The sequence below is a fragment of the Rhinolophus sinicus genome, linkage group LG16 (assembly GCF_036562045.2).
Source record: "Rhinolophus sinicus isolate RSC01 linkage group LG16, ASM3656204v1, whole genome shotgun sequence".
Classification (NCBI taxonomy): Eukaryota; Metazoa; Chordata; class Mammalia; order Chiroptera; family Rhinolophidae; genus Rhinolophus; species Rhinolophus sinicus.
Window position 1 is genome coordinate 25,539,944 of NC_133765.1, and position 272,341 is coordinate 25,812,284.

The 272,341-nt window shown below is 48.5% G+C and overlaps 5 protein-coding genes and 1 pseudogene across 10 annotated transcripts; 4 read left to right on the forward strand and 2 right to left on the reverse strand.

The window, feature by feature from the left end:
- Positions 1-9,785: 9,785 nt before the first annotated feature.
- Positions 9,786-58,514, forward strand: MYO1H (myosin IH). The gene is made up of 31 exons (XM_074321620.1): positions 9,786-9,944; positions 12,318-12,433; positions 13,711-13,909; positions 14,765-14,845; positions 16,793-16,972; positions 19,407-19,505; positions 20,330-20,443; positions 20,729-20,800; positions 21,454-21,573; positions 22,677-22,744; positions 23,089-23,194; positions 24,366-24,446; positions 26,833-26,924; positions 28,414-28,508; positions 33,364-33,410; positions 36,263-36,343; positions 36,828-36,933; positions 37,658-37,775; positions 42,757-42,870; positions 48,253-48,329; positions 49,670-49,738; positions 51,093-51,177; positions 51,867-52,026; positions 52,600-52,683; positions 53,447-53,540; positions 53,740-53,795; positions 54,800-54,935; positions 55,334-55,404; positions 55,548-55,645; positions 56,707-56,806; positions 57,923-58,514. Exons 1-31 carry the CDS (start codon positions 9,819-9,821, stop codon positions 57,944-57,946), a joined length of 3,069 nt encoding a protein of 1,022 aa, XP_074177721.1. The 5' UTR covers positions 9,786-9,818; the 3' UTR covers positions 57,947-58,514.
- Positions 44,497-46,401, forward strand: LOC109461312 (chromatin modification-related protein MEAF6; annotated as a pseudogene).
- A 1,375-nt stretch (positions 58,515-59,889) lies between the features above and the next one.
- KCTD10 (potassium channel tetramerization domain containing 10) lies at positions 59,890-84,433 on the reverse strand. 2 transcript variants are annotated; one of them, XM_019757448.2, is made up of 7 exons: positions 84,308-84,433; positions 78,316-78,529; positions 70,160-70,329; positions 67,445-67,531; positions 67,079-67,131; positions 65,612-65,807; positions 59,890-61,675 (listed from the first exon to the last, which is right to left on the reverse strand). In XM_019757448.2, the coding sequence occupies exons 1-7, from the start codon at positions 84,308-84,310 to the stop codon at positions 61,451-61,453; spliced, it is 948 nt and encodes a 315-aa protein (XP_019613007.1). In that variant the 5' UTR covers positions 84,311-84,433; the 3' UTR covers positions 59,890-61,450. The 2 variants fall into 2 exon arrangements, with proteins under 2 accessions (XP_019613007.1, XP_019613006.1); XM_019757447.2 differs by having other exon boundaries at positions 67,445-67,534.
- A 52-nt stretch (positions 84,434-84,485) lies between these two features.
- UBE3B (ubiquitin protein ligase E3B) lies at positions 84,486-139,233 on the forward strand. 3 transcript variants are annotated; one of them, XM_019757440.2, is made up of 28 exons: positions 84,486-84,844; positions 88,292-88,394; positions 89,687-89,868; positions 90,015-90,135; positions 91,521-91,580; positions 91,981-92,085; positions 94,404-94,500; positions 95,728-95,813; positions 96,729-96,811; positions 103,779-103,884; positions 104,175-104,295; positions 105,271-105,448; positions 106,990-107,153; positions 108,517-108,684; positions 112,017-112,188; positions 114,002-114,120; positions 114,749-114,863; positions 115,595-115,694; positions 120,229-120,348; positions 124,628-124,804; positions 124,932-125,042; positions 127,435-127,572; positions 127,892-127,957; positions 129,902-129,960; positions 132,342-132,524; positions 132,961-133,072; positions 135,957-136,049; positions 137,040-139,233. In XM_019757440.2, the coding sequence occupies exons 3-28, from the start codon at positions 89,708-89,710 to the stop codon at positions 137,229-137,231; spliced, it is 3,207 nt and encodes a 1,068-aa protein (XP_019612999.2). In that variant the 5' UTR covers positions 84,486-84,844; positions 88,292-88,394; positions 89,687-89,707; the 3' UTR covers positions 137,232-139,233. The 3 variants fall into 3 exon arrangements, with proteins under 3 accessions (XP_019612999.2, XP_019613000.2, XP_019613002.2); XM_019757441.2 differs by having other exon boundaries at positions 84,486-84,829; XM_019757443.2 differs by having other exon boundaries at positions 84,486-84,763.
- Positions 139,234-150,752: 11,519 nt separating this feature from the next.
- MMAB (metabolism of cobalamin associated B) lies at positions 150,753-167,301 on the reverse strand. 3 transcript variants are annotated; one of them, XM_074321371.1, is made up of 11 exons: positions 167,095-167,251; positions 166,036-166,184; positions 165,859-165,920; positions 163,397-163,490; positions 160,572-160,629; positions 158,299-158,371; positions 157,942-158,039; positions 157,551-157,615; positions 155,750-155,809; positions 153,770-153,886; positions 150,753-151,408 (listed from the first exon to the last, which is right to left on the reverse strand). In XM_074321371.1, the coding sequence occupies exons 2-10, from the start codon at positions 166,152-166,154 to the stop codon at positions 153,793-153,795; spliced, it is 723 nt and encodes a 240-aa protein (XP_074177472.1). In that variant the 5' UTR covers positions 166,155-166,184; positions 167,095-167,251; the 3' UTR covers positions 150,753-151,408; positions 153,770-153,792. The 3 variants fall into 3 exon arrangements, with proteins under 3 accessions (XP_074177472.1, XP_019613086.2, XP_019613085.2); XM_019757526.2 differs by lacking the exon at positions 150,753-151,408 and adding an exon at positions 151,415-153,133; XM_019757527.2 differs by lacking the exon at positions 166,036-166,184 and having other exon boundaries at positions 167,095-167,301.
- Positions 167,302-167,509: 208 nt separating this feature from the next.
- On the forward strand, positions 167,510-186,739 carry MVK (mevalonate kinase). Its single transcript, XM_019757495.2, is given in 12 exon segments — positions 167,510-167,582; positions 168,508-168,599; positions 169,448-169,595; positions 172,423-172,567; positions 174,637-174,792; positions 177,207-177,310; positions 177,927-177,972; positions 180,910-181,000; positions 181,397-181,513; positions 184,684-184,837; positions 185,823-185,920; positions 185,922-186,739. Coding segments are annotated over 11 exon segments (1,476 nt in total). The 5' UTR covers positions 167,510-167,582; positions 168,508-168,521; the 3' UTR covers positions 186,261-186,739.
- The last annotated feature ends 85,602 nt before the right edge of the window (positions 186,740-272,341 follow it).

Sequence of the window (272,341 nt, forward strand, 5' to 3'; positions counted from 1 at the left end):
CACATTTCTCATCTGTGAATTAGAGATGTCGAAAGAAGTAGGTCTTGCTTGTAAGGCTCTGCCTGAAATTCCTGTTGGTTTTGAAGCTTTTATACATTACACAACCACAGGATTCTGTGTTAGAGGAGAAATAGAAACAAAGATCAACCCTTTTGAAAAAGTACAACAGAAAGCTGATATATTCTCCTTTCTCACACAGGAACAACCCCTATCTACCACGTTGTTCTCTTTTAGTTTATCCTATTTACCTGCTATCTACACAAGTTGAATTTTCCAAATGAAATAAGACTTCTCAGTAACTTGGCTTTCCCAGCTATAATTTATAAAGAATAAGTGAAAAATGAAAGTGTGGAGTTCCTCGCAGGGATTGCTGTCCCATATTCTTTTCCATGAGAGGAAACATGACAATTATGACGTGATGTTTTTAAAAGACTTTTTATTGTAGGATACAACCCATATACTGAAAAGCACATAAAATAAATGTGCAATTTAATGAATTATTATTATAAGCCACACACCCACATAACCACCATTTGGGTGAAGACAGAACATGCTAGCAACCCAGAAACCCCTCATGTGCCTCTTTCATTCAATTCCCTTCATACCCATTAAAGATAGTGGATTTTCTATTGGAAAGTAGATTTTTGGATTTTCATGACTTGTTTTTGAATCATTTGCTGTGCATTTGATTTCACAAAGTGGAAGTATCAAGATAATTTTAACTGGCAGAAAGATGAGCATAGTTGCATCTTAATATATCTCACAAAACATAACTAGCAAACCTAATGTATCACTGTTTAGATACTATTACTTAGAACAAGATGAAAGCAGGCCCTGTTATTAATCCTGCATCCATGCAAAGAAAAAAAAAAAGGAGTCAAAAAATAGAAAATATGAGATCTGCACACAGCAAAAGTCAGAACTGAAATATGAGCCATAGGATTCATTAATAATCATCTTTTGGACTGGGACCGATTGCTTTCTGATGAAGTTTGCAAAGAGAAAGCAGACATCCCTTGGCATTTTATTGCTCAGTCCCCAAAGTCTTCGTAATCTGTCAGCAAAAGTGAGAGCTTTTACTTAAAAACTACGTATGGCCAAATAATCCTTGGGGAGCATCAGGGTAAAGAGTGTGAGCTTATTTTGTTGAGGTAGGGTAGGGCTCCATTGGCTGTGAGACTCACTGAGGAGACATATCCCTGTATTCAATGTACGGCTTTACAATGTGAGCTCTGGTTTGAGTCAAAGATAATCTCGTTTCTCCTGAATTTATAATTTTATTATTTAAAATTCTATCCATTAGGTCATGTTTTGTGTCATGGGTTACAAGTCATAGAAACAACCCTAACTTATTCCAAAAAGGAATGAACGACTTGTTTCTTTTCCTCTGACCTTAGGTGCAGGGAGTGTTCCCCGGCTCACATCACACAGTCATTTTGGTCTTTTAAAGCCTCTCTCCCAATTCGTTTTGCTCTTTTCACACCCCACTTTTACCTCCCCAATTAGGGACTTTTCTCACCACGGTGCATTTGGTGTGGGTCCTTAAACATGGCTGTATCCATGTGCATCACGGAGCTTTGTTTTGCGTCTGAGTTCATTGCATGTTAGTTAAAGGGCACATTTCTTTTTCCTTCATAATGCATTTAATATCCTTCCATGATGCTGTGAGCGTATTCCCCTGGGTGCATCTCCCATGCTTACTCACTCCCTAGAGAGAGGCACTGAAGTCTCCTCCAAACTGAGCTGTCGGCAACAGCCATTTTCCTTCTTTACACCCCTGCAACCAAGATCTGAGTCCTCAAGAGAGAAATCTGGAAGTCCGAGCTGTGTCTTCTGTCGTCCTCTTGGCTAGAGGAGGTGGGAGTATCTTGTTGGACTGCCTGTCCCGCTTGCGACCTTCCACTGGGGGAGAGACACGCCGCCAGGGAAAGCCAGAGGAGGCACGAGAGATACTGGGAGAGCAAAGGGAGACACCTAACATGACAATGGGAAAAACCCCCACAATACTCTTGATCAGACTTGGTATCTGACCTGTCCGTGGGGAAAGCAGACAGACACTGAAAATGGGAAGGGGGGAGGAAAGTCCAGGGTCTATACCTGCCACTCCATGTAACTGTGTCCGTTCCATGTCCCAGGCTAGTCTGGCTCCGTGGTACGTGTGCAGACATACTTTGGAACTGACAACGCGCACAGACATTTGTATTCCGCTGTTCTCCCTTAAAAGGGAGAAAACATTGCTTGTGTCACCTTCCTAAACAAACATTACATTAATATCTGGATGTATCCTATCTTATAGGTGGAATACATTTGACTACTGTTGGCAATGTAATGTAAATCCCCACTTTAGATAACACTGCAGAAACACAGATACATGTTTTCATTGTTTGAAATGTTTCCTTAGTAGAAATTCTAAGGGAATAGCATTACTGGGCCTAATGGTGTGATTGTTTTAATGATTTTTTTTTTTTTAACGTATGACTGACAACATTGGCTTTCTAAGGGACAATCAAAATATATAATGCCACTTGCCGTGTTTGGGTTTCAATCTCACCTCAGTCTTGCCAGTATTGTGTATTAATCTCTCTCTTACTCGTCCTCTTATGGTAATAACATAGCGCTGCTGTTATTTTCATTTGTATGCATTTGGTTGTTACAGATGTTGACCATCAAAAGGCAATCTTTGACCAGAATGCTAGGAAGTGGCGAGAGCAATGACACGGCTCAACACGGGGCCTGCTTCCTTATTCCAATTTTGTTGCAGAACTGAAAATACTTTCCAGGCAGTTGGGGGTATGTAGGTGAAACGGAAGTAGGATCAAGCTTCTATGTAGAAGAACGGCTTTGAGATTTTCTCCCCAGTCCTTTGCTTCCATCTCATACTTTTCCCTTTGGGTACCTGGAGCCTCCCTGGAAGTGATGGGCTTGGACGAGCTGGGCTGTGGGAGTCCGGCTGTTGGAATCCAGCCATTGCTGTGAACGCTGCCTCCCTCGCTTATCACCTGTAGGGCTTGCAAGTTTTCCCTTTTGAAAAACTGAGGTAACTCTGACCTCACAGGGGCTTTGTGCAGATTAAATGAGATAATGAGGTGATCAACATATAAGTAAGGCCGTGGGGCTGGTGCCAGCACTTGGATGAAATGCTTCAGTGAGCTCTCGCCACCAGACCACACAGGTTACTACCTGCTTTTCCTTTCAATTCTCTCTCTCTCTTTTTTTTTTTTTTTGCCAAAACTTCCTAAATCTGTGTCCCGCCACAACCTTAGCCCAAAGCAAAGGGGTCCAGTGGTGAATTTTTAGCCAAGGCTACAGTTTAACCAAGATGGGGAAAGGCTTGGAGAAGTTGGGGGTCTCTTTCCATACCCCTCAGTGCTAACCACATAAGGATCCTTGAAACAGCTCTAGAACTGGCTTGAGACCTTTGCAGCTGGGGGGCTTTATTTTGTGGTTTATGTAAGATGAACAACCTATTCAAGATTCCAGAATGATTTCCTTGCCACAAAACTGGAAGCTCAGGATGGACGACCAATGTGTGGTTCTCATTCAGATGCAGATAAACCTACTTAGAAATTCAAAGGGATACAGTACAACGTTGAGCATTGAAGCTGACATTAAAAGAAAAACCACTTGCATTTGCTACATAAGAGGCTAAATTGAGTAGGTAAAGACGGGCAGTTTGGGGTGACAGATGTGGGTTGAATCCCAGCTCTGCCCCTTACTGGCTATTGAAACTTCATCATTTCTCATTGTTATTACTACATCTTTCATTATTTTATTACCTACTATTTCTGGGGGAGGGGCAACTTTTTATTTGGTGCTGTGTCTATCGTCGTCTCAGATCCTTGCAACAAATTGGTAAAATATGACATGACCTCACTTTATAAAGGGAGAACTAGAGGATTATAGTCTTCAGTTTCAAGGAACAAAAACCCAGACAAGTAAGTTTATTTTGTTTTAGAGTCACAAGAAACTCAAAGGGCTCCAAGAAGAGGCACATAATCCTGGAGTCGTCCACACCACAAAGGAAAAATGCATCAGCACTTTCTCTGCAGGAAAAAGTCCACAAGAAAGTCAAGAGACAAATGGCAAACTGGGAAAAATAGTCTCAGCGCATGGCAAAGGGATAATTGATTAACTTTACAAGAGGTTGTTCAAATAAAAGGCCAAAATAAGGTGTCTGTTAGAATCCAAGAAAGGATATCCGTGGGCAGATCATAGGAAAAAACAAAACAAAAACAAAAGCCCAATAAATATACATATATAAAAAAAATCAAAAAGACGCTCCCTCCTGCTTGCAGTTCACAAAATGCTCCCATCTCCAGCTCTGTGACTGGTGAGAATTAAGGGTAAAGGGGTCAAATATACAGTGATGGGAGGAGAACTGTGTGGAGAATGCACAATGCAATATATAGATGATGTAGTACAGAACGGTACACTTGAAACCTGTATGATTTTACTAACCAATGTTGCCCCCGTAGATTTAACAAAACATTGTTAAAAAGATCTGTAACTTGGGGAGAAGCTGCCTTTTCATACCGTTTGTTGGAAGGAAAGTTGAAGCCATCTTTTAGAGGCATGTTTGCTAAGTTGGCTCTTTAAGTTTTCTTTTGATAAAGCAATTTCTGCATGGCAAATGCTCCCTACTGGTTCTCTGGCAAAAGAAGCTGAGTTTCAAGTAGGAGTATAGGAGGCCTATTACAAATGGTCTGTGACACGAACAATAACCTATGTATCCATCTGCAGGAATGTCACTCCTCAAGGAGTGTCAAAAGGACCCAAGAGCCCATTTAATAGGTTCCCACTCACCAAAAATTGGAATTTGAGCCTCAATAAGAAAAATTGCCATGGAATGAAACAAAACACATCAAATACATTCCAACAATGATATTAAAAATATCACCTTTGGAGGATCCTATGGAACCAACTCATTATTCTGCAAATGGGCAAATCAAGCATTTATCCTGCCTTTCTTTACAAACTGTACCTCAGGGCAACCAAATCGTTGATAAGCAAAGTTTCTCTTTATAGGAAGGTCCCAGAATATACATCTCGAAAAGACAGCCAGCCTTGATGTGTGTCCTGCTGGAAGTGCAGTACACTGCCTAGGAATTGTTTGTTTTTGCCAAAACAAGTCAATCCTGTATCTGATCAGGTCTCTAGATCAAACTGCCATTTTTTCAAGAAATTCAGTGGAAGAACATGTTCACCCCATAGGAATGCAATCAACAAATTCCAGAATGGCGGAAATTCTACAGGAAAAAATGTCCAATTTCTTCAATAAATTACAAGAACAAAGAAAGGGGTAGGGAACCTGTAGAACAAAAGAGATTTGGGAGACACATCAGCTAAACGTGATGCTGGACCTTGTTTAGGTCCTGATTTGAGCAAGCCAATTGTATAAAAATGTCACATAAGATGATTGATTGGGTATGATAATTACTATTAAGGAAATGGGAAGCTCTTTATGATAATGGTGTTGTGTAAATATATTGAAAAGAGTCTTGTCTTTTAGAAGATATTGAAATATTAATAGATAAAATGATATGTTTGTGACTTACCTTGAAAGAATCCAGTGTTGGGAGAAGAGCTGAAATAAGAGACTGTAAGTTGGTATTTATTGAAGCTGAGTTAGGGGTACATTCAATTTGTTGTGATTTTGATACTTTTGTGTATGAACATTTTTCATAATAAAGGACTTCACTGTGTATATTTACAGGAAAAAAAGTGATTTAAAGAAATGCATGAAGTAAAAAAATAGTACTGGTGGTGCACAGATATGATTATAAATGTATTCAAATCCTGAAGCTTGGGGAACATGATTCTGGAGATACATAAAGGTTTGCAAACTCTTCTTTGTCCTGGGGGTCTCCAAATTCGCTCCCATATGTCCACGGGCAACCAGTGAGACTTTCACCTTTCCTTGAATCAAAAAGGCTCTGCTTTCCTTAATTTTATATAGTTAGGTTTTTTATGATTTCATGGTTGCATTCCTGAATCTAGGATATTTTGTCAACTCTCTTTGAGCTGCAAGTTGCATAAGGTGCTGGGCTGACCGCAGGGCTCATCCTTGTAAGTACATCACCCTCCCATCTCTAGAAATGAGATTAAAAAAAAAAAAGCTCTTTTCATCTCTACACCCTCTACCTGCCGAGCTCTGACTACAGTAATATTTGTGGGTGTAGCCTCCAAATGCTATTTCAGATTCCAGCCCACTCCCAGTTTCAGAGAGACTCGTTGACTACTAACCAACAGATATTTTTGCTTTACTATGGTCTTGTTTCCAATGATCATATTATTAATACTAATGAGGGCCGAAGCAAGTCCCCACTGAGCTGATATTGTGTCTGGCACTGTTCAAGTGTTTTCCATGATTCTGTTCAAACCAGCAACCCTGTGAAGTAGGTACAATTGAGTCCATTTTACAGACATGAAGCACAGACTGGCCTTGGAGAGATTAAGAGAATTTCCCAAGGTTGTACTGCCAGGAAGAGAGAGAGAGAGAGAGAGTATTTGAACCGGGACAAGCTCAGTTCAAAGTCCTTTGTGTTTAATCACCATGCTGTACTGCCTGTCTTAGAAAAATAAAACAAAACTTTAAAATGAGAATTTGGAATCACCAAAATATTGTTTGATCTAAATGCATTGTTTTTATCCTTCCCGAGCAGGTGATTGTTTATTCTAACCCCAGTTGGCTAGTGTAGGGAGACACCTCGTGGCCATTCTGTTTTTTTAAAACTTCTTATGGGAAATTTAAAAACATACAAAGTAAACAGAATAGTCTAATAAATCCCTCCCATACCCAGCTTTACCAATTAAACACATTCTGTTTTCATTTATACTTCCATCCACTCTCCATCCCTCCCCACTTAATTATTTTAAGGGTAACTTTTAAAATAAAAATTCTGTGTCTCAGAATGCACAAAATCTTAACACTGTATCTTGACAAACAGATACACCCATGTAACTCCCAGCCCTATCCCATTAGAGAACGTTTCCATCACTCCAAAAATGTCCTTTGCCAGACAATCCCCCTCTAACCAGGCAACAATTGTTCTGATTTTCACTGTTGATTCGTTTTGCTTGTCCTAGAATTTCACATAAATGGAATCATACGGCATGCACTCTTTTGTGTCTGAGTTCTTTCACTCTGCATAATGTCCATGAGAGCCATCGTGTTGTTGGGCACACCCGTCATTTCTCTTTTTTCGTACCCATTCTATTGTATAGATGGTCCCCATCCATTCTCCAGTTGATGGAAACTTGGACTGTTTCCAGTTTGGGGCCATTATGAATAAAGGTGATGTAAACCTTCATGTTCCAGTCTTTTTGTGGGCATATGTTTACATTTCTCTTATGTAAATACTTAGGAATGGAATTGCTGACTCAAAGGTTAACTTCATTAGACACTGCCAGACCTTCTCCCAAAGTGACCCTCTCAGTTTATATTCCTACCAGCAACGTGTGAGAGTTCCGTCTGCTCCACATCCTTGCAAACATTTGATGTCGTCAGTTGTTTTTATTCGAACTATTTGGGTGGTGTCTCATTGTGGTTTTCATGTGCGTTTCCCTGATGACTAACGACGTTGACACGTTTCTGTGTGCTGCTTGACCGTTTGTCTGTAATATCATCCTTTGTGAAGTGTCCATTCAAGTCTTTTGCCCCGTTTGTATCGGGTTTGACTTTTTATTATGGAGCTGTGGGGTCTTTTATTCTGGATACAAATCCTTTGCAAGTATATACGTTGTGACTATTTTCTGCCAGCCTGTGGCTTGTCTATTCGTTTTTCTTAACAGTGTCTTCGATAAGAAGTTATATATTGGCTGAAGTCTAATTTCCTTTTTTGTTTTCTTTTATAATTGTTTCTTCCTGTGTCCTGTCTAAGAAAACTTTGCCTTCCTCTGTATTCCCATTTTCTCCTAGTAGCTTGATACATTTTGCATTTACGTGTAGGTCTAAGATCCAGCTCAAGTTCATATATATATGATTTTATATATATATAAGTATATATAAATTTTATATATATAAATCATTATATACAGAGGGTGCCAAAAATGTATACACATTTTAAGAAAGGAAGAAACTGTGTTAAAATTGTAATACAATGAATGGTGCTAGCATTCATTTGATTAACACCATTCAATGCAGAAAAGAAAAATCTTCTCAACCAATAGTGCAGGAACAACTAGAGAGCCACAATAAAAAATTTCATTTCAACCCCTATCTAATTCGTATATACATATATATGTGGGTGTGTAATACATTCACATACATAATAAACATATATTAACATTATTATAACATATAATATATTATTAAAATATATTTGAATATATATGTAAAATCAAATATATACAAGATAGGGGTTGAAATGAAATGAAAACTTTCCCTATGGATATCTAAGTATTCCTGTACTCTTGGTTGAAAAGATATTCCTTTTCTGTACTGAATTGTTTTCGTGCCTTTGTCAAAAATCAATTGACACACAGTGTTGATTACTTACAGTGAGGGAGTGCGAGTCCTCTAGCTTTGCTTTCCTTTTTTCAAGGTTGTTTCCACTATTCTAGGACCTTTGTACATCCCTGTGTGCCGGTTGTCAATTTATCGTCTTTCAGATCAAAGCTCGCTCTTTATTACCTGCACTTTGGTAATTAATTGTTTTCCTTAAGCCTTTCTCCTTGAAGAGAGCTTGATGTTAATCTTTGTCAGCAGAGGGCGCTGGAGGGACATTGCACTATGCGCTGGAGGGAGGTTTCTCTTCCTGGCTCCCTTTGCTATGTCTTATTTTTTCTTGCTTTTCAGCTGCACAGTCAGCTGCGCAGTGGTATGCGGGTGGGATGTGCGCTAACTGTGTGCCCAGAGCACAGTCTCTCGGTGACGTCTTAGCCCCGTCTGGAGTCTGATGACCACATCGCAGGCCTCCCAGTACAGACATGACACACTGCAGGCCTCCAGCTACAGCTGCACTCCCACTGCCTCTGCACACCCTCCAGCCTCAGCTTGCCTGAGCCCTGGGGAGCCATTTCCCGGGACTCTCCTGACTCAAACGGTGTAGCACCACGTCTGAATCCCTTTGCTCCCCTGTGCCCAGGACTAATGTTCTGATGCCTGAGACTGTGGACCAGCTCTGGCCCTGGTAACCCAGTGAGATTCTCTACCATCCATTTGGCTGCAACCACACCTTCTTCAGGGAGGTCTGAAGTCCAGCCTTGAGGAGGGGACCCTCCAACTTGGTTCTTCCTTGAATACTCTTCTATAACAAGAATTTCTCTTTCTGACCAAACTATTCATCGTTTGTCTAGGAATTACATAGTGAGTTTAGGCAACTAACATTCACTGAATGTTCCTACATTTGATGGTCAGGAAAGCAGGCTGTGGGGCCAGGCTTTCTAGGTTTATATCCTGGTTCTGCCTTTTGGCATGTCTTAGGCATATTTTATAACCTCTCTGTCCTCAGTTTCCTCATCTGTAAAATGGGCATGATAATAGTATTTACTTCAAAGGGTCAGAATGAGGATTAAAGGAGATAATACATATCAAGCATTTAGAGTAGTGCCTAACCCAGGAAATACTCAGTTCCTGTTAGCTGCTGCTGTGACTAGTTATTGCTTTTATCATCATCCTCTGTATCCCTCACCGGATGTAAACTCTTAATGAAGACAGCATCATTTAATCTCGGCATTCTACTGTCTCCAGGGCTTAGCACCTTGCTATTTATTTCCATATTAGATGTGCAATAGACATTACTGAATAAATGAGCTGCTGAGGCATGTTCTGTTTCCTGCAGAAAGAAGAGGTGAGGAGAAAGCACATCCGTCTGCACATGGAAAGTACGCTGACCGCCCGGGACAAGGTCGGGGTGCAGGATTTTGTGCTGTTGGATGCATACACCAGCGAATCTGCTTTTTTGGACAATCTTCGCAAGCGTTTCAGCCAGAACCTCATCTATGTAATGTAACCCATTTTTCATCTGTATTTCTACAGTGGTGGTTCCCTCTCTGCCTTCACAGCTTTGATGATTCTGAACAATATCACCCAATAAAGGGAGGTGTGGAGGTAGCACTATGAGATGCACTTTGATCCTTTGAGTTAAGGTCTTTATGGTTGCCAGTGACAGAGACCCAGCTTAAACTGGCCTACTAAGCCCCAAAGGGGAATCCATCAACCTATGTAACTTTAGGGTCTATGATAGATCTAGAGTCTCAAGGGATGTCTTGAGGACTCTTCATCCATCTTGAGGGCTCTTTCCCACCTCTCTGCTTGCTTTTGCATCAGTTTCCTTCTGGGGCAGCCTCTCTACAAGGTGGCAAGATGGCTGCCAGTGGAACCAGGCTGACATGTTATCCGCTTAGAGTTGCTAAGGAGAAGAGAGCAAGTCTTCCCAGAGATGCACACTGGTTGGCTCTGATTGGCCCATCTTGGGTCATGTGCCTATCTCTGAACCAATCCTCATAGCTAGGAATGAAGAATATCCTGATTGGACAGACTATATCCAAGCCCACCCCTGGAGAGGAGGGGTAAGGCTCGTACCCCGTGTGACCATATGATATTGACTGAGAGCTGGAGAAGAGGGTTCGTCTAAGGAATCTATTGGAAGAAAGGGAAGTAGATGCCGAGCAGGCAAAATAAGAGATGTCCACCACATTCCCTGAATCTTCAAGAGTCAAGACCTCCTCAAGTTGGTCTTGTTGCTTCGAGTGGTGGCCAGTTGTTATTAAGATCTCAATTTATCACCCCATCCTGATTTGATTGGTCAATTTTTAGGTAAATTCTTCTAGGGTATACTCGGCAGTGTGTGTGTGTGTGTGTGTGTGTGTGTGTGTGTGTGTGTGGAGAGGAGGGTAGGGGCAGATGGGGGGGGTGTTGTTAAGTTTATTTAATTTTATTGAGATTGTAGTAGCTTTTGTTAACAGTAAATTAGATAATCAGAAGCAGTTTAAAAATATTTTAAAATTAAAAAATTTTGTCTTGTAGTTATTTTGTTTGTAATGGTACCTATGACTTAATCTATATGTTGAAACCAAGGGTCCCGGAAGACGTAAGCAAGGAGCTTCTTAGAGCACGTATTTTTTTATATATAAATTTATTTTACATATAGAATTTATATATAGATTGATTTTATGCATCAACAAAGGAGAAATAGCACTATATGGAGAAGTGTAAGTGGGATGCTAGGATCACCATGAGTAAACTAAATGTTTTCAATTTGAACAGATAAATTTCAGAAACTACATTCTACCCTGGAAGTTTTCTACTAATTGAAGCGATGCGGAATTTTAGTGAAAATACTCTTCCCTGTTTTGGTTCTCTGCTTGACTTGGTCCTAGAGATTGGAGACAATAGTTGGAATGATTTTAGCATAATTTAATGTAGGCTCAAATACCTCCAGTAGTCAAGACTTTGAAATGAAAAGTGACAACACACAACTCAGAATCTGAAAGCACCAGATGTGTGTTCAAAGGAGGCCAAATATTTCTGTTTTTCTATATTAGCTTAGAGCTTTGTTTATTCTCAATTGTATGCCAAGAAGTTTTATATTAGTAGTTACATTACAAATATAAGTACTTCAAGAACATGAATATTAATAGAATCCACTGTGAAATCAAGGAAATTAATTAGCAGTAGTAGGAGTGTTTGCCCAATGTTAGATGGCTAATACTCTACTTGCCCTGCTTTTACCTAATGGCCAGAGAGAGCTTTGTGAAACATAAATCAGTGTGGTGTTCCCCCCTTAAAGCCATCTATTTTGCACAACAATTCAGGGTTCGGTATTTCATTTCAATAGGGAATGGTGTCTCCACCATCCATTACATTTGGAATAAAACCCCAATTCCTTATACCCTGTGTGATCTGAACTCACTCCCTCTCTGGCATCCTCTTTTACCTTTTTCCATTCTCTCTTCCCTCACTGGCCTCCAGTGCAGCCAGCCTGCCACACTTGTTCCCTCGGCCTGAAATGCCCTTTCTGCTCACTTTTTTCATGACTGGCTCTTTATCTTTCAAGTCTCAGCTCAGATGTCACCTCCTTAAAGAAACCTTTCCTACGCCTACTAGCTAAGGTGACCTTCTTTAGTCATTTGCTCTCTTCTTACCTTATTTATACCTTTCTTAACACTATTTGAAGCAGGCTCAATCCCTTGGTGGTTTGTCCTCCCCTGCCCCCATGTAAGTGCTGTGGTAGTAGAGGGCTCACCTGTCTTATGTATTGTGTTATGTTCCCAGCACTGAATGAACGCATGGGGCTCATAGCATGTTAACGGTCTTTGGCTGTAGCTATTTGCACCTCGGAATTCCTTACTAGTGCTTTGGTCCGTTCCTCTAGACATATATTGGCACCCTCCTTGTGTCTGTGAATCCATACCAGGAGCTTGGAATCTACAGCCTGAGCCAGATGGAGCTTTATGAAAAGGTCAATTTCTTTGAACTGCCACCACATCTGTAAGTAGCACTCATCAGGGCATCAATGGATGTATTTTTCGATTTCCTTTCTCTCTCTCTTTTTTCCCTCCCTCTCTCCCTCCTTTCAATCCACCCTTCCACCATTCATTCATCCATCCATCCATCCACCCATCCATCCACTCATCATGCTTCCACTCATCATCCATCCATCCATCCATCCATCCATCCATCCATCCAAATCCTTGATACATCCTCATTAAATTTTGTATCTCATTTAAACTGCTGCCTTCTTGTGAAATAAATCTGTCAACACAGTAGAAAACATCAGTAGGTCATTGTCGAAATCTCAGCTTAAATATGGAGAGGTGTAATCATTTGTAGCTGCTGAGAAACCTGGGTATGGTTAAAGAGGTGTCTTCTCTAGGAAGTGGGTTACTACTACCGTTCCATCTACTGGTGCCTGAGTATCATGGCAGTGAAGGAGAATGCCCATTAGTAGAAACTTACTAGGGCTGCAGAACCCAAAGTCAAGCAATGTCCTGGGTAATCTCCATGTGATCTGGGGCTTTGCTGAACTTCCCAGTTCTCCTTGTTGGATTTCTGGGCTTATATTTAGATTCTCCCTCCATTTTTCTTGGCAACTCGATTCACCTCCCAAGGCATTTAGAAACCTTTCTGCATTGCTACCACCAGCAATTTCTGAAATAACCAGCTTTCAAACTCGGCCACGTGCAAAGATTATATTCTTGGGAGACCTTCATGCTTTGGTTTTTGATCTCTGAGATAAAGCCCTTATGACCTCTTTAGGACAAGAGCTATCACAGAGGTTTAAAATGTTTGCGGTTTCCTGTCTCTATACTCTTAATATTCTAGGTTTTGAGGGAAAGAGAAAATGTGAGATCTTATTATAGCTATTGAATTACTTAATATTCAGACAAGATGTTATTACCACCTGTAATGAATAGGGCATCTCTTGGGGACGTACTTTAATATCTGGCTTATTCTTATCAGAAATGTCGATAGATTTTTTTAAAAAAATGTTAAATTAAAAATTATTTTCATTACTGCTCAAATTCTTCGTTTTATCTCTTGTACTCTTTGAGCTTTGGTTTCTAGTACACTTTGTGTGTGGTCAGCCAGTGGGTTGTGGTAGGGGTTTGATCTCTCTCTGAGCTCAATGCACTTATACCACAGTCCAGATGTGGCTTCCTGGGGACAGGGTACTTTGCTTTTCTGCTCTGGTGAGCGTCAGAGCCAAGGAAGTAGCGTTATAGCCACTTCCCACTCTTTCCGTTTCTGTCCCCCTTCTTCTCCAGCTATGCCATAGCTGACAACGCTTACCGCATGATGTGCTCTGAGCTAAATAACCACCTCATCCTCATTTCTGGAGAGAGTGGGGCAGGGAAAACGGAAGCCTCCAAGAAGATTCTCCAGTATTTTGCAATGATCTGCCCAATGACCGACTCACTACAAATGGCCCGTGACAGACTGCTGCTCTCCAACCCAGTGCTGGAGGTAAGCGATCTTTGAGGACCTATAAAGGGGAGTTCCAGGAAGGTCACTAAGTAAGAAGACTCCTCAGTCAAAATGGGTAGGTCACTGTCTGGGAGTTAAGAAGAGGGATCTCCCATCCAGCAGGTATCGAAGCTAATCCCAGGGCAGCCATGCACCAGTACGCTTCAGCAAATCACTTCATATCCCGGAGTCTGTTTTTCCATCTGTGGAATGGGTCTACTTATAGTACCTACCTCTTAAAAAGTGTTGAGGATTAAACGAGATGAATGCATGCAAAGCACGCAGCAGAATTAGTAAGCACTAAAATAACGCTTGATTACTTATTAGTATTTAGCATTAAAATTATTAATTTATTTTAATGATTATTTCTACTCTTGCAACTCACTGACTCGCTGAAGGAGTCTGAACAAGTTATTTTTCTCCGTGTCTTCATTGCCCTTTGTGTAAAAACTGTTTATGGTTGAAGGAATTTTCCTGAGGGGCCTTTGAGCTGAACAATTTACCTCTTTGATATAAGAAGGGGTCTGGTGATGGGGGCCAACAACTGTGCCTTCTAGAACAGCAAGGGCCTAGGATCCTAAATACCTCTCCTTGGGCCATTTTAAATCTATTCCTAGATTGAAATCCAGGGAGAAGATATTCTTGCGGTCCAACCCCAGTATTTGGCATCAAATCCTCCATAGTTAGTGAGTCCTTCTTAGAAGATAAAGTATGGCTTTCATCACTGGCTTCCCCTCCCTCCACCATTTTCACCATACGCATGGCATTTTGGGTTGGGAATTTGATGAGCATAGTGAGCTTCAATGACAGTGAACGACAATTTGGTTCAGTCTCTCCCCTCCTTTGTATCCCAAGGCTTTTGGAAATGCCAAAACGTGCCGGAATGACAACTCCAGCCGATTTGGAAAATACATGGACATACAGTTTGACTTTCAGGTACGTTGAAGTTCCCGTTACTGGTTCACGGGGACCCCTTAACTTGCCAGCGACAGAAACCCAACCCAAGGCACCTTAAGGGAGGAAGGGCATTTGTTGACTCAAATAACTGAAAAATCCAGGATTAGTACTACTTTTAGGAAATGCGAATAAAGACCACAAGGAGACACCATGCTATACCTTCTAGATGGGCAGAAATTAAGAAGTCTGATAATACCAGGTGCTGATAAATGTGGATCATTAGGAACTGTTACACATTGGTGGGGGGCGGGTACGTTGGTACAACCCATTTGGAAAACAATATGTTATCTTGTGAACTTGAAATCTAAGGTGGAGACGTTCCACTCCTGGAGATTTTCCTACAGATGTGCTAGCATGTCTAGAATATCACTGTTCATGATGGTAAAAGGACTGGAGACAGCCAACACATCTGGAAAGGACTGAATGTCCATCTGTAGGAGACTTGCTGGTTAAATGGTGGGGTGTTCCCACAATGAGGGGTTGTAGGGCAGTGAGAGCAAATGAATGACAGCTACACGTAACACGGACAGGTCTTGGGAACGTGTACGGTGTCAGTGTGAGGCTCTTGCTTATAAAGCTTGAAAACATTCACAAGCAAACGACATATTATTTAGGCCTACATAATTATATGGCACGGGTCAGCAAACTTTTTGGCCAGATAGTAAATATTTTAGGATTCGTGGGCCCTACAGACTCTGTCCCAACGATTCAACTCTGCTGTAGCATGAAAGTAGCCAGAGACAATAATGAATGAGTGTGGTTGTGTTGTGCCCAGAATTTAAATGGGGCCAATGCAAGTGGGAAGGGTAGACAAAGTGCTCAAGGGCATGTAATTCCGAGTGACAAAAGTGACACTTAGACTGGAGAGTATCCAGCTGAACATTGAGTGTAGTGATGAGGACAGACTGGCTCAGGGTTTCCCAGAGACTGGTTGCATGGACGTCTGGAGGTGTGTGCATAGATTTTTTTTGGGGGGTGGGGGAGACAGAAATCGCTATATATATATAGTTAAACTTTTATTTTTTTAAGGAAATCTTTATTATATTCACAGGCATTTGATTTCAATTCTTTTTATTATTATTTTTATTAGTTTCAGGTGTACAAGACAATATAATAGTTAGACATTTATCATTTATATCCCTCACACAGTGATAACTCCCCTCCCTAAACTTTTTATTGCAATTTAACACACAACTTAGAAAGGATACAAACCATTTATACAACTCAGTGAATTTTTACATATGTCTCTGTGTAATCACCACTCGGGTCAATATATAAGAATGTCTAGCGCCTAGAAGATTCTCCCATCCTTCTCTGACAAGATCCCCCTTCCCAAAGATTATCACTATTCTGACCTCTACAATCACAGATTAATTTTGCTGGTTCTTGAACTTCATATGAATGGAATTTTACAATATGTTACATTTTTGTGACTGGCTTCAAGATAATTATGAGATCCATTCATGTCATTACATGTATTAGCAGTTCATTTTTTGATTGACTTTGTCAACATTTATCTTCCTGTTGGTGGACATTTGTGCTTCCAATTTGGGGCTATTGCAAGTAGCGTTCTCAACATCCTTGTACACATGTCTTTTACTAGATACACGCATTCACTTATGTGGGGCATATACCCAGAAGTGGCATTGCTGGGTTCTCACCAGCAATGTGACGATAATTAATGACAGTTCCAGACACATCGCACCCTTGTCAACATTTGGTACGTCAGTCCTTTGACCCTGATGTAGGCAAAAATCTTTTCACACAGAGCCCAGGAAACGCTAATCACAGAAGAGTGATAGATCAGACTTCGTTCAAATTTAGCATTTTTGTTCCTCAGGAGACACCAGTAAGAGAGTGGCTTGGTGATTGTTGTCATTGCTGCGTTTTTGTTTTTAATTTTTATTTTTTTGTCTTGTTTCAAAGGGCATTCCCGTAGGCGGGCATATCATCAGTTACCTAATAGAAAAGTCTCGCGTAGTCTATCACAACCAGGGTGAGCGGAATTTCCACATCTTCTACCAGCTGCTAGAGGGCGGTGAAGAGGAGCTCCTCGCTTACCTGGGACTGGAGCGAGACCCCCGTCTGTATAAATACCTCTCACAGGTTGGAAGAGCCAGCACCTGGCTCTGGTGGCCTTTTGGAGGCGGGGATCAGTGGTGTTTGAGGGGAACTCTGTGGGATGTCCAGGAACTTTCTCATTACCAAGCTGGAGGTATCTTACCAACTGGTTTCCTGACACTTATCAAAACCCCTCCTTTCATGCCTGGCAGGTATATCAACGTGGTAAAGTCACCAATATCTAGAGGAGGGGTTCTCAGCCCTGGCTGAAATTAGAATCACCTGAGGAGCTTTTAAAATTTATAAATACCTGGGCTCTACCCTCCAGAGATTCAGATTTAATTGGTCTAGAATGGAACCTGAACATCTGTGTTGTTATAAACACTTCCCTGTGATTGTGAAGGTAATTAAATGAATCCCCGGATGATTCTAATGCACAGCAAGGTGAGAACTGCTGGTCCAGGTGTGATAGAAACTCACTGCCCATCGGTGTCTATAACTTATGCTACTTTATGGAAGGAAAACTGACTGAGTTTATATAATTTGACTATATAATATATATAATTTGACTAACCAATGTCACCCCAATACATTTAATAATAATAATTTTTTTAAAAACCTAGTTTGGAAAAGGCTTTTTGCACCTTCCTGCCTTCCATTCTGAGAACTGTTAGCTGCAAAATGAACATATTCCCTCACAAAAATCATTTAGGCTACTCCTATAAATACTCTCGAGATTTAGTATTGTGAAATTGACTTTCAGAATTTAACTTACCAGCACTAATTTTTCTGCAGCCAGCACTGGGGTTATAGAATGCCCAGACTGTACAGCATCTCTCAGTATTTGATGTCACTAGCACCTTTTTGACCCAAGATTTCTCTCCTCTCACTGGGTCTGACTTTGAACAGAGGTCACTGAAAGAGTGCAAGAGGAAACATAATGGAAAAGAGAACACGGTCTTATAAAGTGAATCTTGTAAAACAAGGATCAACATTTCGTAGTAAGCCGTGAAAAAAAAGAACCAAACAGACATGCCTGAAATTTATCTTGAAAAATGAAGCTAAATAATGAAGATAAATCTCATAATCTCATTTAATATTTAACAAACGTTGTACTGAGTCTTAGAACAAACGATAAATCAAATTTGATTTTTTTTTCCTTTTTGAGGACCTAATTTTTCCAGCAAAGCTGGACAGTAGCGTCACATTTGTCAATTCACAGCTGATCAGGAAGGATCAATATGTATAAACATCCAAGGGCTTCATCTGTTTTCCCAAGGGCTTCTCCCACCCTTTGATTAAATCATTTTCTTTTGGAATGTATCAGATCTTCAGCCTTGTAAATTTTTTCTGCCCAGGTGAATTTGGCCAGATCCTCGTGCCACGATGGCTCTGTTCAAGAATTTGGATTCTTTTGATTGATTTCAAAGTTACGGAGGTAACTTTGGCAAACTATGTGGCTTGACTTTGCAGTGTATTTGCACTGCTTCTAAATCTCTAGATGTATTTGAAGGACTGACTTGCACAAGCCCTGACCTTGGGAAGCAGGAGCAGATGCTGCTGGTTGTGCGGGAAAATGGATAGTTGGGAGGCTGTAGATTTAACCCATACCACTTCACAGGTGAACATTTTCATGGTATGACAACTTTCGTTTATCTATGCAACAAGGAAATCTCTTAAGATAATAAATCTTTAGATAACCAGGAAACTAAGAATCCCCTGTATGCCAAAAGTAAAATAATAATAATTTTCATCTAGAATGTTTTCTCTTTAAATTGTGACATTGGTCCATCTGTTACTTTTTTTCTTTTTTAAGGAGGACGCAACTCACAGTGGCTCTTACAGGGATTGAACCGGCAACCTTGGTGTTATCAACACCACGCTCTAACCAACTGAGCTAACCAGCCACTTCCCATCTGTTACTTTTTAAAGGACAACTTCAAGAGTTAGTGGGAAAAGTCTTAGCGCAACCCTAGCCGTTATTTCTCGGTGTTTCTCTAAATGCCAAACTTTTATTTACTTGAATGAGAGTCTCCTTCCATCTAGTTCTGCAGGGAAGGTCTTGCTAGTGGTTACGAAAGTGTGTCGAGACTTTTCTGAATGTAATCACTATCATTTCCCTGCATGTTTCAGCAGGTATATATAGAGATGAGTTGTCTTCCGTTTATTTAGCAAAAATGGTAAGAAAAACTTTTTTAAACACAGACAAAAAATGATGTACCACTAATACGTAACTCTGAAAGTTTTCCTAGAACAGAGATTTTTAAATAAAATTCCAAATAAATTTGAATAAAGCAGCAGTTGGCAAATCATCATATGCTCGACGATTAGAGTAAAACTTGTGTTTTCACAAATCTGAGCGTTGTAGAACTAGCTCTTGCATGCTTGTAGAGAAAACCATTTTGATTGAGCAATAGGTATTCACATGCTAACTGTCCTTATGAAAATGTCATTAAGTGACCCAATTCTGTGTCAACAGGGTCATTGTGCCAAGGAGTCTTCTATTAATGACAAGAATGACTGGGAAACCATTTCCAATGCCTTTTCTGCCATCGACTTTACTGAACATGACCTTGAGGTACGGGTCCTGAGGGCAGAACTGCCCATAAGGTCTGGGATCGAGACGACGATCCTGCTTTCTTGGTGGTTGCATAGTAGGGTTACCAGCTTCAGCAAATAAAAACACAGGACACATGCTTGCATTTTAATTTCAGATAAGCAATGACTAATTTTTCAGTATAAGCATGTCCCAACATTGCACAGGACTAACTTACACTAAAAAAACCAGTCGTCGATAACTTGAAAGTGTTAACTGGGCCCTCTGCATTTTTTCTGGCATCTCCAACTTTTCCCAGTGTGTGTGGAAGGAGGAGGTGGTGTTTCTTCTTCCCAATCAAGTCCACTCTCAAGTATTCAGATCTCATGGATAATGAATTCTCATAGAATTGTTATTTATTCGCACTTCTGTTGTTGAACAGCCTGGCAGGAATTGTAGTGTTTATAAACATTGTTTTTACATCTTTTTGTCTTTTGATTTTGATTGTTAAACTATTGATCTTTCAAGGACCAGAATATAATTCAAATATATGTATCTGGGACCATGGCATTTGAACATTAAATGGCTTATTGGGTGGGGGGATATAAAAATAGAAGTGTCCTGTCCTGGAGATCCAGTAAGGCATCTCCCCACTTTCTGCGGAGGCATCTCCCCCTTTCCTTTAATACCTGAAGTGGACAAGAGGCCCATTTCTAGGAAAGGAAGACAGTTCGGTTCTGTAAGCTTAGGGTTGGAAGTGGGAAGAAGAGGGTGGTGTTTTCCTTCAGGGGTCTCCTCTGATGACATTGATCGATTAGGCAGCTGCTGTCTTCTCTCCCTGTCCTCACCACTTCCCACGTTCCTAGAATCTCTTTGGAATTATTGCCAGTGTCCTACACCTGGGGAACATTTGTTTTGGAGTGAACCACCAGGGCTGTGCCACCATACCAGTCACCCACGAGATCAAATGGATCGCCAAGGTGATGTTCACCTTCAGAGGTGGAAAGGCGGGAGAGGGGAGCGAGGCAGCTGGGTGCCCACGTCCCAGATGGCTGACACCGTGGCTGGTACTGGTTAGGAGGCGTAACGAGTGTAGGGCCGGGTGAGGGAATGGGTAAAAGCCAGTTGGTTGAAAGAGCTAATGTGGTCTGTTTTGCATAAAAGCACAGGGCAGAGAACCCTGGGCTTGAAAACTGTACGAACTCTTTATAAGCTAGTGAGTACCATCAGATCGCTGAATGGCATTTTGGTTTCCATTTATTCAGCTCCTGGGGGTCCCACCATCGGTCCTTCTGGAAGCTCTCACCCATAGAAAGATTGAAACCCAAACTGAAGAGGTAAATGGATCTAGTGGAAATGTGCCTGCCCTCCACTGCTTCTGTCAGCAGGATGGCGGCCCCCAGGGGTGTGGGAAAATTCCTGAACCCTGCCCACGAGGCCCTGCATAGTCCAGCTCCTACCAGCATCTCCTGCTTTCACTTCCCCATCCCACGCCATCACCAGCTTTCCATGCCTCACACTAGCCATGCCTTCCCTCCATAGGGTCTTTGTTTCCCTCTGCTGAGACTCTTCCCTATGTTCCATCTAGTTGACTCCTCCTCAGTTCCCAGGGGCACTTCCTCAAGGAACCTTCCCTGCTCCCCCCAACCCTACCCTACAGCACCATAGGTACCTCCTTACAGCCCTTGTCACTCTCAGCTTGACAACATGATTCTTCTTTCTGTGACTTATTGAATGTCCTGCCACATCCTCCCCCAAGTGTGAGCCCAGCCCACAAAAGACTGGAACTGTTTGTTTGGTCCTGGCTGTATCTCATTAGCCCACCACAGTGCCTGGTACTCAAGAATAGCTACTCCGTGCGCGTGTACAGGTGCGGGTAGCATCTTCCCCCCGTATCCTTCACTGGTCATCATTAAAGGCTCATTTGAAAACTTGGGTTTTTTGTGTTTTTTTTAAACCTCTGTAATGATGCACGTGTCATTCTTCTCAGGTGCTCTGCCCATTGACGCTAGAACTCTCTGTCTTCGCTAGAGATGCAATGGCAAAGGCTGTTTATGGACGAACATTCACTTGGCTGGTCAACAAAATTAATTCCTCCATAGTGAATAAGGTTAGTCCACATGTTGGATGACTCACTTTCACTAACATGGTCGTATTGTAGAATCAGCATCCATACTCTAAACAATTTGTGAGAATTGACGGTAAGCTCCTGCTGGGCAGGGACCATTCTTTGCACATGGATGTTCCCAGCACCCAGCACACAGTAGGCTCACAAAAATGCATGCTGGAGATTTTTTGCAGTGTGTCCCAAAGTAGGGGACGCACAGCATTCGAAGTATGCCAGATGGCTTTAAGTGTACACAGAAATGTTTTTATTTTAACAGTAGTATATGTTTCCTGTGTATCAGAAAAAATAGAACTCCTTTGAACTCACCCTATGGTCACATTTCCTTGGGAAGTGGAATTATTTAAATAAAAAAGGGAATGTGTTCAAAGGTAGAAATTAAGGAAATGATATGAAGGGGCGAGGTACGTGGAGGTAGGATGCACAGGACAATGAAAAACTCCAGCTTTGGGAGGCATTAACGCAGTGCAGACATCCCTCAGAGACATTGCAGGTTTGGTCCCAGACAACCGCAATAAAGCGAGTCTATACTGTTTTGGCTGGTGGAGGACCTTGCCTTCCATGTGTAAAAATGCAACACCTGTGAGGCATAATAAAGCAAAGCACAATAAAACAAGGTGTGTCTGTACACCATTCAGGATATTCAATTGTGTCCCCTTTTTTAAAAAGGTATATTCTCTGTGAATAGCCATCCTTGCCTGACCGACTTGGTCTTCTATTTAAAGTTCATACCACCTGTCTTCCCTCCTGGATAAACATCTCCTTGACCGTCCATGGGTCTTTCTTCTTCTTCTTCTTCTTTGGATTGAATATGGGCTTGGGAAGCTGAGGAAGGTTGAAATAAGGGAGTGAATCAGAAAGGGATAGTCTCACTGCTCAGGTGATGGATGTGGAAGCTGGCGTGGATGGGATATGTGAAAGCTGCAGGCAGGAGCATTGGACTGGGGACGTTGTTTCTTCTGTGAGCCATTGTTGGAAAGAGAAGGCTTGAGCTTTCTAGCCACGTCCCAGATTTGGGGCAGCTACTGGGTTTTGAGTGTCACACAGTAAAAGAGCTAACAGTGAGCAGCGTGTGTTATTTTGACTAGGAGTTCACCAAGAAAACTGTGATTGGATTGCTGGATATCTATGGCTTTGAAGTTTTTGACAAGAATGGGTGAGTTTGTCCGTTTGTCATTATCTGTTAGTCCTTTGTTCTTCTTTAAGGTCTCAGTCTGGTTTAAGGCATCTCTGATGTTATTGGAATTGATTTTCCTGTCCCCAGAAATTCTCCAGATTTGCATAGCCCCTAATTCATAGATTGTCTTAGAAGTGGAATAACCATAAAAAAATGCAAATGTCTTTTAGCTTGACTCATGTGATCTATTTTGTAAATTGTTTGATTAATGAGGACTTCGCTTTTTCCATATTAAAAATAATCTTTGAAAACAGTAAATACAATTTTTTAAAAAATTGGTCTACTCACATAGCTTTAGTTACTTAAATCTTTTGCATCTCTAGTTTTGAACAGTTCTGTATAAATTACTGCAATGAAAAACTCCAGCAACTGTTAATTGAGAACACCCTAAAAGCGGAACAGGCAGAATATGAAATGGAAGGTATAGAGGTAAACATTTTAATGTTTTCTCCTCATTTGATTTCTTAATATAGCGAAAGACATTCACTTGAGAAACGTTGATAGTTTTTCCTGATTAGTACTAAGAATTATTTTTCCCTCCTTCTCTGCTTATTTCCTGGGAAATTATTTTAATATTCAGAAAGTATTATTTTGTTAATGTCAGAGATAAATAGATTTTGAAAAAAAATGTTGGAAAATCAATTAAAAGGAAATCTGTTTTATGCTCATTATGAGGAGTGATAAAACGATATGATGAATGTGTAAATAAAAAAATTTATTACAGTAAAAGACACATTTTCATTAATGCCCCTCAAAATACTCCCCCTCGCTTCAGACACACTTATCCCATCATTCTTGCCACTTTCTGAAGCAGTTCTGGAAGTCCTCTTTCGTGAGTGGCTTTAGTTGTGTTGTCGTGGCTGCCTCCCTTTCCTGAATCATTTTGACTTTGCGGCAGAGCCAGAAGTCACACGGTGCCAGATCCAGTGAATAAGGTGGATGAGAACATACTGTAATGTTTTTATTTGACAGAAAGTGACGTGTACCTGAAGTGATGTGTGAAACATTGTCATGATGGAGGATGATTTCCTGCACACTTTAAAACACACCTTCTCTCAACCGTAGCTCACACCTGACTGACTGCACCAAACAAGTTGGAACTTGTCACACACTGTTACTAAGGTTCGATGTGCCACTTCCCGTATTGAAGATCCCTGCCTTTCCGTTGGATGGCCCTCAGCAGCAGCATTCACTGTATTTGTTGATCGCAGCGGAAAGGCTCCGTGTCACACATTGCTTCTGGTAGGGCAATTTCTGTCAAATAAAAACATTACAGTGTGTCCTCATCCACCTTATTCACTGGATCTGGCACCGTGCGACTTCTGGCTCTTCCCCAAAGTCAAAATGATTCAGGACATCGAGGTAACCATGACAGCGCAACTAAAGACATTCAAGAAAGAGGACTTCCAGAACTGCTTCAGAAAGTGGCAAGAATGATGGGATAAGTGTGTTTGAAGCAACGAGGAGTACTTTGAGGGGGATTAATGGTGATGTGTCTTTTACTATAATAGTTTTTTTTTTAAATAATTTAAACATTCACCGTGTTTTTTGATCTCACTTCGTAAATCCTTGGAGAATTCTTTCCTCTTTGTCATTTCAGTGGGAGCCAATTCACTATTTCAACAACAAGATCATCTGTGATTTGGTAGAAGAGAGACACAAAGGAATCATTTCCATCCTGGTAAGAAAGTTAGTATTGACTTAGAGCCCCCTCACACCATGTTTATAATACATGGAAGAACTTTTCCTCCAGCTTATAAGGCTCAAGAGTGGAATCCACCAGCTGATTGAAACATACAAGTTGAGGTGTTTTGCTGAATTCTTGCTCAGAGCTTTGGCTGAGCTTTTCCCCTCTCATCTCAATCCACGGACCTAAATTATAGTCCGTTTGGAGACAGCAAGGAAAGACCTTTGAAATGAGAGCATACATATCTGCCTTCCATAGACATGGAAGGATGAGCCAGAAAATGGGGGACCTGGTTTAGGCAGGTGTTTGGGGACAGCTGGGGAGGGGCTGCTTTCATGCTTACCACCGAGCAGGAAGCCAAAAAACGTAAAGGAAGGCCTTCCCAAGAACATCCACTGAGTCTGAGTTGAGGCTCCTTGGAGTGGGTCTGTGGCCTTGTTTTGAACTGTCGTGACTTCTGAGAACATTAATGTCCTTGAATCCACAGTTGTTCCAGTTCAAATATCAATTTTTAAAGTAAACCCTCAGGGCCAAATGAGAAATGGTTTCCTTGCCTTGCTTTTCGTTTGGGATCATCTGCCTCCGAAATGAAAATAACTTGCCTCCTAAATGAAAATAACTGGTTCCTTTTTTTCTCCTGCCCTGCCCCAACTACCCCACCTAACTGCTGTGTGAACCCAGCATGCTAAAGCACAGCCAGACATTAATGGGTGGTGACTGTAGCTTCCAGGAACATGGAGAGCACCTGGTTTCAAAGCCCAGCCTCATTGCTTGCTAGCTGTGCAACCTTAGACAGGGATCTTAACCTCTCTGAGCTCCAATTTCTTTATCTTTAAATGGGTAGAGCAATAATAGGACTAACCTCAGAGAGGAGCTATAAGGTCAAATTAAGTGAGGTAAGACACGCCAGAGGGCTTATAGTGATGCCTAGTCCATGGTAAATATTCAGACTCTATTCATTCAACAAATACTCATCGAATGCCAGGATTGCACCCTATGCTTTGGGACAAAGCAATGGACAAAACAGATCAAAACCGCTGCACTCAGAGATTTGAAACTCTAGCATGAAGAGACTGACAACAGAGGTTAATGGGCAAAATATGTTGATTGTGCAATGGAGGAAAAAGAGAAGATTAGATGTGCTGGGGAGGGGGCTCGATTTTAGGTAACATGGTCTAGGAAGGACTCACTGAGAAAGTGACGTTTGAGCAACGACCTGAAGGAGGTGAAGTCACAGGCCTTGCGGACGTTGGGGAATTGCGTTCCAGGAAGCAAGGGTTGACAGTAAGCTCGCACATATACATTCAATGTTCATGTGAATTGCTAGGCTAGTATTTTAAAATATTTTGGTAATAAATACTTGTCTCCATTTGGTTTTCCATAGATGAGACCAGAAATCATAGAAATGCTACTTTATAGGAGTTGTCTCACCAATCTTAATCCAGGTTTTTTGTTTTTGTTGTTGTTTTTTGAATATATATATGTGTGTGTGTGTGTATATACATATATGTGCATATATATATATACATACATATATTTAATTATAGTTGACATTCAATATTATTCAACTTCAGCTTAGGTATAGAGCGTAGTGGTCAGGCATCTACACAGTCCATGAAGTTGTTGTTTTTGTTTTAATAAAAGCTACAGTGTTGATTGACTCATCCTTAATTAAGATGGTCAATTAAACGTTGTCACTGTCAAAGACCCAAAATAGGAAATAGAAAGGCACAGCTTGAGGACTATGGAAGGTTAGACTCAAGTGGTTTTATAAGTTGCTTTCCATGAAAGCTTTGCTCCTAGTAAAAGGGCATTTGTTCTTGGCCAGCAACAAGTAGTTAAGAAAAAATGAGGTCTAGTTGTACATTAGCTGGTCATGGAAGCTGTGGAGGGTCCTTGGGAAGACTTTGGAAATGTGCGTCAGATGGATGGGAGTGTTGACTTTTCATAGAGTATCCAATCTCTCTGGTTCCACGGTCCCCTTATCAAATCTGAAAAGCTGAGCACATGTGATGGATTAGTCACCGTACCCTGAAATGTTCACCTGAACTTGTGCGAGATGACGGTATTTTAGTCCAATACATTCTGCCACAGGTGGTGAAAGCATTTAATCTTGGAATTGATGGAGTGTGGTGCTAGGGATTGAGGCTTCCCTTTCTCTCTCTCTCTCTCTCTCTCTCTCTCTCTCTCTCTCTCTCTCTCTCTCTCTCTCTCTCTCTCAGTATCAGGTGTACAAAACAATGTAATAGTTAGACATTTACACCCCTCACAAAGTGATACCCCCCTCCCCCAGTCTACTACCCCTCTGACATCATATATAGCTGTTACAATTCCATTGACTCTATTCCATATACAGTGCATATCTCTTTTTCTTTTGAAGGATGAAGAATGCATTCGTCCTGGTCCTGCTACAGACTTGAGTTTCCTCGAGAAATTGGAAGAGAAAGTGGGCAAGCATGCACACTTCCGAACGTATGTATCTCATTTGACAAGTTGTTGCATGGAGGAAGATTGCTGTATATCCATCCATTTTCTTGGGGCAGAGCTCCCCAAGAGTACATTAGGAGGCACCAAATCATATACAGCAAATCCTTGAATAATGTCATTTTGTTATATGATTGATAAGATGCTATAGGAGCTTAACTCTTATTTACATCAATTAGCCTGTGGCAAAACTGATTTCATTATATGATGTTTTGCTGTAGTTCCAAGAACCTATTGGCGATGTAAAATGAGCACTTACTACTGTATATGCATACCTTTTGTTAGTAAAAAATCAAACTCAAATGAATTCCAAGTCAAATTTTTAAAAGATTTTGTTAGCTGCTTTATTCACGATCATTTCATATTGCCCATGTCCACATGCATGAGATGGTCTTTTTAAAAAAAATTCAAGTATAAAATACATAGAGTAACATGTAAAGAAGATCTGAAGCATACAACCCAATGGGTTTTTATGTTGGTGTGTACCCACATAAGCACCACACAGATCCAAACATACAGCATGTACAGCATTCCAGAAAATCAACTAGAAATTTCACTTAGTCTTTGAGACAAGGAGAGAATTTAAGAGCGTATGCTCTGGAGTCAGAAAGACCTGGTTTTGAATCCCAGCTCAGCCACTCATTAGACACAGGACCTTAGACAAGCAGCACTTCTGCATCTGAGTTTCCTCTTCTACAAGATGGGGGGAGGGGTATTAATATACCTACCATATATCATTGTAAATGACTACATAAATCACCTACTGAAATTTTTGGCCATAGAAAGGATTCAATAAATGTAGTGTCTTTATCAAACCTGTTGTAAAATATTGAAAGGATAAGTAAATGGAATTGGATAAGTAAATGAATCAAGAATGAAAAAATAAATTGTGGTGTATTCACAAATGGCATAAAGTATGGCCATTAGAATATAACAGTAGAACTCCATGTAGGGATGCGGGTAAATCACACACACGTAAACAAGAGAAATCATTGAGCTGCATATACACTTAGATATGTATGCTGTCACTATATATGTATATACATTTCAAGGAAAAGTTATTGAAAATTATGAATTACCAGAATCTGAAAAATATTTAATAAGTATTTTAGTCTCAACATCATAAGAATATAAAGTCTTAAAATTATTTCTTAGTTATCACCTAGAAAAATGGAAATTACTTCATTGTACAGATAAATGTGATTCTGTGATTCACGTAAGTTTTTTAATTCCTCGGAGCTTAGGAGAAGGAAGGGTGTAACTTGAGGGAGACCTTGACCTATAGCCAGATGAAATAGGCAGCAAGGCTTCCTGGGAGCTGCTGTATGTGGTTAGATTTCAGTGCTGGCCTTCAGTAGATTATCATGGTCTTAAACACCTTGTCAAAAATCTCTCTTTTTTGGTTTTACATATCAGTGCATTTTGTTACTGTAAAGTAGAAAGGGTCAGCTCATGTCTATTTTTTGTCTTTCTGTAGCCGGAGGCTGGCGGGTCCCAAGGGCCGAAAGAGGATTGGCTTGATGGAGTTCCAACTCTTCCACTATGCGGGAGTGGTCACATACTGCACCAAAGGTGAGTGCCCTGGGGGCACAGGTCTCACCATGCAGGTGCCTCTGTGTCCACTGCAAAAATGCTGCACGTCTATCTCAGATGTTCCCTAGTCCCACATACAAGCATGCCATCTGAAAGGTCTTTTTAAATGTATTTACTGTGTGTGTGTGTGTGTGTGTGTGTGTGTGTGTGTGTGTGTATCCCTTTGAGATAATTCACATATATTTCACCCATTTAAAGTGTACTATTCAACAGTTTTTAGTATATTCACTATATGGTAGTGCAATCACCACCGCAGTCAATTTTAGACCATTTCATCACCCCAAATAGAAACCCTATACACGTTAGCAGTCACTCCCCATTTTCTCCCAATCTCATCCCCTACAGCCCTAGGCAACAAACCAATCTACTTTGTCTCTATAGGTTTGCCTATTCTGGATATTCTTTATAAATGGAAACATACAGTATGTGACCTTTTGTGTCTGACTTCTTTCACTTCGCCTGTTTTCAAGATTCATCCATGGTGTCATTGCTTTTTGTTGCCAAATAATATTCCACTGTGTGGCTAGACCACATTGTGTTCATCCACTCATCAGTTGATGGGCACTTAGGTTGTTGACACTTTTTGCTGTTATGAATAGTGCTGCTATGAACGTGCCTGTGTATATTTTTATGTGGAACATACAAGGTTTGACAATTAAGTTCACGAAATTGTTGTGACATTGTTGCTAACCTTTTTGAAATCAGAGGGATTATTCATTATGAATTTGTACCAACTGGACCAACAGTTAACCAAGTTTACTATTTGGAAGTGCTGAAGCGGTTGCGTGAAAAAGTTAAACAACCTGAACTTTTCACCAACAGTTCATGGCTCTTGCATCACGACAATGTACCAGCTCACACAGCACTGTCTGTGAGGGAGTTTGTAGTCAGTAAACAAATAATTGTATTGGAACACCCTCCCTACTCACCTGATCTGGCCCCCAATGACTTCTTTCTTTACTCGAACATAAAGGAAATATTGAAAGGAAGACATTTTGATAACATTCAGGACATCAAGGGTAATACGACGATAGCTCTGATGGCCATTCCAGAGAAAGAGTTCCAAAATTGCTTTGAAGGGTAGATAGGCGCTGGCATTGGTGCGTAGCTTCCCAAGGGGAGTACTTGGAAGGTGACCATAGTGATATTCTGCAATGAGGTATGCAGCACTTTTTCTAGGATGAGTTCACCAACTTAATTGTCAGACCGTGGATGTTTCCATTTCTCTTGTGAAATTGCTGGTTGTCTGGTAACTCTATGCTGAACCTCTGAGAATCTGACAGATTATTTCCAAAGCAGTTGTACCATTTTACATTCCCACCAGCACTGTATGAGATTTCCAGCTTCTCTACATCCTTGTTGTTGTCTATTGATTCCAGCCATCCTAGTGGGTCTGAAGTGGTATTTTGATCTGCATTTCCCTACTAACTAATAATGCTGAACATCTTTTCATGTGTTTATTGGCCTTTTCATATCTTCCTTGGAGAATCATCCATTCAGATCCTTTGCCCATTAAAAAATTTTTTTTTTATTGAGTTGTAAGAGGTCTTTATAAATTCTGGATATAAGTCCCTTATCAGCTCTATGATTTGCAAATATTTTCACCAATCTGTGGTTTGTCTTTTCTCTTTCTTGATGGTTTCCTTTGAAGCATCGAATTTCTTAATTTTTTTTTCAGGACTTTTATTGGGGACAGTGTGTACTTCCAGGCCTTTTTTCCAAGTCAAGTTGTTGTCCTTTCAATTTTAGTTGTGGAGGGTGCTGTTCAGCTTCAAGTTGTTGTCCCTTCAGTCTTTGTTGTGGAGGGCGCAGCTCAGCTCCAGGTCCAGTTGCCATTGCTAGTTGCAGGGGGCATAGCCCACCATCACTTGCAGGAGTCCAACCGGCAACCTTGTAGTTGAGAGTACGCACTCCAACCAACTGAGCCATTCAGGAGCTCAGCGGCAGATCAGCTCAAGGTGCCGTGTACAATTTTAGTTGCAAGGGGCGCTGCCCACCATCCCTTGCGGGAGTCGAGGAATCGAACTGGCAACCTTGTGGTTGAGAGCCCACTGGCCCATGTGGGAATCGAACTGGCAGCCTTCGGAGTTCGGAGCATGGAGCTCTAACCACCTGAGCCACCGGGCCGGCCCCAGAATTTCTTAATTTTTATGAAGTTTACTTTACCTTTTTCTACTTAATATAAAGTTTTCAAGGTTCATGCATGTTATTACTCCTTTTTTATTACCAAGTAGTATTCCATTGCATGGATACACCACATTTTATCTATCCATTCATTAATTGATAGGCATTTGGGTAGTTTATACATTTTGGCTACTATGAAGAATGCTGCTATGAGCATTTTCTTTCAAAATATTTTAAAAACATTTTCTTTGTCACTTCTGATTTAGGTTCTTATTTAGAAATCAGTTTATGTCTCTAAGAATCTTTAAAAAGAAATATAACATGTACTAGGTTTTTTTCCCTTAAAAAAGAGGGGTATAAAACAGAAAAATTTTAAACAGGACAAATCTTTCTAGTCATATAATCTATTGATTTTTATTTAAAGATAAAAGTAATACACGTGTAAGGTTAAAAATTGCGGACAGCAGAGAATAGCATAAAAAGAAAATTAAAAGCCCCTTGTACACTTAGTCTCCTCTGAAGTAACCACAAGAATCAACAATTTCTTGTTATTTTGTGTTTTCTATTTTGCTTTTTTAAATGAATGAATATTGGAGATCATTTGGATTCCAAATAACATTAATTGAGCACTTATCTGGACCAGGCACTGTCCCAAGTGCTTTAGCTCTGTCTGCTGTTCACTACAACCTCACAAAACCTGCGGAGGTGGGGAGCATTGTTATCCCCCTTTTAATCTATGAGGCAACTGAGCTCAGAGAAGTTAAGTAACTTGCCCAAGTTCACACAGCTAGTAAGGAGCAGAGCTGGGGTGCCGACTCAGGTCTTTTGCTTCCAGATCTGCATCCGCTCTCCAGGGAATGAGACAGATTCTACCACATTTCTTTTGAAAAGCTACAGGCACTCCCCATAGTCATCTATTTGACAGCCACTCGTTTCCAACTTTGTCTTCTTATTCATGCTACAACATGAATGAACCGTAAAAACATTATGCTAAGGGAAATAAGCCAGGCACATCAAGGATAAATACTGTACCATTTCACTTATATGAAGTGCCTAGAGTAGTCATATTTATAGAGACAGAAAGTAGTGATTTTTAGGGGCTGGTGGGGGATGGAGAGTTAGTGTTTAAGGGGTACAGAGTTTCAGCCTGGGAAGGTAAGTGTTCTGAAGATGGGTAGTGGTGATGGTTACACAATAATGTGAATTCACTTAATGCCACCGAACTACATACTTAAAAATAGTTAAAATGGTAAGTTTTATATTATGTACATTATACCCCAATAAAAATGTTTTGGGAGGTGGCCAGTTAGCTCAGTTGGTTGGAGCGTGGTGCTGATGGCTCCAAGGTTGCCAGTTTGATCCCCACGTGGGCCACTGTGAGCTGCGCCCTCCTTTAAAAAGAAAAAAAGTTTTGATAACTCAAAATTGTCATCTAGAAAGGTTGTATCCAGACATCATTGATGCATGTCTTTTTTTAGCTGGTTTTGACTTTATCATGCCATTTAGTTGTTAATTTAATTAGCTGATTAGGTTTTAAGTGAGAACTTTAAACCAAGTTTTAACATTGGGATTGACATGTGTTCCTTTGTATGAGAATGCCACCGGGTACCACAAATCCCGGTATTTGAATTTGATTTTCTTAATAGTGGGCCTGATTTTTCTCCTCTGTCTGCATGGTCTCACCTGGTGGCCCTGGAGTTCAGTGCCCTATCCATTGTTTTGATGTCATTCATTGTATGTGTAGTTCTTTGCTACTGGACTAGGCCCGTGTACAATACTCAGTGTAAAGGCTGTATATTCACATAGTAGCTTATTAGGATTTAGAATATACTGTGTGCTTTATAAGCTTGGTTCTGAGGACCTGGTTCTCAATCAGCGGTGGGGTTACCCCCCAGGGATACTGGCAATGTCTAGAAACATTCAAGGTCAGATAATTAAGTTCGTGAACTCATCCTAGAAAAAGTGCTACATACCTCATTTCTGAATATCACTTCTTGGATATAGGTACTTGGTCACCTTCCAAGTACTCCCCTTGGGAAGCTCTGCACTGATGCCAGTGCCCAGTCCACCCTTCAAAGCAATTGTGGAACTCTTTTTCTGGAATGGCCATCAGAGCTGTCATCGTATTACCCTTGATGTCCAGAATGTCGTCAAAATGTCTTCCTTTCAATATTTCCTTTATCTTTGGGTAAAGAAAGGAGTCATCGGGGGCCAGATCAGGTGAGTAGGGAGGGTGTTCCAATACAGTTATTTGTTTACTGGCTAAAAACTCCCTCACGGACAGTGCTGTGAGCTGGTGCATTGTCGTGATGCAAGAGCCATGAATTGTTGGCGAAAAGTTCAGGTCGTCTAACTTTTTCACGCAGCCTTTTCAGCACTTCCAAATAGTAAATTTTGGTTAACTGTTGGTCCAGTTGGTACAAATTCATAATGAATAATCCCTCTGGTATTAAAAAAGGTTAGCAACATCATTGCAACAAGTTAGTGAACTTAATTGTCAGAGCACGTATATGATTGTCAACTGGAGAAGGTGCCACTGGTCCCACAACAAAGAATTATCAAGTCCCAAATGTCGTAGTGCCAAGGCTGAGCATTCTCATCTAATGCTAAGAGATGATTTTTAGGATTTCCCTTTGCTATCCATTGGGATGGAATTGCATTTTTAAGGCAAAGCCATTGATACACAATTTTTTTGCTTGATGTTTTGTAGGATTCTTGGAAAAAAACAATGATATCCTCTACAGACATCTGAAAGAGGTAAGTCTGAAACTTAGCCATATGTGTTTTTGATGGGTATATCACCCATGACACTGATTTTAGGGTAGATTGGCCTTCTGGATTTTTCTCTTCCGTGAGTTATGTTAGAATTCCAGCATGTCATGGCCAGAACAGCCATTTAAGATTATCTGTAGGAACCTTTCACTCAATAAACCCATTCAAGTATACGTGGTGCCCCTCCCGTGTGCCAGACACTGGGCCAGCTCTGGAGTTTCAGCAGTGAACATGGGGCTTTCCATTGTGTGGTGTGCAGGGTGGGAGGGAGAATAGTGGCCAAGAATAAATATAAACGTACACAAATAAGTTATCCCTCACCTCAGTGAAAAGTGCTATGAAGAAAATAAGGCACTGTGGTTGAGGGAGACAGTTTACATTTAGTGCAGAGGATCAGAGAAAACACCCCTGTGGAGATGCCTTTGAGCTGAAACCTGAGTGAGAATGATTCTGGCTTTGGAAATATCAGGGTTATTCCAGGTAGAGAGACCATCATGTGCAAAGGCCCTGAGGCCCAGAGGAGCTCAGTGTGTGTGTTCAGTGAGGGGTAGTGTTAGGAGAGGGGGCTGAGAGCTCAGAAGGCTGAGGTCCCCAGGAAGGAGTAGAGCTTTTGTTCTGGTGCCATGGGGATGTACTGAGGTGACATGAACTGAGGATGAGGAAGCTGAGACCCACAGAGGTTGGGACTTGCTCAAGGTCACATATCCCCTGGCAACCAACATTCTGCTTTCTGTTTCTATGCGTTTGACTACTCTAGGTACCTCATATAAGTGGAATCATACAAAAATGTTTGTATTTTTGTGACTGACTTCTCTCAGCATAATGTCCTCAAGGTTCATCCGTGCTATTGGAGGTGTCAGAATTTCCTTTCTTTTTAAGGCTGAAGAATATTCCATTGTATGGATACAAGAGAAAATGTTTTTAGTGTTGAATTAAATTGTTTTTTAAGTTGAACATTTTGTTTTTGTTTTCAGAAGTCTTCAAACATAACCTTATTCTATTTGTAAAAATAGTGATTTTTATTTAAAATTGAAAACAATTACTGTTTTGTTTGATTCGTATTTAATTAACTTATAAATTTAAAAAGATTAAGTTTCCTCAGACAATTGATTACCTTTACACATGTAAGTTTCCTAAACTATTTTCCAACTCCTCTTACAAATTAATATATTTGATTTTCTGAAACATTTCGAATGCCTAATGGGACAAAACTATAAACCTATGAAGTAAAATCTTTCTACATCTCAACTAACTCTTACAAATCTAATAAAACTAACATATACATGTAGTAACTTGGGTTCGCTTACACATTCAAACACTATTAATGGACATATTCAATTATTTTACAACTTTCAAATGAAAATCACAAATCGAATACCAATGTATCATTTCAAAATAAAATCATAAGGCTAATTTGTTAGAGTCTCTTAAACACTTCAAACTCCTTAAATAACAGATACAAACTGATCATCACAGTAATTATGAAACTTCTAAAACTTAACACATGAGTTTGATTGGCTTCACCATCTGCACACCTTTTTTACACCATTTCCATGGAGGCAGAGTCACCTTATCCAGTGCAGGATGGCATTTCAGGCAGACTGGAGTTATTTGGAACTGCAATACAGATTGTCAGTAAGATATACAGAGGGCGCCAAAAAAGTGTGTGCACATTTTAAGAAAGGAAAAAACTGTATTAAAATTACGCTGATGAAAACCACTTTGAGCACCTCTTGTCATTGCAGAAGTCAAACATGGCTTGTATTCATCTTTTGTTATCGGTACATATTGAGTATGACAGTTTTTTCCTTTCTTAAAATTTGTATACATTTTGTTGGCACCTTCTGTATAAAACTGGGAATTTTCCAGGATGATTCTATCTGAGTAACGGGTTAACACACTGAGCCACTTTTTATAGTTGGATTGGTTCTGCCTACACCAGAGGAGTGTACCATGGCATCCCCAGAATGTCTCAGATGTCACCCTTTTCCTATTTTTATCATAGCCTCTTTCATTATTTTTTTTGTTTGTTTTTGAAGACTTTCATTAAAACATCGCTAACATACAATATTATATTAGTTTCAGGTGTGCACCACAGTTACTCAACATTTATATACGTAAAGAAGTGATCCCCATGATAAGTCCAGCAACCATCTGACACCGTACCACGCTATCACAATATTATTGACTATATTCTCTATGCTGCACATAACATCCCCTGACTTGTCTTATTTATCACACCCATTCTATCAGGTGTGAGGTGGTATCTCATGGTGGTTTTGATTTGCATTTTCCTTATAGCTAATGACGTTGGGCATCTTTTTGTATATCGATCAGCCAACTGTATGTCTTTGGAGGTCATTCTTTCTTTTTTTTCTTTAATGTTTTATTTTTATTTTTCCCCTTCTTCCGCGCGGCTGCTCCTGGCAGCACATGGCAGGTCAGCTCCAGGGAGAGCCGCATGTGGGAATCTCACTGGCGACCTCGGCGTTAGGAGCACGGCACTCCAACCACCTGAGCCACCAGGCCAGCCCCTGGAGGTCATTCTTAAGGAACCCGCTTATGCTGTAGCATCTGGGCTGGACTGGAAGCATTCTGGCTTCATCATGTCAGAGGAAAAACAGCTAGATGGCCTCATCAACTAGATGTAGCCGTGGATATCATATACGAACACTTCCTTCCATCCACACCTGTGTGTGGTTTTCCCCCTCTTCTTCTTCAAGGACTCCCGAAGCAGATGACTCTGGTCTGTTGTGCACACTGACGTGAGCTGCCCCAAAGACCCCTTAGTGATTTCCGAAGTAGCGAAAGTGGTTGTCATTTCCCTTTATTTACAGGTACTGTGCATGTCCAAAAACAGCATCCTGAAGGAATGCTTCCTGGTGGCTGAGTTACAAAACCGGAGAAGGTCACCAACAGTGAGTGGGGAAAATGCCCGTGCAAAATTGAAAGGCAGCAAAAATCACCCAGAGAGGGCGATTACCTCTGGCTATTTACACTTTTTAAGTCCTTCCTCCCCTTTATCTGGAAGTATCACTTTCTAACCTGGTCTACTAAATATATACTTTCCAAGGTTAGCAAGCAGTGTGGTCATTTACAGACATTCACTGAGCACCTACTGTGGATTTAGCAAGAATAAAACAGTCAAAAGTCCCTGAGCTCATGGGCCGTATGATCTAGTGGGAGATGGGATAGGAAAATGCCATCGAATAAAGAAAGAACTTACAATATGAGTGTCATAAAGGAAGTCTGGTAACGGGAACAGGGGAAGGTGGTGGGGGGTGGGCTCGGAGGTGATGCTGGCTTCTACAAGGTATTCACTGCATACTTGTGCCCCAACCAGTCTTCTTGGTAGTAACTGGGAGTAGCGATGTCTGTTTAGCTCATTCTCTCTCCCTGCAGGTGGGGACTCAGTTTAAAAACAGCCTGAGCAGCCTTCTGGAAATTCTCATCTCCAAGGAACCTTCGTATATCCGTTGCATCAAGCCCAATGAGTGGAAAGAACCCAGTGAGTTGTGAATCGTTCTGAACAGATAGCTCAGGGAAATGAGGCTGGAAGGAAAACCAAGATGGTGGTGGGTTAAAATCCTGAAAACTACCACAGGCTTGCTCCTTATCCTCTGGGCGTGAATTGTTTTCACTTTTAATAATAGAAGGTCAATAAGTAGGGGCAGGGGGTGTTCCTTGGGTGGTCCTGAGTGAACATTGCTCAGACTTTGTCCCATTTCAGGAGCAACGCAGTTGAGCCAGGCAGGTATCAGAGGTGAGGGGAAGTGAGGTGGCTTCTTTTCAGCCAGTGAGCAATCTTCCAAGATGGTCTATGACGTGGGTCTTTTCTAAACTCGTGCCATGGTCTCTAATAAAGTCAGATAGTCAAAGACTTCCAGAGGCCAGGCAGGAAGAGCAAATGAGTGAAGCAGACCAGGCAGTGGAGGGCGCTGCGGCAAACTGGAGAGAGCACACCCTGTCTAAAGCACTACTCCCTTCCAGCTGTTGTTGTTCTGTGAGACTCTAAGCCCAGAATGACCAGATGTCATGGTTTTTCAAGAGAAACCAAAATCCAGATGTTCCTGTAAGAGGCTCCCATTACATGAAACACAATTAGGGCCTAAGGAAACATATTTGTGGCCAAACGCAGCTCACAGGTGGTCAGCTGGCCGTCTCTGGTCGGTCTGGGTTGAAAGAGAGCCAAAGGGTCCTTAACGGTCACTCTCCCTTCTGTGTTTCCAAAGGCAGGTTTGATGACTTCCTCGTAAGGCATCAGATCAAGTACCTGGGGCTGATGGAACACCTGCGGGTGAGACGGGCTGGCTTTGCATACCGGCGGAAATACGAGCATTTCTTACACAGGTAAAGTTTATTTTGTTGATGAAACCAGTAAAGTCAAACACCTATAGTCGTTCTTATCTGCAGAGACTACGTTTCAAGACCGCCAGGGGATGCCTGAAACCGTGGATAGTACCCAACCCTACATATGCTATGTTTTTTCCTATGCACACATACCTATGATAAAGGTTAGTGTATCAGTTAGGCACCGTCGTAGACGGACAACAATCACTAATAATAAAATAGAACCATTTCAACAGCATACTGTAATGAAAGTTATGTGAATGTGGTCTCTCTCTCAAAATATCTTACTGTATTGTCCTCACCCTTCTTGTGATGATGTGAGAGGATAAAAATTCCTTAAACTGAGAACTTGCACTTTTTCGCTGAAAGGAATCCCTGTACAACTGCCCCTTGGCATCTCTGAATTGCCAGCCTCACCACTCGTGCTTTGGGGCCATGATGGAGTGAAGCGGGGTGACTTGAACACAAGCAGCGTGATATCCCAACAGCCCATCTGGTCACTGAGATGGCTCCTGAGTGGCTGACGGGTGGGTGGGCAGCGTACACAGCGTGGAGGAGACACAGAACAAAGGGAGGAGTCACGTCCAGGGTGGGACAGAGCGGATGGCTCGCGTTTCCATCGCGCTACTCAGAACAGCGTGTAACACGTGTGAATTATTTATTTCTGAAATTTTCCATGTAATGCTTTCAGACCACAGTTGGCTGTGGGTAACAGAAACTGCAGACAGTGGAGCTATAGATAAGGGGGGCGGGGATGACTGTTCTCGGTGTGAGTCTTTGGATGAGGCGATGAATAAAAGGGCGTCCCTCGGGGAACTCAGTTTTTTTCACCTGCTGTAGCTGTGACAGTGATGAAACACTAACATTTTGGAGGCCAGGAAGCCGACTCAGTTCACCACCTGCCACTTCGTTTCACTAAGCCCCTATCTTCTTGGAACTGAGTGCAGAGACCCCAGGGCAGATACGGGTGGTGCTTCCCTTGGGTCTGTACTTGTCTAGGGCAAACCCTTCCTAAGGGGACCACAGGTCCTGGTTTGGTGCTGTCAGTCTGGCGGCACTCCTGTTGGCCTCGCAGGCTGTCAAGAGAAGCGGGTGTGGTGGTGGGAACACAGGCATTGAAGCCACACAGACTTGGGTGGGAATCCCCATTCTATCTCTTCCACCGGTGACCTATTTCCTTGGGTGTCACATGGGGATTAAATTGCCTGCTCTCAAGGAGTTTATAAGAATTGACTGATATGCTCCACCACTACCACTACCATCGCCCACATTTGTTTGCTAATATTTCATTGGTGGTAAGCTGCGTGTGAATTTCTTGCCAAAATAGCAATACGCTCTCACACTCTCCAGAGAAGCATAGTGAAGTGGTCATTTTTGTAGGTCACCATGATTGAATATCAGCAATTTTATACTTCAACTGAAATTAGGCTTTTTTTAAAGTATGATTTTATAATCATAAAAAACACACGCGTGAACTTACATTTTTAAATCTAACAACTTGCGTTTTGCTCCTTACACCCCAAGATCCTGAGCTCTGAAACTTTAGCATTTTCATGTGTTCTTATTTTTAGCCCCTAATTTTGTGACTTCAGGTTTTTTTCCTACCAAGGATCATGTTTGTTCTCCTCCCATAAGCCTCGTGTCTTGATCATTGATATCCACTTACATGTGTTTATTAAGTAATAGTCGCTTTCCTCACTGTTATTTCAATGATTTATCTTCCTGCCGATCTGAACTGCTGATCAGCGTCATCAGCACGAACCTTTTGAGTTGATACAATTTCGGCTGAACACACCTGGGATGTTATTGACGTGTGTCAAACTTATCTTGAGAAATGGCATAACTCTTTGGGTTTTAGAAACAGTGAGAAGTGTTACAGACAATCCTGCCCCAAATGCTATCTTTGAAGGCTCCCAAGGGGGGCCCAGGACCCCAGCTTGGGGACCTCTGCACAGCTTTGCTCTGTACCGTACGTACATTTGGAGAGGCGTTTTCATCCCCAATCCTCAGCTCCATGGAACCATAAAACATCCATGGAGGCATGCGTAGAAGGCAGGTATGAAGGCAACACAGGATCTTCAAGCAGCCTAATGTTGGGGGCTCGTTGTCACATCCCTTTCCTCTTTGTCCCCTCTCCTTTTTTCTTTCATCCGTCACCATTTCTGGACCAGACTCCCAATGCATAGCCATGGTCTCTTGTCTTTTTAAATAGCTTTATTGAGATGTCATTCACATACCACGCGATTCACCCACGTCAGTGTCAGTGATTTGGGGTGTTCAGATATGTGCAAGCACAGTCCGTTTTAGAACATTTTCGTCACCTCACTAACCCTGTACCCGGTAGCTGTAAGCCCCCCATCTCCTTACCACCCCCAGCCCTAAGCAACCACTGATCTACTTTGTCTTCATAGATTTCCCTGTGCTGGACATTTCATACAAATGGAGTCATTTGTGTAGCATTTAGGCTTTTGTATCTGGCGGCTTTCACTTAACATAATGTTCGCAAGATTCATCCATGTTGTAGCTTGGATCATATTTCATTCCTTTTCATGGCAGAATGATACTCCATTGTGTGCATAGACCAGATTTTACTTATCCACTCATCTGTTGGTAGGCATTTGGGTTGTTTCCACTCTTTGGTGATTATGAATAATGCTGTTAGGACAATTCATGTACGAGTTTTTGTGTGGGCATCTGTTTTCATTTCTTTGGGCATATACCTTGGAATAAATTACTGGGTCAGATGATAATGTATAATTGGGAAACCACCACACAATTTGCCAGGTGTTTTTGTTGGGGGGGTTGTACCCCTTTTTGCTCATCAGCTACCTGTCATTCATTCGCCCTTATCTCATCCATCTTTCTGAAGTTGACTTCTGGTGAAGGTGGCAGGAAGTAGCCGTCACTGCCCACCCCACCCCCACCACCACACACACACTTGACCTTCCCATCTTCCTGTATGAGTTTTTGAACTTCATACATCTTTTCCCTACTCTGCTGCTATCTGAGGCTGGTTTCTTCTTTCCATAAATACCAGTGAGCACCTGCTGTGTACCAGCTCTGTCCTAGGCGCTGGAGAACAGGACAGATTCCATCCCTGCCACATGGAGTTTACTTTCTGATGGGAGAGACCAGTGATAACATGAAGATATAGCCGGTCGTGGGGGTGGGGGTACATTCTTAGAAGGAAAATGAATGTGGGTAAGGGGGGAGAGTGGCGGGCTCCCTCTTTAGGTAAAGTGGTCCAGGAGGGCCTCTCCAAGTGAGGGAGGGAGCCCTAAGGATATTGGGAAGAGCAGTCCAGGAAAGAGCCTAGCAGTGGGAACTGGGCAGGCTCGAGGACCAGCTAAAGGGCAGGTGTGGCTGCAGGTCAGCGGCCCTGGGAATAGAAGCAGGAGACATTCAAGGGATTAGGTTGGAGATGCCCTATCTGTGCACCTCGCCAGGCACCACCTCTCGTGGTCAGGAAGCAACTGCATCTCAGGGCTGAAAAGGACAGAAGTTAGTAGTCCCCCCACACTGCAGGCATTAAAGTCACCTCCCCATCATCTCTGCATCTGTCTGGCCCATGTCTGGGCAGACCGGATGGCATGTGCTAGTGATGGGTGAGGGCCGGAAGGGCGGGAGCAGGGGTGGGCATGCTCCCTGGGGTGGGCATGCATCCGTGCCATTGTGTCTGTGGCTAGACAGGGGGAGGTCGTCAGGGAAGAGCGGGTGACACTTAATGCCTATCTTCGTTCAGACTGCTATAACCAAATGCCATGATGCTGGTGGTTTATAAACAACAGAAGTTGATTTCTCACAGTCTGGAGGCTGGAAATCGGAGGTCAGAATGCTAGCACAGTCAGGTTCTGGTTAGTACCCTCGTCCAGGTTGCAGACTGCCATCTTCTCACGTGTCCTCACACGTTGGAAAGAGGGTCAGGGAGGTCTCTGTGGTCCCTTTATAAGGACATTGATCCCATTCATCAGGACGCTTCCCTTAGGACCTAATCACCACCCAAGGGCTCCGCCTCCTAACAACCATCACCTTGGGGGGTTAGGATTTTTCAACATGTGAATTTGGGGGAGAAGGTTCACAAACATTCAATTCATTGCAAATGCCTTTAATGGACTTGCTCATAAAATATAGTCCCAGGAAAATAACCATGTTTTTAACAGTTTAAAATTTGATTTGAAAATAATACCATATAATGACAGTAGGAAGATGCTTCATAGGTGTGCCATGGCTATTGTATGGAAGTCTTGGACCGTGCCAGATACTTTCTGTGGATTCTTCGTTTCAATCTTCTTGCATAAGTGAGGAGATGAAGTGACTTGTCCAGCCCCTGAGCTGGGCTCAAACCCAGACCATGTGGTTCCAGGTTATCTCCTCCAGTTGTATGCTTTCTGCCTTGGTCCGCAGACACTTTTGAATTCTGCATTCACGTATTATTTATAGACCTCACGGTTGTCTTTCTAGTGACTGCCTATTAAAAGAGAGTTGCAGCCTATGCTGAAATCAAGTTCTTAAGTCAACACCGGGCCCCAAATTACCCTTGAAAAACCCCTGGTCCCCTTCCAGGCATGGCACGTTTTCTTCCCATGCTGGTTCACATCTGTTGTCCATGCGTTTGTCCGTTGATGGACCTTTGTGTGTTTCTACCTTTTGTCTATTATGATCAAGGAGTCTGTGAACATTCACGGATAAGGTTTTTACATGGACATACGTTTTCATTGTCTCGTGGGTCTTTACCTAGGAAGGGAATTGTTTTCTGGTGAGGTCATTGTTCTGTGAAAACAGGCCTGTCCCGCTGATACAGTTTCTCTCTTCTTTCTTGCCACGTATATCGTGTTGAATTCAAAGAAGTTAAGTTCAAGGAAGTAGTGAGTCTAGGATGCTGAGCGGCTGGTGTGCCAGTAGCAGAAAGACGCCTACTCCTGGTGGGGGGCCAGTGTCAGAGCTGATGGCTTTCCAGGTGTGCCTCTCCTCTCTCCCTTAGGTACAAATCCTTGTGCCCAGACACCTGGCCGCACTGGCAGGGGCCTCCAGCAGAGGGCGTAGAGCGGCTGATCAAGTACATTGGCTATAAACCCGAGGACTACAAATTAGGGAGGTAAGTGGCTGGGAAGTTGCCGTGGAAATGTTTTGGGCATTGATCCATATCCATCTAGAGCCTGGAGATGCGTTTTTCAGGAGTTGACGTAAATTTCCAAGCAGATACTTTCATCCACTCCATTTAAATGCATCTCTTTAAAGAAACAGCTCTCCTGTGTGTCTCTTTCACTCTCAATTCTTCACGCACACGCACAACTCTCCATTGCACAACACTTCTGACACCAGCTGGATGTCCTACAGTTTACCCCCATTCTGACCCTGTCCACCTGGAGGTAGCGTCAGATACTGCAGGTGAAGGGGCCCACAGCAGACACCGGTGCCACGGCCAGGTTGTTACCTGTGCTTCTGACTGATTGGCTATAAACCGGAGCTTCCCACAACCCCCTCCTTGGGTCCAATTAATTTGCTAGAGCAGCTCACAGAACTCAGGAAAACATTTTACTTAGATTACTGATTTATTCCAAAGGGTTATAACTCAGGAACAGCCAGATGAAAGGGATGCAAAGGGCAAGGCATGCGGGAAGGGGCGGGGCTTCCACACCCTCTCCAGGTGCACCCAGAAACTCCAAACCATGTCCTTTTGGGGTTTTTACAGAGGCTTCATTACAGAGGCATGATTGATAAAGTCATTGACCACTGGTGATTAGTTTAACCTCCAGCCCCTCTCCCCTCCCGGGAAGTGAGGCTGAATGTTCCTACCTTCTAATCATGTGGTTAGTTCCCCTGGCAACCAGCCCCCATCCTTAGGTTACCTAGAGGCTTTCCAAATATCATCTCGTTAGCATAAACTCAAGTGTGGTGTGATCAAGAGGGTTTTGTTATAAATAATAAGACACCCATTTCACCATTATCACTTTGAAGCTATTTCAGGAACAAAAACCAAATATAACCAAAGCCCCTATTGCTCTAATGACTTAGTAAATGACAAGGGTTTTGTGGGCTGTGACACTGAAACACAACAAAGGCCAAATATCTATTTCTCATTGTAAATCACAATATGACAAGCTCTAAATGGTTAGAAGGGCGATTTTGCTGCCTGTTGGAGAAGATTAAGTTATGAACAAGGCCTGTGTTCTATGCCTGATGGGTGGGGGAGGGCCAGAATGAGCCTCTTGGCTTGAAAAATGAGGGGACTAGGGTGGCTCTCCTAACCTCTGTGCCTAGAGTCTTCCATGGTTCAAACGTACCAGGATGTCTTAGAGGAGATATTGGGACTTCCGTGACGTGAAAGCTCAGACTGGAAAGTGCTGGTGTAGAACTCGGAGTAGCATTACTATACAGTCGTAGTTGCAAGTGAACTTTCACACACATTGAAAGCGTGGAGGCAAAACTTAATCAGGGGGAAGCAGGAAGATTTTAGTCTATTAGTCATTTTGATCAGGGTTCATTTGGTTATAAGGCCTGGTGCCCAAACGTGAAGAGGATTCGTTACCAGGACGCAGATTCCAGCTTCAGGGACCTCTCTGCCTTTGCATCTGTCAGTGGACTTGCGCTGCCAACTCCTAAGTCCCACTTGGACCTGGCCGTCTGTGGCCACTCTGCCCCATCTCCATCTCTATGCTTCTATTCTGGGCCCTTCTCCTGAGGGGAATCCGGCTTAGAACTTCCTGAGGGAGGCTAGGCCATGGAGGTTAGAGGGGGGGATCTTTCCCATTCCACAACCTCTGATGAGGAAGTGGGATCAGGTGGCATAACATTGCTATAAACCCCCTTTACCCCCCCACCCACACCCACCCCCGTCAGGGGCTGTCCTGGGAAGTTTCCTTCAAAGGGTGGGTGGGTGGGGCAGGCAATGGAGAGCAATAGTTATAATTTAGCTCTGCTAATTGATGGGCTCTTCTTTTAAAATTAGACTCATAGTCTTTCTCATTACTTTTTAAAAATTCTTTATTTTACAGTTACAGTCGACATTCAATATTATTTTACATTCGTTTTAGGTGTACAGCCTAGTGGTCAGATATTTATATAATTTGTGCAGTGATCACCCTGCAACATTAGTGACTATATTCTCTGTGCTGTACTTTACATCCCGTGATTTTTTTGTAACTACCAATTTTTATTTCTTAATCCCTTCACCTTTTTCACCTGGTTCCCCAACCTCCCTCCCCTCTGGCAACCATCAGTTTGCTCTCTGTATCTGAGTCTGTTTCTGTTTCTGTGGTTTTTTTTGTTGGTTTATTTTGTTCTTTAGATTCCACATATAAGTGAGATCATGTGGTATTTGTTTTTCTCAGTCTGATTTATTTCATTTCTGTGTCATCACTTCTTAAAGCCCAGGGAAATAACTTCAGGTTAGGATGGTGTATTTGTTTTCTAGGGCTGTATAACAAATTGCCACAAACTAGCTGGCTTAAACCAACAGAAATATAGTCTCTTACAGTTCTAGAGGCAAGAAGTCCAAAATCAAGGTGTTGGAAGGACCATGCTTCCTCTGAAGGCTCCGTGGGAGGATCCTTCCTTGCTTTTTCAGCTCCCAGTGGCTCCTGGCATTCCCCAGCTTGTGGCCCCATCACTCCAATCTCTGCCTCCATCTTCACACTGTCTTCTCCCCTATGTCTCTGTGCGTTCTTTTCTGTCTCTTATCAGGACACGCTTGGATTCAGGGTCCACCCTAATAAGCTTATCTCCATCCTTACCTTGATTACATCTGCAAAGACCTTATTTCCAAATAAAATCACTTTCTCAAGTTCTGAGTGGTGGACATGAATTTTCGGGGAACACTATTTAACCCATTACAAGATAGTAACTGAACCAACTAATAGTGAAAACACTCTTGGCTGCCCGTCTCAGCCCAACGTGGTGATACCAGCACAAGGTGGTAACACTGCAGACCCCAGGTCCCCGCCGGAGCTGGCGGAGCTCGTGAAGTGGCTGCAGGAGCTGGTGGAAACACTGGCAAACTTGGAGAGACAGAGCGATGTTTTTGAAGGAAAGCTGCTTGGAAGACATGCAGATGTCTGGCAATACTATTCGTGGCTGGGATAGGTGTGTGAACAACCACAAAAACTCCAATAGCAAAAACCACCAAAGGAACCAGAAGTTTAAGGGAAGCTGAGCGACTTGTCAGTAAATCCTCAGTTACTTCAACAGCTGCAGTAAATGCATTGGCAGGAGTTCAGGACCAGCTCATTGAAAAGAGGGAACCAGGAAGTGGGACGGAAAGTGACACTTCCCCAGATTTCCACAGTCAGGAAAAGGAGCCCAGCCAGGAGGACCCTGAGGGTTTGGATGGTTCTGTGCAGGGAGTGAAACCTCAGAAGGCTGCTGCTTTGACTTCCTCAGGGAGTCATCACAGCGGTCATAAAAAAATGAAAGAATGAAAAAGCAGCACAGGACTGATCTGAAGTTAAACCAACAACCCCCCCCCCGCCCCCGCCCCCATAAGCTATTAGAAGACTCATCAGTGCTGAAGCTTCCAGGCTGTAGAGCCTTGCCTCCCTCCTCTGACTTCACAAAGATAAACCTCCCTCACCTGAGTCTGTCACCACCCACCTCTGTGTTCCCAGACCCAGTGCCTGCGACTGAGTAGCTCTGAAATGTGACAAGTCATTTCAGTAAGGCCACATCGGATCATTGACTTCGTGTCATTTTTAGTAGGAACACCAAGAATGGGGTTATAATCCCAGCAAGTTGCTAACTGAATCTCTCTCTTCTTAGAGGGAATGTCTTCCCCCGCCCCGCAAACTGGCTGGCATCTGTTTCATCTGTGATATCCATTGAGAAATGGTCTCTGCTTTTGTTTCACGCTGTGTGGGGGCAGAGCCCCAGAAAGTAGTTTCCAGGCTCTCGGCCTCACGTGGAAAGGTGCTGGCTCAGGTAGTAAATGGCCATCAACTGTGATTGGATGGCCATCAGCTGTGGCTAGTTGGTCGTCAGCTGTAACCAGTGAGCCATTGGCCACTAATATAACTGCCGTGGCTACGCGAGCAGCAAATGGGGGGCTGGCAAGAAGATGGTGGCTGAGCTAGCAAGCGTGGATTGTAGTTAGGATGGTGGGTTGTGGACAGTGTGGATCCAGCCTCCAGTGAGAGTATAGTGCCGCCAGCAAGAATATCCTAGTATGACTCCCCCGTTTATGGCTCCGTGGGTGTTTCTTTTTGGCCTCACCGTATCCTATGTTCTTATGTGGGGAGCGGGAGCAGAGAGCCCGCAGGCCGCCCTGCATGACACGCTGAAAGTAGAACACAGGTCATATTTCAGAGGGAGGCTGTAAATATGCCAGCATTTTTGTATTTTGTTTGTGTTTCATCATTTTTCCGCTGTTGTTTTTACCATCTTGTTTTCTTTTGGGCCTTTTTGTAATGCCCTTGGTACCGCTGGTACCTTCCTGCAGACATATCTGATCATATTTCGTGGAGTTGCCAATATTGTTAACTGAAATAATTGGGTTTACCATAAATAAAATGGGGAATTTGGCTCTGTTTTTTTTTTGCAGGGGAAAGTTACAGAGTATTTAATACTTACCTATCTTAAATCTTTCTGAGTTGCAAGCAGTTTCTTGTTCAAGGAATAAGAAAAGCTGAAAAACATGTTTAAATCAGTCCTTTTAAAATCAATTTTTATTCTTTTGTATGAATAAAATTTCACAGGCTTTAACTTTTCATTGCTTTCCTTTTAAACCTGAGTGGTTTTTTTTTTTTTTTTCATTTTATTTATTTGTATCATGTCTAATGAAAATTTCTTTTTTCATCTTTTCTCTCTCTGCTATTTGCCTAATTAAATATTGCTCTTGAAATCATTAAAGCATACAGAAAGGCTCCAACTTGTACCCAAAGCTGATAATATATGGAGTTCTTGAGTAGAGGGAAAGATAGGATCAAAGAGAGCCATCAGTATCCAACAGATCCCCCTTCCTACGGGGGTGACGGGCCGAGGAACTCTGATAATTGTTACCTGCCGCTGAAGCAATGGTCACCTAGTTAGCTGCATATTGGAATCACCTGGGAAGCTTAAAAAAATATGGCTGCTTGGGTCCCACCCCCAGACACTCTTGACTAGAGTACAATCTACTTAAGGGGATATCCTTTCAATGAGTTCCTGGGCTTCTGATAGGAAGCCAAGTGGAGATCCCCTGCATTAGAAGACTGGATGGTGTGATTTAAATCCTATGTTGTAAATCAGTCTACAGGATGAGATTCGGAGCTTTACCTTTCGTTTGACTGTAATCACAGTCTTTAATTTCTGCCCAGATCTTTGTTAGAAAAAATATGTTCCATTTGTGATAACGTGGGTAGAGTTGAATATGGGCGGAGTCTATTATCAAAACAATTTTACCTTGTCAGATGTGCAAAAGCTTTCACTCTTGTTCTCAGATAAACTTTCTTTAGGAAAAATAATAATAAAACATTGTGTTTTTTTTTGTTTTTTTTTAAACTTCTAGAACCAAAATATTCATTCGTTTCCCCAGAGCTCTATTTGCTACTGAAGAGGCCTTTGAATTTAGGAAACATCAATTAGGTATGATTTTTTTTTCCCCTGCCCTGATTTCAATAGAATGTGAAATGAACACGCTTAGCTTGGGATACATCTTAAACATGGTATTTGATATAACGTTCCTGGCTTTGGAAACCAGGAACAAGATATGAGAAAGTGGTAAGATACACGTGATTATATGCCTTTAATGGGTGTTTGGAGATCCTCGTGGATGCGCACAGAGGCTTCACCACTGCAGGGCTGCCCCAGTTTTAGTCTGGATCCAACTCTGTTGTGCTACACGAGGACCTAAACCCATGGGAGTCCATTGCCCTTACATGAAGGTTTTAGAAACTTGGTTTGTATGAGTATCCGTTGTCCGAGGGTGTAGCTTCAAAGCCTACAGCCAGGGTGTTTGTTGCGAATGGTAATTAGATGGGGGATGAAGGAGAGTGGAGAATGGAAACAATAAAAAACTTCTGGGCCTGAGGCGGGTCTCCCTTGAAAGTGAAACTGGTCTGTTGAGGACTCAGCTTGAGTAATCTGAGTGTTTGCTGTGTGCCAGTGCGCACCCACTCCTTGGAATTCATGTTCTCATTGTATCGTCAGAACAAACCTATGACGTGATATTACCTCCACTTTATATTCAGGGAAACGGGCCCAGAGATGTGGGTACCTTGCTGGAGGCCACACAGCTAGTCAGCAGCAAAGCTGGGCTTTGAACGTGGGTCTCTTTGGCTTCAAGGCCTGGACTCCTAACCATTGTGCTGCATGGTTTTATTTTTTGACCCCAGTGGGTAGTCATCAGCCGGATCTGGTTAATGGACTGCAGCTGGCTGTGGGGGCCTGAGTCAGCATTTCTAACCAGCTCCCCGGGGTGTGACACTGCTGGTCTGTGGGACCCTCCTGGAGGAGCTTGGCCTGGGGTGGGACCTCAGGCACTGGGAGGAGGAGGTGGAGCGTGTGTGGTCCCCCAGCCCTGCAGCTGCGTTGCCTGGCAGCCAGCAAGTTTCCTTAGTGCGCAAGCCTGCATGCCCGTTACTAAAATGTGCTGATGTCTGCCTAGCAAGGTAGGGTGTGAGGATGAAATATAACGCCTCACAGGAAACCAGGGCCCCACAGCCCCTTTAGATGGTAACTCGGTTCCTTACTCTGGGGGAAGGAAGGCAAAGGGAAGGAAGAACGGAAGCTCGTCATTGGACAGCTTCTGACCGCCAGGCTTACGATAACCTGCCCACTCTCATTTCTGCCCTGCTGCATGGGTTTCCTCTGTCTGCTCTGCACCGCACACCCCAACGCCCACTTCTCACGTCCCCTCTGAAGGTCACAACCACCAAGATGCAAGAACGAGAGCCATTTCACCAAAACTTTTGTTTTATTTTAAGTTGCGAAAATTCAAGCCACGTACAGAGGCTGCCTAGAAAGGAGAGTCTATGTGAAAAAGAGACAAGCAGGTAAGCAGTCAGCAGACATTTCCAGTTTGCGATGGGCCAGAACCCCACTGTTTTCCAATCAACTACCCACCTCCTGGAAGCACAGGCTCCCTTTGCTCGTCCTCTCTCCCTGCCTGTCCTTGAAACCTTGGTATGGGGTGGCCTTGGGGTCCAGTTCTGGGGCCTCTGCTCATTTTTACTCTGTTGACCAGAGATGATAATATATAACCTATATTTGTTCCATGTTTTATTTGATTCATAACATGTGCATGATTAAAGAATAATTTTTTTAAAAAGTTACCAACATCAGGAGTACCCTTGGATCCTTTCTGTCCCCAATCACTTCTCAGTCAGCCCCCCCCCCCAAACACACACACCACTCTTCTGATTTTTGCATTTATAATTCCCTTGGGTTTTTTTTTTTTAAATATAGTTTTACCATCTATGAATGCATCACTCAACACTAGTTCTAGGCTGGCATGTTTTGAACTTAATAAATTATACTGCTTGTAGTTTTTGCAACATTTTTACACTCTAAGTTGTTTTTGAAAGTCAACCAGTAAATGTGTGTAGATTTAGTTATTCATTTTCATAGCTACATAGTATTCCACTGTATTAGAGGTCAGCATTCTTTTTCTTAAAGGACCAGACAGTAAATATTTTAGGCCTGTAGGTCATATGATTTCTGTTGAAGTTACTCAACTCTGCTGTCGTAGAATGACAGTAGCTTTAGGCAAATACATAAATTAATGATCACAGTGACGTTGCAGTTAAATTTTATTTACAAAAACAGGTGGCTGGCCCGAGGTCTGTAGTTTACTGACCCCTGTGCTATATGAGTTTTTCCCAAGCTAGCCATTCTGTTGATGGGCATTTGGGTTGTTGCCAGTTGGTTGTTTTTGTACCAGTTATGAGGAATAAAAGCATTTAAAAAATCTGAGTAACTGAGAAAAATCAGAAAAGCATTCCGAAAGTGGGAGACAAGCCAGAAATCTAAATTTTGTGTCCCAATTTGTTTATATACCCCAATTTTTAAATGTAGACAATTAAACATGGTGAAATAAACCAAGGAGTGGTAAGACAACTGGATATGCTATCACATGCACCACTCGTCCCCAGAAACGACCTTGGGAAACTCTGGTCCCCTCACATAATTTTGGGGCTTCCCTTGAAGCTTCCCAGAGCATCCTGGGGTTCGTCTGTCTCCCTACTTCAGCCTCTGTCTGAGCACCCCCAGGACGTTCCATCTCTGGGCTAGCAAAGTGCTTTGATGGGCTTGTAGATGTTTGTGGTATGGATGACCAATTCTGAAAAAGCCTTTTGTATTTAAATATGATTGTACTCACCTTCTAATGCCAGCAGTGAACTCTTTCAGCCATCAAACTGGAAGCCCACTGGCGTGGAGTCCTGGCTCGGAAGGAGATGAAAAGGAGAAAGTGGGCTGTGCAGATCATAAGGAAGTAAGTTCTGGGGTACAGGAGGGAAGAGAGGCCCTGCTCAATGCTGGCGCTCTGAAGAGGGTGGCCCTAGACTTGGTTTTTTGGATTTGTGTGGAAAGCTAATCTTCCTTTTGGGATGCCAACCCTTAAGAATCCAGTCCCATCTCTTCCCTCTGAGCTCCCTAACTTGGGGGTGATTATAGCTCAGTACATTTCTAGTATCTCTTAAGAGTCTAGTTCAAAAGTCACAAAGTCAAGTGCCCTCTGATGCCAGGCGGGTAAAGTGAGTCTCATGAACTGGGATAAGACAGTAAGGTGTGGTGGGGACAATAAGGTGTGGCAGCAAACTGGAAATCTTTCCATCTCAGCCGACCACTGCCGTGGAGAAATGCCACGCCAGCATTGCCAAATCTTTCGATTTTTTTTCAAGGAACGCTGGACATCTGGCTTCCATGTAATACCTCCCAATTTTTGTTGTTGTTGGCAACTAATTCAAGCTACTAAAAACAAAACAGAAAATAGTGTGGGTGAAACAGAACATATCTTTGGGGGCAGATCTGGCCTGCGGGCTACATTACTGGCTCTGGCCTATGGGACCATCTAAAGAATCTCCACCAGTTGGCTTCCTCTGAATCAAACAAATGGGGAGAGAATGCAAGTCTCGGTGAAGAAATGGGACAGAAAAACCAACAAAATCCTTTCCTGTTTAGGTTCATAAAGGGATTCATCAATCGATACAAGCCTCTTTGTCCTGACAATGAGGAGTTTGTCGTGTTTGTGCGGAAGAAATACATCTTGAATCTTCGGTACTACATCCCAACGAATGTCCTGGATAAGAACTGGCTGATGCCTCCTGGGATCTTGGAAAATGTAAGGGCTCCACTGGGACTCGTGTTGCAAATGACTTGGGCACTGGTGGAGCTTAACTTTTCTGTTTCTTTGTGCTGTCTCCCCTGGCTTGAAAGGCCGGCCTTAGCAAAGCACTTCTTTGCAAGGGTATTGCACAAGAAGTCGTAATATTCTTACTGGAAGTATAAAGCCATGGGAGGTCTGTTTACAGAGTACTTTTAAATGGTGTCAGTCCTTGATGGAGCCTTCCAGATGGGTTAGGTGACTGTCACCTACCATAGGGTTTCTCTAAAGATGACCTGAGGACCCTCTGTGTCTGGAGTAAGATTCCCGGGTTCCAATCTGGACCTAGTGAGTTGGCATCTCTAAGAATTTCATTTTAGTCAACTCCTCAGGTGACTCAAATACATTCACGTTTAAGAACCCTAGCTTAGCAGTAGCGAAGTTAGTGCAGGATTGGAAGATTAACTGCTTTGACTATAAAAGATTAACGTTGTACTTTAAGTTGAACTGAACTCAGCTGTGCTTTCAAAGCCACAGCCCAAGACAGGGTGTGACTGAGGCAGGTGCAAAAGAAGTGTGTTCTCCACATAGGCATCCTATCTGCTCTGGAAACTGTGCAGAAGAAATCTGGTTCGAAAGTACTGCCGCGGGATCACAGCCGAGAAGAAGGCACTGGTAGGGACGCGGTGTATATATGCATGTGTGTGAGACGGTGGACTGGTGGAGAGGCAGGGGCTGGCCCTACAGCTGGGTGATCAGAGGTAGCAGTCCCCACCCACCAATTCACCTGTAAGCCAAGGGTCACACTAGGCCCAGGCCTCATACACGTTGAAAATTAAACGCATGTAGACCACGTAGCAGAGCCCTCGTTAAATGGCAGCTGTTATCAGCATCACTGTTACCATGGGAAAGTAACCCAGATGGCCCCTGCCCTGCAAACGCAGGACCCTTCTCTGCTGGAGGTCTGGTTTTGTTGACGCTTATCTTCAGGTCAGCAGACCTTTCCCATAAAGGGCCAGAGAGAATACTTTAGGCTTTGTGGGCCAGACAAACTGCGTTGCAATGACCCCACTCTGCCATAGTAGCCCCCAAGCAGCCCGAGACAACACATATCTGGATGGCAGGATTGTGCCCCAATAAAATTGACTTATAAAACCAGGCAGGAGGCTGGATTGGGCTCGCAGGCTGCTGTAGTGTGCCCATCTCTGACCTAGAAGAAAGGAACTGCCCTCTGAAATTCTGAAAGTTTCAACCTCTGGCAGTATAATTTTTAGGGCATTTTGGCTAGAGCCAGGAATGTGTTCTGATTTCTATGCAGAAGTATATGACAAGGCTCCCACAGCTTATCCAGGAAAGTGATACCGTGGACCTTAACTCTTCTCTGTCCCAAAGAGCTCCGTGGCCACCATTTTTTTACTTTTCAATTCTGTGTGACCAGATGCAGCAAAAGGTAGTTACCAGTGCCATCTTCGGGGGAAAGAAAGAAGGCTACGGAAAAACTTTAAACCAACCGTTTGCCAACAGTCGGCTAGGTAAGTACACCTTGCCATGTATGTACTCTTTCCGTTTTAAAAAAAGTCAAAGGAAGAGGCTCGGCTCCATAGCATTTGCTGACGCCTGTTCCCCAATTGAGATCTTGGTCACAGAGGGACATAAAACCAGCAGATGCCAGTGGCTTTTGCACAGGGTGGTATTTAGTGACAATTCACTGTGTTCTGGTTCCTTCCCTAGATGAAGGAGATATTAATCCCAAAGTGCTTCAACTCATTAGCAATGAGAAAATCCAGGTAAGGAAGCGTGGGCCTGGCCTCAAACAGGACTCCTGTGTGGGGTCTGAGACCAGGGTCTGTTTCCTACATGGAGAGTGCCCGGAAGCACTGTGTGAACGGAGGGGTATGTGGGTGGCCAGACTCTCACCTGTCATGCTCTGGACAGCAACTAAGGCTGTGGGGACCAGGTGACGATTAGACATACCTGTTGCTGTTCTTATGGAACTTATCCGTCGCTTCAGGAGCTGTGTTTGGTTTTCTATGAAATTGAGTTAAATACAGAGGGTGCCCCAAAAAATGTAGACACATTTTAAGAAAGGAAAAAACTGTATTAACATTGTAATACTCAATATACACCGAAAACAAAAGATGAATACAAGTCATGTTTGACTCCTGCAATGACAAGAGGTGCTCAAAGTGGTTCCCATCAGCGTCCAGACACTTCTGATGACAGCCAACTACTGCTTGAGCAACGCTGACCAAAGTGTCCACTTGTACACATTTTTTTGGCACCCCCGGTGTAGCCATGAACTTGATCTTTAAACATCCCTCTTAGTGAGCAGTCTGGCAAGGTGCCTGGGCGCCCACGTGGGCTTAGCTGCTGTGCGAGCCCCACCAGGTTACGTAAGCTCTTGATGGCTCTCATGGCTGCTCTGTCCCTTTGATCCCCTGGGGAAGACACACCTGTGAGGCTGGAGTGGATTATCCTCTGGCTGTGAGGGCTTTCACTCCCACACAACGTTGGAGAGGTCATCTCTGTTGACCTCAGAGCAAACCTGTGAGCAGGTGGCCATAACCTTGACTTCCTCACAAGAGCAATGCCTTAGGGAGAGCTAGGAAACAACATCTACCGAGCAGAGAGCCAGAGGAGAAAACACATTTATGCAAGATCTGGTTGAGCCTATGTGTGTGTGAGCGCTTGGAGTAACGTGGCCAGAGTCTGAGTAACAAGGAACTTAGCCCGCTGCCCCCTTCCCGCCATGAAGTACCCTCCCCTCGTAGTGACGGCAATCTCTTTGCAGTACGGTATCCCGGTCATTAAATATGACAGGAAAGGCTTCAAGGCGCGACAGCGGCAACTCATTCTTACTCAGAAAGCGGCTTACGTAGTGGAACTTGCCAAAATCAAGCAGAAAATAGAGTACTCAACACTCAAAGGTACGAAGCCAGCAATCTTAACTCATTGGATTGCCTGGCTCCTGGGCACACGAGTCATGAAGGTGCCTTCAACTCGAAGGCCTCCGTGTAGGGGGGCTGTCCAGGCCCAGCCTGGGTCTCTTATTCTGGCACAAATATCAGGGGTACCCTTTTCCCTCAAGTAACCAGGCTGGACGGCAGTCACCTTCCACAGTGACCTGTTTTTTCATTCAGCGCTTCTCTCTCTACAGCCCAATAGCACGCTGTTTGAGCAGGTCCTTCATCCTACCAGGCCCAGCTAGGAGGAGAAAGTGTGTGTGTGTGTGGGGAGGGGTGGTTAGCGAGACCCGAGGCATACCTTTTCTGTATTAACGCCAAGTTGTCTAGTTCCTGGTTCCTAATTTTGGATCTGTCCTAAGGTGTCTCCACTAGCAATCTGAGTGACGGAATCTTAGTCCTTCATGTTTCGCCAGAAGTCAACAAGCAAAAGGTAACTGACGACCACCAGTCTCTGCTAAGGAGACTGCCACACACACTGCCGGAATGTTGACTACTGTGAAACCTCAGTAGGGGAGAGTATTTTTCTTTAAACCGCTACTCCTGACATGGCGTGTCCTCTCCTCTCCACCTCAGGGGGATGCCGTCTTACAGTGTGAACACATATTTGAAGCGGTTACTAAACTGGCCATGCTGGTTAAAAAGGAGAACATTGTAAATGTTGTTCAAGGAAGGTAGGTTGGTCCCATCTTTGGCTCCGGAAGTAATGCAATGTTAAAATGTTTATTTGCGGATCAAGGAAGAATTGAATTGTAGCCTGCCTCTCCCCATAAAATGAGCATTGCCTACAAGAGCGGGGGGAAAGAAGCCTCTAGTGGGGTACCCGTGCCCTCTCTGATACGAAGAACATTCTCCCTTGCCTTCTATGGGTTGGGCTCCGGGCAAATGAAGTCAGTGATTACTTACTGACGTAAGCCAACAGTGAGTGGTCTTACCATCCAATGTTGAAAGGAGGTGCTTATGTTCCTGAGGGAAGCTGCCACAAACTGAAGGCTGGGACTCTGGGCTGGAGCAGGTGACAGCCACACCTTTGCTGCTGAAACCTGTTTTTTTGGACACTTGGTTGAACACAGTGGGCCTCAGTTTTGCAGGCTGCTTCTAGACTGACTAAGGGACACGTGCTGAAAAGTCTCTAGGACGTCAGGGAAAAATACCTGGCATGTAGAGTACTTAATTCTCTCAACAACTCTGCAGTAGGTGCCACCTTCTGCATTTCCCAGGCACAAGGTGGTGACCCAGCATGCCACATGTCACCTAGCTGGTCAGGGATGATGGGCGGTTTCCCAAGGCCAGGCTTGGTTCTCATTCTCAGACTGCATCAGGCACAGCACCCTTAGCCCTGATGAGCTCATTCATGTGTGGAATGGGGAAAGAGACTTGGGTCCCTGGGACAGTGGTGTGTTTTACTGGACCTCTGAGGGACGACCTCGCCCACTATGAGAGCTGCAGCATGAAGATGTAGAAATGGTTCTTCAGACCTCAAATTGGCCCCTTGAAGAACTGAATGTGCTAGATTGATTTGTAGATAACTACAGAAACAGGTGGTAAGGTTCCCAGTTGTGGAAGTGGGTTTCTTCTTTTGATTATTCAAGTATGCAGTAAAGCTTCCTGTAATAAAACAGGAATTCGATCTTGAAACTAGTAAAACTGCATAAGTAAATTTCTTTTGCAGACCAAAGGCTGAAGGGGGAAAAATACTACAGTATGTCAATAATCCACTGTTTTGTCTGTTAAGATTACAGTTTTATATTAGTCCTGGAAAAGAAGGCACAATAGTTTTCAACACTGGACCCGAAGAACAAATCTATAAAGATAAAAATGGACAGTTAACAGTGGTGAGTGCTGTTTGGGGAGGAGGGAGGTAAACGGTTTTAGATGAGAACAAAGATTAAAAGGCCACCAATTTCAGTCCTTCTATAGACTGAGTGCAATCCTAAGCTAGTTCACCTCTTTATTTCTGATTCTGCATCTGAAAAACAGGAAGGAATGGATGCTAGAGGTATATATTCCAAACTGAATGAAAAGGGAAAGAAGTTTACCTACCATGTTTAGTTGTCAGTGAACCAGAAGTGGGCATTAAATTCTTCTCAGTTTTAAATGACAAAGCCCAACGTTTCACTGGCTGGGGAAGGCCTTAGGTTTTATCACAGTGGTTCTCAAACTCCACATTGCAATTTCCTGGTGAGCTTCAAAAAATTCCAGTGTTTGTATCTCACCCCCAGACACTGCGATGTAATTGGCTGTGATGTAGCTGGGGGCTGGGCTTTGGAACCACTGCTGTCTCAGCGAGAAAGTCAAATGTGCTGATCCCACCAGCCCTCACAGGCAAGCAGTACACTGAGCTTGTTTTGATCCAATTTTGCCAGATAATATGTTAATTTTAACATATGAAAAGCTGAGGGGGCTGAATCTTTAAGATGTATTTTGTATATAAACCACGTATTAGTCATTATTTGATACAAACTAATTAGAAAATGGTCTATCAACAGGGAGTATCTCATGCATTTCAGTTCACAAACATTTAACGAGGATAGTGTTTTGTGAATGTAAAGAGTACACAAAAGTGTCTTTTATAACGTAACTGGCCCTACACACAATTAACGCCTCTGGGATAAGTTAGACTATTTAAGCATGATTTTCAATGTAAAATAGAAGGTGATTTTTCGGTTTATATGCTCTTCAAACGTCCACCCCTAAGATCGAGTACCTCTGGGAGTCACACAGCCAATCTTCCTGCCTGAATGGCTCAGGCGGACGATGCTGAAGCCCTCAGTGAGCCCATTTCTAAACGTGGCTCCTCTTGTGGGAGCCGGGGCAAGAGAGATGGTGTGGGTGGTGGGGCTGGCTTCTCACAGCTCATTCACACCTACCTGAGGATGCTGACAGTTGGGGTGATAACTGCTTCCTTCTGAGGTGAGCAGCCTCCACACCTAAGCGTGGACTCTCCCCAGGTGTCGGTCCGCATGAAGTCCTGAGAGAGGATGACGTCTGACTGAGACAGTACCCAGGAAGCAGGAATTTGAGCCGGTTTGCTACACCTTCCAGGAAAGGTTACGGCAGCTCTAAGGAAAGAATCATCACCTTTGAAGAAACGGAGTGGCACCTTCTGCCAGAGCCCTACTCCAGCGTCCCAGGCGCCCTGTGGCACTAAGGGTCTTCTTCAGGGAGCCAACCTCAAGTCACCCGAGGAGGTGGTGGTTTTAAATGTTCCCAACAGGACCTACACTTGGGCACGTAAACCTGTCATTCTAAGGTAGGCAACAGATTCTCTCTACCTTCGTCAGACTGCTTCCAAGGCACAATGAAGTACTCTATCTGGTCGGAGTAAGTAAACGACATTTCACAAAGCTGTGGAATTTGAACTGTGGTTTAAATGAATGGAACTTAGAACTGGACCCACTTCTTTAGCAACAGATGGGCTCCTTTGGTTCCAGATGGTGAGCTGTGGCCCCTCCGACCCTACCGCCCCAGTGTTAAAGCGCTGGCAACATCGCTGATTCATTCAGCTTTTTCAGAAGCCCCGCATATTTCTGCTCAAAATTTCCTTCCAATGTTTAAATTCAATCACTACAGATAAAACGACTCCTCTTTTCTACCCTAAGCAACTTTGACTCTTTTGCCGCGACGGTCGGATACATCCGTAATTTTTATACATAAAAGTGTCATTTCTATACAAAGCAGCTCAAATTGTTATGAACTGTGTAAAATAGTCAAAATACCAACTTTTTGTTTTTTTGTGGATTTGACACATTTTGAAAAGAAAACCAAAAACAAACTTGAAATCAATCAATGCAGCAAAAGAGTTAAGGGGACAGAGTAGAAGATGCAATTCTGTGCCTCGTTCTCTTCGCTGAAAACTGTGCTTCAGTGGCTTTATTGCGCTGGGTGTTTCTGAAAAGACCCAGAAAACAGATTTAAGTAGAAGCGTTATATGTAACTTTTATTTTTACCTAGGTCCACAAACGCTTGTACAACATACTTCTAAAGCTTATTAGCATTTTTTTCATAGCACAAAGGTTAGTGACACACAGATGTGTAAAGACATATTCTAAGAGTCAGGGCTGACTGCTGTTCACACTTGAGCCCTGAATAGCTGCTGTAAGATACAAACACCCCCAAACAGAAAGTGGGTTACTCGTACAGCAACCAACCTGCTAAGCCATTGCAGGAGGGCAGCAGAAGAGGCTATGCCAGGAATTGTCTCAGGCACAGGCCCCCAGCCACCACAAGCAGATGGCCTATTTGAAAAAACAACTTGATGACAAAGGACCTAAAGCTGTTCCACTGTTTTCAATTGTAAGCGACTGCAATGTAATAAAACTTGACTCTTTACCAAATCTTAGACTCGTGTTTTACTTGGATGGTTCTTAGGTATAAATATTGACTTTTGTTTGCCTTTAGTGCCAACAGAAGAAAAATCAGTTCCTTGTAGAATAGATTCGGTAACAGAGCTGGACGATGTGCAGCTCACAGTGGCATTAACAACGGAATGTTTTGTGGATCTGTTCCTATCCCAGGGAAGCAAAGACTCAAAGCTATGAGTGCAAAGTTGGAGGAAAAGTGAAAGTAGAGAGACTGCCAGAAACATTAGCTCATAAGGTGTAGAAGCCCAAACAAATCAGATTGTTCCACACACGTACTCTTCACGTAAACATTTAAAAAACAATTATATGATGGCTTTTCCATTCCTACAGAAAACATCAGAACTGACATTCACTTTAACTTTCTAAAAAAGCTCAACCCAAACAGCTGGGTTGGTGTTTAAAACTCAAACAGTATAAAATATTTACAAAACATTATTTTTAAGCCCCCCCCCCTTTCCTTAGCACTTAAAATTCAAATGGCTTAATATGAAAGTTTCCCACACAGCAGTTTTAAAAAGCATCTACCCAATACTTGATGTTTAGGTCCAGTCATGATTGTTTTAAAGGTTTATTGTACACTTTGCTGCTGGATACAAAATAAAGGCATACAACTGTCGCAACTCGGGCAGTACGTACAAAGTCGAAGCGGTAAAAACCATTTCAAAATATAAACTCGTTTTTTTGGAATACATTGTGTCAGAGGCTGCCCATATTAATACCTTTGGTATAAAACAGTAACGTTTCCCTTGAAAAGCAGACAAAACCCATCCATTACCTTACACACATTCGCATCACCTTGTAATCTAGTCTCAACCACCCACATTAGTCACGACTCACTTCCGTCCCTTGACAGGCGGAGACTGGGAGGTAGGTAACCGAGAACGTCCGTCCCACGCGAGCACCGAGCTCCAGCGCCCCACAAGCACACATCCCCGTCTACAGTCGCACACGTCCCTTAAACAAACACGAACACCGACGCTTACTGGACCCAAAAGGATCTGCATATCCTCTCACTGATGGCTATTCCACACGGTGTCAGAATCACAGACAAAGACCCCAAGGGGCTCTCCAGGTGATGGCTGCGTTTACAGCAGGCAAACTGCCCTGAGACTGCTGGTGAGTGGCGGTCCCGCCTGGACGCCAGGCCAGGAGAACAGAGTCTAGGGCCACACTAAATTTCTAAGCATCTACTACTGGCTGTAAGCCCAGCGAAACAAGGAAGGAGACTGAGGGAGAGGGAATAGATCCCCGGGTTTGAGCTACCCCCATAACCAGGCCAGCCAGCCTTCCTGGAATGGAGTGGGTCAACAAGGGGGGGGGGGGCAAAGGGATGGGCAGGAGTCAGGGAATGGGGCTGGGAACAGAGCCGAGCACTTACTGCCAAGGACAGCTCTGCTCTTAGCCAGATGTGCGGGGGCCCAACAAGCACGGGACCACAGACCAGCCAAGGTGGCAACAGGCTTGCCCCCTAAACAGGGCGATGTGAGGAACAACAATTTAGAAACAGGAAGCACAGCAGGCCCCATCACCACTGCTCCGAGCTGCAATGATTTACCAGTAAGCCGTGGGCACGAAATCCTGTGGCAAAATGGGCTTCCAGCAAAGCCGGCCTGGAGACTGCCTGGCCTAACACACAGGGAGCAGAGCCAGGGCGCTGGGCTGGAAGGTTTAGAACTAGGGAGCTTGGAGACACCTCTGGTGGCCACCAGCTGCAGGGTCCCTCTCAGAGTTGTCAAACTGAACCCAAAGGGAATGCCACCGAAGACACTCAAATAGGTAGTCAACATCCACAAAAATAAATACTGCAAACAAAAGTTCTCACGTACATGTCATACCCATTCATACTTTTCCTTCGAGAACCCAGCAAGCCTGGCTCCAAGGCTCCTCAGATTCTCCCAGAAAGTAGGCCCTTGGGCAGCTTGTCAACAACAGGGCCCATTCACCTGGGTAAAAAAATCAATTCACCTTGTCGAGAAATATCAAAATAATCATCTGGCATGTTACAAAAGTATCTGCCGGCTCCAGAAGTGGAAGGTGCCTGGAAGCCTGTGTAGGTCCAGTGTGGGGCGGGGGAGGGGAGAGGGCGGGAGGAGGGCAGGGCCTGCCCTTGCCGGCTCACTGGTGGAGGTGGGTGCGGTCGTCGGGCCGCTTGATGTGGATCCGACGCACTCGCTCAATCCGCTCCCTTTCGCGCTCCTCGTCCTCATCCAAGTGGTGGGAGCGGCCGGCCGCCCCCCCTGTGGCCTCCAGGAGGGCATTGTCAGGTCCCCGGCCATCCTGGGCCTCGTACAGCAAAATATTCAGGGTCTCCTCATAAATCCGGGCTTCAGGGAACTCCACCTGTGTCCCCACAAAATACAGGGCAGGCAAGTTAGCGTCACACCCCCGCCCCCACCACCTGTGCCGCCCAACCACCCAGTACTTCCGATGGGCTAAACCAGGCCCCAGGGATTCCATTTAAGACCCTTGTCATTGTTTTTAAAGTAGTTATTTTCAGTAGGCAACACTTAGAGCGCTAAATTCATGAGACAAAAGGGAGACAGTGAAATAGGTCTCCCCCTCTTCTCTGCCCCCTAGTTTCCCTGCCTGAAGACAATGCCTCTCATCATTTTACACCCCCCCCCAAGGGATCCAGTACATATAAATATACGTATGTTACATAATATTCACACATGTTAAAACACATAAAAGGTGGCCCCCTACACAGACTCTTCTACCATTGCTTTTCCCTAACTTGGAGATCATTCCACACCAGGGAATTACAAAGAATTGGACAATGCAATTAACTAGTTCAAGCCTGAGCTCCCTCATGAAATGGACACCTATCTCCCCTTCTTTGTAAAGTGCTGTTTGGCTTATTCCCCTTCGGGGTTAAGGCGCCTTGAACAAGAGGTGAGCTGCGTAAGTGGGACCCAGGCTGGGTGGCAGGCACTTGACTCAGAGTAGAGACTCTGCTTTTGAGGGCAGGATTCTGAGCTGAGGTGCTGGTTTCTGGAGGAATGGAGCACAATCCACCCCATCTTTCCCACTGAGGCTATAAAACCAGGAGAGAGCGTACACAGCAGCTAACTAAGGACAGGGACATAAATACTGGCAGAGAAATTGGGGGAAAGACCAGAGTTTGAAGTAATAACAACCATCTGTGAGTTTACTGTTTTTCTCTGCCAGTATCCCCCCAGCCTGAGTGCAAAGCAGCCCATCACCCGGAAACGGGCACCAACCAGGACAGAGGGAACTCGGGGAGAAGGTCTCTGGTGGCCAGAGGAGCCACCAGTCTCCAACACCTAGAGAAGGGGGGGGTTCCCTGGTTTTCTTTCTTTTTTCTTTTCTCCATTTTCTTGCACCTCAGCCCCCAAGAATTCTTGTGGTGGCAATGAGAGCCTGTGGGAGCCAAAATTCTGAGGGAGGGAACCTTCCCTTCTGATTAGAAGAGCTGTGGTCTCAGCAGGACAGGGAGAATCCCGACTGCTGTTTTTCTCTATCTTCTTGCTACTTGGCTCCTGACACAGGCAAAGTCACTGGCAGCGTGTGGCAGAGCGGGTAACGAAAGCCCCAGATTCCTGGCCAATGACTGAAAAAGGGGGAGTCCCAAGGAAGCAGAAAGTTTCAAGGAGTCTGTGAAGGAGGGGAGCTTGAGAAAGTGGCTTCTTAAGGTTGTGTGTGAACTCCAGGCTCACCCCCCTCTGCCGACCTGACCCTCAATAGCGTGTGTAGACTTGAAGAAATGAGCAATGGGACAGACCGCTGCCCAGGACACAGACTGGCGCCCAGGTGGCACAGATCTGCAGGCTTTGAAAACTCAACTGTCATTGGAACTACAACCCCCAGGAGGCTGGTGGGCACTGTGGCATGAACCCAGCTGAGTTGACTGCCTGCTAAACAAAAACATCAATGTTCTCCCTGGGATTTAAACAAGACCTACAGCCCTAAGACTTTCCAAACTGCCCTGGATACAACTCAAAAGTTCTCAGCATATACATGAAAAACCAGAGAAATCTGAACTCCTGAGGAAAAAGATAATCAACAGAGGCCAAAGCCAAAACGACACCAGATGTCAGAATTCTCTGACAAGGACCTGGAAGCAGCTACTATAAAAATGTTACAACAAGTAAGGGCGAATGCTCTAAAACCAAAGCAAACATAGAAAAGTCTCAGGAGGGTGATAGAAAGAACCAAATGAAATTTTAGAACTGAAAAAATACAATAACCAAAAGAGAAAAAAGACCAACCCACTGGAAGGGCCTCATAACAGAATGGAGATGACAGAGGAGTGGCAGGGAACTTTAAGACAGATCAACAGAAATGAGACCGAACAGCAGAACCAAAAAGACAATAAAGGGCAGGATTCTGTGCTTAATTATCACCTAGTGAGTCAGAATTAAGAACCAAATGGACAATGTCCGTATTAAACATCTGCTTACACTTTATGTCAGCAAGCTACACCATTTCCAACTTAACTACAAGAGAGTTAAATGGTGATTACAATAATTACTGCAGCACTTGGAATGTTGTACCCAGGAAGGTAAGATACAATTATGCAAGAAGCCCAATGGAACATAGGTACTGGAGACAACAGAACATGCATGTTTGCTCCAAAGCATAGCTCCGGAGGTTTGGGCTAGAAGGAGGAACCTGTTCCTGCGGGGACAGCCGACCCCAAAACCACCTCCCTGGAAAGCCAAAGCCACATGCTTCCCTTGGAGAAAGGAAGAAGCCCTCAGGGACAGGATGGCAGAACAAAGGAGCCATGGAGAGGGGCCCTGGCCTCCCATCCTGGCCCTGCCACTAACCAGCCTCAGACACAAGCACAGGCTCGCTCAGCCTGCCCACTCATCTATCATATAAACGGTTGGGATCAGCTCCCATGGTCTCTAGATCTTTCTGCTCCCTGTGAAGCTCTGAAAATGGCAAGTCAAGATTTTAAAGCTTAATATGATTATCCTTTTAATAGCCAAGGGCAGAGGCAATCCATATATATATATATAATATATAAACAAACTACAACAAAATGGGGAGTCTAGTTAGGGGAGTCACAGCCCTAAGGAAAAAAAAAGTTCATGGGAGCAAAGAGGCATGTGTCTTGCTAATGGGGTAAGAGGAGCAAGCGGATTCTGAGCCCCATCCGTCTTTGAAACAAAAAAAAAAAAGAGCCTCTTCCCTCACTGGCTCCCTTCTAACAGTAGACATCTTTTAGGATACATTTTGAATACGAATGATTAAAATGTTTAAGTTAAAAAACAACAACTCTGGTTTCTACTTTGAGGTCTGCTTTTCTCTCATTTGCCTTTGCTTGACGCCAGCTCTAGAATCCCCCAGAATGGCACGCTCCTGGAGCTGGTGATGGTGATAACCTGAGTGGGTGACCGACACACTTGAACGAAGGTGACTAGAGCCATGAAAATCTACCGTGGCAGAGCTACTGCATGTCCCCGGTCACCAAGGCTCCCTTAGATAGACTGAGAAGGAAATGACAGAGTATATTGTAGTATCTTTACAAAAGAAAGAAAAGGAAAGGAAAGAGGACCGAGTTGCATAGCTCAAGGAGGGCAGGGCAGCAGAAGACATAACGGGAGTGAAGGTCAGTGAACAGCGACCAGAGCTCTTATGGTACCTGGCGGTGTGATCTAGCTTTGCAGAACGGCACAGAGACAGAAGCCAAGGGAGAGCTCAGGGCTCTTGGTGTGGAGGATGATATAAAAATGGACCCACAGGGAGTCCTGTACGAGGTCGGGAGCCAGGGAATGCTGAGTGGGCCCCAGGAGGGTGGATGGCCACTCTAGGTCAGTGGGTAAGAGGAGGACAGACAGGTGGTAGGAGCAGTCGGTCATGACTAGAAAGCCAAGGTCAAAATCTTGAAGGTGGCACCGTTCCTCTGATGATCAAATGGGATGGGGCCATGCTGGTGGGAAGCAATGTGGTGCTGGAGGGCAACACACTGCACAGGCAACATCAGATCACTGAAGGTACAGGCGCAAGTGCCGGCAGGGGGTACACACAGGTACCAGGACATGTCTGCATCAGCACAGATGGCGAAGGAACTTAGATGCGTGCTGAGCGTCAGAAAGGAAATGCCATTCCGAGTCTCCAAAACCTACGTGTAGATCTCACCAGGGCCCGAAAGATCATGCTTATTGTGAACAATGAACAGTCACAAGCCAAGGAAAACACTTCGAAAGTTTTTCTCTCTTTCAGTTTCTTCTGCTCAAGTGCAAAGGGAAGTTGTACGAGGGCAAACGTCAGAGCAGCCACTCAGCACTGTCCCCTCGCAGCCCTTACCTTGGTCTGCTTCTTCTCAGTGGCATAGACGATGGAGGTACAACAGACTTCGGCAATCTTGCGGCCCTGACCGTAAAAGGACCAGCAGCAGATTTCGTCCCCAATGACATCCTTTATGAATAGGACCCTTCCGTTAAAGCGCAGAGAGAGCTTATCAAAGAGTTCAATGTTTTTCAACATATTGTCGTCAGAATTGCTGCAAAAGAACATTTGAGATAAGGTGACCACAGCTGACAATGACTGCCACCATCGGTTGTGTTTCCACATGCTGGGCGCATTATCTCCACTATCCCATTCCAACTTCACAATAATCCCATGGCAACCAGTCCCCACTGCTCAGAAAGGGAAAGTGAGGCTTAGAGAAATCAGGTAATTGCCCGAGGCCCCAAACTAATAAACAGCAGAGCCAGGCCTCAAAAAAGACAGCTCTAGACACTCAGCCCGTGTTCTACAACAGCCAGCGGTGAAATGCTGAACACATGGAGCCTGCGGGCAGAGGGCACAGGTGGGGGACCATGGAGCCCCACTGAGTCACAGGAGCGGCAGAGCGGGACTGCCCAAGGGAGACGTTTTATCCTGGGGCAGTTTATGGGTCATGCTTGAGTAACCTCATCAAACCCCCCGACATCCCTCAAGTTCCTGATTTAGAGTCACATGTTCCCAAGGGCCACCGGGCATTCTATAAGCCCACTTAGACTGCTGGTGGGGATGCAAAATGGTGCAGCCACTTTGGAAAACTGTTTGGTAGTTCCTCAAATGACTAAACCTAAGTTAACATATGAGCCAGCAATTCCACTCCTAGACATATACCCAAAAGAAATAAAAACATGTCCACACAGAATCGTGTACACGAATGTTCACAGCAGCATTATTGATAATGCCCAAAAAGTGGAAATGACCCGAACTGCCCATCAGCTGGCAAATGGGTAAATAATACGTAGTCTATCCGCACAATGGATTATTTACTCAAACAAAGAAATGAAGTGCTCATCATACAACATGGATGCGCCTTGAAAACATGACGCTAAGTGAAAGGTGCTAAGTCACAAAAGGCCACGTATTGTATGATTCCAGAGATATGAATGTCCAGAGGAGGCAAACCCACAGAGACAGAAAGCAAAATAGTGATTGCCCAGGCCCGGGAGGGAGGGGGAATTGGGAGGAAAATGAAGGGTGACAGCTATGGGCCTCGGGTTCCTTTTGGGGGTGATGAAAACTAGGTTACGTGGTGATGGTTGCACAGCTCTGTAAATATACTCATTATACACTTTGAAGGGCGGATTTTACGGTATGTGCGGACTATATCTCCTGTCTATCACCTGTCTATCTTTGTCTCTACCTAGCTGGGCATCCTCGAGGTACAGGAGTGCCACCCTTATCAGGAGGCAACAAGAGGAGCTGGGCCTGCCTGGTGTGAACAGAGGCTTTCCTGGCACGTGCAGAAGTCTTGTCTGGCTGATGCCTTACCTGGTATATGAGTACTTGTTGTTACTTCTGTTGTAGAGCAACTTCACGGCTGGCTGTGGGTTGTTTTGAAAAAGAAGAGAGTTACTTGGTGTGCAGGTGCAATGAACCCCTGGTTTCCCATGGGGCTGGGCCCTGCCACCAGGCCAGAGAGGCAGACAGCATAGCTGGCTGGCTGGAGTGGGGCTCGAGAGGGACATGGCATGACCCGATAGTGGGGGACACAAGATGAGCTGCAGGTTCCCACTCGTAACCCCTTCTCAGGTCTTGCCCAGGCAATTGCACACACTGTCATTTAAAAACTTATTCCCAAGGGCCTCCATCATGTCTAGGAGCAAAAGAAATGCCACAAGGCTGCCTCCAACGTACCTTATTTGAAGTTGCTATGAGTTTCTGTTCTTCTTTGGATGAGGTGATCACAGGAACTTTGCAGAAAGGCTCGTAAGTATCTTTGTTCTGCTGGAACAAAACATGCTTTCAGCCTAGGAGGCCTGCCCTGCACCGGATTATTTAAGCTGGCCTGGCGAGGGGAGATGGGGCGGGAAGAGAGGCGGATTCTCACCACCCGTGAATGGGGGGCGACCAGAAGTTGAGTTCTCCAGGAAGTCTGCTCTTTGGCCAGGGCTATTATATGCCAGGGGCTCAATAAATACTAACAACGATGACACATTTCCACCGCCTAGGAAGCCACTCAAAAATAAACCCTAAACCCAGTAGATGAAACATGATTGCGTCAAAGCTTCTAAAACCCCACGACAATGACTACAGAAGAATATAAGGAATAAAAAAAGTATAAGCTCAGAAAGAGAAAGAGAATGAGAGAAGTGAGGTTAGCAGACAAAAGATAGCAAGACTTCGAGGCTGAAGGGCCAGTCACAGACGAGTAATAACCAAGGAGGAGAGGAAAGCTGGAACCTAAGTCAGCAGATAGGAGAAAGTCCTGGAGATTTTCAAAGAATGCCTCTGAAGGCTGGTGCACACAGACCAAGGTCAGAGGACTGCTTGCCCCAGCGAGTTGGCAGAAACACCAGGGAGACCCCTGATGGATCCCCTTCCCCAGCCCAGCAGAAGAAAGATCCATTTTCTTGGAGTGGTTTGTACAAGGCAGGACTGAGTTGCTATTCTGAAAACAGGGTGATCCCATGAATGGTCTACACACTAGAAGGTAAACTGGCCCCTTCCCCCACTCAGATCTCAGAAGGCAGTCAGTCAGGCATATACCCTCCAGGCAAGAGAGTGGAGGATACCTCCCCGGGAACTGACCTGTCCAAAAAAGGTTTACAGATTCTGACATTGGGGGTTCCCACCAAAATGTCACCTTTATCACCCACCGCTGAAGCCTACCGGAGAACAAGGACCACCCCCACACATACAGCTTTCCAGAGCCTTACTCCTCAATTTCAATAGGCCAAAGGTCATCAGATAATACATAGAAAGTCTCTCAAACATGAGACCAAAACAAAGAGAGAAAAAGTAAGGGAAGCAGTCAGACGATGAAGGCAGCAGAAAAAAAAACTTCAAATACTAGTATCATCAGACAGATGAGAGCAGATACTGCATCCTATGAAAGACGACCAGTGTGCTATATAAAAAAAAGGAAAGGCTCTTGGAGACTAGAAATATGATAGCAGAAGTAAAATATTCAATAGAAGGGTTAAAAAGGTAAAACTGGAAAAAAAAAAACCTCTGAGAAAGTAGAACAAGAAGACAATTGGGATAAAAACTGGGAGGACATCAGCTTTGGAAGTGTGACCTCAGAGACTAATAGAAACCACAGAAAGGGGACCCAGAAGGCAAGTCTCCAAGACAAAGAGGAAACAAGTTCACTGATGTGTCTGAACGTACCCACAGGACACTGATCTTTCTCAGAATTTAGGGCTGAATTAGGGATATGAACTTAGAAAACCAAGCAAACAAAACAAGGAAGCAATCACCAACTCTGGCAAACTGAGAAGTCACACAGGAAAGAAAATAAGTCACTGCATACTGGGGCTCAAATGTTACCAATATAGACATCTCAGTGTAAACTCAGAATATCCATCTAACCCAAACTGTGGTAACCGATATTGGGAGACCAGGAGAAGGAATGTATAAATATGTAAGTTTGCTAGTGGCTGGGGAGGGGGGTGTGCTAGTACGTAAGCGAAATTGAAATTTTCTATAGTAATGCCAGTAGATAATGTTGAAAACTGAAATGTCAATGAATAGCAGTACACCAAATATGAAAGTAAACAGAACTGCTGAAATTAAGAGGCTGCCTGGGGGTGGGGGGTAGAGGGGAAAGGACAGATAGAGGTGCTTTTGACACCAACCTTGCAATACTATGTGACTTCTTAAATGATGTACATGCATTACGTTAATATAAAAATGAAATATAAATACTATACTAAAGGCTACATTTGGTTAGATTTACAGTGAGTTCACAGACTCCCAGGGCAGAGGTGGTGTGTGGAAACAGGTTCCTTGAGGAGCTAGGCATTATGGGTACTGTTCCCGTGGAGGGCCTGAGAGACCTGTGGCTTGGGGGAGGCCAAAATAAGAGCCTCACCTGTACAGGTCCAATTCCTGTGACAACCTAAAGGGACCCTTCTGATTCTCTGCCATGCCAGAACTTTGTCTGAAACAAATGGCCATTGGTTATGTCTAGAAACATTGTGGTTTTATAGGGATTTTGCTATCACTAGACTTGACCCTGATATTCCTGCCTCAGGGCCAGCTGAGGAGTGAGGGGTGTCTGTGTCTGCAGAGACCATGCTAGGCTCCCAGTGATAACTCATGGGGTGAGAGTAAGGCCCCAGATGGGTCCAGAATCCAGATCAGTATAAAGGGGTTCAATGTACACGAGATGACCCAACACCGTGGAGGCTGAGATGAGCCCGAGGGCAGCTGGGTAGCCTAAGCATTACAGAAAAGCCTCTTAGGGGTCCCTCGGACCAAAGGGGACAAGCTCCACAGCGAACTCATTAACACTCCCAAGAGCTCGGTGAGGTAGGAACTGCACCCACTTTTGCAGAGGGGGAAAATGAGGGAGGCAGGGAGGTCTGGGGCCTCGCTGCGCTTATGGGAAGAAAGGGTGATGCCTACTTGTAGGGCTGCCTGGCACTCTTCCACCAGGCCCTGGACCAGGTAGTACTTGGCTTCTGCCAGCAGCTCCTCGATCTCCCGGCGGCTCTCGGGCAAGGGGACGGCCCCATCACGAAGGTAGTTGAGGATCGTACCAAAGTGCTTCCCACAGCGGTCAATTAGGATCCAGCCTGTAGAGGAAGGGAGGGGGAGTTACGTGGGCACTGCCCTCTTGGAAGGCGCTGGGAGGACCTGGGGAGTCTCCAGGCTCCCTCCACCTCCCGGGGAGAGCAGGAACCACAGAGAGAGCCACCAGCAGCCCTGTCACAACATCCCAGCCCTGCTGGCTGGAGACCACCACACGCCAGACTCATCTAGTCTCAGACTCTTTTGGACGCCAAGGCCCCTGAGACCTAACAGCATGTTTCTAAAGAACCCTCCAAAATCCCTTAGACGAGAACATCCCAAGGGGCCTTAGAGCACCGCACCTGGATTAATTGTGTCTAAATGACCCTGACATGGGAAAAGGCCTCTGGAGTGAAAATACCTACTCCCTCTTTCTACAAGGCTTTTTTCAGACTCTCAAAACAGAGCCATTTCTAAGGAAGCAGAGGGCGCATCCCCGCAGACTGGGACCTGTCTCAGGGGGGTGACCCCAGACACTCACCAGCACCAGAGGAAGTTCCTGCTGTCAGTCTCCACATGCACTTACTGGCTAGTGGCAGCTATTAGAGATAAAATGGTGAAGGAGGCAGACCCTGCCCCCAAGCAGTTCAGGGTAACATGGGGAAATGAAACTTGCGTTTATTAAAAGTACCCATATGGAAAAATGACCAACTGGGGACCAGAACCAGGCACCGAGAAAAATTCTTGGGGGTAGGGCCAGGAAGACAAGCCCTTCCACTTCTCAGGGTCCTTTCCAGGGTCGGCACTTGCCTGCTATCCCACCACTAGAGATGTGATGGGTTTTCAAAATTCCTCTACTGAAACGCAAATGTCCCTGGCAGTGGTATTTGGGGGAGGAAACAGGACTGGAGCCTGGGGAGAGAAGATGGTACCGAAAAGGGAAGTAGGAATGGGACGAAGACCAAGTATGTCTGGATGGAAAACGGGGAGCGCTAAGAAAGAAGCCAGAGAGACATGAAGCCCCGACCGTCCTCGCCAGCAGGGCCTCCTCCAAGGGGCTTGCCCAGGTCTCCCGTCCAACATGCCAGGTGGGAAACAGCAGCACGGGCACGTGAGGAGGATTAAACAGGAACCAGTCATCTTCTGCCCCGGCTGTCTCGCTGCCTTTGCTCCCAGCTCAGGGAGAAGGGGCCCACATTTCCACTGCTAACACCCCCGAGCCCTGCCCCATGTCCCCCTCAGCACCCCAGGCCTTGGATCAACAGCGGAAGCCAACAAAAACCAAGAGCGGGGAACATACCTTTTTCGGATCCAGAGTCACCAGTCCACTCACTTCCCCCAACCCCCTCGGCCCCCAAACCCAGTCCTGCCAAGAGTTCTCTCTTGGTTTTAGGGGACTAGTTGGGATTCTTTTCAACGTTCACCAGGAGAGGGGATAACTAGGCTATTTCCATGCTCCCCTCCGGCAGCCTGGAGGCAAATCTTGGTTTCAGGAAAGGAAGAGGTAAATCATATACCCTGACAGTGACTGCTGGACATTGTCCCATTGCTTCTTTCTACATTTGAGACAACAAAGAATGGACTCAGGATCTGTAATGCAGCCCAGATGCCTAGGGGAGGCTTTGAGCAGGCAGGATAAACAAGTACAAGTGGGCTGGGCTGAGGGCTGACCAGAGAACTGTGCCCTACCCGCTGTGGGCTGGGGGTGAGGGGTCTTCCTTCTCCGGCCAAGAGTGGCCAGGCAGGGATGTGGGCCCGGGGCTGTATGAGCCTCTGACATTGCAAGCGAAGCCAAAAATGCAGATTTCTTTGTGAAATCTCCTGATTTTTAAAGAATGGTAAACTAATTTTTTAAAAAACCGGTTATTATCCCACCATAGGGCAACCAAAACACATCTGCAGGCTGCACTGGGCCCACATGTCACCAGCTTGCAACCTCTGTGCTACCCTGGAACTAGTGCTTTTCTTCCAATGAGCTGACAAGGTGTGGAAAGAAAGACAGTGTTATGTTTCCACCAGTTCTTTTGGAGGGAGGCTCACTCCCCCTGCATTTTCTGAACACAAGGCTCAGAGAAGCTCAGTGACATTCCGTAAGTTGGGGAGGCGGGACTATACCACAAAGACGAAACTTAGGAAAACTCTTGTCACTGGTATTGAGAAGACCAGAAGAACTTCAGTCTTTAACAGAAATGGCAACCAATTCAACCTAGCTGCTCGGGGAAGAAACCGTCCACGTTCTTCTACCTTTGACGCATGGACAATTCAGCTGCTTGGAAAGAGCGAAAGCCCCTGAAATCAATTACCCAAGTGACAGCCCAGAGTTTCCATAAACGAATAGGCGGACTGGACCGTGACACTGGGCTCCAGCTCAAGAATGCCTGCCGTCAGGAAATGCTTGTGGCGAAGGAATCATACTTTGGACAAATAAGGGCAAAGGAGCCAGGCGCACTCTCCATGAGGCTTCAATTAGCATTTTGACTTTGAAATATTTTCATTGCTTTCAAAGCAGGAATCTCTCCCTTTGAAACAGCTCAAATGCCTCGCGCACGTAGAAAAGCAAATGGAAGTCAAGCAGCCGCTTGCTCGCTGGTGGGGCGTCTTTCCTGCAGCCACAGAGCACACGGGCTCTTTAGGAAGGCTGTACAAGTCAGGACGGCCTGGGGTCCGCAGTGCATTCAACAAGGCTGGAGAGAACAGGCGGGGCACAGACAGGGGGCTCGGGGATGACTGGAGACGCCGCATGGCACAGGGTGAAGAACGTGGGCCTGTGTTCGAAACCTAGCTCTGCATTCTTGCTGGAGGATGTTAGTGTTTCACTTAACCTCTCTGTACAGCCATTTCCTCTTCTAAAAAAGGTGCCCCACAGCGCTGGCATACAGGTCTGATGAGAGAATGTACGGGAAGCACATACCGTGCCGCCCCGAAAATAAGACCTAGCCGGACCATCAGCTCTAATGCATCTTTTGGAGCAAAACTTAATATAAGTCTTATTTTACTTATATAAGACCAGGTCTTATTATTAACTTTTGCTCCAAAAGACGCATTAGAGCTGATGGTCCGGCCAGGTCTTATTTTCGGAGAAACATGGTAGCAGAACACTGGGTCTACTGGCAGCTCTCAAATTAGGTCCCTGACCATGAGCGCTTTGCACATTTCATCACCATTCTCTGAGAACAAAGCAGCAGCATGTTCCAGCCCCCAGGTGGGAGCTTGTGAGACGCTCAGGGTACCTCAGAGGCTTCCCTTTGGGGTTGGGGGGACTAGGCCGCCAGGTTCACCTTCTCCCCGCCCCGCCAGCATAACATGTACTTACTTCCCCTCTCCTTTCCCTCCCCCCACTTCCAGGGAGCTCTCACTGCCCTCTCTTCTCCATACTGAAGTATTTATATTTCTGCGGTTCTCAAACTTGCCTGATCATAAATCACCCGCGGTGCTTGAAGCTGCTTCACTCCGAATCAGAGTCTCTGGGGCAGGGTGTCTAAGCCTCGGCACTACTGACGTTTTGGACTGGATAATTCACTATGGACTGGATAATTCTTTACTACGGCGGCCTGTCCTGGGCGTTGTAGGTTATTTAGAAGCATCCCTGGCCCCTACCCACTAGATACCAGTAGCTAGCACTCCCACCCCCAAATCGTAACAACCAGAAATGTCTCTGGATAATGCCAAATGTCCCCTGGTTGCATACCATGGAGGTAGATCACAGACCAAAATGGAAAACAAACAATGTAAAAACTGAGGTATCAAGACACCAGTGAAAAACCTAGGACGGGTCAGACTTCTGCTGCTTATGTTTACAACACAAAACCATAAAGAAATGGGATCCAGAATACACCTTTCTACAAAGCAAAAGAGGAAATGGGAAAAGACGTAAGAAAGATGCAATCAGGCAGCTAAATGATAAAAACACAAATGACCAATGAACACAAACCGATGCTCAACGCACTAGAAACCAGTAAATGTTAAATAAAAAACAGAGCACCACACCACAACCACCAAACTGGCAATAATTAAAAAGGTTTGACAGTGTCTAGTGCCAGCAAAAATTCAGACCTCTGAGGAGAGTGTAAACGGACAGAAATGCTAGTATCTAGTCAATCCTCTCCTGGGAATAAACCCAGCTCCCAATGCTGCAGCCCCTGAGGCATCTGGCTGGGGTCCAGAACGCCTTCATTTACCAAAGGAAAAATATGATTTTCTGGGTGTACCATGAAGTGACAAAGGCTGGGAAGTGCTGCGCTCGAGGAGCTCACACATGCCAGGGAGCATATTCAAGGACGATGACATCCCTAACAGTAGACAGTGGGAGCCATCTACAGAACTAGCGACAGAATATGGATCCCAACACTGCAGTATATTCCTAGAATGGAACACTCCAGAGCAGGGAACTGTTTGAGCTACAGCTATTTATCCATGGCTTGATCTCACCAGCATAAAGCTAAGTAAAGCAAAACCAAAAAGGCTACAGACTATATAACGCCATTAATACGATGTTTAAAAATACACCAACAATACATTGTTTAGCGATATCAACAGTTGTAGTAACTCACGGAAAGATCCAAACCAGTGGTTCTCAACCATCACTGCACATCAGAATCCCCCGGAGAGCTTGTACAGGGCCAGATGCCCCAGTGCACTGGCTGGGGGCGGCGGGTGGGGGACTCGGTGCCACCAAGGTTGAAATCCACCTAGTGACCCCAAAGTCAGTCCAGGGTTTACCTCTGGAAGGGAGAGCAGCAAACAGAGAAGGTAGAGAGAGGACCCATCAGTCCAGGGTGATGTTTTATTCCTTGTCTGAGGGGGGTGCAGGGGAGTTTGTTACAGTACCCACAATTTTAAAGCTCTGAATGTATTTCAGACTTTTACAAAAGGCAGGAGGCTCAGCGATCTCAGAGAAACCCCTGGCTACTGCAATTTTCCCACATATTACCCTGACTTCCCCACTGGTTTTCTAGGAAACGTGCTGATAAGAAGATAAACGGCTCCCTCCTTTCATCTGGTTTACACACTCTCTCATTCAAAAGCCTTAGCAAGAGACCAGACTTCACTGGGGGTGGGGTGTGGGGGGTGGGGTACCACAGCAAGCAACAGGGTGATGCAGACAACACCAGCGAGGGCTCCACAGAACTCTTAACTCAGAAAGGTGCCCCTAACGCCACGGCCAATGTTGACAACGGCAATGTGACAAGGGCTCGCGTGAAAATCCCAGCAGCGTAGAAATTGGACGTTTCTGGGAAGGAGCCTGGCCAAGGCCTGCTCACTGCCACCGTGTCTCGGCTTCTCAGGACAGCCCCATGCCCCCCACCCCCACCTCCATGGGCCACTGTGGAAGCACAGCACACTCCTCCTTCAAGGCCAAGGCCACCGTTTTTCCCCTCCCCGCTGTTAAGACCTGCCTCTCCGTGGCTCCCCCCAGCGCTCAGCCCTCCACCTCCACACCTCACCCCAGGCAGGAACACAGGCCACAGGGAACAGTCCCCATTCCGAGTCTCCCAAAGTGTCAGATACTCTACCGAGTGCTTTCTAACTGCCTCATTTAATCCCCAGACAACCCTGGAGAGCATTAGCATTCCCAACTTTGAAGGGAGGAAACAGGCTCAGAGAAAAAAAAGCCGCTCACCCACTGTCAACCAGTGACCAGCAAATAAGTGGCAATTAGCACAAGGCTCAATATATAGAAATCGCTCCACAAATGTTAGTTGTGATGGTTACCATGTGACAGAGCAGGACTCAAACCCTGGCCCATCTCACTCCGACGCCCAAGTCCTCCTCTGTGTAGGAATTCCACGCACACGGTACAAAACTCAAATGGGCAAAACAGTATGGAGCATAGGAGTCGGCCAGCCACCCCGGACCCCTGGCCCCCTCCCCAGAAACAACCAGCTTCTCAGGCGTCCTTTAGGGACTTCTAGCAACAGAACACACACACTGTTCTTTAGCCAGCAGGCTCTGCTGCTACATTTACTCTCCTGGTTGAGCCACACCTGGTGTTTCCACCTGTTTGTGGCAAACTTCTCCACAGTTGACAGCCTTCTGGCCTGAGGCCCAGGGTGAAGCTGTGAGATGCAGGAAACTGTCCCAATTTGAAGGCCACGGGTCAGGCCATGCAGAGCGCTCACCAATACGTGGCTCTGCCCGGCGCGGCACTGGCTGGAAGACCAGACAGCCAGACTGGCAGCCCGGGCCCTCACAGGGGCATCAGCACGAAGCCAGTGGTGGACCCTAAGGCTGCCACACTCAGGCGGCCTGGCCTGGGGGCTGGGCCCGCATCACACCACGGACAGCAGATGGTAAGAGCCAGCAAGTCCCGGGTGCAATAGCTTTTGAAAAAGCATCTCACATGGGATGTGGATTTCTCACTTATCAAACTGTAACCACGGGATAGCACTCACCCCTCAAAGAGTTCAGGTGAGGCAGAAATGAAATAACACCCATAAAATGCCATATGGTGAGCCTTTCATAAGGACGTTGGAGCTCCCGGGAAATGAAAACAGTGAGGTTTGGAGCGTCAGCGACAGCACTGCTTCCCCGGAGATGCTGGGTTTTCCAGGAAACCCCGGGGAAGGACATCCGCCAGCAGAGGTCAGAGTCCTCAGCAGGCCCCCTGGTGCCACTCTCAGGTTTCCCCCACTTGGGTGATGGGGGAGCTTGAGGAGCATTAGGCCACCAAGGCGAGCGCTTCCAAGGAGACGAGGCTTCCTCTTTGCTTTGAAGCGACTCAGCGCTTTTCCTGAGCCCCACCAGAGGCTGGGAGGGCAGAAGAAAAGCCACAGCAATCCTGGGTTCTCAGATAAAGTCTGTTTCCTTCTGCAGCTGGGGTGCTATTGTCTCGTTTCCACAAATACTCCAGGCAAGGCTGGGTGTGGCACAGCAAAGGGGATCCTCCCACTCATAAAAGGCTTGGGTTTTTTTTCTGAGTAAGGCACAGACGGCAGTTCTGGAAGGCCGCGATCACGGGAAGCCCAGAGAAGCGGAACTGCAGCCCTACAACCCAGCCACCTCCAGGACACAGAGTGAGGCACCCCAACTGGTGATAGCCCAAGCTTCGGCCCTCTTAGGACCACCAGGCTTAGGGCCTCCAAACCCACTGCTGTGTCAAAAAGTGCCCATTTTCTCAGGAACCACTGTCCCTGGAACGGCAGGGACATCAGCAGAGGCCCGCCTCAGAAACAGGTTCATAGGATCAAGCCAGGCAGTGGTCTGACCTGGTCTTAAGCAATCTCAGGCCAAGGAATGAAGGATGAGGCTGTTTTTAAACCTCATGTGACCTGCCTGGCAAACCTAGCCAGGTAAAGACGTTCCCCCTTGCCAGGTGCTCTGACTGTTCCAGGTGGGTAGGAAGTAGTTATGGAAAGTAAGATAACTTTAAACAATTCTTTGCTTTTTACTAACATGACTTTCCATAAAGAAGAAAAACGCACTAAATATACATACATTGATTACCTACTATGTGACAACAAACCCCCCACGAGGTGGGTATCACTATGCCCATTTCACCAGATGGGGAAAATGCGTTGTCAACGTCTTAAACAACTCGATTAGGATCACCAGCTACTAAAGGGGGAGCTGTGACTCAAATCCAGGGCTGTGCATCTTTGTCAGGACCCCGGTCCAGAGAAAGCTCTTATGACTCACACTTGAGTTTCACTATGAAGTCATAGAATTACCACTACAAGAACAGGAAGGGAACCAGCTAGGGTAGCTGGTCTAGCCTCCATCTTACAGAGCTGAGCTTTGAAGTGGGGAAGTGACTTTCTGAAAGTCACACAGCAAATCTACAACTAAGTCAGGACTGTGAGTCCCTGTCCAGCCTGATTCCCACTTGTCTTCAGGTCTCAGCTTAAATGTCACTTCCTCCAGGAAACCCTCCTTGACTACTAGATCCAGCCTCCCTGTTACTCACTCTCAGGGGTCCCTACACACAATGATGGCACTGAGCACAACCAGAAATCTGTAGCTGTGTGGTCACTGCACATTCCGTGTTGGTCTCCTGCATCAGAACGAAGCCGTCGACCACAAGCACGTGCCCTGTGCCTGGAGGGTGACCTTACCTTCACTGTCGGTTAGCACCTCCATGCGCCCGCTGAACATGGCTTTCAGCATGGTGTCCTGCTTGGTCAGTGTCTGCATGGTGGTGTAGTAGAGGGCGCCGCCCACATTCAGCTTCACGTACTTGGAGCTGGGGCTTGTGCCTTTGAAGGACGTGGTGCGGGTAGCAGCCGCTGGCACCGCTGAGCTCACCACACTTTCTCCTGACATCTCTTCCTGCCAGTGGAAAAGACACAAGGTCATTGGGGTCACAGCACCAGGTCTGGTTTACTTCTTTCAGCCACTGGGCTGAATCTAGCTTTCAGATGTGTTTTGCTTAGTTCAAGCATATACTGCATTTAAAAAACAACAACTTTGCTCCCAACATTGACAACTCAGGCGAGTTCACAGAAGAATCTGGATTTCTGGCTTCTCTTAAAATCAGAGGCCAACTTGGCCAGCAGGGCAACGACTGGTGAGAGCCGGGGTATCTGGCGAGGGGCATGTATGTATTCACCAATCTACCCCAAACTCCACCCAGATAGCCTCATATACTGACCTCCCCTGCTGACCCTGTGGGTACGAGTTTGCCACTAACTTCTGTGTTACAAGGGCTTCCATTATGTCCACTACCTGTACAAACGAACGCCCTCGTTCTATCCTAAAGCAGCCTGAGGCACAGCCCAGGTCATGTACCACAGGACAGCTAAAAGTGCCACCTTTCGGCTGAATTACAGATGAAATAAGCTTTTATGAAGTAGGATCCCAACTACCTCTCCTAATACTTCCCATAGAAAACAGGGGTGTTTCTGAGAACTAAACAACAAACATAAAAACTCTTAGAAACAAGTTAGAGCAAAATTAGAGACTTTCTGTATTAGCACTACCCCGAAAGGGCAAGATCTGATGACAGTCTTGTAATAGCAGCTAACTTTCATATACATATCAAAGGAATGGATGCAGTGTCCTGATTTAAACAGGTGCAGGAAAGGAGACTGGTACCTGGCATATGTGCACTCGAAGAAAACATTTCTTTGTTTTTTTAAGGAGGGCGCAGCTCACAGTGGCCCATGCGGGAATCGAACCGGCAGCCTTGGTGTTATGAGCACCATGCTCTAACCGCCGCCCCCAAGAAAACATTTCTTGAATGAATAGGTAGATTTCTACAGCTGGAGAAGATGCCCAAGACGGGGCTGAATCTTTAATGAATGTGAGACAGCAGCTCAAATGCTCTGAGAGGCCCCACAGTTCTCCCTTAAGGCATCAAGGCAATAAACCCCACTTTGTCTGACTGGTGGTTCTGGCTGGTGGGCACTGACAGCACGAAGTCTTTTCTAGATCTCCACAATGACTACGTCTTACATCCATAGTTGTTAAAACACACGTTAGTTTTTTCAATGGGATAAGGGGCTAATGGGTGGCAACCCTCCTTCAATCCTTAAGAGCAGAGGCAATGGACAACCCTCTTGATCTCAGTGGCCCCAAAAGACTGTGGCCTGGAAATCACCCACTGGGAGTCACATTAGAGCCTTGTAGAGTAACAGAGAAAGAATGGCCTCCTGGAAAGACCAGGGTTCCCTCAAGTAACTGTCTCTGCTTCATCCAGTAAAAAAAAAAAGAAAAAGAAAGAAAGAAATGGCACAAGAAGGTAAGTTTTCAAAAGCTCAGGCTTGGCTCACCTGGAGTCTCTGTGGCCTGATGCCAACCGTAAAAGAGGCCCAGAGGAAGTGGTGACCCCTCCTTCTCACTTTCCTCTGAAATCAGTCCCCAGAGACCAGACACTAACAATTATCACCAACCATTTCCCTCAGAAAAACTCTAATTCATGGGATGACAGAAGTAGTTTATGGGAATAAAGAGCTTCTAAAAACTTTGAAGCGGGGCTCGAGGAGTTAATTAAGGAAATGTGTTCCAAAATGGAAATACCCTCTGAAGCATTCTTTTCAGATCTAAATTTATACCAAAATAAATGTTTTGGGAAAATGCTCTCACGTTTTGTAAGGTGCTTACAATAAAACAGGCCAAAAAAGTCATCAAGTATACTTCACGTACTTTTTTTGCTCTCCAATATCTTTGAAAAGATAATTTGCGTACAATAGAGTGTGTTTTCTGTGTACTGTCTGGTGAGTTTTGGTCAATAGATGCATCTGTGTAGTCCCCCCACTCCAATCAAGAGAGAGACTATTTCTGTGGCTCCAAAAAGTTCCTCCACGCTCCTTTCCCAGTCCCCCCACGCCCCTTTCCCAGTCCCCCCTCCAAAAAGACACTGCTGCTTTCATTTCTACCACCATCTACAACCACTGAAAATCCAAACAATGCTGGAAGACAACCATCATGATTTCTATTTTGTGCATTCAGATACCACGGCTCATAGTTTAGGCACTTCCCAAAGTGAGTTTGTGACAGACGTGGCTGGGTGACAGAGCAAGTTGAAGGACGTGGCCAAGTCCTGCCTGGCCTTGAGCCCCTGATTTTATCAGTGGTCATGCTTAGCATATACAGAACTATGACATATAAATTGAGAAAGGAGGACCCACTGCTTTCTTTAAGAACAAAAAGAAAAAAAGAAAAAAAAACTCTGAAAAAAGATGGAAGGCAATGCGTGGTTATGGGCTTGGGTTTGGACGTCAGACCTGAATTGAAGCCCCCAGACTTGCCATTTATCAGCTGTGGGAGCCTGGGTGATTCATCTGTCTGAGTCCAGTCCAGCCTATTGAATGGGGAATATGGTGGTGTCTCCCCCCAACCCCAGGGATGCCACAGAGCACTGAGCACAGCCCCTGGCTCAGAGCAAACACTCAAACATGAAATACTCAAATAACTAGCTGAGAATGCGCTCAAAGTCTCAAATTATCTTCTCTTTGGAGACTGGTTCCAGCTCTCCTGACTTCTGACTGCATTACTGAGAGATCAAGGCAGAAACCATCCTGATCTAGCTAGAGACTCCAGAATAGACAAAGAAAGCTCTGATCCTCTCCGGATCCCACTCCTCCAAAGGTCAGTCATATTAATACGAAGAGGCCCTTGAAAAAAAGGTTCTGGCTGTGTTCGTGTCCTGGAGCCCGAGTTACAGTGAGCTGAGGACACAAAGCAGAAGACAATAAGCCTCTCACAGCAAACCTCTCTACAGAGGATGCCCAGCCATCGCTACAGGGATCCTGCTTTTTATAGCTTGTTTCAAAGGTTTGATTTAATTTTTAATGAGGTTGGGGAGGTGAGGTAGGAGAGAGCGAAATTGATGACAAGAAACAGTGAGGTAATTAATACTGGAGGTATTGGTTACCGATTCCATTCAATCAGAAGAGAAGTTTATTCCAGTTAGATGGATAAGCAAGGCATCTCTCTTTTCCATCTCCCGAGTATACTGTTGCTCATTCTAAACAGTGGCCCTCCACTTGCTTGCACATCAAATTCCCTGGAGAGCTTAAAATAATACTGATGCCTGGGGTTCTCCTACCCACTGACATTTTCATGTAACTGGTCTGGGGGTGTGGCATGGGCAACAGAATTTTAAAAATTCCTCCAAGTAATTGCAACGTGCAGCCAGAATTGCAACCTACTGTTCTAAAGAGTTCTGTATGCTTTAATTAGGCCACAACCGTGTTTCCCCGAAAAATAAGACCTAGCCAGACAATCAGCTCTAATACGTCTTTTGGAGCAAAAATTAATATAAGACCCAGTCCTATATTATATTACATTATATTATATTATAGCCGGTATCACATTATATTATGTTATATTAGATTGTATTATACCCGGTCTTATGTCATAGTAAAATAAGACCGGGTCTTATATTAATTTTTGCTCCAAAAGACGCATTAAAGCTGATTGTCCGGCAAGGTCTTATTTTCGGGGAAACATGGAATTAACTTCATGGTCTTGGAGACGCTCCCTTACCTCTTGCTCTATTGGTGCAGTAGATTCCGGACCATACATGAAAAACAAACCACAGTACCACAAACAAAAGCAAGCCTCCACTTCACAGCTTCCAAGCCACAGACAGGAAGCAACTATATATATATATGCTTAAAAAATAAAAGTCAGCCGATGGGGAAAAACTGTTGACTTGAAAGGAGACCCAGGCAAGTACAATAGAAAGAAACGTACCAAATCCCTCACCCCTAGATGTTTTCTATACAACTCTGTGGAACTGTGTCCCTTGTGTGTGTAGTGGGGGAAATATATGTGTGGAATGTTTGATTGAGTTTAGCAAACCTGGACTACAGTTCAGTTCCACTACTTCCTGTGTGATGTTCAGACTAGTGATTTAACCCAGTCTCAGTTTCCTAACTTGTAAAATGAAGGTAAAGTCATGATCTTCATAATAACCCCCAGAGAATGAATGTCAAAGTACTTGGCACCTGCTCCTTAGTGTAGGTTGCCTTCTGCTCCTCAAGCTTTCCTTAAGACCAAGATTCTCCAGCCTTGACTGTACTAAAAAGTACACCTGGGCATGTCTAAAAAGTACTAATGCCTGGGCTTCACCCCAGAACAAGTAATCAAATTTGGGGAGGGGGAGAGAGGGGCATAGCAGCTCCGAAACTATTGTTTGAAAAGTTCTAATGTGTGGCCAGAGCTGAAAGCCACAAAGCTGTTTCTTTAACCAATTAGATCTAAGAGTCACTGTCTTGAGGCTAATTATAAAAAAGTCTGTCATTCCATTTCAATCAAACTAAATTCAATTATCCACATAAGTGTAGCATGATTTTGCATCCAAAACCTATATCCAAGTGTTCTACCAAATTATATTCTCTTCCTGTGTTTAGCACATGATTGACCTATTTCTCTCAATAGTCTAGTGAGGAAAATGTTGTCACCAATCCCACTTTTTAGGGGAGAAAATTAAGAATCAGAACTATTAGGGTACTCTGACTCCCAAGCTCATGCCCTTTTCATCACATAGACAAAATCAAGAAATCATTGCTCTAAATCCCCTGCAGGGCTTGTTAAAACAGATTGCTGGGCCCCACCCCAGACTGATTCAGTAGTCTGTGTAGGGGTTGAGAATTTGGCCATTTCTTACAAGGTCTGGGGACCATAACCTGAGAACCACTGGTGGTCCTTATTTTACACAAAATGGAGCAGACCAAAGTCAGACACTGGCTGACTCATTTTTCTTCAGCAGTGTCCTTGGGACTGATCTTCCTTAAAGATTGCACTTTCCAGGGAAGAGACAAGGGCAACCTAGTGAAAAAAGAGGGTCTGGGCTGAACTTTGCTCATTCCCACCCCAGGACAAAGTTCAAGAAACAGACCCATGAAGGATCCCAAGCACAATTAACTTCCCACAGCTAGGAGACTGCATGTGAGCCATCCCCAGCTCCTTAGGTGTGGCCACCTCCAGCCTCAACGGAAGTGACCATATAGGTAGGTACCAAGGCGCCAGTTAAGACGCTGGACTCCGTGGCGCAAGTACCCTGAACTCAGGCCTCTGGCATCCCTTCGGGGAGTTCCAAGCACACAAAGCACACCCGCCTGCCCACTCCCTCTCTTTTTCCTCCACTCGCCTGTGTGTTCAGATGCACCTGGGAGGCCCCCTTGGCCACGTCCCCGAAATCCAGCGACTTCTGCAGCAACTTCCCAAACTTTCCGTCCCAAGGAATCCCACCTCGCTCTCTCATAACCTACCCATTCTCCTTCGCAACTCCCCCAAATCTCATTTTCCACCCCAAATGTCCGTCTTCAGTGACATCTCTTTGTTCTCTTTGCAATTACCAATTCCGATTTCCAACAAGCACTCAAGACTCAGAGACACCCCCCTCCCTCCCACACACATATCTACTCCCCAAACCCAAATGCTTTTGCCCCTGTGCCCAACAGCCAGAGACCCCGCAATTCTCCACCCAAAGCCCTACCCCCACCCCCGGCCTCGCCCCCATCCAATCCCCCAACCGCCTATCGTCTATCGCGACAGCCCCTATCGCACCCCCTCCGATCGGTCCCTTCCCCCTCTACTCTCCCTCTGCCCCGCTCTCCGCCGCCCAGAGCCCCCATCGGTGGGCACCGCCCTCCTTACCATGAAAAGTCGGAGAACGCTGGAGCCTCCAAACCCGGACTGACGGAGGCAGGAAACACCCAGCTCGCGTGAGCCAGTGAGGGGGGAACGGGGGGGTCGGGGCAGGAACTTCCTCTGTCCCTACCCTACTTCCGCCCCGCAGAGGGCGCCTTCCTAAAAGATCCGTTGTACTGCTAGACGTCGGCGCATTCCTTCCAACCTGCCTGGCCGGAGTGGGTTGCATCTCCTCTCTGCTGGGGCAGGCGTTTATCCCGCTCCTGAATGCTCCGCTTTTTCAGCTTCCAGAGAGGACGACAAGCTACAGGGATATTGTCGTTCCCGGGTGGAGAAGCTCTGGGGAACTATCGGTGCCCGGAACTGGATAGTTGCTTCCCGGCGGAGCTCTGAGAACAAACACCCCGGGGCAAGATGGCGGTCGGGTGTCTATCGCTGCCCCGGGTCTGGCAGAGCTCAGAGGTATTGGGCTGAGACGACAATAGCTGCGGCTCCGACCCCGAGCGCGGGGGCCTCGAGCGGATAAAGGTCTACGGCCTGCGGGTAGCGAGTGGGAACAGGGTCGTGGGTTCACCGAGTGGTGGGGCCGGGGACTTTAAGGGAGGTGGCCTTGGGGCTGGGTCGCTGCTTCACCTGGTCGGAGGGGCTGCTTCAGTAGCGTCTGGCTTTCGCGTTTCGGGGAGGGGTGAGGGGGGAAGGATGCCTCTGCGTAGCCTTTTCCATCTCTTTTCATCTCCGGGGCCTTTATAAACAGACTAACGCTGGGTGGAAAAGATTTGTTATTGTTGATGCCGAGGAAAGAGGCGGGGTCTTAGGAATCACCGAAACCGGAATTGGAATCCAGTGTTCTGGCTGTGTGACCTTGGATGAGCTCCCTCACCTCTCAGAGCCTCAGTTTCCTCCCCTGTAAAGTGGAGTAATTAGCTCGTTTCACAGAGTGTGTTGTATAATGCCAAGTTTTAGTACCGTGCCTGACACCCAGCTCAGTAAAGGCCTCTGGTGTTAATCATACAAATAAAGAAAAGCTTTTTTTATAATTTGACTCTAACTTAGCCCCACGGCAGCCTTGCATTCGCAGCTTGTCTTTGCTGTTTGTGAGTGAGGGAGTCTCTGGGTCTTGTGTGTTTCACTTACAAATAAATAATAGCTTTGGAATTAGAACTGAGTTCAAATTTGGGAGCCTAGCGACCTCTGACAAGTCATGTCCCTTCTCTACATCTCATTTTCTCCCTCGGAAGGTGGGGTTGATAATAGCATGCTCCTCGAGGGTGGTGGTCATGAAACCTAGCTGCCAGCTGTTCCCACATATAGGGAGAGCCCTTTGGGGCTCAGTTGGTATTTATGGTACTTCACGTTTGAACGATACTTTTTGGATTCTCTTGCTCTTTCATAGTTCTCCGTGGAGTTGGCCTTCTCCAGAAAAGACTGATTTTGAGCAGGTCTCATGTGAATGTAGAAGCAGAGGGCAGTCTGAGCCCTGTCTCTTCGTATAAAACCCTCGCCTCTGACGCTTGCTAACAGTCTAACCTGGGTTGTGGGAGATACTAAATAATCTCACAGGTTTGCTGTTCTTATTAGAGGAGATCATTTAGAAAGGACCTGGCCCATAGTGGGTACTCAAACAACATGTTTTCCTTTGGCTTTTCATATGATCTTGGTTGTCACGGATTCCTTGTCTCCTGATCTTCCCACGTATGTCACTGTTGTTTCCCTAATGATTGTAAGCTTCTTAAGGACAGTACAGTAAAGCTCACTTATGTGCTTTCTGCTTTCAGATCCTCCTTATTAGGATTTTCCCATTTAATGCAAATTAGTGCCATGAGGACTAAATTGAGATATAGAAGAGCAAATGTTTCATGTGATCCTTTTAGCATTCCTAGGAGGTAGGTACATTATAGATAAGGACACTGAGGTCTAGAGAGGATAAGTAACTTGGCCAAATGAGGTAGAATCAGAACTGAAAAGAACCAAGGACTACATTGTTTGATCCAAGGCTTTGTCTGTTACAGACAGCATTTTTTTTTTTTTATTCTCCATGGCATTTAGCAGAGTAAGCACTTAGTAAATACTTCAATGTGTTTTGTTTTATTGATGGATTGTAGTAAACAATACAGGTAGAGACGGTGAATAAGAAAGAGTTAGAAAAACTGGAAAGTATAGACTATCATATAGTGTAAACAGAAGCCAACGTATAGCATCGCTGAGGGGATGGTAATCTCAAGGAAGGATCTTATCCTGAGAGGCCACCTGGGAGAAGTGAAGGTTTTGAGATACAGCAGGTTCTTGAATCACACTTTGTTCAAAATCATTTCATTATAACATTGATGAGATGCCATAGGAACTTAACTCAATTAGCCTGTGGTAAAACTGGTTTCCTTATGTGTTGTTCTGCCCCAGTTCCAATAACCTATAGACGGTGTTAACTGAGGACTCACTATAGTCTAATTCTTACAGGTACTTAGTCACCGTTTACGTGCAGCCTCTTATTTTTCCACTGAGAATAGGCTCCCTCTTCTCCATCCCCATAAAGGAGGGACCGTCTGCATGTTACAGAAAGAGCACAGCATTGTCACGTGGCTTGGGGCCCCGCTCTTTTGCAGTTCTCAGGAGCTTGAAGCTATTATCCAATCTGAACAGAGCCAGGGGTTCATAGCCCAAGTGACAGGACTGGTGCATCTTAGTGTATTTAGGGAGAGGGAAAAACAGCTAATGGGTAAGGAATATAAGGGTCCGCACATTTTTTCCTCCCAAAAGAACCTTAGTGGCTGTACGGATAGGAGCCTCTGCCAAAGACTTTAAAAACAAAATCCTGTGTCTAGAAAAATAACACCTCAGACCTATTGACCGGGTGCTCTGTCAGCCACCTCAGTAGGTACTTGGTGCACATTATCTCAGTTAGTCCTCATAACCATCCTCTGAGCCAATTAACGAGAAGACAGAAACAGTACGTGGCAGAGCTAGGGACTGGCTCCAGAGCACAAGTGCCTCTAAGTACTATGTTGCCTCTCCGGGTGCTTTCTGTGAAAAACTTAGGAGATAGAGACCACCAGTTAGAAGGGCGGCTGGTTGCTCATTGATTAGAGTGCGGTGCTAATAACACCAGGGTAGCTGGTTCCATCCCCGCATGGACCACTGTGAGACCACCAGTTAGAGAAACAAATTTTCCCACAATTCCACTCTCTCAAAACAACTACTCTTACTTAATGTGTTGGTGTTTTTTGTTGTTTTTTTTGCAGTTTTGTATCTATGTGTGCATATGCATTTTCATTTTTGTTATGTAGTTGGGATCATATTGGTTCATAGCCAGCCCTTTTTTCCTTTCTTAGGTGTAAACATTTTTCCGTATTGTTAAAAATGTCAAACATTATTTTCAGTGGCTTTTTAACTTTTCACCTTGTCTGTTATTCTTGCTTACCATCACAAAGCATGTAAAACTTTCATTTAATAATATCTTTGGGATGACAGTTGACCCTTGAACAGCGCAGGGGTTAGGGTCACCACCCCCATTGTGCAGTTGAAAATCCACGTATAACTTTTGATTCCCCAAAAACTTAACTACTAATAGCCTCCTGTTGACTGGAGGCCTTATTGATAACGTAAACAATTAACACACATTTTGTATATTACATATACTATAGTGCGATCTTACAATAAAGTAAGCTAGAGAAAAGAAAATGTTAAGAAAATCATAAAGAAGAGAAGATACATTTACAGTATTCATTGAAAAAACTCTGTGTATAAGTGGACCCACAGAGATCAAACCCGTGTTGTTCAAGGGTCCCCTGTATTTTCAACCTATTCCCTTTAAACCGTGTGGGCTGGGGAGATCAAGTCTAACATTTAGACCAGACAGTAGGACAGAGACACAGTGCTGTCTTTTTAAAGCCAGAGACACTATTTATTGCTTTTACTCAGGAAGATATATGATGTCCTACCTATAAAACTTAACCCTAAATCTGGATTTTTTTTTTTTCCTTCTGCTTTTGCCAGAAAAGACAAGCTCCTCTGAAGCGAGAAGCTGCCCTTGGCCATGAGTCCTGTGCAAGATCATTAATGATTACCTGGCATTTCTGCGACATAGGCAAGTCCTCAGGTGAGCTCTCTGGACTTCTGCTGGGGCAGAAAGAGGGAATGATTCAGAAGACTGTTACGTTTTCCCCTTCAGTCGTCTTTCCCTCCCTCCTGTTGTCAGATGGACTTTGATAATTTGTTTCGAGAATTATTGATGAGAGACCCACTTAATGGAAAAAGCCTTGTGTTTAGTAGATGTGAAGCAGTGTTGAAAAGGGGCCACAGCGATCCCTCAATGTGTCAAAATGGGAAGAGCCCCGCATGAGCCTTTCCTCCTTGGTGATGTTTCCACATGGGTGCTGCTTTGAGTGAAGTAACCGAGTGAAGAGATTGTTTTCCAGAAGTCTGGGTGGATGAATAATTCATTTCAGTGCTTTTGTCAGCTAGGCTGCCTATGTATGTTGGCTAGAAGGACAAAGTTATCAAGCATCTGAAGAAATCATCTCAGAATGGAAGGTTCCATGGACCGGTACTGTGAGCTCTAGGCCGCTAGCCAAAGCCATCCCTTTGGGAAAAGACACGTACTGGTGATAAAATGTGATGGATAATTTAGAGCCTCCGTCCAAAAAGTGCCAGGCAATGGATGGGATCAGTTCTGCCCTAAAATCTTCATCGGTCCTTGGCGGGGTGGAAACAGTAAGGACCACGGAATAAGTTACACGTAAAACCAAATGTATTTATTTAATAGATCGTCTTACATTCAGGAATCATGGACCTTTGGCTTTTTTAGTGTTAAAATGACCCTTTAAAAAATGAAAAGCTTTTTTTGTGTTGGCAAAGCTAGGTGCTAGTAAATATTTGTTGAGTGAACGAATGAGTAAAATAACAGTGACAGTAGATGTTCGTGTTTGGTTTTTCCCTGAACTCTTTAGTTGGCAAAATAAAAGTGGCCTGCTTGGGGTAGGCTTCCTAAAGATTGTGGACTGCTCCAGAAAATTCAAATATCTAGAAACCTTTGACTCAGGATGCCTGGCTTGCATTAGAGCTTTATGGATGGGATCGAGTCATGCTTTGTTCATTCATTAAACAATTACAGAACCCGTACCCTATGCCAGGCGGTGTGTTCTTTCTCTTAAGAAAATGTAATTATTTAATACAGGAAACAGCATCACTGATCTGGGTGAGTCGCATGGAAAGAGCTGATAGGAAGTTGGGACTTGTGCCAGGAGAGCTATTAGCACTTTGGAAGGTGCTGGAAGGCCCTGAGTAGCTCTCTGCTGCCGCCCACGTCCCCGCCTTTGCTCTTGAGCCCCTTTGTGTGTGTGTGTTTTTCATATAATGATCTATACTAGCTACCCGCCATTTTCCTTGCAGGGTTTATGCAAGTTTGCAAACATGTTCACCGTCTCTCAGACCTCGAGAGCGTGGTTCATCGACAGGGCCCGTCAGGCTCGAGAAGAAAGGCTGGTGCAGAAGGAACGGGAGCGGGCAGCCATTGGGATTCAGGCCCGTGTCCGGAGTTTCCTCTGTCGGAGTCGACTGCAGAGAGAAATCAGGTGGGTGCCAGGAACTCCTCAGCACATTTTCTCTTGCTTCCAATTCGTAGCAAGAAAAGATAGTGTTTTCTTTTGCAGTTCTTAAAAAGCCTTCCAGCTGCTGGGAGCTCCTAATTTAATGTCTTTTTTTACCCTTCCCTCTCCAGGAGAGAGATCGATGAGTTTTTTAAAGCAGACGACTCTGGGTCCAGTAAAAGAAGTGCACTTTGTATCTTTAAGATTGCCAGGAAACTGCTGTTCTTGTTCAGAATTAAGGAGGATAATGAGGTAAAATAATAACGACAAACATACATTGTACTTACTGTCCGCCAGGTCTTTTTATACGGATTTTATAAATAGTAAGTCATTTAGTGCTTACAGCAACTCTGAGATAGGTTCTGTTTCGCCCACACCCTGCCCTTTTGTCTTCTCGGGGCCTGTTTTGTAGGGATTATGCCCAGTGCTTCTGGGCATGCGCACGATTCTTTTCACATCAGCTATGATGTCGGACTCAGATGTATACAGGAGCCAGGCAGTTTAAGTAAAGGAGTGAAAGAAGCCATGTATGAGACAAAACATAATACCAGTCATAACTGACAGCCGTGGCGAGGACATCAGGGAGTGATGGGGTCTGTGATGTGCCCATCCAAAGCCGGTGACCTCCACTCACCTTTGGCCAGTGGTGGTGTTTTTTAAAGAGATGCTAGAGAGCTTTATGCTCAGTTTTCTAATTTGTAAAACTTGGTTATCTAATTTGACCTTTCTTTTAAATCCTGCAAACCAAACAAAACATGCTGATTGCACTTTGGGGATGAGAATGATTAGCCCAGAAAATACAATTCTGGGAAGCAGCTAGTTGTCTGTAATAGTACTGACAGTAGCATTGAGGAGTGCCAGGTGATCAGGGGTTAAGTGTTTATCATTGCCAAGCTTTACCCTGTGCCAGGCCCTCTGCAGGGCACTGAGGACCCAGAAGGAAACAAGATGGCTAGGGTCTCCACGCAGGAGAGCTCGGAGCCTAGCAGCAGAGGGAGGAGTACACTGGCAGTGAGCACACGGTCACAGAGATGAGGGTGGGCAGGCTTGGTGAGGTAACCCCGGCTTACAGAGGAGGAAACCGCAGCTCCAGAGATGGGGCAGGCGCCCAGGGCCACACCCCTTTTAAAGGTGGATATTGCCTTGATAGGGTGGATTTTAAAGGGTCAACATTGCCAGAGTGTAACCTGGTTTCCGGCTTCTACTTTTCTTCCTTTTGTATTTCAAGATAAAAGGGAAGATTCGATGGCCTGTGAGGCAAAAGTCAGCATCCATGATGCTTCCAAAGTGGGAAATAGGAGAGCGTGATTTAGGAGACAACGGCTCGTCCCCAGGAATCCAAGCCCAGTTTGCCAGATCGATTTTGTTTTTCAAAAGGAACCCCAATCTGGACTTTTATATGAAATATACCAGTTTCTAAAAACATCTGTATGGCTCATCCAGCCTGTGGGCCACCAGTTTGAGAGCCTTTTTTTAGCTTGTCTGATCCTCCATTTCCACATCTGTAAGAGGAATTTAAAATGATTAAACATTTGAATCTTCTGGCATAATGCCTACATATAGTGGCCACCAAACATTTTGCTTCTTTCCTGTTTTCTCTTGTGGGAATTTATAACCCCCGTTCTACCTCTTTGCAGAGATTTGAGAAGTTGTGTCGCTGTATCCTTAGCAGCATGGATGCTGAGAATGAACCCAAGGTATGTGAGATGGGAGCTGAAGTCTCCCACATGCGCCAAACCCACCTATTAGGCTCTGAAAGTTCCTGTTGAATGCTACGCCTTTGTTAATTCCCACACACATGCAAACAAGTAATACATCGAAACCATGAACAAGTACAACGGATTGCCTAGTTTCTTCTTTACCCAAGAAGCTATGTTCCACCCTTGCCTGTTACTCAGGGGGGTAAATTTCCTTCGTAGTCTATTTCATCTTTGGGTTTGATGTTAAAATAAGCCCTGTCGGCTACTTGTTCATCCGTTCATCCTCACTGCCTTGCCTGGTACTGGGCTTAGCTCATTGGCCCCATTCCAGTAGCTAGAACATACGTAACTTGATCCCCGTAACTGCCCGTTATATTTCTCTCTCTCCTGCTTGTAGGTGTGGTATGTGTCCCTGGCTCTTTCCAAGGACCTCACCCTCTTATGGATTAAACAGATCAAGGACATTCTGTGGTATTGCTGTGAGTTTCTCGAGCAGCTCAAGGTAAGAAAACAAACAAATATACCCTTTCCACTTGGGGACTGTAGTATATGTTTTCAGAGGCCTCATGATCCCCTCATGGGTTATACCTTCGGAGATCTATCAGTCAGAGTTTAATAAAGAGTTATTAGGGCCCCTATGCTGTGAGAGAGAGAGTAACATACTTTGATTTACAATTTTGAACATTGACCTGTGATTGCTATAATCTCAATGACAGGGAAGCTGGTGTCTTCCCTCCCATACTTCTGATGTTAGGGATACCTTATAGTTTATGTCATTAGACCATCAGGCCTCCTTTTATAAGTACAGAAACCCAACATGAGTGTAGCTAGTAATACACGCAAGGTAAGCAAGAAAGAGACTATTTTGTCATAGAACGTATTCTGGAACATGGCAGCTGGGGGTGACTAGAGCCAGGGGCTTTTAGATTGTCCCCCTCATTCTTTTCTCTCATCTCTAGCTAGTGCCTTTTCAAGTCACCTCACCCTCTTCTGCTGTAGTTATGGCAGCCAGCGGTTCTGGCCTCACATCCTTACTCTGTTTTGACCAGAGTAAAGAGAGGGCTCCCCAACCAGTTCAGAAATCTGAAGGGACTCACAAAGGCCCAGTGGGATCTTGGTCTCAACCCTTAACTGGTCACAGTGGGGAGAGGGATGGATGGTGTATTGCCACTGGCCCAACCTGGCTCTGTGCCCACCCTTGTGTTATGAGAAGGTGGGCAGAGGCGTAAGGAGATGCAAACAGCAGCCACTACCACCTTACACATAGGGAGAGAGAAATTTCAGGGGCAGAGGCTTGGTAAGGACTCAGGTACTCTCTTTCCCTAAAAATAAGACCTAGCCGGACGATCAGCTCTAATGCATCTTTTAGAGCAAAAATTAATGAGACCTAGTCTTATTTTACTATAATGTAAGACTCGGTCTTGTTTAATATAAGACCGGGTCTCATATTAATTTTTGCTCCAAAAGATGCATTAGAGCTAATTGTCCGGCTAGGTCTTACTTTCGGGGAAACACGGTAGCAGCTGAGCAGTGGAGTGAGTACCAGCAGAGCTGCCTGTGATCCATTCCCAGCCGTGTCTGGAAGCGCTGGTGAATAGCTGTCTTGGCCATGACCCAGCAGCAAGCCATGCCCAGCTTGTCCGGTGGGGCATGTGCCACAGAACGGTGCTCTTCACACCCTGTTCCTTGGAGCGCTGGGCTTCCACCAAAATGCCTCAGGGCAAATGGGCAGGTTCTTCCCCTACCTTCTCTCCAGCAGACAGAGCCTCTTTTATCTGCTCTCTGTATCTGCATTCCACAGCAGGTTTCTCTTTGAGAAGAGACTCTTCTACTTTGAAAAAAACTTGTATTTTAATTTTATGTGAAGAAATACACATTAAGAGAAAAGAACACTGGATCTGGAGCCTGGAAGATAGGAATTTAGTCCCGATTCTGCGGCTGATTTCCCATGCGGCCTTGGACAAGTCACTTCCCCTCTCTTATTCTCTGTGAGCTTAGGGGTGTGAACTAGGTGGCCTCCAGGGTCCCTTCCAGGTGTACATGCTAGAAGGTCTCTGAGCCTAGAGAGGGGTCAGGTCTTTTCCTCAACCTGCTCTTGTGCAACGACCAATAACCGTGATAACAATAGTCAGTGTTACATAGACTTATCTGTATGCAGGCGCTGTTCTCAGTGCTTTATATACACGAGTCCGTTTATTCCTCACCACAACCCTGTGAAGAAAACGGTGTTTCTATCCCTAATGAACAGATGAGGAAACTTAGGTATAGAGGTTAAGAAATTTACCCAAGATCACACAGCTACCGTGTTTCCCTGAAAATAAGCCCTAACCGGGAAATCAGCCCTAGCATGATTTTTCAGGATGACATCCCCTGCACATAAGCCCTAATGTGTCTTTTGGAGCAAAAACTATTATAAGACCCGGTCTTATTTTTGGGGAAACATGGTAGTAAGTGGTTAAAGCCAGAAATCTGAGCCCAGAGTCCCTGGTACGCTCCACTGGGGCTCCAGTATATGTCCATGCATATATTCATAAACGCAGATAAAACCAGCAAGCCAGTGCTGGCCGTCTTGTTTTCCAGGAATTCTCAGGTCTGCAGGCGCAGTATTTCAGAAGTGATGGTCAGTTACTGGTGTGCCGAAGTCCCTGTCATTTAACTCCTGCAGTGGTCATTCCCCAAGAGAAAAAGAACAGGGGCTTACTTATAACCCTGACTCGTGTGTTTGAGCCTGAGTGCACGCAGCAAAGTTCTGAAGTGGTTGCTTCAGTGTCTGCGACTGCAGGGTGTGTGTCTTACTCTTAATGTCTTCTTTGTTTCCAGCCTGAAATCTTACAAGACTCCAAACTCGTCACACTGTACCTCACAATGCTTGTCACCTTCACAGACACTTCAACATGGAAAATTCTCCGGGGAAAAGGTCTGTGGGACTTGCTTCCGAGTCTTCCCTAAGTAGCAGAGCTTGGGGACCTTTTTCCCTTTTTAGGAAGCGTGTTTGCTGCCTCGAGCCCCCGGGAAGGCCCTGAGACCACACAAATGAGGTGCCCTTGGCACTTCCCATCAGATGGCACTGTGCTGTCCAGAACATATTCAGTATTCTGTGTTATATTATACTCTCTCTCGTCTTGGAATTTATGTTTCAAGACACAGTTCCTCTGAGCTCATTTTTGTAACTCCCATAGCTCTTCAGCCTCCGAGTCATACTATTTGCTTATTAAGCCTCGTCATTTCATTTGGCAAATCATTAGGCAGAAAAGAATTCTATTTTGGCCATAAAATTTGTATTGTGATGCTACCTCCTTCCCGGAGTGTTGTACTTGGCCTTATGCTTGTCATACATTCACTTCATCCATTCAACAAACAGCCTACTGTGTGCCAGATATGTGCAGGCATTGGAGAAACAGAAAAGGTCACTGCCCTCCAGGGTCTTTACGTGCTGAACTACTGTGACGTGCCTGCCCTTCCTCACAGAACTCAGTCTGGTGGGGGAGACACATTAAAGAGAAGTCGCCAGTATCTGGTGCTCGGAAGGAAGAGAATAAGAGAAATGAGAGTGTTCAGTGGGGGTGTGAATGGCCTTGCTCTGTCTGGGGCTCAGGCCTTCCTGAAGAAGTGATGTCTGAGCTCAGTTGGAGGGAGGGTAAGAGTTCACAGACTGACAACGAGGACAAAACTTTGAAGGCAGAGGAAACTGCATGTGCAAAGATTCCAGGACAGGAAGGAGGTTTGAAGACCTTATCCTGGACTCTGGGGAGGATTTAAACCATGAGAAGTTCTGAGCCCTGCTAGGGAGCTTGTGTCCCTGTGGGAAGAGGAGGCAGTGGCAGAGAAAATAGAAAGTGCCAGGCCCTCGGAGGGGGTTGGCAAAGGTGCTCAGGAGCTCGGAGGCCAGGTACGTTACTTCTGGCCAGGGGAACGATCGGGCCCGTCACCTGAGAGGTGACACTTGAGCCGGGCCTTCCAGGAGAGATAGAATTCAGGATATGCAGCACCTTCCCGCACTCTGCTACCAGACCTGAGGAGACCAGGAAGGCAAGCCAGAGAGGATCTCGTTTCCTGGGGCCTTGGGTCTGGGGCATGATTTTCTGTTCCACCTCAGCCGGTCTGGCCAGAGATCCTGTTTTTCTCAGACTTTTTCTTTATTTAGGTGAGAGTCTTCGACCAGCCATGAACCACATTTGTGCAAATATAATGGGACATCTCAACCAGCATGGGTTCTATTCGGTGCTACAGGTCTGTGACCCCAACCCCTAACACGTGACCTCCTTTCTCCACATCTGAACTTGGATTTGCATGTTCGGTGTTGGGATATTTTGTGCCCTCCTCACAGAAACAATATTCGCAGGAAGAGTTGGATGCTTAGTGTTCTCTCCTCCCTTCCTCTGCCTCGGGTCACTTGCATTTTGTGTAACGGGAGGACAGTGGCACTGGGGTCCCTTTAATGTGCTGTAGTTTTGGCTACAGGTGTAATCCAGTCTCTTGAACTTTTAAACTCGGGAAGGAGGCCTCAGGGTTTGTTCCCTCAGGTTCCTTCTTAGTTGGTATCTGGAATTCTCTGTCTAGCTCTGTGTCCTCAGACTGCCTTCCGTCCACAGTGCACCTTTTGTGCCAGTTCACACAGCCACGGAATGGTCAGAAGCAGTTTCAAAGTACTTTGGAATTCTTAAATTTGAGAAGTTAACATTGATTTAGCCCTCTTTTCTGCCTGGCACTGAGATGGGTTCTTTCCTGATTGGGCTTTGTTTTCTCCACACAACAACCCTGGGAGGTGGTGTGACAGCCAAAGTTGCTGTTGTCAACAGGTCGTCACAGTGAGGAAGCTTCTGCCCGAAGCCATAACTTGGAACTCTTTCTAAAATAACAAGCTGTCTTGAAATTTTAAGTCTGGTATTTTTATCAGCTGCTCATTTTTTTAAATTGTTTATTATTTTAAAACATTAAATGTACCATGTAAAGTAGAGAGAGGGTGGTAAAATGAATCTCTGTACCCATTACTTTCTCTCCTGTCGTTTTATAAAAACATTCCAATGCAGTTTTTTATCTGAAGCACTCGTTTTGCTGTCACGCTGCTTTTTTTTTTTTTCTTTTAACATACCAATGACTACAAAGTTGGCATCGTTCCCTGACCAGTTAAAATGTTCTTTTCAGGTTCTGTTAACCCGTGGCCTGGCGAGACCCCGGCCCTGTCTGTCCAAAGGCACTTTAACTGCAGCCTTTTCTCTCGCGTTGCGGTAAGTCGGAGACCATAGTTGAGGGGTCGGCATGCTTCTGAGGGCTTCCTCCTCTTGCTTGTCTTTCCTCTTGTTACTCATGTTAGGTATGGGCTTGCCCACTTGGTCAGAATTTACATGAAGTGTTGTTCTTGGGGAAAGGGACTCATCTGTGACTGTTCTTTGTCTCATCTTTTGTCTGTACCCCTGGATATTTTTGCATCATGATGTGAGGGAAGCTATTCAAAATGATTTGCTTTCAGTCAGCCAGGGCCCAAGAGCACATCCTTTCTCCTTTTGAGCTTTTAGTTGATAAAATAAAGGAAACCCAAGAGCTGGCGGAGGGCCAGCAAAGGGCAGGGTAACAGGACAGACTAGTGTTATGAACATGGGTGTAACATGTTAGAATGTGAAGGACCAGAAAAGATGTGTATCTGCCATCAGTAAGAGATGTACATAAGGTCAGTATTTCCTAATAGAAATGACACCCGCAATTCTGAAAATCACCAAGTATAAAAAGCTATGCTTGTTAATGGGTCCAGAACATTCTTCAGTTGTTGAGAGGAACACTCGGAGAGATGTTAATAGGATAACTTGATAATCTTCATCCCCAAGAGAATAATAATGGGAAAGAAGGAGAGTCACTGTCAGCTTGGTAAAGCTCCCTGCTCTGCCGTCTCCCGCTCATCCACAGTGCACCTCACTGCTGAAAGCTCGGGCAAGTCCCGCAGTAGCAAGACCCTTGGGGTCTGTGTGACCTGATGTGGGCTCAGACACATCGGAACATGGAATACCTTCGTCCATGTTTAGATGGTGGAGCACATCTCTTCATAGCCCATGGAATCGTTTTCTGTGGAATACCAGTTTGGAAAATGATGGTCTAGAGCATGGATTGGCAGATTTTTTCTGTGAAGGGCCAGCTGGCTAATATTTTCAGTTCCGTGGGCCCGGCAGCTTTCTGTCACAACTACCCTGCCATCGGAGCACAAAGCAGCTGTAGACAATACACAAATGAGTCTGGTTGTGTTGCAATAAAATTTTATTTGTAAAAATTGGCAGTGGCCAGAATTTGGCCTGTGGGCCAGTTTGCCAGCCCCTGGTCTAAACTGTGCTTTTGATTAACCACTGGCCACATGGGACTGTTTAAACAGAAATGTATTAAAATTAAGTAAAATTAAGAATTCAGTTCCTTGGTTGTGTTAGCTGCATTTCAAGTGCTCAGGGGCCACACGTGATTAATGGCAACAGTGTTGGATTGAAAATATGGAGTGTTTCCATCATCACAGAAGGTTCCGTTGGATAAGGCTGGTCTAAGGCAGCATTGTTCAATAGAAATATAATGAGACCTACACGAAAAAGTTGGAAGAAGGGTCGACCCCGTGTGGCTCAGGCAGTTGGAGCGCGGTGCTCCTAACGCTGAGGTTGCCGGTTCGATTCCCACATGGGCCAGTGAGCTGCTTCCTCTACAGCTCAGTTTGTGAACAACGGCTCTCCCTGGAGCTGGGCTGCCGTGAGCAGCGAGAGCAGCCGGTGAGAGCTGCCGTGAGCTGCCGTGAGCTGCTGTGAGCGGCCGACCAACGACCGGTGATGTACTGTCACAGCCGGGGGGAGCACAAGGCTCATAATACCAGCATGGGCCAGGGAGCTGTGTCCTACACAACTAGACTGAGAAACAACGGCTTGAACCGGAGTGTGTGTGTGGGGGGGGGGGTGCGAGGTGGAAGAAGGGGGAAAAAATTGAAAGAAAGGGAAAATTAAGTTTAGCATTTTATTTAAACCAATATGTTGAAAATATTTATCATGTTTACATGTAATCAATTAAATGATCTATTTTAATTAAAAATTTTTTAATTTATTTCACTTTTGATACTGAGTCTTCAAGAACTGGTATATATTTTTACACTTATAGCGTATCTGAATTTGGACTAGCCACATTTTAAGGGCTCAGGAGCCATATGTGGCCAGTGGCTACTGTATTGGACAGCGAACCTCTGAAGGATAGACCCTCATCACAGAGGAACAGGAACCAACCAGTAACGCAGTAATTAGTTATAGGAGAACACATTAGTAAACAATCATACCTTCATTTCACACTTTGAGAGAAGTTACATAGAGGTGTATTTAATGAGTCTTAACATCTGGGTACAAATGGGTTTTCCTCGTAGCAGGATTACTGAATCTCCCTTTCCTGAGTCACCGAGGGCAGCTTGTCCCAGCAGCATTGCCCACTCTCCTCTGTCAGAGCCAAGGAAGGGTCCACATGCAGAGCCTCAGCTCTGCAGCACAAGAGCAGCTCTGCCTCCTCGTTGCCTGAGAACGCAAGTCTTGTTTTTCCGTTCCAGCACCCCTTCCCTGCCGTGATGTGGTTGTGATTCGGTGTGATTCACCAAGAGGGTCACATCTGATCATTTCTACCACATTTCTTCTCCTTTAAGAATATAACAGCATCCATTGTTTTAGGTTTTTCCTCTATATATGTTAGAATCCATTGACTCACTTAAGACCAGGTTGTTCTAAAGTCTTTTTCTTAAACAGTGCCCCTTTCCCTTCCTCTGAATATTTGTATGTAATTGAACGTGACCAGGACCTTTTTAAACAAGACATTCAGTGGCTTTGTCACACAGGAGTATACTATTAAAAGTGTATAAAATCACAAGTGATACATTTAGACATGGTCACCAAATCCTACAAATGGCTAACATTCATGCGCCACACATTGTTTTAAGACTTTTACACGCGTTAACTGACCCCTCACCATATTCTCTTATCTCTCTCCATTTTATAGAAGAGGAAGCTAAAGCCCAGAGAAGTTAAGCCACTTGTCCTTGGTCACACAGCAGAGATTGGCAGGACCAGGAATTAAACCCAGGCCATCTGACTCCAGAGCCCACAGTTGTTACTCCTCATTCTTTATACTTGCTTCACATATTGGACACCTTTTTGTATTCTAAGAATATTCTATATTTTTTGAATTAATGGCACATGGGAACTTTCCCATACTTGCCCTGTTCCGTTTATTATCTGGGCCCCTTGTTTGCCCAGGTACATGTACCTGCGAGCCCCAGTTTCTGTTTTTCCCTTTGTGCCTGTCAGCTTCCTAGTTGCAGGATGAGCTCTCTGGAAGCTGGGACTATACATTAAACCTTTCTTTTACATTCGTCCCCCTTCTGTGTTTGAGAGTGGATTTGTGCCCTATTAAATGTACAACTAGCAGTACATTTACATGGTGGAGCACATGTAGCCACTACACATCGGCTAAAGAAAGATTTTGATGACCTCATGCTGGGGAAATAGATACTAAGAAATTGAGGGAACAGTATTTGGTGTGTATGTGTGGTCTGTTAAGACTGGCCCTGCAAGGCAACCCTGCATCCTGTGGCATCGTCCAGTGCCCCATTCCAGTTGGTCAAGCTGTGTTGTTTGCGGGTATGGCCGAGGGTGGAATCCTTGGGTTCCTGTGAGAGCCCCCAGAGAAACCCCTATGATGCTGGAGTTGTCCCCTTGGAAATGGGAAGTGATGAGTTACAGTTTCAGTGGCTTCTGTTGTGGTGTCTCTTCCTTTGTCTAGAGAATTACATACTCCTGATTTAAACCTCTTCCCAACCTGCAGAAAATAATTCTTTTTCAGAGAATTCTTTTGTCCAGCTCAGCTCAGTGAGTTTAGCTTGATTGGCCAGCCTCTTCTCTAGCCAAGTTGTTGATGACGGCACTGATATTTTGAGCATGTCAACCTTATTAAAATTTTCTTGCCCCAGGAACGGTACTCTTGAAAATAAAAGTTTATAATATAAATTCTGATTGTCTAAATACTAGTCACATTGCTATTAGAGCACATTAGCTAGAAGAGATCATTTTCCTCCTATAAGTTATTCCACCTTTTTTCCCCCTGTGTTCCTGTGTTTTCTCCTGTGTTTTCTTCTAAGAGTTTTACAGTTTTAGTTATGAAACGAGCGTTTAGGTCTGTGATCAATTTTGAGTTAATTTTTCACTATTGTGTGAAGTAGGGGTCATTATCTTATTTAATTAATGTTTATCTCTTTTTTGGATTACGGAAGCAATACATGCTTATTGTAGAAAACCTGGAAAAAACAGAAAAGTATAAGGCACAAAAGTGTTTCTCATGATTCTACAATCCAGAGATAACATTGTTAACATTTTTTCAATTGTCGTGGTCGTTTTAAAATTTATACACATTTATGTGTTTATATATACATATTTAAACACTAATATAATACAGTTGCCCCTTGAACAACATGGATTTGAACTACGTGGGTCCACTCATACATGGATTTTTTTCCTTTTGTTTTCTTGAGCTATTCTTTACAGTATTCTTTTGGGAGTTGTGGCTAATTCCATTTTCATTCAAACTGGTGTCAGATTTTCTGTGTGTATGGTTTTTTTGGTGTGTCATTTCCAGTTTTTAGGACTGCTTTTAAATAAAATCAAAACCTTCACTCTACCATAGTTGATCAGAATTTTTGTACTATTATTGATATTTGCAATTTCAGGAAGAGAAATATTTTAGCAGAGAGATAAAAAGGCAGAAATGTCATTCAAGTAGTTGATGAGAAGTTGCAACTTAAATGATACACTCAATGTGCATGTTAAACTCCTCCTGAAAACTCAACTAAGGACACTAGGGAATAAATAGATTTTCAAAATCTCACAAAGTCATAGAAAACATAAAAGAGCATTAGCAATAGAGAGAAGACAACGTCTTGGAAACTAAAGCATATGAATGTTAATTGATCTAGCAGCCCAGTGAAGGCTGGAAGCAAATAGCGTGCAAGCAGGGGTAGTAGCAAGCCAGTTCTTCCTCCCAGGCCCTGAAAGTATGGGGAATCTGAAACACTGAGTAAAGCTGGAAACTGGCCGAGTCATTGAAATTTGCATCAACAACAGTTAGGCTTCCTAGACTCCCTGGTGTCCCTCCCAGCCCATGCAACCTCCTTGGCATAAGGCAAATGTTTACCTTCTAAAAACATTGAGCCATGGTGGGTATGGGCTATAGTATCCCAGGCACCACTGACAGGAAGGGTGAGAACCCACACTCAACAGAGGGATTCACTGACATTAAATGTTGAATAATAATGAAATTCTTTAGTCATCTTCTCCCCTTCAGCCAAAGCAGGACCCTGGACGCTTCTTCTCTAGAAAACACAGATCAGCCTAGAGAAAACACCTCCAGATTCTGAACTTTTGAGGTTCCCTACCCTTATGATGAGGTCTTGACAAACCCCATACACATTCTGAAGCTTCAAGAAATAGTAATACTTCAACATTGTGAGGAAAATATATTTTTTGACCTAGGAATTTGCTCAAACACTTAAGTATGAAGAATGAAGACATTTTCAGAATTTCAAGTTTTCAAAACTTTCTTCTTCTTGGCCTTCTTTCTCATAAAGCCAGTGTTGGAGGGGGGCAGAATATGCCACCCTAAAATATACCTCTTTGGCATAAGGATTATTTTGAGCTGAAGGCACTTGAAAAACAGCAAATGCAGAGAGACGCTTTCTCTGAACTCCCCTCATCGGCCTAAAGACAACTTCCAAAAGGAACTCTACTATCATGAATCCCCTCCCCCAAGAGTTTCATCAATCAAGAAAGATTGACTCATCACAGGAGAGATGACTAGAAATCCACACCACACCCAGACAAACTTTGTCCCAGTTTTTTTCAATAAATGCAGTTGGCTCTCCATAGCCGCAGATTTTGTATCTGTGGAGTTAACCAACTGCAGATCCAAAACAACATGTTTTTAATCTGCGTTTGGAAATGCACATATGTATTGTTCTACGTACACATTGTTCTACACCATTTTATATAAGGGGCTTTAGCATCCGTGGATTTTGGTGTCTGCAGGGGGTCCTGGAACCGATCCCCACGGATTCCGGGGGATAACTATAGTTAAGTTTCGGGGAGTCAAAAGTGATGCACAGATTTCCTCTGGAAATAGCAGTGAAATGACTGTAGTATATTCATACTGCTGCTGCTATTGACTTCTTAGAAACTTCGCCAGGGTAGATTTATTTTGAATACTGACAGTTCCAGCAAAATTTAATACAACATGATTATTCAAAGTACATATAGACTAAAAAGAAACGTTTTAAAACAGGACGTGTTTTGTCTTTGTTTTTTATATGTCTTCATTATGTTGAAAAGGTGCCGTTCAAAACCTGATTAATTTGAGATACAAGGTCCTTTTGTTATCCTTTTGATAGTTTATAGAAAACCGAACCAGAGTTTTCTTGTGTTTGCTTGAATGGCTATAAATCATATCTGATTTCTTTGGTATCTGCTGCCTGCATACTTTGTTATTGTATTCAACTTTCCTGACAATTATTGCCCAATTACCTTTTCTTACGATAAAGTTCTTTGGATTTTAAAAGTGACTTCCTATATAGCTGGAGATTGTTTTGTTTTGGAATGAAAAATAAAAACAATAAAAAAATTGTTAAAATTATTTTTTTAATTAAAAAAAGTTATATGCAGGTTTTTAACTGCAGGAATGGGGGTTCAGTGCCCCAACCTCCACATTGTTCATTGTCAACTGTATATATACTCGTATTTAAAATAAATTGCTTAATTGAAGTATAGGTTGTTGGTGAGTTATAGTAAACACTCCACCCCATTTGAGAAATAGAACAACAGTACCGGCATTCCAAATGTCCCCTCCCCCCCAACCCCCCAGTCACTACCCGCCCGGTCCTCTCCCATGGATATAGTTTCTTACTCTGCCTTTTTTTTTCTTTAAGTTTATTATAGCTTGAGCATTTTCTCACATCAGTAAAACTGGAAAACATGTTTTTCATAGCTCTTGTCATCGAATCAACCATCCCCCTAGTGGATAGCTCCACTTTCTGTCTTTATTTTTCTAGACGTCCTGGGAAGCATAATTTCTAGGGATTTGGGGGGGTTGGTAGGGTTGTTCTTTTGCTCCAGCTTCACATGCAAACTTGTCTGAATAAACTGATCTTTCTGTGTCTAGCCCTGTGGTTACTGCCCAGTTTTCAGACAATCTGATTCGGCCGTTCCTCATCCACATCATGTCCGTGCCTGCTCTTGTGACCCACCTCAGCACGGTGACCCCTGAGGTAAGTCGCGTTCCCCCCCAATTCCATTTTTGCCTTTCTTCTTAGAAATTGGAATGTAAAATCTTTTCTGTTAATCTCTACCTTTTCTGATTTTTCTTCGAAATCAGTAGCCACTGTAGACACACTTTTGTTAGTAGCTCAGAGAAATAGGTTCTCATCTTTGTTCATTTTCTTCTCGGACATCAGTAGCATGTGTGGCTACCAGGGGGTGACCTGCCGGTGATCAAATTTGGGCTAATGGGAAATTCTTCCGGTCGGCTTCCGCTTTAACAGTCTGCAATTGTTTGCAGCGCCTCACTGTTTTAGAATCTCACGACATGCTTCGTAAATTCATCACATTTTTAAGAGATAAAGATCGATGCCGTGACGTATGTGAATGTTTAGAAGGATGCCACACGCTTTGTCTAATGGGTGAGTATCTGTGGCTGGAATTTGATTGTGTTCTGGGCATCAGGAAAAGCCCCCGTGTTTTTGCTTTTCACCCTTCTGGAGATCACGAGGTGTTTTTAGTAACAATTAGAAATGCTTATCATAAAAGACATGTCATCAGATAGACAGTTAAAACAGACGTGTAAAATGGAAAATCACATGGAAAATATATCAACCTGGCAGACTAGTTGAGTGTCTGTAAAGGAATGTTAAATTTCAGCCCTTAGCTTCTTGGCAGCTAAGGGAAAGTGAAAATGTGATGAGTTGCCTGGATAATTCTCGTCTCAAGAGAGGAGGGCGGGCGCAGTTGGGTAGGGCTTAGATCAGGGCAGAGCCTGTATCATCTGTTTCTGTTTTACTGCATTTTCACTGTAGACGAAAGAGTTTGTGGGTAGCAGCATTTAAAAACAGCAGAGGCACATAATTCTCATTGCCTAATTATTTTGTTTTACATAGAAAAGGGGTCTTGGGCTAAATTTTTAGGGAGTTTATGGTAAGAGTCCTTACACAAGGCACATTAAATAACTTTGGTGAACACTGAATAACAGTAATTTCCCAGGACCTTCAGATGTTCTTCAAAAGGTCCTTTCTTACATTGACCCTTGACTTCAAAATCTTAGCATAATATTAAAGTATAACACTAGCTAAACATCACGTACCTCTGTGTGCCAGACATTTTACATGTTGCTTCGTATGGTCCACATCAAGAGTGGGGAACAGTATTCCAGTCTTACAGATGAGGGGACAGATGGGAGAGGTGAGTGAGGTTCACACAGCTGGTCTGTGGCAGCCAGGATTGGAAGCCAGGTTGGCCTTAGCCGTGTACCGCACTGCAGCCCCCGCGCTGACAGGTGCCCCTCTACGTGGACCCTCTTCCTGCAGATGGCAGAGAGCAGGGAGGGAGGTGATAAAGCGCGTCTGTGTGGGCTCAGCACACTCAGCCTTCTCTGTTTGTAGGCAACCTCCTGCAGCTGGGCTCCCTCAGCCCCCGAGTGTTAGAGGACGAGACGGATGGGTTTGTGGGTCTGCTCACCCAGATGCTGTGCTACTGTCAGAAGTATGTGTCGCAGAAGAAATCCAACCTGACCCACTGGCACCCTGTGCTTGGCTGGTTCTCCCAATCCGTGGACTATGGGTGAGTCCTGGGGCAAATCACTGTGCTTCCTGCCTCCTCCTGCCTCTCTCGCACCTCCTCTCGCTTCTTCCTTTTTCTTTCTCCCAGCTTAGGTCGTTTTCTTTCTTATTGCAAAAGAAACACGTATTCAATGTATAAAATATCGATGAGACCAAAAGGGAATAAAAACCATCCCATAGTACTGTTACCCAAAGACAACCTGTGTGCACGTCCATTCAGTCTTTGTCCTGCCTTTCCCTTTTCTTGCAAAAGTGAGATCATATCATTTTGTATTTTGTTGTTTTCCTTTAGTAAAGTTATAACCCTTATCTATCAATATGATCTTTTCTTCTTCAATATTACTTTTTTTGGCTGCCTGGACTGCCACATGTTGGAGGTAATAAAATACGATTCTAGGGACTAGAAGTCACCCCAGATCCTTTTCAAGAGGTGGGATATAAACTTAAAATTTTTAAATTAAGAACTCAAAAATTTTGAAAAAACAAATACTAGCCTAAAAGATAGATAGTAAGTAAAATGGCACGACAAATTTAAAGACATGTACCTGGGCTGAGATGATGCGGCCCGCTGGAGCTCAGGCAGCTGTGACGCCCAGCTCTTTTCCTGGTCAGATATCTGCCTGAGGCCTCGGTCCTTGGCAGGTACCCTTGAGGCAGAAAAGTGAGGGACAGGGAAGGAAATCCCAAATTTTCTCCCTTTACCTTGTACCTGAGTGACATCCAGTTAAAAAGACAGGCTGCCAGCTGAGGCCCTGCCCCGGCCTGAGGAGGACGGAGCGGGTATGTTAGGGGGTGGGGGAAGTCCGGAGGGATGTCGTGGGAAGAGGATGGGGCCGAATAGCTTGGTGAATTGCCTGGTTTCATCTTCCTCTTCTCGGAGGGACCTTGCTTCACCTTGCGTTCCTCGTCTGAAACATGGAGAGAATTCTCACAGTCCCTCTGACCGGGGTTGTCTCAAAGGACTGAATGCGATGATGGATGGCAGAGCCCGCCGCAGCCCTGGCCCATGTCCAGCGGGTGGTGGCTCTTAGTCCTGTGATTGATGCTAGAAGACAGTGGGAGCCATTACAGGGTCTCAAGCAGCGAGGTGATGAAGGCGGATTTCAGGGTGTGATTCTGATACTGGGGCTGTGGCGTGGAGTATGGTGAATCAGGAGGCTGGTGAATCAACGAGATTCGTGGGCCAGGCCTGCAGGCTGGCAGTGAAGCGGAGGGCAACACAGCGGGCATGAGATGGCTTCTGTCAACTGAGTGGTAGACAGGATGGAATTAGGATGATGAGCTGATAGAGGGTGTCTGGGAGATGACTGACATGCCATCTCGCGGGGACCCAGGAAGAGCAGTAATGCTATTGGTAGCATAGGACGTCTGCGTAGAGTGACAGTGCCTGACACATCCAGGCCTCAGCAGCAATTTGTGGATCCCTGTTATTATTATTATTATTATTTACCATGTTGAGTGAAAGGCCCCTGAGGGAGCCGGATGGGCTGTCCCTCGCCGTCCGTCAGGTGGAACTGACATACCTGGTCTGCTCTCTCCTAGCCTTAACGAGTCAATGCCCTTGATCACCAAACAGCTGCAGTTCCTGTGGGGGGTGCCTCTGATCCGGATCTTCTTCAGTGACATCCTGAGCAAGAAGCTGCTGGAGAACCAGGAGCCGGCCCATGTGCAGCCGGCATCCCCACAGAACGTGCTTCCCGTGAAGAGTGAGTGGCTGGAGCAGGCCTGGCCTGTGGCTCTGCTGCTGAGCTGGAGGGCAGCTCCTCTGTGTTCCTGGGTGCCTGCCCCCTCTGTTCGTCTGATGCTCTAACTTCTCCCACAAACATTTTGAGACCGCTTGGATCAAGTTTACATTTAACAAAACAGTGACAGAAAATCCTTAGGAATAGAAAACAAGGACCTGGGAAAAAAGTAGATGAACAAAATCAAGGTCGTGTATAGAGAATGTCCGTGATGGCCGCTGTAGTCGTTTCTGAACTTCCCTTTGGCTCTGAATTTCTAGTAGCCAAAATTAAAAGGGATTTGGGACTCTTTCTTACTTCTCTTTTTATAAATTTTATTGGGGAATATTGGGGAACAGTGTGTTTCTCCAGGGCCCATCAGCTCCAAGTCGTTGTCCTTCAATCTAGTTGTGGAGGGCGCAGCTCAGCTCCAAGTCTAGGTGCTATTTTCAACCTTTAGTTGCAGGAGGGCACAGCCCACCATCCCATGTGGGAATCGAACCCGCAACCTTGTTGTTGGCGCTCTAACCAACTGAGCCATCCGGCTGCCCTTCTTTCTTACTTTTCATAAACAGGAAGAAGACCTGTTTCTTAGAGGAAGTAGAGCTTTTCTGACTTTGTAATCGTAAAAGAAACCTCCCATGTGGGGCTCCTGATAACGGGGACACTGGCTCACTGACCAGGCTAACACCATAGCAGTGTCCCCATTGGAAAGGTTTCTTGTCGCCCGTTCTGATAAAAGTTGAAGTGCTGCTAACACATAATTCAGTGGGGTTACCTGCCCATGGCTGACTTCCAGGTGCAGGGCGGCTTTCCCTCTGCTCCCCAGTGTGCTGCAAAGCTGTCTGGTGGCTGTCAGTGAGCATGGGCTCAGCAAATGTAACTTCAGCAGGATATAAATGGAAAGGTTTGAAACCAAATGAGTGTACAACCCCAAGGCACGTATCAGTACTTGAGGTGGACGCCCCTACATCCTTCTAAAGGCACAGGCAGTTGGGAGTCGACCAAGTCCTCACCTTTGCCTCTCTTCCCCTAATACGGTCCTCGGAATTTTTACCTCTGGGTTCTGAAGTTAAGTGTACAAAGGATCCCGGGTAAGAATAGGGTATGCCTGGCTTGTTCTGAGAAATTTTCAGATACTATGAAGCCATCTTTGGGTTTCACCTGCAAACCTATTGTTCGGGTGGTTCTAATTTACCCCAAAGGGATGGCTGGCCCCAAGCAGCAGCCCCACTGTCTGGCTCTGGCTCTGAGTTAGGAGCTTTACTGACATGCTCTTCCCTTCTCAGACTGGAACTGGGCAGGTGACTGACCTCCTGCTCACCGTTCCTCCCCCTCTCCATTTCAGATCTCATAAAGCGTGCGTTTCAGAAGTCTGCGTCGGTGCGGAACATCCTCAAGCCTGTCGGGGGTAAACGCGTGGACTCGGTGGAGGTCCAGAAGGTTTGCAACATCTGTGTCCTGTACCAGACCTCGCTGACCACTCTCACCCAGATCCGCCTGCAGATACTCACAGGTTCGAGTCCCGAGGCCTCTTCTTCCATCTCTCACGTTGCAGACAGTTTTTCTTAGAACAAGTTGGTTTTTTTCTGGCTCCCTTGACTCGGAAAATAGGTTTTGAAGGAGGGTAATTTGGAGCCATTCTTTGAGGTCACTACACTTCAGTTAAACAGCTCACGCTAACCTCAATCCTAGCACTTCCACTTTGTTCCTGTGACCTGGCTCTTACTGTCGTTATGAAGTACGGTTTGCTCTTAAAAAGTCACTGGGGTTGTTTTTTACTGTGTAGAAAACTGAAAAAGACAAGGAAGCAGAAAAAAGAAAACGTCAACCACTCCTAGTCCCACAACCCAGACAGGACTACCTGCGCCTGAGTGTGTTACGTGTATCTATTTAGATTGACATACATAATTTTATCCTTCCCTTTCCATGGTCACTTTATAAGCATTTTGTCATGTCAGAAATTCTTCAGAAACCTCATTTTTGTCGGCTGCATATGTCATTGCATGGGTACGCCCAACATTTTCCTTTTTAGCTGAGCAAGGAAGAAAGTACCCTCTGAGCAGAGACTTGGGCTTCGGGGCCTGTGTAGTTGCAGTGCAGGAGTTGTTGGTATGAATTGGAATTATACTAACAAGAAGTCTGCAGGTCATGCAACTGTGCTACATAGAGGAGTAAGACCTCTGCTGCATTTTATATTTTTTTTAATCATAAATTGCCGCTGCCTTTCTGTTTCACACTTATTTCTTCATCTTCTCATATTCACAGAGCACCTATGTGTGTCAGGCACTGAGGATGCAGAGGTGAATAAGACAGCCGAGGCCTGTGTTCCCAAGGGCATCGTATTCTAGTAGTGGAGAGACCAATAATAAGCAAGGGGAAAATACATTTAACGTAACAATGGGCACTGTGACAGTGAACGTAATGAGAGGCAAGGTTGGCTTGGACAACAGGGTTTCTGAACCTCAGCACTGTTGACATTTTGGGCCAGATGGTTCTTTGTTGTGGAAGCTGCCCTGTCCACTGTAGGATGTTGGTAGCCCCTGGCCCCCTACTTATAGATGCCAGTAGCACCTTCCTCTCTCCCCCAGTTGTGGCAGCCATACATGTCTCCAAACATTGCCAAATGCCCCTGGGGGACAAAATCATTCCCGGTTGAGAACAGTTGAACTGGTGTAATGATGGAAGCAGGAGGATTTAAGATACGTTTCAGAGGTAGGGTCTTACAGGCCTCACCAATGGATTGGATTTAGAGGAGTGAGGCCTAAACGTTTCAAAGATATGCCAGATTTTTGGCCCAAGCTGCTGTGTGGATGGTGGTGCTATTTGCTGAGCTGGGGATGAGCAGCTGGGGGTGAGGCTTGTGGGGCATCGAGAGTTCTGTTTCGGCTGTAATGAGTGTAACGTGCCTGCTGGACCTGCAGCAGAGATGCCAAGCAGGCATGTGACTAGACTCTGGGAGCTTGAGCAAGGGGGATGGTGTGCAGAACCTTCGCCTCGAGCAGGTTCCCTGAGGAGAGTGCTAAGAGAGCTGAGAAGGCGCCCATACCAAGCATTAGCGCCCCGGCACCCAACATGAAGGTTTGGGAAGCACGTTGAATGAGATGATTTTGCCTGTGTCCAGCTTTTTAAGCTGACCACAAATTTAAGCATCCCCCATTGTCCCAATGAAAAAACCCAAAAAGAAGTTAGTTGGCCAGCTTGAAAGTGTATGTACTTTTAAGAAGGAAGATAAACTACTCCTGAACTATATGTATCCTACCCAATCATTTTAGCTATGAACACCTGAGAGTACAGAAAATACACTCATTTTTAAAATACTGCTGTTTTTTCCTACTTTCAAAATTTACAAAGCGTCCTGTTTATGCTGCTCATGTGTACATGAGGGCCCTGGAGCCCCGGGCCACCCCTCTGACAGCTCTCCGGAGCGTGGCATCTTCGTTGCTCTCTCAGCTGCTCTGGCTTCAGCCCTTACTGAACTGGCGTACGATGCCCTGAATGAGTGTTTCTGTCCACACAGTGAGTGCCCTTTCATAGAGTGAGGGCAGTCGCTTTTCTTTCGTCCCCGTGGGAGCATATTTGCGACCTCCACAATGTAACTACCTTTGTTTCTCTTTTAACCCATATTTAAATTGTGAAATTGCTGTATTTTATAACCACATCCTCCCACCCGTGAAAATGTGAGGTCAGAAACCTTTAGGGATGCTAACTAAATGATGTTAAACATTTCTTTGCCCCCTTTACAGTTCTTTTCAGGTCAGCCTCTCAGCATCCTTAAGTAGCGTTGATTGAGTCTGTCATCCTGCCTCCATCCCAGGCTGATACATCTTCCCCCAACAGTTCTTTGTTCAAAATGAAGTAATTCTATCAAATGAGAGGAATTATAGGGACTCAAATATAAGGTGACTCCCCCTTTTCTGAGGAATAATTTGAGGAACACACTGTATCGTATGTTCAGTGACACATGGAACTTCAGAGCCAGGCTTTCTAAGCCAAGAGCTGCATTAATAGACTTAAAATGAAATAGTGATGTAACCTGTGTGTCTGAGCCTTGTAGCCACCAGGAAGCCTACTCAGAATGTCCTCTGCTTTGCGCAGGGTTAAATTTTTGTGCTGGAGAGTATCTCTGCTACAGTCATTCATTGCTTTCCCATTTTTAGCGTAAATAGAATCATAGAAGTAGATGAGAGAAAAAGCTTTGCTAAATGTGGGTGAGCCTGCAAGATAGTTTCACTTACAGGATGACAAACTACGGCCCCGTGGACTGTATCCAGCCCAACACTTGCTTTTGCAAATAAAGTTTTGTGGTAACAAAGCCACATCCATTCATTTACATATTATCTATGGCTGCTTTTGTGCTACAATGGTAGCATTGACTACTTGTGACAGATTGGACCACAAAGCCTAAAAATACCAATTCTGTAGCCCTTTCCAGAAATAATTTGCTGATCTCTGATTTAAAACATAAATGCTGCGTCAGACAGACCTGAGTTCTATTCTTGGCTCTGACACTTATTGGCTGTGTGATTTTGAGCCACTTAACGTCTCTGGTCCTCAGTTTCCTTTTCCTAAGATGGAGATAACATTGGGTTTCGCAAGGTGGAAAGGAGAAAATGCATGCGAAGTATTTAGAATAGCGTCTGGCACGTAGTAAGCACCCATTAAATGTTAGCTGTTGTTCTCATTGTTGTCCTCATGCTGATAATGATTGTCTTAGTAATTATACCTCCTTTCACACACATCTAATGTTCCCTAGTAGGTGTAAGTGTTTTGTTTTCCCAATGGATAGGGGAATCGGGACGAGATGGAGCCCCCACCTGAAGCTTGGGTTTCTCTGTCCTTTTCCAGGTCTCACTTACCTTGATGACCTGCTGCCCAAACTGTGGGCGTTTATCTGTGAGCTGGGGCCCCACGGAGGGTTAAAGCTCTTCTTGGAATGCCTCAACAATGACACTGAAGAGTCTAAGCAGCTCTTGGCCATGCTGATGCTGTTCTGTGACTGCTCCCGGCACCTCATCACGTAGGTCCTGCTGTGGCCGGAAGGCCTTCGCTGGAGGTGGAGACCAGACTACAGTGTCAGTCAGGACGCAATTGCCGATGGGATTACTGCTCACGTTTGGTCCTGTGGGGCAGGGTCGTTAGAAGAATTAGACGAGAAAACATTTACAAAGTGGGCGGCATCTAGTAGGGGTTCAGCAATTGTTAGTTCCCATCCTTTTCGGGGAGCTGAATCCTTTTAGGGTCAGTACCACTGAATGTGGGCTTTGGGCTCTCCTGGAGCTGGGTTCAAATCACCTCAGCCATTTTATGCACGGTGCTAGGTCATGTACTAGAAAATTCCAGAGCCAGGGTGCCAGGGTACAAAACCTGGCTTAGCCACTTACTGAGACACTGGGCCAGAGGCAGGAGGCCTCTCAGCCTGTTTCCTCATCTGTCTATCGATGGGAATAACAACAGCACCTACCTCTTCGCTACATGGCAAGGATTGGCTGAGGTAATGCGCATAAAGTGCCCGGCATAGCCCCTGGCACATAGGAGCTCGGTGTGTGCTGGCTCTTTTATCATGGTTACGGACGAGTTGCTTAACCTCTCAGCCTCAGTGTTCTCATTAGGAGCATAGAGATAACATTACCAGTCTGATAGGAAGTAAATGAGAAACGGAATGTCAAGTGCATAGAACAGTGCCAATTAACAAATGTTAGTCCCATGCAGTCAGTCTATTTGTTCTTCTACCGTGTTTCCCCGCAAAATAAGACCGGGTCTTATGTTAAGTTTTGCTCCATTAGGGCTTATTTTCAGGGGATGTCTTATTTTTTTCGTGTACAACAATCTGCATTTATTCAAATACAGTCATGTCATCTTCTGGAACATTGTTATAATGTACTAATTGCGTCCGTCTGGCTGATGATCATAACTGGGGCTTATTTTCAGGGTAGGTCTTATTTTCGGGTAAACACGGTAGCTTATGTGTCTACTTGTGTATTTGGTATTCTTTTAATTCTACATTTTTCCAAAAAGGTCAGTGAAGAATTATTAGAGTGGACCTCAGGCAGTTATGTTTAGGCCAGACGACATTGTTAGGAGGAGATCAGGGACATATAGGTGGCAGATTGGGTAAGAATCACAGAGGGAAGAGCTCCGTGAGCAGTTGGAAGAAAGCAGGGGTGTGACCCTGAATTGCTGGGTCAAGGGTAACCCAAGAGTGAGTAATATTCTAAAGTGAATGGAGCAGTTTTAGGAGATCTTCAGGTACAGACGTATCTTACATGGTTCATTTATTCATATATTCTTCCAGACATTATTCATTCACTCATAAATACTTCCCGAGCACCTACTAAGTGCCACTAGTATCTGCTGTAGATGCAGACTAAGCTGCCACAGCTTTCAGCAGACACAGAGTGCCAGTCAGGATCCCTTGATACTCAGGCATGATTCCAGGCATGAACTAAAGTGTCACAGATCCTATGAATGAGAAAAATGGAGAGTAGCGCTTATTGGTTTTTTTCCTTAATTGTAGTTTTTGACTTTTTACTATGGACAATTTCAAATCGATAGAAAGTAGAGAGAATACAGTATAATGAGCTCTCATATGCCCATCCCCAGCTTCAGCAGTTATCAACTCATAGCCAGCTTGCTTCATCTAAACCCCCTACCTGCACTCATCTCTTTGAAGCAAATCCTAGACATGATAGCGTTTTATCTGTAACTTTTGCAGTAAGCATCTCAAAGATACCGCTTATCCTTAACATTATTTTGTCTAGTAAGAGGTACAGATCTCGCTTTCTTTCCCTTTTCTCATCAGGAAATTGTGTATAATTTTCTGTCTGGTTTAGGATCCTTGATGACATTGAAGTTTATGAAGAACAGATTTCATTCAAACTGGAAGAGCTGGTCACCATCTCCTCTTTCCTGAATTCCTTCGTGTTTAAAATGATCTGGGACGGAATTGTAGGTAAGGTAAAGATGGCAGCCATCGTTCAACTGGTGCTGCAGGCAGGGGGGCCAGGGTCTATCCCATCAGCTCATTCTTAGCCTTATTGTCTGGCAGCAGTCACTGAACACGCACATTTCTTCACATAATTAGAAGTCTTATTTCTTCAGTCTCTATCTGTGACCTCCTAAGTTAGGGGTGTGGTTAAAGAAGTCTTGTCCTCCCATGTGTTTTTCAAGTTGTACATGTATGTGTCAAAGGTTACTCATGATGATTACTTTCACCCTGAATCTCCTTTTGATTCTTTGAGCTGATTTCCATGAAGATAAAGCCTGGGCCAGGACACACTTCAGATTAGAGGCCACCCCCTGAAGTGTTTCCAGTTGTGGATTCAGTACCAAGTTCCTTAGAGTATAAAGGTCCTTGGATGAGGTACTAGGGGGAGGCAGCGTGAGGGGCTGTGTCTGAGGGATTCTCAGTTCCTACAGACACTTAGAACATGTCTTTTGGTCCTGTTGGTTCCATGTAAACTTCAGAGTGAGGGACATCAAGACCTTGTTGGGACTTGATGATGTCAGGAAGAGACAAGAGCTCTTCTCCAGTTCTAGTCAGCTCCATGCGTGTGACTCTCCCGGTGTTTGCCCCACAGAGAACGCCAAGGGCGAGACCCTGGAGCTGTTCCATTCCGTCCACGGGTGGCTGATGGTGCTGTATGAGCGGGACTGCCGGCGGCGCTTTGCCCCTGAGGACCACTGGCTGCGGAAGTGAGCACAGGGCTGGGAAGGCACTTGGGGAGCAGAGGCGCCCGAGCGCTCAGTGGACAGGAGTTCGGCCCTCTCCTTCCTCCTGCCCTTTCATCCCCCTGAGGAAGCTGCTGTTCCACAAAGCCCTTGTCAGGACAGCTCATCTCCTGTCAAGTCGCTCCTGCTAAGATAGGCGTACCCGGAAGATGCTTAGAGCTCAGGGCAACAAAGCCAGGTCACAGTTAGCAAATGTTTCTGGTCCAGGCCAGGAAGAAAAGTTTGCCCCTGTGCTGAACAGATGATGACAGATAAATGGCAGTTTTCTACCAGCAGAATTAGGATGACAACTACAGCTGGGTCTTTTTGAGAGGTGGGGTCGGGGGGATCGTCCGGCAACAAGTGAACAAGGTCATGTCCAAATTCTGTCATCAATGACATGTCAACTCTAACGTAACTCTTGAAGTGATGGCACTAGAGTAGGGACTGGCAGGCTTTCTCTGGAACGGGCCAGACGGTAAACATTTTAGGCTTTGCAGACTGGACGATCTCTGTTGCAACTACTTGATTCTGCCGTTGTAGCGTGAAAGCAAACAGAGACACTTTGTAATGACGCAGTGTGGTTGTGGCCCATTGAAACTTGACAGAAACGGTCAGCAGGCACGATCTGACCCTCAGGCTATCGTTGGCCAGCCCTGCACTAGACAGTACTGTTCTTGTTTTCATGATCCCAACCCCTGTCTTTTCTCTTTAAGGGATCTCAAGCCTAGTGTGCTGTTCCAGGAGCTGGACAAGGACAGAAAACGCGCACAGCTGGTCCTGCAGTACATCCCGCACGTCATTCCTCACAAAAACGTGAGTTGCACTCAGAGCTGGGCCCCTTGTGGGGGTGTCTCTGTTCCCCCACATGGTTCCTGACTTTCCATCTCCGTCCTAGCAATTGGAAATGAAGACATGAGATCATTCATTCAGCCGATGCAAACAGTGATTGGCTCTGAACCTGCGTTGGGTAGTAAGCGAAGCATTGGGGTACAGAGATTGAAGACAATATGAACGGGCAGTTCTGGCAGCGGGGTGTGCGTATGCTACAGGGGTGGCTGCTGTAGGAGCCCAGGGAAGGGGGGCAGGAGTGTAGGCAAAAGTGGGCAGTGTTTAAGGGCCTCGGGGGAGAGCTCGCAGTGGGTACCATGGGAGAGCCGGACGTATAGTCTGGCTGGAGAAACTAGAAGGCAGACGTCGAGAAGCTGAGGACGTTTTAGGAGTTGAAACAGCAAGGACCTTGTCAACCCAGGGTAGGACCTTGCATGTTGTCCAAAGCCATTGGAGAGCTTTCAGCTTTGGAGGCACCTGGTCAGAGCTCTACTCGAGAAAGTTCTTCTGGCTGTAGTGTGGGGCAGTGGCTAGAGGCAGAGGTGTCACGGCCATCCGGCCTGGTCTCGGGTGGGGTCACGGAAGTAGAAAGATGATAAGGTCAAGAGACTTTTAAGGAGGTGGCACTTAACAGGTCTTAGAGAAAGATGACACTCGGAGGAATTCAGATGATGCTCACGTTTCTGGCTTGGGTGCCCAGGTGCCTGGGAGTGCCATTCCCTGACATAGGAGCACGGCCAGAGCAGGTCTGGGAAGTGCTGGCGAGGTCAGCTTTGAGGAGCTAGCATGGGAGGTGCCAGCAACTCCTCGGGGCCATTGGACATGTGGCTGTGGGGCTCAGGAGAGAGGCCTGACCTGGAGACAGGACCCAAACCTCCTAACTGTGTTTATGGCCATGGATGAGGTGCTCAGGGAACCAGACGGAGTCAGAAGATCAGGGGACCGAGGCCAGAACCCTGCAGGAGAGAAGGAGTCATCAAAGGGAGCAAACCAGCAGAGCGTGCTGTCACAGATCCAAGGGACATGAGAGACGGCTCACGTCCCTGTGTGTAGCGCGGTACCGGGGCCATTCTGCGCTCCTTGGGAAGACGCTCTTACAGGTCTACATGTGCCCTTTCCTTTCCTTTTGTCTTTTGACAAAATAGACATTTCTAGAAAAGCGTAAGTCACATGTTTGTAAATTAAATCTCACTTTTCAGAGGTCTTACTCCCCCTCACTGCTCTCTGATCTTGTTTCGACCTTGACGTTAATACTTACAATTGCCATTCTATACCCTCCAGCAGTGATTCGCAAATGGATATGGTTGTTTAAATTCTTATTATACTTGATAGTAGAGCCGCTCAGAAATGAGGGGCCTCATGGCGATGACTTCATCACATGTGCCCTCCTTGAGGGAGCCCCTTCAGCTGTCTCCCTTTGCAAAATAGGCCATTCCGTTGCTTTACGCTTCCCAATGATGGAACATTCTGGCTCAGCATAAGCTGATTTATTATACTTCTCTGTAACTTCTGCCCTTTGGCCACTGAAGGTGGAATCTCTAATCTGAAATTTACAGGCATCTCTCGTTTGCCTTCTGAGTCTGTTTCTAAGGGTAGCAGCCTTCCCTTCTCCAACTATCCTCATTAAGGTGGTGGTTTCCAGCCCTTCATCTCCTGGACCTCATCCAATTTGGTGGAGTCTGACTTAAACCACAGCGCCATGTCCTGCACCTGTGTGTCCATGAGTTCAGCCTGAACCGGAGCATTCCCGTATCGTATAGTCTGGAATCTCTGCTCTGTATATCCATAGCTCACAAACGGTGTGCTGGGGTACCCTGGGATATTTTGAGTTTTTGAGGGGAACACAGTGAAATCTGTTGGACACTATTATGAAAGTACTACTAGCTAGGGTTCCCAGTTTCAGCTTTTTTTTTTTTTTTTTTTTTTGGATGATGTCATATTTTCTAAGCTGGGTTTTAAAAAATGAAATTTAAAAATCTTTTTTTCAATGTATTTTTTTTTTACAATACAATTACTATGTTCTTAGCACATAAATACTTATTACGTTGTTAGGCCCTAACTACCAAGTAAATGGAACTGTTAAGTATTGCTTTTGACCCAGGAGTGCCATGAAAATACTGCTGAGCCATTAGGGGTGCTGTGAACAGGAAAGAGGGAACCTCTGGAGAGTAGTTTGCATGATTTGTGAGTCCAGAGTGTATCCTAACCCTCACCATTTTTTCCTTTTGCTTAAGATTGCCATCAAGGCTTTCTGTCCTTGGCTCATAAAATCTCTCTGGTCCCTCCCTTGGGAAAATAGGGCCCTTCCTCATCTCCTGGCCCGTCCTGCTCCCTGTGACGGCACCAGGAGGTCGGGGAGGGTGTCTGAGGTCTGATGCGTTAGAGCCACGAGGGCACACTTGTCGCCTGTCTCTGGCTGTGCTTCGCGGGGGTGTGCCACCTTCTGCCATGATTCATTCGTGCTAGAGGGTAAAGGGGCTCCCCAGTCCTGCTTCCTTCCCTGTTACCCCTCTGCCCTCGGTCCCTAAAGGCTGAATCTCTCCCTTGTTCTTGATCTCACTCAAGTGGGTGCCTTTCTCGTTTTCCTTAACACTTTGCAAAGCCCCAACTCTGCCTAGTTCACGCACACAACCCTGCTTCCTCTGCACTCTTCTTACGTTTTGCTTGTACACATTCATCTCCCAATTGGGACTTACAGCTTCTCTCTCTCGTTTTGGCCTAGAAGGCTTAGTGCCATGTGGGCTGGGCAGCAGCTGTGTGGTGTGGTGTGGTGTTCTGTGCGTGAGCTGTGGGTTTGAGTCTGCCCACCCGCTGTGTGACCTTGGGTGAGTCCTTTTCTTTATCTGCAAAATGGGGATAATGACCCTTAACCAGATGTCCTCTGCTGTTGCTGAGGTCTTACCGCCCCTTGAGAGCTGGTTAAGTTTGCCTCAAACCACCTTCCACGCACCCTGGAAATCCAGAGCCCCATCCAATCTTTCCTTGGCTACCGTGTTTCCCCAAAAATAAGACCTACTCCAAAAATAAGCCCCAGTTAAGATCGGCAGCCAGACGGATGCATTTAGTATGTTATGACGATGTTCCAGAAGAAGATGACATGACTGTATTTGAATAACTGTAGATTGTTGTACATGAAAAAATAAGACATCCCCTGAAAAGACGCCCTAATGCATCTTTTGGAGCAAAAATTAATACAAGACCCAGTCTTATTTTCGGGGAAACATGGGCACATTCTCATGGGCACCTCTGCAGCTCTGCTTTTGTGTGTGCTCTCTCTGCCCCAAACTTAGTGAACCCGGACGTGAAGCTCATCTTCTGCTTCACATTCCATAAAAGGACACCCCTTGTTCAGGTGGTCATGCTAACGATGTGGGGTCCCCGGAAACAGTCATGCTACGTGACCCCACACAAGGTAAATACCTATTCTGACCGCCTCCAGTTCCCCCACCATAGAAGGGAGAGGCGGGAGTGCCCTCCTCCCATGTCGCCCGACACCTCGCTCTTCCTCCGTCTGTGCTCTCCTGTCCCCGCGGCCCTGGAGCCCCAAGCGCTTTGCAGAGCACTTCAGCCCTATTTCTAGACTCATGAACCAGCCGCATCGAGCTGCTGTGCTGAAAGTAGCTCTTATACCAAATACATCTCTCCTTAGGAAGCTGTTGGCAGTTGCTTTCTCTGTTATAAGCATGTTTCCTTCATAAGTTACTATAGAGGATCAAATGAAATGCACTAGTTTCCCTTTGTACATAGTTAATTCTTATTATTATTGTTCTGATTACTGTTCTTATTTGTGTTTAACAAAGCTCTTGACTTTTGAGGGGATTCCCATTTTAAAACGAAAAACAGCTGTGGTTGGATTTATATATTCATTCAGCTGACGTTATTTGAGTGCTATTATTGCAGCAGTGATGCTGAAACCCAGCTTGGGGTCAAGGGTCAGTGTTTGCCTAAAGGAGCTTATCAGAATCTTGAGAAAGGAGAGAGGTTCTTTTGAAACAGTAATTGAGAACTATTACCAGTGGGACCACAGTGTACTTGAGGGCACAGAGGAGGCAGATGAAAGGTCAGGAACCTTTATTCTATAGGATCATTTAAAAAATTTCTGACAGTGAAAAAAATTGCCCTAGAAATATTTCTGTTTTTTAAATTTATAATATTGATTTCCTTTAAAACAGGCACGGCTGTGAAAAGCCGCCTCTGTAAACTTGTCTTGCAACCAGGTTTTTATAGTGAATTATTGACTGATTGCTCCTAGGCTGTTCTTTGCTGGCCTCTAGCTGCAGCCAGACGACTCGTTCTGGAACCTTTATTCTTTGGCATGTATTCGGTTATATTTTTAATTCCCAAGAGTGTTTGGGGGACTGTTTACTGTCCCCCAAGTCACTTCTAACCTGCAGCACGTATCAAAGTGTCCCATTCTGGTTGCAGCTCATGTGACGTAAATTTCGTTCCTTTCATACAGTGTGTTTGAGGGAATCATCCGTTGTTGACCCTGTTTTGGTCTCACCTTTGCTCATTTCAGAGAGTTCTTCTGTTCCGAAACATGGTTACCAAGGAGAAGGAGAAACTGGGGCTCGTGGAAACCAGCTCCGCCTCCCCCCACGTCACGCACATTACTATCCGCCGCTCCCGGATGCTGGAGGTGAGAGACCCCAAAGAAGTGTTCTCTGGGAAATGTGGGTTTTTTAGTGGATGACCTGTTGCCTCTGAACTCTTCTTGTCACTCCTTGATCTAATGGCACTGAAATCAAGGCTGTGGGAGCAGGACAGCTGCCACTTGTCTGGTTTCCTGCTCTGAGAGCTGCGTGATTAAATGTGTCCTCAGTGCCTCAGACCTGCGGTGCAGTATTCCTTTTCTCCACAAGGGCCCCTGGGCTAGAGCATCAAACACTTCGTGCCTCTTTGAAATGAGGACAGGAAGTGCCACGTGCAGACATCTCATGTCTGTGCAAACTCCATTTGTCCAGGCAGGCACTTTGCCCAGATGCCCAGCTGTGAATGTGGAGGCTGGAATGTAGGTGTCACTGAGCCCTACTGGGAAAGGCATTTGTCCCGGCTGGAAGTTCTTTGTAGTCAGCAGCTTAGGAGATAAAAAGGAAGCTGCCCACCTTAGCCAAACAAAGCCAGTGTCCCGGGTTACCACCACCGTGTGGCGACTTCATGTGAGTTAGAAATAAGTGCCTCTCCTCAGAACACTTTGCCTCCATGTCGGAATATATTGATTTTGTGGGAATAAGACCCTGACTACTGTCTGCTGGACACTGTCATCGTAAATGTCTGTACCTGCGATTGTGCGTGCCGCCCCCCTCCCCTCCAGGGCTGTGCCGTGCACAGCCCGCCTGCGTGTGCGGGTCCTGCCAGCGGTGGGATTGGTGACTGAGCCCCAAGGACCCTTTCCCAGGAGAGCCGTGGCCTGGTTGATTTGCCCGCGCTTGCTCGTCAGACCTGTTATCACACCCCAGCCACAGTTCCTCCCTAGTAGGTCGTGCCACGTAAGGCAGTGGTGGCATCCCAGGACAGGCCATGGCCACAGAGCCAGCCACCAGCAGACGGCAGTGGCTGCAGCGTTTCCTCCCTGCGTGCTGACATGTCTCCCTGGCGGCATTCACACTCCTTCCTGGAGCCCTTGTTTAGTTTCCCTGACCGCTGGTGACGGATGCTGAGGTCTGCTGGGAAAGGCAGCATGCGGTAGACGATGATATTTTTGACATTGGTAAAAGCAGGGAGAAGCCTCGTAAGTGCCCACAGGGACCCTGCAGGGCATGGGAGTGAGGAAAGCTGGCTGAGAGGGTTGCAGCGCGGGGGCACCTTGTGTACACACTGAACAAATAGAAATATCCCTCACTTGCACTGCTCTCCTCTGCTTTGCAAACACAGCCCTCGGTCTAGGTGATCTCCTTAAGAGAAACAGCCCCACAAGTGGATTGATAAATGACAATTGACATCCAGCTTTCGTGTCGGGGAGCAGTAGAGAGTGGGCAGGTGGAGAACACGTGCTCCCCCAAAACATTCAGCGGAGGTTTGTGCTCCAGGAGTCTCGTTTTTTAAGAGAAGGCCAAAATTCAGGGTTTTGTGGGAATTCCCCAGATCTTTTGATGTTGGGAACTAATGATATTTTGTAAAGTACCTGGAAGGTCAGATAACTCCTGTCTTCCCACCGAATTCAACCTATGGGCCACCAGTTGGCGACCTTCACTTTGACTCGAAGCGGAAAAAGCCCCGTCGTGTTGTCCATACTCCCTTCTCCAGCACTTTCCTGGCTGCACCTCTCGTCTCTTAAATTCCTCCGTCCCACCACCCATCTTCCCCCTCCATGTGACCAGCACCCACAGGAAGTGGGGTGGCAGGGACTCTGCTGTCTCCTGAAAGGGATAGAGTCCCCGACCGACTCCTTCCTCAAGTGTCGTTGCTTATGGGAAAGTCACGTGGCATCCTGGCTGCCCGAGCCAGCTGTTTTTTAAACACGTCGCTCAGGGACATCAAAGGAGGGATGTCTGTCTTAAGTTTTAGGCAAAGTCTGTTTTCCTCTTTACGTCCCACTAGAAATATCTCATTGTGAAATTGATCACTGGTGTCCCTATTGAATTCGGGGGAGAGGGTCATTTATTCCATTACCATAGTGTTGTTATGATCTGGTGGTTTGATTAAAACCTGAGTCCAGTGGCCTTTGCTTGATTTGGACACAAGGGGGCATCAAAAAGTTGATATTAGACTTAGATATCCAAGGCTTTTTTTTCTGTTTCCTTTTTAATAGCGTGTATTGAAGGCAGTGCTTCTGTATCAGGTGACCGGGTGTTCATCCTGCAGGAGGACTTGCCCTCACAGGGTGTGACCTGGGGCTGGAACTCAGGCATTTCAGGACTGGAAGGAACCTTACACGCACCCTTGCCCAACTCTTGCCCCTCACCCTGTCCGTGACAGACCTGAGGCCAAAGAAAGTCAGCTCCTCAGTCAGGTCACTCGGATATCCGGTCTTGAAGTCATTGGAAAACAAAGCCAGCTCTCCTGTCCCTGGGTCAGCGTTCTGCGTCTGCTCGTTGCAATGCAGTAGAGAAGAGGCGTGCCCTCCTCCCGCTCACCCTCGTAAGGGGCACAGAGCTAATCCTCTGGTAACGACACCAGTGTCCAGAGTGCCGTGGGGGGTGGGGGGAAAGCACGACAGGAAATACACCAGAGGAGGCAGGCGGCAATTTCTCTCTACAACTTTTCAAGGAAGAGGCTGATGTGGGGCTGATGAAGCCAAATTGAGGTTTGAGTCCAGCACACTTTCCTGGGCGCCTGCTGTGTGCTAAGTGCTTTCACATACACCTTCTCACTGAATGTGCGAAACCCAAACACCTTGCTGATGGGTTACGGTTAAGGAGGCCTCATGTTAAAGCAGCATGGAGGAAATCCTGCAGGCAAGCGGGAACCCGTTTGTATTCTCCACCGGCCCCAGGGTCAGTGCCAAGATAATTATCTTAAATTTAGGCAGAATGGTTTAAATGCTACAGCAGCTGCATGGTGACTTCCTGTTTCTCCCTTGTTTTCAACGAAAGGATTCTCAAACTTCATGTGCATAAAAGCACTTTTCAGGATTGTGCTCTCACAATTGTGTTCCTGTTCCTTCAGCTGACTAACGGGACTGCACAGGTCGTTTTTTCCGTGCTCTCTAACTCTAGAGCCTAACCCTGAATAAGATTGGGAACCACCATAGACAGTCCTTTGGATCACAAGGGAAATGTGATTGACAGCAGAGCAGCAAGCATTCCCCAAAACAGACTGGCCTCATTTGCTCTGTGACAAGGGGCCAGAGCAGCAAATGGGTGGATGCCACGGAGATGGTGTCTGTCAGCAAAACGTCTGAGAGCACCGCAGTTGTGACTGAGTGGGGGAAATGGGAGGTGGCTTCAGCAGGATGTTATGTGACAGTATCTAAAGACGTAGGTTTCACCCTGCCGAATGGGCCTCATGGCAGCCCAAAGGCCTCCTGCCTGGGTCCTGTCCTATTCAGCACTGTTTTACAGTCACTGAAATAAAAACCTTAGCAGCTTGCTTAGCAGTGTCCACATGCCAGAAATATGTTAGATGACAGACAGAATCGGGAGCCAGGAAGACCTCACCAGGTTAGAATCAAGAGGCAAACTACGGAGGACGATTAGCAGGGAACTCAGAAGTTGTGTCCGAGAGCTCTGGGTAGGGGAGACGTGCTGACCAGCTGCGTGTCTTAAGGGAGCTGAATGTGAGCCAGAAGCACGCTGAGGCTTCTCCTGTCTGCTCCTGCCCTCGTCCAGGCCCAGCATCACTCCTGCGCCCCGTCTCCCTGCTTTCTGCTCCATCCCCTGCCATCCGTCTGCTCTGCTGCCAGCAGAAAGCCAGCCATGTTGCTCCTTGCCTAAACTCTTCTGTGGCTCCCCATTGCCTGCAGGATATAATTTAAACTCCTCAGCATGACTCACAAGGCCTTTCAGGTTCTGGGGGAAGATACCACGAATTGAGGGTGGAGGGTATTTTTATTTTTCATTTTCTAGCTCTCTAAGATTGATTGATTGATTGATTGATTTTTACCGTAAGCTAAAAGATACACTTAGCATTAAAATAGAGGTGCGATCTTGTCTCAGTTTCTTCTGTCCTTTGTCTGATGGCCAAGAGCTTGTCTGACCCATCTTGTCTAATTGCCTGTCTCGCTGCCCTGCATCCTCTTGAGGGAAGCCCCCCCCTTGCCACACAGCGGGAAAGTCACATCCCCCGAAAGGAATTTCCCTTTTAACAGGCTATCGTTTGAAGCGGGTGAGAACGACTCTTCTCATGCACCCATGCATCCTGACTTGCACGTTTCTTACACTGGGAAGGCTGCTCACGGGAGAAGGGGCCTTGAGGGGAGCCCTGAGTTACGCAGAAGGCCTTGGGTTCCTAATGGGCTGTAACTCTGCCCTTGGCAGGACGGCTACGAGCAGCTGCGGCAGCTTTCCCAGCATGCCATGAAAGGCGTGATCCGCGTGAAGTTCGTCAATGACCTCGGGGTGGACGAGGCAGGAATTGATCAGGACGGTGTTTTCAAGGAGTTCTTGGAAGAGATCATCAAGAGGGTGTTTGACCCAGCACTCAACCTCTTCAAGGTATTTAAGGGGGCGCGAGCCGGCTTGACAGTAGCCAGATTCGGGGTGACAAATGAAACGTGACGCACTGGGCTTGCTCATTACAGGGCTTTTAACCTCCGCCTCTCTCCGTCTTTCTGCCTTGCAGACAACCAGTGGGGATGAGAGGCTCTACCCTTCGCCCACCTCTTACATTCATGAGAATTACCTGCAGCTCTTCGAGTTTGTGGGCAAGATGCTGGGGAAAGCTGTATATGAGGTAGGCGAGTTCCAGAGCCTTGAACTGGCATGGAAAATAAGATGGGAGAAATACCGCTGGGCTTCGTATGCATGTGTGTGATCAGGCCCAGCCATGTAAACTACCTGTCACTAGGATAAAGTCACGGAAAGACGGACAGGAAGCAAGATTACCATACAAAACACGTGGTGCTACCCATGTGCTGTCTCATTTAATCCTCTCAGTCGTCCTGGGGTGCTGCTGCTGTCCTGTGGACGTCAGGATACGAGAACTGAGGCTTCCAGAAGTCGCGATGGGACCCGGAGTCCCATTGCTAGTTCAGTGGTAGAATCCAAATTTGACCCAGGCCAGCCTTCTGCTTTCCTGAGGGGTGAGGGGTGATGTGCCAGAGCCAGATCTCCAAGTAGAGTCCAGGTAGTATGAGGGTGGCATTCTGAGGGGTTTGGTAGTAGTTGCAGTTGTTTTAAAATCCTTTGTTTGAGTGCCTGGAAGTGAGCCAGAGGTGCCTGGGAGATAGATGGCTGCAGACTAGAACATGAAGGTAGGACATAGCCCAGAGCAACTGACCCAGACTGGTCTTCCCTGGCTAGCTATGTGACTGTGCGTGGAAGTCGCTTTCCTTCTTTAGGTCCCCTCTTTAGGTTCTCATCAGTAAAGTGGGGATAATACGTTATTTGGTTACTGCAGATGGTAATGAGGTAATATAGGGGGAACACCTCCAATGGTGCCTGGACCTGCTCATGGGGGAAGTGGAGTCCATCCTCACTGTCGTTAAGAAGAAAGGTGTCTGAATTTCTCCTTCTCAGTCTCTGTGGGGTCAGGGCCAGGTGGACTTCTGCAGGCTCCGGTGAGGCCCACGTAGCTCCAGTCCCTCTCCACTGGGCTGAGCTGGCAGAACGCCCTCCTGGTGGCACTTGCCCCTCCCCCCCGTACCCTGAAAGTCCTGCTCCTCGGGAAGGAAGGAAAGCTGCAGCAGGAGCTCCCTCGGGCCCAGGTAGCCAGGCAGAGAATGAAGCCCCTGAGCCCCTCTCATCTCACAGGCCATCACAGACCTGAGAGGAGCCAGGAGGCCTTCCAAAGGGGAAGAGCCAGAGCTGGGGCAAGTTGAGGGAAGGAGGCCATGTGGGGCCGACATCCTCTGACTCCACGTGATCCATCATTCTCTCTGGGGGCCGCCTCTGTCCACGGCCTCAGTCCCTGGCCGCAGTCGTCAGGGGCCCTGTCTGAGTCCCTGCCCAGACACCCTTCGGTCCTCCTGCTCGGGACCGGCTGCGTAGCCTGGGCTCATTTTCTGTGCTTATTTTCACATCTGCAAAATGGAGACTTCTCAATTGATTCCCATTTAAAAAAAATCTCATGAGGACCTACCTAGGCATGTGCTGTGTTTTTCCTTTAAGCACGTAGCTGTGATGAGACCCAGAGGTGTCTGGGTCCGCTGGAAAGCATGACCTCCTGGCTTTTGTGAATGCCCTCCCGTTTCCTGGGCCCCATCTGTCTCCTCCGTCCCCAACAATAATAGTATGGATGGAAGAAGTTAGGACGTAGTGGGCCCCGTATGAGGAGCAGCACTCGTGCACTCGTGTAACCCCCTGCCCCCTGATCCTCTGTGACAGGCCCTTGCTGAGTGTGATTCAGCACCCCCTCTAAATTTCTCCAGTCCACACACCGCTGTCCGTCCTTCAGCCGCTGCCCTAGGCCAGTCTGCCGGCAGTTCTCCCTGGTGTTAGGCGGTGGCTTCCTGCCTGTGCGGTACCTCTGCCTCCTGCCTTCCTCCTCTGGTTCATTCCCCACATACAGTACCGATGTGACACTGCCCTGCTCAGAGCCTTCCCAGCGCTCCCTGCTGCCCTCACGGTAGAATCCAGACTCCTGGAGGCTTCTGCGGCCCTTCCTGACCTGGCCCTGCCTGCCTCTCTGGCCTCGCTGCTCGCCTCCCTTCCCTCTCACACTGATGTGTTGTCCCTGGAGCTTGCCTGTGGGTCTCGCACTGAAGGCCTTTGCTCCTTAGGTCTAGTTTAGATGTTTTGTCCTCCAGGAAGTTTCCCCCATCCTGCCTCTTGGTGAGAGCCTGTCCGCCGTGCTACTCCACACCGTGCTCCTTTATATACAACTGACAGGCTGTGCTGTTCCCCATTTACAGATGGGAAAGCTGAGGCCCCGTGGATTTGATCCCTGAGCGGTGCAGCTCCAAAGCCTATGCCCTTAACCGCTGTGCTGTAATGTCCCCAGGAGACACTCTATTGTTAAGTGCGGGGGAGGTGGTGTTCTCCAGGTTGAAACTTTAGGAAGTGCCTGGAAATGGCCTTGGCACCCTTGGGGGTGGGGCGGGCAGCCTGAGCGGCCCCTGATGGCGGTCACTGACCCGGGATCCTGGCTGGACGGGTGGCAAGCTTCTGTCTGTCCCCTCGCCCAGGGAATTGTGGTGGACGTGCCCTTCGCATCCTTCTTCCTGAGCCAGCTGCTCGGGCACCACCACAGCGTCTTCTACAGCTCTGTGGATGAACTGCCGTCGCTGGACTCCGAGTTCTATAAAAACCTCACTTCCATTAAGGTCAGTGGGGAAAGGCGGGAGGGCTGTGCTGAGCGCTGGTGTGAGGTCAGAGAGGAGGGAAGCCCAGCGGGGTGTGTGGTGGAACAAGAGGTCCTGCTGTGGAAAGAGGCTCTCGCGTGGCTTGCTCGGGGCACTGCCGCTCAGGCCTGATGCTCCCTCCTCCTTCCTCGAGGTGATGAGGGGCCTTTTTCTGTGCGTCAAGCTGCACGGCAGCTACAGCCATTACTCCCCAAGCAGGCCTCGTGGGACAGGAGTGTGAAAGTCTTCAAGGAGATGGCCCTCCTGGGTCCCCACACTTTCCCCTTCTCTGTTGTACTAGCGTTATGATGGGGATATCGCTGACCTGGGCCTGACGCTGTCATACGATGAGGACGTCATGGGTCAGGTAAGTCAGCCTCTGTGGCCGAGCTCTCCTTCCTCTCCCTCCGTGGGCTTCCTGAGGCCTGCCCTGCTCTTGCTGCTTCACCCAGGACGTCCACAAACCTGGAGGACCTGGCTGGCTGGCCGGCTGGCCTCTCTTCCTCCGTCCCCCTCGCCCATCTTCATTCTCCCACCTTGCCAGGCAGGAGTGAGGGCAGGGCGTTCCCTCTTCCATTCCCGGTTGACATGGCCTTTGCTTTCTCTCCCCTCACTTTGCCAAGGTGGCATTCTGGGTCATTCCTGCTGGAATGTTGCTTTTCGTTACTATGGTGAGGATTAGCTGTCAGTCCCACATGGAGGATTGTAACTTAGAGAGAAGGAAGAAGCCACTGAGACGAAGTGCCTCTAACAGAATCTTGTCCTGGTTCCCACTCGTTATAAAGAGCAGAGCAGAAAGAAAAGACTCTTGGAATCGTGGCCACAGGGGTGTTTGCTCCCCACGTTTTTCCTTTCGGCTTTTCTCAGAACTGCCCTCAGTCCCTTCCAGTTTCATCCCTACCTACACAAGCCTCTCTCTGCACGTCGTCTGAGGGCTGCTATGCAGAAACCATGCCATGAGCTTAGTATTGCAGATGGGCTTCTTGGAGCCCTGCCTGTGTCGCCGCAGAGAGGTCACACGGTCTCCCCAGGCCACACTTTTCTTTATCTCAAAAAAATCCCATTGACCAAACATGAGTCCTTGCTGGGCCCATGTCACCGGCCGCTCTGTAAACGTCTGCATGTCCTGCCCTCTCTTTGAAGACCTAGTCTGGCATGTAAGGGCTTCGAGAAGCCTGTAAGAAAGCAACCTGGCTTATGTTCACCTCAACTTTTCCCAACTCATTTGATCACAGACCTCCGCTTTCAGAGAAGGAGAATGCCACCTCACAGAACGATTTTCTACGTAACGGCTCACAGACAAGTGTTTCCCTGGAGCCCTTTATGGGAAACATCAGGCCGGGTGATTCCCAAGGGCCCTTCAAGCTTTCAGGTCTCTGGCACGCCCCAAGATGCAGACAGCAGTGGGACTAGAGGTCACTGTTTTTCAAACTTTCTACAGCTCTAGAGTTACGTTAACAGAATTTCTATTAAAATTACGCATTCTTTGAATTTTAGGTGACCCACAGAAGTTCTTTTTTTTTTCATTATTATATTTTTTCAGTTCTAGTTGACATTCAGTATTACTTTATATAAGTTTCAGGTGTACAGTGAAGTTCTTGAAGTTGAGGAAAGCAGTTGATTCTATAGTTTTCAAATAAATCTTTAATCAGATTTTGAATCTTCCTCCTGACATTCTTAATTTTCTCTCCCGACTATAAAAATAATGCACACTCCTAACCAAATATTTAGCCATACAAAGAGCATGAAAATGAAAACCACCTCTAGCGCTGGTGACGAGAGTGCCACTGTTAACGGGGGCCTGTGTCCTTCAAGATTTTTCTCCCTGGGCACGCGTGTAATTTTTTTTTTCTTTTTTGTAGAAATGATACCGTACCATGCATGCTTTTCCCCCTGCTTTTCAATAATGTAAATTTTCTTTTTTCATTGAAGTTATTGGGGTGACAATTGTTAGTAAAATTACATAGGTTTGAGGTGTCCATGATACAAATTTGCATCATATATTTTTTAAAGAGCTGCATAGTATTCCAGGGGATGCTTGTAAACATCCTATTGTGTCCTTAAATGTTAACACGTTCCCCTCCACCACATCCTGAAGCCTTAATACAAATGTCTGAACAAGGATCAGATGAGAAGAAACCTTTTATATCGATCATGCAGCATCTGCTTTTTGTGAAAAGCATTGTTTCCAAACATGTCTCATCTGAATTGTCATTATCATGGACGTTGGCATCGGGCCCTTTCATCTCCAGGAAGCTTTATTCCCCCACTAGCATCCTCTCGAGTAATTGCTCCCCATCTTCTCCCCCAGCTTGTTTGCCATGAACTGATTCCTGGAGGGAAGACCATTCCTGTTACAAATGAAAATAAGTGAGTATAGCAATTCGATTTTTAAGGTCACCACTTGAAAAGACTTCATTCTGGCTCTCCGGGCTTACTTTGAGAATTTATTAAGATAGATTGAAGTAGAAAGAGGCCATAAATATCATAATGGAATTTACTGGTTACAGTTCATAGGCTAAAATCGTATTAAATTCGATTTGCAAAATAAGAATTGACAATTTATTTTTTGCAGTAGCACTTCTAAGGTCAGAGGCACCCAAGCCGTGGCGTTCCTAGGAATTTAATGACGGCTCCAGATTCAGACAGATGGATTCTGAGCCATCCAGGCATGCAGTCCTGAAGCCAGAGGGCACAGAGGCGGAAAGACACGTTGGAGGGGCAGATCATTTGGGAATGATAGCATGTGGCAGTTGGATAAAACACTGTTCTTGAGAACACACAGTAATGAATTCAAATGCAGCAGACAGTTCCTCAGACGGGAGATTTTGAGGCCCAGCATCTATTGTCACAGATAACAGGCTTTTAGGAATCTATCATAAATGTCAAACTTGGCTCCCTAGAAGCAAAACCCCTGAATGCACTGTCTCCACCCAGTGCTGTTCTCACCTAACAGGAAAACCTAGCATAAAGAGTAGATATTGACCCTTTTGTCAGTCAGTCCTCTCCTGCCGCCAGGCTCAGCTGTGCATCTGAACTGTTAATCTGAATGTCACTCTTCAGTGACAAGGGAGAGGTCAGTCCCACCTGGTGAGTCTCTCGGATCAGTTGCGTGTTCCAGCCCAGTGTTCCGGAGCACCGAGCACGGGTGGTTCAGTCGGTGAGCATGCTTGGGAGCTTTTATCCAGACGGAAGACCAGACCTGCTGCTCAGTGTGATTGAAATACACCCGTTTGACTCTTGGCCACGGGGTGTTAGTTTGACAACTGAGAAAGAACAGAACACAGGGTGGGAGTAACTGCCCGGGGGCATCAGAGAACCTGGGTGGATCCTGTTCCTGCCTCACCTCCCGCCGTGTCTCCACCCCTTCAGAGGACTTCACATGAGATAACACATGTAAAATACATTCCAGCATGTCTGGCTCAAAGCTGGGCCTTAATACATAAGAGCAGTGATCGTCACCATCATCGGATATGTCACATGTCACATCCTGCTTGCCACCCTCCGGTGGGGGGGCGTTTTTCCCAGGCTGATGGCATAGGGTTGATGGTAGGAGCTGTGTGTACAACCTCCAGGGGCTGTGGCTCAGTGCAGCGTGTGTCAGGACTGTGATTCCTGCCCTGCCTGGAAACCACCTATGTGGAAAGTATTTCACAAACTCATACATGCTCTTAGCGTAAAACTTCAGTAGAAGGGCAGGGGTATTCGGTTCTACAAACTGCCTTCCAAGGCCTAGCAGTGCCAGTTTCCCCCTCCTTAGGAGTAATATTTGATCTCCCACTCCCTCTCTCTCAGCAAAATGGAACAGTATTAGTAACTTGTTTCAAAGAGTATAGGAAAGGAGTAACAATAATAGATAAAGGCATATTTAAGTGTATTCATGTGCAAGTTCACTGCTGGATAATTTTTAAAAATAGGGATCTGTTCAAGGTCAGTGACTCAGATCTGAGCGTTGTGGGGCTAAACAGGTGTATTTGGACTGTACTAATTGGGAATTTTAACTGTTGTGTCTGGGCTGAGCTCAAGTTTTTTCACCTCTGAATAAATGGTTTGCTAAGAAACCAGCGATGCTAGCAAGCCTCTCGGAACGTATTTCACTTGTTCAGATCCCACAGTTATAGATGCGATCACTGTATTCATAGAAACAGACCTGGAAGGTCTACCCGGAACTGTTGGTAGTGCGCTGACTGCCCAGTTGAACCTAAACATAAGCCGACTGCGTTTGGTTAAAACTGTCTGCAGGCTTGCCTTTTCGTGGCCTAGACTCTCAGTCCAGGTGAGCAAGGTTTTGATCGAAGTTTCAACATGAAACAGTTACTCTATGCCTTAAAGCTTATTGGAGGACTGAATTATATCTTAATTGGTATATTCCAGACGGAAGAAATTAAATTCAAGTCCAAAAAGTACCCTTTGTACCAAGAAGGGCCCTCTCCTTACCTGGAGAATGTCACTTTGCTTCTTGACACAGTGGGTGTCATCCTGATGTGTATTACCCACTGGTTGATGTTTATCTTTTTGTGTTTGGGAGGAGTGAATGAGGTACTGCCCTTGTTTAACGCACCCACAGTGGCACACAGTGTACCATCAGGAGAGCTGTCATCGGCGTCATCTCCGTTGTTCTGGTGAAGTGTTCTGGTACTATTTCTGTTTTTGTTAAAATGGTTCAGAAATGACTGGACTCATCTCTCAGTCCATTGGGAACAGCCTGCCCTGCCCTGTTAATTTCCATCGTTTTCTTTTGTTGGCAACAGAATTAGCTACATCCATCTGATGGCACATTTTCGAATGCACACTCAGATAAAAAACCAGACAGCTGCCCTCATTAGCGGGTTCCGTTCCATTATCAAGCCCGACTGGATCCGGATGTTCTCAACCCCTGAGCTACAGCGTCTCATTTCTGGTGACAATGCTGAGATTGATCTGGAAGATTTAAAGTAAGGAGCAAGTGACGGGGAGAGGGTGAAATTCTTAGGCCTCCAAGAAAGCGCGCTGCTGCCTTGTTGGGTCCCTTTTGGAGAGTTGTTTCAGGAGCCCACCCTAATCACTGGGGGAGTGGCTTTGGAATAAAAGCTCAGCCCCTTGTCTGCCTAGAGACTGAGAAGTGGAAGCACATCTTGAGGACTGCAGGGCTCTCTGAAGGCGCAGGAAATAGTATTGCAGGGTCTCCTTTTGGCTTCTGCCTGGGGCTGCAGGGCCAGCTCTTGACCTCTCTGCCCATTTCGCTTCGAGGACATGTGCTTGGGAAGGCATGCGCTTGTGGCTTAAAGAGTAGTCAGTCGTCAGTGCCACTTGTCTAACCTCCTTGCCTGTCAGTGTCTGTAGGCGCCCAGCAGAATGTGTGGCTGAGCCTGTTGTCTGCATTGTTTTCAGGAAGCACACAGTGTACTACGGTGGTTTTCATGGAAGTCACAGGGTAATTACCTGGCTCTGGGACATTCTGGCCTCCGACTTCACGCCCGACGAGAGAGCAATGTTTCTGAAGGTATTTCCTATGTTACCTATGCCTGCCTTCTCGTGTACGTAGATGTTCTCATAAACCTAGATGTAACAGCTGACACTGGAAACCAATACAGTTATCAAGAGGACCTCCTGTCGTCAGCATATCCTGTCCCATAGGCAGGGCTAGCTGGTAGGTCAAGCAGTGACCCAAGGGGCTCGAGATGAGACAGGGCTGCGTCTGATAAGCCCGTGAGCCTGCTGCGTACCCTCTGCAAGGACAGGCCCGTGCGGGTGGGCAGGCGTGCTTATTGCGCTCGGCACGCCGTCTGCCCTTCGCCGGTGCTGGCCTTGCTGACATCTTGTTTTTTAACTTTCCTTTCGTTACCTAAGTGAGGGTGTTTATTAAGAAAATATAGATAGGCAAACTTGAAAACACTCTCTGCTCCTACAGTGTGGGATGTACACACCCTCCATTCCTACTCACCACGGACAGCCTCTGTGTACTCTTTCTCAGCAGTGTGAATGTGCAGTAACACACACACAAAATGTCCCAATAAAATGCACACCATCAAGTAGGCGGATATTCATGTATGTTTTTGCAAACAGAGTGGCTGACAGTAACCAGGTCCGCTACTACTGGTGTCTTTAAAATTGTAATGTTCAAAATGTTCCCCCAATGCCGCTGTGTTGTTTTTTTCTTACTGACATCGGCAGAGTGTTTTACAGGAGCCTGGATGACACACACGTCTGTGTGTTAAATAGCATGTGTATGTTTTTATAAAAATGGAATATTGCTTTGTCACCTGCTCTTCTATTTGATACTTCATCATGAACGTTTTGCCTTATTCTGGGGGTAAATTTAAGTGCCTAGAAATACTTTCCTTTGGACACTGGGGTTTCTAGAATGGTCTCATGTGACCTCAGTTGTTGAGGCAGCAGGGACATTATCGCCACCAGTTGAAATGGCAGCGGGCTTGGTTTTCTTTTTCCTTGGTTTGCCGTTCTGAGGAGGGTCCGTTCCCCTGGAGGAAGCCCTCGCTGCAGCCCACAGATGCAGACACGCACTGGCCGTCTCTGCAGGTCTCGGGGGACTCGGGGTGGGCAGGTGGACATAATTCACGTTGTTGGTTCTTCAGAAAGGCAGTTCAGGTTTTCTAGCAGTGTCTTTGTAAGCAGAACAGTCTCTGGTGACCTGTAAAACCAACTGCTCACCCCTGCCTCTCCTAGGAAGAGAGGAAAGCCAGTGTCTCCTAAGCATGCAGGCCTGGCCCCATGCAGTGTGTGTGTGTGTGTGTGTGTGTGTACACGTGTATGTGTACACGCGCGTGCCTTTGGAGAGCCTGTCACCAAACCTGCAGTTCCTGCCATGGGCCTGCCCTTTCCTGTAGCTGTGGCTGCAGACAGGCCCCAAAGCCGGGTGGAAGCCACAGACCTGTTGTACAGGAGTGGGTGTGACTGTGCTTTCTGTACGTGTAAGGATAGCAGAGCATCTGGGGGCTTCCCGTGCCCTCCGTTCCTCCTGCCCCAGGACGGTGCGAGCCCCTTCCCTCCTCGTACCAGCCCCAGCTTGCAGTGGGCAGTGGTCTGAGCAGGCTGATGGGGACGTGCACAGATGCTTCGGGGTCTGTCTCCTTACCCTTCAAACGGGTCACGTCACGCAGCACTGTGCAGTGATGAGATGAGCTTGGGTTCGCGGAGCACTCGGCACAGTGTGGAAACTCAGCAGTTTCTAAATCGGAAGTGCTGTGACAGTTTTTATGGTGGGAAAGAAAATACATTAGGGTAGTAATATATTTCATCAATACTTTCTGTGAAAACTGTTTTTGAAGCATGACTTTGGATATAAAATGTCTTTGGATGGTCTCAGGACTCTCACAACCATTTTATAACATTGTTTAAACGGCAGTGTGTATTTTAAAGACCCAAACATGCAACTTGCCACAGAATTTTGAAGCAAGCTTGGTGTTGTAAGTAGTGGGTACCTATATCCCCTAGAGAAGGGAGAGCAGTTTGGGCCAATGTTGAACTAAAGGAAGTGAACGGTTTCTTAGGACGTCCCTATGCGAGTTATTGTTTGGATTTCCATGTTAGTTCGGTGTCTCTGCCCAGGCACGAGCTAGCAGCACATTTGGGGAGTGACAGGGGCTGCCATCTGGAAGATGCAAGGAATTCCGAGAGTAGCAGGAGAGTGTGGCTGGCTGCCCTTAAGCCCTCTGTGGCGTGCCCAGTGCCTGCTCTGCCCCTCCGCCTCTGTCTCCGAGGCCTGATTTCTGTCCATGTGCTGAGAGCAGGTTAGCCTGTCACAGAAGGGCCCCCAGGGGCCGGGCTCAGCCTGCTCTGCAAACCAGCAGGCCGGGGGCTCAGGTGAGTGCACCTGCGCATGCTGCCCGCATGGCTGAGAAGCCGAGCAGGAAGCCAGGTGCAAAGCGGGCGCGGGCACTTGTCATGTGATCCTCACCGTGGCTTCCTGCAGCCCGGCTCCAGGACCCTCAGCCCTTGGCACAGCCCTCTCTTCTGTGCCACACGGAGCTTCTCCCAGACCTCTCCGGTGCCCTCGTTGCACAGTCTCTCTAAGGAAGGCTATCAGTCCGTAGTGATTCCGCTGTCTGCAGGCCAGTCCTGCGGGAGTTCCGGCCCCTGGTGGGGAGTGTGGTTGTCCCTGAACTCTTCAGCTACGCAGTGTCCGCCAGTCATGTCCGCTGGTGTGGATTTCATGTGTTTGAGCCCCAGAGAGCAGCACCCTTAGGAGAGATGGGCGATGTGTCCCAGTTCTTGGGCCGAATGCGCCCTCTCACCTGTGCTGCTGACTGAACAGCAGTTAATGACACAGTGACTGGAGAAGGCAGAAGAGCACAGCTGAGTGTAGGGGCGCGTTTCTGAGGGGCCGCAAGCCCCACGCTGTCCCCTGACCCCGCCTTGTGTTGCAGTTTGTGACCAGCTGCTCCAGGCCCCCGCTCCTGGGATTCGCCTACCTCAAGCCGCCTTTCTCCATCCGCTGTGTCGAAGTGTCGGATGATCAGGTACCACTGGTGGGGGAGTCGGCTGCCCCCTGTTGCCTGCTGAGCCCACCGCAGGGCAGGCAGCTGGGCAGGGGCCTCAGTCCCGGGCTGGAGAGCAGGCTGGCCTTGCAGAGGGCGCCCGTGGACGGACCGGGGCTGCTCTGGGCCTCAGCTTTCCCAGTCCCTTCCTCTTTACCCCCTCAGACAACAGCAGCTGGGGGCACTTTTTAGTAGCTGCTGGACTGGCCACGGCTCCAAGTCTGAGAGGTCGTGTGGGAGAGCGGTGGGGACGGGCCTAGGCCTGGACGGGCACAGGCTGCCATGGCAGCTCCTCCACTGCTGGCTGCACATCTGGGAAGGCCGCTTCATTTCCTCCTCTGCAAAGGCAGAATGAATGTGTAGGGGCTGTTCCTGAGCTCCGTGGTGGTGGAGGGGCTGCTCAATTAGGGCTGCTGTTAAAAGCGTCTCCCCCGCCCCCTGAAAATACCCCAGTGGCCTCTGAGTGTCTGTGCCTTTCAGGATGCTTCAGTCTGGGCTCCGAACCCCCCTTGTCTGACACTAGCCCCCTTGTTTAAGGAAGGCTGCCCCAAGTTACAGTCTGCCACGAGCCACAGCAGTGGCTGGAAGTCAGAGGAAATCAATGTTAGGCTGCGCCCAGAAATGCTTTGGTACCCAAAGTATTTTTACAGTATCCTGGCTCTGAAAAGTAGTTAGCCAGCCGTAATTGGCAGCTGACAGAAGGCCCCATTTCCGAGCGCTTACAGGATTCCCGTGCAGGGCTCAAGGAGTGGGGGTCGCTTCTGTGTACTCAGCTCTCGAGGCCACTTGTCCTCCATTTGAGGGCCAGCCTCAGCGGTGCCCGCACTCCCAGGCCCAGCCATGCCAGGGCCACGTGCCACACTCGCCCAGCGCCCAGGGACTGCCAGGTCCTCTCCCAGGCCACCTGTTCTGGTCCCTGCCGTCTCCCGAGCCGGGCACCTCCCAACCCAAGGCCGTGGTCTGTGCTCGCAGGACACGGGGGACACCCTGGGCAGCGTTCTCCGAGGCTTCTTCACCATCCGCAAGCGGGAGCCAGGCGGCCGTCTGCCCACCTCCTCCACCTGCTTCAACCTGCTCAAGTTGCCCAACTACAGCAAGAAAAGCGTCCTCCGGGAGAAGCTGCGCTACGCCATCAGCATGAACACGGGCTTCGAGCTGTCCTAGCTCCCGACCCCGATGGGACTGCCTGCCCTCAGGGACTGGCCTGCCAGGGCCCTGGGCTCCAGGAGGGCAGCGTTCCAGGTGACAGACAGGTGACATGCAGCCCCAATCACTCTATAGCCATGAGACTCCCCTGTGGCCTCAAAAACTTTGGACGTACAAGACGACGCTACCCAACATTCTCCAGGTGACACGAAGGGGAAGGGGACGTTGGGAATAAACCTCCAGGTTCCTCCAGCATTGGTCCTGTTTTCCTGCTTCCCAGTGGCCTGAAGCCCAGGCCTGTGATTGCAGAGGGGCTTCTCTTTTTGATAGTCTGGTCTTTTTGCGAGTCTTCTCTTTGCTTAACTTTCTGAGTGAACTGTGCCAGGCACTCAAGGCTCCAGAGTGGTTTTCGTGACACGGGCCTGAGTGCATGAAGCCTACTATGCGTGCAACGCTCTCCTTCCGTTTCTGAAAACTCGACTCAGGTAAGGCCTTGCCAAGCCTCTATGCACCCAACAAAGTCTCTGCCTCTAGTCCACCCAGCCAGGCCCACCTGGTCCCCCAGGAAGCAGAGGCGCCTGCCGGGAGGCCACGGAGCACAGGAAGTTTGGGGTGCTGCTCCCCCCTGGAAGCCATGTGTTCCACACGGCAGCAGAACCCCTTCCCCTCTCTCACCTCCGATGCTCGGAGTCCTCAGCAGGATGAGCTGCCAAGGAGCCTCCACTGGGCTGTTCCCGTCTTGTGCGTTCACCTTGGCATCCTGGGCTTCTGAAGAAAAAAACCTGTTAACCCTGAGAGCAGCTCCATTTCTAGAAGGCGCTGGCTGTCTCCATAGCCTGCTGATTCCCTAGAAGCAGCTGCCTTTCTCCTGCTTGTTTGGCTCGCTTGCTGCCTAGTAAGAAACCAACACTAGCCGAAGGTCCCTGTCTCATCTGGGCAGTGGCTTCACCCCGTAGGTTGTAAAATCCCAAGAAGCTTGGGTCTTGCACCTCTCCTTCCTCAGCACAGGGAACCCGGGAGCCCTTCGCACTGACTGACTCAGCTGTGGAGGCTGAGGACACTTATGCACCCTCTGGGTTGGTTTTCTTTGTGGTTGGGTTTTTTTGTTGTTTGTTTTCTCTTCCAACCCATTGTGCTCTTCTGTCTTCATCCTTGACTTTTATCATGAGAACTTTACCTCTGGATCCAGGGAATTGAGGCAAAGGCCGTGGTAGTGGTCTGTGTTGACAACCATCCACCCTCGCCCACCCCATCCTGCCCCACGTGCGTCCCCACCACCGAGACTGAAGCCAGAACCGAAGCCAGGAGTGTCGGGTCCCTCCTCGGCTTGAGGAGTGGCTTAGCGCTTCCAGCTCTCTTCCAAGCACCATAACACCTTCCAGCGGCAAAGCAGACAAGACCTGTCATCTACCTTCCTTTGGAGGGTTTCTGCTGGATGCCAGTGTCCTGTGTGGGTCCAAGCCTGGCTGTGTTAGCGCCCCTGGCTTCTGGAGAACAGACTGTTTTACTTTTATGGAAAGACGGCCAGGAATTTAAAGAGAGACAGGAATTTGATATGACTTAAGGTTTGTTGGTAACCTCTGATTCTATGGATTTGCCACCTTCTTCAAACGTTCAGTCCTTTTGAAGATCTCTTCTGAGCGTGTGTGTACGCTGAGCAGGCTTGTGCACCTGTGCTAGGGCCTGCGGAGTTGTCAACCTGCCCAAAGAAGTTTGTTCCCATCCTGGTTTTTATTGCCTATGTGTGTGGGGCTGGGGGAGGAGCGGCTTCTAAGCACTGACATCAACTTTGTTTTTTTGATGAGGAGGGGTCGTTTGTAATTTCATTTAAATTCTTCTCTTCAACAGCTGGAAATATTGCACTATCTTAAAACACTAAATCTGTACTTTTATAGCTGGTGTTCAGTGACACCTCAATGGCTCTTGATGGCTCTACAAAGTTGCATTTTTTGTTTTCATAGGTAACTTATGGATTAAAACATGATCAAAGGCTTTATTAAATTTGTACTACAGCACCTGATGGCTGCGTTCTGCTTTTCATCCTGCGAAGGAGCCTTTCCCGACCACGTGCCTGGGTCACTCAAGACGGGGCGGCTGGGGCTCTAGCACGTAGGTTCCGACAGAGCAAAGCAGCTAGAGGACAATATGACAGGCGCCCAGTGCCTCACAGAGCTAACAGCAGTTGACAGTGTGCCATAGTGCTGCTGGTTTGGTCTTAAGAAGTCACACATTTGAGCTAAAACGAAGTCACCCTCTGCAGCATCCATGCTCCCGTCCGTCTCACCCGCTTCCCAGAGGCAGCCTTCCCCTGGATCACGTGTATTACACACTAGGGTACAAAGTGAGAGGTGCTCGTTGAAAAGAATCCAGACAATTCAGAAGTATTTGAAACAAAATCCTACTGCTACGTCTGGGCGTACTCGGTTCTTCTCCCTCTGCGATGCAGGACATAGCCCTGTCATTCTGTTAAACAAGCCCAGCTTTACACTCAGCAAAAAAGGCATCTCACACCCGTTCATTTTTCCAACGCTACCTTGGGTGGCTTTTCCCTTCGCCTGAAAGTTCTCGCTGCCTCCCCTGGCCTGGGGGCGCCTGAAGATCGGAGCAGGACACTGGCCGGTGAAAATCCAGGGTTTCAGGAAAGAAAGACTGAAAGCCTGATGGGCCCTTTTACACTTGGAACCAGGCTGGGCACCCAAGAGGAATTTGCAGGGCAGCCTTTCTCACAGTGAGCATTTATATGAAAAAAAAGAAAAATCTGCAAAGTTCCCCAAATACATTGGTGGCCTCCAATGTGAGACACACCCACCTAAAAATCTAAAGCCTTGTTCTGTGACGTTGTGGCTTTTATTTTTTTTTTAGTTGTTTGGGTTTTTTTTTAATTTTCACTGGGGAATATTGGATATTGGGGAACAGTGTTTCTCCAGGGCCCGTCAGCTCCAAGTCATTGTCCTTTAATCTAGTTGTGGAGGGTGCATCTCAGCTCCAAGTCCAGTTGCCATTTTCAGTCTTTGGTTGCAGGGGGCACAGCCCACCATCCCATGTGGGAATTGAACCGGCAACCTTGTTGAGAGCTCACGCTCTAACCAACTGAGCCATCCAGCTGCCCCTACATTGTGGCTTTTAATTACAAGTCATTGCAAAGAAAGTTTGTTTTTAAAACTGGGAAAAATAACAGTAAAATGACAATTTTAATACACTGACAGAACTTGCAAGTGCCAAAGAATGTTTAGATGGAACACAGCTTGAGAAACGCTGGTCTCCACTGTTTCTGACTGCAGTGAAGCCACTGGCCTCTTTGTCCTGTTAGTTTAGCAGATACCAGGCTGTGATGGGTGTGGACAGATGGGTTGGTTACCTGGTAGATTCAGGGCTCTCCTGGGCCTCAGACTTATTTCCTGGAACTTAAATTGGTAAGAGCGGCTGAAGAACTGGGAAAAGTGGTTCATTCAGTGCACTTTTCCAGGAAGCAAAGCAAGGGCCATCGACCGAATCCAACGTGCAAACCCAGCCCCTCACTCCTGGCTCTGAGGCACTGGGGTAGGGGGTCGGCCTCTGCATGTGTTCCCTGTCGCCGTGCCTACCTCAGGGGCACTGAGAAATAAACGAAGTAATGGGTCAAATGCACCCAGCGCAGCTCCTGGCACCAAATCACTCAGATGTTAGTCCCCTTTCTACATTTCCTCACCTTTCACTTGAAGAAAATGGGGCTCCCCATGACCTGTTGTGAGCTCTGTGGAGCTTATGCCCCTCCCCACCCCCCACCCCCACCACTCACCAGCTGTGAGGCCAGAGTCCAGGCCCCTTGCTTCTTAGGGCTCCTGGCTGTAGTTTCTTCCATGAACTGCAGCGATAGCAGCACCTGCCCTGCAGCATTACAACAGTCGTCATTTATCCCAGGGACCTAACTGACGCCTTCTCTGGAGTTACCTTCGTTTTTCAGACTCCTCACTACGTAGGAGGCATCACTGGCATTAGCAGGACGCCCCCAGGAGCTTCTGCTGGGCTTCATCTCAACCTCCAGGTTTTGGCAACTCCTCTGCCAGACCCGGAGCCCCCACCACACACTTGGCCCAGCATCCGCCTTACCCGGGACCACAGCCGCATTCCCTCCGTGGTTTTCTCAGCCCTTGGCAATGAGGGGTGTCTGAGCGATGGGGAGACTCTGAGGCTGGGATGGAGTGAGGTAAGGTCTGTGTCAGTTTACAGCCCCTTCCGCATTAGAGCCAGACGGCAAGAATCCATCAGTGACGACAAGAAGCCCCGCTGAAGAGGGGCCGCATCCCTCACCCCAAAGCAGCCTGCAGAGGACGCTGAAACCGTCACCCCAAATCAGAGCTCCTCAGACGTTTCCATGCATATCAGTGCCAGGTCACCACCACCGGGGAGATCCGGGTTCAGCAGGTCCGTGTGGACCCGGGACCCCGCATTCCTGACAGGCTCACACTAAGGAGGTCGGGTTACAGCCTGTCGTCAGCCAGGCCCAGCATTCAGTAAGTGGGATAAGACCCTGAACTTGGCATGAAAAACTGGCTGAGTAACCCTAAGCAGGTTTCCAGCTCTCTGAACCTTCTTTCCTCATCCGTAAAATCATTCCAGTAATAATAGTAATGCCTGTCCTGATTACCTCCAAACAGCTCAGAGCCGAGGTGGAGACGAGCTGTGAGGTCAGAACACGGGTGCTAAGCCTGGCCCGCCACTCACTGGTTGGGGAGCATTGGCCACCTCTCCGAGCCTCACTCTCAACCTGAGAAGTGGGCATAATGAGTCCCACCTGAAAAAGCATCTTCATGGTAATGGGACAGTAATACATGGGGATCAAAGAAAACAGGTCCCATCTGCTTGGGGAGAAGGGGCCAAAAAGGATGGGTTTTATTTTCGCCTGGAAAAAGGATTTCTACTTTGCAGACAGGAAGGTAGGCATTCGGGGCAGAGGAAACCGCCAGACCAAAGGTGTCAGTTGGTGAACGGAATTAGAACACCTGTCACCAAGAACAAGAGTGGGGTGTCATACCTCAAATGGTACAGGCAGTGGCCGCCATCCCTGGGGTCTTCACCCCAGCTGCACACTGCACTCAGCCTTCTGCACAGAGGTCGCATTTAATCCACTTGGGGACCCTGGACGCTGGGAGTGTAGCTGGTCCATCCTGCAAATGAGGACATAGGTTCAGAGAGGTGGATTCACTTGCAAGAGACAACACAGCTCGAAAGCATGAGAGCTGGGATTCAGCCCTAGGTCTGTGACTCCGACAGTCCCCCTTCAACCTCCATTAGCTTTGCTGCCTCAGGGAAGGGTCTGTGCTGGATGTCCTGTGCGGTGGGGAGGGGAAGTCACTGGGTACAAACAGATCGAGGGGGAGGCAGGGGAGCCTGAAGTTGGGAGCAAAGGGGGGGCTACACAGCAACACTTGGTCCTCTTGACAGTTTTGCCTGCTCCAGTGTCTGTACTATGTATCAGGCTCAGTGATGCTTTCCCCACAGGTCCTGGCCCCACTGACTCTCCCTGACCTGCGCGTGTCCCAGCCAGGGACATTGTCCAGGGAAGGGAGCACAGCATCACCCTGAATGGGGCAGTAAGGGGCCGCCTAGAATCTGCCATGCAGCCTGGATGGCCTTGTCACCATCCCAGATGGTGCCAGATGGGCCTGGCAGCTGGCAGGTGTCCCAGCCAGGAGTCAGCCCAAGAAGCCAGACTGCCAAGGAGTTCAGGCTCGTGTTCATTCATCCAACAAATAGACACGTAGGGCCTACCTACGCTCCAGGCTGGGGGTACAGGCAGGAAGAATATGGGCACCACTCTGCCTTACAGAGCTCACTAGGGCGGGGGGAGGAGGCAGAACTAATCAAAGGAGGAGACGAAGGAGCACTTACCCCCAGTGCCGGATGCCACACTGTGAGGAGGCCCACTTTGTACCTGGGAAAGCAGGTTCTCAGATGCTGAGTGCGCCCCTTGTGCGAGGTCCCAGAGTCAGGAAGTGGTACAGCCATGATTCGCACCCTGGTCCGCCACACTCCAGAGCCCTTACCCAGTCTGAGTAGCAGGAGAGGGGTGGCAGAGCCTTCCAGGCAAAGGGGCCAAGCTTGAGCAAACCCCCAGGAGCTGTTCTGTCCCCTCTCCAGAGCCTGTTGTGTGTATTCATGCCTGTTCCATCTACCTCGTGGGGACTGCTGGAAACGGACAAAATTGCACCCACTTCACAAATAAGGGCCGGCAGCATTTTTAAGGACTTGCTGAGGACCCCAGAGCTCTTGTCTCCCGAAGTCCTGGCACAATCAGGAGTGGTAACAATCTATCCAACAGCACCGATCCACGGCCACAGAGGTAAAAGGCAGAGTTGGATTTGGGGGTGTACCTGAGCAAAAGGCGACCTTCTCTGCTGTACTATCATCTCCCCACCCCCGCCCTGTCGAACTCCCCATGTGGAGGAAGACCGCAGGAGCTTCAGGACCCCCACCACTTCCTTAGCTCATCACTCCTGTCCCAACACGCTGCAGCCCCTCCCTCTTGTCACCGGCTGAGGCAGAGACACAGGTGTCTGCTCCAGGAACGGCTCCTTCACGCATCTGGGAACATGATCCGTTTGGAACTGCGGGGAAGGCCTTGTCCCTCATCCTCCAAGACACCTTGATAATGACAGTGAACCTACCACTGCTTCCACAGGGAATCCCAGAGTTCCTTGGTCCTCCCTCGGTATGCTGTCACAGTGGCCCCAGATGAACAAGCTGGGTGGCTTGTCCCAGCAGGGGGTCAGCACTGAAACTGGAAGGTTGGAAACCGCTCACCTCCCACCACCATCAACCAGGGTTTTTGAGCTGCAAGCAACAGCAACCTGCTCTGGCTCGTGTGGACAGGAAAGGAATTTCCTGGCAGATACTGAGGCCTGGAGGACCAGGCCTGAGGCACGACGAGAGCCAGGGCGGTTTAGGGGGCCTGACTCTCTTCAGGACTCTGTGGGGGCGAATGACTCTGCTCCACCAGGAGCCGATTCTCATTCACATCCTGCAGGGTCTTCCAAGAGATCCAGGGAAAATTCAGGGAGAGACAGAGTCATTCTTTCATTTAGTCATTCCGTAACTATTGATGGGCACATGCTATGTGCCAAGCACCGTTCTCGGCACTAGGGTACAGGCCGCTTTGGGAGAGACAGGCACTAAACAGGAAACCAAGGAGATCATTTCTGATGGGTTGAAAATAAGACAAAGAGCCTCACGTAGGTCGTATCCCATGGGAAAAATCAATCCCCAAAAGGAAATGAAGATATGGCTATCGAGGGGAGGTCCCCACACACAGCAAATATCCACAAGAGTGTTCCTGAGATTTTTAAGGCTTCCAGTGGCCCCTAGGACAGTGGTAAGGATTCAGGTTCTGGAATTAGACTAGAATTCAAATCTAGACTTGGCCACCTCCTCACCGTAACCTGGGCAATCTCCTAGTATCTCCAAGCTGGCAAAATGGAAGTGATAATTCTCCCCATGTAGGGTTGCTGTAAGGTCAGATGAGGTCATACGTGCAGTGCCTGGCATATAGTGAGCACTCAAGTTACTTCCCATACCAAGTACCTGATGACATCCGGGGTGTGTGTGTGTGTGTATGTGAGGGTGCCAAGGGGGTCTCCCAAGCCAGGTCTTTGAGATTGGGGCTATGACAGTGTATTCCGTTCCAGTTTTAGCTTCATTCATCCCTCCCTCCTTCTAGACAAGATTTATTAAGATACCTAATCAGAGCCACCCTGCTTCCTTGAACCTCCCCCCAAAGCAACCAACACAAGCCCAAATCCTAAGTCCTTTCTAACACCCTCTCCTTGGAACACCCCGAGGTCCCCAGTGCTGTGTGTGCTCTCTCATTGCAACAAGACAGTCATCCAACTTGGTTCCGCTACGCGTGCAGCCTTCAGCAGGAGGGCATTGTAAAGCATAAACCCCCAAATGTCCCCTAAATAAAGCGTTTGCCTCAACTAAATGCAGTGCCTTAGGGAGGGGAGCCGGACCTGGTGCACAGCACAGCAGGAAACAGCACTGGAGGGACCTGAGAGATAAAAGCAGACAAAGGGAAGGGGCTTCTGGACCTACAGCCCCTGTCCTTGGAGACCTGCCTGCTGGAGGGAGGAGCGGCAGACGAGGGTGGCAGAGATTGGCGGTGGGCTGGGGTCAGGAGGTTTCTCACTTGCTTTAATCTTAATTTTGCTTGCTTTAATGTGAAATGTAATTAGGGATTCTGAATTACGGCGGCGAGCATGTCAGGGCTGACTAATCAATTAGTCAGATTTATAAGTCTTTGGTTCTCAATCTATGACCCTGATGTGTCACTTGAAAACTCTGACATATCTGTCCTGCCAGTTGGCTCTCTTGGGGAGCTGTGAGGCTGGGGGAACTACTTTTAGGGCTGCCTTGGAGGGCCAGTCTGACTACTCTCAGGCAGCCTAGAGACCATACCTGCCTCTGAAATCCCCACCTTTATGAGATCTGTGAGGGCTTTAGCCTAGTGTATAAATGTCAAATACACTCCATCTGTTCCACTGTGTCCATCCTGGGAAGCCATGGCAAGACATTACTAATGGATTACCACACTCCTCCCTGCTGAATTTGAATCCCGCCTCAGGTCCCTTCTTAATGCCCTCCAGGCAGCCACCACCAATCAACTGGAATGTGCGTGTCCACCCCGGGGATAAGCCCTTCCCTTCTGTTTTAGCAGAACAGAGTTGGGAAAGGAAGCTGGATGTTGGTTGACCCAGAAGGCCCTCGGGGAGTGTTGGTTTTGCCATGTCCTGACTGTGACACGTTGGACTCATGACTCTACCTGATGGGGCACCACTTTGTTCTGGTAAAGTTAGGGTGGTAATCCGGTATGAAAATCCATACAAGATAATAAATACGAAAGTTCTTCATCTACTCTCAAACCCCGTACAAGTTACAGAGGCAGTAGCCCACAGAAAAGGGAAGAATGCTAAGGTCCTCGACATCCTGTGAGAAGCTGGCACGATCCCCCCCCCGGGGGGCATCTCGGGGGGGCCGTGGTCATTTCTCTTCTTTCCTCCGTTGCCCTAGAATGGAAGCCAAGCATCCACATTCAGGCTGTACAAGGGCTGACTCCGACAGCCAGTTGTCTCTGGTGGAACAAACACAGGGCCTATTCTCCAGGCTTCTAGATGTTGGAGGGACCCCATGGCTTTGGCTACAGGAGGACACCCTCCTTTTGGCTCCAAACGTCCCAAGGGAGAGAGAGATGATTTATTACAGGCAGGGAAAGCAGTAGTCCGTTTCTTTTCTTTTTCACTCATGTTTATTAAGCCTTTGTCAAATCCAACCCAAACTCATTGTAAACAAATAAAAAAAAAAAAAGGAAAATCCAAGCAAAAATGAAGTTAAAACCACCCATAATCCCATGACTTAGAGATAAGTATTATTAACATATAGAATGGCTCCATGCATTTTTGTTTCTGTGGCCTACATACACATACACACATATATTTCTTTCACAGGATTTGGATCATTCCATACATACCATTTTATAACTCGGTGTTTTTTGTTTGTTTGTTTTGTGTTTTTACGTAATAGATTGTGAACACTTTTCCATAGTAATAAATACATAGACATCATCATTTTCAGTAGCTTTATGATATTTCTTATAGTCCCTTATTGTCCAATATTTTACTTATTTAATGATTAGCTCCGTATTATTGAACATTTGTTTCCAAATGTTCATTGTAATGAGCAGCACAGCACTAAACAAACAAACACACAAAAAACCCCTTATGGCTCCACCAATGTATCTATTTACTTGAGAGAAACCCTCAGCAGTGGAATTGCTGGGCCTAAGGACGCACATTTCTAGCACTTTCGTCTGCATTGCCAAGTCGCCCCCCCTGAAAGGTCAGACCATCTCCAATCCCCCCAACAGTGGAGAGTCAACGTTCCTCTCTCCCCGCTGACATCTGCAGGTGGAAAGCCACAGGCTCGGAACTCTCTCCAGCTGCTGGCTCCTGTGGCAGGACCCCCGAGGGCCGTCAGAGCCAAGATCTTCCTCTCTCACTCCCTAACCCAGGTCCCCTGAGAGAGTCCACTGCCAGGTGGGGGTAGGGTCCTGATGCCACCTGACATGGCCACTTGCAGACCCTAACCTCCTCCGTTCCCACGTAGGCACCTGGATGTCTTTTGTCAAAGCCTACCACCCACACCTGTGATGGGACAGCGAGCTTTTGAATTATCGTCAACCTTATTTCCCTCTACAGCTCCTACAGAGTTAACAGATGTACACACGTCTGAGGCAGTCATGCGGCAAGAGACTTTGGGGCCAATCCTTCCCGTTTTGACAGTGTGTAATCGAGGTGAAGCCATAAATTTTATAAACAAGAATAAACGACCCTTAGCAACATATGTCTGCTCGACCCTTCCAAGGTGATCGTAAATAAAGGCACCTGCTCACTAGGGAGGGGACGTGGGCAGACGGATTCGTGCCTTGGGAGCATCTGATGGGGGGAGAGGGGCAGAGAGGTCCCCCAGGCACCCCCAGGTCCTGAGTCAGCTGGACGCCTTTCTGAGATTTATTCAATCAGTTCTCCAGGCTGCCTCCACCCTGAGCCGGTGCCTGCTTCTCACTCAGGTAGCTTGTGGCCGGGTCAGGTGGGTCCTCCCGGGTTTATGGCACCCTCTTCTCCTCCCCTGCACCACTTCGTCAATCACATCCTTACCGCCGATGTCCCAAGATGCCCCACCCCCCGCCGTGGGAGTCTGAAGACCGTTCTTGTCCTGGCTCTGCTACAGCCCACGGGGAGACATCGAATAGCATGTGTCACCACGGAGAAGTAAGAACGTGCTGGAGGTAGGCAGATCCACGTTCAAATCCGAATTTGGCCTCTTCCTCACTGTGCGACAGAGGCCAAGGTGCCGTCTCCCGGTGCCTCTGTGTCGGCGCCTGTATCTGAAATGCAGATACTACTATCTACCTGATGGGGCTGCTGTGGGAGTAATTGCTAAGCACACAAGGAATTGTTCTTGTATTGCTGTGGTGACAGTTTCAAAAGTTCTGCATGTAAGAAGTCAATAAATGTCAGCTGTGTATAATGGTATCATTATAACCATCCTCATCACCCCAGCGGACACTGCATGATTCTGAGCAAAGACTTCACTGCCTCTGAATCTGTTTCCTCACCTGTGAAATGGGGAGAATAACTGTACACACCTCGTAGGGCTCTGAGAACTAAGACGACGCATAAAAGACCTGGCTTTGTGGTACAGTTGAGCATGTAGCTACGTGATAATAAATGCTACTTACGGGGTTTGGAGGCAAACAGCTCCAATTGAAAGCCTAGCTTCACCTCCTAGAGCTGTGTGACTTTGAGAAAGTCATTTCTCCTCTCTGGGCCTCAGTTCGCTCATCTGTAAAATGGGGCAATGATCTGAGATCCCTTTCAGCTCTCACTGCTCTGTGACCCAGTCACCTCTCCCTTTCACTTTGGTATGGTGTTCCTGGAGCCATGTCCCCCAGGCTGACTGGTACCAAACCCTAGTGAAGTCACCTGTCTCCTTTGCCCTCGGCAAGTCGAAACGAACCAGAAGTGCTGCTCAGTGGGCCTCTTTGCTTCACCTGGGCCCGAGCTACTTGAAAGTGCTTTGAAAAGAATAAAACGTGATTCAACGACCAAGCTACTTCTTTTTGAGCTGCCACCATGTGCCAGACTTATTCCCTGAACACTGGAAGTTGGTATCATCCCCCGTTATAAAAGGTGAAGACTGAGGCTAAGACTGGTTAAACGACTTAAGGTGACTCAGCTAAGAGGTGGCAGGGCCAGGGCTGGCCCGGTGGCTCAGGCGGTTGGAGCTCCATGCTCCTAACTCCGAAGGCTGCCGGGCCGATTCCCACATGGGCCAGTGGGCTCTCAACCACAAGGTTGTCAGTTCAACTCCTCGAGTCCCGCAAGGGATGGTGGGCTGTGCCCCCTGCAACTAGTAACGGCAACTGGAACTGGAGTTGAGCTGCGCCCTCCACAACTAAGACTGAAAGGACAACAACTTGACTTGGAAAAAAGTCCTGGAAGTACACACTGTTCCCCAATAAAGTCCTGTTCCCCTGCCCCAATAAAATCTTAAAAAAAAAAAAAAAAGAAGTGGCAGGGCCAGAAGTTGAATTCAAATCATCATCATTATCATCTTATCATCGTCTATAATAATGGCAGCTCATCTACGCCAGAGGAGTGCTAAATCCTTTTATAATAAATATTGCCTCCTTAAACTTGCCCAGTGGCCCTTTTCGGTAGACACTATCCCCCCTTATTTGTGGTTTTGCTTTCCATGGTTTCAGTTACCTGTCTGCGGTCAACCACAGTCCAAAACTATTAAATGGAAAATTCCAGGTATGGTTAACACATTTTAAATTGTGCACCATTCTGAGTAGCCTGATGAAATCTTGTGCCATCTTGCTCTGTCCTAACTGGGGCGTGAATCAGCCCTTTGTCCAGCATCTCCATGCTGCGTATACTCCCTGCCCGTGAGTCACTCAGTAGCCGTCTCCGTCATCAGAGAGAGACCATATTCATATACCTTTTATTACAGTATATTGTCATAATTGTTTTTATTACATACTGTTAATTTCTTACTGTGCCTAATTTATACACTAACCTTTATTATAGGTACGGATGTATAGGAAAAAACATAGTATATACACAGAGGGTGCCAAAAAAAGTCAAAAAAACTTATACACATTTTAAAATGTCTATATATTTTTTTGGCACCCCCAGTATATATGTCTCAGTACTACCCACGGTTTCAGACATCCCCTGGCGGTCTTAGAATGTATACCCCATGGATAAGAAGGGACTACTGTTTTATCATTCGCATTTTACAGATGAAGAAGCAAATCTGAGAAAGATGGAATGACTTGCCCAGAATCATGAAGCTAGGAAGGGACAGAGCTGGTCTTGAACTTGAGTCTGCCGGAGGCCACCACCCAAGGCGTGCATTTGACTGTTATTCGGTGCCCTGCAGGCTTGCAAGCATCAAAGGTCATTCAACAGCCTCCCCGGCCAACCCCAAATGCTCCTTTCTCACACGTCAAGGCTGGAGCCATACACACCCCACAGAGGCGGCTGGAGCAGGCAGCCTTGTCAGTCCGATTCGCTCCTGAAGAGGAGGCTGCCCTGGCCATTCTAGAACACGGGTCCTTGCCTAGGGCTCCCACAGACTTCCTCAAATAGTGTGCAAACCGTGGACACGTCTGTGCGCATGTATCTAGGGGGAGTGTAGCCTTCCTTCACAGAAGTTTCTGATTCTGAGGAGTGGGAGAATACAAGAGACATCCCCAAAGTTCCCGGGTGTGCCCAACCTGCTTGTTCCCTGCCGCTGCTCGAGCTCATGTGTGTCTTCCACAAGACAAGAGAAGCAACAGGTCAACGCAAATGAAAACTGCACCCCCAGTTGGGCTGCAAAGGCGAATCTAGTCCCCTCGATAAGGAAGACTGGACCAGCCTGGGTCCAGTATTGCCAGTGGGATTCCCGGGCCTGGTCTAAAGGGGGGGACAAACTGCAAATCCTTCCAGGCACTGATTTATGTAGCGTTCACGCAGAATTTATTATACAAAGAATTTTATTCAATTAAACTTGAAATGCGTCTGGATTCTTAAAGGTTCAGTAGTGATAACTGGGACACAGCGATCATAAAACTGGATGGGCTGTCGGAGGAAGGTGCCGGGGAGGAGGTGAGGGTGACATTGCCGCTGATGGGAGATTCGGAACTGGGAACGTTTGTCATTGGGATGTGTTACAAGTTCGGGCTGTGAAAATTACTCGGTGAAAAATGCACATTAACAATAGCCATGAAATATCAGTTAAGGGAAACTAGGTTGAGAAATGAGACAGCAGAATCTATTAGGCCTGACATTGTTCTCGGCGGTCCAGGTCGTGATTAAAACGACTGTCAAGTGGCGACTGGGAGGGAGGCGAAGAGCACTGGGCCAGGAGTCACAAGGCCACTGCCTGGGCCCCCATCTAGGCGCTGACTCCCTGAGACAAGTTGGTTTCTCTGAGCCCGTTTCCTCACCTGCAAAGCGACAGCATACAAGCGTCTCCTTCAAGGTTGCTGTGGGGTTTACAGGAGATGAAGCCGGGTGCTGGCGTGACCACGGTGGGGTCCTCTGCGATGGGATATCTAGCCATCCGCTCATCTCTGGCAACGGTACGTAATGTGTTCCCGAGAGCTGGACCTGGAGTAGGGGGAAGCAGGTAAAGCACTGTCTTGGGTGCAAAATGTCTGGGCGCGCCCAAATCCCCGGTAATCAACATAAGCAATCCTTTCACACAGTATTTTTAAAAATCAAAATTATGTACACAAAAAATCTTATGATCAATAAGGTATCACAACTTTAAATAAAGCAGCCTGATGTTTCTTTTCCAACCCTGCATTACTGTGCAGGGGGACAATCATGGACGACGGTTGACAGTGGTGTGCAAATAGATTGGGCTTTACGGTCCCGTGGTTTGACTGGAGTTTTCGTTAACTCCTCTGACTGGCTTCAGGACGTGGAGGATATCTTGTTACGTGTGCATGGGGTGCACGTGTTGCCTTTTGCCTTAGGCTCCAATACGGCTTCGTAAGGCGCTGCAGAAGAGCAAACGTTTCCAACTAAACCATCCTCCAGGTCCCCCACGCAGAATTCCTGTTTTACCCAGGTTGGTGACACAGGACACACCTCCAGAGATGCCAAGCCTGCCCTGCCCTAGGGCTGTCTCTCTGGGAACATTGCTGGTGAAGGGCAGATGCAGAGGGAGACCTGGGAACCCGAGAAACATCTGGCCTGCAACAGCCGCTCTCAGCAAGGGCTGGTGGGGACGGGATTTGGCGACAGGCAAATAGCCTTGTTTCAAAAAGCGTCACTTTAGGATGCTATATTTACACAAAGAGCTTCTCTTGTTCTTTGTGGGGGTATGTTTCATCGTAGCCAGGAGCGCAGGACTGTTGTTTTACTACCCACGTCCTGCTCCTTCTGGAAAGACTTGGAGGAGGGCAGAACCGAGTGCACTGAGCCTTTCGCTGCAAGCTTGTGGAACACGCCTCCCAGCTCAGCCCGAGCGCCGGCTCTCAGATGGGGCACTTAACCACTGTCAATTGCCCTGAAGCGCTCGTGCTTTCACTGTTTTCATTCTGTGCATAAATACCGAGCACCTGTTATGGTACCAGGCCCGGTGCCAACCACAGAGACTACAGGGAGGCACCCCACATGGTCACGTCGGGAGAGTTTTCACTTTCACTCACGGTCCCTTACACCTCAGCCGCTCTGCCCAAGGCTGACGGGGGCCCGCCACACCTGCTGGGAACAAAAGGCCCCAGAAGGTCTGAAAGGTAAATGTTCTTCCAGCAAAATTAGCAGGCGAGGTGGTGAGCGCCAAAGCAAAAATATGCACGTGACTGACGGTTTTAACATTGGCTGATGGGCGGGCAAGGACAACGGAGTGACCTGTGTCCTGGACGGGCCTTGCTGGTGTCTCATGTGAAGCAGGCACTCAGTAAGTAAATGATTGCTGAATGGAGTGCACAGGCAGTTCAGTCTTGAGAGTTAGCAAGAGCCTGCCCTTCTGAAGTCATTTCCTGCAATTAGCAGCGTGGCTTCTTCAGGTTCTCAGGGCTGCCTCCTCGCCCTTCATAAATATCCCCCTGCCCAAGGACACAGCTGGCACTGGCAGTGTGGTTTCATAGCAGGAGGGAGCAGTGGTGACACGTGAAATAAAATACAGCAATGGCATGGATCTCAGAGGCATAAACCAGCCAAGTGCAACATCAGGGAAATAAGTCTCGTCTGTGTCGGCCTCGCTGGGAACAGGAGATCTTACTGCTTGAGCTGAATACGCTCCACCTCAGCCCCGGGACACCATCTGCTTGGGCAGGACATACCCTCCTTTAGGTGGTGTTTCTCTCACCAGGGCCTCCAGTCCTGGATGGGGGAGGGATCCTGTGAGAGAGGCTTCTCCAGGCTGCACCCCCGCCACGCACCTGTCTGCCCAAGTGTGTTTCCGAGGCCTGGCCTGTCAATCTGCAGCTGTCCCTCCCCCACATTTAGGCGGTGATGGGTGGCTCAGAGGTGACTAAACTTCCAAATCCTGTCTGCCTTTCCCTTTATACACGTGACATTTAAAGCCCCTTTGGCACAGGTAAATCACCATTACATTTCCAAGTGCCTCTGGTCCCACTCCAAATCCTTAAACAAGCTGAGTTGGCAGTGGAAGGGCTCTCCCCCCCCCCCACATGGTTCAAGCCTTTCCCACTTTTATTCTTTGTTCTGTGTGGCTTCTTCTCATTGCATCACTCGCTTTACCTTTCTTTTCTGCAATACTGAATTCTTCCCACTTTCTCTGACACCAAGGAGAGCCCGGGGAAGTGGGGGTGGAATTCTCCAGCAGCCACAGCTCCTTGAGGGAAGTGGCAGGGGGTCTGAAAGGCAGCTGAGTCTGGACAAAAGACCAGCTTCCAGCCCCTCCGGGTGAGACCTTCAGGAATCAGGACACAAGGGGCAAACTTCTTTTCATCTTGTCACTGTCACCACCGAGGGGTCTACAAAGCTCCCCCTTACCATTATTTTCAAGTGCCGCAGGTTCAGGCCGATGGGTCATTTTTCTTGTATATTTTTTCTTGTTTCCCCTCCTTCATGGCTGCATATCTGGCTAACGTAAAGAGATAGTCGCTGAGTCTGGAGGGACAGAGAGAAACAGACGGAATAATCTGAGCTGAGCAATCAATGCTAACTGGGTCCTTCCCATATTAGCCTTCAAGGAGGAAATATAAATCACACGGCCCCAGGAGCATCAGGCAGGACAGCGGGTGCTCGGTCAACTTGGGCGTGATGGATGGCACTCGGAGCCAGCTTCTGTGCGAGCCAAGTGCCCGACTGTGGCGCCAGAGCTGGGGCGGCTCCTACAGGACAAGGCCGCTACCCGCGAGCCACCTCACAGGGCTGGCGACTTTGGGCCATGCCCTGGGCTAGTTTCTATACTGTCCAGTGACCGGAGCTGGTGACCCCCAAATTGGAGCATGCACATGAGTCCCCTGGGGATCCCAGAGAGGTGCAAATTCTGATTGGCGGGGAGGGGCGCTGGGCCAGGCCTGGGATTCTGCAGGTCTGACCTGTACCCAGGTGACACTTTGGGCAGAGGAGGCCTAGGGTGGGGTTCTCATCCTCGGGGCTACTGACCGCGGGCTCATTCTTTGTGGTGGGGGAAAGGGACTGTCCTGTGGATCGCGGAACGTCGGGTACCATCCCTGGTCTCTACTCACAATGCCAGTAATACCCCCACCCAGCTGTGCCAACCAAACATGTCTCCAGACACTGCCAGGTGTCCCGGTTGAGAAGCACTGGCCTGCTAGGCCCTCGTCTGCCTCTCCCTTCTTGCTGAACCCCCAGGGATGGGGCCTGTGGGCAGGAGTTGGGGCAGAAGAAATACAAAAGGAGACACCGAGCCGGCCCTTACGGTGCTTGCAGGGGGTTCATGCAGCTCTCCACCTCTCCCTCCTGCACTTCTTGTTTGCATGCTGACCACTGATGACCACTTCCTCCATCTCCCCCTGCCCCACCTCTATCCACTGAGGCCAGCTCCGTGCCAGGTCCTGCCAGAACCTTGCCCACCCCTGCTGCCCCCAGGATTAGGTCCCCTTCCTTCTAAAGCCTGGTGGCTCGTGTTTGTTTCTTATCCACTCAGTGATGCCTCCCTGGCTGAGGGAATGAACTGACTGGGTCCTCACAACACCTGTAGGACTGTCAGGGCTCCCCCCAGGCATTGGTGCTGTGATGATGAATGGAACGTGCCTCACTCCCCGTCAGGATCACTCGCCTCCCAGGAGGAAAGGAGCTAGTCAGGACCCCTCACAGCCCAGGCCACGTACCTGTGAAAGGAGTGACCATAGGAAGGGGCCAGATCCCGGATGTGAGGTCACTCTCTAGACACCCAGGACATCTCGCAGGGGTCCCCCAGCTCTTGACCTGCTCCTGCCCATACGGGAACTGCAAAAGCCAAGGCTGGAGCAGACCCAGTGGAGCAGGCCTTGGGCCCGCTGTGGCCTCGGAGGCTGAGTGATGGGCTGCAGGGGCCCTCCCTGGGCCATCAGCTCACCAGGTCCTGTGCCAGGAGCCTGGGCCCAGATGGACCTGAGCTCACTTTGCCTGGCTGTCTCCTCAGCTCACACTGCTCGGGGGCCTCGCAGGGACGGGGACTGGTTGACTCAGACTCCTGCCTGGGCTCCTTGGTCAGCCACCACCATACTTCCCATGGCCTCCCTGGTTACCCAGCCTCAACGCGGGCCCCTTGCTGCTGCACTATCCCTTTGTTCCGATGTTTCTCTTGGCTGGTTTTTACAGCGGCCTCTCCCAACAAGATCTGCACCTCCCCAGGGACAGGGACGGTCCCTGCCTTGTTCTTAGCTGCATCTCCCTGTCCAGCACCATGCCTGGCACACAGCAGGCCCTCTGCGAAGAGATGAGCGAGGCCCATTTTGTTGTGGTCACCTCCCCGCCACGTGGTTCACTCTTCAGAGGAGACTCCAAATCCCACCTAAGTACCTGTTTAAGAACTTGGCCACGTTGGCATCCGTCTCACCCGCTTGGACAAGAGGCACCACGCTGCAAAGGGAGGACACACGGCATCACTAACTTAGGGGATCAATGCACTGCAGGACCCAGGGCTCGGTCCCACGCTGGCGTGTCTGGCAGCTACTGCCTGGTCTGGTGTTTGTGCCAGTCTATGGGGACATTCGAGGCTGTGGCCTGCGGTCTGGGGACATCAACAATGGGGGAGGCCCTTGCTAAGCCCTTTGCGCCCATCACCTCTGCTGCAAAACCCTTGCCAGGAGACACTCTCCCCAAAACGAGGCTCCGGGTTTGTGTCCCCTGCCCAAGGGGCTTTTTCACCCGGTGGTGTCCTGTAGGCACATCTGCACACTCCTTTCTGGTAGACTGAGGGCCCACCCTCTGCTTGGCCACTCTCCACTGTGGCCTTTGGGTTGTCTCCAATTTTTTGTTATTATGAGCATGGCTGATGTGCATGGCTTTGTACAAATGATTTTTTTTTCTTCTTTTGAAGCCAAAGCTCTTCCTGTTACCCAGGATCCCTTTAGGAACCACTTGGGTCCAAGAGCCTCTCATGAAGGATGAGACCTTTAGGATGTGGGGTGATGGACAGAACTTGGATTTGGACTGGACAGACCCGGGCTCAAATCCAGACTGTGCCATGGGCCTCTTGGGTGATCCTGGCCATGTCACCTCTCTGAGCCCTGACTTCCTGACTCCTGTGAAGTGGGGGCTGCCCCCACCTCTCTCCCAGAGTCGTGAAGAATCAATGAAATAATGACTATAACGTGCCCAGCTCAGCCCTGCCTGTTACATCAAGGTAGGGCTTTCTGTCCATTTCTCTATCAAGTTGGGTGGCAGCCTGGTCTGAGTGGTGGAAACAGAGATTTTGCAATTATTCTTGTTAAGTTTCCTTGAAAAGGCTGTCAGTAGCTTCTGGGGGCCCCTCCTCTCCCCAACTCTGAGCTGGGGAGGTTGGGATAACAAGTGGCTGGTCTATTGACCATTTCTACTTGGGGCCCACACTCATGTGGGGCCCTCTGGGTCCTTCTGTACCCAGCAGGCAGCAGGACCCTTTCGAGTCACCCCGTGGCCTAATGCCCGTCATGGCTTCCTGTTACTCTCTGGAGAAAGGCAGACCCCTCTGGGCTTACGAGAGGCCCTGCCCAGCGAGGCCTCATTGTGCCCTACGCCTCTCACTGTGGATCCAGACACTCGGCCTTTCTGTCCCTTCAGTGCAGCTGCTGTTTCTCCCCTGACACTGTTCCATCCCCTTTACCCCAATCCTTCCATTCTTGGCTCCCGCAGGATGACTGGAGACCCTCCCTGCACCCAGCCTGGGTCACTCTGGCGCCCCACACCCTCCTGCACAGCGCTTATCATGGTGTGGGCTCGGCAATCATTTCTGCTCCACTCAAACTGCCTCATTTAAATGAACCCCCAGGAATGAGGGAGCTGGGGCACAGGAGAGAATTTTCACTTAATACCCTTTGGAATTGGAGTGTTATAATTATAAATAACCAACTAAACCCACTAGGACTTCCTCCCCTCTGTTCATCCACAACTGCTTGTTTCTCTACAAGCCCATCATCTGTCATTTGTCTGGTCACAGGTTGCTGTCTGCCCTGCGCAATGCAGTGCTCTGAGGATAGGCACTTGGTCTGGCTTGGTGTCCACCTGGCACGGCAGAGGTGCCGGGAAAGACCTTGTCACCAGGTGGCTGGGCGGCACTCTTTGCATGCAGCTGCCTCCCGCTCCGACCAGGATCCCACTCCCTCTGCCCTGGGCCCCTTACCGTCTCTCAGCTCGGCGACACACAGTCCGACAGAAATGCAGTGCAGAGCTGCTTTTGCCTCCCGACTGAAAGGAGAAAGTGGGTGATGGCCGGAGCAAAGGGGTAGGCGGTGTGCCCACTGTAGAAAGGGAGCTCCTCAAACGGACAGATGGATACACAGGACCCGCCACTCAGTGGGCAGTGTTCTGCCTTCATGGGGCCCTGCTGGGAGGCACCCACTGGGCACCCCTGTCCAGAATGGGCCGAGCTGGGGAGGGTCTAGAGGGGAGCTTCTGTCACTACTAAAAATTAAAGAGGGGATTTATTCAACACCCATGTGTTTTTGTTAAGACGCTTGGCCGGCAGCTCCCCCGGCCCCCTCACCCCCAGGTGGAGACTGCCCAGTACGTACAGGCAGAATGAAAGCCGTGAGAGGGGGGAGCTGGCTGGAGTATTTGTCAATCCACTGCTCCAGCTGCAGGATGGGCCCCGCCTCGAACGTGGTGTGTCCTGAGGGGTCAGGGAGCAGAAGGACACAGCCATGAGGCCCATCGCTGGCCGGAGCATCAAGGAAACCTCCCCCATGTGCCCCCTGCCTGGTGCCCTCCAAACCACTTCCAGTGTCTTGAAAGGTTCCTTTCCTCTCAGGGTCTACAGCCCGGCTGACAGGGGTCGCAGGTGACACTCAGGAGAGTCCCCCTTCCACCCCGCCTTGGGCCTAGCCCCCCGTAGAGCCCTGTGGACACACACAGCGGGTTCAGAGAGTTACTTAAGTGAGCCTCCCTGGCCGAGGAGCGTGGTGTCGCCAGGGCAGAGCCGATGTCCTGCAGTGAGCACTGGATCTGGGGAAGCAACAGAGGCAGGAATGAAGGTCTATTCACGGCAGGCCCAGCGGGGATAATGGGGCCCACGTGCACAGTTACCACCTGACGCACAGGACACACGGGGACTGTCAGAACCTTTGATTAGCTGGCATTTAAAGGCTAATTAGCAACCTGTCTGAACCTTCAGGACGTTGGACGCCAGCCCTGTTGAGAGGGGCCCTGGCTTCCTTGGGGACGACTAGGTTACAGAAAATGTCCAGGGGTGGCCAAGAGGGTTTCCTATCCCCACCCTTGCCTCCCAGGTGCCTGGGCCCTGGGAGGCTTTTTCTTTCTCTGAACGGACAGCTTTGGTTTTCCTGTAACAACCTGTAACCGTGGGGCCAGGAGACCACATATGACGATGCTTTCTCAATGATAAAGGCCAGGATCTCTGAGAACATGGGCAGCTGAGGGGCAGGAAGCATGGCTGGGTGAGGCCTCTGCTCTGAGCGGCAGGAGCAAGGGGCTTTGCTTAGAACAGAGGTGGCCTGTCGAGCTCTGGGGAAAGGACTCCAGGCCCCTGCCTGACAAATGACCGATGGGGCTCCTGTGCCGATGAGACCCACAAACACCGCCTCTGACTTTCTGTCCGGCTGGGTCCACGCGAGCTGGATGGTGAGCTGTGGGGAGAGTGGAGGTCTTCGATTTCTGTTAAGATGGCCACTGTGACGTGTGCCAGGAGGAGGGCACAGCAGATGAACTGAAAGGCTCCCCACCCAGCAGGGGACGAGACCCTCCCTGGGCCACCGACCAGCAGACCCTGGGTGACTCAGTGGCCGCCTGGTGCCTGTGACTTCTGGTGGAAGGGGGGAAACAATATGGCCCAGTGGCTGGCACCTGCGGCGATCACCCCAGGTAATGCTGGAGAGAGTTGGCTCTGGTTTGGGAATCGGGTCCCAGCTCCACTAATCCCTGGCTGTGGGGCCTTGGGCAAGTCGCTCCTTCTGGGCTCCTGCGCCGATCAAATGGGGAGATGCCAGGAAGGCAGCAAACAGGCTGCCTGGCATTCTCCCGCAGCCCCTGGGGACCAGACTGGCCCCCCCCATATGAACAAATCACAGTCTGCAACATCAGGATGCCCTGGGCAGGTGGGGAGAAAGGCAGGATACTGGGCGGTTTGACACTCCAGGTGACGCCTGCTATTTGAGCCAGAAGCACAGGAGCTGTGGAAACCTGGTAGAGGCGCACACCCAGCTGGAGGTGGGCGTGGCCAGGGAAGGCCCCTGGCAGCGGTGACGTGAAAGCTGTGACCCAAAGGACGGGGGGCTAGCGCACAAGGTGTGCTCATCGTGTCGCTGTCCCAGCTTTCCCTCTGCAAGCCCCACTCAGATGAGCACAGCAGACAGAGATGCCCACTGGACGGGAACAGTTAGGTTCCCATTACGAGGCTGAAAACTGCCCTCCGTCACACGGGAGGTGACTCGTTCACAGAACGTCCCAGCGGCAGAGGCCTCGCATCCTTCCGCAGCCCCCTCACTGCCCTCCACCTGCTCCCAGGAGCCCGAGGAGGCTCCAGCCTGGTCTGGAAGCGGGCCGACGATCAGCCCTCCAGGGAGCAGTTCCCAAAGACTCAGGTCAACATGTGGACTGACGCTTCATCCTGTGTGTGTAGGTAGGGAGTCCCTGCCTCCGTTTCTGAAGTCCTCTCTGGGGGTCAGAGCTTCCAGTGCTTAAGGAGCCAAACAGTCATACTAACAACGATAAACTCCCTGGGTAAGGGCTTACTGCAGCCAGGCTTCCAGTTTCTCAACCTCGGTGCTACTGACATTTTTGGCCGGGTCCTTCTTTGTGGTGGGGGCTGTTCTGTGCACCATAGGACATTTGGCAGCATCCCTGGCCTCCACCCACTAGATGACAGTGGCAACTCCACCTCTGGTTGTGACAATCAAAAATGTCTCCAGACATTGCCAAATGTCCCCTGGGAGGTAGAACTGCCCCAGGGTGAGACCACCGCACTTTACATTTCCCTCTTTTAGTGCAATCCTCATCATTCGCCTGGGAGGGAGGATTATCTCCGTATGTCCCCATTATACAGATGGAGAAACTGAGGCTCACAGAAGAAGAGTGACAGGTCCCAGGTGACACAGAGAGGAAGCCATGGTCAGATGACAAAGCCAGTTATGGCCACCAGGCCGCAGGGATGAAAAATCTCAGCTTGGTGGGAGACGATGTTACTCACTTTCTCAAGCTCTTCAGCAAATGGGTGGCCCTTCTCTGTGATTAATTCTATAGCAAACCTATGAGAAAAAAGGAAAAAGAATTTGCCTCTAATATGATGTCCCCAGGCCCTGTCTTGCTGTAAGGAAATAGATTCTCAGGTGATAGGCCGTTTAGATAATTTGGCTCTAATAGCCACCGTGCTATTTTTCTTGCTGACAATAAGAACATCATAACCTTCCATTTGGTTAAGGGTAGTTGTTTCTCAAAATGCCTTCTCTTAGACTCATTACTCATTCAGTCGGTAATTCCTTTTTCAGTGTCTACTCTGGCTCGGCCCAGGCAATTTGGTGGTGAGCAGAGGTGACACAGGCTCTGTTTGGCAGGAGGAAGACCTGAATTGAATATTATGTGACTGAAGGTAAAGTTGCAAACTGAAGTCAGTGCTCTGAAGGAAAGCGCTAGATTCCTGGGAAACCTGGTCTTGGCTAGGGTTCAGGGAGGGCTTCCTGGAAGAAGCGATGCTGGGGTTGGGACTTTAAAAGCTTAGGGGGTTTCCTGGTAAGGTGGGAAGGGGCAGGGAAAGCAAAGTGCCCCAGATGCAGGTGAGGACCCTGGCGGCCGTGGCCTCCCTCAGAACTCTGCACTCCCCTTCTGTACCGTCAGGATCCTGGCAGGAACAGATAGTGGTGCTTTCAAAGGGTTCCCGGAGGCGAGCTTCCCGAACATGGGAAGAATTACAGAAACTGACAATGGATGGCAAAGGTCAGCAAAGCAGGAGCCTGAAGGAGCCAGGGAGGGTCAAAGGTACTGCCAACCCTGGAGAGAGCCGGATTCTCGGTGGGGGCCACCCCCAGGACCATGCAGCTGGGGGAGAGTAGGTGGAGAGCCAGCCACCATCAGAGCCATACACAGCGGGGGAGCGGGCAAGAAATACTCCTGCACCTCTCTCCACCCACTGTCCCATCTCCTGCTGGTGCCTTCCACTGGCTGGACCCACCAGAGCCAGAGGGCAAGGGAATGGGGGTGAAACAGTCGCCAGGTGATAAAGGCCAGCATTCCAGGCACAGAGCCAAAGAGGAGGGTGGAGAATGGCTTGGAAAGGGCAGGTGAAGAACCACCAGCACATCTTCCTAGCCCATCTTACAACTAGAACTAAATACACAAATGTGTAATTAGCTGTCTAGTGTCGGGCTTCCCCTCTGGACGCAAGCAAGGGCTATGCAGACCGGGACACACACAGTCTGTCCCTCACAGCTGGATGCCTCAGGCCTGGCACGTAACAGGTGCTGAGAATATCTGTTCACTAAGGATGTTCCCATGATGCCAGCTAGCTGGTGCCTGCCCCAGCCCAGCTCCCACCACTTGGAGGTGCCTCTTCAGTGTCTGTCTGCACCCCGCTCCTGTCCCTGGGACTGTGGCCACGAAGGCAGGGCTGAGGCTCTCTGCTTATCAGTGCCTGGCACACAGAGATGTTCGAGCAACATCTGACAAAGGAAAAATCCCCAACTGGGGTTTCGCCAATGTCCCACATCAGCTGAGAGATGATGGCTTGATGATTTGCTAATTTTAGGCAGCTGATGCTAGAACTTGCCTTTCCCTCCCCTCTGCCCACTTCCTCTTGTGTCTGCCTGTCCCCACCTCCCTGCCCCTCACCTTCCCCACACACCAAGGGGTCTGCCTTCTTTACTGTGCTGAAAGACTACACCTCCAATGATCTGTCCTGAAGATCTCACTTAGTCAGGCCCATCCTTGAAAATGGAAGCCATGAGCAGGTTAAGTTTTAATAATAATAATAGCTGGCATTATTATTACTGGTGCTAAATGCTATCTTAAGGGTGAAACATGGGATTGTCTCATTCAGTCCTAATAAGAACCTTATTACTATGATCATATGACAGAACAGGAAACGGAGGCTCAGAGAGGCCAGGTGATTTGCCTGAAGTCACACAGCCAGTCAGCAGTGATAGACAATTTGAAGCCAAGTCTGTCTGATTCCCGTGACTTTCACCCACAAGGCCTCAACCAAGCTCCTGAACCGGCACTAGAGCTAAGGGCCGCTCACACTGTCAACAGTTTGCTGAGTTTGGAGGACTGGACAACTGTTCTCAAATATTTGTTGCCGCTCCCACAGCAATGCTGTCTGGTGTGTCCATGTGACTAGCTCTGGCCAGTGAAATGTGAGCAGCTATGATGTCACTTCATGGAAACTTGAAGAGACAGTGTGAGCTTTGGCACGATCTCTTTTCCCTCTGTTACAATTACTGGTGTTGTTCTAGACAGAGGCTGTCCTGCCAAACTGGGACCCAGAATGATGTCATGAAGCCCCCAAACACACCCAACCGGCAATGGGCTTGAAGTAAGTATACTTCGGGTGTTGTAAGCCATGGGATTGGGGGGTTGTCTGTTACCACAGCATGGCCTGGCCGATCCTGACTAATTCCCTGAGTCTACCTCCTAAACTCTGGCTGTGTACATGCTTATTGAAAAGCCAAGGCTCACAAAAGGGCTCACACCTGATGCACGGTATACTATGCTCGACTTACCTCCTTCACTTAATAAATACATGCACCTCAACAGCACACGTGTACTGAAGCATGAGAGAGGAGAGATGGAGGGGTAGGGCTGCCTCACAAGGCATGGGACAGGAGTATGCAAAAGGGATAGGTGTCTGCAGCCCGGCAGCCTTGGGGCTGACCAGGTGCCCCGGTGCTTCCAGGCCGAGGCAGGTTCATGGGTGGGCAGCCTCCAGGACGAGCGAGCACTCTTGAGAGCTTCACGTCAATTACATGTACGGAAGGAAGCCCAATTCAAACTCAACCTCAGCGCCAATCCTGTCGCCCTTACCCGATGGCTGAACTTAATTCATCTGTCGTTCCCACGGCCTCAAACACTTGGTCATCTTTGGGTCTCCTTTCTCCAGTGAAGGTGCTAGAAAATCCTGTGAAAAAATGTGTAGCCACGCAAATTAAGAATTTTTTTTTCCCTTGTATGCACTTTTATAGAAAACTTTCTACTTGAAGTATAACATACATACAGAAAAATGCTTGGATCATTAAGTGTATACAAGTTGACGAATGGCTACTAACTGAATAATATCTCTGCGATCAGCACCCAGATCAAGAAATGGAATATGACCAGCACCCTAGAAGCCCCATGCACCCCCTTTCAGTTGCTACCCTTCAATGGTAACCACTATCCTCACTTCTTTCCTGATATGCTTTTAAACTTAAAAAATTATGTCCTTGACTCTGGGTGGTGAACACACAATGGGATTTATAGATGATGTAATACAGAATTGTACACCTGAAATCTATGTAATTTTACTGACAATTATCACCCCAGTAAATTTTAAAAATAAATTTAAAAAAAATTATGTCCTAACTATCCTGCTAAAGAAAGAAAACACACGTGTACATATTATGCATACATTATATTTCACATAAAATCAAAGTGCTCTGTATCACTACCTCCGTCACCTTTCCCATCTTTGTCCCCCAACCACCGAGAAAGAGAAAACCTGCTCTGGACAGCCAGGCTGGCCTGGCGCTATCAGACAGGCTTTGGGCTGCCAGGTGCTGGCCTGGCCCTCACAGGTGGGGTGTTCTCCTGTTGAACGCAAACGATTTCACAGAACACCATCAGATGGGCCACTCTATGATTGTGACAGATCAAGATCAAAATGGAAACGCTCCTAAACACGTTTGAGCACAGAACATTATAAAATGACCAATGTCCCCCTTTCTTGGCTAATGTGAGTGACTGCTGTTTCTTTATCAATTACACCTGAGGCACTGGATACCTTTGGGCCCAAGCTGTCCTTCTCCCCTTCTAAATAAAATGATTAAGATACCCAATTACAGAATTATCCCTGCTTCTGACATCACCTAATCCAGAGAGAGCCCACTTCCTTGAACGCTCTTCAAATCACCTACAAAAAGGCCAGGCCTTTCTAGCACCCTCTTATTGAGCTGCCCCATAGCGCCTATGGCATGCCGTCTCCCTAGGTGTAATGAGCTAACTGATCCAACTTTATTTGACTAGATTGACCCTGGAGTTCTTTGGCGGGAGGGCATTAACACCACCTTCTGTTTGTCATACCTACGCATACTTTTTCGTTTTATTGTGGTAACATACCGTGTTTCCCCCAAAATAAGACCTAGTAGCTGGACCATCAGCTCTAATGCGTCTTTTGGAGCAAAAATTAATATAAGATAACATAATATAATTAATATAATAATATAATATAATTAATATAATATAATATAATATAATATAATATAATATAATATAATGTAACATAATATAATACCGGTTCTTGTTTTAAGACCGAGTCTTATAATATAATATAATATAATATAATATAATATAATATAATATAGTACCGGTTCTTATATTAATTTTTGCTTTAAAAGATACATTAGAGCCAATGGTCTGGCTAGGTCTTATTTTCGGGGAAACATGGTATATAATACATAACATAAAATTTACCACATTCAACCATTTTAAGTGTATAGTTAAGTGGCATTGAGTACATCCGATGCATGTTTTTATACTTCTGCTATATAAGTATACAGTAAGTCTTCATTTACCATCATTGAAAGGTTCTTGGAAACTGCAACTTTGAGCAAAATGAACAAAACCAATTTTACCACAGGCTAATTGATTTAAACAAGAGTTAAGTTCCTGCTGCATCTCATCAACATTATAATGAAATGATGTTGAAGAAAACAATGTTATTTGAGGACCTGCTGTACTCGTATATCCAAAAATCAATATATGAGTATCCTAGAGATCCACACATTTTAAACTTAAGAAAATGGTATCAAACTGGTATTTTGCATCTTACGTTTTTCTGGACCATATTATGTTCTGGTATTTTTTTTATATTCTCAAAGTAATGCTCAGTTAAAAAAAAAAAAAAAAAACAGAATAGAATAAAAGTATTTACAGTAAACAATGAAAGCACTCTGTCCATTCCTCTCCCCCACGACTCAATCTCTCTCCCAGGTAACAGTCCAAAGTGTAACTTTTTAGGCTGTTCAATGCGTACCTGAATACACACACACACACACACACACACACACACACACACACTCTCACTTTTATCCAAATGATTTGGGTATTTGGATTGTTCTGCAACTTGCTTTGATTGCTTACTATATTTTGGGCATCTTTCATATCACACATTTTGGTCATGTATACTGAGATCGGCCACATACTTTTTAATGGCTGCAAAGAATTTGGAAGAACTTTAAAATGAAGTCTTCCACGTCTCTCTTTGCAATTTTCACCGGTCCCCACCCTACCTTTGTCTCCTGTTTTGGTGTAAATCTTGGGGATCTTGGGTGTCTTCAAGGAAGGTTGTGGCCTAATGAGAAAACAGACATCAAGAGGTGGTGAACGGGGGTGGCGTACACAGTGGGGCACCTCCTTCCATGGGCCCCAGCTTGCTGCTCATAGCCTCAGAGGCAGCACCTACCCACCTCAGCTTCCATCTCTTGTTGCCATCTTTCCCCTCCATCTCTCTTAACTTTAAGCCCTTTGTGGGCAAGCTCTGTGTCTTTCCCACATCCATGTCTGCGGAGTCGCTGATGTAGTCCATTGCTCAACGCAGAAGCCCAATAAATATCCGCTGAAAGAATTTACTGATCACTTTTCGTAGTCCCTGCACTGTGCTAAGTGGATTACTGGCATTATGTCCTGAAATTATCCCTGGAATCTTCCCAGAGCCCCAAGGACAGACACTATCTATGACCTTCATCTTACTGTTGAGGAGGCTGTAGTTCACAGGATGAGACTCTCCTTCCTAGGTCACCCCGGGAGGAAAAGGGAAGGCTGGGACTCATGCCCAAGACCATCTGCCTTACCCAAAACTGTTGCTTCTGCCTTACCCAAACGCTTATCTTCTACTCCACCAAGTCAGGAAAAGAAAACTGGGCTACTTCCATTCTATGAAACTTCAAGTATACTCAGAAATAAAGAATTGCCAAAACAAGGTTCGAGAATTGGCATTTTCAAATAGCAACGTAACACCTTTAATACAGACTTCAACATGAAAATGTGACATTACAAAGTTATTCAAATGTTAAATTACTGGATCTATGAAATATATGACTCCATTATGAATTCATGGTACTTTACAGGCTCTGAGGTCTGGGAATGAGGTGTAAGTTTCAAGGTCTATGATGACAACCATCTTTAGATTATGTGGTGTATCTCTGTGTCTGAAAGTATAAACTGCTTTGGAGATAGGTCAAAATCTGAATTGCCCCTACAACCACCACCGTGAGGCCAGGCAGCCTGCCCTTTTGGCCCACATGGTTCATTCCCTGCCCTGTGGATGACAGCTGAGCTTCGTTCTGACATGTGCAATGAAATCTTGGTCTCTGGCTCCTACGGGGCCCACACTGCCATAGTGACGTCAGGACTAAGATGTCACCTGGCAGGTGCCGTGGTAATCTCACAGCAGTGTGACGTAACTATGGCGACAACACCACAATTCATGGCAGGTGTCCGAGTTACCCTCCCAGCCGGGCACTCACCCGTCCCCGTCTTCCACGCCCGGGACCCCGCGGCTCTGGAAACGGGGACAAGGTAGCCTGCGGGAGCCGAGGCAACCGCGAAGGCCAAGGCGGCCTCCCAGGCCCCACACAGCCATGTGCCAGGCGGTTGTCGGCGTTGACCCCACCGGGCTCCAGTACAGGTCGCGGGGCGACTCCACCTACCACCAGCCGCACCACTCGTCAGCCACCATTTCCCATTGGTCTGTGGCTCTCGGCCCAGGGCGGGACACTCCCAGGAACTTGTTTCCTATTGGTTCACGGAAAGAGCTGGGCGGGGAAACCCGTGACGACTTGGTTGGCAACACATATTGGCCAATGTTTAAGCCAATTGGTAAAGGACTTCCGGATCGCGCGCTCTGATTGGCTGGGAGGAAGGAAAGGTTACCGCCCCAGCCCGGGGCGCTCAGAGGTGGAGTCCGGCGCTCGGGCGCTCGGGCTCCGGCGCTTAGGGTCTGCGGCGGCGGCAGGTGAGAGGCCGTGGTCGCGGGGTCGGGTGGCGCGAGGTCCTAGCTAAGACTCAGGACGACCCTAGGATGGGCGCCTGGCTTCTCTGGCTTAGTTTCCCCAACTCTGAGAATCCATACTGAGGTGAGGGATCGGTGACTTCGAATCTGACTTGATTTTGAGCTTCGGGCAAGCAATAGGTTTCCCTGCTGAGAAACGGGGATCACGATAGTACTTAACTCATAGTGAAGTTCAGTTTTTGTTATACGCAGGTAATTAATGCACATAAAGCCTTAAATGGAGGGTGATTTTGCATTATTTATAAAAAAATCTAAAATGCACACACCTGTGGTCCCAGCAAGTGACTTTCTAGGACTCTGTTGTAGAGATCCTCGTTTACATGTGCAGAAAGAGGTGTCATAGCTGTTTTCTGCAACCTGTTTATAATTGTGATACATTGGAAATAGCCTCAATGTCCAGGAGAAAGTTCTTTTTTGGTCCACTAGTTCACTTAAATCTCTTCCTTTAATAGTAGTAGTAATGAAAGCTGGAACCAAGAACACAGCCAGTAATAAGCAGCCATCAGTAATCGAGTGATTATGATATGCCAGATACTAAGTGTTTCCCTTGCATTATTTAATTTAACTTACCTAAACCTATTGAGGCAAATAGTGATTGTCTCCGTATAACATGTGAGAAAACAGGTTCATAGCCATTTCAGTGAGTTAGTTAAGAGGACATCACCGGGGCGTAGACGAGCTGGGGTTTGAACCCAGATCATTCTGATGTGTCTAGTTAACTGTAATAACTACTGCACTGCACTGCCTTTTGAGCAAGTGCTAAGAGGTAGCTGCCTTTTTTTGTTCTAACAATGAGCTTGGACTAAGCACTTTCTAAGGTCTTTAAGATCTGGGGACCCTCCATCCTCCCTCTGACTTTCCTTTTCAGGATTCCCAGGAGCCATGTTGTCAGAAGCCCTGCTGGTGTCCGCTCCAGGGAAAGTCATCCTTCATGGAGAGCATGCTGTGGTCCACGGCAAGGTAAAAGGCCCCCAGAGCCTTCAAGGATTGGACACCACTTCTCCCTGGTCCTACTCTTAAAAGAAGCCAAAAGGAAGCCTTGAGGCATAGCCTGGGAGTAGGTCAGAGGGGAGATCAGTTTCTCCCCAGCCAGGCATCGAAAAGACAGGAGTTAGGTCCATTGAAAGGCTTCTCTCGCCCACTCAATAAGATAGCAAAAGATGATATGTAAGGCCCCACGAGTGGAATGAGATCACCCAGGAAGGGAGCTTCGGTGGAGAAGAAAAGAGGTTTGAGGACTGAATTCGGGGTCTTTCCGCATTTAGAAATTGGGAGGATGAGTAGGATTCAGCAAAGGATTCTGAAACGTGCATCATCTCATTTCACTCGTACAACTATCCTCTGAGGTTCAACTTTTAATCCTGATGTACCGATGTGGTGGTTGAGGCTGGGAAGAGGGCTGCTGAGTTGACCAGGGTCCCATACACCCTGGTGGAGCTAGCAGTAAACCTCAGTCTGTGAACCCAAAGCTCGTGCTTTTCCCATTCCTCATCTCTGTCATTCTTTATGTTCTTAACTTACATATATCTTTGAAAACATGGTGATTATGGGGAAGCTATTCCTGGGTGTTGGGAACCTCTGAAGTTTTGTGTAGGAAAAGCAAATGTCAGTAGATACTAACTCCTGATTGATGGGTAGTGGTAGTGCGGAGGCTTAGTGGGAAAGTATGCCAAGGTTGGTCTGCCAAAGGCATGGGTACAAGTGGCCTTTGTGCTAGCACATTGACCTTGGCCCCTTTGCCCTAAGACAGGAGTCGTACTTGTTGCCCCTTACCCTCAGGCTAATTGCTTTTGCCCTGTGTTCTGTAGGTAGCACTGGCTGTGGCCTTGAACTTGAGAACATTCCTCCGGCTTCAACCCCACAACAGTGGGAAAGTGGGCCTCAACTTACCAAACATTGGCATCAAGCAAACATGGGATGTGGCCAGGCTTCAGCTTCTGGACACGAGCTTTTTGGGTAAGTGCAGGAAGAACGAACCAGGTATGGGAAGAGCGTGGGCCCTGAACGGAGGGGGAAAGATAATGGCTGGCTAGGTATTCCAAGCTGTCCCGAGGGTGCCAGAGGCCAGCCACTCTGGGGGTGCTTTCTCTCCGAACCGTGTACCAGTAGCTTTACTCATTCATTCATTCATTCATTCATTCATTCATTCATTCATTTATTTATTTAATTTAAAAGAGTAAAATGATGCACTAGATCTGTGTGGGGTGTTGCAAACAGATTATCGAGGCCTACTGTTGAGCGAAAGAACACGAGATGCACAACAGCACTATGAGGAGGAATGGCACAGATTGTCAGTCTGTATGTAAATGCATAGAAAATGGCTGGAAAGATATACGTCCAGCTGGCAATGTTGATTAGTGAGTTACCTCTGGGGGTCTCCCAGGGGTCAGGGGTGGACACAGGGAGCCTTCCTTCTATGGTGTTATTTTCATAAGGAGAATGTATTGAGTTTTTGTACAATTAAAAATCATTTAAAAGTAATTTATGCTTGTTGTTGGAAACTACAGTCAATACTGGAACATTGCGAGTAAAAAAAAAACAAAAAACAAAGCACTTCTTATTACCACCCTCCAGTCCCCACCCCGCTTGACAGCTCTGAAGCATTTTGGTGTTAATCCTGCCGGATTATTATCTGTAGATAGATTGAGATAGGGAGAGATCTTGTTTTTTGACTAAAATTGGAACGGGCCACGTAACCTCTTCAGACACGGGTGGGTCTCTTTTTCTTCTCCAGTACATTGAAAGTGCCTTTCGTACATAAAAACCTCCGTGCTCATTTTTGATAGCTTTGGGAATGTTGTGTCCACTCCTACGCAGGCAAGGTTTTTTAATCAGCAGAGTTCCCACCTGCATTAGAACTGGAGCGTGTGTTCTGTTCTGTTCTGTTCTGTTCTCATTTGCTGTTTCCTCTCCGGACCGATGCCTCCTTGTTTGGAATGGTGTTTCTCAGTCAGCATGGGGCAAGTGGGACTCTTCCAGGGGTTTATCCCTAACTGTTCCCTGTCTTGCATAAGAAATCAGTCCACAACCAGCCACTCCCAAATACTGTAGGGAGATGGAGTTAAGAGTTGAAAACCCCCATGTTTGAGCCACCATTTTCAATCTTGGTCCTGCCTTGAGATCCCCTGGGGAGGTGTTTGTTGTTTGTAACAATACCAATGGATTCCTGACCCTGCCCCTCTCCTGTTGAGAATCAGTGGTGATGGTAGGGGACAGGGATGTATATTTCGAAGGGCGTCCCCCAGGGTGATCCCAGGGACACCTTAATTAAGAGCCACTGCTTTGGAGCATGCCTCAGAGAAATGGCCATCCTGAGCCAGCTAGATGTTGCTTTCTGTGGTGCGTGGCATTGCCCAGCCAGGCCGGAAATGTGCCCTGAGAACTGGCTGCTGCTTCTGTCTGTCAGTAGCATGGATGGAAGTAGCCAGAGCTGATGGGACATGGCTACAGCCTGGGCAGGTCACTGCTGAGCCTCTGTGAGCAGAGTCGTGTTGCCTTGGAGAGTGGTTGTGAGGACCCAGCAGGATTGGAGGTGGGCTTAGGGCTGTGATGCAGAGGGTAGTACCTACATGAGGGCTTCATCGTTACTGCTACAAGGAGACAAACGGAATCTGAGCCTTTGGGAGACTAATATTTTCTATTCAGTTGTAGGGATCTGCCTTTTTTATTTACTTCCAGTGTTGTCTGGTTCCCTCCTACTAGTCATAAGCTCAGTGAACATTTATTGGGCGTTTATGTGTACCAGGCACTGAGCTAGTGTATTATGAATGACAGCAGTCTTAGAATTCTCCAGCCTTCCCTGGAAGGAGGTGGTGTTATTCATCCCCATTTTATTGACGAGAAAATTGAGGTTCAGGGGCCAAGTGGCTCAGGTTGCACAGCTGGTTGGTGATACAGAAAGGATTCAGACCCAGATCTTTCCAGACTCCAGAACGTAGGCCTTTAATGAGCCATTCCATCTCTATGGCAGCGCTCTGGAGTGTCTGGGCTCTCAGGGATACTGTCACTGGCTTGGCGGCCTTTAAGGTATCATTAATTCAGTCAACCCATAGCACTTCACATGTGCCCCACCCTGAAGTTCCTAACAGGCACGCCAGCTCAGTTTCATGCCCCTGTAGAATTGGATGCGGGACTCAGGGAGTGTAAAGGTAAGCTGGTCAGACATGCTCTGCCACCTCAGCCTCTCAGACAAACGTGCTCCAGCCTCTTACATGCATTGGGAGAGAAACTGCTACCTGGCCTTTTCCTCTTGCCCAAGCCAGTCTCCACATTTCACGTTCTGGTTTGATTTGAGTGTCCTGTTCTTGCTAATTTTGTTTTGGGAGAGGGAAATATTTGGGGAATAATGTAATACTGCCTTTGGGATTGGTTTTGTATGATGGAAGTCAAAGCCAGGCCTTTGATTGAGCAATGGTAGCATTCATTTGCATATATATGTGTGTTTTTAAACTAGTATTAATTAAGCACTTACTGCGTTCCCAGAGATGTGTTAAGGATTTATTTTATCTTCATGACAATCTTGTCCCTATTTATCAAGGAGGGAAACTGAGGTTTACAGCAGTTAAGTCACATGCTCAAGGCCACAAAGCCAGTCTGTGACACAGTTAGGACCAAAAACCGTCTACCTGCCTCCAAAACCTTAAGTGCACTGACAGGTTGTGGTGCTCGGACCACGAATCCATGCCCGTCGATGCCGATTCCCATGGCTGCTCCGTTCTTTGCCTTCTGTTGTCTATAAAACACTTGAGAGGCCCTCACCCATCTGCGTGTGCTTGTGTGACAGAGCAAGGGGACGTCACAGCGATCACCCCAGAGCAAGTGGAGAAGCTGAAGGAGGTGGCGGGCTTCCGTGAGGACTCTGCCAACCACAGGCAGCTGGCTGTGCTGGCCTTCCTTTATCTGTACCTGTCCATCTGCCGGAAGCACAGGTGCGTGTGCGGTCTGGGGAAGGAGTCCTGCTTTCTCTAGTTTGGGCTGCAGGAGGACGCACGTGCTTCCTTCCAGGTTTCACAAGGTGGGACAACAGCCATCGACTGTCCCACCATGTGCCAGGCACCGTGACAGATACGTTACGTATGGTCTGTTTATAATATTCACAACAGCCCTATGAGAGAGGCACTGTCCGCATTTTGTGTAGGGAGAAACTGAGACTCAGAGAGTCACTGAAGGCCATGCAGCTAGTTAGGAAGTGGTGGAGCTGGGGGTCAGCTCAGTCCACTTTAACCCCCACGCTGACATCCTTAACCCCACATTGCCTCCTCTGCCCTCTTCAGTTCAGTAGAACCCCAGCCAGATTCCATCCTTGGATGGGATCCACCGTGTGGCTTCTCCCATGCCATGTCCATACCCAAGTTGCTCAAGAGTCAACTGTATAATATTTCTAATCCTCTAGGAGTTTTCTAATCCTCCCTCGCCCCCACCTTGCCTCTTTTGGGTTCAAGTACCCAGCGTGTGGTGGAAAGCACCTGAGCCCAGGTGTAGAGGGCAGTGGGCTAGATGAGACGCTGGGCCCACCTCTGCCGTCGACTCGCTGAGGGGCCTGTTCCCCATCCCACAGGCGCCAGGGAAATGCTGTGATTAGCAGAGTGAAGCCTGTATCCACTCCACCCCTTACGATAAGATCTGGGTTATCCACGCTTAGGGAAGCCAGCGCCTAGGGGGTGACAGTCCTATTTAGGAGGTGTCACGTGGTGATAGCATGGGCTGAGTCAGACTGCATGGGTTCACACCCCAGCCTGACCACTTACTGGCTCGACTGAGGTTCTTACCTTTCCTGAGCCTCAGTTTTCTCATCTGTAAAATGGGAGCTATTAAATAGTACCTCATAGGGTTCTTGTAAGCTTAAATAAGTTCATTTATCTAAAGGGCTTGACACACAGCCTGGCACGTTGCTTGATAAATGTTAGACATTATTATTATTATTACTATTATTTATTTTTTCTCAGAAAACTCTTAGAGGATTAGAACTATTATACAGGTGACCCTTGAGCACCCTGAGTTTGAATTACACGGTCCCACTTCTCATGGGTTTTATTCAATAAATATTCAGTCAGCCCTCAGGCTTCACATCGACGGATGCACAGGGCCAACTTAAGTTATATGCAGATTTTTTTCGACTGCGTGGGGGTTGGTGCCCCGATCCCCCCACATTGTTCAAGGATCAACTGTATATGAAATGAGCCTAGCCCTGTCACTGGCACATAGTGAATTGTCACTGTGATTTTTTGGTCCAGAACCCAAAGGGAAAGCTTCAGGCGACAGCCCTTGACTTGTGCCGCAGACGCTGGTTAAGCAGGTGCTGGGTGCCAGGGACGGTGCTGAGGACACTTTCATAAATGTCTCAACATTTGCTGTCCATTTTCAACTTGAAGGGGGCATATATGTTCCTTCCTGGAAGGGGAAGGGGTGCATTTCAGAATCCCCTGATCGGGGTGAGGTAGCCATGTGAGGTTTGAAAAGGCAGATTCAGTATTATTTTATATTTGGAAAACAGGAAGAGTACTTAATGGAAATTACCGAACATGAAGCTTGACAGTTCTCGCTTGGGGGAAATACACGTTAAGATGCCAATGATCCGAAGCAGGCCTGTGTTAACACACGCTGGGAAACGCTGTCGGTGGGAGACGCATCCTGTCATGGACACACTCACTGCACTGCTATGAGGCTGCCATGGAGAAAGCTTATTGCCGGGGGATCCTTGGAGGGGGCAGGGAGGGACTAGGAACGGCCTCTGGGTGGTCATGGGAAGTTTCACACCGGCAACAAGATCTGAGAAGGGTCTTGCAGGTTGGGTAGGAAATTCCATAGGGGAGAAAGGGGTGCAAAGCTATCCCGGGCAGGGGGACCAGCCCCTGCTCCGAGCAGGGTCATGAAAAAGCCTCGCTGGTGTGGGCGTTAGGCCCTGCCCGTGTCCAGTCCTGGGCCTGGGCTGCTGGCTCAGCTGTGGCAGCTCTCCACCCTTCCAGTCACACTCTGTGCCCTGCTGTGTGTGTTTCAGGGCTCTGCCCAGCCTGGACATCGTGGTGTGGTCAGAGCTGCCGACCGGGGCCGGCTTGGGCTCCAGTGCCGCCTACTCTGTGTGTTTGGCAGCCGCCCTCCTGACTGCGTGTGAGGAGATTCCAAACCCACCGAAGGACAAGGAGCCTGTCGGCAGGTAATCACGGCCCCTGCCCTGCTCGTCCTTCCTGTGGGCTGGGACCTGAGCCTGGCTTCCCTCGCTGACGGCTGACCACCACCTTGTGAGGCGAGAGATGTCATGTGGCCACGTCACAGAAGAAGCTGAGGGACAGAGAGGCCAAACGGCCTGGCCCAGGCCAGCCAGCTAGGGATGACAGAGGGATTTGGATCCAGGCAGTCGAGCTAGAGCCTGAGCTCTTCACGCCTGTGCTAAACCACTTGAGCTCCCCAACCCCCAGCCCCTCACCCCCACCTTGCCTCTTTGGGGTGCAGGTGCCCATGGTGTGGTAGAAGGAGCCTGAGCCCAGATGGAGAGGGCAGTGGGCTAGCTGAGGCGTTGGGCCCCCCTCTGCCACTGACTCGCTGTGGGACCTTGGCCCACTTGCTGTGGGACCCATGGGTGCCTCAGTGCCCTCCTCTGTAAATGGTAATACTGAGACCAAGGCAGGTATTGCCAGGTCGTATCGATGGTTATGAAGAAACTATGACATGCCGAGAGATAAGCACAGGAGGTGTGTCTGTCAGATGAGGGCGTCTCCCTTCCTGCGGGTCCTTGACTTGTCTCCACAGAGGGAGCGTCGCCTCTGCGGTTCTCACTGAGCCAGGGAGGCCTGTTAGGACAGGCTTGCTGGCAGTTTCTGTCCCTGCGGGAGTACGCCTGGAGAAGCCACCCCGAGCACAGAGGTTATGCAGTTTGCCCTGGGCCTCGTCCCAGGAGTTGTGGATCAGGCCTCAGAAACCAGTCTGGCAGCTTCTTGGCAAGGCCTGTCCCTGGACCTACAGGGTTTTGGGGAGCCCTCCCGCTGGGGGGCCTCTGGTCCCAGCCATGTGGAGGCCAGGTGTGCTGTGTTAGGTGGACTGCTGGCCTCGTCTGACTCCCGGCGTAGTCAGCCCACCCGAAGGCTGCGCAGACAGTGCTGGCTGCCAGGATGGACGCAGCCATGTGTTTCCCCCCAGAGCAGTGTTCCTGTGCCCTCTGTGCCTGCTGCAGGGGCACCCCAAAGAACATAATGTGCAGGCCTGCGGCTGAGGCACTCCATCCCCTTCCTGAGTCTGGCTTTGAACTGAGGTTTTCTGCCTTGGCCCTGAAAACACTGGTTTTCTGTTTCCCCAGCCTGCTGAGTTCCCTGTAGGAGTTCTGTCTCCGCCAGTAATTGCTCTTCTGAGGCATGGAGGTTAAAACATAGATGAATTCAGATTGAGCCCAGAGGTCACTTTGGTCTCTGTGGCAGCGGTAGATCTGGGGGCTGTTGATGTCACATCTCTGTCATCTTGGAATGGCTCCTGTGCGTGGAAAGAAGGTGGAGGGGTGGGGCAGGTGGCTGTTGTCAGGGGAAGAATCCAGCAGGTAATGAGAGATTGCACCTGGAGGTAACAGGTGATGGTTTTCCAGAATTTCAGGAAGGTTTGCCTGCTAGCTCGCTATGTGGCCTTGCAACACCTTTTTCCCTCTGGGGCTCCATTTCCTCTGCAAGCGCAGGGCTGCTCCACATCATCCCGTGGGGGGCCTCCCCGCCTTGACCCTGTGGTAGATGGCAATTCAGGACGGAGGCTTCGACACCGCTGCTCATTCCTGTCTGCTCATCGCTGATTACAACCCAGATGAGGGGAGGCCTGGTTGCCCTGGGTCTCCTGAATAGACACCTACCCACAGGCCAACAGTCTGGAAGGCAGAGGGTGACTCGTGTGTCTGTATGTGTGTGCATGGGCTTTTTCTGGTTGCTTCCACCAGTTCTCCACCTCCGCTACAGGCCCAGTCATCCCTTTGCAGAATCTTTGAGGGAGATCCAGAGATGGGTGGTGCAGATCGGGCTCACCATGGGTGTCTGGAATTGGAATGCATGACGGTTGTGCTTTTGGCCTGCTGGCAGGGCTTTGGGAAATAGTCGTCGCTCTGCTCGCTCTTCAAGTCTGGCGTGGCTCAGGATCAGGCACTTCTGTAGGGTCTGTTACAGTAATAGTGACTGTCTGCGCACACAGTGCCGGGTGCTCTGCCAGCATTTAATCCACCTGCCATGCAGGCTAGTTGCTGAGCAGGGTGGAATTACCATTCGACAGATGAAGAGAGGGGCTCAGAGAGGTTAGGTAATGGGCCCACTGTCACTCAGCTAGTAAGAGGCAAAGGAAGACCGTGGGAACCGTCCTGGGCTCTCTCCACAGTGCCAGGCAAGAGGGTCTCAGAGGGCAGGGAAGGTATGGCGCACGCTTTCGCTGGAGAGTTTCCGAGCTTTTATTTTTGTTTTTTCTCCTGTTTTTGAGTTTGAGGGCCCAAGCCCCTTTGCTTTTTGGTCTCCACCAGGCCCAGCCTATGGCCCCTGCCTCTGCTGCCCAAAGGGAGCCCTGTCCCCGACTCACCACTACGGTAAAGATGAATTTCTGTGTCTTCTTCAGGTGGACCGAGGAGGATTTGGAATTAATTAACAAGTGGGCCTTCCAGGGGGAGAGGGTGATTCACGGGAACCCCTCTGGAGTGGACAACGCCGTCAGCACCTGGGGTAGGTGCTGCCTCACGCTTGTTTTCTTTATTGGTCTTGTTTTTAAGAGTCGTGCAACTTACAGATGCCCAGGTTCTATTGGTTTGGGAGGAATAGAATCAATGGGTTCCGAGAAAAATCGCATTTTCCTGTTTTGAAGGGAATGGGGGAAATCTCAGCCTCGCACCTGAGTCTGAATTTCAGGTCCGGTGGGGCTGGGGCCTGGAAAGCTCCATCCAGCTCCAGGGAGTTCCCTGGTGAGGTCCGTAGTTAAGGCTGCAGAACCGCTGCTGTGGTGTTTACAGACCACAGAGTGGAGCTCCCCTCTGGTGAGGATGCGTGCGTATTGGACCTGGACGTAACCCTGCGTCCCGCCGTCACCATGTCACCATGTGGCCTGTCAGAGTGGAGAGGGAAGGGAGTGACCTTGGAACCCAGGCCTGGTGAGAGCTCTCTAGCAGAGCGTGGAGTGCCTGCATGCCCTCCTGGGCCTTTGGTGGCTGAAGCCGAGAGGATGGTTATGGTATTTAGTCTGTTCCCATGAATGGGGCAAAACACAAACCTGCCCCTGAATCCAGCCTGTCTCCCAAGAGGCAAAGGTCCGTCGCTTTTCTGACCTGCTGGTTTTTGTCTTTAGGAGGAGCGCTCCGGTACCAACAAGGAAAGATTTCATCCTTAAAGAGGTAACGAAGTGGCACGTTCCCCATGGCTGCTCCAGAGGGGAAGCTCTGTTTCTTTGTTACATAATGTGGGGCAAGTGTCTCTGGGCTTTGCCCCCGGTCGATGTGGCCCTCACAGGCCAGGGGCCCTGAGGAAACCCTGCTCTTTCCTTTTCCACTTCAGCTGTTGAATCTTGCCTAGAGGGCACAGGGGATGTCATGCATAGCCACCTTCCAGAACGTGGCTATTCCCCCAGACCCGTGACCGCTCATTTAGTCATTCATTCACTCAGCAAACAAGAGTTGGTATCAACTGTGTTCCCGATGATGCTGTACTAGGAATGAGGGATATAGAGGTGAATCGTGGGCATGGTTTGGAGCGGGTGGGGACAGACATGCACACAGAAGCCACCCCCAGGCATCGTGAGAGTTGCCATAATGAAGGCATGCCAGGCAGAGCCAGGACAGGAGCCCGAGGGAAGCTCGTGAGAGGCTTAGCGCAGAGGTGACATTGGCAACTTTCAGCCCATTTTGTTTCTTTATCCCCGCCCTCTGGAGTAACTGGAATCACCAACGTGCATATTCAGCATCCTCTTTGCACTCAGAGTAGGCATGTCGGGGAATGAGGTATGGGACAGGCAGGAGTGGGTCCTTTTTGGCTGTTCCCTGAGCCCTCGATCAAGTCGGTTGGTGGGGTTTGTCCCAGGGCACCTGGCTGCCTCAGTGGGCTTTTCCAGGCCTCTGAGGGGCCCAGGGCTGGCTCTCATCTTCTTTCCCCAGCGTGGTCTTCTTTGTGGATGGGCAGCAGACCCTGACCCACTGCCCTTGCCAGCTGGGCCACTCCATGAGTGGCTCAGTGACCTCGGGTGACATAGTGCTGCACTCCTGCACCTCTGGGAGCTTCCTGTCCCAGCCGTCTCGGCTTCGGGGAGCCAGGCCTGCCTCTGAGGCTCTTCCTCTGGGTTTCTGAACTTCACATTATTGACATTGTGAGCTGGATAATTCGCTATAGTGGGGCCATCCTGGGCACTGTAGGACGTTATGTGGCATTCCTGAACTCCACCCACTAGATGCCAGTAGCACCTCCCCCATCTCCCTGTTGTGAAGACCAAAAATGTCTCCAGACATTGCCACATGTCCTATGGAGGGCAAAATTCCCCTGCGTGACTATCTCTGATCTACAGGAGAAGGAAGCAGAGCCATTGAGGATCGTGGCACAGCTTCCTCCGGCTCCCTGTGGCATCGATGGCTGTGCCTTTGGGAAACATAAAGCAGGCTGAGGGGCTCAAGGTGGACAAGGGAGCTAGTTGGATGGATGATGAGTGCAGGCCTCTGATGAGATGACATCTGAGCTGAAACCTGAATGAGATACAAGAGTAAGTCAGAGCTTGGGAGGATGGAGGTGGGTCCTGGGCAGAGGAAGGCAAGTGCAAAGGCCCTGAGGCAGGAGTACGCCTGGCCTTTTGAGCAGCAGCCAGGCGGCCAGGGTGGCTGAGTGGCGTGAGCACCCAGGGAGGACAGAGAGAAGATGAGGTGAGGCTGGGGAGGTAGCCAGGCTGAGGATGCACGTGCACTTACAGGGCATAGCCCCAGGTGATGGTTACAGGCGCCCTGGGTTTTGTGGGGCTGGCCTGTTTGCAGAGGACTTATCCAAGAAAGATGAAGAGGCAGTACCCAAACTCCTCCCGCCCTGGTGGATGGATGGGAACACAGAGCAAAGCGTTCACTTCTGGCTGCAGGGCGCCACGGCGAGCAGATGGCAGATTCTCTGCGAGGCAGAGAGGCCAGGCCACATTAATCCCTCTGCTGGCTTACAGGGGGAGCCCTTTTGCCCCCAAACCATGCAGGGTGCTTCTCCGTAAAACAAATGCATTTGTTTGCAAAGTGGATCAAGATGTGGCCTCCCAGAATGTGCTGCTCTTTGGAGGAACGGCTTGTGTTTAAAGGGAAGAGAAAAGCCAACTAGACTGTTCATCTTTTGTAAAGTTGAAAAAAAAAAAACGAAACAAGAGCCGGCCTCCAAGGCTGAGAATCGATATTAATTTCATGGGCTTATGGGCGGTGAGATCAAGGAGGGGTCTGGCAGCCTATTCCAGTCCTATTGGATTTTACAATCTTGAGCTGTGAAAAGAAAAGCGAAGAAAGCTATCAAGGGGTCTGCCCATTTCCAGCTCTCTCAGGCCAGAGCTCATCCAAATTCTCCACCCTCTGCCCCTGCCAGCAGCTCTCTGAAAGGCAGGTTGGGATGACAAGAAATGGGGGCTGCAGTCCCCGAAGGCAGCTAACCACAAGGACAATCGGGACTGTGGCTTTAGGAGGGATTATAAGCTCAGAGGGCAGGCGAGGACAACGGGCTCATGCTGGAGAGCCGGCTTACCGTGGCCTTCCCGACCCTCTGTTCTCTTACCTGGGGTGGCCTGGCGCGGCTGACTGAGTCCCTCTAACCACATCTGGTTTCAAAGCAGGGCAGGAATGGGCTCAGCATGCTGGGAACCCGACTCCTCCACAAGCTGCCCTCCCTCGAGCTAATCTGGGTGTCTTCCCTCCCCCATGCCCTCCCCACGATCCATCCCAGGACCTGTTGCTTTTTCTTTCTAAATCTCCAGCACCGTCCACTTGAGCTCCCCGGGGGAGTGGGGGTCATATGACGGAACCTTGGCCCCTTGTACTCTTCACTGTAGAGCCTTGGAACTGCTGACTCCAGAATGTGCCATGCTCCATCACTTCCAGGCTGTGCTGGGCCCTCTCATGTGCCAAATACATACAGGTGCCCAGTGAAAGCCGAGTGAGTGAGTGAGCGAGAGAGTGAAGAGCCAAGGGAAGTGTCCGTCCGCCCGGGGGCTGAAGCGGAGCTGCAGCTGTGGCCAGCTGCAGGCACACTGGGCTGGGGATTCGGGAGCTGAGCTCCCCTAACCCAGCTCCTCCATCCTCAGCTCACTGGGCACCCCCTTCACCCCACAGGCCACCGGCTCTGAAGATCCTGCTGACCAACACCAAAATCCCTCGCAGCACCAAGACTCTGGTGTCCGGTGTCCGGAGCAGGCTGCTCAAGGTGCTTGCTCCGCCCTTGGGAGGGGTGCCGCCAGGGTCATGACCGTCACGGGGTAGGGGGGCGCTCCCTGTGCCCCATGGGTTAGTACTAGGGAGGGTGGAAGGAGCTGATGGTCTCCATCACTTGGGGAGGCACTTTTGGCGGATAGGGAGGCGCTGTCTGTCCACCCACCAGCTGGGAAGAGGGACAGGGCTCATTAGACGTGTTGGCTTCGCAGCGAGAACCCCCACATGTGTTGGGCGGCTGGGCAAGGCAGAGCTCAGGCCGGAAGGAGAGGCGGTTTCCTCAGAGGGTAGGTGTAGGCCATGGGGACACCTTCCTCCGCCTCATTGCCTGGGCGCTGTCCAGTCCTGTTTGCCCCTAGGCCTGATCGGCCTTCGCTTCCTTTCCGTCCAGTTCCCAGGGATTGTGGCCCCTCTCCTGACTTCCATAGATGCCATTTCCGTGGAGTGTGAGCGCGTGCTGGGAGAGATGGCGGCAGCCCCGGCCCCAGAGCACTACCTCGTGCTGGAAGTAAGAGCCTGTCTGTGGGATCCGGGGTCACTCACCCACACCGCTGTCCAAAGCAGGGGCTCCCCTATCACTACGCTCAGAATCCCCGGCGGGGTCCTGTGCGTGCACACACGAGCAAGCATGCCTTCATTTTTAAGCCTCTATCCAGGTGACTGAGGTAATTAAGTGAGAGGATACAAGAAAGTGCTGAGGGCAGTGCCTGGTTCGAGGCAAGCGCGATGGGCCAGGTTTGGGGTCATGCGTTTCAGGAGCACCAGGATATTGCTGACACAGTCTTCCCTGGGTCCAAGGGTGATTTCTTACTTGGCTGCCTCGTCCCTGCTGTTTGCGCTAACTGCACTTACTTATTCAGTAACTGTTTTTCACCTGCATGCTTCGGATCAGACATGCCTAAGACTGTGCTTTCATTGTCGTTACCCCGGCCACTACCCTTCTAGTGTGGAGGTTGAGACCTCATGCTTTGGATTTAGTCGCCCAGGTCTGAGTCCTGCCCCCCGCCCCACCCACCCCCGGAGTGCCTTAAGAATGAATGCAGTGAGGTCCCATGGGTGACGTACAAGCACAATGCCTGAGGAAACACCAGCTCAGTACGTAAGCCAGAGGGCCCAGGCTTGTCCTCGGACACGGTCCATCTGGCCTGGTAAATGTGGGCTGACATTAAAAAGCCATCTGGCTTCTTTTGAAGAACCACAGGATCAGGCAGCCCCACGTCGTGGCTGTGCAGCAGCAGTCAGCTGGAGGTGCAGAGGGGCCCCCTGTGGGGGCCGTTTCTCCCCAGTCCTTACCGTTCTCTATGTATTAACCCACAGGTACTATAATCTTCGCCTGGTCCTCCCTGTCCCACTGTAGGCATTTGAGTTGTAGCCCCTATAATCAATGGAATCTGCTACTCTTAAGTCTTTTCACAAACGATTTCGCATTTGATTCCTACCTGTTGCCCCCATTTTTCAGACATAAAAACTGAGGTCTAAAGAGAGCAACTTTCTCCAAGGTTTTCTGACTAGGGAGTGGCTGAGCCAGGGGTCAGACTGACTGACTTATTCCTTTAGTCAGCAGATCTTTAATGAGCACCTACTATGGGCCAGGTACAGGGACTCCACCCAGTTCCTACGCTTTTGCCCTCATGGCCACAGCCATTGCCTCACTGGCTCCCAGTTCCCTTCACGTGGAAAGGAGGGAACACGGTCCTCCTGAGCAGGAAATTAATAATGATAGAGTAAGGCCTGCAGTGCACCCCGCTGAGCCCCTGAGAATACAGAACAGCTCGTCGGTTATACACTGTGTGTATTTTTGGCTGTGGCAGCCGCTGAAACGTGCACCTCGGCTCCCGGACAGCTTTGAGCTCAAACCAGCGAGCTGTTCTCATGTGTCACAGCCTGTCATCTGATCCTTGACAGATTTTGGATCAGAATGTGACAGGTGTCTGGAACCTGCCTTGGCAGCGTGACACCTGGCGCTCAGGCGCAGAGAGAGGCCCCCAGAAGTTTTTCCTCACATCCAGCCCTCAGGCCCATTGAAAGGCACCCGGGGCTGCCACTGGGCCATCACGCCTGTCTGCTCCTTTGTCAGAAGTGCTGGAGGTAGGAGGCGGCTGCGGGGGAGGGCTGACCCCACCCTGCTGCCTCCCTGGGCAGGACAGCCAGGTGGGCTTCCGCAGACAGCTGGTGATTGGCAGTGCTCATGGCGCACCGGGGTCCCAGCCGCCTGGAGCAGAGCTGCGTGCTGTCAAGCCCAGTAGCGCGAGTGGGTGGCAGCAGGAATGCCGAGGGTGCTCCCGGAGGCAGGGCAGACACAAGCTTCCCATTCAGGCAGCCCCAGCCTCTGGTACCAGCTCTGTTCCTTACTAGTCCGGTGACCTTAAGCAAGTCACTTTCCTCTCAGCCTCAGTTTCCTCCTTTGTAAAATGGGGCCGATGGTCATTACCCCGTAAAAGTAACCAGTAGCAGTTGATGTCTGCCAAGCACTGATCTCATGCCAGGCATTGTATGGAAGGCTCACTTCATCTCACCCTCACGGCAATGAGGCAGACCTTCTTACCATCCCTGTATAAGGGGGGAAACTGAGGCTCAGAACGAAAGACCTGGTCCAAGGACACACACCATGAAGTGGCAGAGCTGGGACTCAAACCCAGGCCCGCCTGACTCCAGAGCCCACCTTTTAACTTCCCGACGGCAGGGAGGGACCGTAGCTGGGTGCTCATTCTTAGAGCCCCAGCGTCTAGCATGGTGCCGGCGCGTGGTAGGCATTTGGCCAACACTGATGAAGTGAATGACGTGTGAATAGGGGGTGCCCGGGCAGTGGCAGCGGTAAGCTTCATGGCATCACCCTGCATCTCCTCTGCTCCTCAGAAGAGAAGGAATTGTATTATGCATGATCAAAGAAACCTGAACTCTTTCCCCCGCTTGTGTGTGACCTTGGTGGAGCACCGGGGTATTGCTGACACAGCCTTCCCTGGGTCCGAGGCCGATTTCTTACTTGGCTGCCTCTTTCCTGCTATTTTCGCTAACTGCACTTGTTCATTCGGTAACTATTTATCACCTGCATGCTTTGAATCAGACATGGTCTAAAATTGTGCTTTCATTGTTGTGAGATTTTCTTCTGAATATCAGTACCTGAGGCAGCTGGAGGATGGCATATTACTTGGGACTTCTCCTGTAAATGACAGAAATTCATCTCAACCAGGCTTTAGCAGACAAGGAATTTATTGGCTCATAACTGAGAACACCAAAGGGAGGAGCAGCTTCAGGCATGGCTATATCCAGGGTCCCAGACAACCTAGTCTGAAATCGCTCTCCGTCTTCCATGTAACCTTTGACCCTGTGCGGGATAGATAACTCTGGCCATTTACCTCTGAACCCAACCAGTTGTAGCAGCTCTAGTGGAAAGAGCCTGAGGAAACCCTGATTGGCCCCCATGCCCATCCCTGACCACTCACTGTGGCCAGAGGCTTCCATGGCCAAGCCTGGGATGCTCACTACCAGCTCCATCCTAGCCGCATGGGAATTCCTGCAGGAAGGAGAAGTTCTTTTGCCAACAGAGAGGGACAGTGGTATGCTGGATAGTCAAAGCCATTTGCTGGCCCAAACCAGCATCTGTCAGATGGGTGGGGCGGGCATAGGACCTCGACCTCAGGCAGGCCAAGCAGGAGCAGACTGAATCTTCTCCTCCAGGAGCTCATTGACATGAACCAGCACCATCTGAATGCCCTCGGTGTGGGGCACGCCTCACTGGACCGGCTCTGCCAAGTGGCCAGGGCCCATGGACTCCACAGCAAGCTCACTGGCGCTGGTGGCGGTGGTTGTGGCATCACTCTCCTCAGGCCAGGTACGGGAAGGGGGGCAGGGTTGCCAGCATAGGCATTTCCCTTGGGAGGAGGAAGAGGCCTGTAAATAAGTCTCATCTCTGCTGTGTGGCCTTGGGCAAGTTATTAACCTCTCTGGGCCTTCGTTACTACATTGGTAAACTAAGGATGCCAACATCTAGATTATAAGATTGTTCCCCAGATTCAAGGAGAAAAATACATTGAGAGAGCCTGGCAGAGGGCTGCTGGGTGGTAGGGCTTCCTATCGTGGTGGCTCTTTCTACCACCTTCTCAGACTTGGAAGCCTCCCACAAGCCTGAGAAATAACCAGGACACTGTCACCACTCATCTTGGCCTCAGACCCTCTACTGTCCCTTCTTGATGTGGCCAGGATGGGGACTGACCTTATTTCAAAACAAGGGTTTCTGTCCCCTTAGTCTTTGGGGGAAGGGCAAACCCTGCTCTCGGGACCTGGGACTAAGAGCTCCCGCCCGCCGCCATTTCCTTCAGTGCTCTCTGCTCACTCCTCGTGGTCTCCTTTCACTCAGTCCCCCTCCTGTACCTTCTCCTTCCTTTTTCTGTCCTGCCTTCCCCCTTCACTTTGCAGTAAGCCCACAGTGGCCCCTGAGGCCTCCTCTCAGCCTCAGTGAGACTCCCAGGCCCCAGGAAGTCGCTGCCCCAGAACTTGACTGTTGGGTCCTAGTTCAGGGTCAGTGACGATGGTGAGAGAACATTTCTCGAGCATGGACGGTGTACCAGGCACTTGATCTGCATGATCCCTTGTAAGCCTCACAGTGACCCGGAGCAGAAGGTATCGTTATTAGCCCCATTGTCCGGTGAGGAGACTGAGGCTCAGAGAGAAGTCACTTGTTTGAGGCCCTACAGCCAATACGTGACGAGGCCAGGTCCATGTGACTCCAGAGCCCACCTTTTCCTTGAGTGGGGATGGACATTCTCCAAGGGAGCAGATGGGTGTCAGGGGTGACCTGTGGCTTTCCCTCCCCCCAGATCTGGAGGGGCCAGAGGTGGAGGCCACGAAGCAGGAGCTGACCAGGGACGGGTTTGACTGCTGGGAAACCAGCATCGGTGCCCCTGGCGTCTCTGTTCACTCGGCTGCCTCCCTGGATGCCACCGTCCGGCAAGCCCTGGATGGCCTCTGAGGTGAGCCCACGCTGCTGCAGCCCCACCAAGAAGCACGTTGCTGGATTATTCTGGGGGCGAGAGTTGGCCTCTGTGCTGGTCAGTGGGCACCCAGTTCCTGACACCGACAGAGAAGCCCAGCCCCCTATGATGTCCCTCCCGCTGGCTGTGCCCCTCTTGTCCCAGTGGTGGGAACTGGAACTTGCAGTGGGCTGGGCTGCCCGGAAGACATGGTCTGCGTTCTGCCTTCTCTCGAGCCAGCCTGGCAGTGGGGTAGCGTGGGGTCCTCTGAGACTGCAGACCTGAGACCTGAGATGCTTTTTCTCCTGTCCTCCCCGAGACTCCGCCAGACCCACCTGCTTTGGGCCTCTGCCTTCACCACCAACTCCCTGGCTGACCTGGCAGGGTGCTCAGATGCAACGCTCTGGTTCCTAGAGAATCGTGCCTTCTCCCTTCAGTCTCTGCACTTCCTTCTGTCTCTCAGGGCTAGGCCCCCCCACCTCTTCCAGGAAGCCTTCCCGGAGCCCTGGCAAGGTGACTCTTGTCCCTCTTCCCTCCCTTCATACCTTCAGTTTTTTTAAACCTTCATCACTTTGTGTGGCCTGCTCTTCTCTCAAGCTAGACTGCGGACTCTTACAGGGTGTCTGGGTGGTGGTCTTAGCCATCTATCCTGTGGTCCGGGGTTTGACCAGAGGCCAGGTCAATGTCCAGTTTCTTCTAGTCTGTACCCGAGGGGTTTGGAGAAAAGATGGCAAAGGGGAAATAAAAAGATCTTTAGTACAGTGCTCCATTCTGAGTCTGGAAAAGAAGGATGAGGGTCTGGTAGTTTCTAGCCCACCTACACCTGCCTCTTCTGATACGGTCCCTTCTCCAGCTACTTTGTCAGTGCAGCTCTTCAGGAATTGAAGGAAAGAAGGGCTCTGGGTCACTTGGTTGTGCGTCTCAGAGATGAAATGGGCTTCTTCCAGATGGCCCTGCCAGTCGGGAGTGGATGCCAGAACACGAGGCTCCGCCCACCAACACAGCTCCAGCCTTCTTTTCCAAAATGGGGAAGTTTAAGCTTCCTAGTTCTTAGAATCATGAGCATCCACTATTTCAGAGACTTTTATAAGCCTTGGAAACAAAAACCTGCTGTAGGTCCTGGAATATTCCTTTCTTTCTGAAATTAACTGGGTGGGGAAAACACTCAAGTGCTTATAGCCCGGTGCCTGGCACCTACCTGGCCTGATTTGAACTTACTAGTCAAGACTTTTTTTGAAATGGCAGAATCCATCAAAAACCCTTGTAGCTAGTGCATTGCCAACAGAAGCTCCTGGAACCGGGGACCTACAGGAGGCAGGACAGGGAGATGGGGGCTAGGGCAGGGGTTTCTGGAGTTGCTTAAAATGGCTCAGTGTGCTTCTGCCCTTGGCCACTAGGGGGCAGCTGGCGCCTTTCCCAGCATCTTCACAGGGAGGGTGGGTGGCAGCTGGCCTGATGAGCAGAATCAGCTCAACCCCTATCACCCACACCAGGCCTCTCTCCAGGCTCCACCTGGGGTCACTACCAGGAGTGTGATGGTGATAGAAAGGACACCAGCCCCAGCTTAACTTGTAAAAATGGCCCCAGCATCACTGATGGCTTCCCCCACCCTTTAAAACAAAATGCATAAAACAGTGAGTACCGAGCGCTTGCCATGTGCCGGGCACTGTTCTGAGCATGGTACACACATCTCTTTTCATCTACCCCAGACTTGTGTTTTAATTGCTAGTCTCAACCCCGTTTTACAGATCAGGAAACAAGCTCAGAGAGGTTGAGTAACTCACTTCTGCCTGGGCTCCCATTTAGCTCAGCCACCTCCTGGCCACATGACCTTGGGCAAGCCAGTCCGGCTCTGGAGACCAGTCTCTTCATCTAGAAGATGGAAATAATAATAGCCACCTGATAGAGATTTCATGAAGACTGAGTGAGAAAGTGCACATAAAGCCCTTGGCACAGAGCCTGGCACATAGTAAGCGCACAGTAAATGCTCATTATTATAACTGTCCTGTGCTGAAAAATTAGGTGTCCCTCAGCCCAAAATTTGGGCAGCCCAGAAATTTCAGAATGGTACAGAGAGCTGGTTAGAAGTGCCCAGCCCAGTTTGTCCAAACCTTCTAGGTTGAGATCCCTGGGGTCACTGTTAGAGAAACAGCCAATGCCCACTGGCTTCCCAGCCTCCCAGCTTCCTCTCCAAAAAGAGGGACACACAGCCCTGGTGCCCTCTTTGCCAGCTGGAGGACAGCAGTTCAAGTTAGCATTTGGAACCACTCCCAGCATCTGCAGCCGATTGTGGATTTAACACCCCCACCCCTATCCCACCCCCCAGAGCCTGAAGTTCACAGAAAATTTCCCCGGTCTGGTAGAGGTCTCATGTTAGGAGACAGGCAGCACATATTGTGATTCACACCAGACAGAGTAGCTGCTGCAATTCCACCGATGTTCTTTCTGCTGGTGAAGATTTTTCCTCCCCGAGAACGTCCCCCATGGACCACTGGCAGCCTGTTGAGTTTGGCAGCTGGCTGCAGGTCAGCAGGCATGGTCGCGGCTGGCTCTGCCATCTGAGTGTGCTCGGGACAGAGTGCTTTGTCTTTCAAGGTCTCCGTTGTCATTCTCATTTGCTGGCAAGAGCTTTTTGTAAGGCACCTAGCTTGATGTCCAGCACCTAGCAGGCACCCCCTTCCCCAGCCCTTCCAGGCTTCCAGCTAGTTTGGGCCCAGCTCCTTGGCTGTCTCAGCACCTACTGTGTGCCATTCCGTCATTCATTGTCTTAGATGAGGAAACCGAGGCCCAAAGAGGTTAAGCATTATGCCTACACAATATGTTTTCATCTCGAATGCCCAGGCCATAGTCACATGTCTTCTCAGTTGTCTCCTGAATGTCCAGAATTCTGTTTAGGACCATACATCTGGCTGCTATAGCCCTCAATTCTCTCATCCAGCACAGCAGGTCTATATATATACACATGCATACACACACATTGTTTTCTCCATTACATGGCTTACTTGAGACCTGGCTGTGTGAGGAGGCAGTGTGTCCTGTCTCCTGCATTGGTTGTTCGGTCAGACCCCTCCCTGTGGCTTTGACAGCTGCTGAATTGCTAATAGCCAACCTTTCTGAGCACCTGCTCTGTGCCCAGCATGGCGCTGAGTGCTTTATGCCCCCTATCTGTGTGAATCCTCTCGGTTCAGTGAGATAGGTGTTGTTCTGATGCCCATTTTGTTGATGAGTAAACTGAGGCCTGGAGAAGGAAAGGGACTTGACCGAGGTCACAAGGCAAGCGAGTGGCAGAGTGGGATTTGAACCCAGGTCTGTGTGACGTCAGAGCCCTGCTCTCAGTTACTATATTGTACTATTTGGGAGATGACCGGGGACCTCCCAAAGCCCCTTCTCCATTCCCTGCCTGAGTAGCTTAATCGAGTTGTCACAACCATCTCACGGGTGCTCGCCCACCTCCTGCCCCCTTGGTCCTCATTACCACCCACACTTTGGACCTGGCCCTGCCAACACAGCAAATGGGCAAACGGATCGAACTGCCAAAGATGACCAACGGTGCCCAGAGCCACTATCTACCCCCTTCAAACAAAAAACCTGGCACTGAGTTGTACAAACACCACACCCCATGTCTTTTCAAGATTGAACCGGACCAGGACGATTGCCTCCAAAGTCAACCAGACAGATGTTTCAGTTGCTTGTAATAGGAATCCAAAAGCATCAGGGTCAGGAGGACCCTCGGATATCACACAGTCCAACGTCTCATTTGCAGCTGCTAGTGGAGAAACCCAGGCCCAGAGAGGGCAAGAGACCTGCCTAAGGTCACACAGTGAGCCACCTTTGCGTTTTCTCGCCGCCAGAGCATCACCATCACAGAAAGAGCACTGTGCTTGGAGTCCAGGAGATTGGTCTCAGGGCCAAGCTTCTGCACCTGCTGACTGCATGTCCTGGAGCAGAAACTCCCCCCTGGGCCTCAGTTTCTTCAAATGCAAAATGCCAGGCAGGGGACTAAACCCATCAGGCATTGTCACATTTCATTCCCACAAGTCTGTGGTGCAGCTAGGACAGAACCACAGCCCCTTATCTGAAACCCCAGAGCCAGCTCTGATTTGGAATTCAGAAGTTTGCAGTTTGAGGGATAGATGCCCTATGTTCCATCCCTTGCCTCTGGGTGTCTGGGGCAGCACCACCCGGACTCTGCAGTGAAAAGTATGAAGAGTGAAGATCGTATGTCAGCCCTTGTTGCCTTTGCTGCCAAAAGCGTTTTGGTGCCAAGCTTCTGGGTTTTGGAGTGTCTTATATTGTGGGCCTGAATGATTCTCCCATTCTACAGAGAAGCAGATATTGGCTGCTCAAAGAAGTTCAGTGACTCACCCCAGCCACGAAGCTAAGGGGGTGAAGCCCAGGCTTGAACCCCATCCATCAGCCTGGACACGACCTCCCGTGCTGTAGGGGCTGGCCTCTCTCTGCCCATTGGGGTGGGAAGGCGCTTCACCGGCCTGTTGGGGCTGGAGGCTGTTCTCCATGGTATAGGCTGAAGGCAAGGGGCTCCTGGGCCCCGGGTACATGGGCTCAAGCTGGTAAGTCAAACCAGAATCGTCTTTTTTTTTTCCCCCAACCATACATAAAGCTTGTAATGTGACAAACGTGACTGTAGGAAAATGGCTCAGCGATTGCCCCATGCCTCCAGCTGCTGGACCCTCTTGGGGATCTGCTTCTTCCTGCAAACGAAATGGGGGGGGGGCACAGCCCAAGGGAGAGAGAAGGGGCCTCCCTGTCCTCCTGGGCCACCCCCCACTCCCTCCAAACAGCAGGAAGGGATGTGGGGGCCCAAATGCATCAGTGGGGCAGCCGCCTAATTACACACATGGGGAAGAGATGGGAAATTGGCCTCTTTCACAGGCTGCTGTGCCAAACCCCCCTGGCTGGGGAGATTAACTGGGTCTGTTCTCACACAATGTTTAAATCTGATAAGGAAAACATCCATTTTGAGGCATTTGCATAATGTATTGGCTGAGGCCAAGGTATCCCCCTGAAAGCTGACAGGCACAGAGGCTTTGCTGGGATGCACTTGGCCTCCTGGGGCCTTCTGGGTGTCCTCCTCCCCACAATTGCCAAGGGCTGCAAGCAGGTCCCGGCTCCTCTGCTCCTAGTCATTCAGCAGATACTAAGTGTGCACCTACTACATGCCAGGAACTGGACTGGGCCCTGGGGAAGTGAGGTGACCGACAGGGCAGCTCTGACCCCTGTGGGCACGCTGGCCTATGCTCTGGATGCTTTCACATCCCTTCTGTCCCCACCCCCCCCACAGCAAGCCCAGGAGGAAAGGGTGGTAAGAAGGCCCATTTGACAGATGAGAAAACTGAAGCCCAAAGGGAAGGCCCTGCTCAGGCCACACACAGCAGGTGCAGAAGCTCACGGTATCCTGACTCCAAGTACCGTGCTCTTCCTGTGACAGCCCTCTGAGGAGAAAACCAAAAGGCAGCTCACCGCTTGACCTTAGGCTGGCCTCGTGCCCTCTCTGGGGCTTCGTTTCCCCATCCACAGAAAAATGGTGTCCAAAGCTTTGCCCTTGTGCCCTCGTTTTATCTTCCCAGTGATCACTCCCTTGTGGGTTTTGGGGTCCGAGCTGGGATTGGAACCCAGCAGCATCTGCCTCCAAAGCCTGGGCTCTCTCCCCTCTCAGCAGGCCAGGCTGGGTTTTGCTGACACATCCATTTGGCCCAGGAGGGAGAGGATAGGGCAGGACTTGGGGTCACAAGGTGAATTTGGCTGAGCTGCCACAGACACTGGTCCCCAAGTCCACAGTGGCAGGCAATGATTATCAGGGGGTCTGGGAGTTGGGAGGATGTGACCCTGGAGGAAGCCGCTCCCCTCCCTGGAACTGAGCACCTGCCTTCTGTTGCCCAGACGCCACGTCTGTTCCACAGGCCGGGGCAGTTGTGTGCCACAGCCAGGCCGGGGGTAGTGAGGGCACATATATGGCACCCCCTTGCAGGCCCACAGTGGCAGCCCTGGGCGCATGTGGCTGGCCTTGTCCCTCGCGGGCATCGGAGGGCTCTTCCTTACCCCAGGCTCCCATGTCCTGCCATCTGCCGCAGAGCGGCCAGTCCCCTTAAGAAGGGATATCCTCCCATTGAGAACACTCCCTGATGCACCCCAAGGACCTGCACTCTGCAGATGGGGAAACTGAGGCACAGAGGGAAGCAACCTGTGGTCACACTGTCTGTGGCAGAGCCGGGGTTCAGGCTCAGGCCTCATGACCAGCTGAGGGCCTGGGTTCAGTCGGGGCGTTGTCAGGCAAGGGGAGCAGGAAGGAGGGCCGCCGACCGTCCTTGCTTGCCCTGGAGATGGCAAGGCCTCTGCCCATGCCCTTAGGGAGCTTTGAGCTTAGCCTACGCCCAGGAGGGGTGACGGCACACAGATGCAGGAGTCTTAATGACGGATCCGAAGCAGGGAGGGAGGCATGGCAGGGCCAGAGCCAGGACTGCCTCCCATCTCCCCACCTGCCTTGTGTGACTGAGGAGAGCACTGTTCAGTAGTCGGGAGATTTCTGAAATGCTGTGACTTAGGCTAGTGGCTTCCCCTCTCTCTGGGTCTTGGTCTCCTATGGGTTCTGAGGATATTATTTCCAGCCCTACGAAAGTGCCCTGTCTGTGGTCAGCACTATTCTGAGGAACCCCACCCACTCAGGGGTTTCAAGTTCACAAGCTTCCAGGAGTCGGGTCAGCCGGGAGGAGCCAGCCCCCCCCCCTCCCCCCCCCCCCCCCCCGGCAAAGCTCCAGCCAATCATTGCCCTTTGGGGTGGTGGACCCACTGTCGCCCAACCTTTCTATCTAGTTTTAAATGAGAATTCAGAAATATGGATATTTTGGTAAAATACCCTGTTTTTTAAAAAATACTGTCAACCAATAAAGAAAAACCAATTAAAAAAAAGAAACGCAAATGACCAAATCAAGCTCTTTTGCTGACAGAAAACCGTCTAGGGTTGAGACCTCTTTTAGAGCCCATCGCCCCCTGGCTCAGGAGAGTGAGTGTGGGAGTGGGGGCACCACCTGTGGGAGCGCACCCCACCCCCAGTAGAATCTCATTACCCCGGGGCACCCTGTGAAATGGCAGGAGGGCGGGTGGCAGGGGCGGCGGGGGCACCAGAGGTTGGGTTGAGAGCTCTTCCCTGTGAGGCACAGATGGTATTTTTTTTTATCAGTGTCAGCATTGGCTTCTTTCTGCTCTGATGAATAGATTCTAAAGAGACAGTGACATTATTCAAGATAACAGAGGGAACAGAAAAAGGGTCAGCGATGGAGAGAAAATGGCAGAGCCAGCAGATAAAGGGGAGGCCAGAGGAGGCGGAGTGCCCTGGCTGGGATGCCCCCACCCAAGCCCGGCCCCCTGCGGTGGGGGCTGGAGTGCCCCCAGACCGGGACAGGGGAGGCCCAGACAGCTGCCGCTGCGCCTGCTCGCTCCCCGGCATCCCGCCTCCTCAGCCCGGCCGCCCATTCCGCCTTTTCAATTCGATTCAATTAGGCCTCCCGGCTCGGAAGCTTGTCTCCTCTGATATCCAGTTTAACTGACAGGGGATTAGAGCTGTTTGTATTACACACACACTCTCGGGTTGCTAGACCCGCCAGCAGGGCCCAGGGACCCGTGTTATTTATGGAGCCTGCAATATCGTCCCTCTCAATCTGCTTCCTTTGGGGGGTGTTGGGGCCCTGCTGTCTGTTGCATCCCCTACCCCCACTCCAGGCCTGAGCCGTGGAGCAAAAGAGCCCGGATAGAACTGAGTTTGAATCCCAACTCTGCCACTTGCTGGCCTTTGGCAAGTGACATCACTTCTCAGCCTCAGTTTCTTCATCTGCAATGTGAAGACGACTGGTAAGGTGGTTGTGGGGGTTCAGGGCATTTCGCGTAGTGCCTGCATAACCCCCACCTGTCCACTCAACAGATTTGATTGAGGGACAACTCTGTGCGAGGTGCTGATCTAAATCACGAAGGTAGTAATGATGGACCAAGCGATTCCAGGCCTGTCTTTAGGAAGCTTAGGTCCCAGTGCAGTAGGTGGTAAATAAACATGGACTCCCTCACGGCGCTGCGTGAGGACACACAGGGAGTGCGGGGCAGACGAGAGCCACGGGGACGGACAGACAATGAAAAATCGCAGGGCCTTTGCCTCTGCTGTTCCCTCTGCCTGGACTACCCCTCCCATCTCTCCCTTTGTTTTGTTTCCGAACTGTGCAATCATTTGTGTTGTTACCTCGCCTGTCTCCCCAGTAAATCGCCTGCCCCCCCAGGGCAGGCGCCGTAGCAGTCTTGCTCGCTGCAGTCTCCCCAAGTCGAGCACAGTGCCTGGCCCAGGATGCGAGCTTGAGGTTTTCTAAATGAGTGAGAACGGAAGGAGGAGGAAGTGGCCCCTCTCGCCTGCACAGGGCTCCCCTGCTCAGCTCAGGAGTCCTGGCTGCCCCAAGCCCACCTCGCCAGCTCTCCAACGCGTTTGCTGGGTCTAGAAATGGGTGGGAGTCGGGGTCTTAGTCAGAAAAGGATGGGCACTTGCCCTTTTGTCCGTTCTTCACTTGGAAGGAAAGAAGGGCTTCCACAGATCCTCCCTCTCCCATCAGCCAGGGCGGCTGGTGAGACAAATAGCATTTCTAAAGTCCTTTGAAGTGATGGCTGGAAGGCCCCAGGCATAGGAAATATCCTCATTGTTGGGGGCAGGGGGAGTTAAGGCCATCAGTGCCCATCTTCACCCCCTTCCTCACTTCATTTACCAGACTTTGGGGCGGTGGGGGGGCAGGCTGGCTCTGGGAGGCTTCAGGTCTGGACATTTATAAAATTCAGTACAATAAATTAATAGCCACCACTTAACTGGACACGTTCCCCATGCGTGTCAGGCTTAATATGCACAACTGCATTTTATTCTCACAATAGTTCTCAGTGGCAGATGTTGTCTCATTCTCCAGAAGAGAAAACTGAATCTCAGAGTGGTGGCATGTCAGACATCACCCAACCAGGAAAGACTGGAGCTGGGGTGGAGCCCAGGACCCTGAGGTTAAATACTGCTCGTTCATCCAACATCTGCCGAGTGCCAGGTACCTTCATGTACATTGTCTCCCGATGTCCTGAGATGTGGGTATTCCTCCCCCATTTTGCAGAAGGGAAAACCGAGGCTCAGAGCCTGGTAGAGGCAGAGCCAGACGGAAACAGGTCCACCTGACTTCAGATCCAGTTTGCAATCTCTGCCTTGCAGTTTGCTCCTCAGCTCAAGTGCCCAGATTACTTCAGATTTGTATTAGGCCCTGGGTGGGCAGCGCTAGAGTCACTCAACTAGCACTTGTTGAGTCCTTCAAAAGCCCTTGAAGGTAAGGGAGCTCCTACTGGTAAGGGAGATGTCATCCAGTTGGGAGGGTAACACATTAATATGTAAAGAGTTATAAGAATTAAATGACAAACAGAAACTTTGGGCACTCTTCCAATGTGCTTGTAAGGATCCACAATTTTGAGGAATCGGTCAGAGAAGCTGGCCTTGAAGGACCCAGGGATTTTGGAAACAGAAGTTCACGTGAGAACCACAGTGACTCAATTATCATTATAAAGACAAAAGCCATTAATCACTACAGTTAGACTCCATGTTGTAGGTTTTGCTGTTCTCATTTCACAAATAAGAATGCTGAGGGTGAGAGAGATGAAGTGATGCTGCTGGTAAATGAGACTCAAGCCCAGATCCTTTGAGCCCAACACCAGTTTCTCTTCCCTGACCGTGGGCAATCTTATAGAGTGTTGCGAGCAAGAGACTTACTGGCCCAGGTCTAGATGGCTAAGCCACTATTTGTTCCTAGAGCCAGCTTCTTGGCCAAGGCCTGAGTTTGCAAGTGGTCATATTGCCTGAGCTCAAACTATGTGCTAGGCACTGGGATCAGGGGTGAATGAGACCCAACCCTGCCGTCCAGGACTCACAGGGCAGAGCCAGCTAAGCAAACGCAACGACAGTAAAGAACTGTGGGTTCTGAGTTACCACAGGAGCCAAGGGAGAGGATGGTTGCCTATCCCAGCCCGGAGTGTGGGAAGGGGATCAGGGAAGGCTTCCTGGAGGAGGAGATGTCTGGGCGAAATTTTGGCTGGGCTGGGAGGTGAAGGAGGGTGTTCTGGGCAGCAAAGGCACAGAGGTGAGCTGTGCTGGAGCAGGTACAGGGAAGCCACAGATGGTTCAGATAGCACCTGTTGTATGAGGCAGGGCCTGGGACTGGCCCGACATTTATCCTGAGCGCCCTGGGAAGCCAGAGTGGGTATTAGGCACACACAGACCTGAGTTGTGCCTGAGAAAGTCCTCTGGCTGGGGCATGGCGGATGGAGGGGGGTATTGGGAGGTGAGAGATGGCAATGGCTGGAATGGGACAGTGGCATTAGGGACGGCTAGGGAGGAGGCAACAGGTTGGAGGATTGTGTAGGTGCTTGGAAAGGCCTTTCAGGTTTGGAGTCCAGTTTGTCTCCTCTGTTCAGGGACCAGGTGCACCCCTTTTTTGATAGTCTCCTGCCAGGCATGGGGCCTCTTATCTGACTCCCTAGTTGGCACGAAATCCCTTGTATTAATTCCTCGTGCTGTTGTAACACAGTTCTACAAACCGGGAGGCTCAAAACAACAGAAATATATTCTCTCACAGTTCTGGGGACTAGAAGGCTGAATTGTCAGAGAGCCTTCTGATTCCTTCTAAGACTGTGCAGAATCCTTCCTGGCCCCTTCCAGCTTCTGGTGGTGGCCGACAGACCTTGGTGTCCCTTGGCTCACACCTACAGTGCTCCAGTCTCTGCCTCCCTCGTCACGTGGCCCTCCTCTCCCTGTGTGTCTCTGTCTTCATATGACTTTTCCTCTTTTTAAACGGACACCAATCCCATTGGATTAGGGCCCACCCTGCTGACCTCACCCTTAACTTGCTGACATCTGCAAAGACCCTATTTCCAAATAAGGTCATATTCACAGGTACCAGGGATTAGCCCTTCAGCATCTCTTTTGGGGGGACACAACTGAACTCATTACATTTTTAAGGGCAGAAGTTTTCCTGGTTCGTTTCTGCATCTGTCGCCCCAGCACAGAGCCTGGTGTATGTCTGTGCTCAGAGAGGATTTGTAGGATGAACAAATGAGCAGATCGAGTCGGGGCCTCCAGCCTCTCCCTCACGGCTGACCCCAGCTCCTCTGACAACGCAGCAGTCCCAGCCCGGATGGCATCTGGGCAAGGCAGGTCTCCAGGGGACGCCTTCCCTGTGGGTTCTTCTCTGAAAGAAGTGGTATTGATGTCAGCAGGTGCCTGTCACTTTCCTTCCCCAGCAAAATCTCAACTGTCAAAGTAAGTGAAATAGTCATTGCCTATCCTTGTGTTTGAGATTTTATTGACAGTTTCATTGTCACCCAAAAAAACCTTTTCTCGGTTGGTATTTTCATCAGGCAAGTCTGGCAACAGGAGGTGGATGCAGGGCTGGCTCCTGAAGACAGGTGTGGGCAGGTGGTGAGCACTGGTTTGGCTGGCCTGGACTCAGCAGGGGCAGAGACCCCCGTGGTGGGCTCTGCCACATGTCAGCTCCAGCCCAGCTCGGCACCCCCTCCAGGGGGCAAGAAGGACATGAGAGACAGGAGAGGATGGTGGCCAAATGGAGATCCTCTGGCCCTTCTCCTGCCCTCCCCAGTGGGCATTAGGGAGGCATCAGGGTGCCGAGGTGAGACATGGGCTGTGGAATCGACCACCGAGGTGCAGTTCTCAGCCCAGCGATAGGCACCTTAGGGCAAGTACTTTGCCCTGTAGAGACTCAATGGCCCCATCTGTGAAATGGGGTAGTAACAGGCAGCTTCCATTGGTCGAGGCTTCCTGTGAGCCGAGCACCCATTCTCCTGTTCAGTTCTCACCAGAACCCGGAAATCTGGGTGCTGTCAAGACCCTCCCATTAATGATGTGGAAACTGAGGCTCAGAGAACTGAGGCAGCCTAGCCAAGGCCACCAGGCCGGGACGTGGTGTGAACCCAGGGTGTGAGGCTCCAAGCTTGGGTGGGAACCTACCTCATAAGATCCGTGGGAGAGTGCAGACAATTAAGGATCACACCGCACCAGTGCGTAGGGGAAAGCCGTCTGCTCTTGTTGTTAGCGTGGGGTGGAACTAGCCCCTTGGCAGCCCTCCTGTCCCGCCCGAGGACTCTTTGGATGTCACTGGGTGGTGCTGGCCACCTGGTGGCCCAGGGCACCTCTGAGGGTGTGAAGTGAGCTCAGTGACTGCACAGGGGCCGAGGACCTGCTCAGAGATCCTATCGCGCTCCGCGCTGAAGCCCCTCTGCACACGCCATCCCTGGCCCCCAGCAGGGCTGCGGGTGGGACGGTCAGTTGCCAAGTGGGCAAGGGCATGTGGCTGCAGTGTCAGACCAAAGCCTGGCGAAGCTGCTTCTGCATGTCCAAGCGGCACAAATGGGAAACGAGGCCCGGAGAGCTGCCCCTGCTCAGGGCTGCCTAGCCAGGCCGGGGATACAGTAAACACCAGGGATTCTGGAGTCAACAACGTCCGAGTGTGAGGCTGGTGAGGCTACCAGCCGGCCAGTGACAAGTCATAGACTCTCAGCGAGTCTCAGTTTCATCCTCTGTACAATGAGATAAGAAAAGGTCCCCCTCAGAGGGCGGAGGGGCTAAATGATGCTGTGGAAAGCACCAGTGAGGGCAGAGTCTGACACAGCAAAGAAGACAGTTTTAGCACATTGAGGCTCCATCATGATCCCCAGCTCTAAACCCTTCCAGGTGCACAGGAGGAGCCCGAGGCCCAGAGGGGAAGGTTGTCCTCTCAGCCACCCTGCAGAGCTGGGGCTCACTCCCTGGCCTCGGACTCCTGCTTCAGTGCTCCCACCACCTCCCAGCCTAACTTTTCTGATGAGCCCCCCTCCGTGTCTCTCCCCTACCCTTCTCCCTGTGTCTCTGGCCCCCCGTGGCTTCGAGAGCCCAGCCCTGGGCCCGCAGCGAGGAATGCCATTCTCCCTCTCCCCGGCACACTGAAGGTTTTGAAAGTTAAAGTATTACCGTCAGCTTTGTTGTTGCCTAAGTACGACAGACAAATTGAGAACCAGTTGTCAAAATGTCAGTGCACAACAAATCAACATGCAAAACGAGTCACAGTATTCTGTGGTGTATAATTAAACAAAAAATCCCTTTTAGAAATTTCAGCAAGCGTTGGTTCCACTTTATATTTGTCTGCGTGATTAATAAAGGCAGCTAATTTTCAGACTTTAAAAACAGCTAGAAAATAGCTCCTAATTACATATTAGGTTCCTAGCGGCCCCCGCTGAGCTCCGCCAGCATTGGTGGGCCGAAGAATTTGGCAGCGCCTTAATTGCATTCTGAGCATCATCTAATTTTAGTTAAATGTAATGTAATCAGCAGCAGATGTCTGAAATAAAATATGAATTATGAATATGATGAAATTTCATTCTTGAATAAAAAAGTAATTTGCTATTTAGTTCATTAAAATCTTAGAGGTTTATTAGGAGCAGGTATATACCGCCCAGAGAGGTGATGTATTAAATGATATCTGGGAGAAAGAGAAACCCCAAAGGGATGGAAACTTTATCCAGGAGTGTCCAGGTTTGATTAATTACATTAGGGCCTGGGGGAGATGCCTGGGGGCCCCAAGTTTACCTGGGTCCCATGATTACCTAGACCCTTTGAGGTGGGCCCAGAGTTTGGGGTGAAGGAGCTTGAGGGGGAAGCCATGGGTGCTGGTGAGGCCTGTGCCGTCCCTAGCATTTCCCCCCCAACTCCTTCCCACCCTGCACTAGTATCCCCTGGCTTCTGAGATGAACATGTGGAAGGCTTGTTCCCAGTGACACGGCTCTGTGCTGGGCTTGGTGACACCACGTGAGGCGAAGATCAGCATCCAGGGTACTGAGCAGGGATTCAGTCTCCACCTCTCACTGTCGGTACATCTTCAGGTCAGCGCCTCAGTTTCCCTTTCCATAAAATGGGTACAATAGTAGCACCTAGCAGACACACCAAACAGTACCTGGAATGTGGCAAGGCCCCCGATGAGTATTGGCTCTAGTGGTCGGAGTTGTTACTATTTGTCCATCAATCATTACTAAAGTGCCTTCCTTTGTTTTGTCTTTAGAAGCAGCCTGTGATGCAGAGATTATAAACTCTAGTTTGTTTTTCACCTGAGTCTCAGAAAAGTTAAACAACTTGTCCAATGTTGCACGGCTAGTAATTGCCAGAGCTGAGATTTGAACCTAGGACCATCCCTGCTCCCATTGTTTCCCCCTGCATCCCAGAATGGTGCTGGGAGGGCTGGCCTGGTGAAAGTCCTGGACTGAGGACTCTGGAAGGGGCTGGGCAGGGGGCAGGAGGAAGCAGGGCTCATCTGCCCTAGATGCCAGGAAGAGAGAGGTGGGTAAGGGGCGGGAGGCTGGGGAGAGGCTCCGCCAGAAGCTGCTCTGGGCAGGTGGCGGCACAGAGGCTGCCTCTCCATCCCCACTTCACACCAACCAATAATTTCCTGCAATTATCTGGAAAAGATTAATTAGCAAAGTGCACCGTATTGACTTGAGGCTGCCATGGCGATCGATAAACTTGGGAGAGTCTCCCAGGTGCTTGGAGAAAGGGCCAGAACTTGAAAGTGGGGGAGGAAGCCCAGCTTTGGCTGGTCTGAGCCTCGTTTTCCGGCCCTGAGGAAAACCAGGCTGGCTTCCTGGGCTGGGGCCCGCTCTGTACGACATCTTGTTGGTTCTGAGCAAGTCCCTTTGCCTCTCTTAGCCTCAGTTTCCCACATGTCAAATGGGGACTGGACTGCCCCAAGCCAGGGGTCTTCTTTCCGCTCCTATAAATTCTGGGAAGAGAGCAGGCTCTCTGGGGGTGTGTGGCTCAGTGGGACAGTCACTATGGAGGGAGCCCCTCTTCTCTTGGGCTTGACTTTCCTTTGCTTAAGGCCAAGGAAGCATAAAAGATTCCATGCTGCCTTTCAAGGGCAAAGAACATCTGGTCTTTCCAAAGAATCATCAACGTACAGCCCCAAAGAGCTTTTCACCAGCTGGGGGGCAAAGGGTCGAATATGCACAGCGTGGGTGCTAAGATGACAGGGCTGGAGGCCGGCAAAGAAAAGTTCAAATCCCGACTCCCCCGCCTGCCTGCTGGTCACCCCAGCCAGTCTCCTGGCCTCTCTGAGCCTCAGTGCTCTCCTCTGGAAATGGCACATCCCACTGAGCGGTTGGAAGTTTCCAGTAGGCCCATGGATGCCCGCAGCTCAGCCCCGTGCCAGGTACAGAGTAGGCATGGCGGGAATAGAAGCTGCTGTCACAAGGAGCTAGATTCCCACTCCACCCACCTCTGTCAGCATCCTGCAGGACGCGGCGTTCCCCTGGGATGGCACAAGTGAAGAGAGTTCAGTTAAAGGACTTATAGAGGGGTGGAAGCCAGCCGGGGACATTGAGACCCAGCAGAGGCCCCTAGACCAGAATGGGCAGAAATGGAGCTACCAGAGCCCCGTCGTAGGGGAGCTTTGGAGGGATCACCAGGCGGGAGCTGTGGGCTTGAAGGAAGCTAGTGATTGCCAGGAATGCCATGGTGAGGCAGGCAAAGCTGGGCAGAGGTACCCCAGCCTCTCCCGCTCCCGCTCCAGCCTCCCATCAGATGGTCCATCTGGCATCCGGAGGCTGGAGCAGCCTGTGGAGGTCAGCTTCCCCAGGCACAGAGCCGGGCTGGGAAAGTGGGGACTGAACAGGTGGTAAGTGAAAAGGGATAAACCCACCACAGCCCCTCATCCCAGGGCTTTGGATAAGTATGGGGGAGTGGGGAAGAGGAGGCCCGAAGCAGGCGTGGGCTTCACCCCCTGTTGCTGACACCAGGCCCCACATCACCTCTCCTCGGGCTTCTCCTATCTCTCTACGGGGCCTCACTCTGCGCATAAGAATCTCACTTGGCACGGAGTGTTCCCCAAACAGTGCTCCTTGGGAGCTGTAGAGGATGGCCAGACAGGCCTGGGCTCACCAATTCCCAACTGGCTTGTGTCTTAGGCTTAGGGACTTCACCTCTTTGAGAGGAGAGAGGTCACACCAGCAGCGTCCCTAGCATAGTGCTTAACACATAGTAGGTGCTTCGTAAAGCACTGGCGTCCTCCCCCCTCCACCCTCTTTCTCATAAGCCACTCGTGGCTTCGCCCATTCATCAAATAGCATTTGGACTCCTGCCATGTGCCAGGCTCGCGCCAGGCCCAGACCCAAGCTGCAGCGAAACTGAGAATCATTTGTCCTACAACGAAAACTGACAGAGTCTCCTCCGAGCGGGACTCTGGGGACACCGCGGTGACAAGTTAGTGCTGGACTGCACTCTTTGAGGTGCACGGTGTCTCGGGGAGGCAGGTTCGAAGCTGGAGTTTCCAGAGGTTTGGGTGCTGTGGTGGGGGGTGGCCCAGAGGGCTGCAGGATGAGAAAGCATCCCCTTCTGTATTCTCAGCCCAGGACCTAGGAAGCTGTCTCCAAAGGGGGGCTCAGTGTGCAAAGCCCTAGTAGGTGGGTGCAAGCAGCCCAAAGTCCTGGGCATGGGGCTGGATGGCTCAGGTGCTTCCCCCTCCACTCACCTCCTGGTCTCCCCGCACCAGCTCACCTCCTGCCGGGCCCGAGGCCACCTGCCTGTCGCCCCCTGGCCACTCCCCTGGCCCAGGTCAGCCGCCTGTCCCTGCTCTATTCATCAAGGGCATGACAGCTAAAATTCATTTGAAGATGAAGAAAGTGCCCGCTAATCCGTTCTGCAAGACATTGATAGACTAGCAGCTCAGGGAGAATTGCACAGCAGTAATGAAATTAGGCTAAAACTGCTGGCGGATTGCAGATAATTGCCCTTGTCTGTCACTAGGAATAACATCTCCCAAATCCAACACAAGGATTGTTCAACTTGCAGGAATTTCTTTTCTTTTCTTTTCTTTTTTTTTGAAGAGAGGCAAAGCCAATCGGGGGTTTGGCACTTCTGTCTGGCCAACGCCTGAATGGGGTGGAAGGTGGTGGGGAGGCAGGCATTACCATGGTGACTGCCTTCCCTGTCGCTAGAGTCCCCCACCCCCATCCCCGAGGCCCAACCAGAGACCAGGGGGCAGTAGGAGGAGGCGGAGCCATAGTCCCAGGACATCCTTCCCATGGTCCTTTGTGGGTCCTGCCTGGAGCCTCAATTTCTCCTCGATGCCCCCACCCCCCAACCAGCACGTTCCAGCTGGCAAGGCCCTGGGTAGAAAGCAGAGAACAGGGAAATCTTAGGGAACTGGGGCTACCGCAGTGATGACTCTGGATTTGGGGGGGACAGAATCTGATTGAAAGAAGGGCCATTGGACTGTGTTAAAGCTGCATTTATGTTATATTGAGACCACATCAATCCTTCGTATAAGAGAAAGGACTGTGGGGGGATGAGGACAGCTATGGTCCACCTAAGCCACTGTCGGCGCCACCGTGGGAGTCTAGATTCCTGAAAAGAAAGTTCTGAGAAGGGACAGTATATGGACTCATAGGTTTCCTGGGCTGTTGGCATGACTGTCACATAGCTGGCAGTCAATTAACATTGATGTCATAGAGCGTTCAATGTCAGCAACAGTATGTTTGAATGTCAGCATAAGGGATCTTGTCATGTGTGAGCATTATAGATTGTTTGATGTCAATATCATTGGATGATGTCAGAGAACATTTGAATGTCAACATCATGCTACGTTCAAAATGTCAGTGGACCGGAAAGCATGAATGTTCCTCTCATAGAAGTTGGAGTGTCACTTCGAGTTGGAGTGTTGGCTCGTGACTATCATTGACTCGTAGAATTTGGGAGCTGTGAGGAGTCCTAGGGATTGGTCCAAACTCTTCATTTGACAGATGAGGAAACTGAAGCCCAGAGAGGTTAAGTGATTTGCCAAAGGTCACACAGGAAAAAAGACCCTGAATATAAGTTTTATCCAGGTCACAGTTTATCTAGGTAGGCCTTCAGATCATTTGTAACCCCTTCTTCTCCTCTGGGCCCCACCTGTCCCAGTCTCCTGGGGGTGCTGGTACCTGGTGCTCAGTCCTTGGGATTATGCCAATATTCTGGGATTCATAGCAAGATCTCCCAGAATTCTCTGGCCTGTTAACCAGTTAGCCACTGTCCTAATCAGCCCCAGCCATTGGCCATGTCACAACTTTCTTTCTCCTCATTCATTTGGATCAAAGTGGCTCGGTTGAGGGCTTATTATGTCCGAGGCAGGGTGCTGGGAATGAGGTGAGGCTGGAACGGGGTTTGGGGAAGTTCAGAAGGAGACAGGATCCCCGCTGAGGACTTATGTTCAGGAAGGCTTCAGGAAGAGATTGACTCTGAGCCGGGTTTTGAAGGAGCCAAAAGGTCTTCATTAGCATCCTCAGGGGGAATTGTGATTAGGGGAGGAGCTGGGCCTGGGCATGGGGACATTTGTCCCCAAATGGGGAGGAGGCCCCAGATGGTGGGGGTAAGGATAGTGGTACTTGACGGTGCAGAGCTGTTCGTAAAGGTCCTTTCACCCATCGAGTTTCATCCACGTCTTCCAACACCCCTGGCAGCGCTGGGAACGATGGCCCAGGATCAATGGCTCTCAGAATGTGCTCCATAGAACTCTGGGGGGTCCGCAGGACCCTTTCAGGGTGTCTGTGAGATCAAAACCATTTTTACAATACTACAAACACATTATTTGCCTTTTTCACTGTGACACCGATGGTGTAAAAGTAATGTGTGAAGGGGCGGCCGGTTTAGCTCAGTTGGTTAGAGCGTGGTGCTCTTGACAACAAGGTTGCTGGTTTGATCCCTGCATGGACCAGTGTGAGCTGCGCCCTCCACAACTAGGTGGAAACAACTACTTGACTCGGAGCTGATGGGTCCTGGAAAAACACACTTAAATAAATAAAAGTTAAAAAAAAAAAAGTAATGTGTGACTAAAACTATTGGCCTCATAGCATGAGTCACAGCCCTGGCACCAAACTGTCACGGAGATTGTTGCATTCGTTACCTTAAATACTCTCTCAGTTAAAAATTAAAAAGCCAGTTTCACTTAAGCATATCCTTGATGAAAAGAAAAAGTACTAATTAAAAAAAAATCTGAACCTTTGAGTCTATATCTTTTAAAGAGTCTGTAACAAAATAGGAAGTGAGCACATCAAAGACAGTCGCTGTGTCATTCGATGCATCAGAAAAGCTGCATGCACACTGCCACCTTTTTCATGAAACTCCATTTTTACTTGAAATAATAACGACTGACTGACGATCGTCTTTCCACCTTGGCTATTGGCAGATATTTTCTTGAACATGAACATAGTTGCCTGTCAACTGACAGTATTTGTTGCCAATGATCAAATTTGACTTTACAGAAAAAATTAGAACTTTGGAGAACTTGTATCTGCCACCGTGGGTTTGACAGCTTCCTACTTAAAGACTTCCCTGAAGAGATTGGTAGTAATATTAGTGAAGGTGACTTTTTTTGATGTTATATAATGAAATATGTCAACCTTTGGAAGAGCGGCATAACTCAATCAATCATATTTTCCCAGTGACCAATGCATAATGTTGCAAAGTAAGTAAAAGATCCATTCAAAGTGCAAAATAGACGGATGGGTTTTAAACTCACAGAGTAAGAAAGCCAGCCGATGTGGTTTCAGGTACCATATTGCCGCTAACCTTTAACACTCTACCCCATGTGGAGTTTTGGTTTGGTGTCAAAGGAGACTACCGATAGTGATCTGAGAAGGCGATTAGAACTCTTTCCCCTTTTCTAGCTCCGTATCTGTGTGAGACCAGATACTCTTCATCTACTTCAACCAAAACAATATGTCGCAACAGATTGAATGCAGAAGCAGAAGTGAGAATCCAACCGTTTTCTGTTAAGTCGGACATTAAAGAGATTTGCAAAAACAATGAATGAACCCCATTTTACAGATTCAGAAACGGAGGCTCAGAAGGCCTTGGACCAAATCCCGTTCTCTGCCTGGGCCTCAATCTCCGCCATTATCTTGTTACTGACGATGGATCCACTGGGCAGGGGTCTTCTCATGTCTCCTGCCCAGGCACCTGGGAGGCGGGGTGGGCAGAAAGCCAGGCCTTAGCCCCCCAGCCCTCTTCTCATCTTGCTGCCCAGGGAGGGTGGGGCCAGGCTGGGCAGCTGGCAGCTGGCTCACATCCCTGGGACCTATGAGGAGGTGACCAGGGCCGTTTGCAGTAATGGATTGCGGGCAGGTGGCGGCCCGGTGAAGGAGTGTGCTGGCCACGGCCCGTAATGCCTCACGAGCCAGCTCTGGCACGGGTAATTTACTGCTGCCGACAATAACATATTTCACTTCCCGTCGCCCCGATGAAGATTAGTTGTGTTTGAAAGTGGCTGAGTACACAGTCAATTCCGCTTAAACGTTTACAGTCAACTGAGCACAGATAATGCCCCCTCAGAACATGTGTCTGGGCCTCCTGCAGCTTGGGGAGGGGCTCGGAGCAGGGTCCCTGCCCAGGAAGGGGTTGCAGCTGAGAGGAGGGAGGGATTCAGGGACTGGGAGCTGGGCAGTGATATCTCGCTTCCTTTGGCCCCACTTTTCAGACTGGTTGTTAAAATCATTCATTCAATGACCATTTCTCTGGGACTGGATCAGAACATCTGTGTTGCCTTTGGGTACAGGGAGAATTCAAAGCCACAATCAGATGTACTCCCAGCAACATCCATAGGAAGCAGGTTTTACCTCCAGTTTCCAAAAGAATGGAAAGTAAGGCTCAGAGAGGCTCACTAGCTTTCCAGATGTCTATAGCTGATATCAGAGTCAGGATTCAAACCCAGGCCTGACAGCCTCTGAGTCTCCAATAGTTCCTGGTGACCTTGATTATATGAGCATGAGCTCTTGGCTGGGCAGGGTCGTCTGCTCAGTCCTGCAATGGCCCCGGGCTCCTAGACAAACTCTAGACTCCCACCCTGTGTTTGGGTTGACCAGCAGGCTCCAGGGCTCTGGCTTGGGGCATGCGAGGGGGGTCCCAGTAGCAGGGTTGGGTTGCCATGAGGCTGATGGGACCTAGCGCTGGAGAGTGTCCCAGAGTCTGGATCCGGGTGTAATGGAGGCCCCAGCACCAGACTACCAGGCCTTCTCTGTCCAACATGGGCTGTGAGCAGGCCAGACAGGCCTCAGGCCCACACTTGTGGACACCAGCCTGCCAGGCTGAGCTCAGTCTATAGCATGTCCCTCAAATGGCCACCCCCGGACCACCCCCTTGGGCCTGGGAGTGCTCCCAGGGGTGACAGGTTTGTCCTGGGAGGATGGACCTCAAATGGACTTCGGGAAGGGGCCCTCCAGGCCTTGGAAGTGGGCTCAGGGCTGCAGGAGAAGGGAATTCTGGGATTCTGGCTTCCTGAGTGTGGACAAGATAGGCACAAGCTCCCAGAAGGCATGTCTCCTTAGCCTGGATAGATTTCCCCTTGGGTATATTCCTCACCCTACAAAAGGGGCATAAAATGCCAGATGATGCCACAGGCACTGCGTCTATGGGAATGTTCCCAGTCACAGTGTTTATCCACGACTCTAGGACGCCAAGTTGTCTGTGGGATGCCATCTATCGGTGTCTCATGACCCCATCTGGGCAACCTGTGTGTATCTGTGACACCATCTGTCTGTGTCCTCTGACCTGTTGGGTAACCTTGTAGTGTCCAGGTGGTACTGTCCCCCAAGAGGGGCCATACTGTGCATTCTTAGGCTTGAGAGCCCATATTGGGCACTGGGTGCTGGCAGAGCTTGGTGACTGCTGGACCCGTCTCCGCAGCCCAGGCCCCTCTGCCCTTTCACCTAGCCATGCCCGGACAGGGGCCTGAGACCTGGAGTGGAGGGAGTGGCCACAGAGGCCACAGAGGTCCTTGGCCACACAGACCATGGTGGGGGCCCCTGGGCAGGGCTGGCTTCACGTTGTCTTGCTATCGCTTCATACGGGGGGGCATCTCTTTCCATGGGGGGGGGCAGTGGCAGCGCCTTCCATCCTGGGCAGGACTCCATCCCTGTCATTTCTAAGTCTGTGCGGGCTCCCAGGCCCCCTATCTACTTAGGGGACTCCTCCAACGAGCCGAGCCTGTTCAAGACCCTGGGCATTCAGTGCAGCCCCTGCCGTCGCTGGGCGCACCATCGAGTGGATGTGCTCAGGCTGGGAGCTCCCCGTTCGATGCACAGCCCCTGCCGAGCCTCTGCCCCGCAGCACAGTTGAAGCCGCCTGTCTGGGAAGAGAAGGAACTCTGTCGGGCAGGCTCTGTGCCCCTAAGTCATGACCCCTCAGAGACACTACTTAAATTCTCTGGGCTGAGCCCTGAGATAACCTAAGGAAGGGCCTGATGATTTGGAAGGGCAGCAGACTCGGCAGGATGCCCTGCGTGGCACAAAGCTCTGCAGTGTTCCCAGGGCTGCCGCTGTCACCACAGATAATGATGGAAAAGGCAAGTTCTGTCTCTTAGCACCGGCCCCGCTCAGGCGCTTTGCATGCTGCATCTCCTTGCAGGCGGGCTTTATTTTCTTTTCTTCTGACTTTGCAGATATGGAAACGGGTTTAGAGAGGGCACATGACTTGCTCAAAGCCACACGGCAAGAGACTGAGTTAGGACCAAATCCCTACTCAGATACCCCCGACATCCCCTGCCATTGTCTCCAGTTCAGATGAGGCGTGGTAGGAGTGATCTCCCCTTTTACAGATAGGGAAACTGAGGCTCAGTAAGGAGATGTGATATTTTCAGGTCTCTGGACTCCCAAGCCAGTGTTCTCTCCCACCCCTCCCCAATCTCTTTATCACCCCGAATGCAAATCACTGAGGCTGGGGTAGGGAAGGGCTGGACAGGCAAAGAGAGAGAGCCTGTCTGAGACAAAGAGCCGCTGTGGTCACACAATGGTGACAGCCCCAGTCAGATGTCAGGCACTGCGCTTCAGGAGCAGCTTGGAGCCCACCTGCAGCTTCCCGCGGACAATGGGAGCCTCTGCTCCAGGGTGGGCCACAATGAGCACCCTGTGTTTGGGGCCTGCCTCTCCCTGCACCACTCTGGAGACAAGAGATGGCCCTGACAGCCAGTGCCCCAACTAGGAGCAAGGGGAGAGGGGCTGGGTGAGCTTACACAGTGGTGGTGGGAGTGGAGGAATGGGTAGAATTTGGATGGTCTCTCTTTCCTGGCCCAAATCCTCCGCCATAAGTGGCCTGTCACCATGCCTGAAAGTGCATAACTAGCTTTTCATTCCCTTGTTTTTGGGCAAGCAACTGAAAACATCTCAGAGCCTCAGTTTGCCCATCTGTAAAATGGGGAGGATAGACCTTACTTGATAGAGGTGCTATAAAAATTCAATGAGGGAGACACATAGAGTGATACATAGTTAATGGCTTGAGACGTGTTAATTTGTTTTCTGGATGGATGGATGGATGGATAGATGAGACAATAGATGAGTGAAAGGATGAATGGGTGGGAGGATGAATATGAGATGAGGGTAAAAGCAGGTAGAAGGAGGAATAACAGAAGGAAGGAGGAATGGTGGCTGGTGTAGGCAGGGAAGGCTTCCAGGAGGAGGTAGGCTGCAGATAAGCAGAGAGGAGGATGTTGCATGCTCCTGGAGGGCAGGCAGTGTGCATCTCTCAGCTCTGAAGCTCCAGCTTCTGAGCACACAAGACAAGTGCCCTGAGATCCCCTCTCCCTGGATCCTGGGTCTCTGCTGATCCGGTCCCAAGGTGTTCCACCCCTCACCAGCCCCTTCCAACGGGTGGCATGAGGACCTCAGTCCTTCTCCATCCGTGGGGGAGGTGGCAAAGGCAGGAGACTTGGAGTCAGGTGGCCCTGAGTCTGAGTTCCAGCTCTACCACACTCGCTGTGTGACTCTAGGCCCACTCTGAGCTTGCCCTACTCTGTAAACTAGGCGTGAGAGGGATGATGGAGACGGAAGCCCCAGCACACAGTAGGCACACAGTAATGAGTCTGCCGGAAGCGTGGGACACGGGAGAAGCAGGATGGCAGTGAGCGGGCTCAGGGCCCAGAGCCCCTGCCGGGCCTGACCTGTGGCCTCCTGAATCCTCATATTCTCCAACTCCCGTCCTCTGGTCCCTGAAACCAGAGGGGCCGACAGATTATTTCATAATTTAAAGAAAATGAGCAAGAGACTCTCGAACCACGGCCGCCTCTTAATGGAATTACTGAAAAGGGCGTTTTAATTAAAAACAAGAAGTTGGGGACAGGTTCATATCTATAATTCAGGGTCCCAGCACTGTGGCCACCCATGGTTTCATTTCTCTCTCTCTCTCTCTCTCTCTGATCTATATTCTCAAAATCCTGCATGAAAAATGGGCCCAGCTTTTCAGGTGGAGCCATAAATATTTACCCTGCCTGATGCAGTCCCCTTGTCACGGGAAACTTAGGGGCTTTTAAATGCAGCTTAAGACATCCCAGAGACGACTCATTAAAACTCAGTCTCACTTTCCTTCTGCTTTGATTAAGGCTCCCAGGGCATGGGAGAGGCGCTGGGGGGGGGGGCGGGGCATGGAAGTGGCGGGGTGGGCCAGGGGGCCCTAGCTGTGCAGGTCTGCGTGCCCTTCCCTGGTGCCATCTCAGGCACCCCAGCCTGAGAAGAGCCGGCAGGGCAGGGCAGGTGGCCCAGAGTTGGCTCTGCCTCTGGGAAGTGGATACTCAGAGCCCACCCACGATTGGCTCTGTGGGCCTGTGAGCTGCTCCCTCTCCTCCCTTCCCAGCCCTCGCTTCACAGAGCCAGGGGGTTCTCCTGAATCCCTCCTTCCCTACCCTCTTCCCTCCCTCCCTCCCTCCCTCCCTCCCTCCCTCCCTCCCTCCCTCCCTCCCTCCCTCCCTCCCTCCCTCCCTCCATCTCTCCCTGTGTCCTCCCATTTTGCCTCTGAATGTGCCGTACTCTCTTGAGCGTCTAGGGCTTTACATCTGCAGTTCCCTCTGCCTGGAATTAAGCACCTAGTTGCTTAATTTCTTCTCCTTAGTTCCATCAGGTCTCTGCCTCCATGTTGGGTTCTGGGGAGACCATGCTGGGCCTGAGCCCAGTTAGGGTCCCCTCCTCTCTGTGTTTGCCCTGATTGTAGCAACGTCACACTGGGCTGTCATTTCTGCCTACTGTTCAGCCCCACCCTGTTGCCACTACCCATTGGTGGCTTCCTGGAGTTGGGGCACTTTTCTTGCTCCCCACAGAGACCCCAGCTCCAGCACGGACCTGGAACATTGACCGTAATTTGAATGGCAGACGAGGTTCAGGATTGGTTTTCGGTGGCGGTTCCCTGTGTTACTTCCTGGGTTGTGCCCTGTGGCCCTGCCCAGCTTTGGTGGGGTGTCTGAAGACTGAGGTCCCCCAGCGAGGCTCTCCCCTCAGCATGGTGCTGTGTGTGGATCACAGAGACTTGGCTCCCCAGTGCTTACTGGGTTTTGTTCTTCGCAACAGCTTTAGTGAGGTATAATTCATATACCATATCATTCACACATTTGAAGCATACCATTCAATAGTTTTTGGTGTATACCAGGACCACAATTTTAGAACATTGTTATCATTTCCCCCCAAAATGAAACTTCCTTCTAATTAGTGTGGGGGCACGTGAACACACACACACACACACACACACACAGCCCCTGGCAACCACTAATTTTTCTGTCTCGTGGATTTGTCTATTCTGGGCATTTTATATGAATGGAATCATATACTATGTGGTCTTTGGTGCCCGGCTTTTTTCAATTGGCATAATGTTTTCAAGGCTCATCCACATTGTAGTGCTTCCTTCCTTTTTAAGGCTGAATAATACTCCATTGTATGGATGTACCACATTTTGTTTATGTGTTCTTCAGGTGATGGACCAGGTAGGTGATAGGCATTTGATTCCACTTGGGGCCGTTACGAACAAAGCTGCAATGAGCGTCCACATACATGTCTTGATGTGGACATATTCTCATTTATCTGGGGACGATCCAGGGAGAAGAATTGATGGGTCATATACTTGGGTTTTGTGATGGATTTTGGCAGCTTTCCTGGGTGGTGAGGAAGGGGCCTGTGCTGAGAGGCGTTGGGAGGGGTGAGGGGACCGTGGAGAGGAAAGCAGCAGCTCTGGGCTACCTGCCATGGCCTCTGAGCAAGTTGCTCCATCTCTGAGCTTTGGCCGCCCCATCTGTGAAACAGGGACAGCCAAGGCACCTCCTGCAGGTGCTGGGGGACCCACGTGAAATGACAAGACTGGAGAGACAAGGTGCAAGAGGAACCATTCTCCTTCGCCAGGTGTGGGGAAGACCCTGACAATTCAGTGTCAACTGTCAAGTGCTGTTGTTCCTGCCACCAGGGGATGGAATAGGAAGAGCCAGGTTCAGTGGGCACTGACTAGGTTGCCCTGGGAGAAAGAGGTCAGTAGGGCACCCATTTTGCTGATAAGGAAACTGATCTGGGGAAGCAACGTTTCTTGCTGAAGTCACAGAGCCAGCTTGCAATCTGTCGGATTAAGGGCCTTGCCTCCACCTGCTCCCAGCCTGGTCCTGCCTCATCCTGGCTGCATATGAGATTCAACAAGACACCGGGTTCTGTTTGTGGGAGTGAGTCCCCCAAGAGCTTGGACTTGGTCTGTTTTGTTCCCTAGGGTGGCCCAAGTGCCCAGAATAGCCCCCAGCACAGAGCAGACACTCGGGAATTTTGCTGAAAGGATGCGTGACTTGGTAACTTAGTTTCTTCACCTGTGAAATGAGGATAACGTCTGGCCCCTGAGAAGGCATAGGGCACATCGCCTGCGCTTTTCAGATGGAGTTCCTTCTTCTCTCGCCTTCCCCAAGGGGATGGTGTTGGGGGTGGGTGGGAGACCAGCGCCCACCTGGGTCCGTGTTGGGAGAGAAGAATTGACAGTCACGGTTTATGGCAGTTCCTGCCCTAGCAGAGCTTGTGAGGGCACCTGGCATGTCTCCGATTGCCCTGTCCGTCTTCCCAGGCTGGGTGCTGTCAGTCAGCTCCCGCACACCTATCTGGGGTCGTGGCCTCACAGTTCTGCCCGTGCAGGAGGTGCCACATGAGTGTCTCTTCTGCACAGAGACACCACTTGCTCATTTTCTAGCTGACAGGGCCAATTAGTGGTGCCAGGAGGTCCTCTCACCTGTGATTCCCTTACGACAGCCAGATTTTACAAGTCTAGTTATCGGGTGCCCAGCACTGCCCCTCACTCTCGCAGAGATGGTAGCAGTCCTGTCCTCTGTGGGCGGTGGGCTAGCAGGGAGGGAGGGGGCACGAGGCCTCCCCATTCCCAACCCCTTGACTTTCCCGGCAGCAGCTCACGCAGTCCTCACAAAGGTAGCACAGTTGATTGTAGAGCTGTAATTCCCCCGAGGCTGCAAGATCCAGAGCTCATGCTTTGTCAACCTCAGTGACAGTTCCGGGACTGTTATTGTGTTATTATTATCGTCAACATCCCCCACAGATGCAGTTTGCAAATTGCTGCCCTGGTAGAAAAAGTCGTGGAGTGGGAGTGAAGGGTCTGTGTCCTGTCCCGTCTGCTTCGGGCAAACCCCAGTCCTCTGGGCCTTCAATCGCCATCTTTACAGTGGCCAAGGCTCAGGCTGGGAGCCAGACCACCTGCTCTGCTGTTTACAGGTAGGTGACATGGGGCAAGTAAGTGACTTAAATACTCAGTGTATCCATTTCCTCATCTGCAAAATGGGAGCAAAATAGTACTCTCCCTGCACTGGGTTTTAGTGAGGCTCTGTGTCAGAGTCATGTGTGCAATGCCTGACTCAGTAAATATTAGCAAATATTTACTTCAGCCTTGAGGCTTGTTGTGGGAGCCCAGGGAGGTGAAGGGAGCGGGGTGTTTGGGGAACTGCTCTGTAGTGGACCTAGGTGGGAGTTAGCAGGAATGAAACCACAGCATTTCCCTGGTAGGGAGGGGCTGGCACTCCTCACCCACGGGACCCTTTGCCTGTGACAGTCACGCTGGTATGTGTGTGAGGGGGTGGCCCACATATGTCACCTAGGGGCTGCAGTTGGAGCAAGCCACCGTTTGTGTCATTTTCTAATCTGCCATGAGGAATCAAAGCCTCTGACGGGCCTGTTAGCGCCCATTCTCCAGAGATCACTCAGACAATTTCCCCAGCGCTCAGTGACAATGGGCCGTAATTAAGGTGTCAGCATATCATTTAGCCCTTTCAGTGCAAAGCCCAGAGACAGGCTGGGCAATCTACAGCGTCTTTAATGAGAGACGCATGGAAGGAGTAGGAGGATGGGAGGCAGAGAGGTACGCATGCGTGAGAGAGGGGCTGCACAGCCTCCGGAAGCTAGCCCAAGGGGACAGACCTATCCAGTAGGCAGGTGGGTACCTGAGCAGTGGAGGTGAGCAGGCTGTCTTGGTTGCACCAAGTGTGTCCGCAGCCCCACGAGCCCCATCAAAGCCCTCATGAGGTTGCGGGGCCAGTGGTCGGTGCAGCCTCACTCTCTTCTAGACAGTGCGCTCCTTAAAGACAGGGACCCTGCATGTCACCTCTGTCTCTGCGTCTCCAGTTCTTCAGAATGGAACTTAGCAGGGGATGAAGTTCAATAAATGCTTACAGGGTCCAAGGAAGAAAGAATGAAGAGAGGGAAGGAAAGGGAGAAACAGACAAGGGAAGAGGTAACCAGAGGCAAACGTTTGATAGTACAAGGAGTCAGGTATGCGAATGATATAAGCCTGCGAGAAAGGCGCGGAGGAAAGTGTGTGTGTGTGTGTGTGTGTGTGTGTGTGTGTGTGTGTGTGTTTTGTAGGTTGAATTGTGTCTCCCCCTCCCCCTTCACAAAAAGATGTGTGAAGTCTTACCTCCTGATACCTGTTAATGTGACCTTATTTGGAAATAGAGTCTTTGCAGATGTAACCAAGTTAAGATGAGGTCATTAGGGTGGGCCTTGATCCACCCTAAGTGTCATTTTAAGAAAAGAAGAGACACAGGCACACAGGGAAAATGCCATGTGACAACAGAGGCAGAGACTGGAGTGGTGCAGCTGTGAGCCAAGGACTAGCACGGCTCGCCAGCCACCCCCAGAAGCAGGAAGAAGCAAGGAAGGGTACCACCCAGTGTCTCAGAGGGAGGATGGCTCTGCTGACATCTTGGTCGTGGACGTCTGACCTCCAGGACTGTGAGAAAACACATTCCTGGTGTTTTAAGCCTCTGAGTTTGTGGTGCTTTGGTACAGCATCCCTAGCAAACTAAGTGTGTATACACATATGTGTGTGTGAGAAAAAGGGAGGAAAGATAAGAGAGAAGAGAGAAATGGAAATGCAAAAACACAGTGGGTGTAGTGCATGGGGAAATCTGAGGCTTCAGCATAGCTCGGCCTAGCACACTTTCTGTGCTGAGAACATCTCTTAACAGCAGCACATCTTCGTAACCATCACCACCACCACCACCACCACCACCATCACCACCACCACCACCACCACCGTCACCATCATCACCACCACCATCATCACCATCACCACCACCACCATTACCACCACCATCATCACCACCACCATCATCACCATCACCACCACCACTATCACCACCACTATCACCACCACCACCACCATCATCACCACCACCATCACCACCACCACCACCATCATCACCACCACTATCACCACCACCACCACCATCATCACCACCACTATCACCACCACCACCACCATCATCAACCACCACCACCACCACCACCACCACCACCACCACCATCACCACCATCACTACCACCAGTGCTACTGAGAGCAGGACTCAGTAAATATTAGCAAATATCTACTTCAGCCTTGAGGATTGTTGTGGGAGCCCAGGGAGGTAGTCATCACCATTATGACTACCATCGTCACCACCACCACCACCAGTCATCACCAACTCACTACCATTGTCACCATGACCATCATCATCACCATCATGACTTACCACCATCATCAGTACCACCACCACCATCACATCATGCCCACTGTCACCACCACTACTACGTGTGGGAGGAGAAGCAAAGACAGAGACAGGCAGAGCCCTGGGGATTGCCTGCATTCAAGAGGCCAAAGGAAAGGAGGAGGCTGCTCGTGCAGAAAACTGAGCAAGCGTGTTTGGGGAGGCAGGAGGGGAACGAGAGAGAAAGCATCCCAGAATCAAAGGAAGAGAGAGTTGCAAGGAAGGAGTCAGAACAGTGTCTGATGCCCCAGAGAAGCTTGTGAGGTGGGGCTGGCGCACATTCAGGATTAGGGAGAGCATTCTCAGGGATGGGGGGAGGGGCCAGAGCACATTGCAGTGGCCTGAGGGGTGAATGGGAGGTGGGAGTAGAGTGAAGGCTCCAGGTTGGGAGTTGGAAAGATGCCCCTGGTTGCTGGGTGGAGAATGGGTGGCGGGGCCTAGCCTGAGCCAAGGAGACTGGGGCGAGGCTGGTACAGTCCTCCAGGGGGAGGACAGTGGCTGCCCAACCTAGAGCACAGGCCTGGAAGAGAAGATTTTTGGAATCTCGAAGGAAAAAGCCTTGGCCAGGCTGGCCAGCTAAACTCACCCTCATTGCCACTTAGTTTCTAGAGCTGCCATAACAATGTGCGACAAAGTGGGTGGCTTATAGAACAACAGAAGTGTGTTCTCTCAGTTCTGGAGGCCAGACGTCTGAAATCAAGGTGTCGGCAGAGTTGGTTCCTTCTGGGGGTTCTGAGGTCAAAACCATTCCAAGCTTTCTCCTGACTTCTGGTGGTTGCTGGTAGCCAGGTGTCCCTTGGCAGGCATCATTCCCATCTCTGCCTGTTGTCACATGGCATTCTCCTCTTCGTGTCTGTGTCCAGATTTCCCTCAATTTATAAGGACAGCAGTCACTGGATTAGCACCCACTCTAACCCAGTATGACCTCATCTTTACTTGATGACATCTCAAAGAAACTTTTCCCAGGTACTGTGACGTTCACAGGTACCAGGGGTTAGGACTTCAACATATGTTTTTTGGGGGCACAATTCTACCCATTATAGCCACTGTCACACTGTCTGTCATCCTGTTACTAGAAGCATCTCATCGCCTCCAGAGCTGGCCCAGGCATGAGGCTTCTGGTCACCCAGAGCTTACAGTCTACGACCAAAACTCATGGTAGAAGCTTTGAGGCACAGGGTTGGGGTTCAGCAGGGCAGGTGAGTGCCTGGGGGCCACATGTTGGGATGCTGTCCTCAGAGCTGGACTAGGAAAAGGAGGCAGGCCAGGGGTGCGGAGGGGGCTGCAGTGTCAGTCCCCAGCCCTTCCCCTCCTTCCCTGGCATTTGGATAAATCCACAGAGGAGCCTGTGACATCTGGAGCCTGTGTAAACGGAGCATAAATTAACTCTAATAATCACATCTGGAGCAGCCGCGCTACAGTCTGTTTCCTGCCGAACCCTGGGTGGGCTTGGGGTGGGTGGGAATGCAGAAGCTGGTCCCATACATGTCGGAAGCCCCCAGCATCGCTGTGTTTAGAAGCTTCTGCTAAAGTGTGTTGGTGTTCCTGACACACGGAACACATGATTCTTTTCCTAGATGGTGGAATTGGGGTGTGAAGAGATATGGACATAGAAGGGACAAGCTTTGAAAGGCAGAGGAGTAGGGGTGGGGCGCCTCCTGGGGGTGAAGGAAAGTGAGGACAGGACCAAGTGGCTAAGACAGGATGGGCGGAAGGGCACCAGCAAGAGCTGGTGTGGCCACAGAACCAGCTTCACACGCTTTTCCATGCTGCCTCCCTTCCCCACACCAAGTTGGCAGTCCCAGAGCCAGCCGGGGGGGTAGAAAGGAAGCAAGGGGCCATAAATGATCTCATTGCACTCCATCTAATCTTGCCCATGCCCTGGTTTGGGTGCATGCTGTCATGCCCATTTTACAGATGGGGAAACTGAGGCCATACCATTCACAGATATCTGAGCCAGGACCTGAACCAGGAGCTTCAACGCCCCTTCTTTATCCTTGTCTCACCTTGCACCTGATCAAGAAAGGGTGTTGCACGTGTGTGAGCATATGTGTGTGAAGTAAATGTGTAAAGGCATACATGTGTGTATGTCAGTGTGTGAGTGTGTGAGGATGTATGTGAACCCAGCATCAAAGTCTAGGAATCAGGACCTCCTCTCCCGCTCCTGACCCGATCAGCAGGGCCATCATGAATGGGAATCACCCAATATTGAGCACCTACTGTATACAGGACCAGCATGTTCACCAGCACCCACTCATTCATTCGACTTAAGAGGCCATTTCTTAGGCACCTACTATATGCCACACCTTGCACTGGGGACTTGCACGAGAGGAGTGAGACACAGTTCCTAACCCCAAGGTGCTCGCTGTCCCATGGGGGCTGCAGCTGAGAAACAGCTGAACTCGGCAGTGGACGGTAGCAGGCGTCCTAAGAGGTTCAAGTGGCCGCATTGGGAAGTAGATTTTCAGGAGGAGGTGGCATTTGGGAATTTGCTCCAAGAGCATAGGGACTGGTTCATGCTGAATCCCCGCTCCCGGCACAGTGCCAGGCATACCACCGCCGTGCCATACACACCACAGCCGTGCCATACATATTTATTGAAAGACCATTGGTTGAAAGATGGGCAGGGGAGGGGCTCGTCATCCGAGCTGAGGACCTGAGGCACAGAGGTAGGGAAGATATTTGGGGGAACAGCGTTTTGGGGAGGCTGGACTAGAAGAAAAGGCATGTCCCTTTTCTTCAGATAGGCCTGGGGGGTGGGGGAACTCCTGACTCCAGTACTTATGTACTTGCTGGGTGGGTCTAGGCAGCTTTCTTAACCTCTCTGATCCTTTGCATTCTCATTTCCAGAATGCAGCCTCAAGTGACCTATGTTTGCAGGGGTTTTGTGTGTGTGTGTGTGTGTGTGTGTGTGTGTGTGCACGCACGCGTGTGTGAGTGTGTTTAGGATTTTTTCCTTTTTATTATGGAAACTTTTAAACACATGAAAAAGTGAAAAGACGAGAATAATGAACTCCCACGAGCCCGTCATCCAACCTCAACACTTCCCAACATTTTGCCATTCTGGTTTGAAGATACTTAAAATGGTGATTAAACTCAGTAGACAAGTGAGGATAATAGAAATAGCTTGGACCAAGTTAGGGCACCCGGGCGATAACCACTCCACCATACCTGCCACCTGGCTGGGGAGAACTGGTTTGAAAAAGGCAGAATCCCAGGGCCACCCCTGGGGATTGTGTTTCAGTGGATCCGGTTGGGACCCAGGTTTCTGCCTTTTTAGGTCCCAAGCCGAGTCTGATACTGTCTAACGTGTGACACCCACTGTCTACACTCCGCTGCTTGTAAGGGTGTGAGACACGGGGCTCAGAAGCCAGAAGTTTGAAAGCAAGAGTGCCTCCATCTCTGCCTCCCTGAAAGTGGCTAGTTTCCACCTTCAGGCTTGGTGGGGACTCAGGCATCTGCCTCTGTCCCCTTCTCTCCACCGGGGCTGCTGCCAGCGAGTGCAGTTCTGCTGGTAAAGTCTTTATCGGGAATGTCGCCTAATGCATTCATATCAAACAATAGCACCTCATACATCATTCCTGCCAGAGGCCACCTCCACTAGGACAAGCACAGTCCATTACCCTGACGGGCGCAGGCCGTGCGCAAAACAGATAACGGGTCTCGGCTGTGCAGGGAGGGGGGATGACATGGGGCGGGAACTGTCGCACCCCACCCCCAATGGCAAGCACCAAGGGGGTCCTGGGAAGCTGTCACCCCAGGGAAGTTAGGACATAGGGCGCCTGAGGTCCCAGCCTTCCAGGGCGGTAGATAGAATATTAGTTGAGAGCCTGGCTTTGCATCCCCAGGGAAGTGACGCCACTTCTCTGCCTCATTTTCCCCATCGACAAGAGGGGGCTGAGAATAATGGTACTTGCTTCACCTAGAGCTGCTGGGAAGGCTTAAGAAGAAGAAGGCAGTAAAGTGCTGGGCACGATGCCTGGGGAAGAGGAAACATTTTATCAATGGGAGCTCTGCTTACTGCTTTATCACCAGGACCTCATTCACGCCGGCCGCTGCTTTCTAGGGACAGTCTTCCAGGTTTCGCTATCTCCAAGCTCCCATGGATATGGAGGGACAAGTCACCTGTTCCCGACTGCTGGTTCCCCAGAAGCAAATCCTGCAAGCCAGGGCTTGAAAGCAAGTCTCTAAGTCATTTGTTTGGGGAGGTGAAGCTCACACGAGCAGGAGGAGGGAGAAGTGAGGTGGGGAAGGAGGCAGCCAACAAAAGGACACATCCAGCTTAAGATGCTGGGAGCTGGGGTATTTCCAGTCAACTCGCATCGCGGTCGGGGTTGCTCCAGGGGCATGAATTCCTTGGCACTTCCAGCTTAGCATGTAGGTGGCAAAGCTTCAGAGGAAGACCTTGGGCAGAGAAAAGCAGGTGGTGGTAGCTACAGGCTAGATGAATGTGCACCCCACTGGTAAGGGTGAGGGGATATGAGTGTGGCAGTCTTATGGGCTGAATTGTGTCCCCCCAAAATTCATATGTTGATGTCCTAACTCCCAGAGTCTTTAAAGAGGTTAACTAAGGGAAAATGAGGTTACATGGGTGGGACCTACTCCAGTATGACTGGTGTCCTTATAAGAAGTGATTAGGACACAGACACACCCAGGGGGGAACCCATGTGAAGATACAGGGAGGAGACTGCTGTCTACAAGCCAGAGAGAGGCTCCAAAAATCCAAACCTACCAATACCTTGATCTGGGACTTTTGGCCTCCGGAACTGTGAGGGGGAAAAAAAGTCTGTTGTTTAAGTCACCCAGTCTGTGGTATTTTGTTACGGCAGCCATAGCAGACGAATACAGGCACGACAGAGTATGCCACACCAGCCACCCCCTCCTTTCTCTCATTCCTGGTCATTTGCCCTCTTTACTGGACAAGAGTCACAAGGGACAATGGGCTTGTCCCCTGCTCTTGATCCAGCCATCCCAGTCCTCTCTTGGTTCTCCAAGCTTCTCCAGAGCCTTTCCACCTCACGATCTTTGCTGTTCCCTCCACCTGGAATGCTGTTTTCTCCAGCTGTTCCGAGGGCTGGTGTCTCATCATTCTGGTCTTTACTCTCTGCTCCTCTCCTTGCAAAGGTCCTTCCTCATTCTCTTTCACATCACCCTGTTTTATTTTCTTTTGTGCGCTGCACTGGCCCTTCTGTATTTGTCTGTTTATTGTCATCTCCTTGCACTGAAGGCAGGAACCTTGTCTGTCTTGTTCTCTGCTGTGACCTCAGTGCCCAGAAGGCGCCACATTTCATATGAGGCTCAGCACCTTTTGGGTGAGTCAGCATGAGTCCAGGCGTGGAATCCAAGCACCTAATTCCCCGTGTGAACATTTTGTCTCCCAGGCACATGGTGCTCTCAACTGAATTGCATTCCGTGTGAATACCTATGTCGAAACCCTAATTCCCAATGTGATTCTATCTGGAGATGGGGCCAAATAGTTAAATAGGTCCATAGGTAAAGATGAGATCGTGAGGATGGAGTCCTTGCGATGGGATTGATGCTCTTCCAAGAAGAATCACCAAAGCTTGTTCCCTATCTTTCTCCATCATGGGAGGACACAGCGAGAAGGAGGTCTTTACAAGCCAGGAAAAGGTCTCCCACTGGAACCCAATTATTCTAGCACCTTGATCTTGGACTTCCAGCCTCTGGAACTATGGGAAAGCAAATTGATGTGGTTTAAGCCACCTAGTCTATGGTATTTTGTTTCGGCAGCCTGAACTGAGTAATACACAGTGTAAGCTCTTGAGAGCATTTCAAAGCTGTTTGCATTTCCTCTTTCCCTTCAGCATAGGCACATAGTAGGTGCTCAATAAATAATTTAAAAGGAAACATAAAGTCTGTGGGGGCCTTTCTCTTTAGTCACTTGTATGCCTACTAGGTTTTCCTTGCTTTTCACTTGCAAAGTTTAAAGCGATGGTCATGCTTTTTCCCATCTCCACCTCTTCTAGGACGGGGTGGGCAGGTGGGTGCTTGAGGGGTGTGGAAACACATCTCCCACAGTTCAGAAGCAGGAAGTGCAGAAGGCCGTTTAATTCTACCAGAGGGGTTGGAGGGAGAGAAACAGGCTGGATGAGCCACTGAAGGCAACGGGAGATTCTGCTCAAAGAGATTGGTGATATTGGTGCCCAGGGCGAGGGTGGGAAGAAACCTCTGCTGGTTTCTTCTGTGCCTGCTGGTTCTTCTGAATCTTCACCCTAGCTCTCTCCAAGAGGCAGCCTGGGGTGGTGGCTAGAGCAGGGAGTTCTGTCTTCTGGATCCAAATCCCAGCCCTGCAAACTTACTGGCTGTGTGTCTTTGGGCAAGTTTGTGAAACCCTCTGGGTCTCAGTCTACCTCATCTGGGAAAAGAGGTAATGGTAATGACCTCAGGGGGTTGGTGCAAGGACCCAATGTAAATCCTGATGCTGTGAGTTTGACTGTATTAAAATCGGTTCCCTGTTGGCTGGCTCCGGTCATTTGGTTAACATCACATGTGACTTTGTACTATATACAACTGAACACTTTGGCCCCATTTTGAAATATTATGGCAGGGGTTTTACTGTATATCAAGCATTTATGCAGTACTATATGTTAGCTATTATTATTGTTAACCCCATTTTAAAGATGACAGACTTGGTGCCAGAGCTGGCAGCTAGCAGAAACCCAAGGGCTGGAGAAGGCATTTTGGTACCCCGCTGAGGTGTGACAATAGGGTGGCTTCACATACCTCAGCCCTTTCCAGGGGCTACTGGCAGGTCCAGGGGACAGCAGCTTCATTACATGACCCCATCTCCCCACATCAGCTGAGGCGAGTGAAAGGGTACACGATCGTAAACCAGTTTCATTAGCTGCCCTGTTGGTGGTTGGGCTGGGCTGGTCTCCTCCCTCTGGACGCAGAAGCTGAGAGTCTGATGGCCACTGCCCACGCAGCCCCCTGAGCCCTGGAATATTCCAGAAGGACATGGCTAGAGTCAACAGGAATGGTGATTGGGTTTGGGTTGCATAGCAGCCCAGAGAGCAGGGAAGTGGGCCAGGCTAACAGCATGTGATTAAAGATCCTAGTAATTGTGTCTGACGGGGGACTCATCCCCAGGGCTGAATAGGAGGGAGACCCCAAAGTCCAGATGTGGCCCAGGGTCGGAGGCTGATGGGGGTGGGGAGCACTCCCTCAGAGCTCCGGAGCAGTCAGTCCTGTGGTTCTAGAAGACGGTGCCATACATCACCCGACACGCCTTTCCGTGGGACCAGCCTGGCTGACAGCAGCCATTTATCTGAATGTCATTGGCAGTAAACTGGTGAAGGGGAGGGTGGTGAAGAAGGAGGGGCCAAGGGGGAAAGGGGGTCTCCTTGGAAATTTCCCAGAGGCCCGTCCACAGCCCCAGATTTGGGTGGGAGGGGGATGGCAGCGACATAGTTGGAGGAAGTGTGGGGTGCTGTCCATGGTGCTGAACCCCACGGACCCCTTCTTTTTCACTGGGGACAATGGGGGTGGACGTGGGGGAAGGGCGATGAACTCAGTGCTACCCTGGGAGTCAGACGGGCGCTTGGAGCAGCTCCAGTGGTGAGACACTCTGGCAGGGGAGGGAGGGGATAGTCATATACCCTCGTGGATATGGACATGGAATTTGGAGCCATAATCCTGGTATGTTCATTCACTTAAAGAATATTTATTTATCAAGAACAGGTTCCCCATGACACAGCCACTGCATATGTCAATCAAATAATCACACAACCTAAGGTAAAAATTTCAACACTAGCTGTGTGACCTTGGGCAAGTTACTTAACCTCTCTGTGCCTCAATGTCATCTGTAAATTGAGGCTAATAACCAGAGCCACTTCAGAGGGTTGTGAGAGGATTAAGTGAGCTAATGTAATTAAAATGTTTGGAATAGTGCCTGGCTTGTGGAAAGTGCTCAATAAGTCTTAGCTAGTGTTCCTTTCATTATTAATACCAGGAAGTATACTGAGCACTCTAAAAAGGCAATAACATGTGGAGCCACACTTTATTCAGAGAGCCATGGAAAACTTGAAGGATGACAAAGACTTGCCTGGAGGAGGGTGTAAGGCATTCCAGGCAGAAGGGACAGCATGAGCAAAGGCCCTGAGGTAGGAAGAGGGCAGGACACCATCAAAGAGCTAAAAGGAAGCCAGAGGTACTGGATCCATGGAGAGTGACAGAAGAGCCTCAGTTTCTTAATCTGTTAGATGGGCATAATACGCACCTCCTGCGAAGCTGGGAGTGTTCAATGAGATGGTGTGTTTAAAATTCCCAGCGTGGAGCTTGAGAACACAGGGCATGGGCTTGCATGATGATTGATTAGATTGCTGGTTCCAACCTCAGGAAGACCAAATTCAATTTGCCACACCCTACATTAAAGCTGAAACGGAGAAGCCATTCATTTTACAGATAGGGGCACTGAAGACTTTAGAGAGAGAGAGATCCACTAAAAGTGGAGGTGGTTGGGGCTGTCTGTTCTGGTCTCCTTGGGTGGGAGAGTGTGCAGCAGTGGAAACAATGGGGATTTGGGGGGCTGAGATGTGGAGTTAAACCCTGACTCCACTGCTTACCTGTTGTGGGATTTGGTGTGATGGATGCAACCTGGAGGCACTCAGTTTCTTTACCTGTCAAATGGGGATAATAACACCTGCCTAGAAGGCATTCATGGTTATGAGGAGATGGACACTTTGCTGCCCACGGGGGCCAGGCAGGCAATGTAAAGGATACAAGAGGACTGGATGGGAACTGTGGGCTAGGACAACTTGAGTCCCACGAAAAATGGCAGCCACACCCAGCAACCCTGTGGGAAAGGGGCTCAGCATTGCCCGGTGGTCCAACTTCTACTAGAAGGTTCTTCTTTTAAAGAACCCTAAATCTTGATTTTATATAGGATTTCCCTAACTGTAGGTGTTAGAAACTAATTCAAGCTTTTTAAAAACATAAGGTGGGTCAAAGAAATCATGTTTGTGGCCTGAATTTGATCTGTGGACTGCCGGTTTGCAGCCTCTGGTAGAGGGTAATACACTTAGTAGCTGCTAAGTAAATGAGGTCTGTGGGGGCAGAGCCCCAGAAAGCAATTTCCAGGCTCTCGGCCTCACATAGACAGGTGCTGGCTCAGGTAGTAAATGGCCAACTGTGATTGCATGGCCATCAGCTGTGGCTAGTTGGCCGTCAGCTATAACCAGTGAGCCATTGGCCACAATATAACTGCTGTGGCTATGCTAGAGGGAGAGAGAGAGAATGGGGGCTAGCAAGAAGATGGCGGCTGGGCTGGCAAGCGTGGATGGCGGTTTGCGGACAGTGTGGATCCAGCCTCCAGTGAGAGTATAGTGCTGCCAGAGAGAATATAGTGGTATGACTCCCCCATCTATGGCTCCGTGGGTGTTCCTTTTTGGCCTCACCATATCCTGCGTTCTTGTATGGGGAGCGGGAGCAGAGACCCCGCAGGCCGCCCCGCATGACAAGGTCCCTTTTGCTTGGGGAGTTACTCTCTGCCCCCAGTCTCCAAAGCCTCTCCCTCATTTGTCTCTATGCCTCCTGGAGTTGAGACCTTCCTAGGCCAGTCTGGGGCCCAAGACCCAAGACCTAGAACCCTCCAGTTCAGGAAGGGGCAGAGCCCTACCCAGATCGAAGCCCCTGGCCATCCTTGCCCCTCCTCTGCCCCCATGCAAGGAGGTCCCGTCTCGCCGGCAAGGTGCTGTTTGCCTGACTGGGGACCCAGGATCACGAAACACACAGGTGACTGGTGTGGGAGGTGCTCGTCACAGCCCTGTCACCACAATGGCTGCTCCCTCCTCCAGTCTGTGGAATCAGGAAACCCTGGGAACCAGATGACACAACTCCCTGGGGTCTGCACCTGCCTCAGGGAGGAGCGGCTGTGACTCAGTCATGCCACCAGGCTCAGATGCACTGGTACAATAGGCAGAAAAGGAGTGATAACTGGTCAGAGCTGCATGAGGCCTGGGAGGGCAGCTCAACAGTGTTCAGTGGGGAAACTGAGGCCCAGAGAGACGGTCACACAGCCAGATGGTGGGGTCTGTGTTTCTGCTGACTCACAATTGAACGCTCTTTCAATGACACCTTCCTGCCAGACACGTAGAACAGGCACGTGAGTAACCTTCGTATCCCTTGGGTCGTGGGAAGAGGATTGTGCTGGAACCCTACAGACGGTGTTCCCATCCTGGTTTTGCCACTTGCTGTGTGTCCTCGGGCAAGTCACATAGTCTCTCTGGGTCTCAGTTTCATCATCTGTAAAGTGGGAATATACCCTTTGCCAAGATTAAGTGAGAATTTGTGTAAAATGCCCGGTTCATAATGGATGCTTAAACGTCTTTTAAAAGGTACTTATATCTGGACTCACTTCAAAAAGGCTTAGAATTCACTTACAAATATATACTGCAATGCCAAAGCAGGAGAGACCTAGATGAGAGAGAGGGTCAGGATGACTGGATAATAGGTAAGGTTCTGTATGGTTGTGAACAGTGGGCTTCCTGTCTGGCTCAGAGTTTCCTGGCGGCCAAACCAAAGAGAGAAACATGACATTATGTGACTCCTAGTGTCCATAAAAGCTGAGAAACTCCCAGTTGCTTAGGGGGGGAAAAAAGCTTTTCTTGGTAATGAGATGTGAGCAATTTTTCATGTGATTTTTCAAAAATGGGCCCTGTGGAAAGAAGTGTTAATTCTCTTTCCTTTCCACTCCCTCGGCCCCTTCTCTAGCTACTCTGTGGAGTGACCCAAACCCTACAACCATAGCTGATGGCATAATGGTTACGAGGCCCAGCCCTGAAGACAAGACCAGTCTTCACCCCTGTGCCAACTTGGGCTAGAGACCTCCCCTCTCTGATCCTCAGTTTCCTCACCTGTAAAATGGGAGGTTATAATGATAACCACCTCATCAGGTTCTCTTGAGGACTGAGGAGGTATCTCCTGTAAAGAGCTCGGAGTGGTGTCTGGCACACAGTAAGTGCCCCATAAATGGTAGCTGCTCTTATAGCAAGCACGCAATACACGTTCAGCGAATGAACGGCGCGGGGCAACAAAAGCATTTTAGCTCCCGAACCATCCCGTCAGTGTTTCTCGGCAGCAGGCTTTCTCCTCCAACCAAACTGAAACTGTTCTGTGTGTTTTAATCAATTCCATAGTTTGTGGGAGGCAAAGAGCCCAGGTTAATGGAACACAGCCCAATCCCCCGTGAATTTCAAACCCTCCAGGAAAGGCCTTTGCTTTTTCCTGCTCAGGCACTGGGAAGCCGCTGCCTCCACTCGGGGAGGAGAAATTGAATAATTGATGCAATTTGAATAACACTAGGATTTGTAATGATATTGAAATGTAAAGATAAAAAGGGGCGTGAAGGGGTGCTGATAGCGGAAGGGAAAAGTTGTTAATAGGCACTTAAGGGATTTTGGTGGAGGGGGCTCCACTGGAAAGGCGTGCTGAAAAGGCATTAAGAGACTGCGAGGGGGTGGGCTGGGAAATCTCCACCAATGAGGGGAAAAAAACCATATTCATAAATAAGATGCGGAAATTTCTCCCGACTCAGCAGCACTAACAGTTAGAGGGTGGATAATTATTTAAATGCCAAATCATTCCGTTCATTAGAATCCCAAATCGTAGCTGAAGAAACTGATTGCCCTGGGCAGGACTGGAAGTGGCAGGGGAGGAAGAAGGTGGCTGGAAAAACAGGAATACAGAGGTGGGGGGTCTCCCCAATTTCTGGTCCAGGCTAAGGGGGAGATAGGGTAGATAGTAGGGAGGGTAGGAACATAAGCACAAAAATCAGACAGACCTGGATTCCTGGCTGCGGGCCTTGAGCATGTTACCTTGTATCTCTGAGCCTCAGTTTGCCCAGCTGAAAAAATGGGCTGAATGCCAAGATCTACTTTGCAGGCAGTGAATGTTAGCTGTTAGGATGGGGGAAGGATTCTGGGAGGCAGGACTGAGAGCAGGTCAGGGAGGGAAATGGGCTAGGGCTGAGGAGGTAGGAGAAAAACCTCAATGAGCCCCAATTTGGGTCCCTTTTTCCTTCCCACTCTCCAGTCATAGACATAGGAGCTGACTTGAGAGGATAAGGGACTTGGCGAAGATGATATCGCTAGTCGGTGGCAGAGCCAGGGACACAAGTACACACAGCCTATTACCCCATGGGCCCCAACTCACAGCCTGATCTGGTCACCCTCTGGGGTGTCAGGAGGTCCCCAAGGTGGGAGCAGCTCAGTGCCTGGCAGCTTTATCATGTCTGCGGATGAGAGTCACAAGGGCAAGTCGGTCACAATTCAGTTATGCCAAGGGATTCGAGGCTGGCTGGCACCCCCTCCCATGGCGGATGGCCATGCCGCCCCTCAGACACAAACGAGGGGGTGTCCTGAAGCAGGGAGGACCACCAGATTCCTGGCTGAGCTCAGCTGGGACAGGAAACCCCCAGACACGTAAGCAACATGCTCTCATGAGCTCTCAGTATAACCATCAGAATAGTAGTGATAAGACAATAGTGATAAGTCAGCACAGTAATATTTATTGGCTTTTATTCTGCACCCGGCCCTGTGCTAAGCATTTCCTATCACTTAACTGTCATAAAAACCCGGTGATCGAGGACAATAGGGAAACACAGCAGTGAGAAGACTAATTCACGCAGCCCCAAAGCTGTGAGGCTGGGGTTTGAATCTGTCTGCCTCACACCCGAGCCTCTCAGAGAAACTCTGTGCTACTCCCAAGCCTCAGTCTTTAGCCAGTGCCTTGTTTTCTCCCCACCACGGCTCTGAGAGGTCCCTTAGGTGCCCTGGGTCCCGGTGAGACCCCTCAGCCTCAGAGAGAGCAGGAGAGGAGCTGGGGTTCAGACACAGGGGGCTTGAATCTCAGACTCACATCTCCATCCGTCTGCCTTTCTCTGGAGCGTGGGACCCTCCCGCGCTCTAGCCCACCTTGCTGACCACCCTCCACCCTACCCCACCCTCAGGGCCTCACTGCAGAGAGCTGCCCGGATGCCCCTTACCCCATCCATTCAAATAGGACTTCTGACAGCCACTTGCTTGGCTCAAGAAGCCTGGGGAACCAGCCATAGGCTCCTAGGTGGGCCCCCCACCTGTTTGCTTAAGGTCACCCTGGTACTCACCCTCAATTGAAGTTAGGGGCCAGGCCTGCTGAGGTGCCCCGAATGATAACCGAAACATTAGGTCTATTAATTTTTCAGTGGCCCAGTACTGGCAGGGAACTCCTGCCTCTGGGAGGCCTGGTCTTCTCTCTTCCCAGAAGGACAGGTGGAGCCAGCCTGGAAGCCCTGGAGCCAGAGGCATTTAGAGGATCTGGGTTGGAGCCTGTCTGCATCGCTGTGTGGCCTTGATCAAGTTCCTTCCCCTCTCTGGGCCTTGCCTGTCAATTGGAGACATCAGTTCTCCCTGCCTCATAGTGTTATTGGGATCCACCTGAGGCCTGGCGTGTAGTAGGTCCTCAATAAATGTTGGATAGTATTCACAAGACCCATGTTTTCCAAGGTGAGGTACATTTCTACCTTCTCTAGAATCACACGGGGCACGTGTTACGCATACAGACTTCTGGGCCCCACCTGGAGCATCAGCGCCTGGATGCTGGGGCCCTGCGGTCTGCATTTGTAACAAGTGCTCCCAATGACTCCCCAGCTGGCACTGCCCTGCACCCCTGATTCCTACTAAAGTGGGAGGAGTCTAGGCTCTGGGGCAGGCAGCTGAGCCTTGGTTTCCTTGTATGTAAAGGAGAACAGACATTCACCTCTGGGGGATAGTGGGAGGAATGAATGAGATACAGGGTCTGGCATATAATAGGTACTCAATAAATGAGACGCCCTCGTGGAGGGCTGAGAGTCAGCCCCCTAAAGAAGGGAAGAGAGGGTGTCCTGCCAGTCGGAAGCCTTGTCAGCAGGGTCTGCTCCAAATCGATCTTTTTCCCCCCGTTTTCACACACGGCGTCAGCATCTCTTGGGGCAGGCGAAGAAAATGCCAGCATCAGCACACTGTGTGCCCCAGCCAGACACCGCTGCTCTTTATTAATTAACCGCCAGATGTTAGTTTTGCATCTTTTATCAGAGGGAGGTTTATCACTGGGACACTGTATGTCAGGCCATTAAGGAGAAGCAGGAAAACATCCCTTGGGGGGCCCTGGAGTTGGCAGGGAGCCGGGGCGGGGGAAAGGAGCCAGGTGTCCAGCCCCCTCCCCTCCAGGGCACACGGCCCCCATCCCAGAGCATCTCTCTGCCCTGGCCACCCACCCCCACACCCAGTGCCTCCCTGGTCCTGTCCGTGGCTGCCATTTGACCCTCTAGAAGGCAGCCATGAAGCAGCCACTCATGCATCCGTTCCCAGGGTCACTGTGCTGAGCAAAACGGACTGAGTCCCTGCTCTCTGAAGCCCACAGTCTGCTGGGGAGATAACCACAATCCAGTAAACCCAAATAAATAACATTATGACAAATGGTGATCGGTGTCATGAAGGAAACTGACAAGGTTCCCAGAGAGGGCGAACAGCCAGCAGAGGACCTAATTTAGATGGAGCAGTTTCCCTGGGGAGGTGACATTTAAGTGGCTTCGTGGAAAAGGAGCCAGGGGCAGAAGGTCCCAGGCAAAATGTACATACACAAGGGCAAAGGCCCTGGGCAGGAACCAGCTTGGCATGTTCAAGGGCTTGAAAAAAGATCTGAGAGGCTGGAGGAGGGAGAGGGAAGCAGCCATGAGGCTGCTGAGGTCGGCAGGACCTGGACCAGGGGTCCTCACGGGACGCAGGGAGGAGTGTGGATTTCTTGTCTCAAGGGCACCAAGGAGCCACAGCAGAGTTTTGATCAGGGGAGCAATGAGATGATGGGATTTTGGCAATGGGAAGAGCCCTTCCTCTGCTCTGGAGGATGAGGAATGGATAGGAAGGGATGGAGAGAAGTCCACAAGGTGGTCAGTCTGCAAGAGATGGTGAGACCTAAGCAATGGCTGAACCCTGACGTAGCATTTATCAGCCACTCACAGGGTGCCAGGCAGGGTTTGCATTCAAGAAATGTTTAGGAAGCAGAACTGGTGGGTCAGGAAGAGAGAAGGGTCTAGGGTGACCTCAAGTGTCCCACTCCAGACACGCCTGTGTCTTCTCTTGCTCCCAACATTCTCTGAGACTGGAACTGGGATTGTCTTCATTTCCCAGATGAAGAAATGGAGGCCCAGAGAGGTGCAGCAGCACATTCAAGGTCACACAGCTAGGAGCAATGGATCCTGCATTTGAATCAGGTCTGCCTGCCACCCACCGTCTTTCCTACAAACAAGGGCCCAAGTTCAGGCAGGTGCCAGTAACTGCTTATCCTGACCCTGCTGCTTTGGGAATCCCTGCGCTGTCCTACCCCCAATTACGGGCGGTGTCATTGGGTGGAGCAAAGGGGCCGCTGACCTGACCAGGCAGCGAGTCCAGCCCTTGACTTGTCCAGAGTACAGTAAATCCAGATACAGGCCAATGTCATCTCCTTTCAAATGCATGTGGCACCATTACCCCGAGTTATTACTTTCCACCTGATCCACATGTCGTCTGATGAACAGGTGATTACTTCTCCTCCCAGTTCAGCTTCTGATTTGCATACAATAAATATCACCCCCAGGAAGTGGTGTGTGTGTGTAAACAACTTTTTTAGTACGTTGACCTAGGCAGAGCACTGTAGGGATGGCTCGTGTTTGCTCATTGATGAACTGAGTCCTAATTTGGGGTGGCTTGAATGACTAGCAATATATCTGGGGTCCCAGTTCTGGCTCTTCTCCAAGCTGCCTATGCTGGGGCTGATATGTCCCAGATGATTCTTTCACTCACATATCTGGGGCCTGGGCTCAGTGGCTGGGACAGTTGGAGCGGGCTGGACACCTTCCTCGTCGCCGTGCAGCTTCTCCATTTGGCTGGCTGGGGCTTCCTCGTGGCATGGTGGTCTCAGAGTAGTCAGACTTCGTACGTGGCCACTGACTTCCACCAGGGTAAGCATTCCGAAATCTTGTGGATTTTTTATTTTATTTTAGTATGCTTGTTTGTTTTTATGAATACCTAGTTTTTATACAAAAACAAATGGTGGATGTGTGGTGTAAAAATTCAAACAGGGAAAAGTGCAAAGATTAGAGGAGAAAAACACTCAAAATTCGACTACCCAGAAATTAACATTTGGTGAACCTTAATCAAGGAATTTTTCTACAACAAAAAATAAAGATAGGACAGATGGATGGATGGATGGATGGATGGATGGATGGGTACATGGGTGGTAGATGAGTACATGGAGAAAACAAAAGATAGAAGAAAATAATTCTGACTGTGGTGGATTCTACGTGTTGGGGAGAGCAACCATTAAGTTTCTGTATGTTGTGGGATGGCCGGTTGGCTCAGTTGGTTAGAGCGCGGTGCTCATAACACCCAGGTCTCTGGTTCGATTCCCACATGGGCCCTCCACAACTAGGTTGAAAACGACTTGACTTGGAGCTGATGGATCCTAGAAAAACATGCTGTTCCCCAATATTCCCCAATAAAAATTAGAAGAAAAAAAAAGATTCTCTGGAGAAACTCTCCATCTTAAAAAAAAAAAAAAAAGATTCTGGATGTTGCAAAAGGGGTGTTACTCCAGACCCCACTCCATTCATCAGCAGCCATGACTGGCTGCAGAGTCCAGTTTCTGGTGGGATGGTGGGATATTCTGGAAACAGACCACTTCCCTTTGGGAATTGTCTAAGAGGAACTGGTCAGGTATGGGGACCCACCACTTCACAGAGCTAGGACAGGGTTTTTGTCAACACTGCCTCCACACTAGTCACTTCCTAAGTCTTCCTGGAACTCAAACTCGCATCCTTCCCTTCTTTTCAGTGGCTTCCTCTGCCTACAAGGTAGAGTTCAAACTATTACTACTGTGACTGCCACTACTATTACTAGTAGTGCTAGTACTATTAGCCATTGTTTCTGCCACTATTACTACTATTGAACTACTACTGTTACTACTAGTACTAGTACTACTGCCGTGGTTACCACTATTACTACCGCTAATGCTACTGTTACTATTGCTACCACCATTGTTGCTACCACCACTGTTGCTACCACTATTACTATTATTATTATTATTTCCACGCTACTTATTATTGTTATTACTACCACCACGATTAACTGCTTTCACTGCTGCTGCTATTACTAGTCTGCCACCACTATTGCTACTGCTTTTACTACTATTACTACCAGTATGGTCGCTTCTATTACTGTTCCTGCTGTTACTACCACTATTACCATTACTACTAGTACTGTTGCTACCATGATCAGTACTATTACTACTTCTTCATCTTCTCCTTTTTTCCTTCTGCAGTAGTTTTTATTGTCATTTAAATTTTTTTTTACAAAGGTAACACTTGTTCATTAGAGAAAAATTAAGAAATTAGAGATCATTTCAAAGACAAACCTCACCCCCAAAACTCCTACCATTCGGAGGTGTCTCCCCATGAGTCCCCGTTCCTTAGCAGGGTCTGCAGGGCCCTCCATGGCCAGCTGCTGCCTACCTTCCCATCTCATCTCTCTGTCCCTGTGCTCCAGTCAGACCACACCTCTAATGCCCTCAGACCCGCCTGCCCTCCCTCCACTTGCCTCTGGGCCTTTGCACATACTGTTCCTTCCGCCTGGCATGGCCTTCCTCCTGTACTTCGTTTGTCTGGCTGACCCCCAAGCTCCCTGGGCCATGAGCACAGACATAGGCCCTCTAGGGAGCCTCCTCTGAGCACTCCGCACCTTAGGGTGGGTCAGGAGCCCCTTCCAGGCTCCAGTAGTCCCCGAGTGTCCCCCTGCTAAAGCACGCCACACCCTATCTCTTTGGTGAGTTCCTGTTTACCTGTCTGTCTTCTCCACTGTAGAAAGCAGGAACCACGTGGAGCCACCTCTGTGTGCCCAGCACAGGCGTGTCATGTAGTAGGGGCCTCCGTATGTGTTTGTTGAGTGAATGAGTGGACACATCCATCTGGAAGGATTTCCTAGAAGATGTGGCATTCAAGCCACGCTCTCAGGGTGGTATAGAGAAGAAAGCAGTCAGGATGTAGGGCCAGGCAGCGTTTCCTGCCCTCCATGACAGGTTGTCTGCTGTGGCCTTTGACCTGAGCTGTCACCTGGGCCCAGGGGCCCCATGTTTGCAGACCCACCAGGCTCCCAGGGTCATGTTTGAGGAGGCCAGGCTGCTCCCGCCCTGTCCACACCACTAAACAGACAACATCAGATAGGAGGAACAGGGCTCCTTTGTGCGCTATTGATTTTTCATAACCGCCCGCTGACAGACAAGGTGAACAGTTCACTTTTATGAATCCTTGTTAACGGTACGGCAAGAGATAGTTCACTTTAAGTGCCTGTTTTTGGCTGAAAAAGAAAAATAACAGGAAAATGTAAATTATTTCATCACGGAGAGACGGTGAGAACTCTGAGCTGGACCTTCAGAGGCTGGAATGTGAGAAAGAGGGGCCCTTCATGCCCCGCTAAGTGACCAGCGCTGGAACACGGGTCTTCCCAAAGCAGAGGTTGGTGGAAAGAGGAAGTGTGGCCACGCAGCAGAGCAGGTGATTATGGCAGAGAAACCAACTGTGCATCCTCATGGGAAAAGAGAACAGTACAGGGATGTCTATGGAAACTGCGATTAAAAAAAAAAAAGCGTAAAACTGGAAATGACCTGTGTCCATCAACAGGGCACTGGGTAGATGTAAATTATAACTTGTCCATTTAGATGGAGTACTACGTAGCTAGGAAAACAGTTCTATGTGGGCCAATCGAGAAGAATGAATGTACGTGAGATATTACCAACTGGGAATAGTAAATTACAGGGCAATTTATAGTGTGCTACCATTGAGGTCAAAGAAAGCGTCTAGGTATGTGCATTAAACGTATGTGGAATTACACACATCTATTCACAGTGATTCTCGCCGGGAAGTTAGACTGAAAAACGGGATGGGGTCCAGCTTTTTGATTTACATTTCATTCACTTTTGTGCTCGTTTAATTGGCTTTTTACTGTGTGTAGTAGGACTTTTAGAATTTTCAAAGTTTAAACTCTTTTAACATGTTCAGCTGAAGGGGGTACTTTAATTTTTTCCCTTTCTATCCTTCTCTACTATTGGAGGTTTTTTCCAACAACTAACTATTAGGTCTGTAAATATCAAAATATAATACAAGTTTTTCTAAACAAGAAAATATTGGCTTTGGTGTCAAGCAGACCTGGTTCTTGTTCTCGGTCTTCCCTTTGCCACCCGAGTGACATTAGGCGAGTCACTTGACTTCTCTGAGTATCAATTTCCTCCAACAACACTGGATCTTAGTCGTATATACAGAGCAAGCATGCAGTGAGCAGTAGCTGTATCATCATAATTATTATCCCGTTGAGAAATGGAAATCCACTCATGCCGTCCCAGTTGGTGAATTAATACCCGTCCCTGTGACAGACCTCTGCAGCTTTCAAGATATTGTAGGCCAGTGATCTTCGAACTGTTTTTATGTATGGAATTCATTTACAAATGGAATCTTAGGTGGAAACCCAGTGTGTAAGACGGGAACAAAAACATTTTCGTGGCATTCAAAGTGTGACATTTATACCCAGTGGATGTTTGCAGCCTCCTGGCCATCCTGCATCCTTTCTCCTTCTTTTGGTGACAACACCCTGACCTTCCTTCAGGGCGATTGTCCTTCCCTCACGCTCAGTCCCCCTCACCCTCACCCCACACCAGGAGTGGGCATGGACCCAATGCCAAAGACATCCCCTGGCCACAGGGAAAGGTTCAGGGACCAGCTTGTGACATCCATGCAAATTGTAGGGGGAGAGAAGGTCTTTTATCTCCTGGACTTGGACTTCGGACGGGGGTGGGATAAGCCTGGAGCTGCCAGAGTTCACCTTGGCGTCTTAAGAATGAAGCGAATACTGGGAAAGGCAGAGCTGAGAGATGGAGAAAACTGGAGGCCTGATGACGTCGCGAGAGCCCCTGAATCACACTGTGCCTGAAGCCAGCGCCACACCTGGAGTGTTTCGTTGCAGGAGCCATTCTGCTCCAGCCAGTTGGGTTTTCTGTCACTTGTAACCAAAGGCGCGCTCAATGATATAATATGTGTATTCATAAAGTCAGTTCGGAAGAACAACGAACCTGCTTTGACAGACAGACATAAACATTTGAAGTCAGGAGTTAGGGATGACAGCCCCTGTCTTGTAACAGCTCTGCGTCCAATTTATTTCCATATTTGGTTTTGGTTGCCCAGTATCAAGAAAATCCTGACTCACAAGTAAGTATTGTAATGGTTGAGTGTAAGGCTTAGGTGCCCAGACAATCTGGGTTCAGATCCCTGACCTGGCACCCAGCAGCTGTGGGTGGGACCTGGGGTAAGTCACTGTACCTCTGAGTCTCCATTCCCTAGCAGCGACGTGGGGAGAGATGCGTCGCTACATGTGAAAGCATTCAGATAGCGCCTAACACCTGGCATGGGTGAACTCTTGTTATCATCCTGCCACACGCTCACTCCTCAGAGCACCTGTGTGCTGCCTTGGGCTGACAGCTTCAGTGGAATGAAACTTCACCTGCTATGTCAGTTTCCTTGACAAACATCCTGAGGTAACAGGGCAAGCGTTTACAAAACTTACTGGCAACTGCTTCTCTGTGACTTAGGGTTTTCTGGATAGTGACTTCGGAGCTGCGCTGCGGGGAAAGGGGGTCCCTAGAGAAGCTTTAGGGGAGTGAGTTTGAGCTCAATATATGGAACATGTTCCAGTGCATGGAGTTGTCTCAAAACGGACCGGGCTGCCCTCTAGGCAATGAGCTTCTGGTGTCGGGAGAGGATTCGCAATGAGGCTAGATGGACTCTGCAGTGAGCATCGTAATGGGAATGCCAGCACCAGACAGACGGAAGGCAGGCTTCATTCACGCAGTCCTTCCTTCACTCATCAAATATTTACCACGACCGAGGCACTAGGCTGAACATCCCCAGTAACGCTCAGATTAGGTCATTTCATAAATGATTTCTTGCTAAAGTAGGAGGGACTCTCCACCAGCCTTCCGGGGACCGTTCTCATTTTTAAAGAGGATCAAGTGTCCGTGCTGATGCTAAGGAATGGGTTTCTAACGATGGGCTCCCAGATGCTTTGGCAACTTACCTGGGTGAAGAGATGAGAGGCATCCCCACTCGGCCAAAGTGGACAGAATAAGAGAGAGGGAGACGACCGCCATCTCCCAGGTGGAGATTAAGATCATACTGGTATTAACGTGATCAGCTAAGCATGTGATACATGGGACAGCTAATTCTATCTCAGCTGCCCTGGGTGGTTGTGGGAGTCTCTCAGGCAGGTAGTGTGGCCTCAGACAGTCCTCCCCTTTATCCCCGCCCCCACCCATCGGAAGTCCTTGAGCTTCTCCAGCGCTGGTGAGCAAACAGGCAGGATGGAGAGTGCATGGTGGTACCAGTGTCAGGGATGGCAGATCAATCAAATTGTCTTCGTGTGCATCAGGCAAAGGGTGGGGAGAAAAGTCGGGGTGGGGGGAAGTCCAGTAGGCCCTGGAGAGTCCTAGCTCCTCTATCCATTGAATATTTTCTGTGTGCCTAATAGTACCAACAAGGACAATAGCTGGCATTTATTAAGTGCCTACTGTGCAGCTCACCTGGTTTTTCAGTCTTCATGCCACCTCTGTGAGATGATACTCTCTTATCATCTCGTTTCCAGATGAGAAACCTGAAGCTCATGAGGCAAAGTGGCTGCCCAAGGAGCAGGCCTGTCTGACTTCAGAGCTTCTTTCCTGTCCGCTCTGCTACCCTGCTTACACAACTCCCTTAATCCTCTCCAACCTCCATTGGTGGTTTTATGCCCTTTTCACAGGTGCAGAAACAGAGGCCCCAGAGAGGCAAAGTCATTTGCCCAAAGTTCTACAGGAGCTGAGCCAGACCTTCAATTTTGGGGGTTCCCCTTTCCTTGTGGCCTGTCTGAGCAAGACCCTAAGGGAGACAGAGTGGGGTACATGGGCCCATAGGGGATAGTGGGGGAGGGCTCTGGCTTGTGGTGGGAAACCACTGATTCCCCTCTTCCTCTGTATCCTGGGGACGATCTTACCCCACAGGGCTGCTGGTATAGCAAATAAATCTCTGTGTTTTTCCTCTAAATGTAAATGGCAGGTAAGTGGGATATCATGGGTTTTAGAAAAAGAAAAAAAAAGTAATTTGCATTAGATGTGTGTAGTGCTTGACAAAATTCTCAAGACAAGGATTCCCCAGCTCTGGGTTAAATTCTGGGCCTCTACCTTAGAGCGTGGTGAGGGCCCCGAGTGGGGCCCTTCCCGTCCCACATCCGACCACATCTTGGAAGGACAGTCACTCTCTCCCTTCTCTCCCCTCCTCCTCCTCCCTCCTTCTCACCTCTCCTTTTGTGTCTCTCCCTCCCTCACCTCTCCCCACTTCCCCAGGCCTCCAATTTCTCTCTCCCCAACCCCCAAGAACCCTGCTGGTGCGCTGCACGGAGAGGCAATTTATAAAGCAGATGTTTATTGCAAGGTTTCACAAGAGCTTGGTGCCTCGCCAAACGTTATAGTAATTGGAGGCTGCGTTTAATTACTGATCAATGTAAAGTTAGGACTAGACAGCCTGGAAACTGTCTTTGGTCTAGACTCTCCTCTCTGCTTCAGAGAAAGCAGGAGCTTCTGGCCCTACATGGCTCAGCCCATCCTGAGCTGAGTCCTGGTCAGCTGCAAGGAACAAGGATGTAGGCTTGCAAGTATTAGGTTGGTGCAAAAGGAATTCCGGTTTTTGCAATTATTTTAACCTTTTAAACCACCATTACTTTTGCACCAACCTAATAGCTACTGGCCTGCTGGCCTCTAGGAAATGGCTTTGGGGAGAGGAGACCAGATTCTGCTACAGCCCCCTTCTTGCCATCCCATTATTGTTGATGTTTATTCTGTGCCAGGCGCTGTGCTGGGCCCTGGAGTCATCGGAGTTCATGAATTTCTCCTTGTGCCTGGAATGAGATCTTTATGTATCTACGTTATCTTTCAATCCAACACAAGAGAGGTGTGGTGGCGAGGCTCCAGGTGGGCCCTCCATGGTACCTGCCATCTGTAGTCACCTATTGCGTAGTCCTCTCCCACATGAAGAGAATGACTTGTGTAACCAACACTGCAGAAATGACAGCTTGTGACTTCCAAGGCTCCGTCATTAAAGACCCGGCCTCTGCCTTGCTCCCTTAGGTCACTGGCAGCAGGGGAAGCCAGCTGCCATATCATGAGGACCCTCCAACAGCCCTATGAGATCTACATGGGGCAGAACTGAGGACCCACCTCCAGCCCAATCCAGCCTTCAGGTGAGGCTGCAGCCTCGGCCACCATTATGGCTGCAAACTCCTGAGAAATACAGAGACAGAATCACCCAGCTAAGCCACTGCCCGGTTCCTGACTTGTGAGATAGTAAATGGTTATTGTGGTAACCCGCTAAGTTTTGGACTAATAGATAACCAATAAGCAGCCATGGCAAAGAAGGAACCATAAGGAAGCCTCATAAATAGGAAATATAAACAAATGTGGCAAAAAAGAGTTCAGCCACATAATTATATAATCCCTATATATGGATAGAGATTTTTTGATGTATATATATTTTATATATGCTATTATAATTACAACAAATGTGAATGAGTTAAATTTACCAATTAAAAGAAAAATATTATTTCATTCTTCCCTCACAATAATCCCATAAAACAGGCATTATCCCCACTTTACAGATGAAGGAGTTGAGGCTCAGAATGGGGAAGAAACTTGCTCAAGGCCTCTCAAGAGTAGTAAGTTTGGGATTCAAACCCAGCTCCTTCTGACTGCCAAGCTGAAAGCTCTAACACTGAATTGTATTGTTAGTTTCTTTGCATAGAAGAGGAAACTGAGAGTCAGAAAGAGTGAGTGACTTGTCCAGGGCCACACAACAAGTCATGCCGGAACGGGAGCAGATCCATTGTCTGGCATCTGCCCCATGACCTTCACAGCTCTGCTACCAAAGCACAAAGATCTCAGGGGTCTTCTATCTTCATAGCTGCTTAAGACAGCTGGAGACCCTTGGCTGCAGCCAGAGAGACCTTGTGGGGTCAGGTGGGGGAGCCTCCTCAGGGAAGAACATCAGCACAAAACAACATGCAAAGGTAGAGGGTGGGGGTGGCTCAATGCATCGAGCCGAACTCTGGTAATTACATCAGGGCCAGCAGCGTAATTTGTAACTGGGTGATGAATGTCTGTGTTTTCGGGCCTGATTGCCCTATTTACATTTGGAATTTGCTGATCTATTATTAATGTCTCCTGGAGGCCAGGGCGACAGGCATGAGCAGCTGGGGAGTCCCCTCCCCCAGGTTCCAGGGAACACTAGCTCTTAGGCCCTACCTACCGAAAGCCCCACCCTATCCCTCTCTGTGTGTCCCTGGCTTTCATGGGGCTCTTAGGCCAATTGGCAGAAGAGCTGACTTGGGATGAGGTTTCCTAACCTCTTATAGACCCATGCACACATGCTCAGATGTACAGAAGCATAGGCACATATGTTTACATGCTCACACACATTTACATATATATATCCATGTCCTTACGTACCCATAGGCACATTCACACAAACCCATACATGAAATGCATACATGGACACGCACGCACACTCATGTACATGCACACTAATACATGTACTGTTATGTACTGTTATGGACCAGATGTTTGTGCCCCCTGCCCCCAATCCATATATTGAAGCTCTAACCCCCAATGTGATGGTATTTGGAGATAGTGCCTTTGGGAAGTAATTAGGGTTAAATGACGTCATGAGGGTGGGGACTTCGTGATGGGATTAGTGCCCTTATAAGAAGAGATGAGAGAGAGAGAGAGAGAGAGAGAGAGAGAGAGAGAATGAGACGTCAGGAACGGAATCGGTCAGTACCTTGAACTGGACTTCCCAGCCTCTAAACTGTGAGAAAATAAATTTCTGTGGTTTCAGTCACCCAGTTCATGGTCTTTTAAGGACAGCCCAGGCCCACTAAGACACGCACAAACCATGCGTGTCCTCCCACGCTGGGAATAGCACAGCAGCTTGCCAAGGTCTCCCAGCTTGAGAGGGGTATGGTTGGGTTCATGAACCATGGGTCCAGATGGCCTGCGTTTGAATCCCAGCTCTACCACTTACCAGCTGTGTGACCTTGAACAGGTTACTTCACCTCTCTGTGCTTCTGTGTCCCCATATGTAACATGGGGATGCTAATGTTCCCATCTCATATGGTTGTTGTGAGGATTAAATGAGTGACCAGAACTCACTTGCCTGCTGCACCGTAAGCACTAAATACATATTTGCCATGTCATTGTTATTGTTGTTGTTTTTGCCTGTTACATAATAGACTCCGAATCATTTTGTCGAAAGATGATTAAACATACCCTTCCACACTCACGTACTTGTAACACAAACACGCACACGCAGAGTCCCCCTTGCCCTCCCCATCTCTGCTTCCTCAACCCCTCCTTCCAGGGTTCTATGGCCTCTTCTTCCTGGAGCCCCTCCTGACTGTTCAGTCCTCCATATCCACCACTGGATTTGGCGTCCCCAAACCAAGAATCGGACCTGGGCTTGGCCCCTTGCTGGCAGCATGACCCTGGCTCAGCAATTCTAAACCTCAGTTTCGTGATCTACACAATGGGGGTAATGATAGAAATGACCTCACGGAAACTGAACCTCCAGTGGATGGCTGATGGTGGAGTGACAGGCAGTATAGGGGGTCAACAGGGCATATTCCCTGCGCCCTGCTGAGGGAGTGGCTGCAAATGACCATGCAAATTAAAGTTCATTCTCGAGGACTGTGGGACACCAGACAGCCCCCAGGCTGAAAGGCTCCCATTTCCAACCAGCTCTTTGCTGAAAGGCACTGGGTAGGGGCAAAGAGCACTGGACAGGGAGTCTGGAGGTGTGCTCCACGGATGACGTGCACAGGTACGGCCTGAACACATTCTCGTGTGCATGGACACTCACATTCCCATATCGGCACCTCCACACAAACACGCACATACACAGGAATACATGCATGTGCCTGAACATGCAAACACACGTGGTACAGCCATGTGGAAGGGCCTGGACCTGGAGGCGGGTCACACTGTGTGGCCTTGCTTTAGTCTCTGTACCTCTCTGGGCCTCTGTTTTCCTCCTTTGTAAAATGGGCTTTGTCAGGCCTGGCCCATCCTTGGTTGTGGTGAGGATGGAATGAGACAATAGATGACAAGCTAAGACCATGGTGCCTGGTCTACAGTAAGCGCTTAATACATGGCAGCCATGTTATAAGCATCCTCATCTGTGAAGCGTGAGTCTAGAGGAAGTGCTCTCTGAGCTCCTTGCCAGCTCCAAGGTCCTGTGGTTTTGTACATTGCCTCCACCCCCGACACAGAGCCTGTCAGCCACCCAGGCTGGAGGGCCTGTGGAGGTTCCAGAAATTGGCCAAAGAAAGTAATTCTGCCATTCCTCGATGGAACCTCTGGCCTGTGGCAACTTGAATACTAGGCTGGCAGGCCCTGTGACAAATGAGGAAACTGGGGGAGGGGTGTCACCAAAGTCAGCCCATAGTTGGAGGTGAGACTGACACTGGAAGCTCCTAGTGGTTTGGGCAAGGTTCATGCAGGAGCATTTTCTGCAGCTTTCTCTGCACAGAGCAGAAGCAGGTCTTGGTGATTGAGCCCGGGTATCCTACTTCAAGATGAGGCCCATCCCAGGGTCACCAGAACCCAAGCAGTGGCTCCCCGAAAATAATAAAATTGTACGTGAGAGGCAGCCGGATGGCTCAGTTGGTTAGAGCGTGTGCTTTTAACAATATGGTTGCCGGTTCGATTCCCGCATGGGATGGTGGGCTGTGCTCCCCGCAACTAGATTGAAAACGGCGACTGGACTTGGAGCTGAGCTGCACCCTCCACAACTAGATTGAAGGACAATGACTTTGAGCTGATGGGCCCTGGAGAAACACACTGTTCCCCAGTATTCCCCAATTAAAAAAAAATTGTATGTGAAAACCCCAAAGCAGTGGTAACCACTAGCCTATGTTGAAAATTTACTATGCACCAAGCATCTGTGTTATCACATTTCATCCTCCTGACCAGGAGGCCGAGGCAGGGAAGCACGCATGCTTAAGGTCATACAGCTCAAAACTAGCAGAGTTGGGACTCGAACCTGGGACTTTGCTCACTCCAGAGCCACTGCCCTTAGCTTAAGCTCCAGCATCTCCTCAAAGAAGCACAGTAGAGGAAAATGGGTTTGTAAACTGCCACAGGGCAGGCCAACCTGAGGGCAGAGGCCTCAGTTTCTCCTGGGGATGTGTGTGTGAGGAGACCATGTGGCCCAATGGCTGTAGTAGCTGGAATCTCCCGCTGCACCCTCCAGAAAGGCCCACCCCCACCCATTTCCCTGCGATCCCAGGGAAGGTCGGGCAATGAGCACATTAAATAAGGCCATAAATTAGTCATGAAGGCCTGGAAATGAACAGGGCTTATCATTTATGGATGGAATAATTAAGCCCCTCTGCTCAGTGGTTCACCAAGGCTTGTGCCCAGACGCCAGGCGTCGCCAGCAGCTGAGCCAGGGACAGGTTTGGGGTCTTCAGTGTCGCCCTCCCCATACCCCAGCATCTCAAACCAAACCCTGAGACCTGCAGACCCCACTAGCTGCGAGAGCAGCTGCTTACCCAGACAGCAGTAGGGACAGTCCTGCCCCGGTGATGTCATAGCAGCCCTGGCCAATCCCGGGGAGACCTCTCTCCAAGCTCTGCCCGCCCTTGGGGGAGTGCCTTGCCCCCTTACATGGAGGTGGTGGGCCTGCCTTCTCCTTGTGACTCAAAGAAGCCTCCTTATAGGGTAGAAAGTGTGAGAAGTTTGGACTAACTTGGGTTCAAATCTTGGTTCTCTCACATTCCAGCTGTGTGCTTCTGGGCTGGTCACTTCACATATCTGAGCCTTGGTTTTCTCTCAAAAATGGGCAAAAGAGTATATTTTAGGGGTATATTTATATGGTAGATTGAATTAAATAATAGTTATAAAGTACAGAGTGAGGGTCTGGCTTATAGTAAGTGTCCCCCACACATCCAGCGTTTCATTCCTTACTCTCAGGTAGGCGGGAATCAGAGGCTCAGAGAGACCAAGCTACCTGACCAAGGATGCACAGCAAGTGAACAAAACGTGAGCACCTACTTTCTTCGCCCAGAGTTCCCTGTCATCTGTCACTTGCAGGAGGGCTCAGCCCGTTCCCCAACACAAAGTTGAGACCCCTGTCCCATCCCTGACCCCAGCTACCCCGGGTCAGTGGAGAAGAGAGGGGATCTCAATGTGATCATAGCTGCTAACATTGATAGAGCTCTTGCCGTGGCCAGGCACTGTCCTAGGTGCTCTGCAGTTATAATTTCACTTTACTCTCCAAACAACCCTCAGAAGTACAAACCATGCTTCTTCTTCTTCTCATGTTAGAGGTGAGGAAACTGAGGCTCGTGCTCAGACCCTCGACTTGAGGCACTCAGCCAAGAAGTGGAATTTGTGTGTGATTTCCTGTGTCCTGGCAATGCCAGGCTTGGGGGCAGGGTGGCAAATTATAGACTATTTGGATTCTGAAAGAGCTGTCACCTGACTTGGCCAGCATGTTCTGGAATTCCAGCTTTGCTAGTCCATGTTCTCAAATGGGTTCAAGCCTTCATTTTACAGATGGGAAAACTGAGGCCCAGCCATTAGAGGCAGAAGCTTGGGGCTTCCCCACCACTACCCCAGGGCCTGTCCCATGGGTGGTGGACAGCATGGCTGGCGCCTCTAGAGAGGCCTCTGGCACCTGCCTTGGGGAGGAGTCTAGACCCCCCTCGACCCTCCTCGCTTCCCTACCCCACCCACCCTCCATCACCATGACAACCATGCAGGTGAGCCTCATCACCGCTAATCCTCTAATTACCAGCCACCTCTTCAATCGGCTGTAATTACTTTGGGGACACAGTTAACCTCTCATTAGGAACGCACGGCCGCTTTCTCCAAAAGCGCAGTGGTGACATGCCTAGTAATTTACCGCCCCGGCTCGTGGGGCCGCTTTGTGTTTAACTCGGGCGCCATCGCATCCCTGTCATTACTCCAGCCTGGTTGTCATGACGATTAATCATTCAATCCCTCATCAGCAACTTTTGCCAAATGTCACCCTGCTCTTGATCAAAATCCGTCCTGCAGCCCAACGCTAGGGGACTAATGACTTGGAAATAGGCTTCTCCATTCCCTAGAGCTTTTCCCGGAGACTCCTTCTCAGCTTCCTCCAGGAAGAGGAGAGGAGGGACTTTTAGTGCGGTGGTGGGGGGTGATGGGGGCAGAACACTGGCAGGGATGGGGTGCTTCTTCTGTGCTAGGCACCTGAGAGGATTGATGCATTTAACCCTGATGGCAACCTGCTTCCTGGAAGGGGAAACTGAGGCTCAGGGAAGCTGGTGGTTTGCCAGCAGGGAAGTACGGAGAGATTCCAACTCAGACCCATCTGACTCCAAAGCCTCGCTCTTCTTATCAAACCTCAAGGATAATGAGCGTCACCAACCAGCGAGGATCCCAGAATGTCAGAATTTGAGCAGCATTGTAGAAATTCACTGGCTCATTAAATTCAGGGCAACAAGCCTTAAGAGACAAACCTGGGCACTTCAGGATAAGGAACCCAATCCAGAGTGAGCAGCTAACTGTCATGAATAGCTGTGCCCCAAACAACGTGGCAGCAACACCCAGCAGACAACAACCTCAGAACCCAAATGGAGAAAGAAGGCTGAAACATATTGATAGTAGGTCCATAAAATGATCTAGACGCAGGGGTGTCCAAACTGCGGCCTGCGGGCCAACTGCGGCCCGCCATCCATTGTTAATTGGCCTGCAGCAAATTCCAAAAATACATTTAGTTTACTTAAATAAACCAGGTGAGGCAATACGCACTTCACCTCGAGTGAGTGACCCGGCTGTTGGTGTATTTTACCGCATATGGCCCTTGGTGAAAAACGTTGAAAAAAGTTTGGACACCCCTGCTCTAGACTGAGATTCTTGACCTGGGGTCAAGAGCGTTATGATGGATTTCAGTGGCTTGTGAGCGCCCTGAAAATTCGGGCTACATCGTGATTGGATGTATGTGCATTTTTCTAGGGAGATGCTACAGAAAATGGTAAGAACTAGTACACTTCTCTTCTGTTTCCCCACATCCTTATTTTACAGAAGGGGATACCGAGCCCCAGAGAGGAGTCATGACTTGCCCAAAGTTCCACAGCAATTCAGGACGGGAACCCCTGATCCAAGCAGGGGGTGAACTCTTTCTCAGGTTCCCAGGGAAGCCAAGGGTAGGAATTCACAGTGGCTTCTGAGCCTCTGGTTGCCCCAGCCTCCTGAGATAGCCCAGCCCCCCAACCTGCTAAAGGAATCTTTCCTAGGCCCCTCCCAGGGAACGTTCCTGCTGGCTGCGCCACCAGCATGTGTGAGACATAATTACGGCACGTTGTAAATGGCATTAACAGACTGTCACAGCAGCCACATGATGTTAGCAAACGGCTCTGTCTTCATCATGCCGTCCCCCGCAGCCCCTGGGCTGGAGCACTTCCCAAGGGGTCTTCTTCCAGGTCCAGGTTGCAGAAATCTCCTGGCAGGGGACACGGGGGTGGGCAGTGCTTCAGCTCACAGAGTCTTGGAGATTTCCCCCAAGGCTTCCTGAGATCTCAGTAAAGAGCTGAGTAGAAAGTTAGAAAATCTCATTTGTAAACCTGGTTCAGCCTCGAAGAACTCATCTTCATCAGGTCGCTGCTCATGTGCCAGGTGCTCTCGTTTAAACCTCATAACCCCCACCTAAAGGTGTGTGCTTCACTCCGCTTTATACACGGGCTAACTATAGGCTCAGAGGGGAAAGGTGACTTGTGTGAGTCCCTTCAGCTAATGAGTGGCAGCTGTAGGATTCAAACCAAATCCTGCGCTTTTCCATGTATCATGTTTTCCATGAATCATGTTGCCCTCTTGGAAAAGTCTTTGGTTTGTTTTCTGCCAATAGATACTGTAGTCTTGAAGGTAAGTCCCTAAAGCAACTTACCAACCCACCAGAAAGTTACCAGCCACTGAGCTCTGCTCACTGGGACTTCCAACATAGTAACAACATAGTAATAATCAAGATTATAACAAACACTCTGTGTTTCCATACAGTTTCTCTTATGACCTTTGTAGCAAACCCATGAAGAAAAGAGGAACCATTGGTCTTATCTGAGACAGTTGAGAACAAAGGCCCAGAGGGGGAGTGCAACTTGCCCAAGGCTCCCCAGCAAGTCTGTGGTGGAGGCAGAATGAACTCCCCTGTCTCTTGATTCCCAGTCCTGGCTCTTTTCCACAAGCCACTGAGAAAGAGTCCAGAGGCTGGGGACAGAGCAGGGGTGCATTCACTCTTCCGGGTGCCGCCTGCCCTCCCACCTGCTCTGTGGGCACAGGTGATTTATGCTTTATCCTGAGGACTCCAGGCTGCAGGCAGCAGGATGGGCTGCCTCCAGACTGGTAAGCAAATCTCCTGCTGAGCGGGTCATATTTTATCCGGGCTGCCACCTGCCAGCTCATTTGCTTACAGATACAGGTGCTTCATCAGGGAAGGATTAGCGATTACTTAGCCCAGAGACCCGGGCAGAGGGAGTGCAAGCTGGGGGCCATAGCTGGGGTGGGAAAGCCAGGAGCCTATCTGTGAGGTCTCTATCTCTTCCCAGGCCCCTTAGGCCTGAAACCAAAGGGTAAGAGTTAAGGATAAAAGGAAGGACGTCTAGGCTTTGGCAAAAGCTGACCCCCAACTCCCAACCCCACCCATATTCTATCCGTTCTCCAAGGCTTGGTCCCAATATCCCTAGTCCCCGCAGGCTTCTAAGATTCTCCACTTACCCTGCTAGAAAAAAATAATATAGTAAACCTAAAAGTCCCAGGGTGTTTGTTGGTGCCTAGTACTTTAAATACGTTGCCTCATTTAATCCAAATGAACGAACAGTCAACATTTTAAAATCCCAGTTTTACAGATGAACCAAATGAAGGTCAGAAAGATTAAGCAACTTGCTCCGGGTCACACAGTAAGTGAGGTCCCGGAAGCCAGGCTTCTCTGATTTCAGATAGCCCCTCCCAACCAGGACATATTGCCCCCCCCCCACTGCTCCCCAAACCCTATACTTTTCTGGTTTGAAGTTTTATTTACTCATTTATCTATTTGCTTATTTTTAAATAATTTTTAATCTCAGGACAATTTTAAATATACAGAAAAATTACGTCAATAATACAGAGAATTCCCAAATGTCCCACACCCAGTTTCCCCCTATTATTAACATCTTACATTTATATGGTACATTTGTCACAATTAATGAACCAATATTGATACATTATTATTCACTAAAGTCCATTTTTTATTCAGATTTCTTTCATTTTTACCTAATTTTTTTTTTTCTGTTCCATGATCCTAAATTACATTTAGTTGTCACTTCTTGGGCTCCTCTGGGCTGTGACAGTTTCTCAGGCTTTCCTTGTTTTTGATGACCTTGCCAATTTTGAGGTGTCCTGATCAGATATTTTGTAGAATGTCCCTCAACTGGGATTTGTCTGATATTTTTCTCATAATCAAACTGAGGGTATGGATTATGGGGAGGAAGAACACAGAGTGCCATCCTCATTACGTCACATCAAGGGGACATGCTATGCCTGTGACGTATCACTGTTGATCTTAATCTTGAACGTGTGGCTGGGGTAGCATTTGTCAGGCTTCGCCACTGTAAAGTTACTTTTTCTCTCCTTTTCATACACTGTCCTCTGTAGAAGGAAATCGCTATGTACGGCCTATACTTGAGGAGTGGGGGGTTATTCTCCCCATCCTTTGGAATTCTTCTGCACAAGAGATTTGTATAGTCTCCCTTTTGTTGATTTATTCAGTCATTTATTTATATCAGTATGGATTCCTGGATATTTATTTTATACTTGGGGTTATAATCTAATGCTACTCTGCTTTTTAAACGACATTTGGTTCTTTCTCCCTTGGTTTATTAGCATTTTCCAAAATCTATTCTGAGACAATCTCATTCCATGGGATTTTAACAGGCAATCTTCTTAACATAGATCTAGAGTCATGTGCTTTGGGTTAATAGTGGTTGAAAAGAGATTTTGACTGCAGGACTTGTCAGATCGTTTAATGTGCTAATAATAGCTAATAATATGAGTAGAGACAACATTTCCCACACTTCTTTTCCTGACTCCCCAGGGGTGGGGAAGGGAAAACACATATGAGAAAATAATCTGTGTATCTCATCTTTCCCTGGAGACCAGAAGTTCTTAAGAGTAAAGATTATGCTTTATTCTCCTCTTTATCTCTAAAAATTAACACTTAGAAGGTGCTAAAGAAAAGTAATTGAATAGGTGGAAGGATGGATGATGAAGGATGGATGGGTGGGTAAGATGGATACATGGATAGATAAAGACAGAAAGATTTGTGGTTGGTGGATGGATGGATGGATGGATGGATGGATGGGTGGGTGGATGGGTGGATGTTGGATAGATAGGTGATAGATGGATGGATCAAGGATGGATGGATGGGTGGATGGATGGATGGATGGACAGACTTGTAAGTGAATGGATTGATAGATGTTGATTTCTGGTTTTGGTAGTTCCCTTTGTGAGGTCTAAGAATATTTCTCACATCTCAGTCACCCATAAGCTTCCAGACTTAGGGCTTGAGATAATTGCTCACTGCCGACAGAGGGCAGTGAAAGTAGTAACCATTTACTATGCCCTGACTGTGCGCCAGGCACTTTATATGCTCTTTCATCCTCATAACAGTCTGTATTATTTGTCTTAATTATTCAAAGAAAGAAACTAAGGATCAGAGAAGTCAAGAAACTTGGTAAAAGTCCCCTAGTGGGAAAAAGTGATGAAACTCGAATTGGAACTGAGATCTAAGTATCTTTACTCCCTGGATGCCCTTGAGTCTGCAGACCCATCATCATCTCTGATTCCTTTGCTGGGCCAGTGGGAAAATGATAGAGATCAGAGGGACCTGGGGAAGAGAGAAGCAATACAATAGGATTTATCTTTTCATCCAGCACCAGGTTCCAGAATGCTCCAGGTGAGGGAGGGCAGAACATAGACAAACCAGAGTCCTAGCAAGCAAAGAGTAGGAAGGTCTTCAGATCAGAGGTGTATACGTGTGTCTATGTGCGTGTGTGTGTGCGCATTTAAAGATAGGTAGTGTCTTATATAGCTAACTGTGTTGCTTCCAAAAAAATGATTTGAGATAGTTGACATTTAGAACACCCCTGTTAAAAATTATATTGTTAAAACTAGAAATAAAGTATAAGCGCCAAGTATAAAGAGAGTTGGAAACAGAGTAACCAGGCTCTAACATCAGAGGAAGTAAGCAGTTGGTGGGGGGAAGGCCTATGCCAATGAATGGGGGTGCAGGGAAATACGCACAAAAAAGGCTCCGTTCTCTGACTACCCTCTCTCTGTTCTCCACAGTCTTACAAGACAATTATTAGATTGACATATCCCCTTAGAAATTGTTTAAAAGGCACCCTTTTTCCTGACAGTACATGAGGAAACAAATTCCATCAGAAAACCTAGAATAAGGTAAATGATAGCAATGGACATCTAAACCTGGTTCTGAGCTTCCTAGCAGTCATGGCAAAAAGGCAAACAAGTCTGTTTTCCTCATTCTCATTGTCCACCAAAAGCAAAGTTTAAGGGAGGTAAATCTGTGGGTTGTACAGAGAGACTTTTCTCAGGTCTGAATCCCGAGATGTGTCCCTTGGGCCATTCTAGAATCAATATGACATAAAATGACCATGGTCAACGTTACAGATCAGTTTCTTGATAGCAGTTTTGCAGGGAGACAGTCCACATGTGATTCTTATATAAACCCTTACTGTCAAGGTCTCCATCGCTATGTGGCTCTCGGTGGGCAGTTCTCCTGGGAAAAGGATAGTTTGATCTGACTTGATCCAGAGACAAAGCCTGGATAACCTGAAGGATAGAGGATGAATGTTTTCTGGCGGCTGCAGCAAATAGGACTCAGGCATCCATGGGAGCAATGAGAGGGTGTGTGAGGAGTCAGGCACCGAGCAATTGACATTTCCTAGCATTCAGGATCAGGATAGCAAAACCAAGCTTTTGACTCCCTTCTTTCTCCTGGCAAAAGCATGAGCAGGATATTTGTCCACCAGGAAAAGGCCTCAGCCTAGTCTAGTAGAACAACTTTAAACAGCTTTCTACTAGTTGTCTAGTAGACAACTAAGACTCAAGTTCTGGCCCTGTCACTCACTAGCTGTGTGATCTTGGACACGTCTCTTAGCCTCTTTGAGTCTCAGTTTCCTCATCTGTAATATGGGAAGAGTTACTACCTACCCCACGGAGTTGCTGAGAGCTTAGATGAGGTATGACATATAAAATCAGCTCAATAGGCACCAATTTCCTTCCTTCTCTCCTTGCCCTGTGGAAGAATCCAGGGCTCTGATGGCCCCCCTAGGGGAGAGGGGGTGCAGAGACCTCTGGGGTTCATGAATAGATTTTACTGTGTTCATGAATCCCTAAAATAACATGCAAAACTGTGTGCAGATGCATTTTCTCTCCACAGGGAGAGAGACGGGCAAAGCTGGTTTTTAGGAGGGCGTGTCCTGGGATCTGGGCTGGTGCCAGGGAGTAAAAGCCCAAAATGTATTGAGCACGTAAGAGGGGCCCCCATGGCTGCACAGCTTATCTCCTTCAATCATCCCTGAGCCCTGGGATGGACGAGCTAGTATCATCCCCATTTTAAAGATGAGGAAACTGGGGCCCAGAGAGGGGAGTGGGTGGGCACACACAGAGCTAGAGGCCGTGCTGAGATTGGACTCAGTGCTAGCTGATTCCAGAGCCCATGCTCTTTCCATGATGTCACAGGGGTGTAAGACAGTCCTTGGGGGTCCGAAAATAGGAACAGGGCTGTAGGATACAGTTCAGGTTGTACCTATCCTGGGGTACCTGGTTGAGGGAGTGTGACTGGGGGTAACATGCACTTGAAACTCAGTGCCAGGTCCGCTTGTTGAGGTTTTTGCCAAGGGCCTTCAATAGCCTGGAGAAAGTGTAGCCTTGGGCAACGACTGCACCCACAGGGCTGCTTTTTCCTGATTGATCTCCCCGGAGGGAAATGCTTTTTTCTAATGCCAACAAAGCCCCCAGATGGCCTCCCTACAGTCCTGGTGGAAACATATTTTAAAAGACAAGCACATTGGCATGAGCTGAAAAACTCTACCCAGCTTCTAGTTTCCAGGTGGGGTATCAGGGGGCCCACTTGCCTGCAAGAGTCAGCTCAGCCTCAGCAGATGAGACCCAGTTCCTGACATTCTCCCAAGTAAGACAGAGCCAAGGAGGAGAGGGGTTGGGACCCATCCACGCTGCTTAGCTGCCTAAAGCACCCCCCACCCCCCACCTAACCCCTGTCTTCCATTCCCTTCTAACCTCTGAAATCTAAGCATGGGAGGCAGGGCCCCATCTGTGGTCATTTCTGAGCGATCTGAATCTGAAAACCAGTGCTGGGTCTCTAGGGAAGGACGGGCAGGCCCTCCTGGTGCCCCAGACCACCCCCACCCCCCATACACACACGCCAGCATCTCCCAGGAGCAATGGCTGCTCCTCCCCAGGCAGGCCTGCTGGCCACTGGTGAAGACTAATCACCCAGGGCCTCCGTCACTCAGCACCCATGCTCCCCTGCCCGTCTTCTTTTCCTCCTTCCCCTCCCTGCCACCACCTCTGGCCTGATTAATTCCCCCAAATCTGCCATGCCACAATGACTAATCAGGCTGGTGCCCCACTAATTGGCACTCTGAGACCTGACAAATGACTGTTCACAGGATCCCAGAGCTGGGATGGGCTAACTTCCCAGATACAAACTACCCCAGGTTTGCCCCTAAGATAAATGAGCTGGAGCCTTGCAGGGGTTGGGGGGAGGGAGCAGAGGACCCAGAACAGAAAGGCCCCATCACAACCCTCTGATTAACTCCGCTCTGCCACTTCCTCGCTGTGTGTCTTACAGCCGGATTTCTCCCTCTCTCAGCCTGGCATTCTGGCTCCTGCACGGTCTGCACTGGGCCACAGATCGAGTTTCAGCTCCTCGGATGCCCTGTCCTTCCCACGCCATCCAACCTGCTCAATCACAATGGCTTAGTCCTAGCTCTCTGGGGGGAGGGAAGATTGTATACATTTTACATGCATACAATTGTGTGCATAATTATTACCTTCATTGACAGATATTGTATTGATATCGATGGGTAACCCACAATTTAAAAATCATAGGAAAATATACAATAGTCTTTATTGTAAGTAAATTCCATAGAGATAATTGATTCTCATCAAATGCTTTTATTGATTTTTGCCAAACTCTGGTATCAATAGCCAACCTATGGTTGGAATTGATGAACAAGTGTAGTTGAGGCATGAATATGGGTTGATATTTTCATTTAAGTGTTAATGGGGAAGCTGAAAGTGAAACAAGGGAGATGTATGTCAGAACTTCACTCATTTGTCAGTGAGGTGAACAACGGTTCTGCTAAATTGCAAAACGTTTTTTGAATACTGGAAGAATATTTCCTCAATTTTTTCTGCTAGTCACCTCGAACGGCTAAACACAACACACTTTGAAGTTGAATCTGTGTTAACATTTTCCCCATTACTTTCTAAGTGTAGACACTCAACAACACGATAAATTACGCCCTGATTGGGAGCGCTTGCCAGGTTCTGTGGTGTAAGTACTCTGACTTGAAACTTACCAACGCTTTGGCGAGTGTGGCGTTGGAGAGAGATACGCAGATACCATGGTGTAGCGTTGCCACCATATAGACACAAAAGAGGGAAATAACCTCAAAAGCATAGATAATAGCAAACTGTAGTAAAACATTAAGAAATGATGAGTTTGGAGTATTTACCACTGTTATACTATGATTTATTTAGCTCCAAATTTACGTAATTTAAATTTCAGTAACTACCATGTGTTGTAGAAAAAGGATGTGACTGGCCTTTGTCCCTGGTTCCTGGGAGGACAACTCTATGCATCCCTGGAATTTCTGCAATAATAGGAGTGTCTTTGTTATCCAAGAACCCACTGGATCACACCTGAGTTTAAGAGATGACGTGACTCAGAAGGGGGGCTGGTTACCAGAAAGACCAACTATGTGATTAGAAGATTGGGGCATTGAGTACCTCCCCACCAGCCTGGAGATTGAGTTCAAGAATGTGACTAATGATCCAATCAACCATGCTCAGAAAAGAGGGCCTCAATAAAAACTCTGGACACCAAAGCTCAGTACAGCTTCCTGGTTGGTAAATACACTGATGTGCCAGAAGGGTGATTCCATGGGGAGAGGGCACCCTCCCAGACCTCGCCCTATTTATCTCTTCATTTGGCCTGTCCTGATTTTTTCCTTATAAATAATAAAACTGTAGCCACCAGCATAGTGCTTTCCTGAGTTTTATGATCTGTTCTAGCAAATGATTAAACTTGAGGGGGCTTATGAGACCCTCTGATTTCGTAGCCAGTTGGTCATAAATGTAAGGACCCCTGAACTTGCAGCTGTTGTCTGAAGGGAGGGCAGTCTTGCTGGGGTCTGTGCCCCTTAACCTATGGAGTCTGATGCTAATTCTGGGTGGTTAAGTGTCAGAGCTGGATTCTATTGCAGTGTCCTCGTCTGTGTCAGAATTTAGCAGGTCTTTGAATAACATTGTTTTGTTATAACGATGAGATACCATAAGAACGTAACTCTTGTTTGTATCAATTAGTCTATGATAAAACTGGTTTCATTGTACGTCATTTCGTCACAGTTCCAAGAACCTATCAATGAGATCTTATGGGCTCACAAAACTTCTGAAAATTTAACGATTGGCTCTCCTTGGATTGGTACAAGTGCCATTGCCCAGGTCCACGTCTGAGCCTTTGCTTATGCCACCCTTTCTGCCAGAATGTCCTCCCTACACTCACGCGTATTCCTTGATTCAGTCACTTATTCACCCAATCTTTCCTGAGTGTCTCCTCTGTTCCACGCACCTTGCTCAGTGCTTGGGATAGTGATGAAAATAGACCGCACCTGAGTGGGTACAATCACTACTCCAGTCAGAGCCCCTACGGTTCTTTTGACCATTTCTCTGTGCCCCTCCACCAGCTTCTGTGTGCTTTCCTTCCAGGCGCCTGCATTTGTGACTCCTTCAAAGAGCTGTCCTCAGGCTATTAGAGTTCCTTTGCTAGCATATTCTGAGAGCCAGGGAGTTTATATTGGCTGGCCGGCATCCCCATGCTGGGGCTCACAGTTTGGGTGAAAATCCAGCTCCCTTGCCTCTGGCCAGGGTAACTCTGTGGTATAACTTACACCTGTGAGCTCCTGTATGGGGTCAGGCTGAAGCCACTCTCTGTGAGGCTTTGCCTGGAATTGCGCCCTCCTTGGCTTCCTCTCCTCTCTTGTCCTGCTTCCCCTTACTTATCTGCTGTGGGATCACTTCCTTCAACAATCACTTGTGCACGAATCCTTGTCCCAGGGTCCAACCTGAGATTCCCATCTCTGTCCTGAGATTCCCATCTCTGACCCATCTTGGTCTCGCAGGGAGGCAAGCACTGTTCACAGGATCCCAGAAAAACAAATATCTTTATAGATGGAGGTTAGTGCTCTGCAGGAAAGCAACAGAGTCCGGAACTGGGTCTCTGAAAGCTGTGACAGAGACATGCCCTATCAGCAGCAATCAGGGAAGGCCCCCTGGAGGAGGGAGTGCTTTCTATAGGATGGACTATGAAGGGTAAGGGAGAGTTTAGTCAGGTGAAGGGGATGGGAAAAGGGGGAAGATTTGCAGGTGGGCATAACAGGTACAAAGGCCCTGAGGTAGGAGAGAGAGGCTGGAGCAAGAATGGGATGAGGCCGGAATATTCGGCCGGGGCAGGATTGTGCGGCTTATCAGTGTGAATAGGGATTTGGGTCCATTTCCTGAGAGGAGTGGAAACACACCTAAATGTCAAGCAGAGGGCTGATTTGAGAGATTTAAATTTTGAACTTTATCAAGTTTTGAAATATAAAGGTTCTTCGACCCACAGGAATTTACTCTGCGAATGAGCCCACCTGCGGGTACATGGACGTTCACTGCAGTGCCATGTGTGATAAAAAAAAAAAAAAAAAAAGAAAGACTGAGCCCACCGAAATGTCTGTGAAGAGAGGACAGGTTTAAACATTTTGGTTCATCTGTTCAACAGACGCCTATGCCTTTAAAAAGCATGAACAACATGCAAATGTGCTCCACGTGGAACTGTCTCCAGGCTGAGCTGTTGGGTGGGGGAAAAATGTGCAAAATAGACTGTTGTATGTTCACATTCACCTAAAAGCAAAGTATATCTAGGAAATGTTTCTAGAAGGTCACACATAGTCACATGATTATTAAAAATAGCTACAGTGGTACATAGGCCATAGTAGACAGTCAATACATATTAGTTGAGTGAGTGAGTGAATGAATGAATAAATAAAATCATGCATTGTTGCTTCTGGGAAGTAGAAACAAAGGTAGGAGAGAGTTCTACTTGTTTACTTTTTAATCTTATAGTCTCCTGTAACGATGAATTGTTTTCTAGTAATATTTGCATGTGAGGTTTTTACTTTAATTTTTAGTTTTATGAAAGTGTGATTTACATACAACAAAATTCAGTGATTTTAAGTGTGCAGTTTGAGTATACAAATGTAGGCAAATAAGTACAATTTGTATACATGTATACAATCATGTCAACACAATCAAGATATAGAACATTTCCATCCCCCCCCACATTTCCCTTGCACCCCTTTGGGCAATTCTGAACCCCACACGTTGGCCCCCCAGGCCACCATCAATATGCTTTCCATCATATAGTTTTGCCTTTTCTAGAATTTCACACAAAGGGAGGGAGGAAACTTTGCAGGCAGATGGCATAGCAGGTGCAAACACGTAAATTTTTTTTTTGAGATTCACGTATATTGTTGCTTTTATCAGGAGTTCGTTCCTTCCTGTCGCTGAGTAGAGCTCCATGGTATAAGGGGACCAGAGTTTGTTGATTCGTTCACCAGTTCACTCTCCTTGCACACGTATTCATGGATCAGTTCACATGGCCCCACCTTCACCACCCTAATTTTCCCACAGTCCTGTTTCCCAACCGCTCACCCTGACACACAGCCCCCTGTCCTGCACACACCCACTGCCACCCTTATTACCTTTCCCCCAGAAAGGGAAGAACCCCATCCCTCCTAGGTGACCTTTAAAAGGTGTAAGTAAAGACTGTGGCAGTGAAGCCAGCACTGTGGATGGCCGTGGTGGCTGTCCCCTCCCCTTGGAGAAAGCTGGACAGAGGGCCAGACAGGGGACCTTGGCTGAGGCCTCTTTCCCCTGGGATCCCTGCTTCGCCTCCTCTGGGACTTGAGGAAACAGCCAGGCCTGGAGAAGGAGGGTGGGACCACTGGCTCCTACAAGGACTTCCAAGCATCCCTCATGCTCCCAAGAATGACCTCATTTAACACCCCACACAACATTGCCTGATATGAGGAACCCCACTTTGGAAATAGGGGAAGGGAAGCTCAGAGAGAGTAAGGACTTGCCCAAGATCACACAGCTCAGAGGGGACAAGCTGGGACTTCACCTCCTCACCTGCTATTGGCTACTAAGATGCATGGAGGTCCCACAAGATCCAGAGAAAGCCAGAGAGAAAACATCCTACAAACACCCTCAGGCCACTGTGAATGTTTGAATGGAGGCAGGCAAGGTCATCCCTTCCATTCCTGTGGCCTCACGCTGCTGGGTTCCCAGGCAGGGAGCAGGGAACCCTGCTGCTTCTCTGCACTGTCCACTTGGGTCCCTCTCTTCACTGCCCCCGTGAGCTAGCCTGAACCCCTCCAGCTGTCACCTGACTGAATAGAGGGGAAGAAACAGATGAAAGGTCACTCCCCACCAGGCAGTGTGGAATGTTAGGCCCAGAGCTGGGAGGAAGGAGATGGCCTCCTGCTTCACTGAGAACTGTTCTCTCCACCCTACCTGCCTATTTACATACCCTGCCCCCTCCCTCCCAGTAAGCCAGTAATAATAATCCATTTTTAAAAGCCCCAGTCCCCACTGCTGGGCTCAGGGACACAGGATAGCAGCCTCTGGCTGTGCATAAACATGAGAGACAGATGTTGCCAACATCTGGAGACAAGGGAGGCCCAGTCCTGCCTGGAAATGGGAAGAGTGCCCAGCTGGGAAGAGTGCTCCGGGGGAGGGGACCCCTACCTGCCACTCATCTGGACAGGGGCCACTTTACCCCAAAGAAGGGCCCCTACGCCCTGGCCAGGGCTCCCAGGCTTGGAGGCGCTTTGGAAGGGGGGAAGCTGAGCGGCTTCTGCCTGCAGGGAGGGGACTTCAAAGGCTCCCCTAATCCCTGGTGACATTTTCAGACACAGGAGTTTGCTTTTTTATGCTGTGGATCAAAGCCCAGAGCTTTATAAATAACCCTCATAAAAGCCAAGGGGCTTGTAAAGTTAAACAATAAGTCAAAAAGAGTGTGATTATTCAGGGACAGGGGAGGCTGGGGGAGTCTGGCCCCTGCCCTGCCCACCGGATGGCCACTACCTCCTCCCTAGATGAGGCAAAAGATGGAAGGTCCCGTGGGAGTTCAGGAGGCAGGCCTGGAGGGCCTGGGGTGGATTTGGAGGTTCCTCTCCAGCCCCTGCCAGCCCCCCAATAGGCATCCTAGAGATGGCCATTCGTTCATTAAATCATTCATTCCTTTAATCAGTCAGTCAGTCAATCAACAAACGTTTCCTGATGCCATCCCTGTGCAAGGCCACTGGCCAAGGAGCATAAGCCTTGGCTTTACTGGAGTTCAAATCACAGCACTACTGAGTCTCAGTTTCCTTGTCTGCAAAATGGGGATACATTTTGAACCTGTCCTAAGAGAGTTGATGGGAGGCCTCCATGGCCATGGCATGTGGTAAAAGCTCAAAATGTGGGTTATTATTACTGTTAATCAGACACCGGTAACCATAATCAGTGGTCTCTACAAAGGGCTTCTTTTCTTTGTCTGCCTCCCACTCCCCCAAATAACTTCCTGTTCTGCCTTCACATCTTCACCTCTCCAGTTGGAAGGTGGGTTTTAATTTACATTTTCTGTGAAGTCACAGGGACCATGAGCCATCACCCAAGGAGAGGCTATTTCCAGAGCTGGGGCTTAGGGGGATGTAAATTCAGGTCCTGTGTCCAGCATTTCCCAGCTGCATGTCCTTGGGCCCTGTTCTCCTTCTCTGAGCCTCAATTTCCTCATCTGTAAAATGAGAATGCGAGGGAGGATCCAGTGAGGGCGGGAATATCCAGTACCTGGCATGTAGTAGGTGCTCAGTAAATGAGCACGGATACTTTTAGTTCTCACAGTGGAAATTTCCAGAGCGAGCGCTCAGCATCAGTGCAGAAAAGGAGGGAGCGATAGGATTGGCAGATGATGTGGGTCCCTCAAGCCTAGCACACTGGGAGCTGGGGCCTGGGTCCTCCTTTGGACGAGGAGGTCAGGATGTGGGACAGGCTATGCCCTCATGGTGCCTCTTCCCCATCCCAGGGCTTTCCCTAAGTGCACATGGCAAGCTTCAGGATGGAGGCAAGTCTATTTCATAGACGGGAAAACGTAAGGACCAAGGTGGTGAAGGCATTCACCTGAGGTCACCCAGCTAGATTGTGCCAGGACTGGTATTGGAACCCAGGCCTGGCAAATCGCAGATCAGTCTTTTCTGCTGCTCTCATAGGTCCCAAAGGTGGGCAGCTCAAAGCTGGTTTTTGCCTGAAACCAGCAGCATCTGCCTGACCAGCCATTCCAGAGGAAGCAAATGAGCTCCCAGAGCTGCGAGCCTGGCTTTACATCTGCGTAGCTCCTGTTTCGAGGATTCAAGTTTAGCTGCTGCCACCCCAGCTTCCAGCTTCCTGGTTTTTTGCAAAGAAGGATGAGGGGTGAGGAGCCAGGAGAGATGGACGCGTGTCTTAGTCTGTTCAGGCTGCTGTAACAAAATACCGGAGACAGGGTGGCTTATAAACAATGGAAATTTATTGCTCACAGTTCTGGCGGCTGGAAGTCTGGCATCAGGGTGCCAGCGTGGTTGGGTGAGGGCCCTCTTCTGGTTGCAGACTTCTCACTGTGTCCCCACATGGCCGAAGGGGCGAGGGAGCTCTTGGGGCCTCTTTTATAAGAGCACTAATCCCTTTCATGAGGGCTCTGCCCTCATGACCTAGTCACCTCCCAAATACCATCACCTTGGGTGTTAGGTTTTCAACATATGTCTTTTGGGAGGACACAACATTCCCACCACACCAGCACGCTAGTGAGTTCCATCCATCGGTTCCATCATTCACTCATTCGATGAGCGAGTCAGTCACTGAATAAATGTTTATTAGCCTCCATCACATGCCAGGCCCCATGCTGATCCCTGAGGCTGCAGAGCAGACCAGATAGTGAGGGTCGCTGCCCCGCAGAGCTGACAGTGAGGTAGGAGGTGACACAGTCCAGTGTGACCAGGGCAAAGCTGCGGCACTCAACCCATATGTGGAGGAGGGGCAGCGAGGGTTTTCTGTGGAAGTGACACTTGAGCTGGGTCCAGACAGTGAGTAGAAGTCAGCCTGGGAAAGGGAGCCAGAAACAGTCTGTTCAGCAGAGGGAATAACCTGGGAAAAATGAGAAGGCACAGGTGTAGACACAGAAGGGGCCTCCCCCACAACACTCCTTTGTCCTATTTCAAGATCAGAATCCTCTGAGCGGCAGGTGAGTCCCGCATCCTGTGATCTTCACATCCACCGTGCCCCCATCCCAGGTAGATATTATTCCCATTATGGCAGCCGAGGCAAGGGAGGCTCAGAGAGGTTGAGTAACTTGCCTAAGGTCACACAGCAAAAGCACTTTGGATCTAGACCAGCTTGGTGGATGTGGGCACTGGGGAGCTGTTTATCAGGGGCCCTCCCAGAGCCTCCAGGGTTTACAGCCTGTGTCTTCAGCGAGTTACCTCTCCTTGCTGAGTCTCAATTTTTTTCATTTGCAAAGTGAGACCCAGGTGAAGCCCTACTTCCTCCCCACCCCACTTGTTACGGCCACATCTCTCTCTGACCTCATTAGGGCAGTTGGCCTGGAAGCAGCCTTCCCTGGGGAAGACTCAGCCACAAACCCTGTCCCAACTAGGCCAGGTACAAAGGGATCCCCCTGTGGGCATCTGGCCTAATTGGCAGCAGACCCCAGGGAGCTGTGCCAGCTTCACTACTATCAGTTCATGACCAGTGAAACACTCGCCTGGAGCTCGTCAGAGCTGGCCCCAGGACCCAGCTCCCCTGTGGCCAGAGGATGGCTCCCTGCCAGGCACACCCTGGGTGCCTTCCCTAGATGCCCTCACTTGATTCCTGAAGCACCTGATGAGGTCCCCTATGTTCCCACTTTCCAAAGGAGGAGTTGGGGTTAGGGGGTGGGACTGCCCCCAGAGCCCTTGCCAAGCTGGAATCGACCCTTAAGTGGCTCCCTGGCACCCTGGGCCCTGGTTCCCTTGTCTGGAAAAATGAGGATGATGAGGCCCATTCTGTGGGCAAGACACTGGGCTCAGTTTCCTCATCTGTAAAATGATGTGGATCTAACTTGCCAGGGTAGTGTAAGAATTAACCACCAAATAATAACAGTGCACAATTGTTGAGCACCTACTGTGAATAGGGTAATTTTGAGGGGCTCTGCGTGTATTAATTCTTAATCCTCATGCAACTTCCTGCTATTATCCCATTTTACAGTTGAGCAAACAGAGGCACCTCAGCACAGGCCTCAGTAAAAGTTAGCGTTTATTTCTTTTCCACTCCCTCCAGCATCCAAAGAATATTTTCCCATGCTCTACACCCTTCCTGTGTCTTCCACCTCCTTCCAGACAGCAACAGAAGATGTCATTCGTGGGAGCACCTGGGGACAGAGTTGCAAATGCTTTTATGTTGACTAAAGTTAGACGCAGAAGGAACTTCCCAGCCATGAGCTGTGACCAGAAGTGTGTCCCCCATGGTCAAGGCTGAGAGCTGCTGAGATAAAACCCTGTCCTGAGACAGCAATAGGGACAGATGGCCCTTCCAAGTTCTTTGCAGCTTTAGGATTCTCGAAGCAGGACTGCAGTGAGGCCTGTACCATCTCCCGTGTATGTTTCTTCCTGGGGTTGGGGAATGCCAGGCTGTTGTCTGGCACTGGGGGAGGGGAAGTTCCTCAGCAACAGGATTCTGGGATTGGTGCGAACACTCCCTTCCCCACCCGATGTATGCTGGCCCCCCAGAGCAGCTGGGCAGCATTTCTGCTGTCTGCGGGCTCATTTATCATTCTGAGGGGGGCATCACCACTGTGAGGTCCCCCGGGACAGCTCTGCCGTGGCCCCATCTGATTGAAATCCAGGCCCAGTGCACACTCAGCCCCGGGAAGTGGCCGCCTGGAACCCGAAATAAATAATACCATGGGCAGGAGGCACAGATCTGCCGCTAATTATGGCATATCCTGATTAAATGGGGTGCGTAAATAAATAGTTCAGCTTGGAAGCTGAATCGGCCAGGAAGACTGCTGCGGCCAGCCCTGCTCTGAGCCTCTGCTGTCCTTCTCCCCTGTGGGGGCAGACAAGGGACAGAACCTGGGTCCCACTTGCTGGGTGGCCTAGGATCAGTCACTCCCTCACCTCTTGGCCTCAGTTTCCTCATCCAGTAAGCAGGGTGCCAATAATCACAGTTGATCACAGGGATTTCAGCCAAGCTCACAGTTCTGGGCTGAGAATCTGAAAGGACATTTGGGTTAACTGGGTTTTGATTGTGAATAGCAAAGAATAAAGAATTGGGGGCCAGGTGGTCTTGGGTTTGAATCCCAGCCCTGGGACCAGCCCCATGCCTCAGTTTCCCCTTCTGTGTATTGGAGAGCTGTGAAGAGCCAGTGAACACTCAGCTGCATCTAGCGCACGGCACAAGAGGTAGCAATAGGAGCATTACCAATACCACACACTTGAGTCCTGGCAGGTCCCCAGAAGACCCAGCCCCGGGCAGGGTCCACACTCTCTACACCCTCTCGGAGGCCCTCCCTAGGGACTTCCGTGCCTGTCCTCACAGATACCACTTACTCATTTCCAGAAGGCAGAGCAATAATAGAATGGGGGCCCTGGGGGAAAGGAGGAGGGAGAATCATCCTGGAAAAGTTTAAATCAATTAACTCCCTTCCAGAAAACAGGCTGGGAAATATAATGGCAAAATAATGACTTTTCTCCACAGGATTAAATGACATAGACCAGGGCCCATGGAGGAGTCAGGGAGGCAGGCATGGGAGCCCTGTCTGTGACTGCCTGTGTGGCCTTAAGTACGTCTTTTCTTCCTTTTCTGAGCCTGAGTTTCCCCATCTGGACAAGGGGAGGACTTGGGCCAGCATTGAGAATGGCTAATAGATGGCATGCCTTCTGCCACTCTCCCATCCCTGGCCCATGCAGGCATTGCTAATTGATTGCAGCACTGGGCTCATGGAGCCCAGATGGACTAGCAAAACCAATCGAAGCCAGAGCTCCAGGAATTCCCTTCAGATGGGTTAGAGTTGGCACAGAGACACCAGGATGGGTTGAGAGGGTCTGCAAGTCCTCCGCTGGCACAACATCAATATTTAGCAATGGTGTTATTACTGCTGTGACAGACTGAGTCTGTCATAGCACTTACTGCAATGATGAACATTCACTTGAGTGTTAGTTGTGGGCCAGGCACTGTTCTAAATGCTTCCATATATTGACTCATTAAAACCTCATAACCATCAGCTACAGTAGTTACTATTATTATTATGCTTATTTTGCAGAGGAGAAAACCAAAGTCCAGAGAGGGGAGGTGATTTGGCCCAAGGTCACCCAGCTATAAATGGAGTCAAGATTTGAACTCATGCCTCTGTCTTATCCGAATCTCAGCGGTCCAGATAGGGTAATGTGACCCTTCTCTTTTAATTGGTAGTCTGGGGAAGAGAGCCACCGTTTCTCCACACCAAACTCTGTGTCACACACATTATCAGTTTGCAACTGCAATTATCCTCATTTTCCAGATGGGGAAACTAAAGCTCAGAGGGGTGATGGGACCTGCCCAAGGTCACATGACTGGTCATTGGCTGGGTGGGGTAAGGTGACACTGTTTTCCCACCTGCCCCTCTCCCTGCAGGAATGATGCCCCTTTATCTTGGAATCTCCAGTGCCCAGCCCAGGGCCTGACACACGAGAGCCATGGAATGAATGAATGAATGAGACAGCTAGTGCTAGAGTAATACCAGACTTAGAGTATACACTACCTCTTCCATCCTCAGCCCTCCAACCCCTAAGCTGACTCCCTGTCCCTGTCCTCCGATGACCCACCTGCCTCAACTGGGTGACCTCTAACCTCTGCTCACAGCCCCAGATGACCCTGAAGGCTTCTGGTCGGGGCTCAAATCCATCATTCCAGAGTGGTCTGTCCCAGCCCTGCCTCTCTCCATCCATCTTCCCATCATAGCTAGAAAGAAGGGGGTAGAGTTGAGATGGGGGGCCTCCACTCCAGGAAACTCTTGGGAGGTCCTCTCCAGTGTATCCTCCATCACCTTCCAAACAGCCACTGCCCATCTGCAGAAACTTTTGGTCAAATTTCTTGGAACCCAACATATAAGGCAAGGGCAGAGGGCTCTGGCTGGAGGCTACAGGCTATGAGGGAGTCCTGCCTGGTGTCGGCCCACCCTCCTAGCCTCCCAGCAGCCCCCAGGGTGGAGACCCCCAGAGAACCTTCAGAAAACCACAGAGACAAACTCTGCCCTGGGGGCCAGCAAACCTGGGTTTGAATTCCTGCCTAGCCACTGGCGTGCTGTGGGACCTGGAACAAGTCCTTGCCTTCTCTGAACCTCAGTTTCCTCACCTGCAACATGAGAGGATTGAGTTCAGAGGTTTCCAAACCTTTATTGTTGGGACAGTAGAAACCATTTTTCAAATTAAATCATACACTGAACTGCAATATGAAAAAGAGATGAAATTGAATGTGCTCTGGTTGAAGTTGGTGAGGTGGGGATGGAGGGGGGACCCCAGAGCTCTCTCTGTCCCGACTCCCTTTATCCACACCCACCACAGCTAGTGGTCCCTGATGCACCTTCCCAAAAGCCTAAAGTTCCTAGAAAAATTTTTTAAATACAGGAGTAGAGATTCTTTTTCAAGCATTTTATTATGAAACATTTCAAACATACAACAAAGTTGAAAGATATTTACAGTGAACACCCAAATATCCACTGTGTGGATTCTACCCTTAATAGTTTACTGTACTTGCTTTATCAAATAAGGGGGCCCTCTCAGCTCTATAAAATTCCATGACTCAGAGGGGGCCCTGCTGGGGGGTCTGAGTCCTTTCCGGGAAGTCCTGTGAATTTGTGATGGCAACACCAGCTGCTATAACAAATAGACCCTGGCATTTTAATGGTGAAACCCAACAGTTCAAAGCCTGTGTTGTTGGTCGACAGGTGGGCAACTTTCCTCCACAAGTGATTTAGGGACCCAGGCTCCATCCATCTTTAGCTCCGTTCTGATCTAGAAGGGTCGATCATCTGCCTTGAGGCAGAAAAGAAAGTTTATAGAGAAGAGGCACATCCACTTCTTACATCGTGCTTGCTCACATTTCATTGGCAAAAGCTACTCACACAGCCTTGGCTGGAAATAGTCCTAGGCTATGTAGCCCAGCTGGGCTCTGCTTCCTGGTGTCCAGTCCATCCCATGGAAAGGGGTACAAATTTTAGTGGTAAATTGGCTGTCTCTGCTCTACCCAGTGTGGCTGAAAGTCCCCACAACCATCCCAAATCATCCTAACCACCCCCTTGGCTCCACGCTTCCCCATGATAGATCCTAAGGGGCCTTGCTAGCGCTCCACAGGAGTTTAACTTTGTTGAACAAACCTATATTGAGCTCTTACTGTATACCTGAGTTCAGTACCAAGGCTTGACCATATAAAGATGAACAAGACCAGGCCCTTCTCCTTAAGAACCTTCCAGTAAGTGGGACTGACAGCTCTTTCCCCTTGAACCCCCCCTTTCCTAAGAAAAAGCCCATGAGATTTCCCATTTTGTGAGGGTGGGCGGGTCTGACAGTGGAACCCTGGGGAGGGATCTGAATTGATAAGTCTTCCTGAGGCACCTTCTGTGTGCTCGGAACATTCATATGGTGGAGCTCATGTCATTTTTCCTTCCCTCTTGCAAAGGCAATTTCCCCATTTTATATGAGGGAATGAATGCCAAGGCTCAGAGCAGTGAAGTGACTTGCCCAAGGTCACACAGCTAGCTGTGGTTTGAACTCAAATATCACTTCCTAGTTCCTGCTCTTTTCTGCTCCATGAGGGTATCTGGTGGAATCTGTAGTAGAAGAGAAACACAGAAGGTTAGCTTCCCGCCACAGGCCCTAAGCTAGGCGCTTCACAAGTGTCCCTTCATTTCTTTCCTCTCTGCATCCATGAACTTGGTGTTGTTATTCTTGCCGTTTTAGAAAACAGGAAGCCAAGGCTCAGAGAGGTAAAGTGATTTACTCAAGGTTGCACAGCCAGTTTGGTTCCATATCCTGGTCGACTTGACCTCACCGGGGGCACATCTTGATGTATGGGTGGTTTTTATGGCTAAACATAGAGCCAGTGGGATTGTTCCTGTCACAAGAATGGCTTAAGAGGCAAAGGGATGCTTTCTCCATTAACAATGGTGTGAACATATTTTAAGACGATGGAATGACATCTACAATAATGATCTACAACACAGCTGCAGACAGTGGAGCAGATCCCCCTCCCTGGATCCCGGGCAGAAAGGGGTTCTGGGGTAAGGCCAGAGGCACCTTCCTGGAGCTCTCTGGGTCTGAGCCAGGGGCTGGGACCGAGGGAGGGAACCCAAGGCGAGTGGGCAGGAAGCAGGGACCCAGCCTATCGATGATAAGGGCCCAATCAATGCTATCTCCCCAGGCCATGCCTGGACAGACATTGATTTCTGCCGCTGTTGTTAACTCCCTGTTTATGTAACGCCTGAACTTTGCACAACTGAACCGTTTCATGTGCAGAAGAGGGCCTGTTGCCATGAAAACCAGGCTGCACATGACAGCCGGGATGCGGCGGGATTCCTGTTTTATTGGCCTGCACTGAATGTATTTTAACCTTGATAAGTCAATAACTTTTTGTACAAAAGGAGATCTGCCAGACAGGCTTAGGAGGGCCTGCTGGCCTTAAAAGGCCAGAGAGGAGGCGGAGTGGAGTGCGCTGGGTTTAATCCCCTGGAAATCTCCCTGCCACTCAGAGCCTGGGAGAACCAGGTCCAGCTGGCTAAAGAGCAGAGACGACCTTATGGGGTCGTGGGGACACCTCCACCTCCAATCACTGTTTCCTGTTGGTTAAGGCTGCCAGCTAAGTCAGAAAGCTCTATTGCAAAGAGACCCCACCAGGGTTTAAAGCTTAATCCCGCTCACTCAGGAACTCTATGCCACCTTGAGCAAGGCCACGGATCCCAGCCTCAGGTTTCACATCTGTACCACACTCCAGGGGTTCCTTCCTCTTCGTGGGCTGCTTGCAAGGTTTACGGATCCCATATGTGATCTGGGGTAGTGCCTGGTCCACAATGGGGTCTCACTAGACAGATGTTATCTTAGTATTAATGTTGCTGCTATATTTTACAATCATAATCATCGATTATATTTGTAGAACCCTTTCGGTTTTAGGAAGTGTTATATTATTGTCTCGTTATAGTCCTTGAAATAGGCAGGCCTAGTCCCAACTTGCAGATGAGGAAACTGAGACCCAGGGAAGTTGGTTGACTTGTTTAGGAGGTCACATGACAAGATGGGGGCACTGACGGAAGGAACCAAGCCTCCATTCACAGGGATCGCCCCCGTGTTCCCCAACAGCCAACCCCAGACTCATGGCAGACACCACAAATTGATGGCAGCATAGCACTCTTTCCTTTCCGAGCCTGGGTGAGGCCTCAGAATCCTTCAAACACAGAGGTGGTGTTTGAGATGAGACTCATGGAACTGGGTTCAAGTCCCATCTCTGGCCCAAACTTACCGCAGGAAGTTAGGTAAACACCTTCCCCTCTCTGGGCCTCCTGATCTCCAGTGGCGAAACAAGGAAGACATTTAATGGTTCTCAGGTTCTCTGAAGGGTCTTCCAAGTAGAAAAGACCCCCACTACTTCCTGGTTCCTATGTCAACAACCCAGGCCCCATGAACCATCCCCAATTCTGTCTACCTACTCTGTGTCTGTGATTATGCAAGGTGCTGGGGACATAGCAGTGAAGATAATGACAGGGTTCCTCCCCTCAGAGCTGACAGTCAAGACAGGGAGACAGAAAATAAACAAGTCAACTGGCAAATATTCAGGGAGTTGCCAACATTAATAAGTGCTGGGAAGGGAAAAAGAAAAGTGTTCTGGGAAGAATAAATTCAGATGGGGTAGTCAGGGAGGGCTTCTCTGAGGAGGTGACATTTGAGCTGAGACCTAAAGTGTGATAATGAGCGAGCTGTGTGAAGGGCAGAAGGAAGAATGTTCTGAGCAAAGGGAACAGATTGTTCAAAGGCCTCAAGGTGGGAAACAGTTTGGAACCTTCAAGCAGCCAAGAGGCCAAAGTGCTAGAGGGTGTGAGGGTGAGGTGTGGTTGTGGAGCTTGGCAGGGGCCAGGCCCTGAGGCTATCAGGGCCTCCTAAATCCCCCATCCTCTGGCCTCCTTGCCCCATCCCCCTAGGCCTGCCCCAGAGAGAGGTTCCAGGTACTGGGGGCAGGGCTGGGTGAATAACAAGGTTACACGTGCTGCTTCTTTTCCCTTTTCTCCAGGAGGAGCATAAAGAGCTCTTTCTTTTCTGCTTATTAATAGCTCTGATTAAATTATCTCTGAAAAATCTACGTGGTGCGCACCAATAGGGGCTCAGCTCCCTCCAGGCTCTGGCCTAGATTATGGCAATGAGGGCAGGTGAGGCAATTGGGGGCTGGGGAGAGAGGCTGAGGCAGGCCTGCTCCCCCACCAGGATAAAGGCTCAGTGTCTGCCTCCCTGCCTCCCTCCCCAGCCCTATCTCAGCCTCTGACCAACCTCTGCTCTTGGGACATTCACAGCTCCCTCACTTGGCCTTTGCAGTGGCAGTTCCCTCTGCCAGGAGCGCCCTTCCCTCACCTCTACCCTTGGTACCTCCTACTCATGTTTCTTAGGGCAGCTGATTAGGCTTTCCGTCACCACCAGCCCACCAACTGGGTCAGGAGCCTGCTTTGGGCTTTCCCTTTCCTGTTACCCCGGATGATAACTGTTAGTTGCCTTCTCTGTCCCCCATGAAAGTTGAGTGCCACGAGTCCAGGGACTGCTGAGTCCCCAGTGGCTGGCACAGGGCAGGTCCTTAGGAAATGACGAATGAATGAATGAATTCGCATCAGGCTTCAGCAAGCGAGACCATGACTAACCTTACATATGTGGGAGGGTAGGAGCGAAAGTTTCAGGCTCCAGGCCCCTTGAGCAGTGCCTATGTGGCATTTAACAGTTTTACAGATGGGGAAACTGAGGCACAGAGCAAATGAGTTACATGGCTAGTAACCTGCAGAGTCAGGATTCAAACCTAGTCAGTCTGATTCCCTTCCCTCCTGCTCTCCCTGCTTCTCCTACAAGAAAACAAAACAAAAACCTGGGCCACATTTATTCATTGATTCAGAGATTAATTCAGTGACCCTTTATTGGGTGTTGACTGTATGCCCAGCTTGTATTAGGGATATAGCAATCCAAATGTAGCCTCTATCCTCACAGAGCCCTCAGGATGGTGGGCAAGACTGACAAATAAGTGGGCCATTATAACACAGACTGGGTACATCTATGAAGGGGGAAGCATTCCATCCTGGAAGGTGGCAGTCCAGGAAGGCTTCTCAGAAGAGGTGGTACCCTAGCTGACATCTGAAGGAGGAGCAAGAATCAACTACTTGGAGGGGGATATTTTAGTGGAGGGGACAGCATGGGCAAAGGCCTAGAAGCCCAGGAGACACTTGGGGGAACGTGCAAGTCTTGTGTGTAAGAGGCATACAGGGGCAGTGAGGAATGAGGTGTTCTTTGTCCCCCAACCCCCTCTTAGATCCCTGGCTGGAGACAGCATTCAGGGACTGGCCCCCCTGGTGGTTCTCTGGACCATGGCAAATCCATCTTGACACTTCTCCATTCACATAATGCAGAGTTATTGGACACCACCAAGAGCAAGGGAATGCTGGAAATAGAGGGGAATGAGGGCCTGACCTCAGGGAGGTGGGCATGTGGGGGGTTGTGTGAGGCAGGTAGGTACTATGAATGTTTGGGTACTATAAGTGAAGGCCTGTGAGCATCTGGGGGGGGGGCGGTTCACCTGCCTAGAGGGGTGTCAGAAGCACCTGGAAGACACCGCTCCACCTACATAGCTACCTTCGAGACTGCTGCTGCCTAAAATCTCACCATTCGCACATTATGGCCTCACAGACTTCAGAGATGGTGGACCTTTGAGATCTGCTAAACCCCTGTCTGTACACTGGAATCACGTGGGGACCTCTGGAAACCTGAGAGGCCAAGAGTGGGTGCCAGCTGGTGTCTGATTGGTAGGTTAGGTTATGAGCTTCCCCCTTCATTTTACAGCAGAGGAAACTGAGGTCCAGAGAGGAGAAGAAACTTGCCCTCAAGGTCACGACCAATCAATTAGTGGCTGGCATAGAACACAGTAAATCAAGGTCAGGGGCGATGGTGTTTGGAACTCGGTTCTGTCATTGTGTGACCTTGTGCAAGTCACGTGGCCTTCCTCGGCTGTAAAATGTGGATATTAATCGAATAGACCTCACAGGGTTGCTGTGAGGGTGAAAGGAGATAGAAATATGTGATATAAATAGCTCTGAGCACTGCCTGTTCCATAGTTGGTGTCAAGTCATGGTAACCTACTCTATAAAAAAAATCCCGAACTTTGGAAAGGCTGTGGTGTGGCCCCCTGCCTTCTCCCATTCCTGCCCTCTCTTTCTTCCCAGGGTTTTGGTTGTCGCGGTCCCTCACCCCGCACCTGGCTTGAGCGCTCCACGCATTTTTCCCACTTGTCTACACCCGCGGTCCCTCCAGCGAGTCACCCGGGCAACAGGCCATGGCGTCACACGGCTGGCCCCAGAGTGTAAGCAGCTGGCGGCGGCATGACGTTTCCAGGTAAATCCCCACCCCCACCCCAGCTCCCGGGGGCGTTGTATGGGGCGGCTGGGAGAACTAAAACCGGGCACTGAAGCCGCGTGTTGCTGGGAACCGCGCGCTTGTTGGCCGCTTGGCGGCCTGAAACAGGGCCAGCTCCTGCCCTAGATAGGGCGGCAGGTGTCCTACTTGGGCAGGCCCTGGAGCTCCCCCGCGGGCGCCTCTCCCAGATTCTGGGTAGGGGTGGATTGGCTCTTGGAAGTAGGCCAAGGCCAAGTATAATGAGCTCATCCCACTGAGTACACTCACCAGGGTCTCCAAAGCCCACCATGTCTTGATCACCACAACTGGGTTTATTGAGCACTTATTGTGTTCTGAATCCTTTCCACACAATAACTCACTTTGCCCTCACAATCCTGTAAACGTCCAAGGCCAACAGCTAGCTGGAACCAACAGGGCTGGAACCCCAGCCAGGTTCCGTGGGAGTCCAGTGGGGGTCACAGGGGCATAGCCTGAGGATTGTAGGAGTTATGGCTGCTGCTTTACATTTCTGTAGGGTCCTGAGGTCTTTCCTGGAAAGCTGCCTGCCCAGCTTACTGTGTGATGGACACATGGCCATTGAGGGAACTATTCATCCCAGGACTCAATGTCACCAGCTGTCAAATGGGGCTGCTAAACGGGCCACCCATGGCTCTCAGGCAGACCAAATGAGAAGCTATGAAGCTGCTTAGATTAAGGAAAAATGCAGTATAGTTTGATGGTTTCAAAATTTGGACCCCAGGTGATGCTGTGCCTCAACTTCCCCATCTGTTAAGTAGGGGAGAATACCGGTGCCTACCATCCACGTATGTGGTGAGGATTCCAAGAGGTGGAACTTACAAAGAGCTCAGCATATAGTTAGTGCTCCAGAGATCTTCTCAACTGTGATGCCAAAAATCCATCACTGCCAAAAAATATGCCTTGGGGCTAAGTACTCCAACATAGAGTGTTACGTCACATCTCTTAACCTCAATTTTTTTCTATAAGTTGGGAGTATAATAGTGGTACCTACCATATCAATTTTCTGTAAAATGGGAGTGATAACAAAACCTACCTCATTGTAGTGTATGAAGATTAGGTAAAGCACTTCGTTACATATGTGTTAGCGTCCTTTATCGTTTTTAACAATTTGCTATTAAATATGTCCTCAATAAATTATACTGGTTTTTCCATCCCTGGTTCCCGACAAAGGGACTACAAGTACCAGCATGCGCTGCACCCCCAGTCGGGGCCCCTCCGCCCGGCGCCGGCGCGCTGCATACCGGGAGTTGCAGTCCTCCCGAGGCTTGCTCCACCT

Coding starts and splice junctions, on each gene's coding strand:
- MYO1H (XM_074321620.1), top strand. CDS start 9,819: ATGGAAAGTACGCTGACCGCCCGGGACAAGGTCGGGGTGCAGGATTTT. Junction 52,684..53,446: donor CAGCCGAGAAGAAGGCACTG/GTAGGGACGCGG, acceptor CTGTGTGACCAG/ATGCAGCAAAAGGTAGTTAC. Junction 54,936..55,333: donor AGAGTACTCAACACTCAAAG/GTACGAAGCCAG, acceptor ATCTGTCCTAAG/GTGTCTCCACTAGCAATCTG.
- KCTD10 (XM_019757447.2), bottom strand. Junction 70,330..78,315: donor GGTGCTAACCGACAGTGAAG/GTAAGGTCACCC, acceptor CTTCCTCTACAG/GCTGGATCCTAATTGACCGC. Junction 67,132..67,444: donor TCATAGCAACTTCAAATAAG/GTACGTTGGAGG, acceptor AACAACCCACAG/CCAGCCGTGAAGTTGCTCTA.
- UBE3B (XM_019757440.2), top strand. CDS start 89,708: ATGTTCACCGTCTCTCAGACCTCGAGAGCGTGGTTCATCGACAGGGCC. Junction 127,958..129,901: donor ATGAGGACGTCATGGGTCAG/GTAAGTCAGCCT, acceptor CTTCTCCCCCAG/CTTGTTTGCCATGAACTGAT. Junction 136,050..137,039: donor TCGAAGTGTCGGATGATCAG/GTACCACTGGTG, acceptor CTGTGCTCGCAG/GACACGGGGGACACCCTGGG.
- MMAB (XM_074321371.1), bottom strand. CDS start 166,154: ATGGACTACATCAGCGACTCCGCAGACATGGATGTGGGAAAGACACAG. Junction 158,040..158,298: donor GGCCAGGGAGGCTCACTTAA/GTAACTCTCTGA, acceptor CTGACCCCTCAG/GACACACCACGTTCGAGGCG. Junction 157,616..157,941: donor TCACGGCTTTCATTCTGCCT/GTACGTACTGGG, acceptor TTCTCCTTTCAG/TCGGGAGGCAAAAGCAGCTC.